This window comes from Gymnodraco acuticeps, unplaced genomic scaffold (assembly GCF_902827175.1).
Source record: "Gymnodraco acuticeps unplaced genomic scaffold, fGymAcu1.1, whole genome shotgun sequence".
Taxonomy (NCBI): Eukaryota; Metazoa; Chordata; class Actinopteri; order Perciformes; family Bathydraconidae; genus Gymnodraco; species Gymnodraco acuticeps.
The window spans coordinates 6,239-294,596 of NW_022990295.1; the positions used below are offsets into that span (position 1 = coordinate 6,239).

The 288,358-nt window shown below is 41.6% G+C and overlaps 5 protein-coding genes and 1 long non-coding RNA gene across 20 annotated transcripts; 4 read left to right on the forward strand and 2 right to left on the reverse strand.

Moving 5' to 3' along the window:
• Positions 1–18,317: 18,317 nt before the first annotated feature.
• On the forward strand, positions 18,318–42,039 carry mocs1 (molybdenum cofactor synthesis 1). 2 transcript variants are annotated; one of them, XM_034222459.1, is made up of 11 exons: positions 18,318–18,589; positions 19,681–19,789; positions 22,954–23,121; positions 24,346–24,510; positions 27,266–27,327; positions 34,370–34,481; positions 35,691–35,803; positions 36,299–36,409; positions 36,600–36,720; positions 38,979–39,026; positions 39,256–42,039. In XM_034222459.1, the coding sequence occupies exons 1-11, from the start codon at positions 18,332–18,334 to the stop codon at positions 40,248–40,250; spliced, it is 2,262 nt and encodes a 753-aa protein (XP_034078350.1). In that variant the 5' UTR covers positions 18,318–18,331; the 3' UTR covers positions 40,251–42,039. The 2 variants fall into 2 exon arrangements, with proteins under 2 accessions (XP_034078350.1, XP_034078351.1); XM_034222460.1 differs by having other exon boundaries at positions 38,979–39,041; positions 39,256–39,539.
• A 349-nt stretch (positions 42,040–42,388) lies between these two features.
• Positions 42,389–147,371, reverse strand: daam2 (dishevelled associated activator of morphogenesis 2). 5 transcript variants are annotated; one of them, XM_034222036.1, is made up of 26 exons: positions 147,224–147,371; positions 108,976–109,248; positions 95,085–95,174; positions 86,015–86,089; positions 78,641–78,735; positions 70,263–70,596; positions 69,526–69,636; positions 68,802–68,905; positions 68,575–68,641; positions 68,265–68,382; positions 67,982–68,120; positions 64,661–64,719; positions 64,382–64,566; positions 63,401–63,703; positions 63,062–63,169; positions 61,088–61,117; positions 59,440–59,546; positions 57,794–57,878; positions 57,343–57,449; positions 56,506–56,594; positions 53,972–54,140; positions 52,805–52,912; positions 52,548–52,608; positions 51,844–51,975; positions 47,546–47,716; positions 42,389–47,459 (listed from the first exon to the last, which is right to left on the reverse strand). In XM_034222036.1, the coding sequence occupies exons 2-26, from the start codon at positions 109,141–109,143 to the stop codon at positions 47,247–47,249; spliced, it is 3,228 nt and encodes a 1,075-aa protein (XP_034077927.1). In that variant the 5' UTR covers positions 109,144–109,248; positions 147,224–147,371; the 3' UTR covers positions 42,389–47,246. The 5 variants fall into 5 exon arrangements, with proteins under 5 accessions (XP_034077927.1, XP_034077929.1, XP_034077930.1 ...); XM_034222038.1 differs by lacking the exon at positions 147,224–147,371 and adding an exon at positions 137,975–138,021; XM_034222039.1 differs by lacking the exon at positions 147,224–147,371 and adding an exon at positions 136,117–136,134.
• Positions 147,372–174,992: 27,621 nt separating this feature from the next.
• On the forward strand, positions 174,993–262,233 carry kif6 (kinesin family member 6). Of its 8 annotated transcripts, XR_004569551.1 has the most exons (25): positions 174,993–175,191; positions 178,062–178,171; positions 179,726–179,800; positions 185,575–185,722; positions 186,229–186,338; positions 188,725–188,854; positions 202,976–203,182; positions 203,311–203,454; positions 204,585–204,671; positions 210,985–211,088; positions 213,467–213,572; positions 218,865–219,012; positions 224,750–224,947; positions 236,258–236,360; positions 236,979–237,034; positions 245,547–245,597; positions 246,909–246,996; positions 247,119–247,254; positions 256,258–256,337; positions 257,781–257,888; positions 257,970–258,059; positions 259,104–259,219; positions 259,747–260,077; positions 260,489–260,558; positions 261,238–262,233. XR_004569551.1 is itself a non-coding variant. In XM_034222178.1 (23 exons), exons 1-23 carry the CDS (start codon positions 175,132–175,134, stop codon positions 259,758–259,760), a joined length of 2,469 nt encoding a protein of 822 aa, XP_034078069.1. In that variant the 5' UTR covers positions 174,993–175,131; the 3' UTR covers positions 259,761–260,251. The 8 variants fall into 8 exon arrangements, 2 of the variants coding, with proteins under 2 accessions (XP_034078069.1, XP_034078070.1); XM_034222178.1 differs by lacking the exons at positions 260,489–260,558; positions 261,238–262,233 and having other exon boundaries at positions 259,747–260,251; XM_034222179.1 differs by lacking the exons at positions 260,489–260,558; positions 261,238–262,233 and having other exon boundaries at positions 257,805–257,888; positions 259,747–260,251.
• A 233-nt stretch (positions 262,234–262,466) lies between these two features.
• LOC117549972 (potassium channel subfamily K member 16-like) lies at positions 262,467–265,128 on the forward strand. Of its 2 annotated transcripts, none has more exons than XM_034222184.1 (5): positions 262,467–263,235; positions 263,596–263,710; positions 263,794–263,960; positions 264,496–264,664; positions 264,854–265,128. In XM_034222184.1, the coding sequence occupies exons 1-5, from the start codon at positions 263,023–263,025 to the stop codon at positions 265,060–265,062; spliced, it is 873 nt and encodes a 290-aa protein (XP_034078075.1). In that variant the 5' UTR covers positions 262,467–263,022; the 3' UTR covers positions 265,063–265,128. The 2 variants fall into 2 exon arrangements, with proteins under 2 accessions (XP_034078075.1, XP_034078076.1); XM_034222185.1 differs by having other exon boundaries at positions 264,496–264,660; positions 264,854–265,094.
• Positions 265,129–266,675: 1,547 nt separating this feature from the next.
• LOC117549971 (potassium channel subfamily K member 17-like) lies at positions 266,676–271,746 on the forward strand. Of its 2 annotated transcripts, XM_034222180.1 has the most exons (6): positions 266,676–267,126; positions 267,309–267,353; positions 269,262–269,376; positions 269,620–269,786; positions 269,905–270,073; positions 270,518–271,746. In XM_034222180.1, exons 1-6 carry the CDS (start codon positions 266,911–266,913, stop codon positions 270,766–270,768), a joined length of 963 nt encoding a protein of 320 aa, XP_034078071.1. In that variant the 5' UTR covers positions 266,676–266,910; the 3' UTR covers positions 270,769–271,746. The 2 variants fall into 2 exon arrangements, with proteins under 2 accessions (XP_034078071.1, XP_034078074.1); XM_034222183.1 differs by lacking the exon at positions 267,309–267,353.
• A 7,299-nt stretch (positions 271,747–279,045) lies between these two features.
• On the reverse strand, positions 279,046–281,415 carry LOC117549898. The gene is made up of 2 exons (XR_004569542.1): positions 280,083–281,415; positions 279,046–279,490 (listed from the first exon to the last, which is right to left on the reverse strand). It is a non-coding gene; the product is annotated as an uncharacterized LOC117549898 (long non-coding RNA).
• Between the last annotated feature and the right edge of the window lie 6,943 nt (positions 281,416–288,358).

The following is a 288,358-nucleotide window of genomic DNA, read 5'->3' on the forward strand; positions in this document are numbered from 1 at the left end:
GAACTGTTTGCAAATTTAGACAATATAAATAAATGTTCAGAAAGAAGACATAGGCCTACACTTGATTCAAATTTCATTACTGTGATCCGATTGGTGTGCCCTGCAGGTTTACTATTGTTCGAAGTAACAGTGGGATTTAAAATGAGAGAAGATATGGAGATGTTCTTTCATAGTGTGTGGAATATGTGATGCTGGAAACATGTAAGTATTTCAGAGTTGTGTTGGGTAAATATGTAACAATGGATGAAACAATTTTTGGAGTGAGTTTTTGTAATATCATAAGTAGACATTAATTATGTTGTTTACATGGCATTTAACAACTAAGATTAATGGCTAGTGCCAAGCCACATATTAAATTCCAATCTAAAGTGTTGATTTCACCATTGTGGCATAGTTATTACCAGACTTCGGTTTTAAATCCTTGATAAAGGAGGGAGTAATTGTTGCATGTTCGGACACCCAAGGTTCCACACACTGCTAAAGAGTTTCATTGTTTTTTAAGTAGACCAGAATTATAATGAGCTATGAAATGCAGAGCGACACAGATCCTAGTAATGTCTTGACTCAAGATAATAGTTATGTACACAAGTTTCTGAAATAGATCATTAGACATTTTAATACTAATTAGGTGTAATTGGATTGCAGTAGTAGTGGTACTCGAAGGAAGTGAGTTTTGTACCAAGTTTCAGGAAAAGTGGGAGGCAGAAGTCCCAATGACAAGTGAGAATCATCTTGAAAATTATAGTTGAAATCGTGACATATTTTTGTAGACAAAGGATACTGGCCTATGCTGAAATGTCAAAGTCTCTGCAGAGCACGACACATGGCCAAAAGAGACGGAGACCAACTGACCTTTGACCCTGACCGACAGTGTAACTTGACAAGGCACTGTGGATGACTGACTCTGGGGTGGACCTGACCAAACTTGACATGACAACCAGACAGTGTGAGTGTGAATGAATGCCGGCATGTGATCAGTGTAACTGCATGATTCTAAAACAATAACTAACCAAGCATGTTTTTGGACTAACATATTATTTTGGAGCTCCAAGGGTAACGAGAGGTTTCCTAAAAATTCCACAAAAAGGGGCAACCGCACATGTGATATTTTCCTCTCACATGAGTTGGCGGTTTGCAAATGTAAAACTACAATCTGAAGATTCTGTTTCTTTTAGGCCTGAAGGACGGAGAGGAACACTTCTTTTCACTGAAGTGTTCACTATGGAAATAATGATAATAATGTTCGTTATGTCCCTAACCAATTACCTGACAGTTTTTGTTCCCCTCCCATTACAGGCTTTTGTTACACATTATTTCATGTGTAAAAGGGGGGAGTGAGTATAATGTATAAATGTCAACATGGCTGTAAAATTCACAATTTAAATTTTTCTTTTAAGGATTGAGCATTGAATGTAATTAACCTGCTCCATATCTGGGGATAAGATACTGTTTGATGAATGTTGAGATGTTTCTAAATATTGATTTGAATTATAACAGGTAACACAGAAGCAGTGGCCAAGGGGCTACTGTGAAACCGAAGAAGTTGACCTGTGATAATGAAACAATTTTGTAATATTTTAACAGACATTAGAGTAACTGAGGTTTGAAATATAGAAAGAACATATTACAGTTAAGTTAAGCTAAAACATAGTAATGTAATGAGACAGAATTTAATTTAGACAACATCATGTAACTAGCCTGGTAAAGAAGTAAAAGCCATAGACTTTATTGCTTAGGTCATTATGGGGATATACATTTCATCTACATTTAGAATAGAAAGACATTTGATGACAGTTTGTTGGAATTCTGTATTCATTTTTTCAGCGTAATAATATCTAAGCACTGACAGGTAGAAGCAGTATCACCAGGAAATCATTCACTTTGTTAGTATCGTGATTTTGGTTGTTTTTGAATCCATAACATTAGTGTGTTTCTTTACCAGAAACATTAGCAGTTCATATTATATTTCGATTTTAAATAGGATTTCATTTAAAAATAAACACAGATGCTTGTCAGAAATTCAGAGCTATTGAAATATGTTATTTAGTTTACCTAAAGATGTTGGGGTTCTTATTTAGTTGGCACAATCCAAGTATTAAGATTCTGAAGCTGCACTGGTAGATAGGAGGTCTACAATTAATTTGGAAAACCTGTTCACAGACGGCTGTTGTTTCAAGACACCCCACCAACAGGCTCCAAGTGGGTCAAAACAGCTGAGCGTAGGCTTGAGGGAGTTGTATCAGATTTCTCCACACAGGTCGCTGGCGCCAAAAGGGGGACCCGAGAAGCACGAGGCCGACAGCAGAGTTCGAGTGGCTGAAAGTCATCAGGACAAAGTGGCTCAACCCCAGGCTCTCCGACCCCGACCGAGTGACCCAGCGGACCTCTTATGCCGTCTGCCTGGGAGAAAAGGGGGACAGCTCGTACCACGGGAGCCAGTGTGCGGCGGGGAAACCACCTACTAGGACCAGGGGACGACATCAGGACGGACGTGGCCCTGGCAGACGTGGACTACTCGGAAGCAGCGGACTGGAGGAGGAGGACCCTGGAGACATCTCTACAGCATCGACCCGGAAGCCGCCATCAGCGGGCCGGAGGACGAGGAGGAGGAAGACATCTCTCTAGCAGGCAGCCCAGAAGCTGCTGTCAGCGGATTGGGTGGACAAAGACACGGCAAGCCAGGACGGCGCAGCAGAGGAGTCTACTTCGCTCTGATCAGTTCTACCCGTGAAGGGAAAGCTGCATCTCTCCCTCCCTATTAGCTGTCCTTGTGGGCTATTCCTCCGAGGGGGGGGGGGGGGGGGCTGATGATTCTAGCACTCAGCTACCCCCTCATGGTTCCTTCACTGCCATGGAAAGTGGTGTTCTGTCTCCATGAAGGTTTCAAGTACTCTAAATACCAGCTTCGGATGGATTTATGGACACAGTAGAAAAGAATGACCGTGGGTATATTTCAAAATGCCTTGTCTAAGTTTATCTCTGGAGAAGGAGATAAAAAGGGGGATTTGTAGAGTTATATTTGTATTTATTCATGTTAGCAAACTATGGATAAGCTTAAAATGGGAATAATTTGGGTAAAACTGTGAGCTGCATTTGGGGCCTGTTGACATGTGTTTTTGAGGACAAAGGAAGATGGGGGAAGGTGAGAGCATGTCCTGATTTGCATTCAACTTAGAACGAGCTACAGTGGTTGTGATATTAAGAGAGGTCCCTTGGGTTTCTCTGGTGGTTATCAATAGTAGCAGTTAAGTGAATACTGTTCAAACAATACCTGTGTTTGTGTTTTATATTGATTTCTCTGTTTTATCCTTTCATAAATGTAAGGACTACAAATGGCTATAAACATTCTGGGCTGGTTGGAGTAAACAGGGTTTTATGGCTCTGTGGGGGAGGTGTAGGTATGCAGGCCTTGAGACCTTTTGTTGTAAAGTGAGCCTGTGTGGTTTCCTGCTGCGTTTCCTGCTGCGTTGCGTCTCCCAATGAGAGGACCTGAACAGATGACCAGCTGACCGAACACCAAACCCCTCCTTCTTACTCTGGTATATATCCGGTGGATCCCTGGCGTTCGGCCTCTTCTTCACATGCTGCGCTCGGGTGAAAGTAGCTCTGCAGTATGCGGACTAGAGCAGGAGTAAGCCGGCATTACTCCTTAAGCATTGCAATATAACTGTAATATATCATGTTGTATTGTAATGATTGTATTGCATTGTCATATTGCCATTAAAGTAGATTATTGTTAACGGTTACTTTGTAGATATGGATTCCTTCCTGTATTATAACCAGCTTCATAGGAACGCGCGGAGATTTGAAAAGCGGACCAGTTATCCCTCCAAATCCCCAACATAACCTACTGTATGGCAGGTGGAGGGGCAGTGATGTTACAGGTGGAGGAGCAAAACTGCAAGACTGCAAACTCACAAGACAGAGAAATCAAAGTTTGTTCTCCAGAGAAGAGGTTGATTTCACTTCAATTTTTTATTTCATATTTTCTAAAGATGTGGAAATGGCACAAAAAAAAACTTGAGAGCTGTAACCAAGACAACTGTAACAACATGAGTAGAGAGCCACCAAGGTTTTTTAAGTCCCTCCCTTACTCCATTTTGCCAACCCAAACTTCCAGGTACATGACGGGACACCTTGCTCGTTTTTGTTGTTTGCGCTCATCTGGCTGGGTGCTGCTTTGAGACTAATGTAAGTAGAAGACATGGCACTGTAAATGTTCGAACATTTAAAATATGATACCACTTAAAAATAAGAAATATTACTTTTGTTACTAAGAGTTCATACTTATTATACCTGTGTCACCTTTCACACTATAGCTGTGATCATGAGCTATGGGCTTTGTAGATACAGGTCCCGGGGTGAATTGTGGTGCAAGGGCCCTTCTCTTTTTGACCACAGGGCGATGCACGAAGATGGTGGGTATAGCCTCTGCTCTCAGCCTAGTCTTGCCCTTTTTTTTCTTGACAAACTGGTCTGCATCAAAATGTGCCTGCGGAGTGACTTGAGGTTACTTCACACACAGAACAACTCAGTTTTGTCTGCCCACATACATATTCCATAGTGGTTGAATACACAGTATTAGGAAACACTTTATACTTACTGGACATGTTATACTCATTACATACTGTATATACAATATGACCAAGAATGTGAGACAACTTTATAGAAATTCATATCACATATGTTACTGATGCCATTTGTCATACTTTGTTAAACTCACAAATAATAAAGTTCCATAACTTCAGTTGGGAACAAAGACCACACCTTATCTCCCCAAGGCAATTTCCCATCCAATAGGTGTGCTATATAGGTGTGTATAACCCTTTCTCCTGTCTGTTACTCCCTCTTTCAGCACAAGAACCAGAGGGGGATTCAATGGAGCCTGAATACCTGCACTGAGACCCTCACCCTGCAGCCTGAGACTCAACTCTGTGTTTTTCAAGCCTTTCCCTGTTTTTTTGTATTAAACAAAACATTAAGCTTTCCCAATGGTGTGGTTTTCGTTTTGTGAAAAAGTGCAAATGCAGTGTTTGTATATAATTACATCACATATTTGTTTGCTGTTGGTTGTGAAATTGCTCCTGCTGTCTTGAGCCAGCCATTTTTTCCTCCGGTCTGAGTCAGTGGGGAAGCCGTACATTCGTACTCCTTTCTCGGAGCGATTTGAGCATCCCCAGGCAGCACAGCAAACCATGGTGGCGACTAGGAGGCAGCACAGCAAACCAGGACAACACGGAGGAAAAGGCACAGACAAACTGCATGATATGCTATTCAATGTTTATTGAATTCCATGTATTTGCAATGGATGTTCCTAAAACAACACATTTAACATCATCATGCTGCTGCTGCTGCTGCTAGTCCTTTGATAGTCACCTGTCGGTCTCCTGTCCTTTCTGAAAGCCATAAAGATGACATTAGTCATTTAGATAACTTGTGTCCTCAATTACCATGGGATTACTGAAACTACCATGAATTTAAGAAAATGGTAGAAATTAATCTAATCTGAATTTTAAAGCATTACTTTAGATCCCCTCCCTCTAAATATATCAATAAACATTAGAAAGTGATGCTCCTGACTACCATACAAGTTTAAGAAGATAATATTGGTTTTAAAGAATTCAAAGCTATAAATAAACAGCAACAGGCTCTTTAACCAAGGCACTGTTAGCCTAACATGTAAACTAGTTGTTCACACTAATCCTAATATTATCACTTAATATTAGCAAATTCTATTTTATTTTTTAAAACATATTGATGTAAATACATACACATCGATTTGTTGTATAAATATTGCAAATCAAAACCTTTATTCACTAATAATTACCAAAAATCGTAGTTCTATCTCCTGTTATCAATGCATTCACATTGCCCGCCATGAAGTTCCGGGGAACGATCCTCGTCTACATGAACCACGTGACGATAACCGTTTTTGGACTTCCGTTGTCGTAACTCTTCTATCTATATGGCGCTGCTTGCAGGGTTCTAGATCCTCCCGAGTGGTATCGCCCTCTAGTGATCAGTCCGCCACACAGTTGCAATGTAATACCGTTTAATGACTTCTAAAGAGACAACGATAAAAAATATGGGGTTGACACTTTTTTAACTTAACTTGTTTTAACAATGAACTGGTTTAACCCTTTACACTCTCCCCTGCTTTATTTTTGGAATGTCTCCTGACATTTGACCAAATCTGAAAAAAAAAGTACAGTCTATTATATGTCAATATGCCTGTGTGAAGCAGTTGTAGATGTAAGAGTGTGAATGTGTGAAGTATGGAAGGGGAACAGCACTGAGTTGACTTTGGAGAGTTAGCAGAAGTGAGTTAACACCAGCATTCCACTGCTGGTAAGATGGCTGTCCCATTGTGCCATAGGTGAACATTTCTCTTGGACGTGCTGTCCGTTGAGATCTTCTGACCTCAACTGTCTGTTGAGGTCTCACTAACCTGTAGCATGGAACTGGCTGGACAGTGTACTCGTCACCCGAGCTGTCTGAGTCGTCCTCATCTACCTCGGCCATGTGGGTCTGTGTCTTTTTTTCCAACCTTGGCTCCTCTTTCCGATGTTGAGCAGGACTCACTTCATCCAGGGGCAGCTCATTCACTGGAGAAAGCAGGTTCCTGTGAAGAACACGCAGCGTCTTTGATCCCTTCTCTGGTTGCACCTTATAAACTGGTCCGTTGTCAACTCTCTCCACAACACGGTGAACAACCTGCTCCCAGTATGACCTTAACTTGCCAGGTCCACTTCTTTCCGACAGATTTTTTTACCAACACTCGGTCGCCTGGCTGAAGGATAATACCCCTGACTGCTCTGTCATACTGTTTCTTGCCTCTGGCTGAAGATCTTTCACTGTTCTGTGCAGCAATCTCATACGCGGAGCGCATCCTTTTTGCCCATTTCTCTGCATATGTCGTCTGATTGGCAGATTCAGGTTGTCTTTTCGGTGGGAACAGTAAGTCAACAGGTAAACGTGGAGGACGACCATATAAGAGGAAGAATGGTGAAAAGCCGGTGGAATCATGCCTTGTGCAGTTGTAGGCGTGCACAACATGTGGAAGATGGTCTTTCCACTGACTCTTTTTTCCCTCTTCAAGGGTGCGCAACATCTGAAGGAGTGTCCGGTTTAGTCTCTCCACGGGGTTACCCTGTGGATGGTAGGGTGTCGTTCTTGAATGGCCAATACCAGCCAGCTGCTGTAACCTGTTGAACAAATTGTTCTCGAATTCCTTCCCCTGATCGTGGTGGAGCCTCTCAGGATATCCGAAGCGAGGAATAAAGTCCTGAAATATCTTGTCTGCTGCTGTTTTTCCAGATGTATTCCTTGTTGGATACGCCTGAGCAAAGCGTGTGAAGTGGTCAACCACGACGAGGATGTACTCATAACCTTGACTTTGTTCCAGATGGAGGTAATCGATGCACACTAACTCGAATGGACTGCTTGTGGAGATGTGTCCCATAGGTGCTCTCTGTTGGAGATTAGGACGTTTCTGTTTAATACAGGCACATCTTTTGGTGACATAGTCCTCTATCTCAAGCTGCATGTTGGGCCAATAAAATCTTTCTCAGGCAAGATGGATTACCTTTTCGGCGCCAACATGACCCATGTCATTGTGTAGAGTCTTTAGCACCAGTGGTTTCAGCTTCTCAGGGAGAACGAGCTGCCTTTGTTGTTCTGTTTGTCTGCAGAGGATCCCGTCATCAACCTCGAGCTTATTCCATTCATACAGGAGTCTCTTTGTCTCTTTTCTCATGTTTCTTTTGTCCCTTTCATTTGGAGTCCAGTTTTGAATCTTTAAAGAGACAACTTCTGTGATGGCTGGGTCCTCTCGCTGTACTGCAAGGATGTTTTCAGGGGTAACTGTTGAAACATTTTCAGGTGACAAAATATCTGTATTTCCACCATCAAGCTGTAAGACTGCGACCCAAGGCACGTCACTCTCCTGAACAGCTTTGTTTCCTTGCCATATTGCAGACACATCTCTGTGCTCTTTCATGCCATCCTGCAAGTTAACAGGGTACCTTGACAGAGTATCTGCATCTGCATTCATCCTCCCTGGCCTGTACTTAATGTCGAAGTGAAAGTCAGCAAGCTCACCAACCCATCTGTGTCCAACGGCATTTAGTCTGGCTGTGCTGAGGACATATGTCAAAGGGTTGTTATCTGTGAATACTGTAAATGTCGGGGCATAATACAAATAGTCACGAAACTTGTCACAAATGGACCACTTGAGAGCCAAGAACTCAAGTTTACCGGAGTGCAGATGGTAGTTTCTCTCGGCAGGCGTCAGAGTTCTTGAGCCATACCCAATGACACGCAACTTGTTGTCCTGACGCTGGTATAGCACTGCTCCTAAACCTTCATTGGACGCATCAGTGTGCAGTACGAATGGGAGATCAAAGTTTGGATAAGCTAGGATAGGTGGATGTGTTAGTTTGTCTACTAGCTTAGCTACAACATCCTGGTGTTCTGCTTTCCATATGATGGGTGTTTTTGATGGAAGCTGTCCTTTATCCCCTTTCCTAGCTATTTGTGTTCTTTTAGTGGTCTGGCTTTGGGTGTTTATTTTCCCTGTTTCGGTGGGATTCTGCAACAGTTCGAACAGAGGCTTAGCAATCCGAGAGAAGTCTTGGATGAAGGAGCGGTAATATCCCAAAAACCCCAGCAGCGACTTGACGTCTCCAACTGTGTGAGGCTCTTTCTCTTCAAGCGCTCTCACTGCTGCCAAATCCTGTGGGTCGATATTGACTCCTTCTCCAGACACCAGTCGGCCAAGGTAACGAACCTCTCGTTTTAAACAAGTCGCACTTTGCTGGTCTCAGTTTGATGCCATGTTCTCTCATGCGACTGAGAACCTTTCTGAGGTGCTGAATGTGAGCCTCAAAGGACGATGAGTAACACAGCACATCATCAAGGTATGGAGCACAGCATTCATCTCGGATCCCTTCCAGCCAACCCAGTCTCACGGCATTTCGTGTTCACCAACACGATTTTTAATCTATTGATTCGTGTTCACCAACACGATTTGCCCCTTTTTTCGTGTTGCACAGCACGATTTTAAAAACAATGTATTTTTACTGCCTGCAGCACGTCTTTTTCTCCGGTTGGGTCGAGGAAGACCGGAAGCTGTGTGGTTCATAAAAACATGTTCTTACTCAATATCAAGCCACAGTTATTGCTTTTATTTGAAATCGTATAATTTCGGACTTTTGTTGCCGTCTGTGAGGAAAATAAATGGGGCTCAGAGCCTCAGAATACGGAAATCTGTATTTTAAAATATTTTTTTCCTTCTAATTCGATATTCTTTTCAAAATAACACACTGTTATTTACTCACCAATAACACACAATTATCCTTGCTTTTATTTATTGGTTTAATTCCATAATCTCTGGCTTTTTTGGCGTCCGTCAGGAACTGAATTTCAAAATAAAAATAACCGGAAACAGACGTAGGCCTATAAGGGACATTTCGAGCATCATTGCGATTGTCAACATTTCTGAGTTTAGGATGGCCGAAGACACTACACTACCAGGGTTGGGAGGGTTACTTTGTAAATGTAATCAGTTACTGATTACTGATTACATGGCTCTGAAAGTAATCTGAATACAGTTACAGTTACGTGTCTTAAAAAAGTAACGTAATCAGATTACTTTTAGATTACTTTTGGATTACTTTCTTTTTCCATCACAGATGGGTATGTTTTGGTGTACAGGAGACACAAAAAGCAAAAGGAATGTGTTTTTACTGTTTTAATGGCTTATCAAGAGCACAACTGAAACACAACATCTGAAACGATGTAACAACATAATTAACTTTTTGGGGATGCAGTTTGGGATGTGAGGAGTGAGGGACACGGCTTAGAACGAGCGTGTCGCCTTCTGTCCTGCCAGTGTTGGCAGGACATGAATTAAAATGTCAAACTCGGATTTCATTTTAAGGACATTACGGCCAGGGGTGTGGAGCTATATTTGTTTAAGCACCGGATTGGCAAAACAGGAGAGTGTGTGCACCAGTCTGCCTTGATCTATGAATTCATGTCCGTGACTCTCACAGTATCTGCTGCCCGCAGCTGTTTTATAGAAGGAACACCTCCTTCACTTCATGAAATCTCTGCAGCACCAGGAGGCAGCGGGAGGGTTAACTCAGCCTCTGAGAAGACGAGCACGCAGTGCCTTTCACGCACCGCCTTCACTGTGTTTACCTTCAGAAATAATCATTAGTAAGGCTAAAGAAAGAGCGACCGCAGGCTGATGTGTTTTAACCACACACACCCGATTTAAACGCAGACTTGTGTTCCTCCATGTTTCGCTGTTATTGTTTCACTGAGCGGACCCGCGATTTTTTTTCAAACGCTTTTTTGGTCCATCTGCGGCGGTAAAAGGTTTTGTGGGCTGTGATGATTCGGCTGTACCTTTAGTAATGAATATTAAATGTTGTGAGGAAATCTTTCCACCAATAATTCCAATAAGTAATCCAAAATGTATTCACTTCAGGTTTACGAAAGTAACTGTAATCAGATTACTCGTTTTTCAAATGTAACGCGAGCTGAATACAGTTACTTGATTTTTGTATTCTGATTACGTAACGCCGTTACATGTATTCCGTTACAACCCAACCCTGTACACTACCCATAATCCCCAGCTATCGTTTAGGACTACAGTCCCCGTAAGGTTATGCAGAGCGTCAAACAGCTGTGTGAAATGGAACGAAACCACGCCAGACTATCCAAAACTGGAATCGAACGCCCCCCCAGAACTACACATGCTGGCTATTGTGTTTCGCAAAATGTTCTATGGGACGTCTCTACTGAACGTTTTCATTTTCCCCACAATTAGAAGTTGCCAGTATTAAACACATTGGTGTTATCAAATGTAAAACATATAATTAATAAATGGGTGAAAATCGCTTGTGTCCATAATGCGCAGCATTAATACCCACATTACAGCTCATTGTTACTTTGTAATTCTACTCCACTACAATTCAGAGGTTAACCTGGTATTTTTACTCCACTGCATTTATTTGAGTTACTTTGCAGATTCTGATTAATTATGTGAAATATAAACAACCCTTAAATCAGACTTTAGTTACACCTGAGTAAAATTCAGGTAAGGTGATTGTCAAGTGCCAACAATCAGGAGAGATATTTGATAGTTGGTGCTTGAGAAGACTAAACATGTATCTGCAATTGACATGAATGGAAACGAGTAATAAAGTATATTCATTACTCGTTATTCTCTACTAATAGTTCATTAAAGACTGTATATTATGGCTATTTTGCACATCCCTTTCAAGATTTTCAAAGGTGTATTGACATATCATATACACAACTATGGTGTAGTTATGCAATGAATGAAACACTTGGGTCACAGGTTCCTCAACAGTGACATCTATCAATATGTGTGTACCTCCACCATTAAACTGTCATATTCTGCACATTTCTTATTCTATCTACATACATAAGAGTATAATTCATATGTATAATATCAGTTAAAATAAGTGCTTCAACATAGTTAACATTGCACGAAAGCAATATATTAGACGTTAAGTACTTTGTCAGGCTTAATATTTATCTGTAGATAGATACCCCCAAAGTTTTTTTCTTATTTAAAAGAAGACCTTAATCTGTTATTTAATGTTTAAATAAAGGTTCATTCGTTTTTCTGTTTTGCACCTCCTACTATTAATATCTTTGTACATTCTGCACTAAACTGTTTTATTGTAGAGATCACTTATAGTATCTTCTTGATTTTTTATATTCTATATTTATACTTTCCCCCTATGAAAGTATGTACTCTTAATATTGTTTTAATCAAATAAAACACAATAATTCAATAACGTGCTTTAACCACTAGGCGGTGCACACAAGGTACACACAGCCATAATAACTTTGTATTATTAGTGTAGGACACTTTTGTTTTCGTACAACATCTGAAAATGTGTAGTTTTATGCATGCTTTCACATAATTTTACAGCATATTGCAATACTATTTAAGACTCAGTATTTACATTCTTACATTCAAAGAAAATCAGTAATATCTTTAAAAACTACAGTCCTTTTATATCAGCTGTGCACCGTTATGGTGTAAATATAACCTATCTGTGAATTAGATCAAATGTAAAAGTCAGCCGAATTAGTGTTGATACTGCAAGGAGACGTATTGTGTGAAGAGAAATTGAAGATGTTGTTTAATTGTTGAATATATTTATGATCCACGTCAAGTATTCAGTTTCGGCGGCATTTTCTCAGTTTTTCCAAAGGTCTTCTCATCAGGGCTCTATAAATAAAGAACTACGGCAGATCTGTAATATACAATGCAGCCGAACCGTGTATTACAATGCCGTTATGTGATGATTTTCAAAGAGAAAAGCAAGAGCGCTCGGAATTAAGTATTATTTTATTCTTTTAAAATGTTTTCCGGATTTCATATCATATAAACACCAAATCCCAGCATGCATTGCGGCTAAAACATCCAATAAACGAGCTTAAAACCATAGCTGAGGATCTTGGGTAATCACTCGAAATGCCTACGTCTGTTTCCGGTTATTTTTATTTTGAAATTCAGTTCCTGACGGACGCCAAAAAAGCCCGAGATTATGGAATTAAACCAATAAATAAAAGCCAGGATAATTGTGTGTTATTGGTGAGTAAATAAGAGTGTGTTATTTTGAAAAGAATAACAAATTAGAAGGAAAAAAATATTTAAAAAATACAGATTTCAGTATCCTGAGGCTCTGAGCCCCATTTATTTTCCTCACAGACGGCAACAAAAGTCCGAAATTATACGATTTCAAATAAAAGCAATAACTGTGGCTTGATATTGAGTAAGAACATATTTTTATGAACCACACAGCTTCCGGTCTTCCTCGACCCGACCGGAGAAAAAGACGTGCTGCAGGCAGTAGAAATACATTGCTTTTAAAATCGTGCTGTGCAACACGAAAAAAAGGGGCAAATCGTGTTGGTGAACACGAATCAATAGATTACAAATCGTGTTGGTGAACACGAAATGCCGTGAGACTGGGTTGTTCCAGCACACCCTCCATACACCGCTCAAAAGCTGCAGGTGCATTTGTCAAGCCAAATGGCATTCTGATCCATTCATACAACCCCCATGGTGTACTGAAAGCTGTGAGGTGTCTGGATTCCTCACTCACGAAACCTTGGTGATAAGCGCTGCCTTGATCCAGTATGGAGAACCATGTGTTGCCCCCCAAACTGTCAAGCAGGTCTAGGATTCGTGGCAACGGATGTCGATAAGGAACAGTCTTTTGGTTCAGTCCTCTGAAGTCCACATACAGCCGCAGGCTCTGGTCCTTTTTCCGGACACAAATAACTGGGGAGGAGATTCTGCACATAGTCCTTCACCTCCTTGTACAAGGGCTTGGGTATGGAGTTGTAGTTCTTTTGAACAGGTTTGTTGTCCACAACATTGATTTTCAGCTGTAAGTCAGGTATACAGCCTATGTCTCCCTCTCCTCTTGCAAACACATCCGATTCCTCGAACAGCATTTGTTGCGCAATCTCTTGCTGCTGTTGTGTAAGATGCTCTAAATTGACTGGAGGATGCAATTTTTCTTGTGTGTGGGACTTTGCTGAGCTGCCCATTCTGTCACTGGAGTCGTCGTTTGGTTCAACCTGTGCGACGCACAGGTACGTGTCACTGTTTGGCTGCTGTGAAGGTGAACCGAGATCAACCGCTGTGCTGTCAATGATTTATTCTATACAGCCTAAGACGGTTCTTGGTGACAGGAAGATGTCATGCTTGGTGGAGTAGCATACTGGAATCTTAACAACTTTGGAAGCACCAGTGGGCACATCAACCAATGCAGGAAACAGTTCTAACCCCTCTGGTAGGAAACTCTCTAAGATGGGTTCAAATAGCATTGTTCCTCCTTGTGGTCACACACTTACTTTGCACTTTACTTCAAATACTTGACCACTTGGAACTGTAAGACCTATTTTCCCCACCTTAATGGTGTTATTTACTGGCTTTTCTTGCTCTTGGGCCTCACTGATTACAGACACAATGGTTTCAGCTGTCTTTTGTCGGAGCTTTAATGCTTCTGCAAGTAAGTCACTTAGACTGACACTTCCTGGCTTTTCAAGACTCTCTAGAATGATCTCCTCTATCACATTAAACCCAAGCAATAAACTGTTAACACAGTTCTGACTCACAAACATGGGTACATTAATGGCTACTTGACCATGTCTTGAACTTTTGATTTCAACCAGTATTTCAGTCCATCCATCATATCCATCTGTCCCATTAGCTGCCGTTATTCTTAGTGGATCGTCTGGCAAGAGTTCTTCAAGTGACTGGATTTTGGCATTAGGTAAGTGTTTTTCTAGCCAGGATTTTTCCAGTATAGTAACCTGAGCTCCAGTATCGAGTAAAGTGTTTGTCTGCACACCATTGAGGTAACAGGTAAGCATACACCTTTTGCCAATTAGCTTTGCAACCCGACTTCCTTGTCTTACTCTGTTTTTTAATGTTGACGGACTCTTATTAGTCGTAGCTGCATGGCTGGTTACTGTGACAGGGGACTCTGATTCTTGTTTAGTCCCTGGTGGTCCCTCCCCAGTGACCATATCCCGTTTCCCACTGGCTTACTCTTTGACAGGCAGCCAACAGCTCTGTGGCCTTCCTGACTACACTTGAAACAGTGGTTGCAGCTTGCCGTCCCTTGAGCCATGCATAGTTTGCATTTCTCCCTGGTGGTAGACTTGGGTGGATGCACAGTACTTACTGCATTGGCCTGTGTCAACTCTGGAGTGCTGGCTTTTGGTGTGAACGCCTTTTCTATTGAGTTGGCTAAGGCTGAGACATGTGCTGTCAGTTCATATATAGCTGTGCGGTTTGCCTGGACTTCAGCTTGAGTCTGTAGAACGCTGGCTTGAACTTCAGCTGGAGGCTGGACTGTATGCTGTCTCTCCCCTTGTTGTGTGGCATTAACTGTGACTGTTTTGGATTTGTGTGTGTGACCTAGGCGCACCCGTCTCTCACATTCTTCACCAACTGATTTTGTCATTATCTCTAAGATAAAATCATCAGTTACACTTGTGTTGCTCATGAGAGGTTTAAGGTCTCGTCTAACATATTCATATTTGTCACTTATTCCCTGATACAGTGAATGAAGAAATATTCCATGCACCAGTTTAGTGTCATACTGAAACTCTGAGCTACCTTGTTGGGAAGCAAATATTACTCTCTGTTTTAGCCCCATTACACGATACATGAACTGTTGTGGGCTTTCTTTGTCCTGTTGTTTTGTATTGCTAAGCTCCTGAAATAGCTCTGCACGACTCTTATCTTGCAAATGTGCTCTGAGGAAACGCTTGAGCTCAGCTACAGTTAACCCATCTTTGGTCATCAGCATGTCTTTAAAGTTACCAGGCTTGATTATCTTCAAAACAGTGCGGATTACCTCTGCCTCACCGAAATTCTCAGATAACCGTTCATCAATCTGCCTACACAGTGAGGTATAGCTAACATCAGAATCTGAGTCAGAAATGTGTCCACTGTGAATCTTAAATTCTCTACGTGGCCGTAAAGCAGCAACATCCGACAACTTAATCAAATTAGTTACCTGGCTGGATACAACTGGTGACATGTCTGCTTTAACATTCATTACTGAAGGTGTAGCTTGTGTTTCAGTCTCTGTATTTAACTTACGGTGCTCTTCTACAGCCTCTGACAGTTGCTGTAGTTCAGTGATGAGGTCGTTGAAGACTAACAGCCGGGACATGCCTTGGTCCTCTTGACTTGCCAACTGGTCACTTTTCAGAAAGTCCACAATGAAGTCATAGAGTTCCACATCTGTTGCATCATCCCCTGGTAGCTCTTCTTCTGCCTCATCATCAATCGACGCTACCAGCTTGTAGAGAACATCACTTTCGTTGAAGTTAATCAGCTGATGAAGCTGCATTTGGATGTCCCTTCGCAGATCTTTTATAGCAGACATCTCTCAAATAGCAGGAGTTCAGCACGTTGTTTCAAATCTTGGTGTCAGGTTCATTTACGGATGCTGTCCTCAGGAAAAAAAACACTTATCCCGGACGATCCCCCAAATGTTACTGGCCTCAGGCCTAGGGGTACCTGGGCCAGCAGCAGACTCTGTATATGAAAAACACACGAGGCAGAAATGTTAGCTTGTTTGTAGCTCAACTGCAGGATTTAATCTGTTCATTTGGAAACAATCCACAACAAAAACATTTATCCATGCTCATTTCCATGAGGCAACAACACCAGAGATCAATAAGGCAACAGCATCCACATAACAACGATGACATCATGGTAAAAATACAACAGAAATGTACAATAAAATCGTCACACTCAGAACTCACTGTTATCCTCACACTCAAATTCCAATACAATACACACACTTCAAAGAAACATATACAACCTATATGCATAAACACAATCTACCTCTCAGTCATTTACATCATACACCAAGCAACACGTGTCTACATAGTACTGTGTAACCTTAGCGTTAGCTCCGCTAGCGTCACATTGCACATATACATAACTGCCTAAAACAACGATTAGACATATAACACTCAATCACAACACACTCATAACACGTATACCCCTTATACTGGGACACTATGGTGTCATTTGAAGGACTTAGAACCCACCTGTATATGAAAAACACACGAGGCAGAAATGTTAGCTTGTTTGTAGCTCAACTGCAGGTTTCTGCCCTTGCAGGGTTCTAGATCCTCCCGAGTGGTATCGCCCTCTAGTGATCAGTCCGCCACACAGTTGCAATGTAATACCGTTAAATGACTTCTAAAGAGACAACAATAAAAAATATGGGGTTGACACTTTTTTAACTTAACTTATTTTTTTTAACAATGAACTGGTTTAAGCCTTTACACATGCATCTGGGAAAGGTGAGCTTGAGCTAGCCAGGGGAACGTTGCTAGCGCAGCTAACATTAACGTTAGTGCTAGCATTATCCACGTCTTTAGGCGGCTCTTCTAATGATGTAGTGCTAGTAGCAGCTTCACTTGTAGCTTCGGTGCTGCTCGCCTCTTTCTTCTTGTGAATTATATTCTTTTTAGAAAATAAGTCAAGTAAAACATGTTTGCCTGCCATTATACAGTAGAGCTTTTTCGTTAGCGTTCTTGAGGGAAATAGCTGCCGCAAAATCGGCGAGCTGGCTCGCCGTGGGTGTGTCAGTGATACACCCCCAGCTCGCTGCGGGGTCACGAGCATGATGACGAATCATACTTTCTTAAGGAAATCGTTTTATTTTTTATTATATTGTGAAATGTATTATGTTTTTGTCATTATTACAACAAATACACACTTGCAACTGATAACACTGGCAATTATGTTATATTTATTAGACTTTTAAAAAAAAGATCATGCTCCAAATAAGTGGGGGTACAGCGTACCCCCGCGTCCGACACCCACTACACCACTGAATATGAGTCCAAACAACTCACAGACACACAGGCCAGGGTGCTGACAGGGCGTCCTTTGAGCATCAGATCTGACGACGCTGATTGGCTGAAATTATGTTTCGGCGGCATAGTTTACAGATAACAACAGTCAGCTTGTTGGTTGCTGCTGCTCTGGCTGAGGGCTCCTTTCTTACCGCCCAGACGAGAGAGGGTAATGAATGATACACGCTGCGGCCAGGCAGGAAACATGTGACTTATCAGTAACTTTAGACATCGTAAAACAATTTTAAACGAGATGTTATTGTAGATTATACATTTTACTGATACCAACTATATAATATTTACCTTGTTCATTAAAAATATAAATACAAATAATATATTTGTTCTTAAATATATATATATATTTTTTTTTTAAGGACAATCAAACATGTGGGAAGAGGGGGAGCGGCGCCCCTAGCGCCCCTATGGGCCGGCCGCCACTGCCAAGCACTGACCACAAAGTGGCATGAAACCGTATAATAAACGTATTATATTCTTTGCAAGCTCTTGCGGGCCACATACAATGAAGTTGCGGGCCGGATTTTGACACCCCTGCCATAGACATATCTAGACCTTATGTTGATGCTAATTTGACCTAGGTTTGTAGGCTACTTTTAATTAAGTAACATTTTCAAAGCATGGCTTGTACTTAATAGAATATTTGCACATTGATGTAGACTATTTCTTTGAGCATGTCGTCATATCATAAGAGATTAAATGTGGCCTTTTAACAGAATCTATAAACATTTACTGACTCCAGTCTTTTATGTTTCCCCCGGACTACACTACCCAGCATGCACCAGCACTTACGTTGGCTGGCCCGATTGGCTGACGTGGCCCCTCCCTTGATACTCCCCTCCCAGACTTCAGGTCGACTGACATGTTTTACTGCAGCAGAGGAGCTCAGAGTGCCGAAAACAACCTCAGAGCTATGACTGCTCATGCTAGCATGTGCTGCCGCTTGTTTGACAGACAGAGGAGTTCAAAACATTTCAGAAAACTCTTTGTCCAGTGTGTAAATGGGAACACTCAGCGACTGTATTCCGGTGCTACGCACAAGGAAAACGCTCTTGAACTTGGAGACTCGACTTCATCTGCTGCCAACTTTGCTTCTTCTGTGAAAGCCCGGACAAAACAGGTAACCTAATACTGTGTATGACTTAAACTCGGTCTTTTTAGAGTGACTGTCTTAGTTATCAGCTTATGTTAGTTATGAGTAATAGCATGTCGGGTGTCAGTTTGTAATGTAGCCAGAGCCAAAGTCCAGTTAGGGGCCCTTTAAGGTTAAACTGCCTAACTCGTATAAGAACTAAATGTTAAACCAGCAAGTTAATACCTACCCAAGTGTTGTAAAATGAGTTGTGTCCCAGCCAAAAGCATTATGACACCACTTAATTTAGAAAAAACTGCATATTTCTTCATGAAGTTAATTGTTAAGCTATTTTATTTGACTGTACTATCAATAACAGGGTGAATGATTTAAGGATTTAAACTATAAGCTTCAGGATACTTTTGGGTGCATGCATATTCAGTAGCCTATCTGGCTATCATGTGATTAACTTAAATGTGTTTTCTTAATATGCTGCCAATGTGTTTGCTTCCTCTTTTTCTGATCACTTCTTGCATAACAGTGGACCACTGCTGACAGTCAAAGGTCAGGAGCTAGCTACAACGTCAGGGTGACTAACATGTTTTTTAAAGCTTCAGGATATTCTTGCATTTCCCCAATAATATGCTCCTGGGGTTATGACTTTTTTCTGGTTTATGGCCACTGATTCAACCTTAGACTTAGAGACCAAATATTGTTCATCAAGACCAGTAGAGGAACTAAGGAGCCGTCTCTATCATCTGGTCACATTTTGGTGACATTCTGATCATTATATCCAGAGATGGCGATAAGGCGGACCCCTGATGTTTGGTAGGATCCAAACATCAAAAATAAAATCATTTTGCAGTAAAATATTTTTGTACAACCATCCACAAGACCTATGAAAAAACATAGTCATGCTTTTTTCTACTTTGGGTAGGGGCAACTCAAAGCCAATTTTTGTGTGATTTGTTCCTCTACAAGATGTGAAGTATGACAAAAATAAATGTGTGTAAACAGAAGAAGTCCCGTAGATGTAGGTTTGCTAAACAAAAAGACATCCCAATGCTATTACCTTCTTTTTCTTTATAACAGTTTCACTTCACAGTACCATTGTCGTGTTTTTCCTTTATCCCCATCAGAGTCTAAGTGACGACAGCATACTACCCTTTTCGGCGTTCCTGACTGACAACTTTGGCAGGAGGCACAACTACCTGCGCATCTCCCTGACTGAGAAATGCAACCTGCGTTGTGAGTAGAGTCTCATTGTGATTAAAAGATGTCCTTACTGTGTTTCCCCTAGGATGGAGTCATAGCAGTGGTGCTAAGGCACGTGGGTCCAGCATAGTGTGAGCGCGGAGCGCGTGGAATTTTTTAGTGCGCCCCGCCAATTTGTTTCTATGTGTCTGCCAGCACAAGAAAGGCTCTTGAGGCCTAGTAACAGGGCCGGTTCTAGCCAATTTGCTGCCCAAGGCGAGATTTTATATGTAAAGAATAAATGAAAAATCACTACAAAAGACAAATACACTACAAAAACTGAAACTTATTGACATAGGTAATATAGGTCAAAATGGCTTCAAATGTATTCAGTATTTTATGAACATGTTTTAATTGGGGGCGGACGTCACATTCTCTAGGGGGGTCCGGGGGTATGCCCATTTTAAAGTAAAATGCTTCAATCTGATGCACTTTGAGCACACAATTACTAGAGACCTGATCTAGGGAGTACAACTCTAAAACACCCATATGAAAAAGATTGGTTTACATTTTAATAATCAAATAAGTATGTGAACATACCCAATAACCTACCATAGCCAATAACAAATAAATGTAACTTATTTTATTTTTGTTGCTCATGTATATCTTATTTTACCAGTTAACATTTATTTATGCATATTTTTGTATCTCTCCAACTTTAAACGATATTTTTGGTTTACTGTCCTATATTATACATTGGAATGATTTCAAACCTGTTTTTATTTATCCTAATAATTATAAAGGAGTGAGTGCCTTGAAAATATGCGTTTACATCTGTAAACACATATTTGTTTGAGACCCACTGAGATAACTTAGACTAAAATTAACTATCTAAACACTCAGAGTCCTTTACCTCACTGAGCCTCTCACGGAGCGTCCACACTACAGCTTCAAAAAAAGCTTGGAGCTGGGCGTGTCTGAAGCTTGGGGATGTTATTCAAGCAACACGACCAACAACCAATCACATGAATCTCCCGCCCCCGACATACAAAGCAAAAAACCCCAGGGATTTTATGGGAGCAATATATATATAAACTCCCCAAACAGGCGAAAACCTACCAGTTTCACCCACTGTCTCTGCCACCTCCATGGTTCCTCCGGTTTGTATCCCGGTAGGTGAAGAGGGTCTGGTCATACAAAACCGGGTGATTTGCTACGGCGATAATTAGTTTCTCCTCCATCTTTTTTTGAAATATAGAAATGAACGGCGGGATATCTCTCCCAGCTTAGACGCGGTTTGATTGGCTACGGCTTGAGCTGTCAGATTTTCCGAAACGGGATTTGATTGGCTGGCGCTGGCTACTCCGGCGTCTCCGGCGGAGACGGACCGCTATGCTACCCACAATTCAGTTCGGCGAAAAAGCGAGGCAACGTGACGTCACCCCATTCAAAGTGAATGGGCAGATTGAAGCTGTCGACGCTGTAGTGTGGACGGGCCGTCAGTCTGACAGGAGAGCTCTCCTCCACCCTGGTTGTAGAAACATCTACTTCTTATATCTGTTAGCGCAGCTAGCACCAGATTCTAATAACAACAGCGCCGGTACCGGTGCGCCCTCTCTCTCTCTCCCTCGCTCGCTCTCTCGCTCGCACTTTGGCTGTGAGCTGCGGGCGCCTGATAAGCCAACATCCCCCACTTTCATCACTTACAGCGCCCATCGTACAGGGCAAATGAAAAGTGTAACTGGGGTGAAAAGGGTGTTACATTTACTTAATTATGAATGTTGTTACATCAAGGCCAAACATTTGGATGAATGCCAACGGTCAAACATGTTTTTCCCCTCCCAGAGCTACCAGCGCAGCGCCCCCCAGATCTGGTGCCAAAAAAATCGGCCCTAGTACATACAGTGGCAATGTCACTGCCTTATGTTCTTTTAGTTTTTCCCGGATGCTGTTTATCCCGCTACTTCAAGAAACCACTTTAACCACTAACTACATCACAGCTCCTACTGCTGGGTAAAAGTGTAATAAAAATGATCTGGAAAGAGGATTAAAACAACAGGATATTAATTGTCCTTTTTGAATTGAAATTCCCTTTGCATAATAATAGCAGAAAAAGAAGAAAATGCTCACTTCTGTACTTTGAGAGGTTTAGTTTAGGAAGATTAAGGTGGTAGTAATCAGCAGCGAATATTCGGTGCGCGCGTGCACGTATTTATCATGTGTAACGTTACTGTTGAAACTGCGGATAAAGCAGCTTTATCATGGCAACTGGACAACAACTAAGCTAAGCTACTACTTACAGCATTCATGGAAACTTTTCATAGTTGTTGTGCCCAAAGTTTCCGTTAGAATTTGTTTTTGCCGGTCAACATGTCCGTTAAAGTTGAAATCTTCCGGACAACATTTGAAAAGTGCCGGTCAAAGGTCTTCTTTGTTATTTATTGAGCTTTAAAACAAATTGATATGATTCGATATTAAACAAACTAATTATAGTAGATTAACTACATTATTCAAAAGTGTACAGTAACTTACAATAACACGGGAATAATACACGGAGCCCTCTCTCCTGACAGCCCGTCAGTATCATGCAGCTCGCTGATCCAGTAATGAGTGACCCGACAGTAAAACTAAACATATCTATAACTAGTTTAGGTAGTTTGAGAGGTAATTAAAATAGCTACGTGTGATATTCTAACCTGAAGTGTGTGTTTTGTCCGCTCACCGCTGCATGTGATTATGCAGAGCTGCGTGTCGACTCGTCAGCAGCAGCTGATCTCTCTCTCCCGTCAGATTAGGCTTTACTCGCGTTTATGTCCATATCGATCAGATCTAGCTATTGAAAGCGATGTCAGGCGCTTTTTTTTTGTATCTTCAAAGTTTTTGCACTTATTGTACGTTTTTTGGGGTTAAAAGGGTCTGCTGAATGAAATGTAATGTAAACATTTATCAAAAGTTTATTGATTTGAGTAGTGAAAGCATTCTTCTGAAATAAATGTAAGCTACAAGAAAAGATTCTAACCAGCCAAGAGTTTTTTTACAAGGACACTTAACTGGTTAAGTCTCTAGTATATTGTTATGGATCCACCTTTGGTGCACTTTCTCCTTGACTTTACGTGTCTACCAGACGATATGTAAACCAGTAAGTATTCAGGATAAAAGCATATATTGAGTGGCGAATTACGTAATTTTGTACCATTTCACCTACTCTCTATCTTCAGGTCAGTACTGCATGCCGGAGGAGGGGGTGAAGCTTACACCACGCGGCCAGCTGCTGTCCACCTCGGAGATTCTGACCCTGGCTCGCCTCTTCGTCCAGGAGGGGGTGGAGAAAATCCGCCTCACTGGAGGAGAGCCCCTCATCAGACCTGATATCCTGGATATCATCGGTACGGAGAAATTGAGTTGAAAGAGTCTTGTTATTTCATCTCATGGAAGGGTGCATTAAACCAGGACATATCAATTATTATTATTATTTTATTGTATTTGGTACAGGCCAGAGATGCACATAAAGAACACGACAGTATGATGAGATGAGACAATAGTCTAAGTGACACAAGGAGAGGAGCAGTAGTGGGTTTTCCATGCATGCCTTAAGGTCAAGTCATACTTGTGGTGAGGAAAATGATTTGTCACAGCACGGCTATGTGCTTAGTCTAAGGACATCATCATTTTACAGCCTCATTTTAATATTAACCATTGTAATTAAGGCGATCAGTTCCTGACAATTGCGCTTGTGTGCGCAACATTAAAGCATGACATTCGTGAACAAAACATGTGTTGTGACCAATGGGCAATGACTATGTAGAAAGGAGACCTAAGGCTTCCTCATGCCCAATAAAGATCATCAATTATCTCTGTCATGTGACAAGCCTCCACTATGACCTTACATGGCCTCACTGTATTCTTTGAAGATGAATAGTGTAGTTTTTTTAATGCAGGCTAGGACTGGACCATGACAGTCATTTTTAATGTCCAGCCGTAATCATGACATAACAAGTGAAATGTTAAGGTTTTGTTAATAAAAGCTTTCTTGCATATTGATCATGAGGTACTGTGCAAAAAAGCAGAAAACTCAATGTACATTCAATCATTCTCTCTTTGACGTAGAGGACATCAACCCATTTTATGCAATGACACTAATATGACTACATTCCCCAAATTGGGTTGCCCATTTCCAAGCTTGTGTCTAAAGTACTCTGTGAGTACAGGTTGATTACAACTAGTGATTTACTTAATAAAGTAGCACCACATCACAAAAATGTCTAGGTAAGACTTAAAGGGTCCCTATTGTGCTCATTTTCAGATTCATAATTATATTTTCAGCCTCTACTGTGACATGTTTACATGCTTTAATGTTCAAAAAGGTCTTCATTTTTCTCATACTGCCTGTGCTGGAGCACCTCTTTTCACCCTCTGTCTGAAACCAGAGCCTAGTCTGCTCTGATTGCATTTTGTAAACCATTCATATAACTGTTATTACTCTTCAATCAAAAGGAGTCATTTATACGTGAATATGACTTTGTGTGATTATATAGCACAACAGTTTTTCTCTCTGTATCTCACTCTCCGTTTTTCCTTTTCCTTGTGCTCATGTGTCTCTCCCTCTACAGCTGAACTGAGGAAGTTGGAGGGCCTGAAAACCATTGCAGTCACAACCAACGGCATGAACCTGGCCAGGCTTCTGCCTAAGCTGAAGGATACCGGTCTTGACCTGATCAACATCAGCCTGGATACACTGGTCCCGGCCAAATTTGAGTTCATTGTCAGGCGGAAAGGTACAGAAATGTGTTTGAGTGTAAGCTTAAACGATTTGAAACTGTAATAGGAGCTAGAAAACCGTTTTTGATGCCCTGCTTCAAAGTAATCTTTAAATTACATTAAGTGTTTGATACTGTACTTAAAGAGGCCCTATTATGCTTATATTCAGGTTCATATTTGTAGTTTGTGCCTCTATTGTGACATGTCTCCATGCTTTAAGGTTCAAAAAGGTTCTCATACTGCCTCTTTTCACCCTCTGTCTGAAACCAGAGCCCAGTCTGCTCTGATTGGTTGGCTGGGCGGTTCTATGGTGATTTGTCAACCGCTTAGAGATGTCCCCTAAGCATATCACATACAATGTGTTGGAGTGGTAGCCAATAGAAGTGCGTTTGTTAAGTAGTGTTTTCACTATGTTACATCAGTAGACTACGAAGTGTGTGTCAGGCAGGGGGGATTGTGTGGAAGAGAAACTCTACAGGAAAATAAAAACCCAAAAAGCATAATAGGGCCCCTTCAAGTATGCCTTAGTGGCTTCAGTTAAGTTGTATTTTTTCTTTGCCTGAATCATGTCTCAATGTAGAATTACCGTTATACTCCAAGAGACTTGTGTTGTTTGGTCCTCAGTTTCCTTGACACAGGGTTCGTACGGTCATTGAAAACCTGGAAAAGTCATGGAAATTCAAAATGCAAATTCCAGGCCCTGGAAAAGTTATGGAAAACAATATTTTTCCCAAAGTTTTGGAAAAGTCATGGAAATGTAACTAAAGTTGCGTCAAATATCATTTACATTTTATCTAATTGCCGAAATAATCTGCGGTCGCGAGCTGTTATGTGCCATCATGACGCGCATGGTGTTATTTTTTAATATATGAAGCGCAAAGTCTTCCTGCCTGTCGGCTGAACTCTGCTGCTCCGGGATGAGGGTCAGCTACATTATCTACGGTGCGTTCGTTAACTGTGCGGAGTCACTGTGGCACAGACTGAGCCGCTGGTGAACAGCTGTTAGAACGGGCCGTTCAGGTGTTCAGTGCAGAGCGGCAGAGCGTGATGTGAACTGAAAAGTTTTTCTGTCGCAATATCATTTAAGGAATCTTTGAGCTAGCTAGCTAGCATACATTGTCACTATCTGCTAACGTTAGCTTTAGCCAGATATTGTACTTGAGTAAAAGTACCAGAGGAATACTCTATCACAGTAAAAGTCCTGCATTCAAAATGTTCCTCAAGTAAAAGTAGAAAAGTTTTATCATCAAAATATAGTGAAAGTAGCGACAGTAAAAGTAGTCATTGTGCAGATTGGTCCATTTCAGAATAATATATATATATATGATATGTTTTGTAATGATTGATCATTAAAGTGTTCTCAAAGCTGGTAAAGGTGCAGCTAGTCTGAAGGACTTTGTGTACTGCAGGGTAGCTTGTGGATTTACTCCAGGTGGAACTAAAGTCTGATTTAACACTTGATTATATTTCACATTATTCATCCACATCTGTAAAGTAACTAAAGGTATTAAATACATGTAGTGGAGGAAAAGTACACATTTTACCTCTGAATTGTAGAGGAGTAGAAGTACAAAGTAGCAAAACATTGAAATACTTAAATAAAGTACAAGTATCTCAAAATTGTACCCACGTATAGTACTTGTTGAGTTTATGAACTTAGTTACTTTACACCAGTGGCTATAAAGATAGAAAGACTAAGCCTTGCACAGAGGCATGAAAATACATTTTCAAAATGCTCAACAGTGCTGCCAAAATTATAAACTGACTGCTACATAATTAAAATAAATGCTTTTATATATTTCTATTAGATGTGACTCTTTAACGTTTCTGTTATTATTACCTGCTGCTTTAGTTGTTCTGACTGCTAAAATCCTGTTATTCCTCATTTTAAAGCCGATATTCCGTGGGGTCGGGGGGCTCGGATCCTTGTCACCTTTTTCATACCTGATGACTTTGCTTCCCTGACTACAGTTGCTTCAGCGTGTAGAAGCTAGTAAGCCTACTATTTGATTTGTTTTAGATAGGCACAACATGTTTCATATGCAGACCTTATTTTCCTGTTCCATGTTCAAATAAACCATTTTTCAGTGGTCATTTTTTTTTGGTCATTGAAAATTAGGTAAAGGTCATTGAGAAGTCATGGAAAATCATTGGTGAAAAAGTGTATGAACGCTGTTGACAACGTATGAGGCTCTTATCTCTAGGATATAAGGAAATATGTGGCACATTAAAGTGTTTGTTCTTCTACTACACCTGATACATTTGTTGGTGACATGTTTTGCGGATTGTAAATCCTGAAATAAACCTGGTCTCCTAACCGTAAGCACACATGTGGTATTTACAGAGGGAGTTACCAGCCAGCGTGACACTGCCATGGTTTGTGCAGATGTAAAATTATGTGTGACTTTTGCCAAAAAAAAGCTCTGACTGCCTCTGGGAATACATGTAGATTTTACATATCAGTGTTTTTTGGCCAATCATGGATTCAGACAGCTTAGAAAAGGAAGCAAACAGTTAACGCTGAAGTATGTTGTAAAGCTCTGCCAAGCGGAAGTAGCCCACATTTGGAGAACATGAATCCATTTGAAGTGTATGTGCTTGTAGTATGGCTCTATACATTTGTATTTAAAATGTCCCTCAATCATACTCCGTCTTTGCCTCGTAGCACAACATTCAAGATATCACAGTAAAACGAATGTGTTCATATAATGATTCATAATTGAATGACGTTTAAACACTCATCCTCAATTTTTATCCATGTTTTTCCTCAAGGGTTCCACAAGGTCATGGAGGGCATTGATAAGGCCATCGAAATGGGCTACAACCCTGTCAAGGTATTTTGTTCATCTTTTTAAAATGTTTTACCTGGGAACAAATGAATATTTTTGCTTAATTTTATTTGTTAAATCATTATTTTTATGTCTTATTTTTAAATCTCAGATCTGCTCAGGCGAAACCTGCTTTACAGGTCTCAGCACTCAAGCCTGCATTAATATAGGCAGGGCCAGTCTATTGATAGCGTGAAGTACAACCGCGTGACTCAGTCATTTTTTACCTTAAAAAGCATTTAAATACCGCATTTCAAATCTGATGAACTCAGTGTGCATCTGGACCCGGTGACGACATTACCTATTGACGCAGCAACCACTGTAAGTTATATTCTTGTTTAATTAGACTTCTCTGTTTCATTTATTCGACTCTGTATAAATTGTTATTGTAGCTTAAACGGCTAAATCGCGTTTGAGAGATTTTAAATCTCAGATCTGCTCAGGCGAAACCTGCTTTACAGGTCTCAGCACTCAAGCCTGCATTAATATAGGCAGGGCCAGTCTATTGATAGCGTGAAGTACAACCGCGTGACTCAGTCATGTTTTACCTTAAAAAGCATTTAAATACCGCATTTAAAATCTGATGAACTCAGTGTGCATCTGGACCCGGTGACGACATTACCTATTGACGCAGCAACCACTGTAAGTTATATTCTTGTTTAATTAGACTTCTCTGTTTCATTTATTCGACTCTGTATAAATTGTTATTGTAGCTTAAACGGCTATATCGCGTTTGAGAGATTTTAAATCTCAGATCTGCTCAGGCGAAACCTGCTTTACAGTTCTCAGCACTCAAGCCTGCATTAATATAGGCAGGGCCAGTCTATTGTCGCCCATCAGCTGTAGATAGTTAACTAATTAGAGGGCCGTGGCCCTACAGCTGTGAGAACTGAGCAATCAGGCGTCCATTTTGGGTAGCTCTTTCCTGGAGCGTCAGCTTCAGCGTCAGACAGCCGAAGACTGACAAAGACATTGGAGTCCTGCGGGAGTAAGACTGACAAAGACATTGGAGTCCTGCGGGAGTCACGAGGGAGGCAAAGAGGAGGCAAATCCTACTCTGATTGAGCTGGTTTCTTATTTCTCTTTTCTTTAGTTTTCTAGCCCCTCATGCTATAATCATGTGTATTTTCTCCATTCCTGTTCATGTGTCTTCTCGCAATTATCACTGGCCCCGTGTATCTCCTAATCGATATAACCGGCCTGCTCTCGTCTATCCCACGTGCTCCACTGATATCCAACATCTAGTTTCTGGTGGCCTGTGGAATTGCCAGTCAGCTGTTCCTAAGGCTGACTTCATCTCTGGCTACGCCTCCCTGCAGTCTCTGGATTTCCTTGCTCTCACTGAGACCTGGATTACTCCATCCAACACATCCACCCCAGCAGCTCTCTCCACTGCATATTCCTTCTCCCATACACCCAGACCCACTGGCAGAGGAGGTGGCACTGGTCTCCTGCTCTCTCCCAAATGGAGCTTTTCCCTCTTCAAGCTACCTAACTTCACTCCTTCCACCTTTGAATTCCATGCCGTCACAGTAACCCATCCTATTCAGTTAACCATTGTTGTTCTCTACCGTCCACCAGGCGCCTTGGGGGACTTCTTGGAGGAATTAGATAATCTCCTCTCACTCATCCCTGAAACTGGCCCTCCCGCTGTCAGTGCATGACATTAAGGATTTTGGGAGATGGCCCTATGGGCCATCTAAGCTAATTTACAGATGGCCCTGAGCCCAATAGAGATTGCCCTGAAAAATGCGCGCGGACGAAATGGCACGAAGGGTTTGGGGGGCCTCCGTCCCCCTAGAAAATTTAGATTTTTGCAGGTCTTAGATGCTGTCTGGTGCATTCTCTAGACTGAATTATAAGATGAACCACCACAATATTGTATTGTACAATTTCAATTTTATTCTTCATTTCACTTGTTTGTTCTTGTTTGTGTTTGCTCGCTTGCATGCCCTGCATAGCTATAAGAAACACTTAAGTTGTTGGTCAAGACACTTTCCATCTGATGAAGGCAAATGCCTTCTCAGATGTAAAAAAGTAGAAAACATTACATTCAGTTATTAATGCCAAAACAAACATTATTTACACTAGTATGGCCCCTGTTAAAAATGTTTGTAATGTTATCTACTGTAAGTTGGTCGAACGAATGCCTCCTCATCCGGAAGCTGACCGAGCAGACCCGAGCAGCAGTCCAGAGGAGCCGAGCGCATCCGCGAAGCACACAAAATGGCGACGTCATAGTTCCCATTAGCCGGCAAATCTAAATGTCCGGTCAAAATAATTTCCCTTTAGCGCAATACCGCTTCAGTTGCGCAACTTATGTGACAGACAAAAGAGTATGTGACAGACGAGAATAGTCAATTCTAATGTCTAACACGTAATGTGGAGAAAGAGATGTCCTGTGTGGGTTGATTGTGCGTTGATCTGTTGGTAATGCCTCGGGGTTCCGGTGGGCATGTAAACAAATACATAATGCTGCGCTATACTTTGTGGCCTCACCCAGTTGCATAGCGACACTTATTGTGTAGGTGTCTTTTAATAAACAGGTAGTCATATCATTAGCTAGAACTAGCTGAATCTGATCGATATGGACATAAACGCGAGTGAAGTCTAATCTGACGGGAGAGAGAGATCAGCTGAGCAGGCTGACGAGTGGACACGCAGCTCTGCATGATCACATGCAGCGGTGAGCGGACAAAACACACACTTCAGGTTAGAATATCACACGTAGCTATTTTAATTACCTCTCAAACTACCTAAACTAGTTATAGATATGTTTAGTTTTACTGTCGGGTCACTCATTACTGGATCCGCAAGCTGCATGATACTGGCACAATAGATTGCCCGATCGGGCAACCAGCAGGTGAGGCTTCATTGCCCGAGCTAAATACTAGATGGCCCCGGGCCATCGGGCAGTCCTTAATGTCGAGCCCTGCGCTGTACTTCTCGGAGACTTCAACCTCCAGACGGGGAAGATAGACGAACTAACATCTCTGTTAACTGCCTTTGCTTTCTCACTGTCTCCGTCCCCACCGACTCATAAAGCTGGCAATGTCCTTGATCTCATATTCTCAAGGAACTGCGCTACTTCTAACCTCTCTGTAAACCCGCTCCACATATCCGATCACTTCTTCATTTCATTCTCTCTATCCCTTTCCAAACATAACAAACTAATCTCTTCCCATCCTGCACTTGTCCGCCGTAACCTTCGCTCCCTCTCCCCCTCTACCTTTGCCTCGTCGGTGCTCTCAGCCCTCCCTTCCTCTGATTCGTTCCAACTCCTGCCTCCAAACTCTGCTGCAGAAACTCTCCTCTCTACTCTCTCATCCACTCTGGACTCGCTCTGTCCTCTCACATCTCGGCAGGCTCGTCAGTCCCCTCCTGCTCCCTGGCTAAATTATGCACTGCGTGCTAATAGAACCGTCCTTAGGGCAGCAGAGCGGAAATGGTGGAAATCCAAACACCGTGACGACCTCCTAACCTATCAAGCTCTCCTCTCCTCTTTCTCTGCTTCGATCTCTCAGGCAAAAAGCACTTTCTTTCAAATAAGAAGATCCAATCTTCCTATTCCAATCCTAAAAAACTATTTTCCATCTTCTCCACCCTCTTGGACCCTCCAAAAGCTCCTCCCCCCTCCTCACTTCTGTCAAGCGACTTTGTTACCCACTTTGAAAAAAAGGTTGATGATATTCGCTCTTCTTTTTCTGACTCACCTTTACTCACCGCTGGGTCACCAGACCCTCCTTCCACCAACACACTTACCTCCTTTTCCCCTCTCTCTCCAAGTGAGGTTCTTACCCTCATTACCTCTGCCCGCCCTACCACCTGTCCTCTGGACCCTATCCCTTCAAACCTCCTTCAGACTATCGCTCCTGATATTCTACCGTTTCTCACCCATTTCATCAACACTTCTCTAACTTCTGGTCACTTTCCAAACAGTCTCAAGGAGGCAAGAGTAAACCCTCTCCTAAAGAAACCCACTCTCAACCCATCTGATGTTATAACCTACAGGCCTGTCTCTCTCCTCCCGTTCCTGTCTAAATCACTTGAACGCGCTGTCTTTAAACAACTCTCCTGTTATCTCAATCAGAACAACCTTCTGGATCCGCACCAGTCTGGTTTCAAGGCAGGTCACTCCACAGAAACTGCTCTCATTGCTGTCACGGAGGAACTGCACACTGCCAAAACTGCATCCCTCTCCTCTGTCATCATCCTGTTGGACCTGTCTGCTGCATTCGACACGGTGAATCATCAGATCCTCCTTCGCACTCTCCAAAAACTTGGAGTTTCAGGCTCTGCACTTTCCCTCCTCACCTCATACCTGAAAGACCGTACCTACAGGGTGACTTGGAGAAGGTCTGAGTCCGACCCTTGTAAATTAACTACGGGGGTCCCTCAGGGCTCTGTTCTTGGTCCCCTCCTCTTCTCCCTGTACACAAACTCGCTCGGATCAGTCATTAGCCCGCATGGTTTTTCTTACCACTGCTACGCTGATGACACCCAATTAATTCTGTCCTTTCCCCGCTCAGAGACCCAGGTCGTTGCACGCATCTCTGCTTGTCTAGCTGACATCTCTCAGTGGATGTCTGCTCACCACCTCAAGCTCAACCTTGACAAGACTGAGCTGCTCTTCCTCCCGGGAAAAGATTGTCCCACTCTTGACCTAACAATCAACATCGGCACCTCAGTTGTTTCCCCGACTCAGACTGCAAGGAATCTGGGTGTGACCCTAGATAACAACCTGTCCTTCACTGCAAACATCGCTGCTACAACCCGTTGCTGCAGATACACGCTTTACAACATCAGGAAGATACGTCCCCAGCTGACTCAGAAAGCGACTCAGGTTCTGGTCCAGGCTCTCGTCATCTCACGCCTAGACTACTGCAACTCCCTCCTGGCTGGTCTACCTGCATGTGCCATCCGACCTCTGCAGCTCATCCAGAATGCAGCGGCTCGTCTGGTCTTCAACCTTCCTAAATTCTCCCACACCACTCCGCTCCTCCGCTCCCTTCACTGGCTTCCGGTAACTGCTAGAATCCACTTCAAGACACTGGTACTTGCTTACCATGCTGCGAATGGATCTGGCCCTTCCTACATCCAGGACATGGTTAAACCGTACACCCCAGCGCGTGCACTACGCTCTGCATCAGCCAAACGACTCGTTGCGCCCTCGCTGCGAGGGGGACCCAAGTTCCCATCGGCGAAAACACGTGGGTTTGCTGTCCTGGCTCCAAGATGGTGGAATGAGCTCCCCATTGACATCAGGACGGCAGATAGCTTGCACATCTTCCGGCGCAAACTGAAAACTCATCTCTTTCGACTCCACTTCGAGCGTTAGAACTATTAACGAATCACTTTTTTATACTAATAAAGGACTGGCTTACCTAAAGCCAGTTGAGTAGCACTTGAAATGTTTGGCTCTATGAAACCTGATGTACTTATATGATTCTGTTTTCTTCAAGGTTGTGTCTTCCTGGTCGAATGTACTTATTGTAAGTCGCTTTGGATAAAAGCGTCAGCTAAATGCAATGTAATGTAATGTCTTCAAAAATCTTGTTTATGTTTGATTTGCTGTGTTTTTGTTCTACATTGTGACTTTTTTTACAAAAATGTTTACACAAACAAATTAATGTCTAATATAGTAACATTTTTTATATTTCCTTAACATTTTAAATCCTTCTTTTCATGTCTCTGTTTGAGAAAATATTTGTATGTTTTAATCTTCCTATTTCTTGCATCTTTTTTACGTGTGATTTTAATTACATTATTTGTGTCATTTAAAATGAACAATATTTACAGGAAACAAATGTATGGTTACTGAATCATACGTTTTGGAAATAATATGGTTCGATACTCATAAATATGATCAGGAACTATTTTCAGTGATACATTTACCATGTTGTATTTGGACCTCTTGTTGTCTCTTAATAATCTGATAACTTTTTTGAATGCTTCAACTATGTTTCCTCTCACTAACTCTTAATGCCAAAGTGCTGTGGCAGCACAGTGTCGTAACAATATGTGACCCGCTCTATCGAAATCAGTCGGAAGTCGCAACGGCTCATTTAAAAAATAAACGTGGATTTGTGTAAACAAATGGTTTTTCGGGGTTTGGGTGTTTTGTTTGATTTTAAATAAACAAAGTGTTGGCTTTCAGAATATGAAACTTTTATTTCCAAAATAACTCGATAAATACATGTTTGAAGCTTGTAAAGGGAAGATGACAGCTCTCACTCAAGCTCTGCTGTTCCGCAGCGCTGCTTCCCCTCCCTCCGGCTGAAATTGTGAATGTAAGGCGTATAGTAATCATAGATAACACGGCAGGGTCCGTTACAGTTTGTTTTCATCTGATTTCAAATAAACAAAGTCTTGGCTTTTAGAATATTAAACTTGTTTCGGCAAATTCAGATGATAAATACACTTTGAAGCTTGTAACGGCATAATTACAAGCGGAGAACGGAGTAACTTGACGTCACAGCAGGCATAACAACAGCCGGTGTTTCTCACGGGTGTTTTCCCCGGGAAACAAACACCACACACACACGCAAAAATACAAAAACACACACGTATACATACACACACACACACACACACACACACTCGCGAGCTTCCCCCAGACCAGTAATCCAAACGAAAATATCTTCCCTCCGTAGTATTTTGATCCTTTGCTCCGCTAATAATCAATCAGATCGATGGTTTCCAGAGAAGAGGAAACTTTGAAGGCCTTTTTCTCAAAATGATGACTCGGTAACAGTCATTATATAATGTGACATATTTTGCTTAATATTTGGAGTACAAAAACAATCCTGATATCATTAGAAAGCTAGGAATCTCCTCTTTCCAACAGTGTATACAACTCAAAATGTGTCTTCGGGTCAATGCTGAATATAATATTTCCTCCATATCCTAACACTTGCCCTCAAAGGTTAGAAAGTCATTGAGCTGCTCCCTGATTTGCTGTCTGTGTCTAATGCTACCTACCATAGTTCCCTACTGCACTGTGACTGGAAGAAAGAGAAACAAACTAATAAACAAATGCCCCCTGCAGGTTAACTGTGTGGTGATGCGAGGCCTCAACGAGGATGAGCTGCTAGATTTTGTGGCGCTGACAGAGAAGAAGCCTTTGGATGTGCGCTTCATTGAATACATGCCCTTCGATGGTGAGTGCTCCCTTCCCACAATGTCTTGTTACGCAGGTCTGAAAACTGAAGAGTCATATTACAGTCATAGTTTAGACATTCAAAGTTGGGATGTATGATCTGAGCACAGATACAGTAGGTGGCAGTATGCACCTTTCAAGCTGGTTTGAAAACTGCCAATAAACAAAGATAAAAAACAAGTGCAGCCCAAGACCCCAGGAAATAGCAGCCAAACCATGGATGTATAAAGAGAACAACGTTGGAGGGGGGACCTCGCTCATTCCTATGAAGGTTGCTCAATTGCACATTAAGCCAAATTGGCCTGCCCCTCGAGAGCAAAAGTACCCGTATCCGGGCCCATAGAGCGTGCACGGTTGGGTTTTCAGATGAATGAAGAGGTAAAAGAACTCTGCATTCAGCTTTTAGCACACTTTACCACTTGTACACCCTATTGAAGAAATAAGGGCAACACATGTGTTCGTAGTGGGTAATACATTTTGTTTAAAAAAATGATCTGCTGATTTACAGACAGCGGTCATTTGTTTCAACGTCCTGCACACTTCCTCAGGGCTTGGGCCAAAAGGTGGTACTACAACTTCGTCTGTAAATCAGCAGATACTAAATCAACCACCCATTGTTAACATGTCTCTTCAGTTCAACTTGCAGAAACTGATGTACTACTACACACACATAGGTTGATATATTCAGGGGTGCACATAACTTTCTCAGTGAGGTACTCAGATGAGTACCTGGAGTCAGTGTTTGGTACTCCAACTTCTGGCTCCACTCAAAGTTATTTGATGAAGCCCTCTGTATCGCCAACGTCAACGGGGGGGGCTAGTGGAGTAATTTGTGACCACAGAGCGTGAACGCTGTGATCAGCTGTTTTAGCGCAGTTCTCCAGTGAAGGGGAGGAGTCTCCCTCCGCAGCCGGTTGGCATAGTTTTGGCACAATTCCGTTGTACAGACCGACGTTAACAGCAGCCTTGTCTGTGCACACGGAGACCGACTCTGTCGTCCGGTGATCTAACCGCCTTCTGGAAAAGCTTCACAAGTACGTCGGTACGCAAATGCGCTTTGTGACACAAGTGACGGTATGCATTTCAGATTGTTGCCGCACATGCGTACCTGCGTACCAGTTATGTGCACCCCTGGTTATATTGCCTAGGAGCTGAATTGTGCTGTAGCTTGTGCTACAATCTACATGACTTGCTTCTCTCCTGTCTGCAGGAAACAAGTGGAACTTTAAGAAGATGGTGAGTTACCAGGAGATGCTGGACCACATCAGGCAGCAGTGGCCCAACCTGGAAAGGCTTGAAACCGGACACACAGAAACAGCCAAGGTCAATACCTCAAACTGCACTTAATATTTCTCAAGTATAAATGTTATGGCTTATTAAAAGCTAATGTACTTTCTTGCTGTTTGTGTCCTAATGGTTGCTTCCACTTATTATTAAACTCTTTGGATAAACACGTCAGCTTAATGAAATATAATGTGTTGATCAATTAGTGAGTATCCATAAAAAGCAATGATGCTATTACCATTCAATCCTGTTGAGGTTATTGACTGTGGACATTGTTCTTACTTCTGGCACTTTGAATCGTTCTAAATGACTTGAATGTTAGTTTAACTCTAATCTTTCAGCACACATCTGTGTTGCTGGAGTCATTAGTTTATAATAAGTTGGCCAATGAAAAACTGAAATACAAGAGAAAATCAATATCTTCTGACACATCTTATCAAAGCAATTTGCCAAATCAATCATTTTGTTATTAAATGCGCCACATTATTCTTTTTCTAGGATAATTGTTTGACCCTTATTTATGTCTTGTTACAGACATTTAAGGTCCCAGGCTTCAAAGGGCAGGTGGGCTTCATCACCTCCATGTCTGACCATTTCTGCGGCTCCTGCAACCGCTTACGTATCACTGCAGACGGCAACCTGAAGGTAAAGCTACAGTTGGGCTTCTAGAAGTATTAATGTGGTCTGATTTAGTATTAATATTTTGTAATGCAGTATTTGTATTGGTAAACCTACACATTTACATATTGTTAATGATCCCATCGTTTCTTTGGAACCTTTATTGATTCTATTTGAAATGTCTTCGCTTCACTCCTTCTTACCTTTCTCCTCTCAGGTGTGTTTGTTTGGGAACACTGAGGTGTCTCTGAGAGATGTGCTGCGCTCCGGAGTATCGGAAGAAGAGCTACTGCAAATCGTTGGAGCTGCTGTTGGCAGGAAGAAGAAACAACATGCAGGTAGACTTGTGTTCGTTTGAGTTCATTTATAGTAAACGCATCACTGTGGAGTGTAAACCCCTAAAAAGCATTTTTGCACTTTCGGTTCACTCGTCTCAAAGTCAATGGGTTTTTGGTTAGCCTGAAATAAGGTCTGTGGTTTATAAAGGTTTGAGAGATGTTCACGTTTACTTATTCGCTCAGTAAATACCACACTTTTACCCCAAATGTTCAAGTCAAGTCAAAGTCAACTTTATTGTCAATCTTCCAGTTTGTGTGTACAGACAGAGAGATCGAAATACTGTTTCTCACAATCCCGAAGATAAAAACAAATGTATATAGAATATGAAAATACAAATATTTGTGCGAATATGTATGTATGTATATACACAGTCAAAGACGCATTTTTACATGTGCACATATTAAGACCTAAATAAAAACACAACAATCAATATATACAAAATAACAGTCACTTCAATATTTTGAGAATGTACATTAGTGCAGATTGTCCATCGAATAAAACAAACAAGCAAATGCTAACAAGTGGCTAACCGTCATCATGCTAAACATGATCGTTATCGGCCGATATTCCCTCTCTGCCGATCGATCGGTGCTCTCTATAAAGGCCGATCAGGAGAGCCGATCACATGACGTAAAATACATGACACTTTTCTCTGTGCACGGCAAAACAAGCTCGCCAAAATGGCTTCACCGGTCTGGCAGTATTTTAAGGTGTCCAAAAATTACAATATAATAGCGTTATGCAACGAGTGTGAAGCAGAAATCCTGCAGCTCCACCCGCTGTGACGGACCGGTGAGCGGAGCGAAACACACACTAAGAGTTAGACCTAACACACTTAGCTATTTTATCTACCTCTGGAACAAGCTAAACTAGTTATAAATATATTTATTCTTCACTGTCGGGTCACTCATTACTGGATCAGTGAGCTGCATGAGATACTGACAGGAGAGAGAGGAAAAGAGAGCGCTTCTACTAATTTCTCCCATGTTATTATCCAAAGTTAATGTAAACTTGAATAATGCACTTCATTTGAATGTAATAATTATGTTGGTTGTTGTTTGTGGAAGCGCCAATGAATGAGCCCCATTAACTGAGTTTTAAACATCACTTTAAATGGAAGATCCCCATAGGCCCCGCCCACTCGAACGGATCGGCGATCGGTATCGGCCGATACTGATTCCGGCCCCAAAATTGCCGATCGGAGCATCCCTACTAAACACTATTCCTCATGTAGCTTAGATCTGGTGACATTTCTCTGTAGCCTAACGTTAGCTTTTGACTTCTGTTAATTGCTTTGAGCTTCAGAGGAAGGTCATTTGTGAAGATTATTTTTGCTGAACAAAGCATGTAGAGCGTTTTTTCTCAATCACCCAAAAATCATAATGGCCTTTTGTGAAGGCAAGGCAAGTTTATTTATATAGCACCTTTCAACACAAGGCAATTCAAAGTGCTTTACAAAAAATGAAAGACATTAAGAAAATGGCATTTAAAATCAGTCATTAAAAAGAAAAGATAATAAAAGAAACATTAAAAGAAAAAATACATGGATAAAAGTTACAGTGCAGTCTAAGATATGAATAGTTCAATTAAAAGCAGCGACAAAAATAAAAGTGTTCAGTCTGGATTTAAAAGTAGTCAGAGTTGCAGCGGACCTGCAGGTTTCTGGGAGTTTATTCCAGATATTTGGAGCATAATAACTGAACGCTGCTTTACCATGTTTAGTTCTGACTCTGGGGACAGAAAGCTGACCAGTCCCTGAAGACCTGAGAGATCTGGATGGTTCATAATTTAGCAGGAGGTCAGAAATGTATTTTGGGCCTAAACCATTCAGTGCTTTATAAACCAGCAGCAGTATTTTTGAAATCTATTCTTTGACACACAGGAAGCCAGTGTAAAGACTTCAGAACAGGAGTGATGTGATCCACTTTCTTAGTGTTAGTGAGGACTCAAGCAGCAGCGTTCTGAATCAGCTGCAGCTTTCTAATAGATTTTTTAGTGAGACCTGTGAAGACACCATTGCAGTTGTCCAGTCTACTGAAGATAAAAGCATGGACAAGTTTTTCCAAATCCTGCTGTGACATTAGTCTTTTAATCCTAGATATATTCTTTAGGTGATAGCAGGCTGATTTAGTAACTGAAGGGAAACAACGCAAAGGAAATGTCCAAATGAGTCACCCCTGCGGCACTCTTTAATCTCATAATATCAAGGATCATTTGTTCTACTTGAATTTTTATCTCTTCCTGTTTGTCTCCTCAGGCATGTACAATATTTCCCAGATGAAGAACAGGCCTATGATCCTCATTGGTGGGTGACATGGCTGTACGTACCAATCTCTGAGACACTCTGCTTAGTCGTGACTTATTTGTGATTTTAATATACTAATGGGTTACACCACTATAGCTGTCCTGCATATCATACAGATTTCAACATTTACATTTGAATTTATAACAAAAGAACACTTTTATCTGAACTGTGAATGTTTGTTGTGTTTGGTGACTCTGTCTCCTTGACTAACATCCTCTTTTTCCAACAGACACTACATCTGAAAGGCATTTGTCTCTGCCAAAGTCTCAAGACAAAACGACATCTTCCCCCATAGTTTCCCATTATACAAACGACACATTCCTCTCTCCAACAGCGGCTCCTCACAGGAGAGTCCTGAATAGAGAGGTTTTTTTTTGCCTTCCAGACTGCACTGCTTCAACACAGGCAGCCCATCTTTGCTGCCTTAGAACCTTAACGAGTGGGGGTACCGGTGTTACGTCGCATATCAACACAAATACACGCACAAATGTCAGGAGTTACATTAATGAAGGCTGTCTCAGGTACGCACAAGCCAGTGGTCACAATGCTTTGAAGAGCCACTTACTCAGGCCCCCAGGAACACCCACTTGTTGCACATTACTCATGAATGCCAAAATTAATCTTAAACAACACAATGTAAGACTTTGCCACAATCAATGCTCTAGCAAAGACCCCAGTGTCAAACTCAGACAATCTGTGAGTGATCAGACACAGTCGGGCATAAATGTCTATAACACTGAGCTGGATGAAGCCCAGCTAACGCATACAGACACACAGGGCCGAGCCAACATGGTGGATGTTGGGGGGAAAGTTCCCACACGTCGAACAGCCACAGCCCGCGCCACCGTCATCCTGGGCCCCACTGCTTTCCGGCTGCTTCGGGATAACCAGCTGGCTAAGGGTGACGCCTTGGCTGTGGCGCAGCTGTCTGGCATCATGGCTTCCAAGCACACCTCAGCCCTCATCCCGCTCTGCCACCCCCTCCCCTTAGACCACGCCTCTGTCACCTTCGACCTGGACGAGCAGCAGAATGCAGCGGTCATCACAGCAACGTGTCGCACTACGGGCAAGACCGGAGTGGAGATGGAGGCCCTGACAGCCGTTTCCGTTGCTGCGCTGACCATCTATGACATGTGCAAGGCAGTGAGCCATGACATCATCATCACTGATGTGAAACTGGTCAGCAAGACAGGAGGGAAGAGGGACTTTCATCGTCATCCCTGACTTAGTCCCTCCACTGACTGCATCAATCTTCACTGGCGTTGTAATATTTTTCTACAAAAATGAAATGTATGCCATCGTAATAATTAAAAAAGATATGCTCTAATCACATGAAGTTCTACACACATTCTACCAGTAGTTAGCTTGATTTTCATCTCCACTAACATTGTACCAAGATTAAATGACTTGATCTCTCACTAATCCCATACATTATGAATCATGGTATCTAAACAGTATATGTTTAATTTAAACTAGAAGGTCTTAATTATTATTATAAGTGTTAATATTTATTTCCTGTTAGACATTCAACCAGGTGCAAGTGAAGAGCTTAAAACAGTTGGTCACTAGAGGGCACTCAAGATTCACAGGCCTCCCTGTTGGAACAAACTGAGGGCGACCCTATTGTATTCACATTTTGAATGTATTCCTCTTTTATTTAACTACATAAACTTGAGTGATTTAAAAAAAGAGGGAAGCCTGGGTGCGGGTCCGGGGGTTGCTTTCATTGCTAGTGGACTAAAACGGCGGATAAACTGGCGCGCTTACACTAATTGCGCCGCATAAGCGTATAATAGTGTGCCGCATTTGCGCTTCAGATGAGGAGGTGAGGCCCCCTCATAACTGCATGAACCCGTATGGCACAATACAACTCAGACTGGCTTACCTGTACGTCAATCAAGTGGCAAATGCCATAGTAAGGATGGATGATAGGCTAACTTAAAATAAAAAAAAAGAAATGTTTTTTTTTTCTTTCTTTTTTTCCCCAATGCCTTGCGATCGACGTATTGAGCACCCCTGAGTCTATTACATTCATTATACTACATGATTGTGTTGTGTTATATTTACCCTCGAAAGAAACTCATTGATTATGTTTGTTGATTTGATGGTAGCACAAAATGTGTAATTCAACTGCCTGCAGTCCTGCACAACAACAGATGCAGCCTTTATGTATTATGTTTCATATTCATGTTGTCAGTTCTAATGTTAGTATGATCATCACTAGTCGACCCAAGTTATACAGGTTATAGCTTTTGTATGATGGCAAATAGTTGATTGTATTATTCGCTCTGCTTTCAGCTCACTTCATTGCACTGCTTTTTATTTCCATAAGTGAAAGCAAGCTGTGAGATGCTTGGGACACATTTATTTTCCTTAGAGAAATTAAAGTATTCTTTAATCTTTTTCCTGCTATGTCCATTGTGGTTTAATTAAAGAAAATTGAAAAAAGGGGTTTATCTTTTAAACAATTTTTTTCAGGTCAAAAATGTATTTTCAAATTTCAGTTCAAAAATTGCATTTGATTAAGTCAACAGTTACTACGGTATTACAATCAGACACATACTATTGATTACATTACGATGTTAATATATGGGCGCCTCCAATGTCACATACAACTTCAGTGTACAAAAGAGATTTTGAATTATTTTCTGAGTAGATTTCATTCATTTCATTTACTTTTATAAAAAAGGAACTGCAAAACATAAACGTTCAGCTGCACGTTGCATCATACAGTACAGGCTGAATGATCAGCAGCAAAAAGATAACTTGCTGTGTAACTTAGTCACCAGCACTTACAATGATATGGCTTGCTTGAAGTGAATATATCTGCACTTTCCTTGTTGGTCGGAGTTTGAATCTTTATTCAGCTAAATGTAATGTAGTGAGTCACTGCCCCTCAGTGGTGACAGTGAGGAACTACAACACATCATTCAGAGGAAATGTACACTTTAATGTTTATCATAATTATTCTTATAACGACTGCATCACTATTATTAATAAAGATTTAAGAACTTATGTTGAAAGCATTTGTGATCCATTTCCAGAGGGTTTTTCACGTGGAAAAGAATACATCAGTTTGCAAGTAAGAATTACTTTTATTATCAATAAATCAACCTTTTATATCGTTCAAGCGGTGAACATTTGGTCTTTAAAAGTTCTGAAAAATATATAATTTAAAAGGTACAATGAAAATATTAAAGTATTTCAAAATATTTTAAATGGTTGTAGAATAATTCCTGTCAACGGGAAATGAATAGACTCATAACAACAGAACTATTGTAAATTATTGCACAACTTTGGAGCATGACACATTCATATTGAACTAAACAGTGTAAGCATGTAGAAATCATTCTCACAATCAGTTGCAAGGGACAAAGGTTTATTGTAACCCTACAAAAGGACCAGGGTAACAAAAAAACAAAACGAAAATAATAGAAATGGAAGAGAAAATAAAATAATTCTCATACGTCATCCTTATGTCTTAAAACTATACACGGACCACAGTTTAATTATTCATATTTTTAATATAACAATTTTGTCGTAATGTTGTGTGGACATACAAAATATAGCAAACTAAATAAGGCAAATAAATAGCGGTACGATTTACAGGAAAATTGAACATTCCTCAATGTTTTAATTATTTTTTTATTACCTTATCTCAAACATCAAGAATGGTGTACAAAATGCTTTTTCCACTTCTGTACATCTTTCGGTGGAGGATACCTTTTCTTTCCAACCTTAAAAATACTGACTGCTCACAATCATACAACATCTGAAACTGGGTGCATTTTTCTCAGGCAGTACAAATTGTTGTGTAACAGGTGTGTATCATATTGCAAGCAATATTCTAATAAAGTCAACACATCACACTTTGTGCACCCTTCTTTAGGCATGCAGGTCAACGCCAAGTGCATGATTTGACAGAAATGTGGCGGTGTCAGAAACACACTTTTATTTTTACAGGTGACCCAGACTGGTGGGGGTTAAAAACTCTGTTAATGCAGCGGAGTCCAAACCTCACTTGCCCCTTTTCTCTTCTTCACACCATGCTTTTTTGCACCACTCTTTCGTTGCACCCCTCTCATATTTAAAAAAGGGCTCTAAGTCCTCAAATTAGTGCTGCAAATTAAAATGTCCCCTGACAAAAGTGCATTGAACAAGCTACTAATTTCATTCCTTTTCCATCTGTACACTCCGAAATCAGCCAGTCAATGGCCGAATAAACATCCAAGCATGTAACAACATAATCCTAATAATACTGAAAATATTACAATACCCCTCAGTAAATAGTCTGCACTACAAAACGTGTTAAAGCTCTGGATTAAGAGTTTAAAGGGGCTGCCAAAGTCTGATATACCAACCCTGGTTTACTGGAAAGACAAAAGAGCAGAGGTTAAGAAATCGAGTAGCTCAAATATACATGAGATGCTGGTTAGAGAATAAGCAACCATATGTCATTTTCCCCTTAGGACTTTTCAAAGTGTCTGATTTTATTCTATTTGGATTTCTGGTTATCCTCTAAAGTGTGGGACAAAGGAACTTAAAGATCCTCTCTGCTCTCTCTTTGTCCTTTAACCTCATAATAGCATCACTCTGTAAAAAAAACCAAAGGACATGGTAGGAGTAGGTTTCTCTGCAATGTGACTGATACAGGATGGAATAAATAAACGTTTAAGGAAAAAGGGATTTCTCTCTACAGGTAGTATGTCGAACATCTCTAATCACATGGCAGCCATAGTGTAGTACACCTGCCGGACTTTAATAGAGGGAACTTTGGTGAGCTTAAGCCTAGAGCTTGGAACAATTGCCTATGGAAGAGTATTAAGGCCAGGTAAAAGGTGGAAATAATCCATGTTGTTTTTAAGAATTAAGTTGAGAATAGAGTCAAAATACAGAGAATAGTTTTGAAATATTTAGGATCAAGTTGTTGAGAATGGAGTCAAAATTAAAGAAGGTTAAACTTGTCAGAATAAATCTACTCAACTAATTTGCACCTACGCAATGTTCGATTTTATTCTCTAAAGGCAAGACAAATACAAATAATGTCCTGCTGACTAATGCCTGGCCCTTATACTCTTCAGAAGAGTCGCATAATGTTATCACTTTGGAGAGCTGCTATTTGATGTTTGAGACGTCAGGTGGAACATGAAAGTGCACATCTGAGGCCACAAGATGGCGCCAATTAGTCCGATTCCAACTGTCGGCTAGCAAACACTGTATTATTTTGGAAAGCCACAAGCACTAAAACACAATGATAGGAATGGTACATGTGTGAAAACAGGTGAGAGGCACTTCAAGGTGAAAATAAAAACAAAACAGAAAAGCTGGCAAAATGAATGAGAGACAAAACTGGGATAGCTCTATATATAGATGCTCAATAATTCATTGGAAATGTCTTTTTTTGTGTATTTTAACACTACTGTTAATACACAAAGTGCTTATTGAGACAAGTGCAATTAAATAGTTTCTTATTTAAAGTGATACAAAGGATCTTCAATATGAGCTATTTGTGTTTAACTGTAACTATGAGAACAACCATGTAAATACAACCCCTTTCCAACTGATCCTGGAGCTATTGTGCAAATGCTTTGGCGCAACAGCTCCGGGATCTTACCATAATAAGGACACATGCCAAACAGAGGAAAATTAAATACGGGATGTGTCCTTTATCTTTTTATCATCTCCAAAGAAGACCAAGTCCAATTTTCCCAATGTACCGTTGGACATTACACAAAGCCCTACGCTGTGCTGCAGTAACCATGCAATGCAGATGGAATAACTCAAATGGGTTGCAGCCATGCCTACTGCCATGCCTACTGCCATCTACGGAGGAGGATGAGGGCCACATGTGAATGTATTTTTGGATCTTACCAAAAGTGATTTATTTTTTCTTTGAGCTCTGAAAAATCTGAATTCTCAATTCTGACTTTTTTCTCCACATTTCTCACTATATTCTCTGAAAACACTTGTGGCCCTAATCATCTTCCATATTAACAATTTAGAAATGCATATACAAATAATAAAAGAATGAATACGGTAACAACTTAAAGAAAAGAGACCTAGGTTGGCAACAGGATGTGGACTCTTGTTTGGCAACATGTTGCCCATAGTAACAGGGACTGAAACATCTGAGAGAAGATGGAAGGAAAGATGGAAGTAAGGATTGTTTTCTATGACGCTCTCTGAGGCGCTAGAAGTGCTTTGTTGTACCCTGACTTACGTTGTAGACTGATCAAATGGTTTATCTGACATTACTATGCCAATTTAAATAAAAATCCACATAAATACTGCATTATAAGCCTTAAACCAAGTAACTGTACGAAGGACCAGAAGGGCTATTCTTTTTGTAATGGCGTCTCATGCCACAAGACACAAGCTAGTTTTCTCGGGATAACTGATTACTGTAGGTCAATTCCCAGGAGAACAAAGGCGGATTTGTTGAGATAATAAGATCACAAGTTTTTCAGAATCTCACAATAATTATGTAATTTAAAAAAAAGGAGTGTCTTGTTCACACATGGTTTTAGCCTTTGGTCACAGATGATTTAAAACTGAAAAGTAACTACTTTTGTATTGGTCCTCTCCTGATATGACTATGGGTTATGTGAATATTATGTCTTTCAAAAAGACACAACTCCGTTTTCAGTTTGATTGAACCACAATCTGATGCGTCCATTAATATTAGGTATTCCATGATCTGACTTTGTAAGCTTAAATCAGTTGCTTTCATTGTCGCGTCGTCATATATGTATTGTACTCCTGATCCCATAAACATACATTTTAAAGTAAAATAACGTTTAATTTTCTTGTGATAACGGGTTGATTATCTGGAGATAGCAAAGCTTGTTTTTTCTCGATATGGCGAAAAATGTAACTTGTGATTTCACGAGAACGCATCAGAAAACAAAAATGGCAATTCCAGCTTTGTTGGCCTCCGTACTAACCCAGTGATCAAGCACTAGTTTAACTTAAGAAACCCTAAACTGCAGATCTAAATTCATACATGGCATTCCTTCATCATCTTTGTTCTAGGGGAAGGTAATTGAAGTACAGAGAGGACCCTGTAGATCGGCTCATGGAGTGTAAAGTTGGTCAGAAAAGCTACAGTGCAAACAAGACATACAGGTGTGAAAAGGACAAGCAATTATCTTTTTTTTTACATAAAGCGCAAAATGTATAGAAATTCACTTTAACAGCAATGTGAACTTGCAACACCAACAAATAATGCATTGCGTGTACAAAACCCCAAAATGCCATGAAAACATAAAAAAAACCTCTACATCTTTGCAATTAGCTTGTCTGCATCTAAATATAAATATATATCAACGCCTAATTGCAGTATGTTTTCTATTAATACATGTACATTTGTTTTGCTTTGGCACGGGTTAATGCCAGAACAATGTCAAAAACAGTTAGGAGTGTAGGTGAGGATTGACCCTTGTGGCACAGTCATCACTTTTTAGTTTTTCCTTGAACAGAGTATCCTCTTAAAGTCGAAGCTTGGGATGTACGTACGTCCTTCCTGGGAAAGCTGTGTGCTGGAGGAGGCTGCTGGGATGAAATCTTTCAGAAGCCTACAAAGCATTCTGGGATTTACCGAATACAAGCCCCTCTTTCCAGTGAAGGAAGTTTTAAGAACACCCATCCATTCTGTGGATATAACACTTTCCGCGGGACACTTGAAGTAACCATGACTGTGAAGGTTATGGCTTACTTCCCTGTTCCCACTTTCTTTTTCCCATGCTTTCTCTTGGCCCTAAAGTCTATGTACAATGTGACTGGCTGATCCCAAAGTCCCATGTGTTTTTTGGAGCCAGTGAGTAAAAAGATAGGGCCGCTCTATCACCGAGGAGAGGGGAAATGAGCAGTGAAAAACAGGGAGTGGTAGAGAGCTGGAAGCTTGAGCACAGTGTTAAGAGGATAAGGTCAAAAGATGGCGGGATTATGTGTCACAGTGGTCTGTCTGTCCATCCATTAGATCAAAATACAACGCCCAGGACAAACAGTTAGGAATAGCTGTAGGAGACCAATCAGAGGAGGGTGATGCGTCCTTCAAAATGGCGTGGCTCTCCATACATGTCCAGTCCAGCCGTTACTTACATCCTCTCCAATGTCTATGGTCGCTATTCCAGGACCTGGACTAAAGGTGTTAAGAGATCTACACCACGGCAGTATTTACGTGTCTAGTGTTTTCTTTTTTTGTCCTTCCTTTTTCCCGACCTAGTAATTGACCTTAGTGACTGCTCGTTCGCGCCCCCCGCCCTCCACCAGCTGGTTGACGGAGCGCTTGCGGTTCCGCTTGAATTTGTTCAGGTCCTTGTCGAAGACCTCACCGGAGCGCAGTGCCGACACCAGGTCGTCAAACTCCCCGCCGACCTCGTCTGAAGCGCCGCTCTTCTTGGCCCGACGCTCCCGCTCCCTCTGCTCCTTGAGCTGAAAATGGAAACCGGAAGTTAGACACATTATTTTTGTTTTGTATATTGGTGTCTCAGGGTTTATTCTCTGAATGTGCGTGTCACCATGGCCTCCATTCGTGCCCTCCTCTCCTCCTCATCTTTACGGCGCTGCATGTTCTCCAGGTCCTGCCGTGCCTCGCTGAACGACTGTAAGAAGGTGTCAAAGATCCCGAAGAACTCATCGGGCTGCATCCTCCCTTCTTCCTCCCCAAAGTGCTTCAGAGATTTGGTAAACTGCACAGAGACATGTATTGTATTTTTACAATTCGTTTAGAAGTGATTAAACATTTGGCCAAGAGAGTGGTGCAGTAATGAGTCCTGAAACCCAGAAAAATATTTAGCATTTTACCACTTCCGGTTCTCTGGTATCAGAGTCATAATTTGTTGACATGTTTGTGGTTAGAAGCCTGAAATAAGGTCTGTGGTTAACAAAAGATTACGAGATGTTCACGTTTCGTTCAACAACATGAAATACGTCAGTGAATAGTCCACTTGTAAATATCCAAAGCCTTTATGTGTCATATAAAAACGACGGTTGCTAACAAGTGACTAAATGAGAATACTCAAGGTCAACACGCCAACACGGATCGGCCTTTAGCTTAGCGGTGGTGATGCGCAACTATGCAACGGTTTTGTAGTTCATTTATAGCCTGTTAGCTTTTAAATTCTGACGATTGCATTTATGCTTAAAACATGGTTTTAATATGTGGAGATTATCCTGCTGAACAAAATGTGTTAGGTATCATAAACGTGTGTTGTTAACATAGCCTATTTTTAAACAATATATCCAAATCCAATAGGGAAATTCTGTTGCTTTTTATTAAGGGAGCCCTTGCGAAGCTAACTTGCAGGTCGGCCAACAAAATAAGTCATCACTGCACCAACTGGTTTCGTAGTACAGGGCACTGGTGGCTGCATAGCAGCGCTAATGTCAAAGACACAAACATTATACATTATATTTTAATTTGACCAGGATGCAGTGACACAAATATTTGGGAAGGCTTAGCCTTCCCTAGCCTACAGTACCCGCCGCCCCTGGCCAGGACCATGCCTGCAGCCAAACCTACTTGACATTTCTACACACACATGCTTTGTACAGTGGTATACAGCAGGAAACACAGCAAGATCCGGGCGATATCCTCCAACTTTAAACTATACTAAACTATTAATTGGTGCAGCTTGGAAGTTTAGATTTCTTTGTATTAAAACTTTTCTAAAATGTTAAGCAGAAATGCAAATGTGTATCTTTTGCCAACTTTTGGTGAATACGGGAGAAATCTACAAACGGAAAATAATGTATTTCCTGATTTCCCCCTAATCTGATGAAGACATTTTGGATGCAAAATATCCCAGACTTTTCAAATTAACCAATGCATGAAATGTTTTTGTATGTGTTGTCTTGCTTTAATTGCGTCAACATATTGTTTTGGTTAGCGAGCAGAAGTCCCTCCTGCTCAGTTCTATTCTTTCTGAATGTTACAGTAAAGTAAAATGTCAATCGTGTTTACAGCACACTGTGTGTGGTTCTAGTGTTGTGATACAAAGGAGTTGGGGTTTGCTCTAGTCTGAGGATGCAAAAAAATATCCTGTCATTATGGGCTGTTCACCATGGAAACCATCATCCCTCTACCTTCTGTAATTATACACACATGTACACACACACACACACACACACACACACACACACACGACACACACACACACACACACACACACACACACACACACACACACACACACACACATACACACAACACACCACACACACACACACACACACACAACACACACACACACACACACACACACACACACACACACACTATGTTTGGCTTCTTCATAGAGGATTTAATACATCCCTGCTGTTTGTGCGTGTATTTGTATCAGTGGATGTTCATTGAACACCTGGTTGAGCATTTAGATTCAAAGTTGTTATTTTAAAAGGCTGATTCATACTGGCTCTGGTTATCACATCATTTATTTGTTATCACTTTAAAAAATGTAGTCAACCTCTGCTTAAATTCACTGATTATATGGTGGTATTGTGACTGCTCTGCATGTCATCTTGCTATAGAAATCTGCTGTAAGCTTGCTAGCTAATGTAGCTAACATAGTGATTTCAAATATACTGTCAAAACACTTACGATTTATGAAACTCTACCAACAGTGACATTTCGGTTGTGTTTTGTGCAGCGTTTTCTTTAGCAGAATGTTGTATTGGCAGCGTTTTGTTTATGCAGTGCATTTAGTAAACGCATGTTTCGTCAAGATGGTGAACTTTTTCTAAATGCTGCGCATTAGTTCAAGAAGATGTTTCTTAAGTTACATGTCCATTGGCACATTTGTGTTTTCTATATATTTGCATTGTTTTTTAAACTGTAGCGCGTTTCTTCTAATGTAGGTGCTTTGGGCCGCTGAAGTGCGTTTGCACCTGTTGGCCACCGTATCAACCTAATGAACTCAACTGCATCTATAAACAAACTGAACTGAAAATCAAATGTCTTTATCCAGCACAAAGACCTTTTTTCTGGAGCTGGAAGACGGCGATGTCTGCCAGCGACGCTGAGCCAACTTATTAGGTAAAGGAAGAAAAATGTATCTGGCGATGGAGTAACAGTTAAAGTATTATGGATGAGCAGCTGCTACTGAAAGTGGGATTTATTTAATTTGGAGATTGATGCTGAGCTAGAAATAAAAATATGAACAAATGATTGCCTATGTGGGAATTCTGCAGAGTTTTAGTAGATGCACCTGTGTAAAAGATCTTCAACTGTGTATAATAGCTTTCTTTGATCCATTCATGCCATTAGCACGCCGAAACAAACCCCATTTGTTTGTCACAGGGTTGAAAACCTGATGCTATTGGAGGTCAAATCAAAATACAGACTTTAAAATGTCACAGCAGTTTTGCATGTTTGGCCTATACAACTCCCATAGACTTCCACAAATCAAATCATTTCTCAACCGTTTTCAGTGTGACATCTCTAGTTTAAAATTAAGCTTAAAACTCTTTTTATGTATTGCTAGAAAATGTGGTGCCGATGTCTCGTCCTCCACACATCCATGGGATAAGCTTAGTGATCTTCTTTACATCTAGCCCCTTCTTCAGGTGACATCACTGCTATGTTATTAATAATCCAGCACACGTTCAAATCAGTCAGCAATTACAATTGTAAACCTAAGCTGTTTTTCTCATGCTGGATCTTTCATTGTCTGTGAACATGTCTCTGTGTGGGTGTTTTAAGGATAAACCCGAGCAATCTCTCAGGATAAGAGAAAAACCCCTGTCCCAAAAACCCACATGACCTTGGACAGCTGTAATCCCTTGTAATGTGTGTAGTAATGTCTGGCGAGATACATTTGTTGCCATGGAGCTTTACTGTTTATCATTCTCCTCTACTTTCTTGAGCCGCCACACACACACACACACACACACACCACACACACACACACACACACACAAACACACACACCACACACACACACACACACACACACACACACACACACACACACACACACACACACACACACACACACACACACACACACACACACACACACACACACACACACACACACACACACACACACACACACACAACACACACACACACACACACACACACACACACACACACACACACACACACACACCACACACACCACACACACACACCACACACACACACACACACACCACACACACACACACACACACACACACACACACACACACACAGTGTGTTTAGAGTCTGGTCCCATGAACACAGGTCCTTTTGTTTTACAGTAGTCACCGGTGTCCTGCTCCTCCCGTTCCTTCCCCATGACGTTCAAACTTCCCCACTTTCCCTCCAATATTTTAACCTCCTCCTTGAACAAATAATTAAGTTGAGGGGAGGCTCTGTTCAACCCTCTCGAGCCCTTCCTCCTGTCTTCATTCAAACTCTCATGAACCTCATAGCAAACAAGGTAAGAGGTTCAAATCTTCCAATGAGTCGGCACCTGGATGCTAACAGTACCCAAGGCCTTTTTTATTAAATCAAATGTTTAAATAGATGTTTTAAACACTGTATTTGGGGATTCCCACAGTCCCACTGATAGCTGTAGCTTACACCATTGAATACAAACATCAATGCATGAGCCAGTAGGATTCAAAAGGCCATTTGTTGCACTAAGAAGGAGTGCAGAATTAGAACGAAACAAGATGAAGAGTAATCTTTTGTAACTGCTTGTTTCCCAGGCGCTGCTCACGTCTGTCTACAAAGGACACAGAGGGATGCAAAGAGGTGGGGTTCTCTCTTTAGTATCTTTGCTCACTCCTCCTCTGTCTGTCCACTACATAAAGGTTATGCAGTTACCTTGTCCTTGGCTTCGCTCAGCTGGTCCTCCAGTTCAGAAAAGCTGAAGCCAGCGACGGTGATGAAGTCTCCGATCACAGCCACAAACTTGTCCCCACGTTCCCTCGTCCTGCTCTGCTGGTAGAGCAGCTCCTGCAGGGGAGAACAAGACAAGAGATACGTGATTTAAAAAGCCAACGATGGTAAAATCATGAGGTAATTGTGTGCTTTAAGTCGGGAAAAGGAAGACGGGGACAGAAGACCACATCTATTTCATAGGGGTCTCAAAACAAGAACAATGACAGTTTGATGCCATCGTGAAGTCCCGTGGGAGTTTGCAGTAAGTAGCCGGTTAGGATTCCTTCATTGTTCATCGCTTAGGACTCTTTTACAAGGAGCTGGATTTTCCGCAGGTGTCCTCCTCTTCAAAACAAGCCGACCCGGTGATTAAAACCAGTTCTAACATTGAATAATGGAGTTTCACATTAAAAAATCACTGTTTTTCCATCTCTGTGACGTGTGACTCTTTTATGTGCCCTCCTGTGCGGGTGCATGTGTTGTACATCCGTGTTTCTGTGTGCTGCTACAAATGTTCCATTTCTTGTCGGTGTGGAAAATGACCAACACTTCACCCTGCTGTCCATCTCTGCCCTGCTCCAACACATAATTACAGACAGGAGTAGAACCAACGGGAGGGAACGTGACACAAACGCACAACAACTCACCGCCTCTAGAGCCTTCAGTCCACTTCTGATATTGTGAACCTCTTTTTCCAACTCCGACAAACTAGTCAAGGAGAAAAAAAACATGAAGGAACATGTCTTGTACTGCACTCCCTGACTAGTTTTGGCGTGCAACTTGGGACCTTATTTACATTTTCAGTGACTTTTTCACAAGTAAAATTAGAAAATACTTTTTATATTATATAACACATGCATGTAGGACTATCTCCCTCCCCCACTGTAAATACTTGTGCACTCACTTGACTTTGGCAGCCTCGGGTACACTGCAGAGGTCGTTCTGGATGTGCAGCGTGTCATTGTAGTTCTTCTCCATGATCATGATCAGGTAGTGCAGCATGGTGATGTTCCTGTAGAGACAGAAGTGAAGACAAAAGGTTTTTAACCAAAGTAATCGAGGAAACACTTCTTCTTGTCGAGTTAAAGTATCACCTTTAATACTCTTATTTAACCCTTTGAATCCTTGGCTGTTTTAACACTTTGTTATTCATTTAAGTGACATTCACTAGGATTGCGATATATTGAAATTTCCAGTGAAGTCGCTTGGATAACCTTAGATAAACCCACCTGTTGTACTTGTACCTTGGCCATGAAAATTAAAAAAGTTAGCAGCTGAAGAGTTTGATTTGTGCACCAGCACTTACAATGGTCTGTCTTGTTTGGAGAGAATATGTCAGCACTTTTCTTGTTGCTCTGAGTTTGAATCTTTATCGTTTATTGCACTTATTTCAAGTCGCTTTGGATAAAAGCGTCAGCTACATGAAATGGAATGTAATACCACTATCTGGGATGCAAATAGTTGAAATGCTATACAACGCTTTTACAAAGAAAAATGCAAATTGATATTTTCTTACTATATTGACCATATTGATGGGAGTTGTTTTTTTTCTGGCCAGAGATTGCCTTTATTAGAGTTGAAAGGGGAGGACATGACATGTTTGGTGGGCTCAGGAGTCGAACCCTCCTACTTTGCTGCGGAGACTGCATACTGTATGCTGGATGGGACCTTTTTAAAAGTATTGCCAAAAATGTACTTATATTTTCAGGAATTTGGGCACTACTGTATGTACTACAGTTCCCCTAATGCTTTGGGTGATACAAACAGGAAATGTATGAAATTGCAGCTGAGTAACTGTGGTTTAGAGAAGCGGAGGCACTACAGGCAAACACTTTTTTTTCATGCAATTATTTTGAGTTCTTTTTCATTTTAAATCAACAAAATGTTACCATTTGATAATGCATATTTTGCACATAAAAAGTTTTAAAAGTATACCAAAAGTAGAAGTATCATGCTATATAAGTTGCTAGCAGTCTCTGTTTTTCACATTTATAAAGGAACTCTGGAATTGAGAGGACATTTATCTCTCTTTGGAAAAATTGAGTCACAACAGTCTCCCCCCCCCGATCACCTGTCTATGCTGGACTTGGTGTCAGCGATCTTGTTGAGGCTGGAGACCTTGAAACCGTAGGCGTTTCCTCTCTGGCCCTTGTTCATGAAGTTGCCGAAGGCCAGCACAACCTCCAGGATCTGAGTCAGCTTCTTGCTCCGCACCACCTCCTTGGATGCATTCAGGATCGCTGGAGGAAGATGGATAGAGAGAGAAGCAGCTGGAGCGATCATAGAGTCGGTGATTGATACGTGTGCACTTTGCTTAGTGCATCACTTATATTATAAGACTAGCCTTATTCCATTCTGCTTCTCTACTCAGCCCCCATGCACACACATCTCATCTTTCCTTCATTTTTGTAATCCTTCATGATGATTGATCAATATTCCCCACAACAACTGGGCAGCCGAGTAGGGAAACCCATCAAGTCTCTCCATCCATCCATAAAACAGCAGAGGGGAAGGGGTTGTTCCTGTCCCCCCTGAGAACAGACTTGTCTGGCAGAGTGCAGGTGGTTCCCTCTCTCCGCAGAGGAAACCTCAGTGTGAATGTGAAAAGCATTAACAGAGCCCACATTGTTATTGTTACAGTTCACTCTGCAGTGATACAGCATGGGAATCGTTCTTCTGGCTCTGCTGACAGGATTCTGCTGGCGGTCTTATGAAATGCTTCAATTGAACATGCTGGGTGGTCCAGGGAAATATAGTCTCATCTAGACTATATGACAAAGTAACACCAATAATAAAAGGGGATAGAGGCTTTATTACGGGCATCGATGGACATTGTGGTCTGGGAACATTTGGATCCAATAACAATGATTGTTAAGGCTTGATTCAATACTCAAAACTCACAGGTTGTTTCCTCTGCTCACACTTTCTTTTCCAGTAATAGATGTCAAAAAATAAATAAATGGCAAACAAGCCACAGTCAAGTGGCAACCTTCGGGTGTGAGCCTTGCTTTCTCTCTGGTGTCCAGCAGGGGGCGACCCTACTAGTTGCATAAAGAAGTCAGATTTGATAGAAGGCTAGGAAAACAATTCTCAACATTTTCCTAATAGGTTTAATCCATAGTCTTCTTCAATACGGCGTGATGTCAATTTTGTAAATGGTGGTACCATTAAGAGTAAAATAGACGATTAATGGGGGTATGCTTCGGGGCGTTGCCATCTTGTGATTGACCGATCGCTAGAACACTGTTGTGTGGTTTGAATGTTTTCTGTGTTTTCATCTTAAAACTTGAACTCCTTTACAATTGGTTTTCAGTTCATGAAGGTTAATCGTAAAATTCACCAGAGTCCGTTGTACTGGTCACTTCTGGTTCCAAAACAACAAAACAGTGCCTCTCAAAATGCCAAAATCATTAAAACCGCAGTCTAACAACCAACGGGCGATGTCGTGGTGAGGAAGTTCCCTTCTTTAATAAAGTCTATGTTTAGCGCTGCAAATAAGACACTGCTGGAAAATATAATGTGATGGGTGAGAGTAGGAAAAGGGCATTAAGGCCAGCAGAATAGTTTTTTTCAATGATCGCTTACTTAAACAGTCCTTAGGACAGATCAGTAGTGACACACCCATGAGCACACAAGTCTATAGACCTCATTGGATGCCTTTTTCCTGGGTCTTTGAAGTGAACGGTTTATGAAAGGCTTTGCCATCGCAACATGGGCCAGCTTTCCAAAACAGCCTCCTTGGTAACCTGGAAGCTGGCTGGAAGGGAAAAACTACCCTGGGCCAATGGACAATTGGCCAACCGCTCTCACCATGCATACACATGTGCACACTTAGAACAGAGAAAGATTTTCTCATGTCATGATGAATAGCATTAGTTCAAAGTGATCAAAGATGCTGACATTTTCAGTGTATGTTTTTGCTTCTAGACGTGTAAAATCATGTGTATGTGACACACCCTCAAAGCATGTTCTGTAAAATGATTATAGCTTGCTCCATTTCTGTTTAGGGTGAGGGTTTCTTTAGTAGCTTTGTTCTCGGACAGTGACTTGAGACAAAAGTGTACTAACCCATTAGCGCCCAAATACTATGTTCTGATTGGTCTGAAGTCTTGAACTCTGGTAAGGACAATCCTTTGGGCAAGTACGTATCTAACGGTAGAGCTTATTTTTCTCATACTGCCTGTGCTGCAGCCCCTCTTTTCACCCTCTGTCTGAAACCAGAGCCAAGTCTGCTCTGATTAGTTAGCTGGCTGGCTCTGTTTTGATTGGTCAACCGCTTAAGAGATGAACCGCTCCTTAGCCGATCATGTACAATGTATTGGATAGCCTTTGCACACACATTTATATAACACACTACAGGAAAGGGACAACCCCAAAATGCAAAAAAGTGCCTCTTTAAGTGGCGTGGCATTTACTAGTTTGTGTACAACAACACAGCTCTGTGGCAGGGATATACAGTATAAGATGTATGCTTTGGCATAAAATAGATATTATGATCGATGTATTTGTTCAAATGTTAACAATATAGAATATTGCCGCCATTATCCTCTATATAATCACTTAAGAGTTGAGCCTTTTAGTGTCCTAGGAGGTGTTTGTCCTTACCTTCAACCTTAGGCTTGGTTTCGCCTAGACGCTCTGCAAACTTCTTCTTAAAGAACAGAGCCTGTAGTCTCTGCTGGTAGTGGTCAATTCTGATGAGGGGAACAAAGGGGAGTGTAAGTTCAAAGCTTGAAATCACCCAATCGTACAAAACTCCCCCTCTCAGTTTTCACAGGCCTTTTATCGTCAAACAGGCTCCCATCAAATTGGAAAGTTGACAAATGGCATTGTTGAACCTGCCCAAAAGTTCACAGGGGCAGAGAATGGGAATTTCAAGGACGGATGAGGGATATTAAATGGCAACAAAAAAAGAAATAACTAAATCCCAGATGTATTCCTGGGACCAAAGGAGATGTGGTCAAAAGGGAAGAAAGTGGACAGGGTAATATTTCACAGAAGGATATGAAAAGGTTTAATTATCTCAAAAAAATGGTCCAGATTCGGAGAATGGAAGAAATGCGCTTATTTAAACATTCTCCACTGTCTGATGTGATGGGAGTCCTCAGAGGGCCGTCGTGGCTTCTTTTCACAGCTAAATTATGAATTGTTCAAAGTTAAAGGCTTGTTTTTCATCCCAGCCCCCCCACGTTGCTTTTGAACAGACATCATACTCTGCAGGATTTTAGGATCCATTTGTGGTAACTGGCTTATGTCTTGATCCTGCACAAAATCTGCATGTTGTTCACTTTGGAAATGCTCCATTTCAAATGCTGACAATAGACAGACCTATTGCATCTGTTTTATAACAGAGACACTGACCTTTGTGACACAGATGTTCATCACCATATCTTAATGTTACAAATGCATAATATTATTTGATAATAATGTAGACCTGTGTACCTGCTCATTTCAAAGAGGAAGCGATCAGCCCTGGCCATGCGCTCCAGCTCGTGTTTGTGCTCCTCCAAGAGATCGATGTCACTCTTCTCTGGGACAAACTTCAGCAGCTGCAAGGATGCAAAGTCAGAGTTTATCCAGATGCTAAGGCTGTGGAGCATACTTCATGCATAGTATCTAAAAATTGTTCAGGATTTCAGGATTCCAACCCCCGGTCCTCTGCTTAGGGACCGAGAGCCCAGTACATTGACCACCAGCTCAACCAATTCAACAATACGGCGGCCCCTATTAGCTCGTTTTTTCCCGTTGATTAGCTGTATACATTATGATGTAATATGTGTAAATCATTCCAAAACTTTATCAGTACAAAAATATCAGGATGTTTCTTTTTTTTTAAATATATGAAATCTATAACTTTGTCTTTTTTTATATTTACATCATCCCCCACCCTCACCTGCTCCAGCATATCTTTGGACAGCTCTTCCCTCTCGTCCATCTCCAGGATCGCCCTCTTGATCTCTTCATTGCTCATTTTTAACCTGCAAGGGAGAAGCAAATTCGAAGGGGTTGTAATTACATTACATTAAATGTAATTAATTGGCACATTACAAACAGTGTAGAGAAAACTGTAACTAATACTCTGATCTGGACCCTAGTCAACTCCCGGGAGCAATGCCAGCTGTTTTCAGTGCATGTTAAGTGTGCTGGGTTGCGTTAGGATCAATAACAGCATTGTTAGTCTGTGCGTCAAAGCCTTATTGAGCAGCTGCTGACCCCATTTGGATCTAGTTCGTACCCTTGGGTCATTTTCTATTGACACGAGAGTGGGTTTAGGGACAGTGCTGCAGCATGTCAGATGGAGAAGGCTCTCAGGGACCCTCTTTATCGATCTGTAAAGGGAGGGGGGGTTTGGTTCAAATTTGTGAAAGGGCTTTGGATCATTGCCATAAGAAGACACACAAATGGTAACCATACTGTTGGGTGGATTTGAAATGATGTCAATTGATTACAGTTTACATAAAGTAAGCCTTAAAGCCTCTTGGGAGGAGCAGGGTCATTTGCATGATTTCATATGGCTTAAAAGGGACTGTTCAACCCAAACTCAAACATATATGTATATTATTAGTTATTCATTAATCCAGATTGTTTTGGTGTGTTGGAGTGTTGGAGATATCGGCCATAATAATGGAATTAGATTTTTAAAAACACAATAAAAAAACTTAACAGCAATGTCTTTGAAAAATATAATGACCTGGTTACTGAAGAACATCCCCAAAATTAGCTGTGAGCAGTTTCATGTAAGAACTATTTTCTTTCTACCCAGCTACACCCGCAAATCATATGACCGTGCAAAAGGAAGCGTCTACTTACGAACAAGAGGCTTTCTGAACTGTTTAACTAAACAGCTCAGCAGAGAAGGACACAATTCATGTTTTCCTCAAGTTTTTCATACACATTAAAAAGTACAGTTGTATATTCAACTTTCACAACTTACACTGCACATTGATACGGTTGGCGAGTGTAAGAAAAATAGTTGCTACATGAAACTGTTCACAAGTCTGTGTCATGATTTCTGGAAAACAACATTTCTTTTGAGTTTTTTCAAATTAATTTTTAAAAACGCAAATGAACACAAGACTAGTTCCATCATATTGGAGACAAGGCAGACCGAAATATCCTTAAATAAAATGTACAAATACCACAAATAAAAAGAAAAATGGTATGTTGGGGGTAAATTGTCCCTTTATTGGGGAGACTAATAGCACTTCGATGTCTAAAATAGACAAAAACCTCATAATCTAAACACTCCAGGGACACATCCTGGATAATGCTTTCTGTCTGTCATATGACTAAGCTTGCTCTTACCATTGGTTATTCAATTACACGGACAGATGTCCTCGTGTGTCCATTAAAAACACATTTCCTGTACCAGACACAAGAAGCACCTGCCTCAAGCAGCTTACACTGAGTTACATCTCCAACCCCTGACCCAAAGTGTTTCCTATTTCAGTGCTCAGGGCATCTCTTCACAATTAAATCTAAGATAAAAACAAGAAGATTACTGATAGTACAACAAAACACGATTGATGGAACACGCACTTTGAAAGAAGAATGACACAATTCTGTGCACGTCGGCCATCGATGACTGACAGCTCCTTGACCTTCCGCGTGCTGACGTATATGTCATCCATGGAGCCCGTCTCTTTCTGCAGAATGAGAAAGACAGAGATCCAGATTACATTTGCAACATGGTTCCATCTATAAGAGAGCTCAAATTGAGAAGCCTGCTCAGTGCTTCTTCTCACATCTGTTAACTTGTTGAGAATTGACATGAACTTTTGAGCATTTGACAATGCGTTCATTTGGAGCAGACATTTAAAAAAAGAATGAAAAAGTATTGCAGTTTGATCACTGACACCATCAAGCACGTACCATACTAACATGTTGAAACTCCATCCAAATACTTTAAGAGGTCTCAGCCACTGACCCTGAATGCATAATGCACGTCTTATTATAAACCCTGAACTGAATTGTGGATGCTGTATGAAAACATGTTTTAAAAAAGATTTGGAAAAATTCACAAATGTATGCCGTTTGCAAGAAAGAAATATATACATAAATTCCTGCGGGGGAAGATTTTATTTGGCGAGTCACCACAGCAAACACAATGCAGGCAGACCTATAAAACTCTCAGGAGGAACAGGAAACACTGTGCAAGACTTGGTTCAGGCCAGTCACACAAATGTAGTATTAACATTCCACAAGGAGAGGGAATACATGTCTGAGAATAACGGTCAGGGCTGCATGTAAAACACAACCTATTTCTGGTCTAAGCCAGCATACTGTTGCCAGAAAACATTATTTTTGAGGCTATGTCGTATTTAAAACAGATGCAGCTTATAAAGCAAGTGCCGTTTTCCATGCCTGCGTTGACCCGCAGTGCCTGGCAACAGCCTGAGGTTGGCACTGGGTTAGGGGGACAACTCCCATTCACAGAGCCCGCCAAAACCCTCTCTGCCTACGCACTAAAGGCAGCTTTGCCAACTTGTTTCTAGACTGTGCACTCAACCCTATGTAACTGGAGAAAAGCACCTTCATCTTTTATAGAAGTTATCAATTGATCGAATTGCAAACTGTTTTCTTTTCTTCTTGTGCCAGGACACATGAAGGTTGGACATGCAAATGGCAGCATTTCAATTCAGACGTTTCCTGCTAAGTTAATGATGATGAATTATGAGGATTAAAGGAGACATTATATGCACATTTTCAGCTGCATAGAGATTTTGGGTTTCTACTAGAATATGTTTACATGCTTTAATGTTCAAAAAACACATTACTTGTATCATGTGGTCTATCTAGATAAACCTGTATTACATTTCTGTCAGAAACGCTCAGTTTTAGCGCCTGTCTCTTTAAAAAGCCCAATCTGCTTTGTTTGGAAATGTTTTAGGGTTCTACTGCATCACTGCTATTGGCGTCCCTTCGCTGTCATTGCAGCCAGGAAATAACTGCAACGGCACTTTCTACCTATTTCTCTAATTCTGTGGCATCATAACTGAAGTGCTGATGGCTCATTTAAAGTTTCTGGATACAGGAACGTTTTTCATGGATTGAACGTTTTAATAGTTTCACAGTATTTATATTGCAACTATACCTAGTTTGTAACAAAGAAACATGGCAGAGGAGAAGAAGATAGAGCATTGGAATTAAACCATGAAATAAAGATCCTGAAAAAGCTTGAACTCACCTGTTTGAAGGATTGGTTAGTGAGCAGCTCCTGCCCAGGCATTCGTAGAGTGCAGAGAGACAAACAAATTGAAAACACATGCAAAGATTAGCATTTCAAGCAGAAAAAAAGAGGTGACCATAGAGCAAGGAACTACAACTGTGCATACTACAAGCTGAAGTTGGGAAGCAATGCTAATCTAATGTCCAACTCATCACAGGCTCATGACAAAATATTGCAATTTTCTCTGCATAGGTGAACAGAAAAGCTTTTAAACTCTGTTCTATTTTGGTTTCAGTATTTTCAAAAGAGGTCACGACTGTTATCAGGACCGTTACTTCCTAGCGGACTATGCAGATGCATAGGGCCCCCGCGGCCACTAGGGGGCCCCCAAGCTAAAAGTTCAGGTTCAGCCTCAATATATTTGGGGAGAATTCAAATGAGCCGTCTTTATTTGTAGACAGCCAAGCCCCCTCCTGTGTTCGGTGAAGCATTATATACTTAAAAATCAAATGTAGGATATAAATACAACTAAACTGCAATAATAGCAAAGCTGTGGCTTGTGTTTGTGGGGTAATAAAGTCCTAATCATTCAGATTGATGCATCTCCACAGATCAACTTAAAGGCTTCGGAATCCCCCCATTACAAAAACTGTAAAAACTAGGGCCCCCAAACAGCATCTTGCATAGGGCCCCCAAAAAGCTAGAAACGGCCCTGACTGTTATAATGTATTATTTTGATTGCATCTACATCTGTCTTGGCAAGGAACAAGGAAGGAACAAGGAACATGAAAAATGAGTGTGGTAACTGAACCTACAGAAGGGGGAATGTAAACAAAAGTCTATTTTGAAAGAAAAACCAATGACAAGTTAAGAAAAGCAATTATGCCGTGAATACACTTTGCAATATCGCAGTTCAATGGAATCGCACTCTTGCTAAATCGAGCAAGGTTGTCAAAGCCAGGCAGACCTTGGGTTTTTATGTGGCTATATCCGTAGAGATGGCCATTTAACCGCTGGCCCGTGCCAATAAAAGCCTGCTCTGTATAAATAAATACACACAGTAAATAAGCGTCAGCAACAGCCCCAAATTAATTATTACTCTTTAATAAAAGCCTGAAAAGAGAAGTTGTGCTTTAAGCTGTCAGAAGGCTTTAAGCATGGCAGTAAAATACCTTGTAAAGGAATTCAACAATAGTAATGCCTCTTCAGAGACTTTGCCAAGCATTACTCTTCCACTGATGTGAATATTTAAAAATCATTGCGGCATATTAACGTTCCACTTTGACGCAGTAAAAACGTATAAATTCATGCATATAACATTATCCCATGACAAGTGGCGTGTAATAACTTTGTAGCATTGAGGGAAGTAATTGCTATGTACTCTATGGTGTCGCCCCGAAGGCACGCATACGGCAATTATCCTGTTAGTAAGTCCCTGGTTGAACATGCTTTAGTCAATTGCCTCTTTATTTTAAACCGTGTGCTTTAGTAAAACGCTTCCTGTGTCGTGACTCTTCGTGACTTCCCTGGTGTTTCCTCAGTGTTGCCCTGTTCCATGAGTGACTGTTGCCAGCATCCATAGTAAATAAAGAATCAGTGATCTACTTATTTATTTATGAGCGACTAAAAGGCCGTAGGCCTATTACAACCGTATCCTATTGATTGATTGATGAGCCCGTGATGACCCGGTCAATTCCCCATTTCTCACACTAATACACCGCAGATATCAGGGCAAAGCTCGAGCTCAGAGGCGTTTCTACAATACAGCATTCAGTAGTGAACAGCTGTTCATGTTAGCCTGGAGCTAGACTCTTAGCACTCTCAAGAGACCTCTTACAACATCCCACCCTTCAACCCACCACACACACTTATACACACACACTAGAGAATCACTTCCAAGTCCAAATGCAGCAGTTAGTAAAACAAGAGGCATAAAATGGATTTCTGGGCCTATATTTTTACACTGTATCCAACTTGGTAGAAAATCCAAACCTGTTGTCTCTGATAGGCGGAAAACATCTTCTCGATGTCCTTGAGGTCAAGAATCTTGAAAGCTCTCAGGTCATCGATGTCATTCCAGATGGTGCCGTTGATCACATTCTGAAAAGGGTTAAAGGGCACAAGGGGTTGAATAAAAAAAACTTCTACATAATTATATAATTTTTTGCTGTAAAAAAATCTTAATGCTAAATAATGAAAAACATGGATTTTTCTGATGTAATGATCTCAGATTTTGGACAATGGTTGCTTTCATTAATAGGTTTGGTTGCAAATGTGATTTTTTTTTGTTCTTTAAATTGAATTAGAGTTTGTCAGAGTAGATCTTCTCACCTCTCCTAGTTTGGCCCAGTTGAAGGACTTCAGAGGATGAGAAGGCGTAGGGATGGACTTGGAGCGCATGTTGGAGTTGAATGAAGAGAGAATAGGAGGAGGCGGAGCTCCGAATATGGGAGGGGCTCCTGGTGGAGGAGGCGGTGCTCCAGGTGGGGGAGGAGGCGGCGGTGGAGGAGGCGGGCAGCTAAACGGCAGCGGAGGAGGAGGTGGTGGACAGCCACCCATCATAGGTGGTGGAGGTGGAGCCATGGGGCTGCCAGGGGGAGGAGGAGGAGGAGGCGGGAAAGACACACCCATCCCCTATAGGTTGGGAGAGAGAAATAAAAGTTATGCCATGTTTTGAATAACATTTCATTGCAGCAAAGATGCAATTTAAACACAAACTAGCTTAGCATATGTATTGGAACTGGAAGCAGGGTTAAATAGCTAGCTTTCATGAAAGAAGAGGAAAAAACTACTTTCTAATGCCCCCAAAACAGTCCAACTAACATTATATCTTGTTAGCTAGCAAAGTAGCAAACAATACTTCCAACACACAATGACTCCTTTGAAAAGTCAGTTACTGGGCCCAGCCTTTTAAATGTAATTGGCTTATTTTATCTTATGAAAAGAAGATGGTCTCAATTAGCTATCTTTATTTTTCTTGGTACCTTTGTCAATAACACATACAGTACATGTTCAAAGAGTAAATATGAAAGCTGTGACGCAGCTGGAAGGCAACATTGACCATTTCCTGCGTGTTTTTGCTAAGCTAAATGCACATTGAACACATCTTACTAGGAACTGCAGTCAATCAAGCAGATATGATTTCTATCAATTTGTTGTGTTTTTGTATTTAACATTATTTACTGGGCTGTTGACAAAACAGAGAAATCTGTCCAAAATAAGATAAACACAATTAAAGAGCAGCATATCACCGATTCATACAGGGTGATTTATGTTTTGTTGTAAGGTTGTATAAGAAGCAGCACTGCTCACAGATATGTTATTGATGTGTGAGGACAGGTCATGGACTTGTTCCCTGGCTGAGCGAAGCTCCACTCCCTCACGCTGGAGTTTGTCCTTCATTTTGTTCAATGTCTTCATCATGTCATCCTTTTCCTGGGTCTTGGTTTCACACTCTCGCTCCTTCTTCTCTAGTTTACCTAGCAGCTCTAAATGATCTAAAATGACAGAATGGCAAAACAAAGCATGGTATATTACAAGATGCATTTTCCATTTCAACCTGCAGAGTGCAGTGTGTCAAACAAGTCTTACCTTTCCTGAACTTCTCTGCCTGTTCTCGCCACTGTTTCACCTCATTCTCATTGACCAACCTGTGAAGCAGGCAGACACAAATGAGCACAGAAACAAAAACAGACATACACTTGCACAAAACTCTCACATGTAGGGGTCAACAGCAGTACAACCAAGTCAAGGGAAATTCAATATTTAGGTTGGAAATCAACTGAAAATAAATCTTATCATCCAGATTCATTACCGGCATTGACTTGGTTCATGCGGTTTGCTCTTTTAAGCAGCGTAACACAACATTAGTGCTGAAATAAATCCTGAAGGAATTAAATCAATTATATTCAGTTACACAATTTGGCACTTGGTTACTTTGGTAAATGTGATCAGCTAATGTGTGGGCAGGGTCAGGGTATGAGTAAAGAAATAAATAGAAACGTTAAAACTGAATGAAAAAAAGAAAGAAAAGATGATCATATGAAGTGTTTTGAAGAGTTAATTTAGCTAGAAAGATTTGAAAAGGGAAACCTTGAGCATCGGTGAAAGCCATGTCTAGAGTTGAGAGAATAGACATGTTTCAGTGGGATAGAGAGTATAAAGGTAACAAAGAGCATAAGAGAGGGTATAGCTGAACAAGTGCTAACGTACGACTGCCAACGAGGATAAAGCAAACTTGCAGTAACGATTCACCCTTAATAACTTGCAATCAATTCACAAGCAAATCCACAAGAGCATTTCAAAGCAAATTGGTCATGAATCAGATTTAGGTCCTGCAAATGATTGCGTTAGTGAACAGGACGGTCGGATTATAAAGTGAGGGCTGCTTTAATGACATCTGATCCAACTCGTTCAAACCGAGCACTTTCTTATTCACTGGTCAAATAAATACCTTTACATTGCTGTGGAAAGAATGTGATTGGTATAGGAGTGTTAATTTTGGATGAGGCACACGTGTGAGTAGTCAGAGCAGTCGTCATGGTGACCGCAGATGATGGATGACTTTGTCTCCAAGTTGTTTTAACAGTTGTTTTAACATCCCCCTCCTCCGCACCACAAGACGTACAGTACATTTTCAACCTCCGGCACGCAGCCAAAGCAATGAGGAGATCTTAGTTAATGCAAATCCTTACAGAATTTACTCTCAGAGAGTTTATGGAAACACAAAAATACTTGGCAGTGATGTGAAAGCAAGGGATAGGCTTTGTCCGCCGTGATTGATCTGCAAAGGACAGTAATGGACGTCCGGGCTTTTTTCGATGCCGCGTCCAAATCCTGCTTTCTGTACGCTACTGGAAAGAATTACGCTCAAGTGAACTGATTGCACAAACAGTAGTGGCTGAATTAGTGAACAAAGTAGGAGCGAGCGGGGGCCAAGATTTACCACGCAACATGTTTTACGGAGCTTTCACCGCGGAGACTAACATATTCATCACTGGTTTGAAGCTTGCTTTAGAAATAACAAAAAAAGTGGAGAGTGGAAGAAAGATGGTGAAAAAAAAAGGACGTCTGATAGAAGAATTATGGGAAAAACACACTAAATGTATTGTATGGATCCATCTTCTTACACTACCAACAGCACACCGTTGTCTTTGGCTGCTGAACACAAGTAAAGACTGGTTTTTAAATTCCGTAAAAACAAGACCACAAAACCCTGAACATTTGAGTAAATCCCTCTGTTCAACAGTGTTATGAAATACAGAACACGTCTACTTGCGCTTGGTTTTCCCTTTATAAAAGATTAATTTCACCTTCATGAAAGTGACTGCTTGGCCGCACCTAAACATGGCTGACTTGACCGGCCTGTCCGCTTAATGCGATTAGAGCAATTTTCCTTTTGATCTCCAGCTTCCGCTTTCATGCCAATCCATGCTTGGAGCGTGGCTTCCTCTGATTCTACCCAGGACCCCCTGCTGCTAGCTTCACCTCACCTTCCTGTGAAACCACATTCTCCACTGCCATCATAACATGTTTAAATATAGCCAGTGCAAGAGTGGTGTTTTATTACATGGCTTAGTTGAATACTCGATTCTGATTGTTCTGGATTAACAGCGTGTCACATGTTCTGAATTGACCAGACAGACCGCTGTCAAGCACTTATTGACCGTTGTTAAGGACGCTCACATCTGCACAAACAAGTCCGTTCGATTTAACTGTATACAGTTTGGCCGAAAAGCAACCTTCATGCAGTTTGCTTTTCTAATTGACAAGACAAGAGCGACAAGAAAACAGCGGAGAAGTAACGGGCAGAAACCCTCCTTTTTACGCAGCGGTCCAGACATAGACATCAAACGGCGACACATATTCAGTGTGCAGTTACTTTGGCATTAGGGCAGGGATATCTAGATACTTTCCAAGGTTTGACATCATGAATTGTGCTACTTTTAAAGCAAGCAGCGATGTTTTCAAATCTGTAATCAAAAAGCTCCTCAAAAACGCTATCGAAGCAGTTCCTGCCGTTGCTACGTTAGTTCAAACGGTAACAACGGACTATTTTTCTTAGCGGATGCATGTCAATTTAAATCAATACATGCAACTATTTTTTAAATCAATAAAATCATTTTCTAAATCCATAAAAGCATTTCAATTAATATTGGGAGTCATGACGTTACTTTGTTGAGAATGTGGCCATGTAATGTGCGGGATAATGTGGATAATGTGCGGGATTCATGCCGATCTAGATCCCACCGCTTCGCGTCGGGCTCCTGATCAGCCTGTCGGTGTTCTTTTCCCCATAATGACCGCGTCGCTGCACATTATCCCTTACATGATTGAATATTGTTTTACTGTGAATGCTTCCTCCACTAAAGCTCTGACGCAGTGGTCATCTGCCCTCCAGCTGTGCCTCAAACAATCTGACATATAGCTGGAGTTGATATCAGACTTGTCTTTGATCTTGGTTGGAAGTGATGCATTAACCACAAGGACTTTCCAGAAATGAGGGTTTACAGCTTCGGAGAATAGGAAGCAGCTTTTAAAGGCCTGAAACACTCATTGGAAGTAGAGTGCACTTACAGTAACTCTCCCTTATGATATTATGAATTACAGTTCCTACGATGGTTGGTGTGGATACAATAGTATCCTATCTTATTATACAATTTGAAGGATATTATAGCAAATAATACCATTTATTTTAATGACAAAAACAAGACGATTACGAGATAACAGCAATGTCATTAAACACTAATTGTGACGAAAAAGACAAGAATGAAATCTAGTTAAAAAATGAAAACGTTATCAGAATGTATATTTTATTTCCCTTTCTCCATTCCTACTCTTACTCAAACACATCTACTGTACGACAACTGTCAATTGGCTGAGGTTATTTGAGGATGATGAGATTCCACTTACATGCGAATGATGTTCTTAACACTGAAGTTTTCCAGAGGGGCGCTGTCTGGGTCCTGTCCCTTCTCGTCCTGCAAGACTATCTGCTGGAGGATCCTGTCTAAGAGCTGCCAGTGCTGCAGGCTGCCACCACCACGTTTATCTGGATGTGAAGTCGCACAAAGACATACTAAGTTCATCCATATATTGGTCAGTTCAACATGTAAAGTTGGTCTATGACGTTTAGTACACTTTATCTGTTCATTATTGTTATGTTAGAAAAGCTTCCTGTCATGCATGTACTCACAGGGCATCTGGAGGCAGTGCTGGAGGATGGAGAGGAGGTTGGGGTAGGCGTCTGAGTGACTCAGCTTCTTCTTGATCAGCTCAAACATTGCACCGGCACTCTTAGTATCGACGTGGGACTATCAAATAAAGAACAGGTTTTGAATTACAAAATACTGTCTGACCATTCATTTGTTTGCCTTTTAGATTAGTTAAGCCATATGGCAGCTGAACCTTATAGCCAATTGAAGCCACATTAATAAACACAAATGACTGAAAAAGAAGAAAAAAATAGTTTTGTGTTAAAAAACACACAAGAGTAGGTTACTCACAGTATCAAATGTTTTGGCTAACTCCGAGTCATCTTCATTCCGCACCATCTCAAAGAAGTCCAAATGCCTGGGCAGGGAGAAATAATTGTCCGAGATTAGAGGAGTTACTGCCTCTTCACCGCAAATAATAACAAAGTACATTTCTACAAAACAAAAGGGTGAAGCATTTATTTTGCTGAAGAGTAATATCATTTATTAGTTAATTGCTCATTAGGCTTCTTCCTCACCTATCCAGAGTGGAATTCTCATGCCCTCTGAGCTTGTCGATGACCGGCTGGATGCCCAACATCAGGAACTCGTACCTTAGGTGGAGGCGGAACTCAAGGTTGTCCTATAAATAAAAGAACAATCAACATAATGACATCAGAAAAATTGAAAACATTTGAATTGTCAAATGGAGATTGGTTATTAGTTATCTAGCATGTGCCTATAATCACATTTACATTTCAAACAACATTTACTACTGAATAACCAGTAATAAAAGACGTGAAAAAGGGGGAAGGTGGATTTGTTTTAACCACAGAGCTAGGTTAGCTGTATCTCCTGCGTTTCCAGTTGTTATGCTCGGCTAAGCTAACTTAAACTAAGCGGCTTCTCGCTGTAGCTTCATATTTACCAAACACAAGAGTGGTATTAATCTTCTTAGCTAATGTAACTCTCTGCCAGAAGGTCCATCAGTTTATTTTCAAAAATGTTGAACCTTGAAGTTCACATAAACATTTGAATTGCAAGCTAACAGAGGCTAACACTTTGGGTATAGGCTTGTCAAACCTAAGCAGGAATTCTTGATTTGTTAACATTTCAAGTAAAATAAAAACATATCCCACTACTTTTTCCCCTCACAAATGTGTTGAGTTCTTCTCTAAATACTGAAACTAAATTCAACTGAAGTTTTTTTCCCCTTTATTTACAGTTATAGGGTGTATCTAAAATGCCTATGGATTTGCTGACCTCCCCAGCTCCAGCGTTGAGCACAGCGTTGATGAAGGACATGATGGCAGTCTTTAAGTTGACCTCGTCTCTGTAGCGGCCTGTACTCTTGTCCAGCTCATTCAGCAGCGTCTACATGGGCAGGACAGATCGAACAGTTAGCCAGCAAGTTAGTTTGATCCAAAAATACATTTTCAACACTTAAATCATCAGATAGCAACTGAGTCAGACATTAAAAGGAACATGTCGCTACAATCTTGATTTATCAAAACACAACATTAAAGAGAAACCTGATAACACACTACTTAACACCATTTTGTCCCTCTGAAACTCACACCGACATTCTTTAGCATGTTAATCATAACTCAAAAGGTCTCAAAAGTTTGAAATCACTCAGCCCCGGTGGTGTTAGCTTAGCCTGAGGCGGCATGATTTAGCACACACCCCGGGGGGACGTGTGAGATGTGGCTTGTTGACTCAGTCCTGCTAGTCACTTAAGCACCACACAATCCATGTACTCCATTATTCTGGATGTCCTCACTTGCCTTTAATATGCCCACAGTGTTGATTTAACCTGAGGCTAACAGTCTGAGCTGCGGCAGCACGAGTCTCCAACTAATCAAAATGACCACAGGGTGATTTATTTGAGCATTACTTTGAAATATTTGTCTGCAACTCCCCATTATGTCTGTCTCCCCCATGTCTACAGCAAAGGCCTTATACAGAAGGTATTTTTGACCAACATTTAGCACCCTCACCTGAAAGCGAGTCCTCTCTGCAGCATATTTCTGGTAGTGCGCCATGGCCTGTAGCACCTTCTTGTGTCCGTCAGGCACAAGGCACACCGCCCCGAGAATCTCCAGCACGGCCACCTTGGTCTTGATGTTCTCTGTCCGCAGGCTCTGGGAGATGGTGTTGATGCTCTGTGGGTGTGCCAGGACGTGCGCGCGGCCCTGGGAGTTGTTCATCAGGGCCTTGATGCAGCCGATGACCGAGGTGTGGACGCGGCTCTCCGACGTCTCGTAGTCCATGCTGCGCAGGAAGTTGAGCAGGCAGGTGAGGCCGTCGAGCTCGATGAAGCGTGTGACAAACCTGGAAGAGGTAAATAAGTAGATTCAGAAGAAAGTATACATCCATGGACTTTCCATTAGTGTGGTGCGGCTTGTACCAAATAACGTTGACATTTTATTTAGTTCTATTAATAACTAAGAGAAACATTGCATGCAATACGCTCTCTCTTTTAACACACACACACACACACACACACACACACACACACACACACACACACACACACACACACACACACACACACACACACACACACACACACACACACACACACACACACACACACACACACACACACACACACACACACACACACACACACACACACACACACAACACACACACACACACACAACACACACACACACACACACACACACACACACACACACACACACACACACACACACACACACACACACACACACACACACACACACACACACACACCACACACACACACACACACACACACACACACACACACACACACACACACACACACACACACACACACACACACACACACACACACACACAGATTCTGATGTTTTATTTATTAGAAATACTGATAAAAAGATATGCTGCAGTGCCCTGGTTCTCATAAACCATGAAGTTCACGTATTGCCGTAGAGTAGACCATTCCTCATTTATTTCTCTGGTCTTTCTGTCATCTCGTCAAATATGCTTTATCAATATAATGCTTTTTTTTTATCTGATAATCAGATATCTTTAAATTCCTCTTCACAATATCCCACGGCTTAAAGCCTTCAATTCACTACAGTCCAAAAATATAAGTTAATTTAAAAATGAATAATAATAAAGAACTGATCAAAGCAGTATATGTCTTTTCATTTGAGGGGTGTGCAAAAAGCAAAGGTTTGGCTGTAATCGACTCAAACAGTTGATCACCAAAATTGTTAGAATTGGTTAATTATAACAATCTTAATATCCTGAATTTTAGTCAGTATTTAAGGCCAAGATCCTAAAAACAGTTAGTACTCCACATAACGAGGACACTGACCTTTTTGTGTAAAATTGGCGGAATCCCCCTATTAAGTGCTACCAATGCCTAATGTCTTAGTGAAACTTCATCCAATCTCCGACTGACAACCCTAATTAGTTGAACTAATTAGAACTCAGCAAGTCATTACCCTCGCTGGATGAGAAGCAGACCTTTCTGAATGACAGGCAGGACGTGTAAACATTGAGCGAAGTCTAGTGAAAACACCGTGGGCTCTATTGTAAATGACCTTCCCACTCACTAAGATTCCTGATAGGCCTCATAAATAATCAAACAAATGAGGGCTTGTATTAGGAGTAAAGAGGCAGAGGACGAATAGAGGAAAAGAGAAGAGGGGTGGACAGTGAAGAAAAGAGGAGAGGGTCTGAGTTAAAATGTATTGCCCCTCATTGCAACAGATACATTGTCAGAAGTTCCACTTGGCTCGAGCAGGCATGGAAAAAACTATCAAAATGTAAATCATTCAATTATTATCCCTACACACGATCAGTCATAGATTTTCCAGCATACAGGCACACACGCGCAGACTTCCCCTGGCATGACCAGTAAATCTCTCAAAGACACAATCCTATGATCTCCAGCAGCCCCACAGTGTTAGATCAAGAGGTCATACATGCATGCACGCTTACAGCCGACCTTCCCCCACAATGTATTTGAATGGTAAAGACCGTGCACACAACAGACAGTGTGCTTCTTGCTTAAGCTGCCGTGTCAGCCATAGCTCCCCACCAAGGTGGCGAAAAAATCCATCGAGTATACATTAGCTACAACTTAATTCAGATGAAGCACAGACACTGAAACTAGAGCAAGGCAGAACTGATCCAACTGTTTCAAGTCACACGTCTTATATCAGCGGTTGTCCGCCTCAGAGAGAAAAAGGTTTCATTCCAGGAGAGAAATTAAGCTGAACATCCTTGTGATTAACGTATGGAAAGCAGGAGGGTGAGAGATGTTGTTGTTGGAGGGAGGTTCAAGAGGGTGGACGGGATTCAAGGCTTCGCTCGCTGCCTGCTTTACTTGGCTCTGCTGCCTAGCCAAAAGCTTGCCAGGCGCACGTGCACAAAAATAATGGATGAACTGATCCTATGCACCAGTGCATTCGCTTGAACAGAGAAAGGAGGATAAAATGTGATGGGTAGGGAAATAGGGGTAGAGGGGTGGTAGAAGAAATAAATGATAAACACAACAGGAGGGTGTTAAAGTTTGACTTAGTTGTTTTTTAATCTCCTTGTGGTATTCCAGTTAAGTGTGAAACATTTATTTCAAGAAATACACCTTGTCTTGTATACATTGACTGGTCCATTTTCTGACCTGACGTGCCAGACGGTACATTTCCACAGAAACATCATTGGAAACCGTTAGGAAAAGGGCAGGAACTTTCAAAAATACTTTTCAGGTTATCCATAGAACCATCTGTTAATCTGACTATTGCCAAAAACAGTCAAGGAAAGCCTTCAGTGCAGTTTTTTGCTTTCCTTTCAATTAAGAAATATTCTGTGGTATTATAATTGGTCAGGACTATGGATGGACGGACACAAATGGACAGAATTCTTCTGCAATATGTGATCCTAGGATTCTTGTGAGATCTTGCAAGGTAAACCAATTTGAGCCAACCTTCGAAATCTTGGTGGAAGAGCCACATTTTCGTTGGATACGCACTACCAAATGGTGCGTTAGCTTGCAGAATATTCATCTGCTCTTGGCACCCATGGCATTCTGTTAAGATTTTACACTAAAATGAAAGCCTGGTTTCATGCCTTAGCCAACTAGTTAAGAAGCAGTTTACTTGTCATATTTGAGAATTCCTACCATATACATGGTAAGCAATGGTTACATTTTAGATTAATGAATACAATGTGTTTAATAGGTTTTTAAGGATCTGTTGGAGCCCTGTTGCATACATGCTCAACATTTCACAAAAACACATGGCATAACTTTCTTCTCCACTCCGCATCTTTCATCTTCTCTCCAGCGATCAGAAATCTGCTCTCTGAGAAATCAATGGACCCCATCTCCCCTGAGTGGCGTGCAGGCCTTTTCCCCTTTTTGTTTTGTTCTTGGAACCACCGCTGCATACTTGAAAAGCCGCTGGGTTTGCGTTCGAGACAGTGAGAGCTCAACAACTGCTGCATACAATATGAGCTCAGGCAGAGCTGAACAATACCAAGGTCGAGCTAACCACACGTCAAGCTGTTCAGGCAGGCAATGGAAAGAAGCGAGGAATATAACTTGGCATGGGACAAGACATAACGAAAGTGACTGTGTTGAGGCCAAGGACGGTCAAAGGTAACGTGAGGTGCCGATTGAAATTGAAATAAAACCCAGAGGTAGCAACACATTTTTACAGTATTTGCCAGTATGGTTGGTTACCCTAAAAAATGGTCATGTTACTTTCATTGTTCTAAACAGCGTAAAACCCCTCAATACTTTGAATGAGGAAGACAGTGCAGAACCAGATGCTCAAAATTAAATTCATTCCAACCGACCAGACTTTTTGAGGTTTTAGCTCCAGAGGAAAAAACATGCAGCCTTTTTTAACTGTGGGCGACCCGTGCGTGACACGTTGGTCGAGAGTTCAGTCTTGCCTCAAAGCCTAACCATACGAACTTATCAGAACGCTACACGCCACCATGTGCTCCCTGCCTCTCTTCCGCACTACATTTAATCACCCCGTTCGCACACACTTAACATCTCCATCAAACACTCACTCACCTACCCCAAGGCACACAAACACATGCACCTATGTCTTATATTAAAAGAGTCAGAGTGTGAACAAGGGCCCCCGAGGTTCTTCAGAGGTGTGCTTTTTACTATTGGACCGAGGTGTCTGCAACGTTGGAAGACAAGTCATATGATATCAGCACTGCTCTCACTCAAATACATTTGACTTGATGTGAGGCCCAGCATATAAGCTGTGGTAAAAAAAACTAAGGGCAACACACATAAAAACTGAAACACACACATGTAGAGATCACAATAAAACCATGAGCCAAGGTGCACATCTGTGATGTGTATAGTATATCATGGCAGGAAGGGAATGGCTTTTATAGACTGGGTTTACTGTTAAACCTACAGGGAGAAGTTTGTGTGTGTGTGTTGCTGTTTTTTTAACACAGTTATACAATATGAAAATACAATCTGCTGTGACTTATTTGTGAGCGTGTGACACTAAAAGGCAAACAGTTTTCTCATGGAGTGGTACATTTTGAGAGTTTTGACTGCTTCCATAACATGTTTTCTTTCAGACTGGTGGAAATAGTTTGATTGTCTATTTGTGTCTTTATCCAATGCTCAGACTTCTGTTAGGTAATTGTCTGCGAATAAGCACATATTTAATAATACAGCATAACATTTCAGACGACTTATAAGACAACACAATATTATCTTAGTACAAGTAATCAACTGGGGAAGTTTCATGGTGATATACTGTATGTAAGTTAAAAGTGTTACCCTATTCACCTGCTGTGTTATAGAACTGATTTAATTCACCACATGGCTGTCAGTAAGAACAGTAAACAACTCCCTCTCCTAACATCATCACTCTCCTTCTCTCCATTTGTTTATTGCCATTCCAACAAAAACGACCTGCTCTTAAAGCTTCATGCATCTACACACTGTATTTGTCTTTATCCCCCCCCCCCATTACATGCTAAGTTCCAAGGGAAGAGAAATCTGCTCTCTGAGAACAGCAGCCCATCCAAGATGTTTTAAATGTGTGATACTGCACTCCTCCTCTAATGTATTTGGGGAAAAAAGGTTCCGATTCTGTTAGGCAAAACTTTTGAGGGATCCAGCGGTAAAATGTTTTAAAAGATAATATTTGCATGTGGGGGTAGCAAATGGTCCAATGAGCTATTGACACAGGAGCAGGGGGAACACCTGCAGTCCACTCGAGTCAATATTCTTGCTGGATGACATTTTCAGAAAACAATGTCCTGCGAAAGCCTTCTTGGGAAGCGCTGCGATGCTCTGCAGACGTGAGCCCCGGGACTGTGATACATTCTGGGCCAGAACGGCCTCAGTGACCTCCGGGAAAGCTTCATTTCCTGTCCTCTCAGAGTTATTTCACCAGGGAAATGACACGATGGTGAGATACAAGCATGTGCACACGGTATGCTCCTCCACACGCACTTAAACATCAGCGCAGATGATTTAATGGGTCAACAGTGCTTACTGTATGTAAGCACACTTGAATGTGTAGCTTAAAAACCACAAGGGAGGGTAAATATTTAAATATCTGGAAGCTAAATTGACACCAGGCTGACTACATGGCTGTAGCAGTTCGTGTTTGCATGCTGGCCCTCATATGCCCACTTCAGCTTTATGTGAGTAAACACAGGTGATGGTTCAAGCTCCATTTGACAGATGGTAAACAAAGCAATAACAGCTGGCAGCGGAACCAGATAAGCAGTAAACTCACTAAGAGACAAACATAGCCAGTTTCCAAATGTCTCTGTTTATGGCTGTTTGTGATGAATCAAATGTATATTTGTAGGTAAGACATCTGGGCCATTACATTGGTTGTGTGACATGTCTCCATGCTTTAATGTTCAGAAAGCTCTTTATTTTTCTCATGCTGCAGCACCTCTTTTCACCCTCTGTCTGAAACCAGAGCCCATTCTGCTCTGATTGGTTAGCTGGCCGGCTCTGTTGTGATTGGTCAACTGTTTAGAGATGTCCCGCCTCTTAGTATATCACGTACAATTTGTTGGAGTGCTAGCCAATAGTGAACCGCAGTGGCGCGTCCTAAACCCCGGAAGTAAGTTAGCATTTTTACCACGTCCGGTTCCTTCGACAAAAAGCAATGCAATTTCTCCATAGGATTTTGGAAAATAGCTCCAAATAAGGTCTGTGTTTGACACAAATTGAAGAGACAGAGACATTTCTAAAACTTTGGGATTTTAGCCTTTGCAGACCATTTACATACACAAAAACCTATATGACACACTACAGGAAAAGGAAAACTCAAAAAAGCATAACCAACATTGTTGTCGTCCTGTCTACCTCTGTTCTCCTACATTACCCACAATGCTTAAGACATATTAAAGACATCAGTACTAATTCTGCTTCCAGTTGTTAGGTTTTAATTCAGTTGAGAAAGCAGGAATACAACACGTTACTAAACTCTTAGTGGAAGGGTTACTTTAAAAATGTATCCTGTTACAATTAAATATACACTTAAATTGTTTTAATAAGTAGTAATTTAATAATTTAACTTTGAAATAGATATTCTGAAGCTTGAACCTTGAAATAACTATTATTGTCGGTGTCATTATCACATTCCATATTCATTACCGCTAGGGGAACATATCATCCAAACCTTGTCACCTCGTTTTTTCAATGGGGATGACAATCAGGCAGTGAGTGGGTGCTCTGCTGACAATGTGCTGTTTTGTGCGCTCTGCCTGGCACCCTGCATGCCCACCATGTGTTTGTGTCCTGTGGCCCTGCAGAGCGGGCTTAGGGCACAAGGGCACCTCTTCACAAGCAGACTCAGCTGCCTCTCTGAAATACCGGAGGGAGGGAGGGAGTATCGGGCACTCATCCAAACATACAAATCAACGCATAGACACCACAGTGTCTCAGTAACGGCTGCCTTAAAGGAAAAAAGTACCGCACACACACTCTGTCAAGCAGAAAGTCCTCTTTTTTTTGTCACCCATTTGTCACCAAGGAGAGGACATTTACACGCTGCCCTGGCTTTCCCTGAAAACCCATATACTGTGGGACACACCTGCTCCCCACATCACTGAAAAACACATCTGCGTGCTAATGGGCACTCAGGGTACAGCCTGGGTGCAGGTGCATTACTGATCACAGACACTTTTGATGAGGATAATAGAATACACTTGAATAAAGTAAAAGGAGTTAGTGATAAATAGGGAAACAGAGTGGCTAAACACCTGCAAATTATCAAAATAGTAAAAAAAAGAAAATATGTCTCACTGTTGACCTGAAATACCTTTTAGCATAACATTCAGCATGTACCTTTTGGATAATGTACCATCTTTACAGTTTGAACTGTCCAAACGTTACACAATACTGATAGTACTGACTAAGGGAGAATCATAACTCTTCAAGACAAAGTTCTAAGTGATGTTGCCTTTACAAGCCTTTTTTGTGTATCAACTCTGGAAATCTACTGTGACATCAACTAGTGAGAAAAAAATAGCTTTACCACTCTTAAGAGTTACTAATAAAGGAGTATTGTGATATGTTTGTGCATTTGTATGATTTAGTGCTAAAGCAGGTTATGACATAAATGACATGACAAGATTCCACTCATCGCATTATTTTTTCCTGACATGCAAATCTTCAAAAAGCCTGTTTAAATAGATACGTTGACCAGATATAAGTCCACATTTATTGTCCCAGATTTACGTGATTCATTTTTTCCCTCATCTTATTACAACAACTCAAGCAAGTTGCTGGAATAAATGCACAAAACGTATGGCATACATCTGGAATCTAGTGTCTTCTTACCAGCCGTGTTTCTAGTTATGGTGTTTTGGATACCCCTACATGCACCGAAACAAACACAACCAAGCGTACGCACACTTGGCCTTCAAACACACGCATTTAACCCAGACATGACCCAGACACTGAGGCTACCCCGGGTTTATGTCACTCTGCACATTAGGTCTGTCACTTGTGAAAACTCAACACCCCCGCTTTTGGTCCAGACCACTGCATCATGCAACTGGCACGGGCTGAGGGACGGACTTAAAGTAGCTGCTGACGGGGGGAGAGGAGGGCGGTTTGTATTAGAGGTCTGTCCAATGTCCTTTTTTTTTTGGTAATGAGTGAAGCCTAACAGCTGTGGATGCCCATATCAGGAATAGAAATGATATCATTAATTGGAAGATATTTAAAGATTTTTTTTTTTTTTTAAATGTAACCCTGCCATGACAAGAGACAGACTTGAATGTAATACATGCGGCATTACCTCAACAAGTCCTATAGTAGGAATGCATGACTTTAAGGAGAAGTGAGCATTGCAGAGCTCTGTGGTGCCTGCAGAAGAGGAAAATGTCCTCTTACCTCATTGGCTGAGTCCGAAGTGCTGTTTTCAGATCTTCCACCACCTTGTTCCTCATTTCCATTTCCTCCTCGTCAAAGGCAAACAGGGTCTGCATCTGCAGAAAATTCGGAGAAATTAAATAAAAATTGAATTTAGTGAAACATAGAGCTGCAATGATAAGTCGATAAATTGATTCGTTGATCGTCAGAAAAACGTCTACTTTAGCAAATACAAAACTGTAGATTTCTTGCAAAATTGTGTATTATATCTTATAAAACTGATTATCTTTAGGCGTTGGACTATGAAAACAAGGTATTTAAACTAAAGACATAACTTAGGATATTGAGAAACTGGTATTTTATGACATTTTATAAACCAAACTTTAAGAGTATTCGAGAAAATAATCGACATATTGATCGATAATTATAATAAAAGTGAATACAAAGCTGATGGATATTGCTGAATTTTGGCTATCAAAGCAGGTGTTATTGGGCAAGCTACTGTACCTACTGGCAACAATTCTGTTTTTTTTTCACTTTCATTCATTGTTTAGTCGACACCAGAAAGGTTATCTTATTTTGGAAGCCATCTAACAATAGTACATATATAAAACATTGTTTTCAATTTGCATCACAGATAATTAGAGCCTCATTAGTAGCTCCCTCTTCCCATTTCGTTTCCCCTGTTTGAAGTTATATACGGTGCCAAAATAATTCAGGCAGGCAATTAACTCAAATCAAGCTACAACAAATCTTTAAAAAAAGCACTTAGACCGGTGGTAGTGTTAATTCATTTCTGCATCACTTAAAGGCTCCCCGCAGCAACATCAAAGAGATGCTGTGCTCCCATTAGTCAGGGCCACAGCGCTTCTGTTTAGCCTCTGCAGGCTTTTTCCAAGGCAAGTCACTGCCAACTGCTAAGGTTCAAACAGTGTGCGTTTCAGTGGAGTAGGCTAGTCAAAAAGCTGACTATTAATTTGCCTTGAATACATATTTGCTTGAATGTGACCCTGTTTTCCAGTCCTTAAAATATTTGTAAAAGAAAAAAAAGGCATACAGGTCATAATTCGGTACAAATATTCCAAATCAAGATCATACTTTTTGAGCCAGCGTTGCTAAGACATGTTGGACCCCATGTTTGACTAACTCACAATAGCTCTGTTCTAAGTGTTTAATCTAGAAACAGTGCAGTCATCCATCGCGTCGACTTAGCCTCAAGTCCAGATGGCTCGCGGACCCTGTGCCAAGAAGCAAACGCTCTGGCTCCTGTTTCTCTCAAGGAATATGTTCATAGTCAATGGGAAGTTGGACACAACAAGTGTTGGGGAGAATGGATGTTTTGGTCGTGCTGCGAGCCAGCTCAACGTGTCAATGGGTCTCGCCAAATGGCTCCTTGCTACATCTGCTATTCGTAAAGTCATTCCGAACTTTTAGCCAATGGGCACATGAGGATGCTATTACAGCCTGTTGGTAATTCAGCAGAAGGTACTTCCCTTAATCCGTATTATGGGAAGTGTCCCCCAGAGCCAGAACCATGCCCTCAAGCTGGTCATTGGTGCGTTGTTAACCCAGTGAGTGGTGAGTGCAGCTCATCAAAACCTTAATAAAGACCATGTGGGGCACTGATGCGCAAAGTAAAAAATATTTATTGAAATAGTTAGAGGCACAAAACATAATTAAGCTAACAAAAGACAAGCTGAAACATAGCAGTTACTAAAAAACTAACAACTGAAATGGATAGGAATGATGTGATCGGAAACATGTGGCATTAACAGCTCTGTTTAGAGTTCAACTGAGTGCCAGGTAGATGGTAAGAAACCATGTTGTTAACGTCACAGCTAAGCAATGTAGCTTGTAAACTGGACAGAACTTCCCAAAACAGAAGCTTTGCTATTAAGCTCAAGTTTTACTAGAGCACTGATGAGAACAGTGAATCAAACTTCAAAAAATAGATTTGACATCATTTAGAGAATGGTTGGGGAACTCAAAAACGTTTTCACAGTTTCTGAAACTTCAGAAATGGTTTTTGACTTACTTTATCAGAAAAAACAAATAAACATTTAAAGAGTCAGAACTGTGTTTTGTATATTTTGTGAATAGTGATGTTAGATTTGTTGAGGTATGGTAGATCATCCGTCTTTGATCATTTCATGTTACCCTTTGTTACCCTCCGATGTGCATCGTTTAAAAGGTTTTTAACTTATTTTGTAAAGAAAATTGAAATTGTCAGTTTACTTATCGATATCAGCCAAAAAAGCAGGTAACAAACATATTGTACGTTCTTATTGCACAGGTAAAAGTTGACTTTTAAATGTAGGCTACTTTAACAAATGTGTATCACGTTAAACAGGCTTCACTAAATAAACTGCTTAATTCAAATAAATGAAATCAGTTAACAGCTAAAAAACTAGATGTAACACTTGAAAGCACTCTAATGCCAAGGCTGCAGAAACCCTTGTCAGAGTCACAAAGACATTTGAATTATCACGCCAACCAACAACCTCAGGGCTCTGACTTTATGAATGAACATCAAGATGCTTGTTGTATCTCTCAGGGCGGCAATGACAAAATGAGCTCATCCAATAACTCAGCTGCTGTGAAGGGGCCTTCCCTTGTGAGCGCGGCAAGGGGCCAAGACATGAAGTCATGGACGAGCAGAGGACCTCCAAATGTTGAAAATCGCTTTTGTCACGATGCTGCCTGGTTCACGGTGCTGGAGAAAATGGATGATTGATGGTGGGAGTTAAAAAAAATTAAGGAATTGGAGGGAAATGGTCGACTAATAGTGAATAGGGGAGACTGTGGTCAAGTGATGTTTTACCAAGAGACTAATTGGAGGAAAATTGCAAAAATATCTTTCTGCCAAACCTTATTTTGATTTATTTTAATCAAAAAAACAATTGTTAAATAACTTTACATTTTAATAGACTTGTGTCCTTTCCTTTTTTTTTAAAAACACATTTTTTCCATCACTTGTTGTGCAATTCTATGCACTGAGACTTTCTAGAAAAGGCCTGGAGCAAGTGAATGCCAATATCTCATCTCATTGGCACAATGTTCCACTTGTTTTATTAAAAATGTCAAGACTTTAACACACATGACTTACAGACTCAGGTTGTTTTGCACAGTAGGTACAGTAAAAAAGGAAAAGTCAGGCTGAAACATAACTCTAACAGCGTGTCTGACACATAATAGCACAGAGGCACCGCTGCAGCCCTGGTGGATTTTAAATTCCTGGCAACTCACAAATCAGCACTTTCTCTCGACTAAAATACTGTGCATGTCTGCGAGAGTGTGTGTGTGTGCTGTCTGAGCCTTCAAAAGAATGACAGCAAAATTGTTTCTCCAGACTTGAGCTCAGGTACCTACAGAAGTAGCTTGTTCTCATCCCCGGAGTGGAGGCAGTAAACAAAAAGCTGTAAAAATAGCAACCCTTCACATGGGTTGTTGCTATAGGGTCTTTTTCACCAGAAAAACAAACAACATGGTAATAAACAGATATTAAATGCCATTACTTTTGTTGGCCCTACATTTATATTGTAAGTTATGGTTAATCACTTTATCTGATTTATGGCTTGGAAACACTTGGCTAGATTTAGAAACAAAATCGCTCTAGTCGGCTGGTTGAAAAGTACATTAAGACTTTCTCCACCAATGACTCTCTAAATGTCATGCTTACATGTCAACTTTGAAGAGCCCCTCTTAAAATGTCCTGTTTTATGCTCTGCAAACATTAGGTAGCCAACTTGTCGTCCACATAAGGACTCCGGGTCAGAGGTCACTGTCCCAAACTGGTCAGTGGCCGAATGTACAATCAAATCATAATACTAACACGGTGGTATGTTTAAAATGACGCTGTCTGGCAGAAGATGTCTTTTTGAAAGCATCACGCTGTTCTCACTGGCGGCCAAGGTTGCTAGAAAAAAAATGAATATTGTGTGTGGCTCTGTGTTTGACAGTCGTTCCTGCTGACTGAACTGCTGAGTGTTTAAATGGCCCTTTGTCATCACAGTGTGTATGTGTGTGAATGCCGGGGTCACAGCGCAGGAATGTGGCCATGCGAATATAACGAGCAGTCAGCAGGGACACGATAAAAATGAGCCAAGATTCTGAGAGGGGATGACTGAGTGAACAGTGACCTCTCATGAGTGGTGGTCAGATGCTCAGTAAGTGAATTATATAGTAATTATGAGGAGGCGAGACAGGCACTACACACAAACATTTTGTTTTTACAAGTTTAAGAGAGTGCTATTAAAGGTGGGGTAGGTAATTCACTTTTTGTTATATTCCATGGAATGCTCTTAACATCCCGATAGCAATGAATACATTAAATGCTTTGACAATAAATACATACTCCTTACAAAGCTGACTCATTTCAATTTTTCTGCAGTTTCTATACATTGGTTTAAGTCTTACTTATCGAACAGAAAACAGTGTATTTTGGTCAACAGTGCCAAATCCCCCTACCTTATCAACCCTGTTGGGGTTCCACAAGGTTCCATTCTTGGACCATTACTGTTTTCACTGTACATAAATGACTTGCCTAATGTATGTCCTGAGTTGAATGTGCAAATGTATGCCGATGATGCGGTCATCTTTGTACACAGGAAAAACACTGAAATTATCTCATGTTGTCTCAAAAGCTTTGGACAAGGTTCAGCACTGGCTGAACAACATTTGCTTACAGTTAAACGTAAAAAAAACAGTATGCATGATGTTCAGTAAACGACCAGTAAACGACCAATCTAAGGATCCAATGTGTTTTTAAACGGAGCAGAAATAAAACTAGTCTCCCAGTTCAAGTATCTTGGAGTCATATTGGACTCAAACTTGACTTTTAAGCAACATATTAAGAAAGTATCCAATAACATGAAATTCAACTTGCAACATTTTAAACAAATTAGACCTTTCTTAACTATCAATGCTGCAAAGTCATACCTCCACTGTATGATTCTATCCCACATTGAATACTGTTTTACAAACTGGTCGTTTGCTTGTGCCACAAACCTGAAACCCATAGAACAGCTGTACAAGAGGGCTATCAAGGTGTTTGACAGAAAGCCAAATTCATACCACCACTGTACCATCCTTGAAAAATACAATTTCTTAAGTTTTGACAATTTTAAGTCTTTTAAAAGTATGTGTTTTATTTATAAATGTTTACATGGACCCCCTCCCCTTAGGGGAATTCATCCACAAAAACACACTGGACGCTGCACTAGGTCAGAAACCAGAGGAGACTGTGAAGTCCACCGTAGACGGACCACTTTTGGACAAAATGTCCTCTCCGTTAAAGGCAGCTCATTCTCAATAGTTTTAAAGGTGAACTAAAAGAATGGTTGAGAAACAAACAGACGTGCAATCACCGCTAAATGCACTTTAACACAGGGGTATCTCCTCTTGCACTTTATGTAGCGCTTGTATCTTCTCTTGCACTTTATATGTCGTTGCTGCTATATTCTATTACCATGTCATAAATACTTGTGTATGCTGCTCTTGCTATTTTGCACTTTTTGCATATCATGTATTTTGTTTTTGCTATGTTTGTAAAATGTAAACTTGTTAAATGTTTTATGTGAGGGACTGCGGATGGAAATGAGCTCAAAGCTAAATCTGGCACTGTTACGCTTGGCACATTTGTTATGTTTTAAGTGTTCATCACTGTGCATTGTCCCTGCCAAATAAACGATTAAATGAAATGACATTAAAAAAAGATCATCTGTGGAAGCCGTGGTGCTGTAAAAAGCATGACCAATTATCTGAGCCGGCCCGGCTAAAATAACTGGATGGCCTACCTGCCTGTCAGCCTTCCATCTCGTGCACAAACTTATCTTGTGCCCTCATTGGTCATGTGCGGGTTTGTGTGTGTTGGAGGAGGGGCTCTGTAAGGAAGTCTGAAGGAAGGGGCAGATTTTTTCCGGTTGTGTACTTTCAAATTCTAGCGCACTCGAGCTGATTTCTCCATTCGTACCTACCCTACCTTTAACCTGTTAAGCCCTGAGCCTGTTTTTCAGGTGTCAGGCTCGAAAATGACATTTTATTTTAAAGAAAATTCAGATTGAACATAGTAAAAAACTGTAAATTATAGTGTCCGTCCAAAAATTATTTTTTACTTATAGTGAAAACTACCCTTGGATGATGGTAAGGTAGACTAAAAGCTTTAAGTTTCCCTTACAATAATAAGTACCCTGTATCAAGATTGATGTAAAACTAGTGACATTTGACCTTTTTAGAGAGATTTAGCAAAAAAAACACACTTCTGGGGTCATTTGGGTGGATTTTCCATATCTCTGGCCCCCCTTGGTCGATTTTGACGAATGAAATCTCTTTATAACCGCTAGAGCCAATGGAATCGAAGGGGGATTTCCCCACACACACACGGTAAAAAAGGTGGGGGCTTTGCGCATTCAGGTTTGCATCAGAGTGAACCTATCTCTCGCTCTGACATCTGGAAACGGAAAAGCAGGTTTATTGCTTATGGATTATCAGAAATCATTTCAAAGGGACACAGACACATTGGACTAACCTATGGATTAACTTCAGCAGCGTTTTTATCGTTTTAATACCATTGAAGACCACTTTTGACCAGACTACGACACAGGTAAACCATGTTAGCGTTTTTAGCTACCTAACGCCACATGTTTTGATGTCTGTTTTTGTTTATAAAGTCGCGAGTTCTAATCATGGAGTGATAATGTCTGTACCCATCGATTCTGTGTCATCTCACGATGCGAATCAATGGGTTGGATGTGCAGAAAGGATAAATAATAAGGTTTTATGAGTGAGTTTCGGTGCAGTAATCTGTTAACAGTTTTCGCTCGTTGCTAATTCAGAGGCTCAGCGTTAACATTCTGGGGGTTTTTTTGAGAAAAAAAAATTAAAATGATCAGTTGGATGAGTTTATTCCCGTTACATGGATATAAAACATTCATAGTTTATTAAATGTTAAGATGCCCTCAGACACTGTTTCCTGCAAGATGTTGAGGGAGGGCCCCGGTACCGGGGTCTCTCGGGCTTAACAGGTTAAGGGGAACATAACATGTCTCCTTTCAGACTTGAGGACATTTTCTTTGTACAGTATTGGGTGTATAATTTCCTCGTAAAAAAAAAGGTAAGCATAAGATAATGCCTAATTTGCATACTTGTAAAAAAGTACACATTCAGAAAAATTGTAATTAAAACAATTGCCTTAATGTAAGTAATCAACTGGGTTAGTTTCATACTGATTTGTATTAGGTAATGCTACTAGTGTCTTGCAAGTGAATTTTACAAATCTTTAAAGGTCGAATTGTGATAAAAAAAGATACAAATAAGATTGTCTCTGCTTAAAGGTTGGAAGCAATATGTAATATATTGTATTCAACTGGAGATTTTAGTAAAAGTGAACAGACTTACAGCAGCCATGGAGTTGATGCGGTCGATGTAATAGTCAGGCCAGCTGGTCGCAAGCTTGTTGGGATCCTCTTGCTCCTGTGCATGGACACAAAGAAAGATTAAGTCAATTTAAAATAGCATAGCTCTGATTGTTTAATGGTTATTGCAGGTAAATCATAGAATATAAAACCCACTGTGGCTTGAACATACACACAGATGCAAACATTAAGCAGATGTAATAATCGAAAAATGTGTTCCCGTCCATGTACATGAACGCACTCTTAAGTAAAAACTCTTAAAGCACTGTAAACGCTCTGAACATTGAAATATTACACATCCTCTTCCAAGTTACCACATAACAACTTAATGCTCATAAACGCATCAAAATTGGAGAACCACTTCCCAATTTAGGAACTTTGACTATACGAGGAGCACGTAAATGCACCATGGGCCTAGAGAAGGTCCACGCTCTCCGAGTGTCATTATAGTTTATCAATTATTTCTCTAACTGTGGGAAACAGCCAACAATGAGCGCCATTTCAGAGGTCTACCCAGGAACACGGTGCTCAATGATTATGATGATGTCCCTGATATGTCCTTGAGCACCTGGGGTCCAAACTCCATCAACCGTCTGCTTTCATGTAGCACTGCCATCAGGTCAAAAGGCTCCATAGTTTCAACTCCTCCATGACAACATATGTAAAACTGAATTTACTGATTTCCATGAAATTTGCCATGAAGATGGTTTCTACTCAGAAAATGAATCCTAAGGGTTATGCTGAGCCTTTGTCATCTCCACTAGAAGTACTATCAGTACAAGTTCTAAGTCTTTTGCAATTATCAGTACTATGTCCATTTCTGAAAGACCTGAATCACGGGGTGGATACACACACTATTTTTCACTTATGGAAACAGCCTTGACGGAGGTTTGCTCTCTCCGAGTGCCCTTCTAGTTTCATACTATTTCACTCTTCTAGTTTCCTTTTCCCCCTTTCTACCTTAGCTGCACACTTCAACATCCATGCTGACTAAATGGATGAGGCAGTCCAGCCCACAATAACTGGGTCACAAAATCTCAGAGTATTCACTTGTCTTAGCTTTTATTACAACATGACAGAGAGAAATAAGAGAGAAAGAAGAACTGCCTTGAGGAACGAAGTGCACTCCACAACAGTTTTCAAATCGCTCTGTCTGAGATCAATTAGTCCTGGCCAGTCGGAGGTAGCGTGATGCCATGAGCAACCAAGGCACAGGGGAATACAGAGACCATGTTCCTCGTTCACATCTGGTCTTGTTTAGCTCGGGCTTAGAGCACTGGTGTAGCATTGTTGTTGTTCTTGTTACTGTGTGCAAGTAACAAGAGCTGGAAAACATACATGGTATGCAACATTAATGCAAAATGTGATTTGTTAGATAATAGAGAAATACTTGCCAAAATGTATAATACAACATAAATATAAATGTTACTTGATCCACAAATTAAGAGGGCATTTAAAAAATAAATGTGGCGTAAAAGCAGTGCAATGACCAACTTTTGGTTCCAAAGACCCTGTAAGTAATTCATTTATTGAGATCCCCAACATACAAAAGGATTATAATACCTACCCTAGCCTGTAGAAGCAGTTACAGTTAGATCAGTTGAAATAACCCTACGAGAGACCATAATGCTTAGCATACAGATTGTTGAGATATTGTCAATGAGACTTTGTTGCAGCCATCAGGGGCCAACTAAGCTCTCCGATAGCTGAATCTCATCAAGTGCAACAACTTCATTAACTACAAAGACGTTCATGCTGCAGCAAGACCTCATCAAATCTCACTGGGCTCCTTCTCGGTATAGAAAATCAATATTTCCTGCCACCAAATCCCTTCATTTCTGAAATGTAGCTTTAATACTTGCATGGCGGTACAACACAGCTTTAAGCTAATTACATTTTCTGTAATTAAGCCAGAAAAACTCCATTCTGGGACAGGCCTCAATCGATTGTCCCCGGAACATAAAACCTTCTTTTTATGACCACTAACCCAATGAACTTCCAGTCTGGACATAAAAAGGAGCTACAGAAACAGAACATCCACTGATTTGTGAGTCCTATACACTCAAGCAGCTCCACCAGAGACTTTTTTGGGTTGGAGGATAAAGTTGGTCGATGTGGATTCCAGCCCTGGTTAAGACCGCCGTTTCTAATCTACGGTACTCTGTGCCAGCATTTGAGCACGAGCTAAAGAGCTGGGCAAAAACAATAGAAGTCACTGTACTACTCAGCTTGTGTTTTGAAGCTGGCCGTCGTTTCCACTATACTTGCTGACACGCTTGGGACGGGATGCCAGACAGATCCTGACGCTGAGATTAACAACTTAACTGCCTCTCTCTGGCCCTTCAGCCCAATTACAGCGGCCGACACGCCCTCAAAAACATCAGGTCGAGTCCAATGCAACATTTACTCTGGCAGTTTCACGAGCCAGAGTAAAGTACTGTAATTTTGTCTTGTTTTTGGATAAATGAAAAATGATTGCTACATGAGCTCTGTTATGAGGGTCCTGGTCTTATCAGTTCATACACTTCCTGAATATTTGCCCTTTTAATGGCATTTCTTAAACAGTGAAGTGATCTTGGGTGCTTATTTTTGAATCACAGTTGATGAGTGGTATTAAAATCTCTGGATAAGAAGGCAGACTCCAAATAAGTGGGGCCTTTTACAAATTGAAAGTGCTAACAGCAGGCTTTTTATATGAATAGAGAGAGTGTATTCACATGTGTATCATAGCATTCAGCATTTATTTACTGTATATGCATGCATATTGAGTATACTACTGAGATACCAGTCGCGTGCTTTGCTGCGACAGTTTAAGGTCAGCCCCGTCATTCCATTACAGCAATTACACACTTACACTACACTGTAAATTCCTCACGTCTGGTGACATTAAATATGATTTACAATCCAGGTTGCAGCAAGCAAACGAGGACAGGAATCCCCAACAGTGTATCAGGTATATGTCTGTAAGGTGTTCCTCTTGTTACAACCATCTGTTGAGGGGTATATTGTTTCTCCAAAAGAGCCAAATACTTGACTAAAGCCAGGGTTCAAGAATATTTCTCTGTGTGTTTGGCAGACTATTGAGTTTGCAGTGGCACCTGTTGAAAGAGATTAAATTACTATTTCAGCTCCCCCGCTGTCATGCAACAAGCCGCCTTACAGATCTCAAACCTCCTCAAAAGGTTTGAATGACAATAACGTTTGAGTTCACAGATTGTAATAAACCTATGCACATATACATTTCAAGTCAAGGTTTCAGAAACAACAGGACGTAGAAAGTCAAAATACTCAAATGGCCAGTTAAATCCTTAGATGTGTCATGCGAGGTTTCTACTGTTTGCTTGACTCCTAATATATAAAAATGTACAGTTCATCAGGAAATCCAAACTACACATTTTCTCGCCTGTTTGGGTTTGGGCTACTAAGGGTTTGATTTATCATCCATTATTAATCTAGGAAAAAAATTATTTCTACTGTATCATTGCGCAAAAGTTGGTTTATACACATGGACAAGCTGCTCTCATGATCCAGTTAATGTCTCCTCTCCATTTTAGCAAAGTCTTATGTCCAATAGCAGACATACATTTCCTACTTCCGAGGTGAAATGGTTGACGATGTAGTTTGATCAAAAGAAAATAGTCCCTACATGACTCAGCTCAAAACAAAGGTCACGATTTCTTGAACGAGACATTGCTGTAGAGTTTTTAAATGTACTTTTTGGACCTTTGAGAACCACAAGCGAAGCACCATCTAGTTCCATTGGAGGGAAGGCAGACATCCCTACGGCCAATATTTTTAATACTGGGCAACTTACACCTTCATTATTTAGATAATAAAATAGGACAACAGGTACTGTAAGAGGAAAAATACATCTTGTTTGGGTTTTAAAAGATGAGCAAGACAACAGAGATATTACAATGTTCTTGTTTTTCAGTCTGTGGGCTTTGGCAGCCAGCTTGGCCAAGTTATTTCTTTAAGCGTAGTCCAACTATTCTCTGCCAGAATCTATACATCGCCTCTCAGTGACATGCAAACATGTTTCCTTGAGTTCTTCAGTTTCTCTGGCAATTGAAGTGCTCCTTAGGTGCCTCAAACTTTGTTCCCATGTGCTCAGAGGGGCCCTGGGGGACCCTGACTGCAATGTGGGCGCTCTAATAAGCTGTACGAAACCATCGGTAAGATGCACAGAACTGAATTAAATACTGTATATTCACAAAGAACACTTCATAAATAAAGAAGGGACAGAAAAGTACTGCATAAAAAAATGGGGGGAAAAGGCCATTTACCAAATGTTAAATATTGTAGATCAGTTTTGGACCCAAGCAAAGATTCTTCTAGGCCATTTTCAGAAGCAAACAGATATAAATGAATAAAATACTCTTGCAAAAAGACTCGGAATTATAGGATGTAAAACTTTAATGATCTCCTTGGCAACGTCAAATGAGCACAAGCTCGACAATGAGGTTAATGTGTCTATTTTCACTGCACCAACATTCCTTTTGCATACACCAAATTATTTACATTGAAATCCCTGTATAGTTCATTACTGACAGTAGCACAACTACAACAGCATGGTGTTTCAGCAGGACAATGGGATGCATTAGCTATCATCTATGTGTATATCTGTGTATATTTATGTTTTTCTGCACTTGATGCTGCAGCTGACCCCACAATACGTTCCTGTCTGCGCAACCAGTGGGATTGTCCAACATTCCACAGAGCCAATGTCTCTGCAGGGAATATTTATCTATGGAAGCTGGGATATAGAGTCTCACCAAGAAAGGCAGGAAATGGACAGGATATTGAATTCTGGACGATTATGTAACGCCTGCCGTCTCTTACAGGTACACACGTTTTAGCACATTCTCAAGCAGAAATAGTTGCCTGGGGTCACATTAGTTTAAGGGATGGGGATAAAGCGCATGTGGATGATAAGACATAAGCTGCTGCCAAGAGGGTACAACGTGTGGATGCATATGGGACGATCAGGCGGCGCATGTTAAGCAAGGCATTCCACTCACAGAGATGAGGAGAACACGTGGTTGGATGATTTCGGACAGCAAAGATTATATTCAGAAAATCCTCTTTTGGGAAATTTAGGACAGTAGAAAATATTGTGTGTCAGTGTTTTGATAAAGAGCCATATTGTGTGACTGTTGGCTGAAAACACAGCGTGTGTGTCAGTGCTGCACTACTAATAGGAGTCCGGAGACCGTGTTTGGCTCTCAGCACTGAATTATTTTTTAGGAACTATTAGATGATACATCCTGTTCTCTACCTGGAGGCTGTTGGACGCGAGTCAGGCTTGGAAAAACAAACAAACAAGTACACACACACACACACACACACACACACACACACACACACACACACACACACACACACACACACACACAGCACACACACACACACACACACACACCACACACACACTACACACACACACACACACACACACACACACACACACACACACACACACACACACACACAACACACACACACACACACACACACCCACACACACACACACACACACACACACACACACCACACACACACACACACACACACACACCACACACACACACACACACACACACACACACACACATCACACACACACACCACACACACACACACACACACACACACACACACACACACACACACACACACACACACACACACTTCACTCATGCAGAGATGTACTCACGCCAAGACTTTTTCATTGGACACTAGACATGTATACAAGCCATCCCTTCATTCTCACGCTTACCGAGAATGATGTCTACTCTTTCTCACACGCACACATAGACACACAAACCCCCTGGCTGTGGCTGACTGGGTGGCTGAGATCAGAGGTGCAGATACGGTCAGATTATATAAAGCTTGAAGGCCTGGACAAGATGTTCAAGTTAGTCATGGTACACAGAGACCATATTTACGCTAATTCTCTTACTTCATTGCTGACTGGTATTAGCGAGAAGAGGAGCGTATGTGACTATTCCTAAAGAGTTTGGATGTTGGAGAGGCTTGTATGGTCTATAGATCTTGAATGTTAATGTTGCATTCAACAATATATTTACATTAACAGTGAAATGATTTTGTGTGATATGAAAAGGAACTCTTGCAGCAACAAACCCACAGAGAATCCTCTGCTTAAGGCAGCCAGTGTTGAATTAAAAATCTTAACAGATGTTGAAGATATGACAGGCGTCGAATATGACATGTAATCATCATTTTCTGATGTCCTAGAGGTTTCTCACAGTTTATTGGATTGTTAATATTTAATGTGTTTATTATTGTGATTTGGAATCAGTGAGGGATCTAAAAACACACTTTAAACATACAGTACATCACACTCCAGCTAAATGTGTCTTTAGAACCATCAAGAGCAGAAACATTAGCTTGATTCTCATGCAGTGCATCCTGCATCCTTTAGCCTCTTTAGTTTGTTGTTTTGGCACAGCATGAACATTAAATGTATGTCACTGATTAGCAAGCCTGTTTCGAGCAGCAGCAGCAGGTTCTTTTTGCACCTCCACGCCAATACAACCACTGCACGCTAGCTCCCTTGTGAGGAGATAGGAATTGTGTACCATTTTATACCATTGGAACAGCTTGTAATGTGCCATTTTTTGCGATAGAGATTTGCGAAAGTCTCGATAAAGAATTATGGTTAGGCATTGACCTTGAATTGTTAAAAGTAAGGTTAGTAAAGGCCCTTCCAGCATCGAGTCTGGCAACAGTTTGAGAGGTTTACAAATCCAAGGTTCTCTTCTAGACTCGTTCTAAGATGGTGGTGTCTAGAGAAGTAACCCAAGATTTGTGAAACTCTCAACAGGGGATAATGGTTGGGCATTGACCTTGACTGGTAAAGTAAGGCTTTTACCTCAATGTGAGGTATGGATCGGTGGTTGGGCATCAAGTCTGCCAATGTCTTTTGAGAAGTTTTGCAAATTGAGGGTTTTTGCCCTCAACCATCTTTGCTTACACAAAGACACAGGGAAGCCATATTGGGTCAAAGCAACTAGACAGCAGTTCTAGTGAAAACTCTGCATATAAAATTCGATCAATATCTGAATTTAAATATTAAGCTGGTTTTATTAGCCTGACCATTTACCTCCTCAGCTTCTGTGAAAACATAAGATTCATTAGATTTGGAATATGTGGTTTTGACCAGCCAGTAAACAAGTGGAACTGGCAAAGTCGCAGTGATTCACAATAAATGTGCAGTTTGTGTTGCAGGTGAACAAAGTTAGTTTGTCCCTCTGTCATGCCCTCAGTTGCTCCCTCCAAGTGTTATCTAACCACAACAACTGGAGCCGTTGTTTGGCTGGAGCAAACAAGGGGACCAGTGTTTGTCGCCGACAGGAGCGGCTGGGGTAAATTCTGCTGTCCTCTGCTCCCCATTCAAAATCACTGTCATGCTGTCATTTTCAGGCATACAGGGCACTTCTGTGTGGTGTGTGTGTGGGTTATGTCTTCAAAACCTGCTTCTTTTCCTACATTTATGTGGTTCTTCATGTCTGTGTGGGTGTGTTGCACGTAAGGACAGTATTCATGCACACACAGACAAGCAGGTTATTTTCCGATATTGCACGCCAGTTGTTTTCCCCCCTCATTCTCCATTACGGCGTCTCTATCCATGAATGAGGGGTTTGTTTGGTTTTCCTGCGGCCTTCCGCTGTGCACTGTTACCCGGGTTTTGCTCTCTGTTTCCTGGCCTGGACATGCGGCTGTTTCTTTTTTTTTTACCTTAGCCTCGGAGAGGAAATGATTTCTGACTGGGAGGGATGGGGCAGGAATGACAAACTAATATATCCTACCTCTGAAACCGGCTTAGGCACGCACTGCAAACCTTTTTTGTTCCAATATGATGCTGCCAAATTTGGTTTCCACTAGCTTATACTGCAGTACAAAGAGTCTTCATAAACATCTGTGGTTGCTTCAGTAAAATATGTAATAACTGATATAGGAGTATTATTGAACTGGCTCCTTTTATGTGGCTTCACGAATGCAAAAGCACCTTCTGCCAACAATTCCTTCCCTCTACTACAGCACATTGCAAGTTATCATAATGTATTAGAAGAACGATTACATCCTCCTCTTGAATTATTTTTGACCCGTATTGCATTTCCTTGTAAACTGGTGTGGCGCTTCAGCTTCCATCCTCGCCTTGACATCCCTCTAAACACACCACAATTCCACCGCTCTTCTTTTTCCTCGTAACTCAATGCTGGCCTCAATACAAGTACAAACTTTTACACATGCAGGTGCACACACACTCACGCGTGCACACACACACACACACACACAAAGCAGTGTGTGTTTACTCCTTTTTAAATAGGTTGTCAGAGCCTATCATCTCAGCTAAGCCTGCCTGCCATGGAAAGAGAAAGGAGGGGTCCGATCCTCGTCCCTGCTTCCAACAGAAAAAGCTCATCCAAAAAACAAATTAGCAAAGAGACACAAGGGAGGGTTTATTGCTATTTATTCAATTTGCTATTGAGTGAGAGAGGGGGGCTCAATTCCCCTTTTTCTCATAGCACAATGTCATATCCTGTTGGGTTTTTGACCACAAAGTGAGACCAGAGTTGTTGTGGAGAGACACGCTGAAGGCTATTAAGAGAACGAGAGATGTTTTGGCGAGGGGAGAGGGGTGAAAGAGAGGGCTGACCAGAATGTTCTAGTGCTCCGATGGTATGTTGACAATTCTTAAACAGCACAGGAAAATGACTTTCTCCAACATGGGGAAGGAGATCTAGAGATTGAACATATTGAAACAATGAACTGTGTTGTTTACATGTATGTACTGTATGTGCATAAAGGAAAATATGAGAGTCAATGTAATATGGGCACATGTTTACGTCAATGCTGCAAAGAGGAGCTGGAAAGGGGGCAGGCGTGATTCAAAATGGGCTGTACTCTTCAATAACATTCATTACTGACAGTTTAGCTGTAAACTGTGGCTTCAGGCAGCCATTCAACTGAGGGCCAGCCAGAGATTAGAGCTGATGAACAGTAAACCACAGCAGAGAGCAACGTACCTTCTTCTTGCTGCAGTAGATCTGCCATTTCTTTTCATCGGGCAGAGCGAACATGGCCTCCCTGTTCTTGTCCGTGAGGTCCAGTTCATCCTGCAACAACAAAAGAGGCCGTTTTAGCAACACAGTATTTGTCTTTAAACCATTGCACACATTGTTGTTTCTACTAGAACATGTGGATATGCTTTTAGGCTGAAAAAACTAATTATTTTTCTCATTAATTATATCACAATTTACATTCATTCACCCTGAGTCTTAAACGCGCCTCTCTCTTTAAGCCCTGCTGCTGGAGAAAAAAAGCCCGGTCCTCTCTGCTTGGTTCTCACGTTGCTAGTGAAGATACCCAGAAAAGAGGACGATATCAGGGCTGTGAAATATATATATATTATATTTTGATATTGAAATACATATCGTCTTTGATTTTGGATATTGAGATATGGCAAGTGTTTTCTTTCCTGGTTTTAAAGGCTGCACTACAATAAGGTGTGTTTTTGTATGACTGTTCTAGCTGTTATGTTGTTTACCTTTACCCACTGTATCCACATTACTGATGACTATTCATCATTAACCTCACTGTGTGAGTATTTTGTGAAACAGTAAACTCTATGATATTGTCACAATAGCATTTGGTAAAAATATAGTGATACTTTATTAACTCCATCTCACACACTATGTGGTATTTTCTAATAAGCCTCAATAAAACATACTGGGTTGTCTCTTTTCATAGTGTTTTGGTTGGTAGTCACTCCACATCCCAAAATGTCCTCTTTCAAAGTAATCACAGGGAGACATGAATACTACCAGCCCCATCCTTCGGCACACAATCCGACTATCCCTTTTGTTTTGTTGTCACCACATCAATACGGAGCCAAAGATTTTTAGCAGTGACTGCAGATCATTGGATGAGTTGAGTTTACACAACGACATTTGATTGTCTGACCCCCCCACTGTCTGAGAACTGGTCTCCGCAGACCACAGAGGAGGGTTTTAATATTCACCCTGCTGCTCTGCTCAATTCTTCCGCTCAGTACAAGGAGCCTCCTGTACCTTTTGAAATGCATATGAGGCCCGGAAATGAGTCTCTGTATGCATGGGAGGAAAAAGTAAAGTCTCGGAAAGAGAAGTACATTTAAGTTGAAGGGACAATGAGAGAAATGGAGGAAGGAGACAGAACAAATAAAGGGGCTGTGCGGTTCTGGAAATGGATGAGGACAAAAAAATTGAGGATGAGATGCCATAGCTTTGTGCTCTGCCTCAAACTAATCTCATGATAATGGTTTTGCTACCATGACGTCAGGCAGAAGTGCTGGGCCTCCAAGGCCCCCCAAAGTGAAGATGGCTACCAGCGCCAGAGGTGGGGCCCCTTAAAGCCGGCCAGTAGATCCACAGGGTTTGTTTTCATCCATTCAGCTGGACCGGGTAGGGTGAGGTGGCCCACATTCCAAGTACCCGATACTATGAAGGATGACATCATCTCTCACACAGTGCTTTCAATGGGAGAACCAGCAGCAGCATGATTGTGGTTTTGGCAAAAAAGGAAAAATGTGAAGGGTGTGAACTTTAAGGGGGTCTAATACAGATAGAAACCACAAAGAAGCTTTGGAATCTTTGGTCAAAGCCTCATTTCATCTTAGCAGCATGAATTAAAGAGTGAATTGTGACTCACAACGAGAGCTTATCATCTCGCGTCTACATTACCTGCTGCAATAAATGAATACCATTGATATTAGTGTGCTGTTATTTGTGGCCTGTGCACTCTCAAGAAGAAAACCAACCATCTTTGCAGCTAAACATCTAACCACTGACTCTTCGTCCTTCAATTTTTACAGATTTTAGCTTTGGGTTGGACCACGATCCTCTGTCCACATCCCCAGGCTTTAAAACCGAGGCTGAGAAGCCAGCTCGTCTCTGGCATGTGGCCCGGTCGCCGGGTCAAAGCCCCGCTGTCCAAGCTGCTGCTGTTTGGAAGAGCTGATACTAGGAGTTGGTTGGGAAATCAGCGAGAATGAGACCCCTGGATTTGAACCAGATGGGAGCTGAGCCCAGTACTTGATCTCTTTGCTCTTTCTTGCTCTCAATATCTTCTCCCCAGGCCTCTCAATGTAAGGTCTTATTTGGAAGTTATAGGAGAGCAGGATATACATAAGCAATGAAAATGAGGATTAAGGTGTCCCAGACATGCAGGTTCAACAGTTTAGCGGAGCAGGTAAGCTATCGGAGGAATCAAGAATTCCACTTAAAAATAGGTATATGATTACATAAGGCCTTTACATAAGATTGAATACGTGTGAGGATAAAGGCAAAGTCAAGTATGGCAGCATGAACAGGAAAACAGGAAAGGAGTGGCAGGGTGGACCAAAGGCTAATGCATCAGGAGATTTTGTAATGAGAACTGCATGTTTCATTTAGTTGTTAGTTAAGCAGAAGGGTCACCAATCTTATCAGAGAGAGGAAAGATTAAGTTGAGGATGAAGACAACGACTTTTCTATCCAGTTATGCAATATTTTACCTTTTTCTTTCACCTCCAACCCCCAAATTACTTACAAACTTGCTCCAACATGACAGCTCCATCACATGGCCTGTCCAAACAAGTAAAACCCACAAAACAACCAAATTCAATCTTCCAAAACAAAACAGGACCGCTTTCCACATTACTTGTAAAAGCTTCTCTTGATATGCCTCCGTCCTCCTTGGCCAGCACACTCCAGTCGGGAATTCACATAAACCAAAACTAATATTGTAACACCTGCTGACCGAGAGGCGAAAATACATACCTAAGGCTTCTCAACCTTTTCTTTTTCATATTTCCTCCACAAACGCCTTTTGAATACCGTTACAAATTCCAAAAAGATGTCACGGTTGTGAGCTGTTTAGATCTTTTAAATGTTTGTTTCTCTAGACTGATGAGCTTTCCGTATTTGCTGACATTCACAAAATATATGGTGTAGAAAGATGGCGCTTAAAGCGGGAAAAAAACAGGTCTTCTACCACAAATTTGATCAAATAGTCATTTTGAAACAATTGAATTTCATGTCATCATTCAATAATTTAATATTACTTCTATTCCGCAATATAATTTTGAATGTTGTATGTATTTTCTATCCTGTTAGCTCTATGGATTCATAAAATCCAAAAGAAAGCACTTTAAAACCCTTTTAACTTGTCTTTATTTTACCATAGTTGGTAAAATCTTAGGAGTTTGTGCCACTCACGTCTCACACTTTGTATGCATCACACAATGTCTAAAATTCACTTTCAATTCTGTCTCAACATAGAAGATGTTGGTAATGTACTCTATGTACATTTTTTCTTTTGGACAGAGTCAGGCTAGCTGTTTGCACCTGCCTTATGATATGTCCTACTATTCCTCTAAATAGCAACTATTCAGAGTTGGAATCACTGGGAGATCTTTAGGGAGAATGAGCTTAGTTACTACATGAATGTATACTCCTACTGTAATTCCCATCAGGGATTATGATGAAGAAGATATATATATTTTCCAGCAGACATGTCTTATATATTAACATTCATTTGTATGACATAATAGGATTCAGATGATATACGTTTATGTATACCATATGGAAAGCATGTAAAGGAAGAGACGGATGAGTAGCAATGACACATCAGAGAAAATTCAGAGTAGTGTGGGAAAACAGAGATGAACTGAAGGACAGGAGTATGGCAAAAGGTTGACAAAAAAGTAGAGAGTGCAGTTGGGATAAAGATGGAGGCAATGCAAACTTGACACCAAAATGTTAGCGAAACAAACTCCACAGGAAGAGTAAGGGTCAGTGAGTGAGTAGGTGTGAGTGCCTGGCATACTGTAGGAGTGTGAGTGGGTGTGTCTCTATGACAACTAACTGAGGATGTGTGAGGCTCCACCTAAATGGGAAATGTGTGTGGTCCAAGAATTACATCCTTTCACACGCATGTGCGGCTATGAAGCAGCGTTTCCAGAAGGCACGTACAAGTTTCTACCTCATGTTGAGTCTTACAGTATTGGCAGAGGGGGTCTGTCTGTCTGATCACACACACACACACACACACACACACCACACACACACACACACACACACACACACACCACACACACACACACACACACACACACACACACACACACACCACACACACACACACACACACACCACACACACCACACACACACACCACACACACAACAACATCACACACACACACACACACACATCACACACACACACACACACACACACACACACACACACACACACACACACACACACACACACACACACCCACACACACACACACACACACACACACACACACACACACACACACACACACACACACACACACACACACACCACACACACACACACACACACACACACACACACACACACACACCACACACACACACACACACACGTCTATATATCCTCTGCAGCAGTCTCTGGGCGAGACAGGAAGTCAGAGGAAAGACAGGCAAGATGGCAGGAAGTCATACGAGGCCACCAGGGAGCCAAAAGGAAGCTGTAGCTGCCATTATTGACCTAAACGAGTTTTAGGGATTGTGTGTGTGTGTGTGCGTGCGTGCGTGTGTGTGTGTGTGTCTAGGCCTGTCATAATATGTTATTTAATTGACAATATATTGTAACGTAAAAAACATGATTGTCATTTTAAGACCTGATAACGATAATATAATAGCAAAGTAAAACTTTTGAATCACAAATCAAATTTAATTCTAAAGAATATACAGACTTCTGATTTGGAAAGTGAAACAAATTGTTAAGTATCCCAAAAAATAAACAAAATTGACTTATAATAGTAGGAAAACACTGCGGTTTAAAATGCTTGGCTCCAATATTGGCAAAAAACTCTTATTTTAACAAACATACAAATCATAAACAGGGCATTATTGATGTCAGCAAAAATAAATAACATAAAAATGATATGAATCTTGTCCAAATATCATATAGGATTGTTGATAATGTAAAATGATCGAGTTTTAATAACGTACAATAAATTGAAAATGTGGTTACAAGTCCATATATTAATTATCATGACCAATGTGTGTGTGCTACAGCAGTCATAGCCTCACAAAAAGTCCTAGAGTTCTTCAGACAAGGCATTTACATGAGTCATAGTATCCTGCATGAGTCAGTAGGTAGCCATTGCTAGTCTACTGCCTCTCGAAACAAGGCTCGACTACTTCCATTATAAGGTCGGCTAGGAAGAGAACATCGGAAATGGGAAGCCTGTTAGATTAATGAAAGGGAGGGAAAGATGGTGCATCCCAGGTCGTACACTGTGGAGGAAACTCACTCATAATGGCTCAGAGGGTGGAGAACATTTCCATTCTCTGCTCTCTTGCAATGCATTTATGATTTGTGTCCGGCTTCGGAAAATTAGGAGAGGATTTAGGTTCTGAAAGAGTCCTGTATGAACTGTGATTGTGAGTCACATGGATTGGAAGCTATTAAAGGTTGTGGCGGACAGATTGACACTGGACAGCTGGACAACTGCCCAGAGTGGTTGGATTAAAACTGTCCCAAATATCGAGACGGAGAAAAAAAGAATGAGGCTACCACATAGAAGAAAGAGACGGGCGGAGAGCAAAGCGACAACACACTAATCTGATGCCTGCCAGAACAGTATTTGCCAGATGTTGACCTAATACAACCTGATTCAGCTGCACCGATTTGGCTAGATAAACTGTGCATGCATCTTCCTTTTTAAATAATACAATAAACAACTAGGGGAGGGCATTTATTTGCAAGAAAAACAATGACATACGGACGCTCAGTTAGACTTGGCATCTTTCTTTTTTTCCCACCACAATTTAAAAGTGAGCCATGGCTTTCAACTGTTTTCCAAAGCATCCAAAGTTCCTCCAAATCTGTTTTTGCCTTTGTATTTTATTCTGTGTGGCTTCAGTGGCACTACGAAGTTGATTTCAGGCACTTCAAACACATTGGGACCATATGCCGACCTTTCAACATTAAATGTGTGGGACTTGTTGTCTCAAAACAATCTCACACTTTCTTCTTTTTGGGAAACTCAAACTGCCATCATTGACAAATATATCCAAGCAGGATAATAACCGAACAGAACCCCTTCTTAATTATCTTAATATGGAGCTAATTCATATTTGATGATACAATGTTATTAGCAGGGAATTACCCTGACAAAGCAAAATAAAGCTGCCATTGTTCTGAAAGCACTGCCAAACTTTACACATGGCCTTTATATCAACTTTTCGTGCAAGCCTTGAAACGCTAGTGGAAAGAGACGATTTAAAAAACGCACGCAGATCCAAAAAACAGAACCCCAAACTGCGGCACATTTGCTATCTGTAAACTCTGCAGTCATGGGTATTCTAATTAATGTGATCCATTAGTTCCTCTTATGTGGGTTTTGTTCATTTTGTCCAAATCAGTGGCAACTGCTTCCAGGCTCATTTACATGGGTTTATCAAGTTTGTTACTGAGGCTTTCATTTGGGTTCATGGCAGACTTTGAAGCAGGTTAGTTCTTCAGACTTTCTCTAGGATGAGTTGTTTGGCGTTTGGCAGCGGAGAGAGAGTGTATACACAAGGGAACCACAGATGGATCCCACACATGCTTATTCTGGAAGTTTTTCCTTGTACGATGTGAGGGTCTAAGCAAGGACAGAGGGTGTCGTATTGTCATACTGATATTTTGTACAAACTGTGAAGACCACTGAGACAAATGTAACATTTGTGATATTGGGCTATATAAATAAACATTGATTGATTGATTGATTCTGCAATATTAATTTTGTCAGCTACACACCAAGGACAATAAGTCATCTCTTTCGCTACATTAACTATTCTATGTTCCTGCATTTTTCATGAAGTGGCATAGAAGTTAGAAGAGGTTGCTTAAAGGTTATGCACTTGAGAACGCTTCTCATATTTAGGTTGCCATAACATGCTGGCGTTTCTTTATAGTTGCCTAGTTTGTCACCATAATAACAACTATTTTGCAGCTTACTTGATTAATCAGGAAATAATTTTTAAAATATGTCAAAGTCCAAGCTGATGTCTTTAAATGCCTTGTTTTGTCAGTACAAAACCACAATAAATTCAGTTTGAAAACAGCAGGAAGTGTGAAACCAGCAACATTTTCTGCCATTTTTGCATGAAAATTAACTTTATAAATGTTTTAATATCCAAAAGGTTGATGATTATTTTTCTGACGTTCACCTAATCCATTAGTCCACAAATCATTGCATGTTTATTCTAGTCAACCTCTATCATCTTCCAAAAACACATGAGACAGACATTTATTTTCATTTAATATCACAATAATAGAGTCAGGCCACATGGCCACCAATTGTTCATACAATGTTTCAGAGACAAGTCAGCTTAAGGTCTTTCCTCCCAGTAACGGTGTAAGGAGACCGGACAGTGACTAGAAACAGGGGAATAGCCATTATGGACGCGGAGGTGGTTCACTCCATTTGGCCCAGATATTTCGCTCCCACTTCAGAGCCTCCATTGAGACTCATTCTGCTCCTCATGAGAGGCTTTCATAAAAAAATAATCCCATCTCATGTTGCCATGGAAACACACTGTTATGTTATTTTTTTATTTTTTTATTTCCACGCCCGTAGCACAGCCCCTTACCTCCCTGCATTGACTTTTAATATCAGCTTCAAAGGCATTGGGCTTTATGTCTGGTAGTACTGATTTGTCAAATGTATCAGCATGTCCGTCCAGTTAAACAGATGTGGGGGATCTTGGGCAGATGACCATTATGTAGAAGAAGTTGTGCATTAGTCATCTGATCAAAGCAGACATGAATCAAACTGTCAAAAGAAACTGGATTGAAATCTACGGTTTTGATCTACGTAGATAAATTTTCAGTTTTCTGCTGAATTTAGGCAAAACTCCGGGGTGCCATCATGAAACCAAAAAACATAAATTCTCCCCTTTAGTTTCAGATTCTTCCTCAAAGGAGAATACATTAAGTGATTTACAGATTAGAAGGTCATTTGAGTTAGACGTTAACCTTTGAGTGCTATTTTTAATGCTGGAATTCTGCAGTCAAGTAAAGACAAGATTAACCAGATACTTACACACACAATACCCCAAAGACAAAACATCTAAGGGATCAGATGAAGCCATCCAACAAACATCTGAAGAGGAATCTATTCACAACATGTGAAAGGGCCCAGATCCAATGACACAATACCAAATCTGCTTTCTCTCCTGGGTCAAATGCTGCAAGGGGGTTGGACTTATCTGCTCTGCTTTTTCTTTAACTTGTACATATGTGTAAGCTTCTTTGCAAGATCAGAAATGTACCACCTCAAAATAAGATGTGGGCGTAGGGTCTTATTTTTCAGACTGCTGAGATTTGGTCAAGTACTCTAGCATAAAATAAAAGTTTTGATTCAAACCTTGCAATAAATGTTTTCCAGACAGAACTACAGGAGTACCATCTTGCAGTTGTTTGCCTCCGTAAACTTGCAGTTTACATCTATGTCATGAACACCACAACTTATTCAGTTTAACCTTGTGTCCAAGTGGACTTTTTTTGTACTAAGATATCTTGTTCATTAGAAAGGAATGTATGGACAGACAACCCTAATAACACAATGCTTCAGGCCATTCAGCATTTAAAACAATAAAAACTGGATTAACCCTCTGAGACCCACGGGCCGTAAACAATCCCAAATTCAAAGCGTCATAACTTCTCAGCTATTTCAGCCAGAGACGTGCCGTGTTTTTCCTCTTAAACTACAGAAACGGCAATAAACTACTCCATTAAGTTTTTCATTGAGAGGCGTTTACTTATTTAGGTGAAACGAATGTGCGTAAAGTTTTAAAAGATGCAGATAGTCTCACCTTGATTCTGGCGCATTGCTTATCGTTTTCTGTTTTATAGATCTATTCTCATCCACCATCTTTGTTTGTGACGTAAAGAGTGTAAGAGTCACGTTTCTGAATCGGACACTCTGAGTGGATGCAGTCACAGCCAATCGGAGTCTGATTCAGAGGGTTGCCTGTTAGTGATGGGAATTCCGGCTCTTCTTGGTGAGCCGGATCATTTGGCTCAGCTCACCAAGAAGAGCCGGCTCTTTCGGCTCCCAAACGGCTCTTCGGTTTACCACATATTATACCTTTTAATTAAATCAAATGTAGCCCTGTTTTGACTAATGATTTATATGTGTACACCAGTGGCGAACCGTCAGGGCCTTCAAGGTATTCAGAGAATACCCTGGAACAAAAATTCGATTTAATTATATAAATAAAATGTATATAAAATGAATAAATGAGAATCGTATCTGTGTTGTTGATCTGTAATATGACAGGGTTACGGCCCGTCTACACTACAGGCGTCAAAAAATGCTTTCAACGCTTCGCCCATTCATTTAAATGGGGTGACGTAGGATATTTTCAAACTTCGCCGAACTGCATTGTGGGTAGCATGGCAAGGCGTTGCAAGCATCGCGAGCGTCTATCGGCGTCAAAAGTTGAACAATGTTCAACTTTTGAGGCTCGATGCTTGCTCGAAGCTGGCGTCAGCCAATCAAATCCCGTTTTTGCAATTCCTGCCAGTACAAGCGCTAGCCAATCAAACCGCGTGCAAGCTGGGAGAGCCAGACCGCAGTTCATTTCCTCATATTCCAAACGAGAAATTACGGTAGCAAATCACCCGGTTCTTTCCGACCAGAACTATTTACCGGGATACAAACCGGAGGAACCAGGCATGGAGGGAGGTGGCAGAGACAGTGGGTGAAACTGGTAGGTTTTCGCCTGTTTGGGGATTTTATATCCAGTTTACTTCGTTTTAACATTGCTATTGCTTTGTATGTCGGGGGCGGGAGATTCATGTGATTGGTTGTTGGTCGCGTTGCTCGCAAAAAAATCGCCAAGCTTCAGACACGCCCAGTTTCAAGATTTTTTGATGCCTGTAGTGTAGACGGGCCGTTACGTTGATTTGTTTATCCTTCTCGGACCATGCACTGCGCATTTGAGTGGTTTTGTGTTAGAAAAGAAAACAACCAATCAGATCTTGTTCTGGGTCTCTGGGTAGAATATCCTTCAACCAAGGTATTCTACATCCTTGATCGAATGCCCTGGCCGTTGCACTGAATGAGAGCGTACGTTTGGACTGACAGTTTGATCAACCAATCATATATTGATTTGTAGCCAATGGGCGTATTCTTTCAGAGTTTCCCTCGGTTCCAGGGTATTCTAGAAGGCCTGCTAGTTAACTGGCTCGAGACAGAGGATCTAGTTGAATGCGACGAAGCAATTCATGCTGTTTTATTGTTTTTAATGTTGAAATGACAAGTGCGACAGGTGAAGATGAAGTTGTTGCGGAATTGTTGTGAGTACCCTTTTCAAGACGACAATTCAGTGAAAAGACGGACATTATAATGCTGCGGAGAAGGGGGGGGGGTGGCGGTGGCGGGGGTGTGAGTGTTTACAGAAGGTCCAGTTGTGATAGACACGGTTCGCCACTGGTGTACACATATATCACTTAAATTATTCAATACATCCTTTGTACTGAAGTATTCAAAAGTAAAAATTACATGTTTAATATAAATGATTTGCTGTGGCCAATTGTTTTCATTGCATTTACAGACCCTTGTAACTCTGATGCCACCCAATGAATGCACTGACTTGCTTGTAGAACCACGCTACACAAAGCAGATAGCAACACCTATAAAAACGTAAGCATAGACATTTAAAAAAATGGGGCTACTGTATCGACATTTTAAAATTATATTTAAAGAAAAGGCCCCGACAAAAGTGTTGAATGTTTCTTTCAATGTTATGGTTAGCAGTTATTTTTAATGAAATAAGTAAAAAATTCAAGCTCCGTTTTTTATTTATGTGCAAATATCCCCTATTATAGTGTATATAAGTCTCTAATGAGTGACATATCATTAGCTGAGGTTGTGCTGATTTCTAGGATGTGTAAAACTTGATTATACTGCAAAAAAAAGACAATTTATAAGTCAAAACACAAAAATATACAAAAACGGAAATGTCCTATGTGGTTCTCAGAGGGTTAATGGATGTATTGGAAGTTTGTTAGTTAACTACTGATAGGTTCTCCTCAACAAAGCTTTAGTTATTGCAGCTAAAAGGGCAATAGGTCACTCCAGTTTAGGCGAACTGATTGATGCAATCAGTGTCTTCATCGCTACAATTCTAACTTATCACGGTAATAAATACACTACAACTACCAAGGTTTAATGGTTTGTGCAATGCCAGTGATTATGAGAATGAGCCAAGACAGCACATTTAGGATCAAATCAGGTCAATTTGCTGGAAAATGGGAAAAGGATGCCTGTTGGGAAAACATCTGCCTTAATGATAGTGAATACTTTCTCTTTTGGAACCATCTCAAATGGAATTTCACTTAATCTCCTGAATTGATTCTGACAGTTGGAGGAGTGATATATCTTGCAGCCGGTGAAGTTTAGCACTCCCCAAGACTAAGACTTGACAGAGTCAGAAGCAGACCTTTAAGCCCCTGTCACACTGTCCCGAAATTGACACCCGATGGACACACGATAAAGGCAATGTTCAAATTCGGCTCTGATCGTAGCAACATCGGGCCATTCGTGAGGGCATCTTAAGCCATCGTATGACCGCCGGTGGAGTTTCTCAGGCTTCGGCAGCAACTTCGTGAGCGGCAACTTCGTAAGGCACTCGTGAGGGCATCTTGTCAAGTCGTGTCATCTTCGTGTTATCATCGGTGCATTCACCCTCACTCTGATCGGGGCGAATGCCCGATGGCACCGATGATAACAAGATGCCCTCACGATGGCCTTACGAAGGGAAAAATTGACACACGAATTCAACACGAAAATGAACCTTCGCAAGGTCCTTCGGCAATTTTTTGGCATGCCAAAGATTTTCCCACCGCTCACGAAGTTGCTGCCGGAGCCTGAGAAACTCCACCGGGGGTCATACGAAGGCTTAAGATGCCCTCACGAATGGCCCGATGTTGCTACGATCAGAGCCAAATTTGAACATTTCCTTTATCGTGTGTCCATCGGGTTGTTTTATTGCACAACAAAATCATGTAAACATATTATGTAAATAACCCAATTTGTGTTCTGTGAAACTGAAAAGGATATATATTATTTTGAAGGCGAGTTGACAGGAAGTTGTTGTTGCTATGGAAACAACAACATGACTGAGAAAACGTAATATCTTCTACATATAAAGACGGAGAAAGTAAAGAACAAAGTCTGTAAATATCAGTACAGTATCATAGTACTGTAACATAATTGTTTGTGTTACTTTCGTTGCAGTTGTATGTCTTAAATGTATGTAAATGTTGCCTTCGTGTGTGGTTCGGGGCCATCTTCGTGCGAAATTCACAATTCCATATTCGTGTGTCCATCGGGTGTCAACTTCGGGACAGTGTGACAGGGGCTTTAGCCAGGTAGGGAGTAGTTGACACAGGCAGAATGGAAACCTGAGGTTACAGGAGCATGGCAGAAACTTTAAGATGGATAAAGACAGGAGATAGGAACTGAGTAAACATCGAGACCGAAAAAGGAAAGCCTTGTCTTCCAAAAAAGCCGGAACTTGCATGCATGGCAGCTGAAAACCCCCGGGAAACTTCTCCGTTCTGACAGCTGTGCCCTGATCCCTCTCAAGACCATGGGCGCATGTTTGGCACTGGTTGTAGACCAAACACTTCTGCCAACAAGTGTAATCCATGCACAAAATCAGGAAATGTCACACAAGGGTGGGCTGTGTGTAGTGGAAAGGATGAGCTGCTAAATTTCGTGTTTGGCGTGGCCTAATCAAACCATCAAGATGCCTTTCACAAGACCCAATCCCTTCCGATTCCTGTCCCTACTCCTGGTGGGGATAATGAACAACACGCATGGAAGGAAAAGGGAAAGAAATGGACCACTTACAATTAGGAAAAAAGGAAATTCCAGGGATTACATTGTACCAAAGTATTGCTTAATACCAACTTTATATATTTAACTTTAATGGGCAACATTTCTGCATGGTGACTCATTTTGGAAATTGGTCAAATTAAAGCATCCATAACAACATTGGACTGTGTTACAATTAAGTTAAATAGGCTCATTAAACAGAATCTGTGGATGGCTATTTTTTATATTCCTAAAGTGTGGTGATTTAAATTCCAGCTCTTGCATTGAAGAAACAATCTATACTTCTAAAAGTAAGTTTTCACGGCAACTGCCAACAGGCAGGAAGTTAGTTCACATGTAAAACATACTGTATGACTAAGTCATGCATTATGTAGCCTGTGAAACCACTTGGGTCGTGTTGCAGTAGTATTCAATGAACAAAGAGCCAATGTGATCACTTAGTGGGAGAACTTTTCAACTGAAAAGGTAATGAATCTTAACGTTAAATGTATAACACTTCCCTTACCAACGGCCCAAAGTTGTCTTTTAGAGGTGACTTTTTATTTTTCAACCTGAACCCTATTTTTCCATGTTTTTTGGCTGCTACGTGATCACTCCAAGCCATTCCGCAATGCCATTGTACGTCGCTTTAACGGTAATTTTATGTAAGGTCCTTCTCTTTTTCATTTGATCAAATACTTATAATAACAATCTGAACATTTTTTGTGGACACACATTGGCGGTGTGGAATTGCAGGACTGCTATGTGTCTGTTTCGTGGCTTCTAGCTGGAGCGCTGTGAGGAAAATACTGACATAATTTCAACAAATGGTTGTCCTAATTAGTCAAAAAAATTAAAGGGAAAATAGGATCCAAGTTAAAGAAAGCTTAAATTGCCCTTTAGGATTTAGGCCAATATAGTCCAAACTTAATACGGGACATGCATTTGCTTTGGATGACAATCTTAGAAGTCATTCCAACAAGCTTCCTCAATTATTAACATCACTCCATCTTTACTCACCACCAGTTCGGAGAAACGTGCAAGCAGCTCCTCTGCGGGCGGCATGGGGGCGCTGAACTCCAGCAGCTGCAGAGGCACGCTGTCCTTGAGGTTGATCTCCGGAGGCTCGCTGCTGCCGAAGCAGCACAGGAAGCCCAGGCCTGGCCGCGTCCTCTTCCTGGGCGGCATGGCGGCTGTGGCGACACGGTTGGCAGTGATGGTGCTGGATGGTAGAGGAAGGGGCAGGGAGGGGGAGTGGAGAGGAGGACGAGGCTGCTATCTAGGGGGCATGATCTGGAAGAGAGAAAAGATCAAAGGAAAAGGTTACAGAGACATCCAAAATGCAAGGCGGCCTACGTTTGGTTTTCCCAGTGTCCTTTTAATGCCATTCCATCCATTAGGACAAGCATGTTGAATGGCATAATACATGACGTTTCCATGTACAGTAAATAATTTAAATAATTTCCAATCAAAATGTTGCATAACAGTGATTCAGCCTATGCTATTCAGCCTCGTGCTGGTTGACAAACCCAGTGTTTGGTCAATGTTTCCTTGGAAATGTTTTTTTTTTGTAGTGCACAGGAAGTGAAGCAATTCATGTTTCCAGCTGCCTCGATTTGTTTAGATTAAATACAGGAAGATACATAAGCAACAACAGCCACCATGGCCAAACAGAGGGGGAAATGCCACCTAACACATTTCTTGCATGTATTTTATCTCATGCTGAAAACTTACTTGGAAAAATAGAAAATACAGACTCATTGAGAAGCTATCTTTGAAAAGTACCTCTACCACCGCAGATGACACCAACAACAAAGGAAAAAATCCAAGACCAACAACCATTGATTTAATCTATTTTCTTAAGAAATCTTCCTTAAATGTACAGGTGGTGAGAGGACAGAGGAGGCAGCAGGGTCCGCCATCATATCCTCATCCTGACATCGGTTGCTCTTACGCCTCGACAAAGAAACCTCTTGTCCGTGAAGAACAATGGCGCCTGTGCAATGTGTGTGTTTTGTTTGTGCACCAAGAGCTGCCCCAGCAGTGCCCTCACTCCTTCAATGGAGCAGACACTGTGTGTATGGACAGTGGTGAATGACACCCACTACAACAGGAGCAAAGCAATGAATAGGCCGAGACACCCTGGAGGATTTCCTCAATGCCACTAAAAGGATATGGGTGGTCTTCACTGTATGAATAATATACTCTTCACACCATATTATGTCCTATCAACCACATACTTACACAATGTGAGTGTACACCAACAGAGGCTCAAATTGTTTCTAAAGCTGTTATTTATGCGACAGTTTACAGCATTTGTGAATGAATGGACCTCATGCAAATACCATGGACATGCAAATACAGCAGAAATAGTGGACCAATAAATCCATTTTGGAGCCATCAAGGTTGCCATCAAGAGCACAGAAGGCTATCACAAGCAGATTTCAATAAGCAGACTTGTCTTCCTGGTATGCTTTTATTGATACGTGTATAAACTAGCATTACGGTATGGCAAGAGCTTTGCACCCGTCTGTTTAATATGGCAATGAAAGTTTATGACTTCAGTTTCCACAAAAATCTACTTCATCTTCACTGAGCCTGACTCTCCGCCATTGCTCTCTCACACATTCGTTCAGTGTAGGAGTTCTCACTGCATGGTTTAAAAATAGCCCGGATGGTAAATTCTTTATGAAAGCGCTCAGCCCTCGACAGAAGCTTAAAGGGGAAAAACAGAAAAGAGAAAACACCACATTTCCATTTTGCCCTGTTCGTCTTTTGCTCATTCGCGTTTTCCGCCTCCTTGAATCTGCAGCCTTCTCAACGCAGAGGCAGCTGAGCTACACGTGAACTGGAGGCTATTTTAAATTATATGCAACCAAGTTTTTCTTTGGCTTGTTGAACATGGAAATACCCGTGCAGCTAACACTTGGCTTATTTTCTGACAAGTATTATCTAAAAGTATTCTGTAGAATGGCTTTCTAATATAGAGACTGTTTCATAGCCATTGCATCAGAGTGCTGAATGTCAATAATAGCATGTTTGTCATCGTGTATCAGTGGGCCAGGCACATCTGATACTGCAGCAACGCGTGTTAGCCGAGGTGACAATCCCTGAACTCCCCCCCCAATCAGGGAGGGATTAACCTGCTGGGGCGCTCCAGGGCAAAAATGACCCGGAGGCCCCCATTGATCCCCCTCTCCTCCCATTGCCTGTGCATAGTGTTTGTATCATGTAACCCATGCAGAGCCCAGTAAACTGTCTCAGTTAGTATGTGTTCATTTGATGAAATATATGAATTTCTGCAAGAACGTCATCAACTGCCATATAAATAGGCATTAGATCTACATTTATACACAGGACTATTTACAAGGCAGGGCTTCAACATTTAAAGAATTAAAAAATCCCCATGTAGGTCCCAATGATGCAGGATGACAATTGCCAAACTGTCCTTTCAATATTTCCAGACCAGAACTAAAATGCAACAATAAAGCTGTGAAAACATTATTGGTGCCTAGTCAACACATAAAGGTATGTTTTGAATCAGGGTTTTTACTTCATATCTTGTAGTTGTGTTTGATTATGTAGCAGTGACCTCTTTAGTACTTTATGAGGCCTACATTTATGTGCAATAAGTTAACGCTAGTGCATGAAATGTTGCCTCATAGGCGATGCCTTACAAGAAGAGATATTGGTGCACACTATAAAATTACAAGCCTACACACAAGTAAGTGTCTGCCAGCAATCCTGAAATTGCAGTTGAAAATGATGTCCAAGATCCAGTTTGACACCAACAGAGGCACAGTGATAATGATTAAAGACAACTGTCGCATGTGCATCGAGTATTCTGCACAACAAGATGCAGAGTTTATTATCAAACCAGATGTGGCTAAGCATGGCATGCTGATCAGACTTAAATGTACTGTATAGGCAAGGGGGAAAGGAAACAATGAGAAAGGCCCACTCCAGCATGGTAAATTATGGAGATTCTTTCCATAGAGTTACACTTGAAAAGGCTCTGCATCGTAAAAAAAGCAACTGCTCTTCATCATTTGTATTACTACAAGAGAGAGTAAGCACTGATGCCAATCTTTACGGTGGTGAGTTAGAGATTGACACAGTGGACAGCTGGCTGAGCTTAATAGAAAAGGAGACGCTCTACAGGGGTTTTAAAGCCATTCAGTGAAAAAAGAAAAACACAACCTGAACCTCCTGTCAGTGTGTGTGCTTCTATCTTCACTCTCCCACAGAGCCCCACGTGTGGCCAGTGATCACTCAACACCAGTTCTGCTGGCTGTCTTCCAAAGCATGCCCAGAGAAAGTAGCTCAAGGAATACAAACACAGAAGTATACTGTACATACAGTGTACACAGGGGGATGTAAGGCGCTGTGCCATTATCATTGTCTGTATGGTGGAGTCACCACACAATCACAATTCAAATTGACCATGTCCACTGCCATGTGTGCCCTGAGAGCCCCTCTTATCTCCCAGCTTTTCACTCCACCCCGCTCTCCCTCCCCCTCTGATTTGCTGTCATCTCCCATTATTCCCCTCTTTTCAGGGTGAATAGTGTGACATTTCACTCTGTCAACCCCCCTCGGACAGTAACATCTGTCATTTTTCCTAGGGACTTCTCCACTATCCTCCTGCCAGCTTTATTCTCCATTTGATTTCCTTCCCCTGCTTATCTGTGCTCAGGTTTGCATGTAGCTGATAGCTAGGCACAGTGACTGTATGCGAGGGCTGCCAGCTTACTCTTCGGTTTTGAAGTCAATATTTCAAAAGGAGCCCTATTATGCTTTTTAGGTTTTCCCCTTCCTGTAGTGTGTTGTAAAGGTTTTGCTGCATGTAAATGGTCTGCTAAAGCTAAAATCCCAAAGTTTCTCTCAGATGTACAGATCTGTGGATTATACCAATTAATTGGCAACATGATCTTATGAATGTTTGGCTGTGTTCACACCACGAGCAACAATGTGACAACAGTGATGCTAGTTGACGACGTGTTGGCGTTGTAGTTGGTGTGCAGTCCAAAAGCAATACGCTTTCTTCCTTTTTTTGATAATGAAAAGATAATTAAATAAAAATGTATGATTATTTAAAGCTTGGTCACGTTATTAAAAATAACTTACATTTTTTTTATGCCATCTAAAGTTTTGTAGCGTGTTTGGCGTTGTAGCTTCCTGTATAGGCTTCCGTTGAAAATTAAGCAGAGTGAATGTAGCATGAGTCAAAGTAAGAATATCTTTAGTGATTAGTTAAGGACAGCCTTACTGTGTGCAATTATACACACAAAACAACACATAACCTGTGGTCAACATTCCCTAGCAACTAGCACGATAGCTAGAAATGCTACAGAAGTGCTAAGCGCCGAAGATTCGGATGTAAGCTCATACACACATGCAGTATTTGCATACTCCCTGAAGCAAAGAGAGGAGCCTGCTGGCTGCTCTGTGTTTAAAGAGTCTGGAGAGCAGCGGAGCAGAGAGGGGAGAGACAGGGAGATGAAGGAGGTGAGGGAGTGAGGCAGGGATAAAGGGAGATACTGCTGCCACTTCTCATTCAGCCCACTACCTCATCGCCTCTCATCCCCAGCGCCGGGAAGTAGGTCAGTGGAGGAGGAAGAGGAAAGGGGGGGGGGCGGGGTGCAGTGAGGAGAGACTGGTTACTGGTTGCTGCTGCTGCTGGTGTGTGATTATGTGCAGGCCAGAGGTGTCTATGTAGAGATCAAACATCTGTGCCTGCATCATTGTTATTCTCTACCCAACATCTGTCCCACAACACAGTGCTTTTAGGAGAAAGAAAGAAATCAGATGCAACATAAAGCTTCTGTTTTTGCCATCCCTCCACAATAGAACAACTTCAGCTTCAGGATTTATCAACTGGTTCTTCCTTTTTTTACTTTGCACACTTACAACCCTTATTCCTCCCCGTCCTTCAACTTCATTCTCCAACAATGTCTTCTCCACAATCAAGTACATCCACCTGCCCCTCACTTTTACATTAATGGTGTGTTCAAACAAAGCGCTGAAAACTTTCTTTGTGCGGCTTGATCAGGCACAAAGTCAATGCAAACACCCACAATATGAACGTGGTTGAGTTTATATCATCCTAAACTAACAAAGTATGTTGATTTATGTGTATAACAACCATGTTGCACCCTTTGTATACAAGTGTTGATGGAGCAGCTTGAGTGTTAGCAAAGCCCTGGTGGATCAGAACTTCATTGCGTTTGCTTTTCGACTTGCAGACAGACCCAGGCAAAGTACAACAAATATAATTCAGACAAAGCTGCATAATTATGACGTTATTTCTGCAAGCTTGTGTTCTTTTATTGCATTTAAATAGCATCAAAACATGGTTTATTTAAATAACACAAATGTTGCTGGAGTAAAAAAATGGCTTTGTGTTGTAAACATAGCACGATGTTCCATTGTCATCTTCTTTATGTTACCTGGATGGATTCTGATCCAACTCTTTGCATCCAACTAACGGCAGGCAGATGGAGAGGCAAAGAAAAGAGGGAAAGCATAATGTAGGAGAATAAGAAGCAGCTATAAAACTCATACAAATAACAAGAAGAATAGGCAAAGGCACAATTATTTTTAAGAGGCACTGAATAAAAGATCATAGGCAAGCCAGCAGAATACTGTGTTTTTGCACACACATTGTTTCTGGGTCCCACAAATGAGGACCATTCCTCTGGGGTGCTGGGCTGTGGAGGATGGTACAGACGGGGTTACATAAGCACCACAGACGGGGGAGCAGTGCCACGTTGGCACAGGCAGGAACAAGATGCCAGATACAGCGCAGATTAAGGGATTGGCATTGTTTTGGGAAACTGTTGCAACACACTAAGCAGGCAAGAGGAGCACACGTGGGACTGAGCCAACACCAGAAAGTCAAAAAGCACCAGGGAATTAGAATGGTGGTGACAGCTATGGTTATTTGAAAAAAGCAAGGGCATTGTTTTTGTTATATAGTCCATCCGTAATGACATGTGAAAATCACATACTAACAACTGGGTGGACAGAAAACACGCATTAAACAGCTTCTCTGTATTCATTTGGGACACTTGTTGATCCATTTACAATGTGCCACCTTCAAAACAACTAAGGTTAGAGAATACTGTATATCGATTAAAGTTGTTATAATACAGTAGACAGTTGTCCAACATGTTCAATCACAGCTGAACAAATCTGCACATGAAAGGCATATTCCAACTTTAAAAGTGAAAACTATTATAGGATGGTAATTTCAAGTTAAATCTAATGAATAGCTGTTGCGGTTGATATCTAGCCAAATAGGATTAGATAAGCCTTAATCACTTTTTTAACCAACTGCCAACTATTGCTCAGCTATATCTGCATTTGAACAAATCATGATAGCATTATAATCTAACTCAATGCAACTTCTCTTAACTGACCCATTGGCGGCGAAAAGCTAAAGTTAACTTCTCCAATTTCAAGGAAAAGGATTGGCGACTGCAAAGAATAAAAGCTTATCTCCCAACAGATATTTCTACTCAGTATTGGCTGATAATGATCAGTGGCCGAGCACGAGGGGCATCCCTGAATAAAATCATGAGATGTGGTTTGATATGAAGACATTTGTGAAGATTATAACAATAATGGAGTTATCCAGCCTTTGAACATCCTATCTTTTCTAAATGAAAGTAATTGGTAAGGCCACATACACTACACTGCAAAGGTTTCTTGGTGTTCTTATACAAGATACAAACATGGAGGGACACCAATGTGATCAAAAGGGCTTAATGGTGTTGGCTCATGTCTACATGTGCTTATATTTGTAGGTAGTCATGGTTGTGCACTGGTATTCTAAAATCGCATGTGGAAGTGAATCAGTCACAATCATTAATTTGACATGAAGTGTTCAATTATTTTCTCCCCTTCTAAAGCCAGTGGCTGCAAGCCAAGTCACCTGGGACACTGAAAACTCCTTCTCCCATGAACCCCATTGGCTGTGTGGCCCACACACAGTCGCTGCCTCAGGCCTTGGGGAAGGCATGTACACATGTTACCCTGTTATGGTCAGAGGTCACGCTGCAGCTCTAATCAGTTACATTAGTACAACATACAGTACATGCAAGCATTCCCACGCACACACATAAACATTTTTGTTTGTTCTGTCTCACACCAATTAAACAGATGTTATGTACGCATTAATTGGTCAGAAATTGTGATATTTGATCAAACTCAAAAAGCTAGCATGACTCATAGACTAGACCTATCAATAGGGGTGTAACGGTATCTGTATGTGTCCTGTACCGTCACGGTTCGGACGTCACGGTTCGGCACATGCAGTGTGCAGAAAAAAGTCTGTCATTCAGGGCAGTATCCATTACACTATGTATAATCCAGGGGGCGGTATTGCGCCTAAAAGCTGTTTGCCAGCCGCCCTTAAACAACAAATGAAGAACAAGAAGAAAACACAACAAAACGAACAAAATACAAGAAGAAGAAAAGTTAGTATGGCGATTTCAGATAACACACAGGAGCTAGAACCCACCTGCTTCTTTTAAATCAGCTGTGTGGGAACATTTCGGGTTCCCTGTGGATTACAATAACGATGAGGTGTGCGAGTGGTGGATCGGACGAGGACGGTGTGTCGGCATTGTTCGACAGCGGTGCGGTATGCTAATAGAACACACGCCAAACGTGCTAAATCATATCAGAAGGCATCACCCAGATTTGCCAATCACCGGAGCCCGGCAAAAGACAACAGCAGTTCAACAGCTGATCCCCGCTGTTTTTAAGAAGCCAATAGACATGAAAGCCGAGAGACCAAAATAAATAAAGGAAGCTTTTGGCATATGTTTTTCAATGGCTATGCGCTCTTGAAACACTTCCTTATTATTTATAATGTAATATTTTCAAGACATTCTTTTTAGTTTTACATCTTGATGAAACCTTTTTGTTTGACATCAGCCATTATAGATAATATGGCCATCTGAGTGTGTGTGTGGTACTGTTTGTGGTTTGTTTTTAACTGTTTAATACAGTTAATTATTCAAAATGTCAGAGTTCCTTATTTTTAAACTGAAACTTGCACTACTGTTCAAAAATAAATAACAACAAACCTGGAATTATGCATTTGGGACTTTTTTTTGCTTTTTCTTGTTGTACCGAACCCGTACCGAACCGTGACCCCCAAACCGAGGTATGAACCGAACCGTGACTTCTGTGAACCAGCTACCTACAGTATCAATAATCAAATGAACTTCCCTGTTCACACATTGTGACTTACATACCGGAGGTGTGACATCACCCATCTATTCCAGTGGAGGTTTCCATGGTTAGTAGTTTCAGCATCAACTGACAAATGACCAGCGCAGACAGTGTTAGAACTGCCATTATTCCATGGTACATTAGCATGCGATGCATTCCTGCGCTCGTAGAAAGCACACAGAAGGCCGCCGCTTTTCTTAGAGTCTGTACACCGAGTGGCTTTCTCATGTGGACATGGACAATGGGCCAGTGGATTTGTTTGGACATTTCTGCTGGGGCCTGACAAGGTAAGCTAAAGCAGGCAGGAATAGCCATTTTGGCCTGCAACTTTACATTTCCCAGCACTGGAGTCCATGTGTATCTGATCTTCAACAGGACAGTTATTTTTAGCTAGAGTATGACAGCATGCTCTCTCTACAAGCTGTTCAAGGGCCTCTTTGATTGGCAAGGCAAACAATTACATGATTTTAGATATTAAGATGGGGGTTATTTCAATGTTATTCCTCACAGTAAGATAATTGAAAGTGAATGTTTGCTTATAAGCAACGTGTCAGTAGTAAAGATACATTCAAGGCGGCTACTGACAAGAGATTTCTGTGATTTAATGCCTACGTGCAACTTCCAGGAAAAGAGCCTAGAATCAGATGATCAGAAACCCACCCTTTCCCTCATTCCAATGCTTACATTCTCCCTGAATCGCTTCCTTTCTGCCCTGCAATCAGATAGGGGTAGCTGTATGGATGAGACAGCTGAAGACCTATTCAGCTGTTGGACTGGAAGCCGTGCCTTCAGACAGAGTCTGGGGCAAGACATGCACCGGAAAACCCATGGTGAGCTGATACTTCTGTAACAACATGTGGACTTCAAGCACTTTCAAATGTTAAAGTCACCTCTTGTCACTGTGTATAACAAGCTTTGACCAGTGGCGAGCCGTCAGGGCCCTCTAGGCCCTCTCTAGAGGGCCTTTTTTTAAACATTGTTTTCCAAATATTTTTTTTGTTATATTTTTCATTAGTTTTACCAAAATAACTTGATTCAATTATATTTAAAATAACATTTCCAAATAAATAAATCCTTTGAATCTGCCTGTTCAGTTTCTGTTTGAATCTGAAGGGTTAAATGAAAGAAGCTCCTTCAGCCGTCTCTGCGAGGTGAAGATAGGAGGTGATTGGTGGTCCTGCTGTAAATTCACAGAGGGCCAGCTATAGTAACTCAACGAGAGAGTAATGTCAAATGACAGTACAATTGACCAATCATATCTTCCCTCTAAATGGGTGGGCTTTATTTTCGCGGACTTTATGACACGTTCCGCCCGCTGTGAAGTTTATGCATATAGAGTGGTGCAGTGACGCATCCTAAAACCCGGAAGTAAGCTGCGCTCGGGTTCCCCTCGACAAAAAAGCAATGGGATTTCTCCATAGGATTTTGGAAAATAGCTCGAAATAATATCTGTGGAAAACGAACCTGTTAGATAAATGCACGTTTTGTTCAGCCGGATAATATCCACCACATGTCTACCCTACTTTTATCATTTTCGAATCACAAATCTAACAAAGAATTACTAACAAAGCACTTATATACTAATAAAGGACTGGCTTATCTAAAGTTTGTATCGTGTTGGTCGAACGCACTTATTGTAAGTCGCTTTGGATAAAAGCGTCAGCTATATGCAATGTAATGTAATGTAAAAGTAATCTTCAATGTGGGCCGCCGTGCTGACTTAATTCATTTGTAATTGTTACTTGGCTGTGGGTGCCCTGTCATGATAGGTGTTTATATAAAATTGTGTTGTTTTGTGTGGTAGAGGGTCGCTGTCACGTTTTGCACCCCGGGCCGCTGTTTTGATATTCCGTTGAAGTACGCTGTGACGTAATAACTCTTCTTTTTCTTTTCTTTTTTGAGGGAAGGGGGGGGGGGTCAGAGGGCCTAGGTATAAAGGTCACGGCTCGCCACTGGCTTTGACAATGGCAACAGAACAATGTTAAGGGGGTGCAGTTGAGCCAGTTACATCGGGTTTTGGTACAGTATAGAGCCAGCACTGTGCGTAACATAAGGAAATAATTAATAAGTCAACATTCCTCCATTTAAATTGGCTACAACCACAATTATTATTAATTACTTTAATATCTCATGTTTAATAATGTTGCTTGAATACAGTATAACCAGACCGCCTCCAAGGCATAGGCAATTTCATTTGTAGAGAGAGACATTTTTCATTTTCTTTGTTTACAAACAGATCTTGTCAGACAGCCAATGGAAGGACAGTGTAATTATATGTTACCGCCTTAGGTTTCCAAAGTGGTTACTGAAGCACAGATCATCCCCTTCAGGAAAAATGGCAATGGTTATTGATGCGTTTCATATGTCTACTTTCAATTGACATTACATCGCTGGGAACCCAATTGCTAAAAAACTGTTATTCTATACAAGCTTTTAAAACTGTCTGTGATGTTTCTACCTTTTCATTTATCCCCAATCAATTTTGTTTAAACAGTGAGGTGCCAGATCTCCTACTCATGGCAATCTTTCAATTTCACATCATAAACCCTTTCACAGCCAACATTCAAGAATTCTCAGGGGTGTTATTGGCTGCTAGCCTCATTCGAAACAAACACATAAGCACTGTTGGCTTTAACGGGCCATGAGGCACAGTAACCCACCTCACCCATAAAGAGGAAATGCCTCAACTAAACCAATGGAAAAATAGGAGGGGGAAGATGTTTCCAATTCTCCAAGGATTTCAATAATAGCCATTTCATTTAGCTTGATTAATTAAAAAGCAGACATTTCCTTATGCGATGAACATTGATAATAGCGTAGACCAAACAAAGTTAGGGGTTGTTACAACTGTGCCATTAGATTATGTTATTTTACCATTATCAAAACAAATATAAAAGCTCCAAGCAGAAGTGGAGAGGCCCAGAGTACCCAACCATGCATAGTTGTCGTTTGAAGCTAATTATTATAAACATGTTAAAACCCCTTCATAGAAGCCGCGAACAACAGCCAAGAGTTGCATGAACACAAGTTGAAATGAGAACCTGTGGAGACCCGTACGACTTTGATGAAGTTAACGTTTGGAAGGCCTGGTGGGACAAAAAGATATTTGTGTGACACATCTCTCGAGACATCACGTTGTGTAGTTGTAACTATATTCAAAAGGTCATCCGCTTAAGCAAAGGCTACCCACAGCAGTGTGGGACTCTAATAATGCAGATGTTAATATTGGCTCATGAGGGGGGTTGTATCAAGTGGGCGAGACTAACATCCGAAGCACTGCTGACCCACTTCTCTTTTGGCCGATGGGCACATCTCTGCAAGTCACATCCTTGCTCATCAAATAGACCGGCTCACCGAATAACTATGCTATTAATACTGGCAATGGGAAGAAAGTCGGCCATGCCACATTCCAAACTCTCCAACATTCCCACATATTAACAGCGCTCAGAATGAAATACAATACTAGGCATCCTTTTCCCTCAAATGCAAACCGCTACACTGCAGTGTCAAATAACTTTCTTATTTCATATGGGAAGAACGCCACAGTCACAAGCTTCCAGTCTAACTAAAGACATGTTATATATGTGTAGAAAAATGTCTTGAGTACAGACTGAGGGCTGGTTACCACTCTCAATAGGGAAAGGGTGCTTAACTTCCCAGAGATGTTGTACAAACACCCGGGAGTCTAGTCATTTTGAGAGTAGAAGCCCTTTTTTATAATTACAGTACCTTTATCCATATAAACAGAGAAGGTCAAGGTTTTCTGGGTGTTGAAATGGGTTAACTATTAAACAAACTCAACAAAAAACGGACAAAAAAATTGTTTTCTATGCCGACGATGACAGGTCAACAGTTCTCAATAGTTTGTCAGCTTGCCACCGTTTGGCTTTTCATGCTGTGCAGCCAGGTTTTAATGTGTCCATCAATAGCAGTGAGTGGATTGGGGCACTCTATATTGTTCATTGTTAAGCTATTAATCTTGCCTGGGTGAGAGGTCAACAGCTGCAACATCGAGGACATAGGGCTTCTGGGTAATGTCTGGAATGCTCTTCTGGGACAGTTATAGTGACACATATAGGGACAGCCCTCTGAAGTGACCAGCATTTTTTCAAATACCCCGCAGTAATACTGCACTGAATTGAGGCAGTGTAAAGGGGTAGATATGCTTACACATCATAAGCCCAAGAAAGTGTGTCACTGGCACAAATACAATGGTGCCATTTGACACACACTCAGTGTGGGGGACTTCCAGTAAAGGAGAGAGAGCAACAACAGTCTTACTGCTAAAGGCTCGATGAGTTGTTTCCCTCAGACACAGTAACCACTATTATAAATACAACATGACGATAATCCCATCCAAAAGATCAGATAGTTGAATTTAAGCAGCTTTACAGACCTCATCTTTTTTTCTCTCTCTGTCCCCATCGTAATGAGGAGGCCGTTGAGCTGCCAGTCAGCCGCACGGCCGAAGTGATAAAAGGCCGACAGTCGTTCACTAACTCTCACTGCCTTTAATCCTGAGAGAGCAGTTCATGCATCCGTAATGGTCGATAAAATATGAAAAGCCCTGAGAGCGCTGACGGCAGCAGAGGCTGTGTGTGTGTGTGTGTGTGTGTGTGTGTGTGTGTGTGTGTGTGTGTGTGTGTGTGTACCACTTGTGAGTCCTCAACTTTCATTAATGCCCTCCCAACACACTGAATCTTTTAGTGATGTCACTCAGCTTGCCCCCTGGCACACGCTAGTGTAGGAGGATTTCAAGAAGACTGGAGTATAAGCCTTTAATGTGGTGGAATTGGATACCATCTTGTTCACAATGCAAAACGACATCAAAGAAAACAAATATGGCCTTATGACTGTATAAATTAGTTTTGCCTCCTGTTCATCAACCTTCAAACGCAAGTCATTGAAAGGAATGAATGGTGTTGAATGTTGGAGGAATAATGTTTTTCTTATGTTCTTTTTCATTTTGCTATTCTGTCCAGCATCAGCATTTTAAAAGCTCAGCCTCAAGTAAAATGTTCACAAGTGCTGAGTTTTCTGTTAGGAATGTTACCTATTAGGCAAGCCTCAAGTAGGCATCAATAATCCATTTCACAGGTGGAATTGGGAAGGCCAGTAAATGCACTTTCACCACTGAGATGACAGCCTCTCAACTGGGATAGGCAATGATACCACACGGAAAAGGAGGCTCCATACTTTTTTTAAATCAAGAACCCTGGGAGATTAAGACAGTGTATTTATGTTGGTCTGAGCTGTTATGGAGTAGTGGCTTCCCTTGAGGGAAATGTTGAAGAATAGTCTATAAATGCTTGGGATGTTGGATGGCTTTTTTTAGAGGTAAGTGGAAGTCTGTTCCTCAAGTTTCATGTTAGGTTGAGTTGTTGCTGGGAGGGGAGATGTACAGCATATATGGAATGTCTGGCTGCCAGGACACAACTTACACCAAAGGGCTGACTGTGTGATTGATGAACATGAGTGATCAACCCACGTCTAGGACCCAAAATAGGCCCGTCCATTACATGACACTGTCCCATCCTGCCTCAATTCCTAAAATGCCAAACATTTCCATGATCTAAGTGCCAGCCAAACGTTATGGTTAAAACCAAACATGGATGTCAATTGCTTTAGACTAACTCCTCCAGCTATTGTAAATGCTGAACCGCCATCCATCCCTGAAACATCATGTCACTTCTTCCAAAGAAAAAAACTCTAAACCATCTCAGCTAAAACTGAATCCAAGACTACCATCAATGCTTCACAAGGCTTGCTCATATAATACAGCAGCACACATGGGAGTTAAGCAAGGAGTGCTGTCAATACCACTGAAGAAAGAGCCAAAACATGAAGACCATGCACATTTCACAAGCCAGCTTTTTGCTGCTGTTTATGACCTATAAAAGCTACCGTAGTGAAGTATAGTAAAACATGGCCCTACCCTTCAATCACAACAACACAAAAATGAGGAAATGTTAACAACTTAGTGGGATAAGAAGCCCGTATTGCCCGCCGGCTTCTTTCTTTGCTTGACTTTGTACTGAATCTACTGACTAATGTTTATTTTATTGATGGCAGTAGTCTGTGTTTTCTCGGTTGAATTGAGCAGCAGGATGGAGTGCATAGACAAACTGGGTTTACACTCAAACATCTGTCAAGTGTGCAATCTCCTACTGAATGAAAAGCACTACGATGTGTGTCCGGCAAGGGTCTAAGGTATCAGTATCAAGATCAAGTATCTCCTACTTACCAAAGTCAGACAGGCTGCCCTGAGAAATGGATTGTTCCTGTGTCACTTTAAATATAAAGAGCCTTTCAACGAAGCAAGGCTACAAGAAATCTTTAAAGCATTCCTCCAGCCTCTGGATTTAAATCCCTTTTTTTGCCCTTTGGAGTTTGTGTTTTGTGGCCGAATTCCATGCCTTTGCCGAGTCTGACGATGTTTCCCGACCGAAGCTGCTGCGTTTTGTCTGCTTCTCCTCTGAGCTTCTGAGCTGTGGATTTCAGCTGACTGTGCTGGGAGCCGAGCTGTTGACATTGTCCCCACTCTCTCTCCCCCTCCCTCTCTTGCTTGCACTCCCTCTTTTGCGCTCTGTCTTTGGATCACTCGCTCCATTTCCCCTCCCCTTCTGGATTCCAGCTCCAGTGCATGACAGCATCCATGTGGTTGTCAGCGAGAAGGTGATGGATTTTCTGTGAATATAAATGCATTTATGTACAGTATGCATGTGTGTTGGTGTCTGCTTTGCGAGGCTAAGGGAGAAGTTCAAATGAAAGGAAATGACCCTTGCCAGCCTGCGCTTCCCAAACCTCCCCGCAATTCTAACTCCACCCAATGCAGACAAAAAAAAGGCTTTGGATGGAGGGGATATCACACACAACGCCCATAGGAAACCCTTTTCCTGTCGTGTCTTCTCTTGGCCAGCACACATAAAAGAACACACGCCCATGCGAGAACACACACACAAAAGACATGCCAAATATGGGATTCTCCAATACCCCGGTGACCGCACAGGAAGAAGGCTTTCCCTGAGATTCAATCAGTGTTCATTTGGAAGAAGTTAATACAGGATGCCTGATTGTGCAAAGCTCTGCTGAAGTTTGTGAAGTTCACACCATTATCTCATCCAATTGTAATGTATGAAGGTTGGGGGGGGGGGGGGGTCAGCTAGAGGGCCACACCACAGACGGTTCAAGTATGTAACTGTGATAATATGAGGGGTCAGCAAGTGCAAACATTGGCGTCAAAATCTCAAGACCCCCCAAGACTCCCATGCCACTGGGCAAGACACAAACATCACCCCTGACCCTAGATGGTCCAAAGAAATTGAAAAGCATTTAAAGAAACATTTACTCATAATGAAATAAATGAACTTGTAATGAATGTTTTCACTATTGATTATTCTCAATCAATGTGTATTATGTGTAAAAATGCATTTCAGCAAGACCAATATTGACAGCCTTTAGACACAAATCAATCAAATCCTCTAACATTACCTTTACTGTCCATCCTATAGAAATCCGGACACATTAGAGTGATTTGATCTTTATCCAGACTGCATGTTCACAGGTTTGGCGAGGTGACTGCTGGTCTGGTGATGATTTGCGATCCATACTATTGTTTGATTTCAGCAAATAATGTGCAAATAGATAAAGAGCGGCTGACCAGATTGGGGGAAAGGATTTTTCAAGGGCAATATTAAAAAAATCTTGGGTATTGAAAGACAGACCTGCAGAGCTTTTCTGTCTTTGTGTTTGATAGTTGACCTACGGAAAGACTGAGTAGCCCCTATGAAACTGGAACTGTGTTTATGCAATCAATACATGCCAACCGAATACATTATCATTTAGCAGTTGGTATCTGCTACAACTCTCAAAATATGTGTGCATACTTAAAAAAATAAAATGGTGCCTATAAAACAGGACAGAAACGCAAACACTAACCATCTTCAAGTATTGGCAAAACTGTGGCTTTTTCACTCTCACACACAAACTGGAGCCATTTATAAGCCAAAAGTGGGAAAAGAGGGAGTCCTCATGCCGTTTGTCATCTTTCTCAAGGGAGGGAAGATGGATGACATCAAGCTGCTGGCGGAAATGCCTTGGTGCATTCCTAAGCAAACCCTGGGGATGCATCCATTAACCCAGCTCTTAGACATGTCCAGCTTTTCTCCATGATCTCCACTTTCCCTACTGCCACTTTCTGTCTTTCTGTGGATCATCAAAGTCAGGTTTGGATCACTTCTGCTCTCTCTAGGGTAATATCTCCGAACCGCGACCCAGAGGAATACGCTAAGTTTATTCTGCAGGGTAGCTGAGTGCATTTCAGCTACTACTGTGTCATCCATCACAGCCTGGTGAATTACATCTACTAATTGACGTAAATGGGGTGGGCTTGGCATGTTTGGGATAAACATCACACCCCCCTAAAAGAAGAATTTAGGGTCTAACTGGCCGTATGTCCATCTTTTCGACTTTCTTAATTTTTGAGGGTATGATTGTCTGGTCAACATGCATTTCTGAAGAAAGATAAACAATAAGAGGTTACATACTCTGCAACTTAAAATTGTCACTCTGTATGACTGGAAGCTGACCGCAGAATCTACAAACTCGGTTTCAGTGAACATGCACTGCCCCCTGGGTAATTTTGTTAAATGCATGCCAGAGTAAACCACACAGGAAGTGCAAATGTCATGATGGATAAACTAGCTACCGGAGTATGTTTAGCAAGACTGGCACCTCAGGTAGGGGGCTTTCCTCTTCGCATATCTGTGTTGGTGGAAAAGGACGTGAAGCTCCAGACAACCTGCCAGTCACTGGTCTGTCAGCTGGTGGACGCTTGCTGAGCTACTGTCTAAACCTTCCAGTACCCACTGAGGAAGCAGACAGAAGACTCCACTGAACATTCCGGGCAACAATCTTTCACAACCAAAAAGAAATGCCTGCCACAGTGCAAGGAAAATGTGGCTAACAAGAGCTACATTTGGTCAGGGGTAGCAGTAAAAACAAAACTTGGCACTTGGCGTAGAGTTGAACAAAAGGTGAATGACATTTTGGACGAAAAGAAGCAGGTCACCCAAGGTGGTCTTGTCTAGGCTCATAAACCACCCATTCTCCGTCAGACCTCTGATGTGCAGTCAAACGGGTGAAAAGTGAAGCAGCTAAAAGAGAGAAGTATATCAAACTGCAGATTCTGGCATTCAAAGAAACCTTTCCACGGTTGTCACTGAAGAGCAGTTGCAAGAATCCTCCTCCATACCGGCAGCTGCCAGAGCCAACATGGCAAACAGTCCTGTCTTACGACGTGTTGTTCCTTAATGTATTATTTAGGGTTTCTTCAGACCAGGGAGCTTTCATTTAAAGTTTGTTTTGTTTAAGCGAAGAATTCCTTGAGACAGCACAACACAGCCATAGCTTTCACGCCCGCACAGAGATACATTGCCACTGAGGAAAATACCACTGCTGCACAATGCCTGAACTCTTGACAGCGTAAACATGAGAGCCCATTTGTATACATGGTCTAATTGTATGTTCCCTATAAATCATCATAGTGGGGAACATGATACTATCCATCTTTCAAAAGCCTCCGCCGAAAAGTACTGTAATGACTGTAAAGCCATAAACCATACATCGAAGTCACTATATTCATATGGTGACATTCTTTCCCTGTCTTTATTATTTACACACTTCAGTGTTTCCCATACATTGATTTATTTGTGGCAGTGCCCCCACAAATAGAATCAAATTATGTGGGAAACACTGCACTTCCTGTATAAATTCTCACTGTTGGATGCACTTCTACCTTAACCATTTAGCCTCTTCTACACATGTGATAATCCTCCTGCTTTTACCCCTCTTAATTGAGTAATTAAGCATTTCAAAAGGATTACTATTGGATTGTCATTTGTACTGAGGGCTGGGTGCTTTTGGGGAGGTTTTGGCAAGTTTTGGGCATCTGAATGGCTCTCTTGTCCCTGAGTCAGACTGGGCAGGGTCAGAAGTCACCAAACTATTCTGCTCCCACAGTACCTCTGCTGTCTGCCTGGATATGTGCCAACTAAATGCTGTCATGTTTGGACAATGGTACAGCTTTTTGCTGACTGTATGAGGTAATGCCTTGAAGACTGGGCATGAAAGAAAACACTATTTAACTTTGAATTATGTCCGAATAATGTTCATCTCGGAGTGGAAAAGGCCTACATTAAAATCATTCTAATACATCACTTATTTTAGCTCCTTTTTGAGACTGCAAGGAAAACAGGTGTGTGAACTGTAAAAATAATAAAGGCTGACAGAGAATAGTGATTGGAAAAGAGACTGTTGTAAAAACAAAGAAAAAAAAACATTGCTCTTTTCCCCAGATGCTTCCAATCAAAAAGCAAGGTTTATGTTTCCCAGTTGCTATTACTATATATTGGCAATATGGGGACTTCTCTCCACAGAGTACCACTTCAGCTGTTTGACTGACCTTGCAATTTATCACCATTTCTCAGCCCGCAATCAAAAGGAAACACTCAAAAGTACTGATCTTTTCAGTAGAGACTGTTCAGAATGAGTCCCTTCTTTGCTGACCACGGACTGAACCCAAGACTAAGTCCTCCTCTGAGCTTTTCCAGGTGTAAGAAAGTCCATTTTTAAAATCCATTAAAAACAAAGTAAATCAAGTCTTTGACTTCCTTCAAAAGCACTATAAGGCCATGTATGGTGAAGCAGTTCTGGGAATGAAATGTTTAGTCCAATTCTAAACAGTGCATTCGCAGGGGGTATTCTGAATCTATGGGACCGTCAAACCACACACTCTTTAGAAACATCTGGGAGTCATCTGTTCTGCAAAGAGGCCCCCTGTGAACAGGTGCGTGTCTGCGTCCATGACCTTACACCCTTGTTCTTGACCCGTGACCTCTAGTTAAGGGTGGGGATCTCTTTGAACCCAGTGGCTGTTCTGTCTGGACAGAAAAGGTCACGTTACACTAGACTTAGGGCTCCAGTAATCTTCACATTTGCTTTTCACCACTCAAAAAAACTGTAGGTTGGAGCTTCAAACAAAGAAGCATTGAAGATTGGCAAATATCATAACGCGCATAAATAAGCAAATACAAGAAAACAAAGCTGTAATTATGCATTTGCATGACGCTGTTACAGCAAGGGCAACTACTGACAAGCCGTTGAAGCCACTTGGACAAAAACACTGTTCTTTTCTTTCTCAAAAGATTTGTATCACAAACCAGAGGAAGTGGATTGCCTAAAAATAGCCCACCAATTTTATTCTCAAACCCTTTGGTCTGGCTTGATCATAATGGGTCCAACCAGCTTAACCACAGTTTACTCTGAGCAACGCTGCTGAAAATAAATGACAATTAATACCTTTCTTTCTCTTCCTTGGAAGATGTAATGCTTAGAATGATGGCCTTACTGGGTTCAACAGAACGCTAAAACTATTTTATGAGCCCTCCAGAGATGACAGATTAATAACAAACACTTCCTGTTTATCTCCACAGCAAAGGACTGAACCACGAAGAAAGTTGAACAGAGCCAAGCTTCAAGCCCAAGTCATATAAGAACAGGTGGCTGTTTTGAATACAGTACATTCCATCAGCTGAGAGTCTATATAGCTGTAAAAGCAAATTGTTACGAAAAGCCAACACAGCTATTTGGTCTGGAAAATATCCCCCTTTTGAAGAAAACCTCTTGCAGATCTAAGTCCAGAGGTTTTTGCAGTAATGGTAACGTTATTTTCAAAGGGGTTTCTTAATGAAAGGTTATTTTTATAGTCAACTTCCATTCTAAACTCTTAACATAAACCAGTAGTTGTTCAGAGTAATCTATCATGGCCATCTTGCTGGTTAAAATGACAGCTACCTTAGTGTGATTGGAAACTCTGGCTTAAAGCTAAACATCTACCTAACTCACTAATGTCACATTGTGGTACACCTCTTAGCAGCTTGTTCTGAGCTGCTATCATGTCTATGTTGAAGGAAACAAGAACCATATCAAACACTGAGGAGGAAAACACTCACTTTAGGAATAAACCACAAAATCACATCCAAAACAGAACACCTTAATCCATCACCATGAATCCCTTGGTCCAGAATGTAGAAAAGGCAAATTATTTCCCCAACAACCATGTAACATATCTTCATAGAAAACTTGCCAAACAACTGTCGACCTTCAACCGTTAGGCATCACTCAAGCACACGTGCTTCATAATCCATCCAAGTACACAGAGAGTTTTTCTGTCCAGCTGACTCTCATATGGTGGTAAGGGTCAGACATGTTATTATAATGATTTACTGTCCCCTTAAGTAAAGGAGCCCTTTGCCACATCCTGTTACCCAGCTGAGAAGGAGCTACCTAAAAGCTACTCAGTGGTGTCACCAAGTGAACTGTCAAATAGATTATACTGCTGTCCTCTGGGTCAACATTATGTTGAACCAGTGGCTGAGATGAACATACTGAGGCATAAGATCCTTGGCATGCAGAGATTCAACACTGTCTGCAGGAAGATATCAGGCAAAGTGATAACAGATTGCACCCAAGCTAAATTGATAAGAACCCAATCCTTATTGGAACACACTCCAGGCCAGTGTTTCCGCCAGACCAGGGCTGAGAGTGCGTCCACCCCGAGGTCGCGGGGGGGGGGGGGGGGGTTGAGCGTCCCTTAAAGATACTATGTCTTTACGTTAGTGATGGGAATTCCGGCTCATTCATTTGTCTCGGTGGCTCTCAAACGGCTCTTCATTTTACCACAGTTTACCACGGAGCCTCAGTTTTGCCGCTGCGAGGCTCCGGCGCTCGCAGTTCACGCGCGTGCTCCACTAGCACCCCCACGCTCATCAAGGGGGTGGTAGCAGGCACCGCCGATATCGGGGAAACGATCTTCAATACTCCGAAAAGAATCCCACCAGACTCCTTTGCCCCTCCAACAGAGGGATGTCCTTGTCCTTTTTCCTTTTCGTAATTTCAAGCGATAAAAACTCTCAATCTTCTCTCAAATTATTTATTTTTTTGGACGCCCTCGGCTCGAGTTCAGGGCGTTCCGAGCTGAATAATGGCATCAAATGACGGCAAGACGCCCCCCCTGGCGGAAACGCTGCTCCAGGCCATCCTTTCTGTGTCAGACAAAGACATTTCCAACTGGCACAAAAATCAACCACATATACTACTGTGCTTTGTTGCTTAAATGTGTCGAAAACATGCAGATAAGACATTTCAATAATTCTTTCAGTAATAATTATTAACGCCTTTGTTACCTCGAGACTGGATCACTAAAAATGCTCTGTATGTGGGTATGGACCAGGCCTCAATTAGATGCCTGCAGCTATTGCAGAACGCAGCTGCACGTCTTCTGACTGGCCATAAAAAGCGTGACCACATCACCCCAATTCTGGCCTCATTGCACTGGCTTCCAGTTCGGTTCAGAATAGATTTTAAAATCCTTTTATTTGTTTTCAAAGCCCTAAATGGGCTGGCTCCGGCCTACAGTATGTAGCCGAACTCCTCCATCGCTACACTCCAGGCAGAGCCTTAAGGTCGGCTGATCAGCTGTTGCTGGTAGTGCCTAAGACCAGGCTTAAAACCCGAGGGCATCTAGCTTTCGCAGCGGCTGGCCCCAGGCTCTGGAACATTTTGCCCCTCCATGTGAGGTCGGCCCAGACCCTGGGGGTTTTTAAATCAACACTTAAAACTCACTTTTTCTCTCTGGCCTTCTAGGCTTCTCTTATCAAGAATAACTTTTATCCAAGACCTTTTCCCTCTCTAACCTCTCAAGGTTTTATTAGAGGGAAACGGTTTGTAGAGTGGCCTAGACAGGCCGGGGAGTGTTACGATTCGTAGACACAGCGTACCTCACTATCTCTCATCAATTTCCAACTAAGGCTCCAGTGGGGACCTTGTTCCCTGCGTGTGCCTCTTCACCTCTGTTTCTTACTCTCTTACTTGCTACCCTTTTCCCTCAACCTATCCTAAGGGAGTGCTTGTTCTTCCTTCTGTCTGTCTGTGTATTCTCTTGTTCCGATTAACCCAGCCAAATGTTTTCTTGTTTTGTGTCTATATCTACGCCGGGATCCGGAGTCGAGGCTGATCCTCTTGCTGTGGTCCTGTGTCCTGGATCCTCTATCCTGAGTTCTGGATTAAGTCGTGGACTTCGGGTCGTGGCTAAACCTGTCTCTGCGGTCCTGCCTTGGGTCTCGTCTTGCTGCCTCCCTGAAGGCTCCCACAGGATTGTAGTTGACATCTTCGTGGATTCATCTTCTTATTACAGACACATGCATTTCCTAACATTTGGACTACCTATGCTGTAAAATGTATTATCCCTTCGTTTTACAGACGGCATCTATTGCACGTCTGTCCGTCCTGGGAGAGGGATCCCTCCTCTGTTGCTCTCCCTGAGGTTTCTCCCATTTTATCCCCTTAAACTGTGGGTTTTCTCCGGAAGTTTTTCCTTGTACGATGTGAGGGTCTAAGGATAGAGGGTGTCGTTTTTTCTCATACTGATATTCTGAACAATCTGTGCTGTTGTATTTGCTGTAAAGTGTCTCTATTGTAGGCTATTTTTATTATGTACAGCACTTTGGCTCGACCAAAAATCGTTTATAAATGTGCTATATAAATAAAACTTGATTTGATTTGATAATTAGTACAAATTGCGTCCCATTTGAGTTGTTTTCATGATCTCTGCCATTGGTAGCACTCCTAGGATGTTGAGTTTTATTATAAACAATGGTTAAAACAACTTGTAGTAGACCTTTTTTATCTTTTAAGCTACTTTGCTTATAAGTGAGGAAGTGTGGCAGCACACATTTGTATTTTCTGACTGCTGTGTATACAAAAGAGAAAATGTAAATACATGTAGCACCATGCTGTGTGGAAGGGTGTTTGGGGAGCGGAGGTGGAAGGGAGCGTTGCTGAGGGGGCCCATTGTGTGCCGATTACCCGCAAGAGGGGTAAATGATGGTGTTGATTAAAGCCAGCTGAGCCCAGGGCAGGCTCCTGCAGAGGCAGACACACGGCCAGCACCACGTGCCCCTGAAATCCATCTGGCTTCTAAATGACACACACTGACAAGCCAGACCTGCACGCTTGTTCATTTTCTGCTGTTAAAAATGTCCTCACAAAAACACACCCACACAAGGCTTTCGAAATCGAGCTAACAAACATCATTTTACCTCATAAGAACGCAGGCTAGTGCCCACATGCTGGAAACTGACCAGTTTACTATGATAAACCAATACATGGGTTTATATTGCTACACTGAGGAGGACTTTCAATACAACCATGCATGAAGCTCATCCTTGTTGCCATTCGAATGCACAAAAGTGCATTCATCAGTAGCATCCAATTAGATCAGAACCAAAACTGAAGGCCTCACTTTGTCAATATAAACTGTATTTATTGTAATGTACGAATGGACAAACTTGTATATTTGCCCATACTTATTTTGGCCGATTGGGCGATGCCGAATGATAATGATGAGTCATTGGTATAGACCAATAAACAATTTAAAATATATTATTATATCATATTATTGATCTTGTGCAACAGTCCATGAAGCATACAAACTTATTTAGAGTAGTCGCGATAAGATGTTAAATCCACTTCAGGAGAGACATGATGTTCTCTGTAAGTAGGTGGAAAGAAATATGTGCATACAACAGCCTACTGCCAACATTAGTTGAACACAAATAACAATTTTGGATAACATTTTGGATTTTTTTCCAGCCTAATTGAATAAATCATCAAGTTTCTTATGCCTACTGTTATCATTATGGGCTACTGGCAGATACAGACATAGAATGAAATGGATTTCAAAATCTACACATTCACTGGGAAAAAACGGAAAGTCCTTCAACTTAGGTTACATGCAAAACATTGCATATTGAATATTTTTTGTATATTAACATATTGGGCTGTCATATATCAAAGGGAATGTTTATTTTCGACCAATGCCAATATTTCAGCCAATTCCAAAAACATTCTGATAGGTGCGCATTGTAATGTTGTGCAGATGTGTCCTTAGCCAAGCAGAAAAAATACATAGCATGTGTGCAGATTCTAAGTGAAGAAACGCAACATTTCTCACAATGAGAATGTGCCCCAGGATGAAAACCTGCTCTGAAAAAGAAGCCTTGACCCCTGCATAACAAATCTGGGTTAATCACATCTGCCCTGGCGGCGTACAATCAACACACATTGTTGCGATTACATGCTATTTAAGCTAAATGGTCAGGTTGGGCCTGGAGTCGTTGTCCAATTGCAAGCAGCAACAAAAATGTGGGTCAGCAGCTTTTCCTCTCTTTGCATTTTAGTTTCCTTCGCTGAACAATGAGTCTGCCTCTTTGTTTTCCCAAGACAGAAGAACTGTAGTAGGAACTGGCATTATTATGACCATAATAAGGTCACTGTGGTACACACAGTTGACACGCCTGCCCTCTGAGATGCCGGGCGTGATATGAAATAGAACTCAATGACCTTCCCCTCTTTATTTTTTCTTTCCAAGCTCTAAGCAGCCATTTCAATAATCATGAGCATTGATCCTTCAGATTGAGATGAAAGGACAATGGGGGCAGATCGATGAGAGAACAGGGAACAGCGCTCAACAGCAACATCATCCTCTTCCACTGTCAACAGCCTCCTGTTCCTTAGGGGAACCAAAATGGCTTACTCAGCTTTGAGCCTAGTGGTCTAGTTTTACAAGACAACAGTAACAAAAAAAGAAAAAAGGAAGCCAATCCAGAGAGATGTCTGCTACTGTTCATCCAAACTGGCATACTACAGCTAAAAATGCACTACAGTAAAAGGTACAGACAATTGATATGCAATTACTTTTCAGCATTTCAAGTAGAATCTAATGAAAAGAGAAGCTAGGTCTGGGAAATGTATTGCACATCACTGACCAGTAGCCAACAGCTTGAGACAGATTTATGGTCAGCATCTGTTTGGATACTTTATCAACTGGGTTCTAAGTGAGTTTGTGTTTGTGTTCAAATGTTCGCAACAAATGAATCACAGCAGGGCTCCTTCCCTTCATTCTGTTTCATGGGCCAGACCATCAGGCCTCTGATCAGCAGATCCCTTTCCTCTTCCTCAAGCTCTTGGAAGGAATGTCAGGAAAGCAAGGTACTGACGGGTAGAGTGTTCATTCATGTGTGCTTTACATTAGCATGTATAGCATATATGGTAGAATTGGAGGATGTGTGCACAGCAGTGAATCTAATCTTTTGCTGCATGACAATACAGTATGTTTTTTTTCTGCTTTTTACGAACAATCTCTTCCTTGCATCCTTACGATTTCTTCCAAATACTTTGCGTGGGTTGTTCCCATTTTCAAATATTTTGTTTATCTTTGGCTTAAAATGTTCCAAAGGATAAACTGCGGGAAAACACGTTGAGATGTGAGAAAGGCGTCAAGTTAAACTGGCAGCGAATCAGGGCCTAGCACTGGAGTGGTGGTTATTGAAGGAAGTTGAAGAGTGGGAGAGGCAGATTCAGAAACTGGGATGGAGTAATGTTTGTTTTTAATGCAGGAAGATTCAGATGCAATACATAAGGTATACTCTGCTTTAATCTTTGAACTGGGAGTATGTACATCATACCATTACTGTATTGCAAATCAAGGCAATACCTTAGCTTTTCGGCAAGTTAGGCAACTGCTTAGCCTTTAACTTGACTTTACAGGAGGTCGATATCCAATGGCTGCAATCAAGGCCTTAAGTTGGTCACTCCCCTCTGGGTCTTAGTATCTTACCCATCATTTCACATAAAAATAATACAAATACAAAAGATCACATTCATTCAAAGCCTTCCAATAGCCCTATTCACCCTCTTAATTAACTGTGCATTTAAGGGATTTTGTCTGTCAACACAACAGAATATTAAACGTATTTTTGGGTTTATATAGCAGCGTTAAATGTCTGCATCAAGGGTCCAATCTGTCTGCCTAATACCTCTAATCCCCCCCAACACTAGCATCAATCCCAGTAGATGTGGTCAAGGGTATGGTTACGGTCCGGTAGCATCGCTGACCCCCCTCCCCCCTCCATTTCACATCTCCCTCTCTCTCTGGGGATCACAAATGTCTTTAAGTCTCCTGACGCTACACGGCATAGCTTATCCCCGCGGCTGCTGGACAATATGGAGGTAGGGGGTAAAGAGGGGGAAGGGAGAGGTGATTTGTGATGATGGTGGGGGGGGGGGGGGGGCTGGACTTTAAAAAGGCAATGTTCTAGATGGCTCACTGCCTGAAGAAATATCACAGGCTTTGATGCTGCATGAAAATTGAGAGTACCGCCAAGGCCTGTTCAGATAGACACAGAGGCAGAGGGAAAATATATCAGCCTCCAGTAACTGTATTGAAGGCCAATTATTGTGTGTGTTTGGCACACACAGCAATGGATTATGGGTTATCTCTCCATCACTCCTTTGCAAGTGGGATGGATCTCTCAACACACATTTTTGCAGAGCTTTTAGCTTTCTAGATGTGTATTTCTTCCATATTGACAATTGGAAAAGCAAACCCTTTTCCTAACCCTTAACTGGTCAAAGCAATCACTTCCAGCAGCACATTACTGTAGGGGAGTTGGAATAGAGCTACATAACCACATTAGAAGAGAACTGGGGCATGGAAGTGAATACACTTTAAATGACTAATTACTCAATGGCAGGACTGGAAAGAGCTTGCATCATACGCCAACTGGCACAGTGTGCGATGATACTTAATATGAGAGGAAGCTTCATTTTTCCAAGAACATGTGATCTAACAAGTGCACAACCAAGTTTTCCCTGACACTTAAACACATATAAACAACCCCCATATTAACACAATGCACGTAGATACCAAAAGCACTAAAAATAACTTGCAGTTGACGGTTGCTAGGACATGGCTGGGTCATTTGAGTTTCCCCTGTCTGAATCCTGGCGTTTGTTTACCCCGACACTTCCTGAATGCTGATGGCAGATAGTCTCCTGGTTTATACAAGTGGAATGAGAAGAAAAACAGCCCACTGCTCTGAGAGGCTGTTGCACGATACAACGGAGGAAGAGGGGGATGAAGGGGGAGGATCAGTATCCTAGTAACCAAGGGAACAGCACCAAGGAGGTCAGCTGATGTCCACATGCGATATTTACCACAAGGGAGAGATTGAGTGTATACTATTGGAGGATGGAAAATGTTTAACAGGCGTCCTCACCATCTCCTCTTCATCTGCAAAACTTTCAAAATAGAAAGAAATAACCAGATTCCACATCGGAACCCGTGTTTTGCATAATTTGCAGATGACAATATTGAGAATGATGGTATAGAGGAAAAATACCATCAGAAAGTCATGAATGAGAGATAGGGGTAGCATTACAGGAGAATGAAAGAACATAATAAGGAAAGGGTAGAAGAGATGGTCTGGTACTGCTTACGGATGAGAACACCCACAGATGCTAAATATGGGAAAATTACGCAATTTATCGCATAGCACAAATGAACGCCTTGCCTTTCAACAGTCCATTTGAAGTGCAATGCCAGCGCAAAACCTGCGTAAGATCAATCTGCCTCTCCGGAGGGATAAAAGCAAAAGGCCCCATTTCAACAAGCCTCTCCCGAGACAGACCCCTATTCATACAGCCTCTGAATGCTTTAGTTGTTACCATCCATGCGGTTTGTCACTTGGCGAAAAGGAGTTATTGCAAAGAACTTGCCGGGGATGAAGGATCTATGGCTCGGGTTTACCGTTCAAATGGTGTTTGCCTGTTTAGGTACTCAAAAGTAAAAAGACAGAACCATTTATATATGCTCGTGGATGCTGAAGCGAATTCATCCATCCACCTCAAAGCTCAAACATGACAGTTATCTCAGATGAAGCATTAGAGGCTGGAAGAGAGCCCGTAAAGCACAGTAAAAGTGCCTGCCACACGTTTTCTATTCTACTTAAGAGCTTTGAACTGCAACATCAAGTCATTACATGATTGGAAAGAAATGCATGGGAAAATGAAGAAGCCAAAAGTAGGAACAGAAAAAGTGTAAGCAAGAATTATGATTGTGTTGAGGTTTAAAATGTTTTAAGTTTTGCCTAATGGCATTGGGTTTTATAATAGAATGTGATTGCTGTGAAGGTTCTCTCAGATAATGTTCATTTAAGCCATGTTTTTCATCCAAAGGTCAAACAATGAATTGGTTGTTTGGCTTCTTTGAAGATGAGGATAGGTTAAGAATATTATGATGGCTTAGAAGGGGAAGGAAGATGGCTGGATTGGTTGCATCTACATCTTAAATCTTGTTAAGAAGCTCCAGCCTTAGATCACTTTGTTAAAAGTAAACACATTTGACATGCAGGTAAAGTGAATAATTGTTGCTTAAACTTAATTTAGTTAGGAGATGGGAGGCCTGGTTATCTGAGAGACTGTCATATTCAGTAAAGAATTACAGACAATTTCTTTGTTGGTCACTAGAGTGTCAAACACATCAAGTCATTTGTGACACTTCTATAGTATAGTGACATAAAACCAGTATTCCAGGGGAATCCCATAAATCAGATGTGAAAATTAAATGGTACCAGTGAATTATTGCCATGCATTTAACTGAAAATGTAAATTCACAATCTAAACATAAAAAGCCACAGACTTAGTTTTAATAAGGAAATACCCTTAGTCAGATTACATATACTGTACACATGAACCAGAACATTCCATCTCATTAACACAAGTGCAAACTCAGAGCTATAAACTGTACCTATCTCATGTTGAATATCCAGCTTTGGAGCCAGGACGTATTCTGCAAGAGTGGCCAAAGTAAACCCACCAGAGTCTGGAACATTCTCAAAAATTCTGTGTCACATCAACATCTATGTCTCGATCTCAGCCCCGGTCCGAAGTGATTCATTGGTAGGGAGTGCTTTTTGCCAGGCTTCTTTATCGCTGTGTTGAAAAGCCTGAAGGATCCCCCCCTTCTGAAAAGATTAACTATGTTGTTCAGCTGACTATAAGGGAAGGGGGCTGGTCATACTTAAAGCTTAGACAAATGATTTGGGACTCGAAAGACAGGCCAAAGGATTTCTGCTACCACTAGGGGTTGCTGGCAGGGGAAGGGCCTCAGAGCAATGGTGGGGCTCAGCCGTTCCGAGCCTGGAGGACCCCAAGGGAAAAGCAAGTCCAGAGAGCGGAGGACTCTCACGGACAGTCAAGACATTTTCCCACAATCAAAAACACAAACAGAGCCGCATAGGGCAGCGAAAAGGACCCTTTTCCACTAAGGAGACAGAGGAAGAGAAAAAGGAGGAAGATCGGATAGTTACAATAACACAACCCCTAAGAAGTACAAGTATATGCTATACCGTATCTCCTGTTAAAAGACCCCTCACGGTTAATGCTCACTATAGACAAACACTGTTCTGTGAAGGACATTCAATAGACTCAAGATTCTTCCAGGAATGGTTAACCTGTAAGTAACCTTAAGTAAATTTTAGAGGGCCTCTACCAGATGATTTGGCCAAACCGACACAGTTCATTGGTAAATTACCTTATTAAGGTCATCTGTTTTCATCTCAATCCACTGCTACAAATACCGTCTGCTGGGCATTAAATGGGGTGTCCGGCCACTGAGGACATCTGGATTGTTAGTGTTGAGAAATGCAGGATTCTTTGGCAAAGATTTGATCCTGGGAAACAAACTATGCAAGATAAAAACTCATATAATTGGTCCTCAGTTTGGCACAAGGGTTTGCAAGTGGAGGATCTCTCAGTTTAAGAGGAACTGGTTGAACTTTATTGTTAAACTGAAGGAAAAGAAAAACACATGACTCCGGATAGAGTTTGAATGCCATTAGCTACTCAACCCGACATGTCAAGATAATTAAATCTAATGCACATAATGGCAAGCGCTTTGTAAACATTATCTATTTCCTACAGGGCTAGCCAGGCAGTTGGACCAGGTCACAGATCACCTTTCACCACAGTGTGTTGAATCTATTCTCAACAAAAACATAGGGTTGACCCTATATTTAAAGAGCTGTATTTCTTGCCATCATTTTACACAGTTTTTATTCTCAAATACTTATTGCAGAACAGCAAATAAGCTCAAGGCTCAGGGGTTTCAATCTTTGAGGGGTCCTACGGAGGGAACTGATAGATTTCTGTTTTGGTTCTACAGTGTTTTCAGTCCACACTTCAGTCATGTATGCCACTGTATTTGAACCAAGCCAAACTGGTAATTATTTTTGCTTTTTGATTGATGTCGTTCTGGAAATCTAACAGTTACATCTTGAGAAAATGTGGCATGCAAGCCTCCTTTTCGAGTGGGTAGGCAAAAGTATTCAAACTTCCTTTTATAGAAGTAACCCCCCGAGCTGGATATCATAGCCATTATAAATAAGAAGCTGGAATGCAGAAGGGGAAAAAATAAACATCCAAGCTGCTCCGTTATCTACACCCAGCTGTGCACTTTAGAGGCCAATCCTTGAAGATGATGTCACGCTGGAATTGTGTTACTGTTAAAATAGTGTTCTTATACATTTATGTGGACAATAATTCATTCAAGGAAAGTCAATAAAACTTTACTAAAATGTAGGACATTGAATTCAGATTATTTAACCCTAACTGAAATTGTTCAACAAAGCAGCAGTTCATGCTAAATGTCCCATGTTGAAAGTATTAGTGGAATTAATCTGCTTTATCAACTGGAATGTAAATACTGGCATCACTATGAAAGTCTACCCTTTGTAGGTCAGTGCAGTAGGTCATTAGTGGTTCAAAAACCAGCAGTTAGTTATGTCCACAGGATAGTGTGTACAAACCACAAGGTCAAAACAGAACATCCCAGAAACTGAAAGACATTTGACCTCAAAGTGGTTGGGTAATGTTAGATTCAGGCTTTCAGGAGTACCAAGGAGCAAGGGTAGACGAAGGAACATCTCCAGGTGCAGCCTTTCAAGCTAATTTCAGAGGCAAAGTCAATCTGAGATGCGGAGATGAGGGAAACCTGCAGCCGAGAGAATATGGGGGACTGACGCACTGGAGGTTTGATAAACGTTTCCATATGTGCTCCATATCCCAAGTGAAAGAGCTGCTTTGTGTTCAGTAAGGAAGCACGCGCACAGGTCCCGAGTGGGACCCCCCTTTCCTTTATTTTCCTTCCATCTACTGACAAAACCTATCTGGCCCTTTCCCGGTAGCACAGGGTAATATTAGCCAAGCGAAGGGGCAGGAGCAAGGGGTTTGGATGGCCGAGTCTCAACCCTGAGTCTAGCAATGTATTTTGACGGGAGCTAATTACCTGTGACTACATGGAGTCAGGGGAGTGAAACAACCATTGCATTGAGTTAGTTGTCTGGGGGTGAAGGAGGGTAGAGGGTAAAGGCGACCATGGTTGGGAACAAGGAGGGGGAGGTAGGGGGCAGGGAGCTGTCAGGAAGTGAAGACATATTAGGATATTCTCAACCTCCATTACCCCCAGTACTTAATCTTCCCAGTCATGGGGAAATAATTCCTCAAGACATTAAAGAGCCAATCTTACAAGAGCACCTGCTCCCTGTGTATATACTCCCATACTGGTTGAAAAAAAGATTATTTGGCCATCATGCAAACAATGCAAAATACCACCTTTACAGTGCCCACAAGCTCTTCTTCGTCAAAATCACAACAATGCATAATGAAACTTGGTGAGACTTAAAATTGCCTTATAGGAGGGGTGGAAACATGCAATTCTAATCAGATAGTCAAGGCAGCAAGCTACTGTTTCCAAAAACACTACAGAGGTGCGAGAGCACAAACACTGGCTAACAATGGCACATTGTGCAGAACTGAGAGTACTGAACTTGAGGTGTCTATCCTATGATAGAGTATCCAGGGTTTATGAGATTTTAATTAACCACACGAATTATGTAACTCGTTTTTTTCATTTGGAGGAAGGGGGTGTATGTGACGAGACTGAAAGTAAATTAGACTATAGGGACAGAAACAAGGAGGAAAAAGACGAAGGAGGGGTGGCGGAAGAATGCAAAGTGTCTTGCACTGTTTTGTTTCATAGATCCCATTGGACATGAGGTTTCCTCCGTGAAGATTAAAAAAAGGAAAAGGTTTGACACATGGCCCGCCGGGGATGTTGGTTGTCCAAGCAATTAGGGTAAGTAGGTTCATAGTTGCATAATTGTACACACCACAATAGCATGTTTAAAGTGCACGAGTGATGCGATGAACAGAAAGAGAAAGTCAATCTTGGAGATATACAGATATTGAGGTGAAGTGCCAGCAAATATACATTAAGATCATATCAGCACAGCTTCACAGTTGGATAACCTGAATGCTGATCTTATGCCATGGGTTCCTGGCACATGGTGTGCTTCCTTTCCAATTTAGGTTCTTTATGGCAAATAACAGCCTCTCGGCACAAATAACAGCCTCTTGGTACAGGAGAAACCAACCAGAGCCTATTGCAAACATCCATCAGCAAGACTTGCACACTGAGCCCTTATGGCCTTCTACAAAAGGATGATATTAAGATTGTCTTAAAGGTCCCATGTCATGCTTTTCCGGTTATTACCCGTCCTCTTGTGTGTTATGAAGGTTTTTATGCATGTAAACGGTGTGCAGAGTCAAAACCCTCAAAGTACACCCTGTAGCGAGTAAAACTCTAACACAGAAAATACCTCCCCAAAACGCCTCGTTGGAGATACGTCATTGTTCATTTGATTCTTCCGGGTACGCATGATGTCATCCGTATCCGGAACGAAATGGACCAATCCGTGGAGCCGTTACGTTACGTCCGCGGAGCCGTTACGTTAAGCCCCTGACGTTTGTTGCTGATTGGTCCAAATTTACCAATCCACGGACTTCCTCACACACTCAGTGCAGGCAGCTCTGCTGATTTCTCCTCCCTGGCTGCAGGCTGATAACAGAGAGTTGGGATCGTGGCGAAATTCTCTCTGCAGACCCATTCTCACAGCGTTTATCAACCTTTTTCTTACTCAATATCAAGCCACACTTATTGTTTTTACTTCGGCTGTGACTTTGTGTGTGCTCAGGATGAGTTTGGCTGTGTATCGCTAAACAAGGAAATCACACCTCCACGGAGCTCAGCGCGATTCACAACGTCCCGACCAATCGGAGCACACTGGGCTCACAGGGAGGGGGGGGCAAGAGCTGCAACGAGCCGTTTAGTGGAGAGAGTGAATACTGCTGAATACACGTAGTTTACAGAGATGCTGTATGCGAAACTAATGTGAGTTTGGAAAATTGCACAGTATAAATCTATTCTAGTAGACCTCAACAATGGAATTATGATCAGTGGAAATGGCCATGACATGGGACCTTTAAGGTAAAAGAAAGAATACTTTTTTTAGACAGAATAAAAAATGAGCATCCCCAAGAAAAAGTCATGTTTTTGTAAACTTTTTTTTGTCTTTTGTCTAATCTTCCATAAAAAATATTCTGTAAAAGTTGGTTTATGATCTAAGTGTGTATAATGTCTGAACGTTAGTGTGCAGATATTTATTTAGCACTGAATGAAAGTAAGTGACTTCCATAGTGTCAAATATGGTTGCCTCCTGCTGCAATAACAAATCTGTGAATTACTTTCACATAAACGCACACACATACTCGTAAATGAAGGTGCTAGAAGGAGACGTGAGGTTTGATGGGGTCATGACAGATGCAAACACTGTGTCTGGTATAGGATTATACCCTCACAGCTAATTACTCCCAGACTTCTTTGCTCTGCGCCAGAAACTGCACAGATACAGTAAGCCAGCACGCTGCCTGCTTATCCACCGCATTAAGATAAAAGTGGGCTGAAGCCAGAGACTAGCATGAGACCTTCTGGGTGCACTATGAACACTCAGTGTAAGTTATGAGGAAGAAGAACCAACTGCTGGCAACTTTAAGGATGCAAGTTTTATGAGGCCAGACTTGGACAAGGCGATGGACTTGGAACATGCATTGATGAACTGTAAGGGTGGAAGTGCTGTACATGTTTGGCTTTCTAGATGATGTGTTGATCAGTATCCATTGCATACAACCTTAGTAAAAGTGGACCATAATGTACATCTAAATCCGGAGTGCCTTTGACAAATTATACATCGAAGCAATTGGCTGCTCATGTGTGTTTACGGTGAAGGCTGCACAAAGGATTTGAGCAGCAAGCTTCACGCACATGCCTCCGCCCAGCCTCAGCTCGTGCCCTATCCTGCCCGACACACCACATTCTCACCTTACGGCCCCAAAGGGCAAAGCAATTTCCAACCAAAACATCTGGACCTGGTGGCAATGAGTCAACCTCTGCCTCAGTGACTGGTAGGGAACAATGGCCCTGTCTTTCCTTTGCTAGCCACCTTCTCCCGTTGCAGAGGAGCTTCAACTAGGCACAGACCAGGCTTGGGGAGTAACGGATTACATGTAACGGGATTACGTATCAGGATATTTTTTTAACCTCACAACCTTCCTTTAACATCACATTAAAGAAATATTTAGATTACTGTTACATTTCTAATAATTTGGGATTACTAGCAGGATTACAATGTTAGTAAAAAGAGTATAGTGTTTGTTGTAAAAGGATCAGATTTAAATATCTTCTTTGTAAACTGTACTGTTCTGTAGGCTAATACTTTAAGTGTGAATCTATACACCTACTTCCTGAATCTGCTTTATGGTTTTCTCTTTCTTTGGTTCATTTGTTCTTTGTTTAATTGAGTAGGGGAAGCTATATGTTCATTAAATAATGTGTGTGAGCCTAACTGTATATTTTAAACTAAAACAGAGCATTTTATATTAGCTCAGATTTGATGTCTGCTTTTTTTAACTGTATGTATGTATGTGCTCATGTGTTTCATTGTTGGTGTATAGACGACTGCCTGAATATGCTTAATGAAAGGCAGGTTTTCTTATAAGTAAAATCATTTTTGATACTAAATATATCTTTGTTTCTTCTTTCCATGGGTCACACTGTTCTATTGACAAAAAACATCTCAATCATATACATTTTCTCTTGTATTTATTTGCATTGCGTCTGATATTGAGGTAATCCAGAAGTAACAGAAAGTAATCAGATTACATAATTTTTATATTTTGATACTCAGATTAGGTTACATTTTTCTTTTCAGGTAACTAGTAATTGTAATGGATAACATTTTTAAAAGGTCCCATGTCATGGCCATTTCTACTGATCATAATTCCATTGTTGAGGTCTACTAAAATAGATTTATATTGTGCAATTTTCCAAAATCACATTGGTTTCTCATACAGTATGTGTATTCACTCTGTCCTAAACGGCTTGTTGGAGCTCCTGCCCCCCCCCCACTCCATGAGTCCAGTGGCCGCCTGCGAGACAGCGAGACACAGCGAAACCCAGCACGAATACACACGCAGCTTCGCCGTGTCCCGCCGTCTCAGGGAAGAGAACTCGGCGGAGCTGCAGCTGAGAAAAGATTGAGTGTGTGTGTGAGGAAGTCCGCGGATTGGTCAATTTGGACCAATCCACGGACTTAACGTAACGGCTCCGCGGATTTGTCCATTTGGACCAATGGGTCCATTTGGGTATGGGCACGTCACTGTACTCAGGAAGAAAACAATGGAAAAAGAGAAATCTCCAACGAGGCGTTCTGGGGCAGCATAGACAGGTCTTTTCTGTGTTAGAGTTGTACTCCCTACAGGGTGTACTTTGAGGGTTTGTGACTCTGCACACCGTTTACATGCATAAAAACCTTCATAACACACAAGAGGACGGGTAGTAACCGTAAAAGCATGACATGGGACCTTTAAAGTAGCCCTCCCAAACCTGGCACAGACACACACCACAGCCATGTGTGGCCGCTCTGATACCCGGTAACACACACGTAGCCACACTGAGCTGACGAGGCTTCCAGTCATCCTTCCGCCGCAGAAACACACACAAAGCTAAACGTTTTTTACCCTTCGCTCAGTCAGCAGGGGCACAGCCTGAGGTAGAACACCTCAGCCCAGTGGCCTTGTTGCTTTTGGATATCGGACATATTTTCCTTCCCTGCATCCCTCCTGGAAAACACACAGGTAGCTGGACAAGGATTATGCGCTTTAGTCAAAACAGTGGTCCTAAAAAGAGTCCAGCCAGATTGCTGCAACAGCTGCTTCAGTCTGACTTGAGAGTAAATAGACAAATATTCCTGTTTTTATATGTATAATTGTACACGTTTGAGGCTGTAAAAAAAAGCTTAAAGCGTATTAAAAGCTCAGTGGATTGCAGCCCTGCTATAGTGTAGGGCTTTTCACTAAATCCATCCATTGCTGATGTCCATTAACACAAGTCTTGGGGGTTCAGTGGGCAGCATATTGATGCCTGTAAAGAATGTGCATAACACATTGTTGAAAATTCCTCCATGCAGCAGCCTTACATGGACAAATCCTGCAAGCCACTTACCCCCAATGGGTTAGCATGATTAAAATGTAATTTCTATGTCATAATCCATTCCAATCCTTTCACCCATAATCAACGCTTGCTTTATGTTTTTATTCTTATTTATTTATGTTGGCCAAAAACAGTAAATGATCACTGTGACTTCCAAGTAGCACAATCTGGATCCAGTAGGAGGAATGTAGCAGATGCTAAGTACTCCTTAAGCAAAGCTCTGTGTGTGTGTGTGTGTGTGTGTGTGTGTGTGTGTGTGTGTGTGTGTGTGTGTGTGTGTGTGTGTGTGAGAGTGTGTGTGTGTGTGTGTGTGTGTGTGTGTGTGTGTGTGTGTGTGTGTGTGTGTGTGTGTGTGTGTGTGTATGTGTATGTGTATGTGTGTGTGTGTGTGTGTAGGAGAAAATGATTTTGTGCTTAACATGGTGCTGTGCTTGTAAAGCCTCAACAACTGACCAAGAGGAGCCAATGCTGCATCACTGCCAGATGTGCAGTGAGATTAAATAGCTCTTGATGCCGCTTCACATCCTATAAACTGACTAGCAATGTGGGATTTACGAGGTATGGATGCCCCCAAGTGTGCAAGCATTTGCCTTAATTTTCCTGATTGCAAATGAAGAATGTGTTTATTTGGAATAAAAAACAGATGTGTGAGACTAGAAATCTTAGCATTTACATGTGAGATTGTCCAGGTTTATTTTTTAAATTCAAACAAGGAAACACAGGTTTGCTGTTACAGAATACTTTTTTTTACATGATGATTTGGGTAGAAACCTGGAGAATTGCTCAAGTCACTCATCAAGTGATTTATTCTGACATTGAGTCTAAAGTTACATTGTCAAACAAGAAAATATCATCCAAAAATGTAATATAATGCCCCTTATCCTGCTTCACTTGCATATCATATTTCTCAAGATTAAAACATACATTTGGGGGGGAGGGGGGAAAAAAAGACAAACATGTACAACAAATTGAAAAAGTAAGGAGAATCTCACTTGACTTGCTTACTTTAAAAGCAAGACACAATACTACATCATGTCTTGTAATAGTCATTTTTTTTACAGTATGACTGAGGCTGGCACTGAGATGACAGCGCCCTCTTTGGATGCTCACAGGAACTAAATGTCCGTGCAGCAGTGAACGCACCGCCGCCTAATATCGAGGTCAAATGCATTGCGCATCATGGTAATGCAGAATGCAGTCCACTATTAAAACACACATGGGTATTCATAACTGAAAATGACAATAATGTCACTAAACGTCAAATCTATTAAAAACAAATCGGCAGAGGTAGCCTGTCATGCGCAGAGCTAGACCTAAAGTAACCAATGTGCACCTAATGGTGGCCAATAACGTGATAAATCTGATGGGAGTAGGTGATATTAGCCATGGATCATGTTTAATAGTAAAATCATGGCAGGCTTCAGATCAAGCGATGAGTTTAAAGTGGCTTTAAGAGCAGAGAAGCACATTGTCATCTTAAATCACAGGACTGTTGCATTTATCTTCTTTTAAAAACGCTAAAATACCAACAGTACCTCATGGTCGTTTATTTAAACCTCACTGTGACCATATCCAGCCGATTTCTCCCGTTTCTCCACGCTTCTGAAGGGACACCATCACAAGGTAGCCTACCTATACAAATCATTTTACACTGATTTTTAAGAGAAATGTCAAACTTACCTTCCAGCTTCTTTGCGGAGAAACAGTGTCTGCTCGATGGTAGTAATCCCTGGTCGCTGTCACCGCACTAATATGGCCAAAAATGGAGTGTGGCGGCGGCTCGCTGGCTAAATAGAGCCGATGCCCTGTTGTGACTGTACGGGGCTGCTCATTCAGCAGAGTGATAGTGGGGAGAGGAGGCACTGGCAAGTCGGTCACATCACAACAGCAGCACCACGCCCCCCATCTTAAAGCTACCGCACTCTGCCTGTATGTCTGTATGTCTGTCTGTCCCTCTGTCTGTCTGTCTGTCTGTCTGTCCCTCTGTATGTCTCTCTGTATGTCTCTCTGCCTGTCTGTCTCTCTGTGTGTCTCTCTGTATGTCTCTCTGCCTGTCTGTCCCTCTGTCTGTCTGTCCCTCTGTCTGTCTCTCTGTATGTCCCCCTGTCTGTCTCTCTGCCTGTCTGTCTGTCTCTCTGTATGTCTCTCTGTATGTCCCTCTGTATGTCTCTCTGCCTGTCTGTCTCTCTGTATGTCTCTCTGTGTGACTCTCTGTATGTCCCTCTGTCTGTCTCTAACTGTGTGTGTACGAGGTGAGGATGACCACTCTCAGTCATAACTGGAACATGTCAAGCAAGGCTGAACAAAACCTGCGGGGAACACTTTTGAATACAAAATGTTGATCTTTTAGAAACTCTTTGTTTGCCCTTTTAAATAAAATATTTTTCCAAATTATTTATTCCAATGCATTTATTTTATTTTACATTTATATACTTCACTTATTGTTGCATTTACTTGCACATTTTGTTTAATTTGCACTTTTCTATTTCTGTTTCTGCTTGCAAAATCGTTTCATGTCTTAGGTATATTTATTTATTATTATTTATTGAAGGAGGCTGGGACTTAAGATTCTCATTGCCAAAACTCTGTTGAAGCTTGTGTGCATATGACGAAAGGCCTTTCATTCTTGAAATACATTGCTTTTATCAATTTGGTTTTGTTGTATATAATTGGCAGAGATTAGGGATTATTAAAGTACACCCATAACCATTTTGTATAAACAGAAATCATTGCAGTTCATTTGAAGACATGTACAGATTTTTTTTCTTTAGATTTCAGATTGGCTATCTGAAAAAATAACATAAAAAGATCGTGACATGTGAGCCCAATTGTTGGTCCCTCTGTGAATGTTTGGATCTTAAACGTAATTTAGCTGTAAAAGCTAACTTTCGTGATGTTTAATTGATCAGCATAAAAAACAAAAACATTTGTTTCAGTCTGTGCAGCAGTTTTTAGCATCATATAATTTAGGTTCACAATTATAGTTCAGTGGAAAAATAAGTATTGGTGTTAATATTATGTTTCATTCATGTCATGGCAAAAATGAAGAGTTATAATTGATACGATATTACATAAAAGTTTCCAATCAAGAATTGGTGGAAACAATAAGGGATCCTAACTGCATGGCATATTCCCCTCCAACTTTATATATATTTTATGTATGGCCTTGATTTGAAGGCCCTTTTGATTTAATTAAGAATTACTTTCATGTTAGAATTCTTATCATAAATAAACACCCAATAACACGTTCTTGCAGTGCAGGTAAATGCTCCCTGAAAAATAAGTGCAATACCCTATAGCAAAGTTATATAGCAGCAACCTGCATGTGAAATAATAACCACAAATCCTACTACCACCATAAGGATATTATGTGTGACTTATAAACAGGTTAAAATGTTCTACAGATCTCATGTTTACCAATGAAAGAATGTTGAATTACGTTTTCCAAACATATACAGGAACATGGAGTACTTATCAAACATTGCTTCCCCAGTTGCTAAGCATTTAATCCTCTGAAATATGAAGAAATAGAACGACTCGCTGTGTTTTGATCTCCTCACGACCCGTAATCCTTCATTAATTGCAAATTCTGGGCTTCCACTTTGACCTGGGCTCATATCAAAACTAGATTGAAATTAAACAGCCCGTCTGTGATGAGTGTGAGACAATACCATTTACATCCTCAGGAGCTGAAAGGAATTATATATGTTATGAGTTGTATGTCAGTTGTATAGCAACTGATATACATCAATGGTTTCCAGTAAGAAATGTAGATTCTGAGTTGAGAGTACACCTGCGGCTGAATGGTTTAAAAATAAAAGCAAAAGCAAAGCAGATACCTGCCATGTTTGGAATTCCTTAAATACCTTTATGCTATTGGTACACAACAGTTTCCAAAGCTTTCCTCACTCACTGACAGAAAAATGTGGCGGTCAGGGTTGCTGATTCGGGGTCATTGTACTGAATACAATACTCATGTACTGGTTCAAAACGTATTCCCCATAACAGCACTTCAATGAGTCAACCCATACAACAAATCAGCATTGTTCAGTACAATTCAAGGAAAACTGAATTTCTTCCGGTATATGTTTGTTTTTAAAGTTGGTGTTGCGCACCGCGGAGAGCAAAGAGCAAATCGTGTATCAAGTGAATGCAGCTTTAAAAAAGGGTTAGGGGTAGATGGATTGGTGAAACAAATACAATATTTTCACCCAGGAGACTGCTGCCTGCGTCCCCTGAAAAACAAAAAGTAAACTTTAACTTACGTCACATAGCATACAAAGTTTACATACGTAAGGACATTTATGTCATGCCAACATGTTTAAAACTTCAACAGTAATCCATGAGAAAATCAGTTCCCGCCAAAAATTAATTAGGATGGAGTTTCATTGTATGGGAACGTCATTTTTATTTATTTTACCTTATCGTCAGAAATAATTGCGTCTGCTCTAAATTGTACATTTGTCAGACAGTGAGTATGTGTCTACACTTTGACTGGAGTTTAAGAAGTAGAAAGAGCCGTATCGCTAGCACTGGAGGCTTGGCCTGTCAAAGCCAGAATGACATTATCCAGTGGAAGAGGGTGATTTAGCCCCTGGGAGAAAACCAGGCAAGAGGCCTCAATTAATCTCTTCAATTTACACACCAAGAGGAGGTCAAATCTATAATCCAGAGCGGATAGTATATCATAGGGGAGTAAGATTCATGTCGGATAATGACACTCTAATGACACTCGGTCCGCAACTTTAACCTGAGCCTTTTAGCCTGACCCCCAAAACTCAGTCAGTGAAGTAGACTTGGCAACATGTGGACACACACACACACACACACACACACACACACACACACACACACACACACACACACACACACACACACACACACACACACACACACACACACACACACACACACACACACACACACACACACACACACACACACACACACACACACACACACACACACACACACACACACACACACACACACACACACACACCTTACACCCAAAGTATACTTCATATATGGTGCAAGACTTATCCTAACGTTGTTTTGGATGCAAATAAAGTAATATTTTCAGTGAACCCAGTAGTTATATTTGACCAAGGCTCACAGTTAGCTACTCCAGTTTGAACACTGACCTCAGAGAAACTTGGGAACAGGCAGAGAAAAAGTTGCTGCTTATGTACGTTTGGAATTCTTTGTAAGTTTGGAAGACGTGAGGAATGTTGGACTTGCCAGAGAAATCCTAATTTCTGAGACCAGGCAGAAAGATCAAGCACAACTCAAACCTTTTAAATAATTTGAAACTGTACAGCTTTTGTATCCGTGTTTAGGTCCAAACGCAGAAAGCCAAGACTAACAGATGTAGTTACAAGAGGCTTTTCTGAGCTTCCATTAGACTGTGGCCAGGTTGTTTGTAGGCAGTCTTGATTTGACAGGGCTGCAGATGTGAAAAGGTCCAGTCGACACCTCAGGATCTCAGGGGTGTCTGGCAGAACAAAAACGGCGCTAACTGAATTCACACGTGGCCATTTATTATGCACATACACACATGCCCACAAGCTTTTGTGCGCAGTAAAACTTGCAGACATGCACAAATGATCCATGCATTTACATAAGCATTAAACAGGCTCAAATGTGGAATTGTTACTTGTTGCCAGCAATTATATGTTAAAGTCAAAGTCAACTTTATTGTCAATCTTTCAGTTTGTGTGTACAGACAGAGAGATCAAAATACCATTTCCTACAATCCCGAATACAAAAGCAAATATATATAAAAATATGTATGCACATATGTATATACCTATATACACAATCAAAAGACACATATGCACACATTAAGACCTAAATAAAAGCACAACAATCAATACAAAATAACAGTCACTTCAATAACTTTGAGAAATGTGCATTAGTGCAAGACTGTCCATAGCAGCGTAAGAAAATGTATGATGTTTGTAAATTGAAAAGTCAGTTTTGCTAATAAAGAAAGTTGCAGTTTGGTGAATAACAACGTTTTGTGTCTATGTCTTGCACAGTATACATGAGTGACGCAGGTGTTAGCTTGGCTTGCTAGCTCGCAATGGCTGGATAACTTATCTTTATGTGCGCACAAATGTAAAAGTATCTTACTTGATGTGTTTTATCTAGCTAGCTAGGAAGCAAAATAACGTTTTACAAAAACTGCATACATAGTAAGTTAAACTATATCGGTATATCCTATGTTCATTTTGACCATTGAATTCCTTTTTTAAATATTTAATTACTTTAATTAAAGCACAGCCCTAAATTGCTGGTGTACCCCTTAAAATAATGAAGACCTATTTCAGAACTGCATAGCACAAAATAATGTAAACAGGTCAAACATATTTAAAATGAAAGAGAATACAGTAGTTAGCAAATATCACCGCAGTTCTGTACTATTATTGGATCAAAGTCAAAATACATCCTGTTGCCATGACCAACAAGCTTTATATTACCTAATGGAAGATTTCCATTCACGCTATAGGTTTAAACTGCACAATATTGTGTATCTTAAGAGACAGGATTGCTTGTCAGGTCTGCCTCATGCTGAAATGACTTGGTGCCCTTGACAAGAGGCACTTAACTCAAATTGCCTGAGTACCAGGCCAGCTGAATAAATGACTGAAACTTTCAATGTGGGCGAAAATTACTCCAGTAAGTGTGTCCATTCAGCTATGTGAGCGATGATGGAAAATAAGAGAACTGCTACGAAGGAAATTACTTCATGCACTCCGAATGACACATTTGCGTCTAAATGAGAATATTCCATGCCATATTCGCAAACGTTTTTATGTTAGTTTGTTTTAGAGGTTTCACCCAATGATTTAAGAATAAAACATTGAAGATGTGGAGTAAATAATAAAGAATGAAATGTGTTCAAATGCCATGTGTCACAATTGTATTATGTAAGTGTTCTGGTAACAGTTCATTCTGAATGCTTATCAGACCGTGCCACAACACAAACAAAAACAGGGACAGCTTGTTTTGTATGAAAAACAAAAGGCTGAATCCAAATGATTCCAGACAAAATGATTCCAGACAAAATGTTTTACAAGCCTTTATTTCACGAATGGCCCGATGTTGCTACGATCACAGCCGAATTTGAACATTTCGGGACAGTGTGACAGGGCCTTTAAAGGCCCTGTCACACTGTCCCGAAATTCACACCCGATGGACACACGATAAAGGAAATGTTCAAATTCGGCTGTGATCGTAGCAACATCGGGCCATTCATGAGGGCATCTAAGCCATCGTATGACCGCCGGTGGAGTTTCTCAGGCTCCGGCAGCAACTTCGTGAGCGGCAACTTCGTAAGGCACTCATGAGGGCATCTTGTCAAATCGTGTCATCTTCGTGTTATCATCGGTGCATTCACCCTCACTCTGATCGGGGCGAATGCCCGATGGCACCGATGATAACAAGATGCCCTCACGATGGCCTTACGAAGGGCAAAATTGACACACGAATTCAACACGAAAATGAACCTTCGCAAGGTCCTTCGGCAATTTGTTGCCATGCCAAAGATTTTGCCACCGCTCACGAAGTTGCTGCCGGAGCCTAAGAAACTCCACCGGCGGTCATACGATGGCTTAAGATGCCCTCACGAATAGCCCGATGTAGCTACGATCAGAGCCGAATTTGAACATTCCTTTATCGTGTGTCCATCGGGTTGTTTTATTGCACAACAAAATCATGTAAACATATTATGTAAATAACCCAATTTGTGTTCTGTGAAACTAAAAAGGATATAATATATTATTTTGAAGGAGAGTTGACAGGAAGTTGTTGTTACTATGGAAACAACATTACGGAGAAAACGTAATATTTTCTACATATAAAGACGGATAAAGTAAAGAACAAAGTCTGAAGATATCAGTACAGTATCATAGTACTGTAACATAATTGTTTTTGGTACTTTCATTGCAGTTGTATGTCTTAAATGTAATGTAAATGTTGCCTTCGTGTGTGGTTCGGGGCCATCTTCGTGCGAAATTCACAATTCCATATTCGTGTGTCCATCGGGTGTCAATTTCGGGACAGTGTGACAGGGGCTTTAAGGAGGGGCTGCCCAAGCATTTTGTTGTTGTCACCAGTTTATAACCGGGCAATTCTCAGTCAGAGATAGTTATTGTTGTGGGACACATGGAACACATCCTTCTTGGGGTGTGTAGATGACCCCGAGCCATAACCGACAACTAAAGTTGATTCTGTTCTATTGTTATAAGTGTTCACTATAACTTATATAGAGGCTCTTGTATAGGAAAGGATTGGACCAACGTGTAGGTTGACTTGCTCTCGTTTATTAATCACCGATGCACCACAGTTACATCATAAAGGTTCCTACCCACCTATTATGCCTGATACTACATCCCCCTTTCTAAACAGGAGACCTTATCTGTGGAGAGGATGTGTATGGACAACACAAGCCTCTGAAGATGATATTAACAAATTTCTTAACTTGTATTCATTCTAATGAACAATACATGTATAACAGCATTACATCTCAAGTTTATCAAGACGGATATTATTAAAGACTTTTATCAACATGTTTTTCTGAAAACACTGCAACATATAGTTCTGTCTAACTGCAGAATTCTTATTAAAACATTTAACTGCTGTACTTCTTTTTATTCATTTATTTAGTTTTAACTATGGAGGGATGGGGTGGACTACCTAAACCCTCCAGCTGAGTGTGGGGATTATTCTGCCCCATTGACCACTCAGTTTCCTGGCTATGAACGCACAAAGTATTTTAGGTGTGCAGGAGGCGCCCTGACTCTGGCAGGAAAACGTCTCTCACACACTGTGCTTTGCTGACTCGAGTCATGCTGGACTTCTGGTGTGGCAGGAGTGCATGCTGCCTCAGTAGTGGTGTTAACAGGTGTGGTGTTATCAGATAATCGAGGACCCTCAGGGGTTGAAGAGAGGTGGTATCTGTTTCTTCGGACAGTGCCCCTGGGTGTCGCAACGATGTAAGACCTGGGTGTGCCTGCTGTTGACACCACTGTGCCCTTCTCATGTGTATCTTTGATCCACACATATTCGCCGGGTTGCAGGTGCAGCATATCATGTGCTCTGTGTCTGCGATCATAGTTTTGTCTCTGTTTTTGTCTGTAACTTTGTTCTGTCAATTTCAACTTTATCATATCTGCACATCCTGGGTTGAGCTGTGGTGGAATGACAGGAACGAGTGTCCTTATCTTCCTCCCCATGAGAAGCTCTGTGGGACTGTATCCATTTGCCAGAGGAGTAGCACGGTAGGCCATGAGGGCAAGATATGGATCACTTGATTTCTTAAGGAGACCTTTGATTGTCCTCACCATTGCTCTGAGGGAAGTGGGGACTGGATGTCAGATGACTGAAGTTCCAGTCCTGGGCAAACTTCCTGAACGGCTCGGATGCAAACTGTGGTCCATTGTCTGAGCGCACAATCTCTGGCACCCCATGTCGTGAAAAGATAGACTTGAAGTGTGTGATAACTGTCTCTGATGTTGTGGATGTTAATTTTGCCACTTCAAAAAATCTTGAAAAATAGTCAACAATGACCAAATAATGTTTGTTGTCTAATTGAAACAGATCTGCTTCCACTGTAGACCATGGTCTCGATGGGAACTCAGTAGGCATCAATGTCTCTCTGAGGTTTGTTCTCTCCCGGCTACATGTGTCACAGTTCTCTATCACTTTTGTTAACTCCTTGCTGAGTCCTGGCCACCACACAGACTGTTTGGCTCTTTCTCTGCATTTGGTTATGCCCATGTGACCTTCATGCAGCTTGGTGAGCATGTCAGCTCTGAGCGATGTAGGGATCACTATCCTGCTACCATAAAGTAGGAGACAATTTTGAACTGTGAGCTCACCTGAGAGTGACAGATAGGGTTGAAACACTCTCTCAATAGAAAACTTGTCTGGCCATCCCTAGTCTACACAGTACCTTTTTAACTGTTGGAGTATGGTGTCTTTGTATTGGTGTGTCTGTATTTCCCTGAGTCTCTTTTCTGTAGCTAGCAGGCTTGCTATGACTGAGTCCACGTACAGATTGATTTCATTTTCATGAAGCCCCTCATTTTTGTTGCTGACAGGAGCCCTGGATAGTACATCTGCAGTTGTGATGTCTTTGCCTGCCACATGTGATATGGTACAGGAGAATCGCATCAGTCGCATACGGAGAAGCTGTATGCGTGGTGGGAGTTCATCCAAGCTCTTTGAGCCAAGCAGAGGAACCAAAGGCTTGTGATCAGTCTCAATGTGGAAACTTTTCCCCGATGAGGAACTCTGCAAACCTCTCGCAGGCCCAAGTTGATGCCAGAGCCTCCTTTTCAATCTGGGCGTATCTTTGTTCAGTGCTGCTGAGAGCTCTTGAAGCATATGCTACAGGTCGCCATTCGATGCCTGTTTGTCGCTGCAGAATCACGGCACCCATCCCGTATGAAGATGAATCCGCAGAGACAAGAGTTTCAGCATTTGGGTCATACAGTGCTAGTCCCGGGGGTGTCGTCAGATTCTTTTTGATGCTGTCAAAGGCCTGTTGTTGTTGTGGCCCCCAGGCCCACATGTTTGTCTTCTTTAACAAGTCTCTGAGAGGATGAGTTTTTTCAGCCAGGTTGGGTAGGAATTTCCCACGGTGATTTGTCATCCCCAGAAAGCGTCTCACCTCACTGACATTACTGGGCTCTGTCATGGCGTTCACAGTGTTAATCTTGTCTGGGTCTGCGCTGACTCCAGATGTCTCTATAACCTGCCCCAGAAACTTTATTCTGCTTTTTGAGAACTCACACTTGTCGTTAAGTGTCACTCCTGCTTCCTGCAGTCGTGATAGCGTCCTCTTCAGCCTCTCATCTTGATCTTCTTGTGTGGCTCCCCAGATGAGCACGTCATCCATCTGACACACAACGTCTTCCAGGCCCTCCAGGATACGTGACATTCGTTTTTGGAAGTGTTCTGGTGCTGATGATATTCTGAAACACAAACAGTTGTACAGTAGCAGTATCGCCCAAATGGTGTTATGAAAGTTGTTAGCAGAGATGATTCCTTGGACAGTGGAATCTGCCAAAATCCTGCATTTGCATCAAGCTTTGAAAACACTTTAGCTCCAGCGATCTGTCCTAGGGTGTGCTCAACTGAGGGGAGGGGATGTTTGTCTCTCAACATTGATTTGTTCAGCTCAGTGAGGTCAGTGCATATTCTCACCCTGCCCGTGTGCTTGGGCACCACGACTACTCTGTGGGCTCTTCCACCTTTGAGATAACACCCTGCTGCTCCATGCGATCTAACTCCTCTTTAACCTTAGGAAAGAGTGGGAGAGAAATGCGCCTGGGGGTTGCAAGGGAAAACGGCTGTGCCCCTGGCTTCAGAACAATGTTGTATTCTCCCTCCATTTTTCCTAAACCAGAGAAAAGCTTTGGGTACATTTGTTGTACTGTTTCCTTGGATTCTAGGGAGACATTATCTAGTCTAGCAACCAAGTGTAGTGCTAGAGCAGCCGACACACTTAACAGTGGCATGACCAGCCCTTCAACCACATATACATCTTCATTTGTGCTTTTATCCTTTTTACTCAGAGTGGCTTCAAACTTGCCTTTTACCTTTAAAAGCTCCTTTTCTGGCCCCTTCAAAACCCTTGTTGGGCTCATCAGCCTGTTGAACTGGCTCTGAGTGTACAGTGTATGAGGAACTGCAGTAACATCTGCAGTGTCAATTTGTCAATTTAAACACTGCATTGTAGCTGTCCACATTGATGTCTGTCATCCAAGGATTGCTCCCTATATCATCTGATATTGAGCCCAGGAATGCAACATCATCATCTGTTTCCCCAGTCACTGTTGCAACGTTCCACTCTTGCCTTTTTTTACTCCTGCAGACTCTGGCGTAATGGCCTTGTTTTCTGCATTGGTTGCACATTGCATCCTTTGCTGGACACTGCTGCAAACTGTGCCCTCTTGCATCTCCACATCTTCTGCATTGTGTTTGCTTATCCTGTGGTGTGGTGACCACCTATTAATACACTGGTTCATAATTCACACATGGAACTACAGTTGGGGTTTTGTTTCCACACGGACATGTTGTGTGTTGTCTATATATGTTGTGTGCCCTCCTGGCTTCTCTCTCTTCTTCCCGGACTGCAACCGGACAACATGACCTTAGCTGCTCTCAAATAAAGTTCCCTTTTGCACCTTCATTGCACCGCCTCTGACTCCCTATCTCTCGGCACTACACTGGTGACCCTGACAAGTCTCGAGAAGTTTCCGGGACGGACCCGAACACAGCAAAAGGAACTCAAGTTTCTTTCTCGAAATGCCGGGGATTTTTTGGAATCGTCCGTGGCTGCCACCGGCACGCGGACTGAGGCTCGGTGCGCGCCCTGCAGAAGAGCTGGGGACGTTGCTCGCCATTCCCGCATCAGCCTTCCATCCAACAGGGGGACGATGCACGACCTGCTGGGTCGACTGCTGTTGCTACCTCGTGGGCTTGTTTCTTCGGGGCGTGCGGCTGCACGTCCCGGCTGCGCTAGCTGACGACGACTAGTGGCTAACCACGAGGGGCTAACGACGGCTCGCAGCTACCCATGGCTGACAGCTAGCGGCTAACGGCTAGCTGTTAACGGCTGTCGACGTATTTCTGTTAACATCTGACTGTTAACAATTTTTTTTCCGGTGCCGGAGAGGAGGTTCGACCAGCCGGTTGACCTCGTGTGGACACTCTCACCTTTTTCACCACCTCGACGGCGATTCCAGACGCCACTCACGTTTTCATCGGCGCCTGGGTGGTGCACTCATGGACCCCGTCTCGCCTCGACGGTTTCGGACGTCGCCCATGCTGCCATCGGCCCGTGGGTGGCGCGCTCCGGAACCTGTCTGGCCTCTCCTGCCTTCCGGGGATATCCAGACGCCACTCGCGTTTTCATCGGCGCCTGGGTGGCGCATTCCTGGACCCCGTCTCGCCTCGACAGTTCCGGACGTCGCCCATGCTCCATCGGCCCATGGGTGGCGCGCTCCGGGACCCTGTCTGGCCTCTCATCTGTCCACGGCTCTTTCCTCCCGGGGAGACTGCTCCTGCCTCCCGGGGATACCTCAAGGCTTGCCGAGGATTTCGTGCCTTGTCTTCTTTAACAAGTCTCTGAGTCTCCCGCTGTGTGTTTGCCTGCGGCCGGGTTGCTCTCCTGCTTCCCGGGGATGCCTCAACGCCTGCTGAGGACTTTGTGCCCGCCGCCACTGCGCGTCTGCCTGCGGCCGGGTTGCTCGCCTTCCTCCCGGGGCGACTGCTCCTGCCTCCCGGGGATACCTCAACACCTGTTGAGGACTTTGTGCCCGCCGCGGCTGTGCGTCTGCCTGCGGCCGGGTTGCGCTCCTTCCTCCCGGGGGGACTACTCCTGCCTCCTTGGGATACCGCTCCGTCCTTCCGGGGACTTCATTCGCCACGACACCTACTGCGGCCCCCTTACGACGGCCCGTTCCGGCCCGCCCCCGGTGGGGGTGCCCTCGCCCTCGTTAGGGCCCCTACCCTCTCCTGCGGCCCCCTTTCGTGGCCCGTTCCATGGCCCGGCCCTCACCTGCGACCCCACCCTCCTCGGCCCCTGTGATGCTTCCTCCACGGACGCGAGGATTTATATTTGCCATGTTTGAATTCTGGGGGTGCTTGTGTGGTGACCACCTATTAATACACTGGTTCATAATTCACACATGGAACTACAGTTGGGGTTTTGTTTCCACACGGACATGTTGTGTGTTGTCTATATATGTTGTGTGTGCCGTCCTGGCTTCTCTCTCTTCTTCCCGGACTGCAACCAGACAACATGACCTTAGCTGCTCTCAAATAAAGTTCCCTTTTGCACCTTCATTGCACCGCCTCTGACTCCCTATCTCCCAGCACTACACGGTGCTCTTTTCTCTTTGTGTGTTTTAACAACCCAGTCTCATGGCATTTCCCCTTTTTTTCGTGTTGCACAGCACGATTTTAAAAGCAATGTATTTCTACTGGTAATGGGTTTCTTGCCTGCAGTACGTCTTTTTCTCCGGTCGGGTCGTGGAAAACCGGAAGCTGTGTGGTTCATAAAAACATGTTCTTACTCAATATCAAGCCACAATTATTGCTTTTATTTTACATCGTATAATTTCGGACTTTTGTTGCCGTCTGTGAGGAAAATAAATGGGGCTCAGAGCCTCAGAATACTGAAATCTGTATTTTTAAATATTTTTTTCCTTCTAATTTGTTATTCTTTTCAAAATAACACACTGTTATTTACTCACCAATAACACACACTTTTCCTTGCTTTTATTTATTGGTTTAATTCCATAATCTCGGGCTTTTTTGGCGTCCGTCAGGAACTGAATTTCAAAATAAAAATAACCGGAAACAGACGTAGGCCTATAAGGAACATTTCGAGCATCATTGCGATTGTCAACATTTCTGAGTTTAGGATGGCCGAAGACACTACACTACCCATAATCCCCAGCTATCGTTTAGGACTACAGTCCCCGTAAGGTTACGCAGAGCGTCAAACAGCTGTGTGAAATGGAACGAAACCACGCCAGACTATCCAAAACTGGAATCGAACGCCCCCCCAGAACTACACATGCTGGCTATTGTGTTTCGCAAATGTTCTATGGGACGTCTCTACTGAACGTTTTCATTTTTCCCACAATTAGAAGTTGCCCGTATTAAACACATTGATGTTATCAAATGTAAAACATATAATTAATAAATGGGTAAAAATCGCTTGTGTCCATAATGCGCAGCATTAATATATACCCACATGACAGCTCATTGTTATTTTGTAATTCTACTCCACTACAATTCAGAGGTTAACCTGGTATTTTTACTCCACTGCATTTATTTGAGTTACTTTGCAGTAGTTATAATGATACTGTTTCAATCACATTAGTATGCATGAAAAGTGACAGGTGGACACGCCCCCAATTATGCAAATGAGCTAAGTCCTGCCTCCCATTGTTCGAGATCCTTTGATGTGAGGGGTGAGGTGTCATCACACGTAGGTGTGAAATGTTAAATGTTTATAGCACACCAGTGTGAAGTCACACCTGCCTGTTATAACACCTCACATCAAAGGGCAAACACCAAAGGCTAATTAGATTAGACATCATAACTTCAAAGAGTCTGCCTTAATCAACACATCAAAGAATTAGACAACAAAGGGGTGTGAGGAGGCCATACAACACAACTTCAAAGAGACTTAATCAACACATCAAAGAATTAGACAACAAAGGCGCTAGCCAGGGGGCTTTTCACATACACACATCAAAGGATCTCGAAAAAAGGCGCTACACAGGGGGGCATTTCACACCTACGTGTGATGACACCTCACCCCTCACATCAAAGGATCTCGAACAATGGGAGGCGGGACTTAGCTAATTTGCATAATTGGGGGCGTGTCCATCTGTCACTTTTCATGCATACTAATGTGATTGAAACATTATCATTATAACTACTCTTTGCAGATTCTGATTAATTATGTGAAATATAAACAACCCTTAAATCAGACTTTAGTTACACCTGAGTAAAATGCAGGTAAGGTGATTGTCAAGTGCCAACAATCAGGAGAGATATTTGATAGTTGGTGCTTGAGAAGACTAAACATGTATCTGCAATTGACATGAATGGAAACGAGTAATAAAGTATATTCATTACTCATTATTCTCTACTAATAGTTCATTAAAGACTGTATATTATGGCTATTTTGCACATCCCTTTCAAGATTTTCAAAGGTTTATTGACATATCATATACACAACTACGGTGTAGTTCTGCAATGAATGAAAAACTTGGGACACAGGTTCCTCAACAGTGCATTACAAGACTCAGCAACCTGTTCCTGTTTTGTTTTCTTCAGCCTATGTATCTGTATGATTATTATTACTTTTTGTTTTGTTACTTCCCATTGTAAAGCGTCCTTGGGTTTCGTGAAAGGCGCTATATAAATTGAAATTATTATTATTATTATTATCTATCAATATGTGTGTACCTCCACCATTAAACTGTCATATTCTGCACATTTCTTATTCTATCTACATACATAAGAGTATAATTCATATGTATAATATCAGTTAAAATAAGTGCTTCAACATAGTTAACATTGCAGGAAAGCAATATATTAGACGTTAAGTACTTTGTCAGGCTTAATATTTATCTGTAGATAGATACCTCCAAAGTTTTTTTCTCATTTAAAAGAAGACCTTAATCTGTTATTTAATGTTTAAATAAAGGTTAATTCGTTTTTCTGTTTTGCACCTCCTCCTATTAATATCTTTGTACATCCTGCACTAAACTGTTTTATTGTAGAGATCACTTATAGTATCTTCTTGATTTTTTATATTCTATATTTATACTTTCCCCCTATGAAAGTATGTACTCTTAATATTTTTTTAATCAAATATAACACGTAAAAACAATAATTCAATAACGTGCTTTAACCACTAGGAGGTGCACACAAGGTACACACAGCCATAATAACTTTGTATTATTAGTGTAGGACACTTATGTATGTACAACATCTGAAGATGTGTAGTTTTATTCATGCTTTCACATAATTTTACAGCATATTGCTATACTATTTCAGACTCAGTATTTACATTCTTACATTCAAAGAAAATCAGTAATATCTTTAAAAACTACAGTCCTTTTATATCAGCTGTGCACTGTTATGGTGTAAATATAACCTATCTATGAATTAGATCAAATGTAAAAGTCAGCCGAATTAGTGTTGATACTGCAAGGAGATGTATTGTGTGAAGAGAAATTGAAGATGTTGTTTAATTGTTGATATATTTATGATCCACGTCAAGTATTCCGTTTCGGCGGCATTTCTTCAGTTTTTCCAAAGGTCTTCTCATCAGGGCTCTATAAATAAAGAACTACGGCAGATCTGTAATATGTAATGCAGCCGAACCGTGTATTACAATGCCGTTATGTGATGACTTTCAAAGAGAAAAGCAAGAGCACCCGGAATTAAGTATTATTTTATTATTTTAAAATGTTTTCCGGATTTCATATCATATAAACACCAAATCCCAGCATGCATTGCGGCTAAAACATCCAATCAGCGAGCTTAAAACCATAGCTGAGGATCTTGGGTAATCACTCGAAATGCCTACGTCTGTTTCCGGTTATTTTTATTTTGAAATTCAGTTCCTGACGGACGCCAAAAAAGCCCGAGATTATGGAATTAAACCAATAAATAAAAGCAAGGATAATTGTGTGTTATTGGTGAGTAAACAACAGTGTGTTATTTTGAAAAGAATAACAAATTAGAAGGAAAAAAATATTTAAAAAATACAGATTTCAGTATCCTGAGGCTCTGAGCCCCATTTATTTTCCTCACATACGGCAACAAAAGTCCGAAATTATACGATTTAAAATAAAAGCAATAACTGTGGCTGGATATTGAGTAAGAACATGTTTTTATGAACCACACAGCTTCCGGTCTTCCACGACTCGACCGGAGAAAAAGACGTGCTGCAGGCAAGAAACACATTACCAGTAGAAATACATTGCTTTTAAAATCGTGCTGTGCAACACGAAAACAAGGGGGAAATCGTGTTGGTGAACACGAATCAATAGATTAAAAATCGTGTTGGTGAACACGAAATGCCATGAGACTGGGTTGGTTTTGTGCTTCGGACGTGCGCCAAACGGTTGCTGCGCGTGCACGCTGACGAGCTGTGTGCTGGCGATGTCGGTCCTGAAATTAATTTTGAGCATTTCTTGTTGCTTCTTTACCTGCTCACTTTGTCTAGCTTTATTTATTGCTCTCTCTAGTGTCAGTTCAGGATCCATTTGTAATTGTTCTGATAGTCTTTTATCTTTCAAACCGACCACAATTCTGTCTCTCACCATTTCGTCATGAAGAGCGCCATATCCACAGTGCTCCGCCAGGCAATGCAGCGCTGCATGGAAGCTGTCAGCCGACTCGCCCAGCTCCTGCTGTCTCTGATTAAATGTTGCCCTCTCGAAAATTATGTTTCTACGAGCCACAAAGTGTCCATCCAGTCTTCCAGTAACTGTCCTGTACTCACTCGCTTCCTCTGGGCTTAAGTGCAGAGAAGAGTATGTCCTCTGCCTCCTGTCCCATAGTGTAGAAGAGGGCATTCACCTGATTCTCGTCCAGTTGTGTCTCTAATCCAGACGCAATGGGGAATCTTTCAAAGCGTTTGATCCACTTAGGCCAGTCATCTGCCTTGAAAGTGAACTTTTCCGGTGGTGAGACCTGAAACTGGTTCATCATGGCGTGTTAGCTAGCTTTAGCCTCTTCCTCGGCGTTCCACGGAAAAATAGACGGCACTAAACCTGACGTACTTTTCGGTCCACTGGACACTTACATTGACTTGTTAATGTCTCGTTTTCACTTCTGACACCATGTTCTATTGTTATAAGTGTTCACTATAACTTATATAGAGGCTCTTGTATAGGAAAGGATTGGACCAACGTGTAGGTTGACTTGCTCTCGTTTATTAATCACCGATGCACCACAGTTACATCATACAGGTTCCCACCTATTATGCCTGATACTACAGATTCAGTTTCCTCAGCTTTTTAGTCTATCTATTGAAGAATGTTGATTATTACACTCTGAACTAGTTAAAACCTGGAACCACAGGAGGATTCTTCTGAATTGATTGTGGCATCTCAACCGTGTGGTCAAACTATGGCCTGTGACATGTCTTGTGAATTCTCCGGCCGAAGCTCCAAATAAACCGTCAGTGTTTGCCATCAAAGCTCCAGCTCTCCTCGTGTCTCTCTGAGTCCTGTTTCCAATTGCTACAGAAGTTTCCCCCACAATTGAAAACAAATAGGTTAGCTATGGTTTGATCAGGTGTTGGAAAGGAACAAATTAGTAATCAATACAGCAACTTTTTCCCCATGCCAGTGCGAGTTTGTACTGGCTGGCCACTCCATTTGAGTTTGGCACACAAAACAACACGTGCTACCTATGTCTAGCTGATATAATGGCTTTTGGATCAATCAATCAAAACACCATGTTTAGCATTAACACAGCAGATCAGTAAGAGGTCAACATAATGTTGAATAACAAATGCAAAGGCAGGCAGTGGTTTTACATGAACTGTATGGGTCAGTGTCACCCAAGAAAAGTTAATTAAAACATACTTTTCAAAATGAGTGCATTGATATATTTTGGTAAGTGGGTTTGTATATAAATAGTTTAAACAGGCATTACTAACAGAATGTTCCTATAATATAAACTGATGGTGAGTTATGTCAGGATACATGAAACGGAGAGACTAAACGTGCACTCTCTGGAATATCAAAGACTAAATCATCTGTCTTTGGTTTTCATATGGAAAGTAATGTTTTGTGATCCTAAAGAAGAGTCAGTACACCTCCAAACAGTGAATAGCCACTGTTACCCTCATTTACAGCTAGCTTCCTGTTACTCTCCTCACCTGACATGCTCTGAACAGCTGACTGGTGGTGCTGTCTAACACAACACAGAGGCCTGCTATTGTCCATAAACTGCATGCTCTGCTGGTTTGTGTCTACTCTCTTTGTGGACAAATCCAAAGAACCCCATGTGGTCAACATTGCAGCAATCATAAACATGATTACAGTCCAAAAATAGTTTTGGTGTAAATAACTACTCACCTGTTAAAATTATGTTGATTCTTAAAGTAATGGTGTGGCAGCTTTGAGTGGACAGTTGGATGCCATACAGGCTAGTAGTCGCCAGCTGTCTGTAAGGCATCCACCTAAGCTATTTTCGAAACACTGAACTTGACTGTTTGAAAAGTGTTGTGCAAATATGAATAAATATTAAGATAATACGACTTGCTGTGTGATTAATTGTATGCCAGACATCTTGCTGACCAATGGGGGTCTTTGGATGGTGGGCTGATAGACCTTGTTGGACCATCAGTTTCCAACCAAATGGAACTGTCATTTTTCTTTGTTTCCCTCGAAACGTGGCTACATCGTAAAATATAGGACAGCTGCATTCAACTAGGTGACTGTTTTTCTAAACACCAATCTGACAGGATGTGAAATATGAAATGTTGAGTGGATAGTGACAAAAAATGGTTGAATATAATATTGAAAAAGTCCATTCTCCATCTCCTTGTATTCCGACAAGTTCATTTTTAGTATTGTTTTTTTATGAAAGCACTAAATAGCAGTATTGGTTTTGTGCCCACCATACCTGGCTTAGAACTTGGTACTAAAATACCATGGAATCCAATGTTTTCTGGTAAGCACATTCCAAACGAGCCTGTTGGTTGCTAGCCAAAATGAGCATCCAATTGCCATGACAGTTACGTAAATTATGGAAGCACCCTGTTAATCAAGCTAGCATTAGCTTGACAACCAATGGTTTGTGTCAAGATGACTTCATGCACTTCCTATATAATCTATGACAAACACCAACACACCCACCAACACATAAAGTACCCAGTTCCCCAGCCCTTCTGTGTTTCTATCTGTAACCTCTGTGATGGAGGGTGAAATACAGAAGGATGGTGCAGCTCAGTTACACCAACAACATTTCTACATTAGCTTTCATCCTGGTATTACGCAAAGTCATCTGCATATGTTTCCCTTCCTCATCTCTTATTGTGATGACTATGGTGTAAAATCTCAGAATTAATCAAATTAATCTCTGTTCTATTTCTGCCTTGTGTGATTATTTTCCCTTCATTTCCTGGCTGTCATCAAAGTCGCTCTACATTAGTATTTTTCTCGGCTGTGAAGCAGTGGAGTTATTATCTCCTCAGTTTAAGGTCAGACGTATTGTGTATGTGTGTGTTTGTGAGTGTTTAAAAGCAATAACATTGCAAAGCCTTTACCGATGTTGGCAGAAATATTGATTTTCGAGAGATGGAATTTGCATTGCCCTCTGGGCAGTACTGAGAAACAGAACAAAAATAAAGCAGCATTCTAACACACACGCTCTAATCTCCTCAGTGAGGCCTGATTGAAAGTGACACATTGCTACCAATCAATACGCAAACTCATTGTCGCTATGGGAATATCCTGAATGAACTGTCCCCATTCCTATTCGTTCCACAGACACTAAATGATACAATGAGACATTATGTCTGCTGGAGTCACACTGTTTGCATGCATAGCATTATGTAACCACATGGTCAATAGTGCATAGCAATAATATTTTGTATCAAAGCATGTGATCTGCATGGTAAAGAAATCAAGACCATTTTGTGGTTTTGGCCATGCATGCAATTTTCTGCACTTCTTCAAAAGCAGAAATCTTTTGGCGGTGTGGATGTGACCCTTGATGGGCCTCTTTTGTGTGACACATCATGGGGTTGTCCAGGGGTAACAGTGACATAACACGGCTTATTGTGTGAGGAATGGCATGCAACAACATGCAGTCCTGAATAGGACTTCAAAGGCAGTTACAGCCCGTCCACACAGCGGCGTGCGTTAATGCTTGCCGGCGGGCGTGTCTGACACTCGACCAACAACCAATCACATGAATCTCCCGCCCCTGACACACAAGCAGCGGTTTGATTGGCTAGAGCTTGTACTGGCATATGATTCGATTGGCTGACGCTTCTGCCGAGGCGTCAAAAGTTGAACATTGCTCAACTTTTGCAGCGAGCCACGCCAGCAACGCTCCCCGTCACTTCCCACGATGCAGTTCGGCTAAAAGTGACGTCACCCCATTCAAAGTGAATGGGCAGAAGCGTTGGAAGCTTCAACGCACGCCGCTGTGTGGACGGGCCGTTAGAGTTCAGCACTGCAAGGTATTTCATTGTAACTACCACAGAGTGTCAAATTCCCATTCAGCTCTTAACCATTCCACGCTATTCGTACATAACGCTGTACGTGTGCCGAACCATCACCTGCACTTGGCACGTCTTGGGAAGTGGATTTGGACAGAAAGTTGCTGGCTCTGGCCGGTCATCGCTCAGGAAAAGGTGGAGAAAATGGATTTACTGTGGCGTTCTTGCCAACATTTCCAATACATTGCAGTTCTTTAGTTTATAATTCCAGCTGCAAATATTCCTCTAGTGCTCTATCAACCCTGTCTCTTGTTTCATATCCATTTATTTTCTTTCGATTACTGTACTCTCCTGCTACCTAAAGTTCACAAGAAAATTCCACTTTTCAATAACATTACTTGTGTTTTTATTGTATAGCCTACACATTCTCTCTGACTTTCCTACTTCTATCTGCTTGACAGTTGAGAAGAAAATATGTGGGCTCTCTCAAACCCAAGTTATTTCTATTTATACTGCGCAGTTAGAGTGGTTTGCTCCGAGCCTTTCAGACCCATGGAGGGAAGGCCTAATCCTCCCCACCGCCAAGCACCGCTTGGCCAGCAGGACCGCCCAGACATGTCCCCTCTCACTGTCCAAACTCCTGACCACATGCAGCTAGGGTGGAGGGATGGAGCGGATGAAAGGGAGTAGACAGGAGGGAGGAGAGGGAATGCAGGCGCATTTGACAAGCATGTAGTGTATGCAGTGTAGAAAAGCTACAGGACAAACAACAACACTGGTGTGTGTGTGTGTGTGTGTGTGGTGTGTGTGTGTGTGTGTGTGTGTGTGTGTGTGTGTGTGTGTGTGTGTGTGTGTGTGTGTGTGTGTGTGTGTATTTCAGAGTGTGTGTTTGAGTGTGTGTGTGTGTGTGTGTGTGTGCTTGCATTCACTTTTATGTGGGGTTACACCCTCTTACTCAAATAGCTGTTTTGGTCTCATTTGACTAAGATTGTATTTGTCCATTAATCATTTCTCAATGCTTTAAAGTTACAACAAAACAAAAGAAGGAAATTATAAAGATGTTCTTTTTTGTTTAAGAGGGAGTCAAAAATAAAAGCTTATTCCTATGAATTAGTTTCATGGATTAACGTCTCTAAGGAAAACAATAGGCAATTATTTTAAACTCCACACTAAACCTCCTTTTAGACAAAAACATTTATTCTCGCAATACATCCTTTCAAAAATAAAGTGATGTTTAATAAACTTCTAAATGTATTGATATGCAAGGAATGGACACTAGAAGAACTAATATAATTTAACTTTTGTATGTTATGTCAAACTAATGGGCTAATAAACACAGGATTTAAAGTTCCACTTTTGCATGATTCTCTTTCAAAAGAATCATTCTAATAGATAAGTCGACAAACAATTGTTTGATGAATATCCTTGCATCTACTTGTGAGGGAATCAGAGAAAGACAGAGAAATTGAGAAAGAAGACAACAATGATGATGTTATTTACACGGTTATTTACACACATGGCGCAATATATGAATTCCAAGGGTCTGAAGTAAGAGACTGGAGATATCTTCTGTGCTGCAATCACTGAAAACTCTTGACATAATGTCCATTATGCAACATTGTCCTAAAAAATCCCCTCACGCTCAAATAGCCAAGCAAGAGAGTGGCTATAAAAGGAGAAGGTATGCATCCGTTTTTTCCAGGCAAATGCATTGGTTGCACATGCCGCCATTAGTTTTGGAATGGCTTTGATGAGTATTTATCAAGCTGTTCTGGAGGCCAACAAAGAGAGCTATGTGATAACATAATATTTACTGACAGCAGGAAATATAACTGAAGATAATCCTTGAAAACAAGGAAAAAGGCCGAGTTAGTCACTATGAAGTGCAAAGCAAATATACTGAATAAAAAACCTGTGTTAAAATGAAATTCCAGTTCATTTTAATCCAAGTAACACAATGACAAACTCGGAAATGTCATTTAATGGAGCAGGATGTACTCCTTCTACCCTGAATTTGTATCTTTCATCCAGATTATACTTGGAGAGTATATGATATTCTGCCTGCAGTGAAACAAATATAATTTAAAGTTCAGCACACACAGCACAGCAACACATTCTAAAACAAATTGTTTAAAAGCTCTCCCATTTCCTTGACTGTTCATCATACTGAAAAACAAACATGCTGATTAATGCAACAAAAAAAAAACGTTGGGAAATTCATATACAGTATTTCAGGAATGCAGGCTGAAGTTTGATATGCCTGGGTCTAGCTAGCATTACGGAGGGCAGAAGCCTCAGAGAATAACACATAACCAAAGCCCTGTTCCCTTGGACACAACTACTGACCAGAAATCTGTGCCCTGGAGGCAAAGGCCCCAGACTTGAAATAGCATGGACTCTACAGCTGGGGACCGACTGAGATACACATTCAGCATGTTGGTTAGCGCTACTTCTGGCTATAACAGAAATTAAATGTATTTTTAAATAATATATATACTGCTCCAACAATCTGAAAGTCCTTGCACAAACTTGCATGATTGCAAACTGTGGGCACTGGAACTCTTATGTTAAACACTTTTTAGACCATTGGTAAAAATAGGTTACATACATGCTACCCACTAGCTTACATGCATAGGTCACTGCATGGGCTGTCCTCCTTTCACCACAGCCACTGTAACAGTTATTCACTCTGAAAATAACTCTCTTGCAGTCATTCCTTCCCTGACTCCAGCACTCAGTCACTCTGCAAATGCACAAATTAACCTTTCTCAGGCTGACTCAATATAGCTTTACATCACGCTTTGGATGATGCCATTTTCATCTTTACACATGGTTTCTGCGTATGTTGTAAGTATTACAAGAGAGGGTCAAATAAGCACATGACATTTAACCCCAGGAAACCATCAAGCTAGATTTGTCTTAAACTAATGTAGCCTACGCAGTAAAGTAAGTAACGATTCACATTGTGTTTTTTTCCTGAACCTAACCACATATTGTATGCGCCTAAACCAAAATGAACTGAATGTGAAACCTAAGTAACTGCAATCTGTTCATGACTTTGGATAGGAACCTTGCCTACTGGTAGGTGCAGTCGGCTCCTTCTGAATCATCATGGTCAGATGTCAACCTTTGGATCTGAAAAGTGAAGCCAATGCAGAGTTGGCTTAAATTTGCAGTCTTTTTGATTGTGTAGAAGACAGTGTTGTCAGTTGATTATACATTTTTTTGTCTCAAAACATGTTTTGTTTATCAATCGGTTGCCTTTAGCTGCAGCACCTCACTTCTGGTTTAAAGAAACCAAGATGGCTACAACCAAAAAACAATATGCCAACCTCCCAAAATCCTCATGGCAACAGCCAAAATGACAAACTCTGGTCTTCAAACTCATAGTCCACAAACCATTGGTGACATCAAGATAACTAGGTCAACTTCTAACACAGTCTATGATTAGTCTATGATGACTACCATTCAATGGCCTGATAACATTCAAAACATGTGGTGAATGTGGTTTATGCAGATGTTACTGCAAGCATCTCCCATGCAGTTGAAATAGTAAGAATATGACAAAGGTGAGGTTATGCATCCTTTGAATGTTTTTTAGCAATAAACCGTGGTGACCATGTTCCCATTGCTTACATCCATCATTGTGAATGTAAGCAATGTATGTGCATGTGCCATGTGAGCGTCTGTCACTTGGTGGCTTACAGTATAAGCAAGGTACCATAGAAGCAGAAGCTTGTCTTTAATCATCCCTTTGGTTAAAGAAGCATCTTGGTATTCTACCACTAAGCCTCTGTGGCCACCCTCAGACAGAAATGGGACGACACACACACACACACACACACACACACACACACACACACACACACACACACACACACACACACACACACACACACACACACACACACACACACACACACACACACACACACACACACACACACACACACACACACACACACACACCAGTCCCAGAGCAACACATCATCCTATGGAATCTATCTAACCAAAACCACTAAGCCACTGAGAGGCAGCTACTTAACTGAAGAATCATCTTCCCCTACTCTGTAATAATGGCCAAGCCAGATCGAAACCATTCTGTTTGAAAGCATCGCCAAGACGCTTTACTAAGGGATTGATTAGCCAGGAGTTGCGGAGGGTGCAGTGTTTACAGCTTGGTAGGCACGCATGCATGTAAAGGATCGCACACAGGAATTGTATGCAGAGAGACATCAAAAACTCATATAAATGACTTATGCTTGGTTGACAGGCTACTGTTGCTGCTGTAAGCATGTCGTGGCAAGTTAGTGTCTGACCCACCTCAGTGCTTTCATGAAGAAGATAATAAAGGTGTTTTGATTGTTATTCAAGAATGACTGGGTAATGTGATGGTAACATGTGTGACTTCTGTACAGAAATAACAAAGTTGCTTTCAATTTGGGGTCATTTCCGGATCTTCACTGCAAGACACAAGTACACTTTGGCACACTGCAGCACCTTTGATCCTGTGTTGAAGTGGGTAGCAGGTCATCTTGCAAACATCACAACCACAAACTAAACCAAGCAGTCTGTCGGGAGATTGGTGCACACACTCTAAGGCGGGCTGAAGATCCTCTGACACTGAGCACACCTTTTTGATTAACTGCCAGACCGGCGCTGAGAGACAAAGGTGTCGAATGCTGGCAAAGATGACTGAAAAAACTGGTTTTCGTTTCTGCCGCTGAAGCACAAGTTGTGTTTGCCTTTAAGGTTCTACAAGTTTCAAGCTTCAGCCTTTATCTGTATCCAAAGTCTTTACTGTAACTCCCTCTTTTCAGAGTTGATGAAGCATGAGTGAGTGCATGCATGCTTGCACATTTCTTGCTCATGTTAAATCATCATCTACGGTGACTGTCCCAGTATGACACTTACCTTTTGTTATCACTTGACCTTGTGAACCTGACACATGAATTAGGTAAGATTAAAGAGGAACAAAGTGTCAGAATTATGGGAAATCATTTGTCAGAAAATTGCTTGTAATTGCTTGTAGCCTTTATTTAACCAGGTGAAGCCCCTTGAGATCAAAAGATCTCTTTTTGAAGGGTGACCTGCAGAATTACTTCGCTCCACCTAAAGGAAAGAATTTAGAGCAGTTTGCACGCATGCAAAACTTTGAGCAGAAAAAGTGCCACTTATTTGCTCAGAGTAAAAAGGTCTTGCATCTAGATTTAAAGTAAGTTTTTGTGCGTCGGACTCTTGTAGAACAGTCGGTTGCCTCCTCTGGGGTGAAACCACAGCTATGTCAGCTATAGCTAAAGACAACACATGGACCAAAACAGGATATTAAAAGAAAAAAAAATTCACAGCTCCCTAACAAGCCTGGTCCGGCCCCTGGTTGGTGTTTACGGCATTCACTTTCTGTCAAGGAAACACACTTAAGTACACAGTATAATTGTTTCGTAGAAAGTGGACGTGGCTGCTTATTTCTTTGGAACTCATTTGGCATTCTTGAAAAGACTGCACTTTGTATAGTTATCATTTGATATAATCTACATGTTTGGGAAAAGATGATTGTATGTTGACATGTGGTATTCTTACTAACACCACTGTGCAATATTCCAGATGTAATACAAGTGTCAACAAGTGCAATAAAATCTACGCATGTGGTTAATACTGTGGAGATGGTACTTTACTGTATGTAAAGAAAGGCAAAGGTTTTAGAATGAAAACCTTTGATGAATAAAGTACATTTTACAACCTATTCTGGTAACACTTTCTATGATGTCCCAGTCTGTAATGCATCACTAACATACTACATTTCGTTATAATCTGTTTATATCGCTGTATAACTATAGTAACATGCACTCCAAATATTTTGTATTATGTGTAACAACTATCAAGTATCATACTATCAAATAATTGCTGAACATTCTCTTCATGTTCTGTTGCAAGGATAGTGTATTGTAATTTTCCAAGTTGTAATGCATTACAATCAATGTTATATTGCATAATAATGTGCATATGTGTTGTTCTTAAAAGGCCCCTGTGTGCTTTAAGTGATGTGAAAACACAAAAAGCTTCAAAATGTTGTTAAATAGATTACTTAAAGCAAATAATGACTAGAGTAACATTATAATCACATTAAAATGCAATATAACAGTGATAATAATGCATTTAATAAAAATCATAATGTATAACACATTTTTTACACTGGGATTCTTGCAAAACAAAAATGTGAGTGAGTGACTGGCAATAATGAGTACCTCAAATATGATTACCAGGCTTATAGTGATTATGGTTAGTTAGAGGTATGTTTATAATGTATTATACACATTGAGTTGTTAAAGGTTTTATCAAAACTACTTTATGAAAAACTCAAAACACTTTAAAACAGAGGCCTAGTACCTTCTTCTCCTTGTTCCCAAAGCAAATATTTGCATTACATATAAACAATTCCACACATTACTCAAGGACTACTTAAACAGGGAGAAGCATTCGTGTGAGTATAATCACCTAGTCAATTAAACACAAAAGCATCTGCTTCCACATTTTGATTACGTGACACTATACCCTTCACCACCTTTGCTTTTGGCTACAAGGTGCTGCCAGTTGTAGCTTGAATTCGGTGAAGATGAACAAACAGCTTTTACCACGTAGTTTTATTCTCTGGGTTAATTTAACATAATCACCTGCAGCATATTTATCTTGACGTGTATCTGGTAATAACGGGAATGCGAACTGATGAGTATCAACATGGTTTGCAAGTTGTTTTAATAGTCCTGACGTCATAAAAAGATTAACCAGCATTTGTTTTCCTTTATCATAATATGGCAAAAATAAATGATATCTTTCAGTTTGGTAAGTTTTTTAATTTGGTAGCTTAGGCAAGCTTAGGTTTCTCATTCTTTCTTCCAACTTCATAAAACACACACACAACAGTCTAAGAAATACTACAGAGGCAACCACACTCCTATAATGTCACACAGCAATCTTGGTATATGATTACATACACATTTAAACAACCTGCCCACTGAAAGCAGCAATATATGATAACAATGCACAACAAGACACACATGCACGTACACACGCAAGTCTATTGAAAACAAGGAACCACGCAATAATTTTCTGTGGCACCTAGGAATTCACTGGAACAAACATAATACATTCTCCTGATGCCACCCTGAAACCATGCGGCATTCCTGGTAGACAACACAGGCTGCTGTGCAGCTTGGGGGTGGGCCTCACTTAGTAGTAAAAACAGACTTTCATTTTAATTAAAGGTTTTATGCAACATAGCTAAAAAGCATCACAGCATACAGTATACATGGTGTTCTAATAGATCTATGAATGTGGTTGCAGCTATTTGCATCATGAGTAACTGTCATTGGCCTAATGTGGGAGTGCCTACAGGCCATATTACATTTGGTCAATAAACCCACCGATGAGTCACTGAAATTGATTGAGCTTTTGTTTTCTCGAATAACATAACACCTGCTGTGTAGAGAAGAACGAACATCAGAGGAAAATAGAGAAGCTATGAATCCTTTGTTTTACTTTCACCCATCAAACAATCCCTTTAAAGTTATTGACACAGCTCAAATCTCGACATCTGAACTGGCTCTGACTCACACCATCAGTCATTTGTGAAAAAGAGAGTGAGAAGTATGAAAGGGAAGGTTGTTTTACTCAGTTGAATCATCTTCAAACGTATAGACGATCTTTGTCAGTGGAGGTTACCGCCGTCACCTAGCAACCAGCTACAAACCACAAAGAGCACAACGCCAACATGAGAGCTAACGCTAGCCAACGAGCTAACCAGCTATGTGTATAAAAACACCAACCTTACTCGATAATTTCATTTTTTTAGCGGAACAAAATGGTGAAACAGACGATACAGATATATGGCCGCATTAAACCTACCAAGAAAAATACAACGGTAAGTTGGCAAGTACAACAGCATTTAAACACAATTTAACAACAAAGTTGATAACATAATGCTCGACAGGATGTCAATTTAAGCTAGCTAATGTTGGCGTTATCTTAACAAGGCCTATCTAAATACGTAGCACGCTGGTATTTTTTCATATAACGTTAAATATTCAAAGTTAGGCATTTCATCAAAAAACAGCAGTTTGAACTGCTAAACACACACCTGTCGATAAGTAATGTCAGTCTACCAAAATTGTGTTTACAATGTCTACATAACTTTTTCACAACAGACATGTCACAGCAGGAAAAGCACTAGCTAATGGCATTACTAATGATGGCAATTCCTTCCATTAAGTGTCCCTATAAATCATTCAGGTGAACGACAGTTAACATAACATTACTTGGTCCCTGGGACTAGCACACCTGACTGGAATGTAGCCTAATTAATCTTTTCAATACACCTGTGCATTTATTGCAATGACATGCCAACATACAGTATTCTAAAAGGGTCTTCGTTGTCACTCACTCCGTACAGTACAAAAAGACAACAAATAATGATAACCCAGTAAAGTGAGCACACTTTATTTATCTCCTGCTAAATAGGTATTTTTGGACATATTTATTGAAAAAGTGTTTGAATTGAAGATGCTACTAGCTTGTATGTTGTGCTAATGTTAATGTAACATATTTTGTGCACAAAACTCACAAGTGTTCTTTGTTTCAAAGTAACAATATTTAAATCTAGATGAATAGAGATCCCATTTTAAGGCCACATTGAACACTACATTTGTATTTAGTATTAGTTCAAATAAAAGAGATTTACAGTGACAACCTTTTCAGGGTTAAACTCCATTACAGCGATTAGTATGAAACGTATGCAACCATTTTAAGACTTTTTAAATGTTTTGCTGGAGGGGTTATTTTGCATTAAAGTGCACACATGTTTAATAATGTTCAAACAAGAAACGTCCCATGTAACTGATGGCATTACTAATGATGGCTTCCTTCCATTAAGTGTCCCTATAAATCATTCAGCTGAACAAGAATGAACATTTCAGTGGCAAGGCCCTGGAACTAGCACACCTGAATGGAACATGGCCTAATCAATGCTTTCATTACACCTGTGCATTTCTTATCACTTGCCAACATCTTTGAAAAGGGTCTTCGTTGTCACTTACACCGTACAGTAAACCAACAAAAAAATGACACGGTTAAGTGAGCATACTTTATCTCCTGCTAAATGTTATTTTTTGTCCTACAGTATACCAATTTAGAAATGTTTACATTTAAGATGTTTCTAGCTAGTATTTTGTGCTAATGTTCAGTATGTTTATGTAGCTTCTTTTGTGCACAGAACTCACACTTTTCTTTGTTTCCAAGTTCATTTTTTATATCTAAATGAATAGAAATGCCATTTTAAGGCCACAATGGAAATTAAATGTGTACTTATCAGTGGTGGAAGAAGTAAATCTAGTAATGAAGTAAAAGTAGCAATACTTTAGCAATACTTTCACAAGTGAAAATACTCGAGAAGTACGATTACCTCAAAATGGTACTTTAGTACAGTACTTGAGTAAACATACTTGGTTACATTCCACCAATGGTATTAAGTATCAGTTCAAAATAGATTTATAGTGACAACCAATGCAGGGTTAAACTGCATTAAAGTGAATAAGGTGAAACACAAGTATCCGTAAGACCTTTTTTCTTCATTCTGGTGAGGTGTTTTGCATTAAAGTGCTCACATGTTTCATTTCATTTCAAACCTTTATTTATGCAGGTGAATCCCATTGAGGTCATTGATCTCTTTTTCAAGGGTGACCTGCTGCAAGTAGGTTCCACATGAATACATATACACATAACAGAAAAACAAAAAGGACATCATACAGCATATTTACAGCGACTACAGTTTACATAGCTAGTAACATTTACAGGTTCCAACAGTTTCCGATTGGATAGCATCTATCCTTGCTAAGTTTAATGCTTTATCAGATAAAGTCCCTTTTTTATTAAATAGATATGTAAAAACAAAAGTCTATGCCCATGTGCCTCCCCCACTGGCAGGCAGCACACTTGATATTCTTCCTTAAATCCAGGTTTTTGTGTGAGCATGACAGCTGATTGAGTACAAATATCACATTACTTTGAGGGTTTCTGTGGCACTTTAGCCTGAGCTGACAATATCCTACAAAATGAAATGAGCACAGCTTCCTCCTTGGGGCTTTTTGAGGTTCTGTCAACAGAGCAGTGGTGGTCAGGAGGCGATACTGCTGGCAGACTGGCAACAAAAAACAATCCAATCATTTAGGTCTTATATTTTATTCCTGAATCCCTGGGGACTTAAAATTGCATCTGAAACATATGCCAGAACATATGTCGAGTTTAGTTTGACCCAGCCAGCCTCACTTTAAATGTCCTCCTCTGCTAAAGCTCAATCTATATTGGTTAAAGGTTCTGAAGCTGTTCTTGTCTCCCCTGAGGCTTCGGTGAGCGGAGGTAAAATTGCAGAGCTTGTTTAGCCTGATCGTGATTGCTCGTTGCGTTCTATTGCTTTCCACAGGATAAATGCTTCATAAACTCCATCTTTTCATTTTGTCGCTTGCGTTATCCAAACCACGAGTGGCCAAACTTATATTTCAAACATAACATGATGTATTGTCTTTGTGTTTAAGTTGGCCTGCATGTATAGTACCATAAGTATGACGGCAAACAATTCACAGAGAATATACTGTAGGAGACAACCCTTTCAAAAGAATATATGAATGCCTTTATGTCTATTCTAGAATTCGAACCAAAAAAAGCCCTCTCCCATGCTGTGATAGTAATATAAGCCTGTTTCCACTGTACTGTCTCTAATGTTGCGTCTGGCTCCCTCAGGTGTACTCTGTGGACAATGAGGGGCAGACAGGTGCTTTTCTGGAGTTCCTGGTTCCCCGGGACCTCGCTGATGGCTTTGTCAACAACAAGAGGGAGTGCTACAAGTTCAGGTAGAGTGTCAGGTTCCTTTATTAATACCCGTAAAACCTTCCATTTGCTTTGTTTCCCAATAAATGAATCTAAATCAAATTTTAAACTGGAGGGGTTTTAGATGGAAGACCGCATCGATTAGTTCACTAATCCTGTTATCATCGATGAAGAGAAATGGACATCTGTATGATAAACAGTTAGTTAATAAAAGTATAATCTAATGTTTTAACCTTTTAAATATAGCGATGTCCTTCTTTTCTCTGTTTTATATCATAGTAAGTGAATATTGTGGGGTTTTGGACTGACATCGACACACTTTTTTTTGACCAAGCGATTCATTTTTTTATATTGACAAGAAATTGTCATCAGACCATTCATTAATGAACATAATCAATAGTTGCATCCCAACTAATGATTACATTATAGTATTATAGTAATGATTTCCTTCAAATCAGGGGGCTCATTCACAAATATGTTACACTTTAAATGAGTATGAAAAGTACTATAGAAAGTCTATAGAGGTTGGAGCACCAGACTGTTAGTGTGTAGGTGTTTACTTTTTTTTAAAGGCCAAAAGCTTTGTGATATAATAAAAATCATTCAAAAAAATGATATATATGATAAACATATTATTGTAATTTAAATTCAGTTTAACATTACTGTAGATTTGAAGGAAACATGATAACTAATTATTTGCACGAACATGTCAGAACTAAATTGTGCTTACATGAGTTGATTCTGTTCATACACAGACAAACAACATTTCAATTAGAGAACATTGAGGGCCTGAGGAGAACAGGTGAATGATCCCCAAAAGGGTTAGATATAGACTATACGCAGTAGTCGAAAACGATGTGTATGATTATTTTATTTTGAAAGATTAAGCTTAAGAGCTTATGGTAGAGTTATGTACTGTAACTGTAGAGTTTGAAAATAACATACAACATAAAAGAAAATGTATTGTCCACCAGAATTTACACTACCAGAGTTTCATAAGAACTTTTTCCATGAATAATTCATCCAGCAGTTGTCAGTGCAGAGCCAACACATCTGTCTAACGCTGGTGGTGAGGGCTGCAGCCTTATATACCCTAAGGGCAGGGCCCATGCCACGCTTCCAAGCCCTAAATTCACAGTTAGGAAATCAGACAGCAGTGGACACTGAGAGCCTTTGAAAACCACAGTCTTATTATAACCCTTGGAGGTTCCCTTGTGCCCTTATAGAAATACAATTTCCACATTTAACAATCTTCCTGGGCGGATTCCTCCACATCTTTCTGTGGGATAGAACATGATGAGCTGCGTTAGAAAACAGAATGACTAAACTCCTCCTCGTCCACTTGGGAAATTAAATACTTTGCCGTCTGTGCTTACTTGGTATTGCTGTGGGTGATTGTGTTGAGCCCTGGATCTTTGAGATAATGTATACTTACTGTATGTTATTGTAGTAAAATAAATGAAAGCTAAGTGTTGTATTCTGCCAATGCGTCAGACTGTCTTTGTTCTTCTTGGTTCTTCTTGGTCATATCCCATCTTCACGAGATGGGATATGACCTCCTTCTTCTTTTTTTCCAGGTTCCTAAAGGTGTTTGATCAAGCTGTTGAACAAGAAGAGGTATTTGAAAACATTGCCAAACCAGTGGCAGACAGGTAACGTCTTTCTGACATAAAACTTCTTGTAATGAAAAATGCAAATAAATGTTTAGTGCTGTAGCGATGAACCCAAAGTCTAGGAAATGAGTGAGCATTTTGTCTCGATGTCAATGGGTTTTTTGAAAAGGGTTCTTGGTTAGTTGCCTGAACTAAGGTCTGTGGTTAGTGCAAGCTTTGGAGTTTTAATTATTTTGTTCTTGGACATGAAGGATGTCTATAAATGACCAACATGTCTTGCAAAATGGGATTGCTAACGAGTAACTAAATGTCCTGCTAACTTCCAGATTGGCTGACAAAAATACATCATATTTACATACACTACTATATAATGCAGTTCATTTTGAAAGTATATAAAAACGTTTTGTTAACCTTACAACTACATCCTTTGATTATTCTATTCACAATTCACTGCCCACCTGTTTCTTGCAATGCTCCTCATCACGTTTTGGTCAGGCCACACAGGGTATATCCATCCTTGTTGACAGGAAGTTAGTAAAGCTCAGCTTTCTTTAAGATGAAAATGGAGGGTGTCAGTGATTTTTGGCCTGCTTTACAAACTTTAACCACTAAGTGGACTGAGCTGGCAGGCAAAATGGCCCACTGTGCCATCGAGAGTGTGAGAACATTTTCCAACCACAACACAGGAGCAACACTGTAGCCACTCACTCATTTTGAGCTTTTGTTCCATGTCATGCATGAGGACACACCATTCATTAAAGCAATGGTTCTCAAAGTGGGGGGCGCGCCCCCCCAGCTCGGCTCTGTGTGTGTGCGTGTGTGTGGAACGAGCCATTTTTTGTGCGTGCGCGCGCGAGAGAGAGAGAGCACCGGTACCGGAGATCGTTGTTGTTAGCTTCTGGTGCTAGCGAGCTACGCTAACGGATATAAGGAGTTTTTTCAACAACAAAGTGGAGGAGAGTCCTCTCCTGTCAGACTGAGAGACTCAGTGAACTAAAGGACTCTCTCAGTGTTATCTCAGTGGGTCTCAAACGTTTTGGTCACCATTAATGTAAACAATTATTTCCGAGGCACACGTTTATATGATCATTATAGTTATAAAAAAATAAGAGAATAAATTAAAAACAAGTATGAAATACTATATGACATTAAAAAAAGAAAAAAGTTTAAAAGAGGAGTGATTTGTAAAATATCCATAAAGAAATAGCAAATCTGTTCACAGTTCCGTTTCATATGGGTGTTGAGAGAGGTATCCATAGATCTCTTCATGTTGCTCTCAAAGTGCAACAGATTGATGCTTTTAACTTTAATATTTAAAAATCTTCCCGGGGGAGCTTGCCCCCGGACCCCCCTATGTGAGGTCCACACACCACCTATAAAAATAGCACTTTACCCCTGCTTAAACCTATATGCCGTGAGCTGATTATCGAGCCTTCATTGTAACAGTCGCAGGTACATTGTGTATTTGCATGGGGATTGTTGCAGTAGAACATTCCACTGTAGTGCCCGGTACATTAATGGGAAACCCTAAATGTTTGAGCACCCTCTATGAAACGTCAAGCTACCCCACAGCACCCCCAAAAGAAATCTCTGGCGCCGCCACTGAGCCTGACTATTTGTGTTGGGGGGGCCCGACTTTTTGTTTCTCCAAAGGGGGGGCCTGACAGAAAAAGTTTGAGAACCACTGCATTAAAGTAACCTGCTGAATAATCTGGCCCGCATGACCAACAGTTCAAGTCCACACATTCAAACAATCCAACATGATTTGCATTTACATTTCATTATTCCTACTTCCAACTAGATTAATTGTGACATAAAGCTTCCTTTGCCTCTAACGGCCCGTCCACACGGCAGTGTGCGTTGCTTCAACGGAGACGCTTCCCATTCACTTTGAATGGGGTGACGTCAGGCTTTACCGAACTGCATTGTGGTTCCGTCGCTTTGCCTCCGTTGCTCGCTTCAAAAGTTGAGAAAAGTTCAACTTTTCAAGCTTCGACGGAAGCGCCAGCCAATCAAAACATATGCCAGTACTAGCTCTAGCCAATCAAACCGTGTGCTTGTGTGTCCGGGGCGGGAGATTAATGTGATTGGTTGTTGGTCGCGCGCCAGACACGCCCACCGGCAAGCTTCAACGCACGCTGCCATGTGGACAGTAAGATATCTCAACAGTGAGGTCCATTTCAATTCAAGTTTTTTAATTTTTTATTACATAACACACATTTACCCAGCAGCCCGTTAACACAACAGGTTACAACATTTTTTTCCCCTCCCCATGGCTCAATTTAGCCTGACCACCTCCATTCCTCCCCAGGCTTCTTATGGCGCTTTTCCACTGCAGGACCTAGCATGGCTTAGTACGGTATGGTTAGGCCTTGGTAGGCCAGGCTCACTTTATGCTGCGTTTCCATTACAGTTTAGGAACTGGGGTAGTAACTATAGTAACGCAGTGTAGGCGGGGCGATCGGCTGTTCGGCGGGCGGAGCGACGCTGCGTAAAACTGCCGTGACGTCATCTTCAATGCGAACCACAAAACCAACATCAGCCGTTAGCTGTTAGCACTCAGAGCTCACAGCTCCTCATATCTGTTCAGAAACTAGACAAAAGTTAAACAAGTACAAACCACAGACTGTCTGTGTCATGGCGAATACAGTCGCTGGTTTATTTATGTCTGTATAGGCCGTTGTGAGTGTGGACGGAGCATATACAACGTTAGCTTAGCCTGATCGATCTGATCTCCATTCAGAAAACACACATTTTAAAGGTTTTTTCGCCTGCCGTCTTGTCTGCACACTTGTCAAAGCATTAATTCATGGTTTTTACTAACCGGTATCAGTATGTTGTTACTTCGGCATCATTTTGAAACGTGTATTACAATTAAATCACGGTAAAATATGTTCATTTTGTTGTAGTTGTAGCTCCCTTGCCAGCAATTCTCTTTGACCATTCAGCAATCCAGTGTTTACGTCACTAGTTTAGCATATTCAGCCCGGTTGTTGGCCCGGTAAGAACCTTGATTTTGGAGGGCCAGAAAAAGGTGAAAAAGTAGCCCTGTGGAAAAGCAAACAAAAGCTTAAACCCGGCCAGCTTAAACCGTGCTACGTGCTGCAGTGGAACAACGCCATTAGTCACAATATGGGCTATTTGTGGAATTCCACAAGTGCTTTGCATTATCTTTGCTAATATGAGACATATAAACAGCATGGTGAGACATCTGGATCGGCTGACTAAGGGCTCGGATGTATTTGACCTGACTCACACAGGGTTCACAGACTCGTGTTTTCAGTTGTCCTGCCCAGCTAAGCTTTTCACAGTCTCTGTTGTGGCAGATGGTAAACATCAGGTTTAAAGTTTCAGTCACAACCAGGCTATGTCCTTTGTCAAATCAATTTAAGCTTGGCGTATTTTAGCCTTTGATATGACTCTGCAGTCTTAAAGACACTAGTCATCCATTCTAGCCAGAACCCATTTGTCTCCACAATCAGACATTTCTAAGTCCACTGTCAATGCCTTGCTCCCTCTGCAGGACGCTCGTTTACACAATGAATGCTCTAAATTCCACAACGTGTGAACCATTTAAATCTGTTCTCCGCACAGTGAGTAAAAGTAAGGGGAATAACTCTGCCTGCCATTTCATATGTGTTTCCCTCAAACACAATCACAGCAATAGGCTTAGGCCTCATATCCAAAAAGTAATAAAAGAGACACGGGAAGTCACTTTAGCGTGGACTGACGTGTAATAAGCTATGTGAAGTCCAGCTGGTGGGCTGATAACTCTGAAGCGAAGCTTATGTTGATATTGACGTGGTCCCAGTTACAGAAGCACGTCTGGTCACAGAAATCACAAACGGAGTCTAATTTGGAGTGACAGATAGTTTTTCCTAAAGCCCCGGCAGTCAGGAAACATTTATTCAGGTTTAGCGTGGAATTGCTTTGAATCGAAGCCGTTTCGCTGTCACCGCACTAATATTCAGTTTCATGCACGCAGGCGCCTATCCTCTCAACTAGCAATAACTGTCAGGTTGTTGTTTTGGTTGGTACTCTGTCATACTTGGCGCACACCAAGTTTAGCCAATAGCTCTAAGTCGTTTACTTGCGTTCTAGTCTCTGTCTCTGCTGTGGTGTAACCGAAACCAGCAATTTCAACCCCAACACAGTAGTTTCAAAACAAACCAGCATTAATAGCTCCAGTAGAGGAAGGGCCAACATAACGATGTTGGGCTGGCAAGGCAAAGCCTCTATCTGGATTGTAATCCCATTTCACAAGGCTGTGAAACCAGTAGCTGATGTGCAAAGAAGGATTAGGGTCTGTGCATTTTTATCCTTAAACCTAATACTTGAAAGAAAGTAAACGATTGGACTTACTGCTTTTCAAGAACCGTAATAACTACTCGACGACAAGTTGCCAATCTCCAGGAGAGCTGAGGTGTAAACAAGAACAAGCATTGGGAAACGCCCAAGCCTCAGTGGCAGTGCCTAGGCCGCATCATTAGCTCTGACATTAAACTAAACATAGAGCCTGTGTCTTTCCTCCCCACTGCCAATCACTGCCATGACTCACGGCAGACTAAATGGACGCCCATTGACCGGCCAACCAACCACCATGAGTGGACGTAGTGTTTTATATATACTGACATGCAGTTTTTTCGCTTACTCTTCACATGCAGGGTGTGGAATTGTACAGTACACAGGAAACCCACAGTGCTCTAATTCTGGGTCAGTAATTCAATTAGGATAAGTGAGAGGCTTATGTTTTATAATTTACCCTAACAAATATAGTATCAAGATATCCTTGTTTGTTAATTGTCAAGTCAGTTTATCCTCACCTATGGTCATTTGACTATTTGTCCTGCTTTATTACCAAGACTAGAGAACAGTTTTTTTCGCCAATTTATATTACCTCATAGAAGCACCACCATGTTGGATGTTTTTTCATTCAAATGGAACAAAAGATACCATTGGTTTCCATGACCCTGTGCACATGCAGAATAACGATTCAGTGCCAAACCAAAATGTACCAGGCCCTGCCTAGTTGAGTGGGTTCAGGCCTTTTCCTTCACTCATACTCCGAGACATTCCTCCGTCACCGGCAGACGTCTGTCGCCATAGCCGTCGCTCTCCAGTCACTGCCATCCTTCCCTGTGGATTTAAAGTGTCAGTTTCAATTCACCCAGAATTTCGGTTTCTGCTTCAGGGTACCCTCGACAGTCCCCTTCTTTCCACTGTTGGCCATTAATTACCTTTAGGCCCACTTTGTTGTTTGGTTGCATATATTTAGCCCTCTAGAGCAAAACAGTGACCATACACTATTTAATCAAGTCATGGAATATTCTCCAATCTTCCATGACTTCACACATGACTGCAACTTAGCCAGTTGAATCCTAGCCATGGATCTTTTTTGCTTGTCCCTTTTCCATATTGCCTATTCTCTTTTACCTATCCAACGTAGGTCAAAATGCCTCATAAAAAGAAAGCAATTGTGTATGTATTCTGCTAATGATTTTTATATAAAAATGAGAAATAGATAATATACAGTACAGTGTACATTCTTGTTGGCATTTTAATTACAATAGACTTTATAAGTGTTCATTATCTTGTATGCTATATTTACATGCCATTCTGGAGAGCAGGTACAGAACATCACAAAACAACCGCAGCCAGGCTTTTCTACGGATAATGATACAGTAATTACGGTACTTACTGTAGTTCATATTGCTCAAGGTTAACCACTGACCTCTTTCGAGTGCAATTATTTTTGCAAGGTTTTTAAATGATTGACCTTTCTGTTTTTGTATTGTGTGTTTGTGTGTGCACAGTGTGTTGGCTGGCTACAATGGCACCATATTTGCCTATGGCCAGACGGGCAGTGGGAAGACGTTTACCATCACAGGAGGGGCCGAGCACTACAGTGATCGTGGAATTATCCCCCGCACACTTTCATACCTGTACGAACGCTTCAGCCAGGTCAGAACAGAGGGAAGCTTTCTCTATCATTTCATTTTAGGCCACACACATATACATTCAAGAAACATGAACCCTATTGTCTCTCTCTGTCATCGTTAATTACACTGTTCTACAGCATCTACATTTAAACATTTGCTTTAGCAAGAAAGCAACAACAACACTAAGGCTGGGTTGCACCAACAGAGAACTCTTTTATGTTTTTAAATGAGCAAATCCAGATCAGTTTTTATTTCTCTGTTTAGTAAATCCAAGTGTATTGATAGGAAACAAACTTGATTATTTTTGCTTGGTCCATCCCAAAAAAGACTGCCATTTTAAAGTGTAAGTTTAAAGTTAATACTGAGTCACATTTTTAAATTCAAAGGATTTTTTCTGCACCATAATTCATTTTAATCAGGTAAAAACTAAACTGAAGTTTAAAGAGGTTGATTTAAAAATGAATCCTTGTTGAATTCAATCTTTATCCAGTTAAATACATACTTACATACTTCTTTGATGCTCCACAGGACAGCAGTATGGTTTATACCACACACATCTCCTACTTGGAGATCTACAACGAGATGGGATATGACCTCCTGGATTCCCGCCATGAAGCGTCTCGACTGGAGGACCTACCGTCAGTGTTCCTTTTATTACTGTAACTTTGACCATGCTGATGTTATAGTCATCCCATTCCATTTGAACATGTGAACAATTAGCATCAGATAGTGTGTATTGAGACTTGGGGATATGCACTCATAAGTAATATATGCGGGGGGTTTTTATGCTGAAAAGCCTAATCAGGCCTGGTTCCATAATCCGCCTTATTCCTGAACAGCCATTTGTCATCCTGGCTCGGAGTCACACTTGCGGCTTTCACACCAGCGCTTTTCCCTTTCTAGCTCCGAGCGGGAGCTTTTCTGGTTCAGCTCCGGTTTCCCTTTTCTGCTCCCGCTCTGTTCACACCGCCCAGAGCTGCCGCTGCTGCGTCATGACGTCACAGTTTACGTGCCTGCTTCATAAAATCCAAACCGCGCGGAAATCCCTCACATCGACAACAACAACAATGGCCGATTGTATTGAAGTTCTGTTCGCTTTGGTTATCCTCTTACGAAACGAAATGGAAGGCATCGGACGACTTTACAAGGGACGACTTTACTTGTAACTTTACAAACATCACATGCGAAATGCAAGACTTCTTTGTGGTCTTCAGCATCTACTTCAACGAGATGCCCCTGCCCCCGCCTCGACGTAAGAGAGACGTAAGCGACGCCACCTCTTAGCTCCGAAGCTCTTGCCTCTAGACCGACAATTTTTTGGAGCTGGAAGTGAACCGGATTCCGGAGCTAAGAGGCGGCGCCTCTGCGGTGTGAACAGGAAAAAACGGTACTTTTCAGGCTCCAGCTCCGAGCCGGAGCTGAAAACGCGTTGGTGTGAAAAGGGCCACTGTGGTGAAATATGGAGACTCTAGTATTTACCACCTCACTATGAACTGCCAACTGACATAATAAGACTTTGGGACAGCAATGGATGTGGTCAGACTCTGCCACTAGAGTGGAGAGCATGAGGGTCATGTGAAGAAATTGCTTTTCATAGCTACTGGCTGCTGCAGCTGCACTGAGGGAAATTCTTTTTTTTGGGTCCAGCTACCTCTTTCTCTCACTCTCTGTTTGTGGCCATTTGTTGCTTCTCTTTTTACTAGGACCTGTCCTTCAAACTCTCCTTCTTCCACACGGTTTCATCCAGCTTCATTTTTACCATGTGTCCATCTTTCTTTGTAATTAACAATTCCATTTGTCTGAAGGTTTGTCTGTCTTTGTTCCTTTTTTTGTTGCCTATTTTGTTCAATACTTATTCATCTCTAGACGTCCGGGCGCATTATGGTCTCGGTACATCATTTTGGTGTTTGTCTTTTATTTTCTCGTACCAGTTCCATTTAGGTTTCTCAGAGGATCCAGCTCAAGGTTTAGATCCCCACAAATCACAGTCTTCTGGAAATAGACAGTGCCCGTTGTTAACCATGCTGTGGCCACACTTGCTGATTCAAGAAGAAGCAGTTCTCTCTCGGACTGGTGCTCTGCTTCTTTCTTTCACTGCCTACGCCTTCTCTTTCTGACATTCTTGCACTCATTTTCCTTCTTCTTTGCTCCATCCGTGCATTATTACCTCTGCCAAGGAAGGTATGTTTTAGGTTTTAGGTTGTGTTTGTTTTTGTTTGTCAGCAGGATTATGTGAAAACTACTTGGTGGAAGTGTCAAAGAAAAGCCCAAAAATATTTTGGAGAAGATCAGAATTATAGACACACACATTATTTTTTTCCGTTTCGTTAAAATTGCAGGATCTATTTGCGCTCTTGAAAGAACCCTGCTTGTTTCTATCATGGGTTCAGCGGTCCTCCCTCTAAATGCTTAAAAGTCTGTATATATCAACCGCATCATCTCTTATATTTCTGTAAAATAAATAATCAATCTTTTTTTGAGTTGGTGGGGCTGTTTAGAAAAATAACCATACCATAGCACAGGTCTTTAATCACATTAAGATTCATTGTGTTTTATCAAACAACCCCTATTACCTTCACATGTTAACATAATTATCCACATGTGTTCTCCAGTGGTTCCACCCTCTGACATCTCAATCCAGTAGCCATTCTGTCACAACCGTAGAGGTGTGATGGATTTGATATGGTTATATAACCGGAGTCATTCCGACCCATCTGGCCAAGCACACTGCATGTTGAGGGAAATCAAGCCCTGTCTGTTATCGAATTATAAACCCCCAGACAGATGAAGCACATGTCAATCTGGGTAGCAGCCCACACTGACTTGCAGATGTGGTTTGTTTGGATTAAGCGCTGAGCAAAGCCAAGGCGATTGGAGGGAAATGGATGACATAACGGACATGATTACCTTTCATAAATGCTTCAGGGTTGGATTATTTTGGTTTTGACTGTATTTGTCCCACTTTTGTAATTTCAAGATATTTTTTTATGCTGGAATTAACTTCATTTTTTAATTTTTTTCCAGAAAGGTGCTGATTATGGAAGATCCAGACCAGAACATCCATCTGAGGAACCTGTCACTGCAACAGTCAGCCAATGAGGAGGAGGCTCTGAATCTGCTCTTCCTTGGAGACACCAATCGTATGATTGCAGAAGTAAGAAATAAGGGAAACACTTCCTTTCATAGATGAGAGCAGCGCCACGTCACTGCCTGGCTAAATGACAGCCCTGTCCACTTTCCGGTTAAAACAAAGAATTGGCGCTAAGGGGTAAACATTAAGTTATCATGCCTAAAAGCGGGCGTGTCACTTATTGTACTTCAAACAACAGAAAGGTCCAAAGTTAAGATTTTCTATACTTTAACTTAGGAAAAAGGACGATCAAATATATGTAGCTTCTGGCCAAGAGTACAGAGATTGTAAGCAATGGAACCCGGTCAGTCAATACGTGTACGTCCATTTTTTTCACCCAAAAAGGGGCGGGGCCATGGCGTTAAGGGAAAGTACTAGTGACGTCAACACTCTCGACTGCTGATTGGTCAGAGAGAGAATCGTCACAAGATCGCGTGCGAGTTCATCCCTAGCGTCGCATATATATATATCTAGAAGCAAGCTTGCAGCATTTTTATACACAGCATTTTTGTAAACGGAGGAGCTACAAAAATGGCAACGTCAAAGAAAAGCACACGGTGGTCGACCGAGGAGGTGACGACGTTCCTACATCTCATTGGGGATGATCAAATCCAGTGGGAGCTCGACGGAACAACTCGAAATGTGAAATAAAAAGCCGTTCGCCCCGCCTACACTGCGTTGCTACCCCAGGTCCTAAACTGTAATGGAAATGCGTCACGGCCTCGGACGGCCAGCGAGGCAGCCCGAGGCCTGAGCGAGGACGCTTAGGGACGCTTAAACGGGGCTACCCCGCTGCAGTGGAAATGTGCCATTAGAGAGGATTGTATTCGGCATGCAGAGATACATTACCACTCCCAGGACAAGTGGCGTGAATGGTCCACACTGCGATATGCACTCTAAAGGCCACCTTAGGACCCTTCTAAAATATGACTTTGGCCCCCTGTGGTCCCTTTTACCATGTTTTCCCAAGTATAACAAAGCATTCTCTCTGTAATTTCTGTTTATGTTACAGTGGTTCCTTTCTACACTTGAAACACTCAGACTCCCCACGCTGATGTGACATGTGGCGGGTCAGCTTTTTGCCCTCGACCTGAGGTTTGGAGCAAAGGGCTGATATCACCTTGTTTACCCTTGTTGCTAGTTTGTAAGTAAATAACAGACAGTAAAAGTGAACTGAATAATCAGGTTTTCAATCAGACACTTGCTTTTAAGTAGTATTCCAAAGTCAGTTTTTGATGTGGCTGAGACTCGAAACATAACCAATCCAAAAGGAAATAGTTATAGGATCCAGGATAGAAGTTCCCGGGAATCGGTTTTATTGCTACTACACATTATGATGCACATATTCCACATAACATAGCCCATTGCCTAAACAATAACTCCTTTATTTTTCATCTACCTTGAAGACAAACCAATTGTCCACTGCTGTAAAACCTGGGGGTATACTCCAATACAAACATATTCTTGGATGCTACATTAATCTGTTGATCAGGGAAACAAGGCATTTCACAGTTCAGCGAGGAGCCCACAGTACAGTCCACCCACACACTTTAGTGAACTAATCCCCTCTGGGACTTCTTTACAAAGGTTTCTCTTGAGCCCCGAGCAAACAAAGAACCGTCAATAAAGTAAATCTGTCGCTGCCAGAATCATCCCAGAAGTCCCTGCTCCACATGGACTTCAAATAAAGTTAACACTAGTGCTTTCTTTCTTTTCTCGCTCACGGCCATGTGGATAAAAGATGACACATCCATTCAAGCTGCACATGGCAGATCATGAGCTCACTCGCTTTGAGACTTGGCAATCCCCTGTGCACTTTTATTGGACAGGAAATAAAATGCACCTTCTCAACTCTTCACCCCTTCCTTTAACCTCAACAGGAAACATTTCCTCTCATCTGGTATTTTTTTTATTCCTGTTCCACTTCCCTTCACATGTGGGGATGCAGAGCCTGGATCTTTCCGTCTTCCTACATCCTTACTACCTTCTGAGCTTGTAGGGGTGAGGAGGGTGCAGAGCAGGTTTGTTTTCCAAATTAAACTTCACCTCTCAAATCTGCAATCTCTAGGCATTAAAGTGCTTTTAGCATTATATTGTGTGTGTGTGTGTGTGTGTGTGGTGTGTGTGTGGTGTGTGTGTGTGTGTGTGTGTGTGTGTTGTGTGTGTGTGTGTGTGTGTGTGTGTGTGTGTGTGTGTGTGTGTGTGGTGTGTGTGTGTGTGTGTGTGGTGTGTGTGTGTGTGTGTGTGTGTGTGTGTGTGTGTGTGTGTGTGTGTGTGTGTGTGTGTGTGTGTGTGTGTGTGTGTGTGTGTGTGTGTGTGTGTGTGTGTGTGTGTGTGTGTGTGTGTGTGTGTGTGTGTGTGTGTGTGTGTGTGTGTGTGTGTGTTATACTTGTGGGGACCTAAATCTGTTAAGATAGTCACGTGTGGGGACTGGCTTCCCTTATGGGGACAAATTGGAGGTCCCCATGAGGGGAATCATTAATTTTAGGGTGAAGACTTGGTAAGGGTTAGGCATGTGTTGGTTAAGGTTAGGATAAGTCTCCAGGACATGCATGTAAGTCAATGTAATGTCCCCTGAAGTGATGTATACATGGTGTGTGTGATCAACATGTGGTCAATTGAGAACACAGGAGAATAAAGGAAGTGATTCCAATGAGATTGCATTGTCCTGCTGTTTTTTGACAGCTAAGACATACTTTAATGTCCCTGTGTGGACACAATTTCCCATGTGAACTGAACACACAGTCTGTAAAGATTTAATATGCAAACTATGCTTGATGCGCTCCTGGCCAAATGTTTTATTTTATACTGAGAGTTTTCTCCTAAAAAAAACTTTGATATCATGTTTGTGCAACTGTCTCCAGCTGGTGCTCAGTCTTTGTTAAAGCCATAGTATGGGCACAATAACCCTCAAAGATAAGAGCCAACTGTCTCCTCTTATCTGTGGACAGCTGCCTGTGTATTTGAATACTTTTAACTGTTAACGATGTCTGCTGCTATCAGTTTCCACTGTAGTACTTGCATTAGAAGTCACTTACTGTATACAGTATTTCACACTCATTGCAAATAAATGAATGCAGCCTTATACAAAACCCCTGCATGAAACCTATAATGTTCAGTTTGTTGGTGATAATTTGCATCAATGCTTTATACAGAGAGGTGTTTCTGTTATTCAGTCTATCCATGTTAATATAAATGGGATAGTCAAAGTACAAGAAACGCCTGTCTGTTCAACGATACCACCAACGATATGTGTGTCAATATATCGGTTTAATAACATGTACCTATTCTCTGTGAGATTACCCAAATACTGAATGCTGCATTTCTGAAGATCTGTTGTGAAGCTCAATCTGCTGACTCAGCCTAACCCCCCCCAGCTAATCCAAAGTGGGCAAAGAGGAACAATCATCGAGGAGTTAATACTGCTCAGGCTAGAGTCTAGCGACCTGTGTCTGTATCCAACTGTCACTCAAAGCAGCCCTGCCCTTAAGTTTGCCTAACTGTAAGCCTGAATGTAATTTAAAACGCTAGTTAACATGAAAGTTCACACCCTAGCCAGTGGCGGATTTAGGATTGTAGGAGATCTGGGGCTTAGCCCAGGAGTTGTTAGCATTTAGAGAGCTGCCCCTTTTTTATTTTTATTTTTTTCCTCTTTTATCGTTTTAACAAGTGGGATTGTTATCTCTACTTTTTAAATGACGGGTATTCACCTTCATTCCCTTTAAGAGAATATTCATTTGGAATAATGCTATATTTCCAGGGACTGTGATGCTCCTTTTCTTTTCGCATGGGTTATTAATTGAGTAGAGGTGTTTCTGTGCTTCTGGTAACGGACGGACCAGTGGGGCGTGGACTACATCCTGCTTCGCCCCTAACCCAATAGCGATAGCCTTAGAGGGCGAAGCCTTATACGAAATAGAACTGGGGTTACGTATTGTAACCCAGCTTCTATGAGGAGGGGGGGGGTGCAGGGGTAAAGTGCTATTTTTTACAAGTGGGGGGTGGACCGAACATCTTTTTAGGGGGATTTTTTTTAAATATTGAAGTTAAAGCATCAATCTGGTGCACTTTGAGAGCAACATTAACCCTACCTTAATAATACCTTAAAGCGGACAAAAGGCACTAGAGAACACTTATTCATTAACACCCTTTAATGAAGAAAACTAATGCCTTAACTCACTCAAATACAGTCGTTTACTTATTTCGGTGAAACGAATGTGCGTAGAGTTTTAAAGGATGTGGATAGTCTCACCTTGATTCTGGCGCATTGCTTATCGTTTTATAGATCGATTCTCATTCACCATCTTTGTGACGTAAAGAGTGTAAGAGTCACATTTCTGAATCGGACACTCTGAGTGGATGCAGTCACAGCCAATCGGAGTCTGATTCAGAGGGTTGCCTGTCATTTCCGTTGCCTGTCAGTTCCGTTGCTATGGTTCCGTTGTTATGTGTTCTACTGTGTACTGTACTTTTTTTTTTTTTTTTAAGTGAAACATCCGGGGCTTTTCAGAAAACATCCGGGGCTTGAGCCAAAGTAGCCACCCCCTAGCGCCGCCACTGACCCTAGCTCTGTAGACTCCAAGACAGAAGGATCAGCAGAATCTGTTGATGTTTTAGGTCAGTCCCTAGTGGCCTTAGAGGTGATCTCCTTAGGCGCGTTCACACCGGAGTACTTTTCCCCCGTACTTTTCCCCCGTACTTTTTCCGTTTAGTTCCGTTAGTACCCCTTATGTCGCGTTCACACCAAAAAGAGTACTTAGTGCTGGGAACTTTTACCCCCATTTTTAGTGCCTGCTAGAGAGGTGGTACCAAAAAATTACCAAAAAAGTATACATTTCTATTGGCTGGGCGAATTGCAAACCACACCCCGTAAAACTCTGAAAAGTTTTTTGAAGCCGCCATTGTATTTGCTGGCATTAGCATTATTGGCATTAGCATTAGCCCTGCGCACCAACGGAGAGAAAATAACTTATCGCAACACAAAAAAAAACATGGGAGCGGTGGAGTGAGGAGGTGTCGGCATTCTGACGATTTACTCAGAAGGCTTCAGTAGAAGCTGCTGGGACTCCCAGCAGCTTATACTGAAGCCAGTCCCCAACTCCGGGGACTTCCGGCCGGGGACTTCGGGTGGCAGTATATGCCGTGAAGTTGTTTGCGGCCTGCCAGTAAACCCAAAGCAGAAGAAGACGAAGTGACGTCAGCGGCTCATTTGCGTAATCTTCCCTCAGGGAAAAGTACTCCGGTGTGAACGCGATTGGTACCTTGTGCCCTGGGGTTATAAGTGCCGGCACTAAGTACGGCAATGTACTTAGTGTAATAGCGGCTCTTCTCTAGGAATGCCCCGGTGTATCTTCTTTAGATATGTCACTTGTTTGTGGTTCTTCCATTTTCTATATGTTATGTCCTTATCTTCAGTAGTTCAGTAGTCTAGTGGTGAGACACTGATCCTCAATCTGGAAACTATGTGCTGCTGTTGACACACAGATTCTGTAATACCAATGGGATGTCACACTCACACACACATTCTCTTCTTAACAAAATACTAAAAACCATTAGTAAACACACGCTAAACCTGCCTATTGCGGCAGTAATCTTTAAACAAAGTGCCGCGAGGGACTAAACAAGAGAAAAAACACTGTGGACTTGCAAAAACTCAGTCTTTCCAAAAGTATGCGTTTGACCTTTTATTTCCAAAGCAAAAATGCAATATTCCATATCCATATGCGTATATCGTGCGTGCGGTCAACAAAAATTGTCCTTCTCTAGCTCACTTCCCCATCTATTACAAAGTGCGCAGGCAAAAGCAACCAGATATAAGCACAAACGTCACCACACAAATCCAATGACACGCCCACCACCTATAGTGACTCAAAAAACATGTATCGTAACAAACACAGAAATGGCTTCATATGTGGCTCCTACATTCCGGCCCCTAATTATATCAACATAATAATTACACAACTGAAAAATGATGTAGGAGACAATCAAGGAAATAACATTTAAGGATAAAAACGTCCCTTGTTAAAGTGTCCTTTTCTTCTTTAGGCAAAAAATATAAAATAAAATAAAAAATATATAGTGTGTTAGCCTATGAAGGAGTGATCTTTACTATCAATTATTAAAAAGTCGGAAAAAACGTCAATGTCAAGGTCTATGAAGTTCACTAATTTCCTCACGGCTCTTCTGCTTCCTGTAGAAGGCAGATCTTTGTGATGTCAAACATCTATCTGTCCAGATAGCTAGTTTTTGTCTTCACTCGCACCTGACGTATGCGAGTGAAGACAAAAACTAAAAGAAGAGGTGTCCTCTTCTGTCTGGAATGGTTTGTACAATCCTTCCTGTACGCCATGAATTGCGAAGTGCTGAGTCATCGACTATGAGCACAATATCTCCTGGTATGAAGTTGCGCTTGACATTTGACCACTTCTGTCGTTCCTGGAGTAGAGGCAAGTACTCCTTAATCCATCGTTTCCAAAACAAGTCTGAGATGTACTGAACTTGTTTCCATCTTCGACGAGCATATATGTCCTCTTTATGAAACAGTCCAGGTGGAAAAGATGGCTTGGTTTTTAGCAGCAAAAGATGGTTAGGGGTTAGTGCTTCCAGGTCATTGGGATCTGTGGATGCTCTTGTTATGGGACGGCTGTTGATGATGGATTCGGCTTCACAAAGAACCGTGTGAAGACACTCTTCATCAAGGTTCTGTGCCTTCAGGCTGGAATTCAGAACCTTCCTCACAGATCTGATCAACCTTTCCCATACTCCTCCATGATGGGATCCAGTAGGGGGATTGAAAGTCCACTTTATTCCTTTCTGAAGGAGGGTGTTGTTGATTTTAGCAATATTCAACCTTTCTATTGCCTCTCTCAATTCACGCTCAGCTCCGACGAAGTTGGTTCCATTATCTGAGCATAATTCCAATACTTGTCCACGTCTTGCGATGAAGCGTTGAAGAGCATTAACAAAGGAATCTGTATCCAAGGATGAAGCTACTTCGATGTGGAAGGCTCTTACTGTTAAGCATGTGAAGAGAACACCATACTTTTTAACTGTACTCCTTCCTCGCTTGACCTCAAAAGGTCCAAAATAGTCAACTCCAACACGAGTGAATGGAGGTTCATCTGCAGAATCTCTGTCTCGAGGTAAATCTGCCATTTGCTGCATTCCTGGAGCTCCATTTAGTCCCCGACAAACAATACATTTTGACAGGGTTTTCCTTATAGCCACATTAGCACCAGGAATCCAATATCTTTGTCGCAGGATAGCATGTGGTTACGACCACCATGTCCCACATCTTGGTGTACTTGCCGTAGAATGATGTCAGAAATTTGAAGATCTTTTGCCAATATAGCAGGATGTTTAGATTCTTCAGGCATTGCTGCTCTACTGAGACGTCCTCCCACTCTCAGAACACCATCTTCAAGTACTGGGTTGAGCTTGTAGATGTGACTAGTCCTTTTCACACCTTCTCCCTTTTGCAAGCCTTTGATTTCATCAGGAAACCTTTTTCTTTGGCAAAAGCAGATAATTTCTTTCTCAGCTTTTCGGAGGTCCTCAATAGAAAGAAAATCAGAGACCACCTGAGCCTTGATAGTCTGCATTTCCTTTTTCATCTCTCGGTCTTGTTGTTCCTTATTCAAGCCAGACTGAGCAACAGACAGACTCAATTGCTTCCTCTTCCGACTAAGGCACAGCAGCAGGTTTTTCAACCTAAGGATCCAACCAACTGTCTTCTTCAGGTGGATCCAAGAAGAGAAGTGATTGATCAATCGGGTTACAGCATCCATCTCTTTTTCAACCTGCACAGCGTTCACATTCAGACTTATCTTGACCTCAGGGTCTTCTGGTGCCATTTCAGAGCCATCAGGGTTCCCAGGCCACTGTTCTTCAGTTCCAGTGAGAAACTGAGGTCCAGACACCCATGTGTCATCTTTCAGGAGCGTTTCCACTTTGACTCCCCTGGAAGCCCAGTCGGCAGGATTGCTTGCGGTGGGAACATATCTCCACTGAGATGGATTTGATAAGATGCGTATTTTTGAAACCCTGTTTGCGACGAAGGTTCGAAACCTGAAGGTCTCATTACTGATGTACTTCAGTACAGAAGTACTATCAGTCAAAAAGATGGAGTCTTTAAGTTGCATTTGCAGCTCCTTCCTACACATCTTGTCCATACGACTTGCAACCACGGCAGCTGTCAATTCCATTTGAGGGATGGTTATTGGTTTCAATGGGGCCACTCTAGCTTTTCCCATAATGAAGACACAGTGCACTTATCCTTCGATGTTATGTAATAACAGGTAAGTCACTGTTCCATAGCCGTCTTCGCTTGCATCTGTGAAGTGGTGTAGCTGAGCAGAGGTCCCTTCCCCAAAATCCACCGGTTTTAGGCATCTGTCAACTTTAAACTCTTCAAGATTGCAGAGCTCCTTCAGCCAACTGTTCCACTCTTGTGCAGCTGAGGCTGGTATAATATCATCCCAACAACGTTCTCCTCTGCACAAGTCTTGAAGAATCATCTTGGCTGATAGGACCACAGGTGCCAATATTCCTAATGGGTCAAATATTGTGCTGACCATGGAAAGGATCCCTCTTCTGGTTATGGGTTTGTCCTTGATCATGATCTTGAACTTAAAGACATCTGACTCAACACACCACTATACACCCAATGCTCTTTCCACAGGGAGTGTGTCATTATCCAAGTCCAGATCCTTAACTTATTTCGCTCTCTCCATCGAATGTATAGCAGCAAGCACGATACGTCTGTTGCTAATCCACTTTGTGAGATGAAAGCCCCCTTGAGCACAAAGGGCACAAAGGTCATGATAGAGTGCCACTGCCTCCTCCTCTGAAACCACTGATGTTAGACAATCATCAACATAGAAATTGTGCAGGACAGTGTTGATTACTTTGGGGCTGAACTGCTCCCGATGGTCCTCTGCACACTTTCTAAGGGCAAAACTAGCACAACTTGGCGACGATGTAGCTCCAAACAGATGTGCAACCATTCTGTGCTCTTCTAAGTTATGATGATGATCTCCATTTGGCCACCAGAGAAACCTCAACAGATCCGAATCCTCAGCTGGTACTCGAACCTGATGAAACATGGCTTCAATGTCTGCCATGAGTACAACAGGTTCCTTTCTGAATCTTGTCATGACTCCAACCAGTGTGCTGGTAAGATCTGGTCCCTGTAGGAGCTGTGCATTCAGCGATGTTCCCTGGAATGTAGCTGCACAGTCAAATACGACCCTGATCTTGTTCTTCATTGGGTGGTATACACCATGGTGTGGTATATACCATACCCTGCCGTCACTGCGTTCCAGATCCACAACTGGCACTTTCTCTGCATAGCCCTTTGAAAGGATGTCATTCATGAAAGCGGTATAATCAGCATGAAATGAAACCTCTTTATCAAACCTTCTCTTGAGGCTCAGTGTACGTTGTTCTGCTACTCTCCTGTTGTTTGGCATACTAACATCCCTTTTCCTTAAAGGTAAGCCAATACAGTAATGGCCATGCATCAACTTAGCAGACTTTGTGACGTACTCCATAAAGTGACAGTCCTCTCTTGACGGTCCCATCTGCTCATCCTGACTGCATTCAGGGAAATCAGCCTTTAGCTGCTTCTTCCACAGATCTTCAAGGTTTGCAACAGATATCCTATTGACAGTGACATCTGGCTGTCCACAAGTAATTTCACTACTCCTGTCTCCTCTGAGAGGTCCATTGACAGTCCAACCCAGCATAGTTTTGACTGCATATGGGCCCCCGTCTACACTCCGAATAACTTCCCATGGCTCCAGTGCCTCAGGAACATTAGTCCCAATCAACAGGTCCACATCTGAATCAATCTCAGTAATCATTACATGTTTCAGGTGAGACCATCTCTGAAGGTCTTTCTGCCGAGGAATGTTGCCTCGATGAACTGGCATAGTTTTCTGGGTGTAGGTGTTAGGCAGCTCACAATAATGACTGCTGTCTAATCCAGCCACATGCCGGTCAGAAACAATGTGACTTCCAACTATTTTCTCCTGACCCATTGTCCGAAGGAGAATGTCTGTTCTTCTTCCCCTGAGATTCAGTTTGTTCATCAGCCGCTCCGTGCAGAATGATGCTGAGCTCCCAGGATCCAGGAAGGCATATGTTATGAATGTTTCATGTCCCTTCTTAGACTTTACTTGAATAGGCACTATGGAGACAGTACAATCTGGCTCACCGGCCCCTGTAAGACCACTGGACTGAACGGAGATCAGAGCACTGCTTATAGCTTTTCATTTAGCTTGCATTGTGTCAGTTTCTTTCTCTTTCTGATAGATATGAAGTATGCTTGGGTGCTTCAGACTGCATACTTTGCACGAGAGGCGTTTCCTGCAGTCTTTACTCATGTGCCCAATACACAAACATCCAAAACACACACCATGTTCCCTTAAGAAAGTGATTTTTTCACTATGAGCCTTTCTTTCCAGTTGAAAACACAGATCCAGTATATGTCCACCTCCACAAAACAGGCAAACACTTGTACCTAGTGAGCCTCTCTCCTTCATTCTTATTTCAGGTTCCACTTTATTTTCCGCTGTCGTAATAGTAGTAGCAAAGCTGCTTCCCCTCATCCTTGAACGAGGTTCAAACTTAGCTTTCCTCACATCTTTGTTGGCTGCTGGTGGAGTATCCTGTATATCTCCAAACAGTGGATCGCTCACAATATCCACCTGTCTTTCAATGAAGTTAACAATATCCATGAATGTAGCTCTCCGGCCCTGCCTTTTCTGTAAGTCATAGGCCAGAGTTCTCCATTTGTCCCTATATTTGTAGGGCAACTTTTTTATGATGGCTAGCATATTGCTAGGCATGTTCAACTCACACATGTATTCAAACTCTTCCATGACGTTGCAGCATCCTCTCAGAAAGAGACCGTAAGCTTGCAGAGCTCGCACATCTTCTACTCTTATTGGCTGTCATGAAAGAGCCTTTTCCATGTAGGCTGAAACAATGTTCTGTGCATTACCAAAATGCTCTTGTAGCAAAGCCTTTGCTTTGGCATATCCCCTGTCATGGGCAATATACTGACAGCTTCTGACAAGCTCCAAAGGCTGCCCCCTGGTGTACTGTTCGAGAAAATACAGGCAGTCTTTAGGGTTGTGAGTCTTCTCCTCAATGCTGTGCTCAAAAGCTCTTATGAATGCTTGATATTGAAACGGAGAGCCATCAAAAATCAGAATTTCTCTTTTAGGCAGAAAAGAAAGAGACTGTTGCTGAACCAACATGGATGTTATTTCATTTTGTCTTTCTAAGACATTAATTAAAGGATTCTGAGCACTGCTGCTTGGTGCCAGTGCTGCTGGGTGATTGCTTTGGTGCTGTAACTGTGGATGTGATTGTGTTGAACTTTGATGGATATTGGCCTCTGAGCTTCTTGTGGCTTGATGTTGCAGATGTCCATATTCTGCTTCATGTTCTCTGTGCGAAAACTGTACGTCAGACTGGCCACCTGTAGGCCTGTTTGTGTCAGGCACAAATGTTTTTGCTCCAGCACTGAGTGTGGCTTCCTTTCGTCCCCTTTCCAAATAAGAATGCATGCCATTGGGACTCACAGATGTGTTACTTGCAGCACGAGACCTTCCAGAGCGTCTTAGCACATTCATTTTAGCCCTTGATGCGGCTATTTCCACTTCCATTTCCAGCTGCTCCCTCTGTTTCCTGAGCTGTTCCTCCTTTTTCCTGATCTCTTCCTCTTGTTCATCCAATGCATGCTTGTCTTTTAATAACATTTGTCGTGCCATGAGAGCGGCCATGTCAGCCTCAGCTTTGATGCATGATGATGTAGTTGAAACACTGGACCTGGTTCCAGCAGAGCTCTGCTTGCAAGACCCAATGCTTCCTATGTTTGAAACACTGTCGCTTGGTTTTATTTCATCTTGTGCTTCAGAAGTTTCAAAACAATTTGTGTTTTGAAACATGAGACATACTTTGCTGGTGTTCATCAGATATCTCAATTGAGGGAACATGTGCAATGGTGCTGCTCGGTTGTCTCCCAGTTTCAGAAAGCCATTGCCTGACATCGTCGATAAATCTATTATTGTATTTCAGTGTCTTGGCAAACCATACATTTAGTTTTTCCTGTTCGTCTGCAGGAAGAAGAGGAATTACAGACTTGTCGAACAGGATGGTTTCTTTAACCTGTTGAATTAAATGTTCAAATTGAGTTTGTATTTGTGAGGCGTTGTCATCCCTTTGCATGAGATCCTTCATTGTTTTAATCACACTTTTCATTTTGTGAACCTTTGATTGACATTCCTTTTGAAGCTTTTCCATTTTATTTGCCAAAGGCTTGGTAGTGAGTATCGACTCTCTCTTTTGTTCATCCATTTTTGCCACATTGACATCTGAATTTGATCCACTTATTGACATATCCTTTGAATGTTTTAATGAATGAACAACAAATGCTCCAATCCACACAACCTCTAGCGGCACAAACCAACACACGCAAGCAACAAGTCAGTCCCCAATGGACACGCAGCAGTAACTTATTCACACTGTGTTCTAACAAACATTTACACAGCATGAATGAAGAAGTTACATTCCGCTCGCTCCTGCTGCTGTGTGGATTGTCAGTCTTTCTTTATCCTCCCGGCAGTACGCTGAAGTTTCCTTAAGCCGCTCTCCAATACAGCGGCCAACACGGCGTTTCAAATGTTTCCTTTGAATTCCACAGCGTCACAGATTGATCCTAGGAATCTCCGGTGTTACCGATTTCCGTAGATCCACACTGTGGTACAAGTTTTTTTTTGTTGACTTAATATTGCGGCAGTAATCGTTAAACAAAGTGCCGCGAGGGACTAAACAAGAGAAAAAACACTGTGGACGCGCAAAAACTCAGTCTTTCCAAAAGTATGCGTTTGACCTTTTATTTCCAAAGTAAAAATGCAATATTCCATATCCATATGCGTATATCCTTGTATGCGTGCGTGCGGTCAACAAAAAATGTCCTTCTCTAGCTCACTCCCCCATCTATTACAAAGTGCGCAGGTAAAAGCAACCGGATATAAGCACAAACGTCACCACACAAATTCAATGACACGCCCACCACCTATAGTGACTCAAAAAACATGTATCGTAACAAACACAGAAATGGCTTCATATGTGGCTCCTACACTGCCCATAAACAAGAAGTCCAGTCTTTTTTTTAATACAAATCTTAGGTCTAGGCTTAGAATTCCCAAGTCAAGTCGAAACTCACTCTTCGACATGGACCCTTTGATTCAAACCTTAGGTGTGTGATCTGATGTTACATCTAAGGGCTGTTTCATATTACTTTAAGGATCATCCCTTTGTAGCAAACATGGACGTGTGCAGAGTGAAGGGAATTTGGACTGAGGATGGAGATGACAGCGGTGGGTTAAGATCGTGAAAGATCTGTCGTGAGCTGTCATGACCCTAACAGGCAGGCGTTGGCACATTTCCGCCAACAACCAGACAGGGTCCGAGTGCCTTTTCAGAATAAATGACCTGGCATGTCTGTGAAGAGGAGAGAAAAGTGAGTCATGTCTGTATCTTAGATCAATCACCATTACACAAAAGTAACATTTTCAGCCTTGATCAGAAGCAGATTCATGTTGGGATCTACCATATCATCACGATCCAAAGCTGTTATCTTTAACCAGCATCGTGTATCCAAGCTGCCTACAAGAAAACAGTGAGCCATCTATGATCAGCACTATGTCGTGGAATGTCCATTTCCTCTGTTTATCCTCTCATGAGTAACCCATCCTCCTTTAGTTAATAAAGCTTGTTTGTGCAGTGACTCACACTCTATTTCGGTCTCCTGCTGCTCTCAACCTGATTTCTGCTGTTCCAGTGACCATCTGAAAAACCAACATCAGCTTTTGTAAAGCTGCCACCATGTGTTTACTGCACATCGGTTACCCATGGTGAGGCTTTGATCTTCAAACCAGCAGGAGCAAGCACAAAATAATCAAAGGAAACATGTTTTTGTTGTTGTTTCAGCATGGAAAGCACCACAGATGGGGAATAAAATCCCTTTTTTATTGTTTCATCTCCACCAAGTGTTCCAAGTAGACTAAGAATACTCACACGCAACGCAAATGCAGCAATCTGTCACCTCTCTTTTTATTCTCACACCTCCAGACTCCGATGAACCAGGCATCCACACGCTCCCACTGTATTTTCACCATGCACTTGTGCAGACGCGAGCCGGGCTCGGCCACCTTGCGACGCTCCAAGCTCCACCTGGTGGACTTGGCCGGATCAGATAGAGTGAGCAAGACTGGCCTGAGCGGGCAGCTGCTCACTGAGGCCAAGTACATCAACCTCTCCCTCCACTACTTAGAGCAGGTAGCCACTTCTGAAATGTTCTGATTTGTATTTTAAAAGTACATATTCTATATTAATATTAAAATGTATTTTACTTGCTTCCTTACAACTCTGATTATTCTGCTCTTGTTCACTTTCCTGTTCTTCAGGTGATCATTGCTTTGTCAGAGAAGAACCGCTCCCATATTCCCTACAGGAACTCCATGCTGACCTCCGTGCTGAGGGACAGCCTCGGGGGCAACTGCATGACTACCATGATCGCTACCATGGCAGTAGACAGGAGGAATCTAGATGTAAGGAGGGTCTGCATACAGTAAAGTCATGTTTAGGCAAAATTGTAGGATGCCCATGTCTACACTGTATTCCAAACATACTTATAAAACGTAATCTGCATAAAGCACAGTATAATTATAGTTTTCGGTATTTATAAATATGTATCATGCTTAATAAGTAAGGGATAATGTCAAGTATGTAAAGTGGACCTATCATGCAAAATGCACTTTTGTACGTCTTTTACACATGAATATGTGTCCCTGTTGTGTCAGGAAACTCACCAAGTGTCAGAAAACACAACCCTCTCTCTTTTCCTCCATACCCAAATCTCTAAAAACGGGGCTGCAACGGATCTGATACAGACTGATACAGATTTGAAAATTCTCTGACGTCAGGAACGAGGAGCTCCGCCTACTGTATATGGGCAACTCTCCACCTATCAGGAGGAGACAGCCACGGCCATTGCCGTTCGAAAGCGCTGGAGACGCTGTAGTACATATGCCAGGCCTGTAGGTGGCGCTGTAGTCTGCCACAAAAGCAGCGAAGAAGACTTCTCACAGATTCAGCCCTTGCAAAATCAGGGCTAAAAAAGAGCAAATGGAGCGAAATGAGGCATGGCTAAAATGCATGATCTGTTTGGTATTTTGAAAAAAATACTTCGCAGACATGTTTTATATAGGTATGGCCCTACAATATATTATTCAAATATAGCATGATAGGTTCACTTTAAATAAGCCCTGTAAACACACATTATATATAAGAGTGATTATAAGGTATTGTGCAAAGTTTATAATATGCTGCACCAATTGTAATAAGCAGTGAATGACCAGCAATAATACAGGATATCATTACGTTTATAATACATGGGCATCATAGAAAGTGTTACTGAACATTTTGCCAAAATAGTGAGGAGAAACAAGGTTTCTGAAAGTAAAAAACATATACTGTAGGCCATTTGGTCTTCTAGCTTTGTCTGTAATGCTTTCAGATAACCCAAGGTAAAATAAATATTAAGAACATTGTTGTCCTCGTTGTTGAGTCCTCGCTTGAGTAAATGTTTCAAATAATTACTACATTGAGTAGAAGTTCAATTCTTTCCTAAGGCAGACAAACAACATTCAAACATCTTTTTGAAACTTAATTTCTTCAGGAGTCCATCTCCACGTGTCGCTTTGCTCAGCGTGTGGCTCTCATCAAGAACGAGGCCATCCTGAATGAAGAGCTGGATCCTGCCCTGGTGAGACACACACACACTCACAGCACTTCACCAGTCACTACAACCACCATTCAGCCACAGAAGCATGACTTCATGTGCTCTGTCATTACGGCCTCATATCTTCCAGACCTTAAATTGATCAGCAAATGAGTTGCAGTGAGAATAAAGCGTCTGAATGTAACCCAGTTTCCAATACAAAATGAGTTTTTCCAGTGTCTCACACACACAGTAATACTGAAAGAAACAGTTTTCCACCTGCAACATGTGGACGCCTGTCCATCTTCTATTATTTAGACTGCTCACAGGTCCTGTTTGCATTCCCTCTCTGCCTTGTTTACATGCCTCCACTTCTGTTATGGCATATTTTATACCAATACCTTACAGCCTCTTGAGAAAGCCTCCAGCTTGTAACTGGTGTGTATACAGTATATGTCTTTACACACATTCATGCAAGGAAGCATGCATTGCACGCATTCCTTGCCAGATGTTGTCAATCTGAGGACATCGTTTTTAAAAAAAAAAAATTGTAAATATCATAACCCCTGACAAGATTCATGGCTAAACTACTGACCTGATTTACATTAAACTTTTTGGAAGGGGGTATCATGGGCCAAGAAAGAACCCAATAATTCATAGCTTTCTTCAGTAGCTATAAAGTCTGAATACATTTCTATTTGATGTTATATATTAGGCAATTAATTGATGTAACATATGAGGCCTCTTCATTGTTATATAAACCCTACACAAATGTCCAAATCTACCTTATATTACACTCTGATATACATTATATAAGGAGTTATTGGAAATCAGCAGATTGCCAGAGAAGCGTATGCAGGTTAACCCTCCTTCGCTTTCTCCTTTTACAGTACTTGTCACACCTTCCCCCATTGTAGTGCGCCAGGAAGCAGATCTGGTAGTTGTTGTAATAGCCCCACGGGGGATATATAGTAGTAAGTCATCACAGCCATATCCGCTTCCTCCCCTCCCACCCAGATCTGCCTGAGGATCAACTGCTACTGTATTACTGTTAGTGAGACTTGGCTGGCCACTTGCAAACCCTGCAGATGTATTTTTAAGAGAGTCTGCGGCCGGCGCAGTAATTGTGACAGTGTCTGGCTGCTCCCGGCACAGTTTCAACGCCATGCAAACCCAAAACTCTGCAGGCAAACTTCTCGTCTCCGTTTGGTGTGTTTCTCCTTTAGTCCGTTTCTCCCGTCTCTCTGTCTCTCCCTCTATCTGTCCCCCTGGTTTACTGAGAAAAAAAAGTTAAGCAAGCAGGGCAGTTTGCAGATTAGAATGATGTCATTTATCGTGGTTTGGGGTGACACTCAGACTCTCGTTTTGGCCTGGCCCCCGTCTGAAGGCACACTGTCTGTTGGCCCTGCCGGCTGTGGTAATTGATTTGAAACCTGGAGTTTGCCTTTTTCACAATCTGGCAGTGAGAGTTTGGTACATGGTTCAGACCACATGCTGCCCTAATGGTCCTGTGCTGTAGCCGGCAGGCTACACAATGCACTTTGTCAAATTTAAGAACAGCAGGAAACCAGACAGACCCGACAAAACATTGAACACGTCTCTGAGGGAAAAGGGAAAGAATGAGGTGTTGAAAGTGACCCGTGATCATAATGAAGTCAGCCATGGTGACCACGCCATATAAGGTCTGCTCTGTGGGTCTTACGGTTGCCTTCAGACTGCAGGCAAAAGGCGCCTCACCCGGATTCCTTTGAATATGTGAACGTATATTTTGCACATGTGAACCTATTTCAACAGTAGGAGAAGCACAAATAGCATGGAATCAGTATTGTTCAATTCTCCTTTGTGATGATATATTTTTGACTTAATTCTGCTCTCGTTTGAGTTACTGGTATAGAAATATCAAGATAGATGGCATGGAGGTAGTGTTATTGTGTATATATAGCTAGTTTCCATAGTTAGTATATATAAGTATTATTAAAGGGGCCCAGTCATGCTTTTGAGGGTTTTCCCTCTCTTTTGTAGTGTGTTTATAAAGGTGTTATGTAAATGGTCTGCAAAGGCTTAAATCTCAAAGTTACCTCCAGAGGGAGTTATCAGGCTGATCCTGCTATGCAGTAAGAATTATTTAATTTCATATTCATCAATTCAATTAAATATAAAGCTACTGGATCTTCTATAAAGCGTCCACCTTTTCCTGATTTTAAGTGTGCACTTAAAACTTGAGCATTGCATGAAGGAGGTGCTAAGCTTGAGTTGAGCGGAATCACCATCAAGATCATTCTTAAACGGTCAACAAAGTTGACCTTAAGGTGTTGTTATGCAGCTTAGGGTTATAGGAGGCTGGGCGACCCTCCTGAACCTCGACTCTCCTCATTCTCAAAGATACACAAGTCTCGCTTGAGAAGACAGCTCTGATTAGCACATACCTGTGAGTCAAACAGAATCCTGCTTATAGCCCACCAGAGAGACATGTTTGTGAAGAGGGTGTGAACATTCCTGCGGGGGGTTGCTCTCCGCAGGTCCTCGTCCAATAGCCCGGACTTCTTTAAGACAGAAGAGAGTTTGTAAGTGCAGCGGTGTGACTCAGTACAGTGCTCTTTGCCTTAAATGCCTTAATGGGGCCATGCATGGAATGCAGCCTTGCCCCTGTTTATGTGCAGTGGTAGACTATGACTCCTCTTCATTCATAAAAAAGGCCACATTATAGCAGCATGTGTGTGAGTGGCAGACTATATTATAAATGCATCTAAGGTGTAACCTGTGGTTCAACTGTAGTGCTTACCGTTTACTGTGGGTGGTTTGCTGCAGAGGTTGGATAGTAGAAGATGTATAATTGAAGGCAGAGTTTGGATGTTTTGAAGTGGGGTTGTATGAGGTACTTATCCACAAGCAGTATATATCCTACAGTCACTTCCTGTGGCTGGGGGCAGCAGCAACACTTATTTCAGCCAAATAAAAAAAGACTCACCAAAAGGTTTAAGTATGCACTGTATTTAAAATATTTGCAGGATCTCTCTGTATATGTAATAACATTAACATACGTAAGATAACATATAAAGACGATAATACATAAATCAAATGAAAGTACATCAATAGGCAGGTATACAGTTACAAGAAATCAACAAAAGATAATTGCAAATGAACCAAAGCCACACAATGACTACAAATAAACTGACCGATCCATCCATGATTACCCCCCTTTTCTGCAAGGTAAAATTACAGTTTTTTCAAAAGAGTGTCGGGGTTTTGGTAGAGTGGAAACATGGACTTAAGGCTATGCAACTGCAGGGTAAATGCGCTAAACATATTGGAAATATAGCGTTCACACAAACCACTGTTAATATTATGTGCTGGGCCTTTCTTTGAGGTGACAGAATAAGTAGTGGATAACAGTCAATGTAATAAAGTGACTGTGGATAAGTACAACCATATTTAATAACATCCAAATTATCCTTTTTAAGGAAGTACTGTTTTATGTTTCAAACTTCATTGAGTAGCATATTTGGCAGCACATATAAAGCAATACAGATATTCATGTGCTTTTTGCATGCCATCACAGTTATAATAAGCATGTGGAATGATTTCACTGACTTGGTTTCAATTGAATATGAGTCATATTTATTCAGAGTGTATAGCATGCAGTGGTGCTGTGGTACCAGCGTGGGCCGACGCTCCGAAATAGACTGCCCCGTTCCGCTGACCAATGACTGGCGGTCATTTTTTCAGGATACAGCTGGAAGGATTACATCAGGCCCCGGGCTCCAAAGAAGAGATGCAGGGAGCGGCTCTGGTGAGGGATGGTCAGCTATGATGTTAGAAAATACGATACGGGTGGATCTTAGCTGACATTTTGCATTTAGCTAAGTGGCATCTACCCAAAACCACACTGCAGGTCTGTTTCTCCTCCAGAGCATCTCGAGTTGACAATGTCTGACAGTATGACTGGCTTTGACTTTCCAAAAGCCACTTTTTGTGTTTGAGAACTGGCGGGCCTTTGCTGTATTAGATGTCGCAGTCTGACCTTTGCCCCTGATTTATTTTACTAACAACCAAGCTCCCTAGCGACTTTGTGTCAGGAGTCGCCACTTTGTGTTGTATTTGCTGTTTGCCGCTGATACCGCTGATACAGCCCTTCAGTCTGCTTTAGTGTTTCGCAGTGTGGTCAAATCCGGTGGTTATAGTAAAGTGGGATTTATACTGAAGAAAGAAGTGAATCATGTGAGAAAAGGAACAATTGGCACTAGGTGGTTTTAGTGTGTCGTTTTGTGGTGTAATTTTTGCATATTTTTTTATTTAAACTGGTCTGGCTTTCTTTCAAAAACAACAACATTCATTGATTTTGGTCTTGGCCTATTTCCCCACCATCGACATGTGATTTCACCACTTCTGTTAGGATGCAGGGTAGAACGGTCATCCTCTGATTCCTTTTTTCAAGGTATTTGGCCAGTTTGAGGGACAATTTGTCACCTTTTTATGTGAATCTTCAATTAGTGTTAACTGAATGTAGTCCATTCAAGCGATTCATTCCTCAGTGTTCACTATATTGACAGGGAACTTAGTTTTCCTACGGGGGATCCTACCAGGAGTGCCTACATACCAGGATGCGTTTCATCTGCACTGCTGATGTCAAGCCAAAATAAATGAAGCCTACACATGCATGCAGGTAAATATTTAAAAATACAAGGTCTGTAAGGTCTGTAGTCCAAACCAGCAAAAAAACAACGTTGTGGATATTGGATGACAGATTACAGCTTCACTCCTTCTGTTTTTTACTTGCACACAAAGGATCCCATATTCACTTTTGGAAACGTAAAAGGTTTGCAAAACAAGAGGACATAACTCTTTTTGAATGGCATCTAAAGCAACCCCCTTGGCTGAAATAGCAGTCTAAAGTTCTTCCTTGCCTCTTTCTACATCAGTCTTAAGGCGGCTCCGGATGCAAGAGGGACTTCAGATTTTGCAGCAGGAGAACTCCACTTTAAATGTATTAACAGTAGCAGGCACTGAGTAATCCTTCTTTATTGGTCGTGTGTTTATGTATGTATGTGGCCACGTTCATATTTAATCACAGCACCTCAGGTTCAAGTTGATGTACACTGCTAATAACTGCTCAGCATCAATATAAGGGCACATGTCAAGTGAGCTTACCTCTAACCTCTTGCTCCTGTTGTTAAGGAGGAGATTTATGATTGAATTAGTAATGTAGAGGGCTTTCTTTCAAAAGTGTACGGCATCAGCATCATGTGATACATTACTTTAATTTATCTCAATTACTTGTTCAAACAAATAATATAAACCTGGCAGCTCCTGTTTAGGTCAACCAAACACATCTCATTATCAACAGAGCATTAAAAACACAGAAAAAAGCCCAAACAACATTTTTGAAGAAGTTCTATCCCTTAAGAACACCTATTATTATTATTATTAACATCAATTCTTTATTGCTGCGTCTTTACATACGAGCAATGCATTTATGATCTGAACTCGCTAATCCTTGAGGTGCTAGGTAGCTAGACGCCTGCTAATCCCTGCCTAGACTGACATGAGGCTGCTCAGACTGACCTCTGTAGGCATGGAAAAAGAGAAAGAGCGGCATGCTTATCTACAAAGACTAAAGGTTATATGTCAACAACGCCGGGCCCTGACACATCTGTATTTGGTGGATCCTGCTCATCATATCTGGTTCAATGAAAAAGACTGTCAGGTGGAGAAGGCAGTACCTGGGGTGCACAGATTGGAAAACAAATTGCTGTCAGTATAAATCAGTGGAACGATGCTACAAGCTGTTTATGAAAACAATGTCCGGCTCTGTCATATTGTCTCTCCTCTCATCATGATTTTTTTAAATAAAAGACATTCCTGCTGTTTTATTTTTACAAAGATTGCTATCTAAGTACTTATTTAAGAAGCTATGTCTGGACTTGGTGAGATATTTTACTTTTTTAGATATATATGCAGTAACCAGAGCCGGCCAGCGGTTACTAACAGCAACCACTCTGTTGGCTCGGTGCGGATGGCCTTAACTAAACACGCGAGGACAGTCAGCAGCAGCAGCACAGGGTTTTATGTGAACTTTTCTTTTGCCATCGTAGCTTTTTTAATGCTGTTTTTATGTTTTGCTTCCTGTATTTTCTCGCTGGGGCATGCAGTTGTCTGGAATCACTCAAGTTTGTCCTCAAAATGCATCAGCAAGAGGATCATTTTCAGACGGATTGTCTCATCACTTGGCAGCAGCAGAAATCCTCTGTCTGCAGCGCTACTGTGTCTTTGTTTTGTACTGTAGGTGAAAGTATCATGCATCGTGTGTGTATGTGCACACATAGTCGACCTGTAACCGTGCTTTTTGTGGGCTTTTCAGCTAATAGCCCGTCTGAAGAGGGAGATCCAGTCTCTGAAGGAAGAGCTGGCCATGTTAACGGGAGAACAGAGGGACGGGCAGCTGACTGTGGAGGAGATCCAGAGGTTTGTCCCCTCAATCCAAGTTATTATTTTAAAGGTTTTTTATAAAATATGTCAGTAAAAACACAGTAACATAAATCTAACATATTAATAGCAAAGAGATATTAGCCTATTTGTATCCAACAGCAACAACATTTAATTTACATATCATCCTCATTGATGATATTCTTATATGAGCGAGCTAACCTCTCCTAAATCACTGCACTGTGTGGCAGTTGGCTATTATACATTTTGGTGTCGTACTATTGTAAACACTATAAAAAAAGGTCACTAAATGTAATTGTAGGCCCAGTTTATCATGACCAAGAGAACAAGATGGCGAATACAAGCGGCTGAAGCAGTTTTCCTCCGGAGGGTGGCTGGCGTCTCCCTTCGGGGTAAGCTGAGAAGTACAGCCATCCGGGAGGGACTTGGAGTAGAGCCGCTGCTCCTTCGTGTTGAAAGAAGCCAGTTGAGGTGGTTCGGGCACTTGGTATAGATGCCACTCAGCAGCCTCCCTAGGGAGGTGTTCCAGGCACGTCCAGCTGGGAGGAGACCGAGGGGCAGACCCAGGACCAGGTGGAGGGATTATATCTCTTCTCTGACCTTGGAGCACCTTGCAATCCCCCAGTCAGAGCTGGTTGATGGGAAAGGGACGTTTGGGGCCCTCTGCTGGAACTGTTTCTCTGGTAGCCCGACTCCGGATAAGTGGTGGAAAATGGATGGATGGATGGGATGAAGAAAAATGTCCAAGTCTGAGTTAAATAAGACTGCCTGTAAAACTATTTTATGACGCCCATGTCCATAATCTCAGGACAGACATGTACTGCCTCCAGGATGTTGAAGTATACGTCAGACCCAGGGAAGGGAGCAGATGGTCGTTTTTTGGACTCTGATTTGTATTTGTTAAGCTCCAAAAAACCCAGAGATTCTTGAGCAAATATGCTTCAAGATGTATAAGTATTTGGGTTTGCCTAAAGTGCCTACATAACTTATACTGCTGGCTATGCATGAATGCTGAGTTGAAACCTCATTCACTGAGGCTTATCCAGATCTAATGGAGTTTCCCAGGACTGCTCTCTTTAGACTTTAGGCAGAAGGAGCCAGCGACTCAGGCCAGAGTTCAGGACAGAGGTTCTAGCGAGGACTTTGCACACCGCCCCTTCAGCGCTGATGTATTTATTATTTTTATTATTTCCTCTCTGCCCAAGTGATTATCCTCGATTTCCCCCTGTTTGTGGTCAAACTCACACAGGGAATCTTTATAGCTACATTCACTGGACATGCTGACTTTTTTGTAGTCGTTACCTCTCTGTTTTATGCCCTGATTCATCCCCAGTGCCGAGTGATTTCACATATCTTTGCTTATTTTTTGTCACATTTCCAAATGCTCATATATTGTCAGGCATACAGATGGTTTTACCTTTCCAGAAGAATACTCTGCTCCATTCAGTGCTTTGTAAGATTCAGTAATAATCCTCTCCCCATGCAGGCTGAAGTTGTTTCTCTTAATACAGTATTTGTTTGCTCCACATGCTACATGACATTTCACCTCGCACTTTGGAAAACTCATTAAGAAACTCTTAAATTCTGCTGTTTAAAAGATGGATGTTTTTCCTTCTTTCAAAATATTGTACATGGCACTAAAGGGCATTCCCCAGAATCAAACCTAGTATCACAAAACCTCTGATGTCTCGCAGGGCCCTGAAACGAGACCACTACGTTTGTTTGAAGTCCTTTGTCATGTAAACCGAGCGTGTTTCTCCACTGAACATGACAGTGGAAAATGAAAACCGCACGTTGTCGTGCCTACATCGGATCCGTCTGGACGGCTGCCGCGGTCTTTTCCAGCGGCCGGGTCCAGAGCTCAGAGAACCAATGTTTGGACTATCATCCAGTGATAGTTTATCAACAGGGCCGGCCCAGTGGAGCTGAAGCACACGTTTAAGTAAATAGTTTTCTTTGAGCAGACCCACATTTTAAACACTCCTCAGATATAAATATTAACTGTTTGAGTGTGTGATGATTATAACATGAAATGTGGCACTGGTTTGAGGTCATTAGAAGGTGTGTGTGTGTGTGTGTGTGTGTGTGTGTGTGTGTGTGTGTGTGTGTGTGTGTGTGTGTGTGTGTGTGTGTGTGTGTGTGTGTGTGTGTGTGTGTGTGTGTGTGTGTGTGTGTGTGTGTGTGTGTGTGTGTGTGTGTGTGTGTGTGTGTGTGTGTGTGTGTGTGTGTGTGTGTGTGTGTGTGTGGTGTGTGTGTGTGTGTGTGTGTGTGTGTGTGTGTGTGTGTGTGTGTGTGTGTGTGTGTGTGTGTGTGTGTGTGTGTGTGTGTGTGTGTGTGTGTGTGTGTGTGTGTGTGTGTGTGTGTGTGTGTGTGTGTGTGTGTGTGTGTGTGTGTAGGTTGGAACAGTTAGTCAAGGCCTTTCTGGACGACCCTGATCCAGATGTGATGCTGTCGTTGGGACCAGACATGAGAAAAATCCAGTTCTGTTTCTCCCTGCTGAAGGTAATACTCCTCAGTCTATCCATGTATCCATGTACTGTACAGCATTTGTATGCATGTCTCCCTGTGTCGGTGTCTCTCTTTCCTTCTCTCTGAATCTGCTCAGGAAGCCAGGCCACAGGTAACTCTGATGCATATCAGCGCAGGGTTTTTCCGGAATGATCAATCAAAAACTGTCAACATCTTGTGCTTTTATCCTTATCTGTGTACTGAGTGTCCTTCCGCTCTTTGACACTCTGTGACTGCAAACGCTCAAAGAGGCTTTTATACGGTCCTGTTTTTACCTTTTAGTCACTATTCATCATGACAGTCAATTTGCAATTTACTTTAACTAATAATCAGTTATTTATTTGTGATACCAATGCACATGCATGCTGCTTGACTTCCCTAAATGGGTCCTGATGAGGCAGGATAACAGTCAAGAAAACTCTCCAATCAAAAAGGTACCTGACAGTCTGTATGCCTTCATGTGTACTCTTTTTGGTTTGTTGGTGTGAAAGCTCCCAAAGTGTTCGTGCTTGAGGTCCATTGGTACTGTAGGAGGGAATGGATAGAGTCAATTGACCAATCCCTTCCTCCAAACAGCTCCCTCTAGTGTCCTCCGCCTGAAAAGGCCTTAGTTTTCATTGAGTAAAATGTCCTCTCTTGATACATGTGATTTTTGTTACTGTAGATTTTTACTCTATCATCATAAAGCAAAAGTAGAATAGTTTCACTGATCATGATCATCATGATATTTAACGTAGGTCCAACTATAAGCTAACTTCAAATGCTTTATTCTTAAGGCTACCGCTAGACGTAGGCAATATTTTGCAATCCACTGATGCACAATTATTTTCAGTGCTGTTGATTTTCCCACGGCCTGACTTAGTCTAGAGTCGAGACACTTGGTGTTTTTCAGTTGTTTGCCATCTAGTTAGAGGCAAGGTGTAACGTGACATGCAAACGTTAACTAGCTCTTAAGATATGTCACAACAGCTAAAAAAACAAACCAACACAGACCTACAAACAAAATGATGGTCTGAAGTTTTTGTTTTGTTGCGTCCTCCGTGCAGAATTTCTGTTATAAAATTGAGTGCAGAAAAATGCTGCCTACAGTATTAGTCATAAACAGAAAATGAACCAGCAGTAACTCATGAGTTATAAACTTTGATCCGAGCAAATGATTAAGCCAACATATAAAACCTTTTCGGGTTCTGAATAAAAAAAACACACACTTTCTGATATTGTATAAGTCAAAAATATCAAATTAACTCATTAATCAAAAATTTAAAAGCACTAATATTTGCTGAAAGTAAGCTCATGTATTAACCTGTTGAATGGGTCAGTAAACATATGATTCCATCATTATAAAACACATATATGTATGTATATATATATATATATATACAGTGGGGCAAAAAAGTATTTAGTCAGCCACCAATTGTGCAAGTTCTCCCACTTAAAAAGATGAGAGAGGCCTGTAATTTTCATCCTAGGTACACTTCAACTATGAGAGACAGAATGGGGGGAAAGAATCCAGGAAATCCCATTGTAGGATTTTTAATGAATTAATTGGTAAATTCCTCGGTAAAATAAGTATTTGGTCACCTACAAACAAACAAGATTGCTGGCTCTCACAGACCTGTAACTGCTTCTTTAAGAGCCTCCTCTGTCCTCCACTCGTTAACTGTATTAATGGCACCTGTTTGAACTCGTTATCAGTATAAAAGACACCTGTCCACAACCTCAAACAGTCACACTCCAAACTCCACTATGGCCAACACCAAAGAGCTGTCAAAGGACACCAGAAAAGAATTGTAGACCTGCGCCAGGCTGGGAAGACTGAATCTGCAGCTTGGTGTGAAGAAATCAACTGTGGGAGCAATTATTGGAAAATGGAAGACATACAAGACCACTGATAATCTCCCTCGATCTGGGGCTCCACGCAAGATCTCACCCCGTGGGGTCAAAATGATCACAAGAACGGTGAGCAAAAATCCCAGAACCACACGGGGGGACCTAGTCAATGACCTGCAGAGAGCTGGGACCAAAGTAACAAAGGCTACCATCAGTAACACACTACGCCGCCAGGGACTCAAATCCTGCAGTGCCAGACGTGTCCCCCTGCTTAAGCCAGTACATGTCCAGGCCCATCTGAAGTCTGCTAGAGAGCATTTAGATGATCCAGAAGAGGATTGGGAGAATGTCATATGGTCAGATGAAACCAAAATAGAACTTTTTGGTAAAAACTCAACTTGACGTGTTTGGAGGAGAAAGAATGCTGAGTTGCATTCAAAGAACACCATACCTACTGTGAAACATGGGGGTGGAATCATCATGCTTTGGGGCTGTTTTTCTGCAAAGGGACCAGGACGACTGATCCGTGTAAAGGAAAGAATGAATGGGGCCATGTATCGTGAGATTTTGAGAGACAACCTCCTTCCATCAGCAAGGGCATTGAAGATGAAACGTGACGTGGGTCTTTCAGCATGACAATGATCCCAAACACACCGCCCGGGCAACAAAGGAGTGGCTTCGTAAGAAGCATTTCAAGGTCCTGGAGTGGCCTAGCCAGTCTCCAGATCTCAACCCCATCGAAAATCTTTGGAGGGAGTTGAAAGTCCGTGTTGCCCAGCGACAGCCCCAAAACATCACTGCTCTAGAGGAGATCTGCATGGAGGAATGGGCCAAAATACCAGCAACAGTGTGTGAAAACCTTGTGAAGACTTACAGAAAACGTTTGACCTCTGTCATTGCCAACAAAGGGTATATAACAAAGTATTGAGATTAACTTTTGTTATTAACCAAATACTTATTTTCCACCATAATTTGCAAATAAATTGTGATTTTCTGGATTATTTTTTTTCTCATTTTGTCTCTCATAGTTGAGGTATACCTAGGATGAAAAGTACAGGCCTCTCATCTTTTTAAGTGGGAGAACTTGCACATGGAACTTTTATTTCAGGTCATTGTAAATGTTGTATCCTCTATGTTTTATTTGGGAACTGGATGACTTCTTTGAAATGAATGTCATATTTGTTTTGTGGACTCAGGGCATCATTTTGGTTTTGGCTGGGTGCCTGATCCACCGACTATTTGTCATGCAGACTGCAGTGGAAATACTTCCCAATAGCATGTCGCCTGCCAAATGTTTGCAGAAAACATCAATTATTAAAGTTTTTGTTTTGTAGAAAGTCAGATGGATTATAGACGGTGCTCAACATTTCTAAGACTGCAACCCACTGCTGCTAAAGGAGCATAGGGGAAACACTGCAGGGCTCACACTGTTCCTGCACTCCGCTGGTTGTAGTTCGAGCAGCGGACCAGAAGCAGTTCCAGATCCCACTTGAATGACTGTTTATCTCTCCTTCACTTTGTTATGATCCGCACGCTCTATCTCCCGTTCAGTTTACATTCTTCTGAGCATCACCCCGTCACACTTCACTGAGGAACTTGGATCTGCTTTGAATTGATTCCTTTCTTCTTTGTTCTCAACACTGGCTCCCTCTCACACGCTCCGCTTGTCTTTGTTTCAGGGTGAGGTTCAGAGGCTGTGCATATCGGCAGTGTGATCTCAAGCACTGTGAGTTTAGGTGTGCAGCTCAACCTCTGTGTTTTAGCACTTAAAATGAATGTGAAAATGAATAACAGTAGAAAATAAAAAAACTTAAATATACAATAAAAATATCTATAAAAATAAATACATGTTGACAGTCTACAGATTCATTTATTTCACTATCAACTATACGCTATGAAGGGCCAGTTACTGCTAACAACATTTTAAAGTATGATATAAAAGAATAAGGATAATTAAAATACCTTTATCTGAAAATACTCCAAGACAAGTAAAAGTCCTGAATTAAAATTGTTACTTGAGTAGAAATATAGAAGTATTGACAGTAATAACTTAAAGTGTCAAAAGTAAAAGCACTCAATATGCAAAATGGCTCTATTAAAAGTATGATATTATAGAACATTAATTTATTACGTTTTAATTGCTTCCTATACATAAGACCATGTAAATATTGTAGTTTGTCGATATTGAGAACATTTTAGGATAGGATAGGATATAACTCTGTATATTGATAGTACATCATTATATAAAAAAATTGTTTACTGACGGTTTTTCTCAACAGCAAAGTGTAGAACATTGGCTGGCAATGTAGTCATGAAAAGCCATTAAAGGAGACATTTAACAAGAGTTTTAAAGAATAAAATGTCATACCTGCAGTATAGACCAGTGCTTCTCAAAGTGTGGACCACTGGTGGTCCGTGAGTATATTGGTAAAATTTCACATTTTAAATAAATAAATAAATTGAACTTTTTCTCACGTGAATATCTCCACAATGGTGTGAGCTTAAGTTTCACGTTCGATTGCATGACATAGCCCAGCGCAACACCTTCGTCACACATGTTGCCACTTGTTTGTACCATTTCCAGGCGATTTGTAATCTGTTCTAGAAAAACGATGTGTTTTATGAACATTTATCCATTCTGGAAGTAGATTTAGATGTTTTAGGAGTTATAGTATTATTATCTAATATATGCATCCAATGACGCATTGCATGAAGTCTGTTGATGAATAAGAGACTGTTGTTCGGGCTGCATAAAGGTTTTTTTATTTTAGTTTTGTAGGCAGACCATGCAGGCCAGCCCGATGGTCACCAAGGTTCATGTTTTAATAGCATTTTTACAAAAAAAGCCCAGGCGAGCCTAACATGTGAAAAAAGGGCTTAGACCTCAGAGAGTTGAACTTGGGCCTGCGACCATAGTTTTACTGTATTTTGTTTTGAAAATCCACAGCGGAGGTTTGTGTCATAGGTACAGTACATGCGGTGTGTTTTGCATATCTCTCAGTAGCCAACGATCTGTGAGTCTGTTGGCTCGATCATAAATTCCGTAATAAATGTAGTCTACATTTCATAAGAGGTATAAAACCTGAGCTTTTTAAATCGCATTTTAACGAAATGCTTATATAATCTGTAGTTGTATTTGTATTGTTGATTTAATGTGTGAACGAGGCGATATAGAGAAGGTTAAGCTGTCATTATTAGGCTGTCATTTGTTATATACGGTTGGAATGGTAAGCAGGCCTATTGCTTTGGGATATTTGGGGAGTTAGGGGGTCCGCAAGTATTTTTGTAATGGTTACGTGGTCCTTGGTGTGAAGAAGTTGGAGAAACACTGCTATAGACAGACTATAACCAACAGATTATTTCATTCTTAACAATATCTTTACAAAAATCTTGATCTATATCCCATTTCCTTAACTGGCATTAAATCAACAGTTAGCATTTGTGTTTTTTAAACAGATGATGATCATGGACAAGCAAAGAGGAGGGAAAGGGAAAGCTGATGGGAAAGCATCACCGACAGCAGCTGAGAGGGAAGACAGCCAACAGTCAGCAGCAGAAGTCACCAAACTGAAGGAGATGATGACCCACCGTGACAATGAGATCAGTATCCTTTGACCTGGTGGAGCCATCTTAAGTATTCTTTCCATGATTTGTTGTTTCCTTGTCTTACAAAGACCATAAGTCTGTTATTGATCGTCTGGTCAGAAGGCAGGGCTACACTTACTTGCTTTTTGTTTAAATAGCCAAAGTTATTTCTGCTACAGAAAGGACTTTCAGATGGTGACAGATGACTGCAGTCGATTAAAAGTTACAGATCTTTTCTTCTACCATCTTTCCTTCTAAGTAAAGGTAAATACTTGTGTAACTTTTTTGTTGTCTGTCCTGTACCAAAGCAGTTTTTAGGCATTATTTTGAAAAGAGAAAGCAGTTTAGTAACTTAACGCCGATTCTTCACCGGAAAGTCGGCAGGCCGTCATTTCGCCAGGCAGTGCAGTAGCGCTACTGTCATGGTAACGGCCTCAGTGAATGTTTGCGCTCTCCAAAATGCCCTTCTAGTTGCTTCTCTATGTATATGTGTGTCAGAGGTGCAAAGTTCCATTCCACTAACGGAGAGCTTTCCTGGGCTTGATTCCCTGTCGTACTACGTTTGGCTTGTTTGTGCAAATTTAACACACCTTGTCCTTTTATCCCATATGAGTTGATGCTCCCTGCATATTGTAGTGTGATAAAAGAGGATGGCGTTACACGGAAAAGGTAAGGTTAGGAAGTGCAGATCTGAAATGAGAATTCCAAACTTGTAGTAAAATGAGGGAAAATGTGCAATAACAAGTCGGTTTCAATTTTAAGTTCTGTTTCTGCATCCAGCCTCACAGTTGAATCACACTTCCTGTTAATAGTGATATCTTCATTTGCCAAAAACGGTATTCACCCTAAAGTAAATCAGCCTTTGTTATTGCACGTTTGGATTACAGCGTTTCTACAAACACATAAATTATGAAATCTAAGTTGTCTTGCCTTCATCACCAGTGCCCCAAAGTAAGCATGAGATGTTGTTTTAATGTGTATGTTCACATATATCTTCATCCAATGACTGCAGTTTATCATCGTTACTATTAATCATAATTATGGTATTTGAATATGATATTTCTAATAGCTTTATGGGATTATTCTCCCCTCTGCGGCTTGTTATTAGATCACAGCACATTAGTCAAAAAAATCGAGACGTCTGTTTGATAATTTAGCCACAAAAACCTCAGCGCTCCAAAATAAACAGAATATTATCATGCAGATATTTCACCACAGTATTTCTTGGAACAAGTCTGTGTAATGGGAAATCCTCCCTTCTCCTCTCTTCATGTCATACACTGGGTTTCACATGATGCAAAAGTAATCACTAAAATTAGTACTGTGCGTGTTTAAAGGCGCATATTTCAGCCAGTAATGTACACACTCGGCTGACCATATTCCCCTTATGTTCTTTCTTTGCAAGGTTTATATATAAAGTTTCAGTAGCCTAAACTATCAAACCTCACAGTTGGGGGGGGGGGGGGTCTGTCTGCAGCAAGTAACTCTATAGTTTAGGTTGACCAACGCTGCAGGGATGACATTAGTTCCAGCCATATCATTTATTTCCCAGTTCTCACATTGTTAATTATGGCAGAGTTCCCTATAAAACAAAAGGTTGTATCTCTCCCCCTGTGTTCCCATGCATGGTCGGTGGGGCACCTGGTAATGCTTAGTGGACTTTGCAAGGGTTGTGACACATCCACCACTAACATGATAATTGAGCAACAAGGAGGAGTTTGTAACTAAGTTAAAATGTTGTTATACAGTCATTCCTTGATGCTTTTTTGGAAGTTCCTAATGCCTCCATGCTGGCGATAGGCTCTTAATACGCTTGGCTAGATGTGATACATTTTCTAGTTGTCCATCCATCACATTTATTTGAATCTGAAATCTCAGGAAGTCCTCAAGGATTTATTTTCTAAGGGTGTTTTTGCCAAGATTAGCCTTTATTGGAGAGTGACGGTGTGAAAGGGGGAGACAGAGCGAATGGAAATGTGTAAATGGTCCCAAGCTGTCCCGTTACATGGGACACTTCTACAGGGGTAGCCAGACCTAGAGGAAATATATTCAAATTTGCCAATCATTTCCAATTGAATGACTCAAGGATAAACTTATTAGACTCGACTCGCCAAAGGTCACCTAACAGAACTTGTTTGTATTTTTACCATATTACTATAACTTAGAGATGAGGATTATGCACAAATGTCTTATATGATACAATTATGAGATTTTGGTCAAACATGGATGTAATTTCAACTTCACTGATTGGCGGAGGCATACAAACTTAAGGCGGTAATTATAGTTTGTAAATCTGTGCTAGCAATCTACAGAATATTTTAAGGACCAATAATATTCACAAATTGCCGATAATACAGTTTCATTTTCTCTTGGCTCACAATCGTGTTCAATGTATCCAAGAAGGATTTGGCTAATAAGTAATCATAATAGCAACAGTGATACGGCAAAGAAGGCTTCTCATTGTGTGGTTACTGCTTTGACAAAGGTTCCCTGGATTCTCTTAACAACTCTGTCCGTTGTTCAGCTTGATTTCTTACATCAAGGCTCCAAAATTCACTCAATAAAAAATAATGCTGACAATGTATTACTCAAAAACTCTACAGTCGCCTGGCTCCTACTGAACAGAACATCTCTAGGTCTCATAGTTGGAGTAGTTTATGTTCTGGGCTAGAGATTTTTGGCTCCTTATTTTCAGCTTCAGTATTAGCATGGCTCTTTAGAGACGGTGGATAGCCAGTGAAATATGTTGACAATGAACTGATGGATTCGTACGGACATTTGTTCCCGGACCACGCTTCCAAATGACTTTGGTGATACCTTGACTCTTCATTCAGTGCTACCAGCAGGTTGCCATTTCTCTGATTTATTGCTGGAAAAGGTCTTTAGAAAGAATGTCAAAACACAGGGGAGAACATTGCTTTGTGCTTTAGTGCCCACAAAAAAAGAAACACATCAAATATATTAAAAAGGGAATTGTATTCCGGCATTCCAACACATTTGATGGACATCACAGTATGAAAGTAGCCTTTGCATTCTCTGCTAATGATAACACAGCGACTCACTAAGGGTTTTGTTTTCCACCAGCTGCATTTGGTTTTAGCATATATGCAAATCAGTGTTGATTGGATGAAATGACCTAAATCAGTCATATTGCAGATAGGATTTGTTAAGTCTTTGATTGAACTGATTACAAACCTATATAGCACACTACAGGAAAGGGAAACCCCCAATAAGAATATAAGAACCCCTTTTAAAGCTATAGTGTATTATGCATCTTTAAAGGACAAAGAAAGTATAACCGCCTCACCATACTATAGCTTTTAAAAGCTTTAGGACAATATTTGCATTGTAAGGATATGTCAAACATTCCATTATCTAAATGCAATGCTGATTAACTTCTTAAAGGATTTTTCATATTGTAGTATATGGTATTCTAAATTGAAGCAATTTGCGGCACTACTGAGATTGGCACTGCACCTTCGCTAGCTTTGGCAACAAAATATATATTTGGTGGGATGTCTGCTTTATTGGACAGTATAATAAAGAGTGACAAGAAAGATGAGAAGGAGAGATGGAATGCACTTCATGAGCTCAGTTTGACCACATTTTGAGTGCAAGGCATGTGAAGCAGCCCACAGATCTTACGTGCAACCCCCAAGAAAACATTTCATCCTATTCTCGAGGGCTATGTTGGGGTTCAGCATACATGAAGATATCAGACGCCGGAGATCTCGCTAATGGAAAAACCTGCTGAACAACCGTTTGAAGTAATGACTTGTATGAAACAATGACATAGGACCCACAGAAGTCATATTTCTCCGTTCAACTTGGCTGCTAGAGGTAGTTTTGATTTTTTTTCCGGTTTAGATTTTGGCAGTTTTCAGAGGGCTGCATGGTTGGTTTCTTTGGAAACTGTAATTGTAGACCTGGTTTCTTCATGTTATTGTTCCCACTGACATCCCCCTTTGTATTGGTGGACAGGAATATAAACCAACGTCTCCAACTCCTTCATAACTACGTCCATGCCTCCTCCCAAATAATGACAATCAGACTTTTTTTCTACAAACATCCCCAATTATCTGCTGACCACCACAGTCTGGCCACAAGTGGATGTCTGCTAATCTCATGATAGAAGCATGCTTAAGGAATAGGCTTGTGTTGTCTCTAAATTATGGGTTGTGATTCGGCCATCAAACACACTTCCATTTATAGTGGAAAAACAGGCACACAGGCACCGAGCTGAATATGTTAGGAGAATGCAATCTTTTATTCATGTAGTTAATGTAAATTAAGGATGTAGAGGTTAAACAGACTGTTTTTCGCTAGCGTACCTCTGATAGAATAATACTAAGCCATTGTCCCTTTCCCTATTTGTTCCCCGTGACAAGCTTTCAGTAAGATGTAAAGCAATCTTGGCAGCTTTCTGTAAAATAGCTTGATCATGTTTTTTCCCATACAATTCTAGTTCACACGATTACAATTTTTCCTCCGTCAGCAGGTTTGAGTGTAAAAACATGGCCTCTGCTAGCACCGTTGTCTCCTTTCACACCAGTGGTAGGAACAGCAGTGTTATACCCCTTTGATACAGTAAACGTAGCTCTACAAGTCAGAAAGCATACCAGCATTCAGCCATCAATTTGATAATCACATTTGAAAGTCCTGAAATAATTTGTGCTCTGTTGTGTGTGTGTGTGTGTTATTATTATTCTAAGAAATGTGAGGCCAGCTGAAAGCAATTGATCGAATGCTGAGTAGTGCTGTACTTTTGAAAGCTTTTTACATTAAATGGAACAGAGTAAACGATTATAGTAAATTGTCTTAATGTATAGAGACATTGCATATGGAGAAGTAAAAAAACGTGTCATGGCAATACAAATGTTAACGGGATCTAATTAAGAATTCTTGCCTTCTCATGTAGCCACTCAATTACCCTGTCATAGATGCATATCTACACTTGGATTCAAGTAGACAAACACAAGAATATAACCTCATCAGTGGGGAAGATTTTGTGGAATCTTGGTGAAGTATGCAGCCTCTCTGGCTCCTCTTCTCTCCACTGATTCATCCCAGACCATGACATCTTCCCCAGCCTGTAAGGTCAGACGCTGAGAGCATGTCAGCACTCTGCCATTATTAAAAGCCCTCAATAGAGCTGGCTGCCTTTTTGAGGAACCCTTCATCCCGAAATCAATCCATCAATCAGTTTTTCCGCTTACCTGTATTTATTGAACTAGATTGTTGTTGGTTTCGTTGCCAAGTGTTGGAGATATAGTCTTATAGATGTCTGCTTCCTCTCCAGTATAATGGAAATAGATGGCATTTGGCTTGGTTTGGTGTTTAAAGCCCAAAAAATACATTTGAAAAACTCAACAGCAATGTCTCTTTCAAGAAGTCAAGATCATCCACAGAGCTTGTTGTGAGCAGTTTCATGTAGGAACATTTCTACATCTCGTGTTGACACTAGATCAAGCCTCCTTGAGTATTTGCCTTGTTAACGGTTATTCGGTTTGCGGGTGTAGTTCGACAGAATAAAGAAGTCAAACTGCAACAAGGTCTATTGATTATCTTTAGTAATTGGGTCATCCTTTTTGGAAAGAGACATTGCGTTTGGGTTTTTCAACATATTTTTTGACATTATGCGCAAAAGAAGAGTGCCATGTAGTTCCATTTCATTGGAGAGAAGTCAATCATCCCGTTTCCATCCAGTACTTTGTCCAAAACAAGATGAAAAAGATTACTTAACTCATTCCCCACAGGTATCCTAGTTAAGATGTTGAAGAAGGAGAAAAAAAGAGCCCAGGATGCTGTTGCTCAGCTTGCTAACACCGTCAATGGCCAGAGAACGGCGTCCCAGGATGCCTCAGGGTTGTCAACAATGCCACTATTGAGGGAAGGGAGCCCAGACAGCATCTCAACCGGCCATAGAGGACGAGCCATACAGCACATGAAAAGAGGTACGTTAAGAAACTAGATTCTGTTGTGCTTGTCTTTACAAAGCAAAGAATTGGAAAGATGTAAGACCAATCATGTTTATAGCTGCCAGAAGTGTTCTGATATTGATAGGGTGTAGCACTCTAAGCATTTCAAAATGGCGTACAAATTGAACTGTGACATGTTTGAGACATCTGGTGCTACTCCTTGTTGTGGCTCTGATAGCCAAGGCCCTCTCCAGATAGGATTGTTAGCCTTTGACCTGTCGAGGCAACACAACTACTTGGTTAAGCTTAGGAAGAGATCCTTGTTTGTGTTAAAGATCCCATGTCATGCTTTTCCTGTTATTACCCGTCCCCTTGTGTGTTATGTAGCTTGTTATGCATGTAAACAGTCTGCAAAGTCACAAACCCTCAAAGTACACACTGTAGCGAGTACAACTCTAACACAGAAAATACGTGTCTATGCTGCCCCAGAACGCCTCGTTGGAGATTTTATTTTTCAATTTTTTTATTCCGGGAACCAAGTGACGTAACGACGACCCTTCCGTGGATTGGTCCAATCTTTTCTCAGCTGCAGCTCCGCCGATTTCTCCTCCCTGAGACGGCGGGACGTAATAAACATACTTGTTTTTTTACCTTTAAAATAAGTATGTTTATTACGCAACATAAATATGTAACATTAGTTTGTGCTTAAGTTAAGTAACAAAAGCAAGTAAGGAAGTAAGCGTAGATTTTTTGTTTCACGCAGGACTACTGCAGAACTTCCAGCGGTGAAAGTCCATGTTTTTTTATTTATCTCAGTTCCAGTATTTGGCGGATTGCTCTATCCCGTGGTCTTGCATTTAGTGTCATTACAGTGTTGCAGTTGATAAGCTTATCTCCATTTAGATAAACAATGCCATATCTCTTCAGAGCTTTGCAGTTTTACACTTTACAGTGAAAGTATAACAAAGAGTCAGTTAGTAGCAGAGCCTTCAGACTGCAACTTCTCTTGGATTGCCATCTATGTGTAATTTCTTCAGACATGAGCTTGGTTTAAATGTAATAGGAATGAGGAGGTTGCTAAAAGTCAAGCTAATCAAGCTTTGAGATATCCTCCCTAGCCAGCGGCAGCATTTATTTGGCCTTTCCTGTTTAATTTTGGCTAAGTGGAGCCTTACGTGTGATGATAAACCTGAGACCTTATAACGAGCTCAGTCATAGCCATCGGGCACAGCGGCAGGAGCCAGAAACTCATCACAGCGAGGCTGCGCTCCTGTCTGCGCTAACCACAGCTCCGTCATCCTTTTTGACATTTTTGTGTAATGGTGCCCAGTGCGGTTGTAAGGCCAGCACAGAGCTAATTGCAAACAGGGACTCTGAAAGAAGAGCCTATTTAAAACAAACAGGTTTGAACTCTGTCCAGTCAGACTTCGTAAGCGATTCGGTTATTCATCGAAGGGACAATGAGGAGCTCTGTGATGGATGGCTATGAAGCAGCGGTTCATACAACCACTGATAAACGATGTGCCATATGTATATGTCTCTCCGAATGATATGTTATCTAATACGGAGCATGATCATTTGGGTCATCTCACCAGAGGATTTGTTTTCACTTGCCCCAGCATTGCCTCCATTAGTTCCACTTCCATTCGGTTGACCTGTGACTGTGTGGCATCTGCGGCCTTACAATCACACACCACACAATTAGCCAATTGGAAAGACGAATTGTCATGCTGTCTTTATTTGTTATTATATTATATGATCTTGAACAATATATCACCCGTCTGGTTAGTATGATATCTTACGAAAGGTTATTTTGTGTTTTTTTAGGCATTTTTCTGCGAATGTCCAGCAAAATTAGCAATGATTGCCCTTGTGCAAAGCCTGTTTCGGCAACAGAGATTTTTTTTAACAACAGAAAAAGTGTTGTTACTTAAAGTGGACCTATTATGCTATATTGAAAAATATATTGTAGGGCCATACCTATACAAAACATGTCTGTGAAGTTTTTTGCTTAAAATATCAAACAGACCACTCATTGTAGCCATGCCTCATACTACTCATACCCCTCTTTTGCAGCCCTGTTATGGCGCATTTCCACTGCAACGGGGTAGCCCCGTTTAAGCGTCCCTAAGCGTCCTCGCTCAGGCCTCGGGCTGCCTCGCTGGCCGTCCGAGGCCGTGGCGCATTTCCATTACAGTTTAGGACCTGGGGTAGCAACGCAGTGTAGGCGGGGCGATCGGCTTTGTTTTTGTTCACATTTCGAGTTGTTCCGTCGAGCTCCCGCTGGATTTGATCATCCCCAATGATATGTAGGAACGTCGTCACTTCCTCGGTCGACCACGGTGTGCTTTTCTTATTAGACGTAGCCATTTTTGTAGCTCATCCGTTTACAAAATGCTGTTTATAAAAATGCTGCAAGCTTGCTTCTAAATATATATGCGACGCTAGGGATGAACTCGCGCGCGATCTTGTGACGATTCTCTCTGACCAATCAGCAGTCGAGAGTGTTGACGTCACTAGTTCAGCCCTGGCCCTGGTCTGATAGAACCACGATTTTATGGGGCCGGAAAAAGAGGGAAAAGTACCCTGCTAGCCGGTACTAGGCTATATGGAAAGGCCACCAAAAACTGGCCTGGCCGCTTGAGGACGGTTAAGGACGCTTAAACGGAGCTACCCGCTGCAGTGGAAATGCGCCATTAGAGAAATGCAGATTTTGGGTCCTTAGCTTGAAAAAAAGAGGAGGCGGATATAATGCCTGATCAAAATTCTACCGGAGAAAAGGTAAAATTCTGCTTTGATAAAACGCCATCCTATTCTAAACCACAACAAGAATTATTTCTGAAACAGTATGGAGCTCAAATGCTTTTGCTCTTGCAGGTTTATCACAAGGTGAGTTCCTTTTTTTATTTCCAGCTTTTTAAACACATGTGCTCTCCAGTACAGGTTAGCTCTGAGTGTTAGCGAGGCTTGCTAATGTAAACAAACACGAGATTACGTCCAAAACACGTCAGGCATTGTTTCTGATGGCAACTTTCTGTGGGTCCGCCGCTGATTTGACGTCAGATCGGCAGCAAATCTGTATCTGCTCGTTGTACCCCTTTTTAAAAGATTTGGATACGGAGGAAAAGAGAAAGGGTTTTATTTTCTGACGCTGCGTGAGTTCCCCGACGCACCGGGGACACATATTTATGTATTAAAGACATCACAAAGTGCATTTTGCATGATAGGTCCCCTTTAAGTATGGAAGTTTCGTTACAAAGTCTGGTTTATTTGGAACCACCCATCCCCACCCACATCCTCATGACGCAGACTTTTTTGCACCTGTCCTATGTCACAATTACGTGGGTTATATATACATTTCTCAAACTTTACATAGGTATAAGACCAAACTGTGATAGAGAACAACCTCTCAATGTTGAGGGAAAAGCGTTTCTTATGTTTAGTGCACTGGTGTTCACATTTTTTCCAATGAGCATCTGGAGGCTCTTATGAACAGAAACATAAATATCTACATGACCTACAGTGATTTGAGTTGCAATAAATCCAAACATTGAAAATATTACATGTAAATAATCCAGCTGTTTCATAATCAAATGAAAGAGGACATGAGTCATTTCTGTCAGACACACAAACACAAGTCATCGTGAAGAATCGTCCTGGCTCTTGAATAAATGTTGCACAAAGTGACTTTTGGCAAGGAAAACCCTAAAAAGTCAGCAGTATCTGCCTCAAAGGACATTTTCATATCTGTTGCCTCCAATATTGAGGGATAGGTTATTACGTGTTACAGCCTCCATGATCATGATACAGCGTATATACAGTGGGGCAAAAAAGTATTTAGTCAGCCACCAATTGTGCAAGTTCTCCCACTTAAAAAGATGAGAGAGGCCTGTAATTTTCATCCTAGGTACACTTCAACTATGAGAGACAGAATGGGGGGAAAGAATCCAGGAAATCACATTGTAGGATTTTTAATGAATTAATTGGTAAATTCCTCGGTAAAATAAGTATTTGGTCACCTACAAACAAACAAGATTTCTGGCTCTCACAGACCTGTAACTTCTTCTTTAAGAGCCTCCTCTGTCCTCCACTCGTTAACTGTATTAATGGCACCTGTTTGAACTCGTTATCAGTATAAAAGACACCTGTCCACAACCTCAAACAGTCACACTCCAAACTCCACTATGGCCAAGACCAAAGAGCTGTCAAAGGACACCAGAAACAAAATTGTAGACCAGCACCAGGCTGGGAAGACTGCATCTGCAATAGGTAAGCAGCTTGGTGTGAAGAAATCAACTGTGGGAGAAATTATTAGAAAATGGAAGACATACAAGACCACTGATAATCTCCCTCGATCTGGGGCTCCACGCAAGATCTCACCCCGTGGGGTCAAAATGATCACAAGAACGGTGAGCAAAAATCCCAGAACCACACGGGGGGGACCTAGTCAATGACCAGCAGAGAGCTGGGACCAAAGTAACAAAGGCTACCATCAGTAACACACTACGCCGCCAGGGACTCAAATCCTGCAGTGCCAGACGTGTCCCCCTGCTTAAGCCAGTACATGTCCAGGCCCGTCTGAAGTCTGCTAGAGAGCATTTAGATGATCCAGAAGAGGATTGGGAGAATGTCATATGGTCAGATGAAACCAAAATAGAACTTTTTGGTAAAAACTCAACTAGACGTGTTTGGAGGAGAAAGAATGCTGAGTTGCATCCAAAGAACACCATATCTACTGTGAAACATGGGGGTGAAAACATCATGCTTTGGGGCTGTTTTTCTTTCAAAGGGACCAGGACGACTGATCCGTGTAAAGGAAAGAATGAATGGGGCCATGTATCGTGAGATTTTGAGAGACAACCTCCTTCCATCAGCAAGGGCATTGAAGATGAAACGTGGCTGGGTCTTTCAGCATGACAATGATCCCAAACACACCGCCCGGGCAACAAAGGAGTGGCTTCGTAAGAAGCATTTCAAGGTCCTGGAGTGGCCTAGCCAGTCTCCAGATCTCAACCCCATAGAAAATCTTTGGAGGGAGTTGAAAGTCTGTGTTGCCCAGCGACAGCCCCAAAACACCACTGCTCTAGAGGAGATCTGCATGGAGGAATGGGCCAAATTACCAGCAACAGTGTGTGAAAACCTTGTGAAGACTTATAGAAAACGTTTGACCTCTGTCATTGCCAACAAAGGGTATATAACAAAGTATTGAGATGAACTTTTGTTATTGACCAAATACTTATTTTCCACCATAATTTGCAAATAAATTCTTTAAAAATCAGACAATGTGATTTTCTGGATTTTTTTTTTTTCTCATTTTGTCTCTCATAGTTGAGGTATACCTAGGATGAAAATTACAGGCCTCTCATCTTTTTAAGTGGGAGAACTTGCACAATTGGTGGCTGACTAAATACTTTTTTGCCCCACTGTAACTGCCAAGTCCATGTCAGGATCCACAAAACATGGGTTGGGTTGCCTTCAAGCATTATAACACTTTATTTCACAAATGGCTAAAGAGTCATGTTATAAATCGCAAGACTTTGTTTTAATTTCCACTCTATGCATATCAAATCAATGGCTGTCATGTTTCTTTGAGAGAGAAAGTATCACTTAGCCATTAGTTAAGGTGTTACTTGGAATCGCATGACGGATTCATGTCGCAGGTGCTAGTTTATCACATGTTAAACCCAACTCAGATGTTATGTGTGATAAATGACACTTGCTCCAATGCTGATGTACTGTGTCACATCCCACAAACAGAAAGTATAGAATATCTATATCTTTTTTCAAATCATTTTTCTTTTTAAAAGAAGGTGAAATATTTCCGTTCCCAGATTATAAAATATATTTTCCTTTGACCATGTTAAAGGTCCTTTGATATATGGAGAGTTAGGATTATATATTTGGTAAATGGAAATAATATCTTAAACTGTAAAGCAGGGAAACCCATTGGCTTTGCAAGGCAAGTTGCAATGAACATCTGTATCTATATTATATCCATGTGTGGGCAGTGAATCAGAGGGAAGCTTGTCTGTAATAAATGTTCAGGGTCTAAAGTTATCCATATCTATAAACTGAACATTTTCAATGCCATTCTTTAGTTTAACCAGTTACTGCATGTTTCTGTACTTTTAACTTGTCTGCAGTCATTTTAAAGTTTCCCATTAGCCTATAAGGCTGGGAATGCAATTGATATTTTTTAGACTAAATACACTTCTCTTTATTTGAACGCTTGAAAGAGTGCCAGCATTGCACTCTAACACATCCTGACTCATTGACCCGCAAAGTGAGTGAATCATTCAAGGGTGCTAACATTTGCTATGCTTGCTCCAATTGTTTAACTGTGTTTGTTTTTTCTTTTCCCACCTACTAAAAATGTAAAGCAAACACTTCAGCATGATCATTAAATAGTTAGTGTCTGGGCTGCGTGTAAAGATAAGAGCGATACACTGGAAAATACAAAAAATGTGATTATGAGCAGACTGGATTTCATTGATAGCTTTTCTAATTTCAACATCACATTGGAGTCATGAAGTCATTACATCCTTCTTGCACGCACACTATACAATGACTATATAGGTACCTTAGCCAACAATATTGGCGCTACATTAATTGTCCACTTTTTTGCGCAAAAAAGTGCTACCCTTTCACAAATTCCCACATCCTGCAGTCCTTTGCTACCACTTACACGTCCACTCTGGAATGTCTGTGTACTTTTCTCACACTTCATGAGAAATGTCTGTCTTTTTCTGCTCTGTTTGCAACGAACGCTGTGAACAGAACACAGGACAAAGCTTGATGTTGACCAGAAATGGTCTGCATTTTGGGAAGAAAACACTTTCAGAACACGTTGAGCAGTTCCAGGAGGATCAGAGAGCACACCTCTGGCAATTAAGTCATTTCTGACTTTCCCAAAGAGTAATACTGCTGATTTCTTTAAGGAGGCCCTTTTATGCTTTTTAGGGTTTTCCCTTTTCCTGTAGTGTGTTATATGGGTTTGTGTGCATGTAAATGGCCAACAAATATTAAAATCCCAAAGTTTATGCCAGAGAGAGTATTTGAGAACGTGATTTTCTAAGCCGTGACATCTCTAAGTGGTTGACCAATCACAACAAAGCTGGCCTGCTAACCAATCAGAGCAGGCTGGGCTCTGATTGTCACAGTAGAATATATATACACATTTATAATACTAATTTGAACCTGAAAATGAACATAATAGTGCTCCTTTAACTTCCGGTTAATACTACAATGATTACATATTGAGTTCCTCTAAAGAAAAAACTGAATGTGCAATTTATTTGAAACACACAATCCCCAGTTGTTTTATACATTGCCGTGCATGTATATATAGATATATACTATATCATATGCTTCACATCTGGAGGGCCTATTTTCCATGACCCAGTTGGAGACTCATAACCAAACTATATGCGCATTAGATCATTGTCCTTTATCCTGGCCTAATTCAAAACAAATGCACCTCACTTATCCTCCCCTCATGCTCGATGGGTCACTGAATGTTTATATATGTTTTAATTTCGGTTTAATCTGAGGGGCTCTGGCGCCGTAGCCAACAGCCTCTTCTGTTACGGTAAGCTTAATTACTGTCCCCTGAAGATTAACTGTAAATGTAATGATGATGACCTTTCCATGGAAACCATTCATGCTGATTGAATGGCATATAATCAGCTAGTCTTCCCATAATACATCCTTTTGTACTGGGCTCTAAACTTTGCCAGCATAAAATAAAACATGAACATTAGAGAGATTTTTTTCTTTTTTTTCCGGTTGTCTTTTGTGTTTTTCATAAAACAGAAACGATTTCTACTACAGTCTGTTCACCATAAATGACAACATTTTTAGTTTTCCTAGTGACTTCTTCCACCGGTACAAAAGCACAGTGTCTTCTTCTTGCGCTCCTGAGATTGTTTTTATAGTGCTAAAAGTTCTCTAATGGATGGACAAGGTGTTCCTGTTGTAATTCAGGCTGCTGATGACTTGCATTAAGCTCTCAAAAAAAGACGAAGGAGACCTGAGACTTAAAGGAAGATTTACATCTTACTGCAAGTCCTGCTAGCATGTAATGAGACACTGATCACTCTACCAGGCCCTCCACACTTTTTCTGTGATCTAAGCAGAAGCCTCAGACAATAGAGACACCTCTTTAAGTCATACTTCTGTTCCCCACAATAGGAACCAGAAATGTTCTTATTTTTTTAATAAGCATGTACATTTTTCTACAAACATAGAAGTTGGTGTCCAATATTTGTCTTTTTTTTTAATAAATTCAAGTAACCGTACTGTATAACTTTATTTTGCCGGTATTTTATTTCTAAAATGTGTTGAAACGGCATTGATAGTCACAACACATTCCTCCCTTTAAAAACCAATGTGGTTTGTCAGCACTTGAAGCACGGAAAAGAAGAATTAGGAAACTTGGCCTTAGGTCCATATGATCTCGTTACCCCACAAATGATGTTAGTACAACATGATATGATGTCATATCATTCACAGATATTCCTGGAATGTCGCTTTAAGAGTCGAATGGAGTGCATATCTCTCAAGAAACCCTTTAAACTGATTTGTTGAGGCTGGTTATTTCAACATACTTTTGTGAAATGCCTGCTGGTTTCAATCAAGACTTTCCAAAAATAAAGAAACACAATTCCTGACTGTCCTACAATAAATCTCTCATGAGTTACTGTCCTGTGTATGCCTTCTGATAGAACAGCTTTGTCAATAACGATTCACACATTTGAACAAGGGTGCGAGATGGAAATCATTGTGAACCTTTGGTTAATGGGAAAATGTTGCAATATAATGCTGGGAATACATAGAGGGGGGGGGGGGGAAAGAACATTGGTTTGTTGGAAACACTGACTTTATACAATTGATATGTCCTCTTGTACCACAACAAAGCAAATACTTGCTAGAATGTAATGAAACTTGGTGGAAGCTTGTAGCATGGGCAGAGGAAAAAGTCATTGAATTTTGGACCCGGTCCAAATCACAGGGCGGATAAACAAATTGTCTTTTTCTTTTGTTGACCTTGCTTAATAGGGCATTTGTGCTAAATAATATTCATCCATCCATCCATCCATCTTCTTCCGCTTATCCGTGGTCGGGTCGCGGGGGTAGCAGTTCCAGCAGAGAGCCCCAAACTTTCTTTTCCCTGGCGACATCAACCAGCTCTGACTGGGGGATCCCAAGGCGCTCCCAGGCCAGCGAAGAGATATAATCCCTCCACCTGGTCCTAGGTCTACCCCTTGGTCTCTTCCCAGCTGGACGTGCCTGGAACACCTCCCTAGGGAGGCGCCCAGGTGGCATCCTAACTAGGTGCCCGAACCACCTCAACTGGCTCCTTTCGACGCGAAGGAGGAGCGGCTCAACTCCGAGTCCCTCCCTGATGACCGAACTTCTCACCTTATCCCTAAGGGAGACACCAGCCACCCTGCGGAGAAAACCCATCTCGGCCGCTTGTATCCGCTAAATAATATATATAAAATAATGTTAAAGGGGCCCTGTTATTCTTTTTGGGGCTTACCTTTTTTTTGGTATGTTCTACAGGTTTTTGTGCATGTAAATGGGCTACAATCCCTAAATTCCCTCCAGAGGGAGTTTTGTCTCCCACACACAACATTCCTTTCTGATCAACACATCTTCTTTGAAGGGCCTGTGTTGTCACATTACAAATTAAAGCCCATCAACACAACAACGTGGAAAGAAAGACTCTCTAATCACCCAACCAACTTCCCAAATGGGACTATCCAAAAATGTGCAAGAAGGTATCAGTCACAGGTACTGGCACCAGCAAGAAAATTGGACTCAAAAGCACAACCAGGCAAAAAGGTTTCAGTCTTTAATCAAAAAGGCAAAAATAATACAGGTTAAGAACCAAAATGAACAGACTTGAAGCAACGGAAAACAACCAACTAAGTTGGTGGAAAAACACCAAACTGCTAGAACTGTAGCTTACACTTACACTTAGAGCACTTCATGTAAAACAGACAAGACGAACTGGCACTGACCAAGGCAACAGCACAGACTAAATACACAGGGGAGGAGGGAAGATTAGGGACAGCTGAGGCTCATTGAGACCAGGCAGGTGATTAACAGGGAGGGAAAACACACCAGGTGAGGGAGTGAGGCGATCAGCCAGGGCCAGGATGTGACAGAAGGCACCATTTGCATTTTTGAAGGTCTCTGCTCTCCTAATGCCATTATAGTTACTCTAATACCTGTGCTTTTGCTACTATGCCATGTCAGAGTATATGCTGTAAAAAAGGTCTACACTGGTTTTCATCAAATGTTGTTGCATTTAAAGATATGATATTGTTGAACACACCATCCTTTCCCTTTTTCACATCATGTCAATCGTAAGTCATCTGCAAAACATATTCTCTTTCAACTAATTTGATGTTCACATGTAAACCCTTTGTGTGAACTTGTGTGCCTTGCTTTATTTGTTTGCTGAAAGCAGATTATGCTTTATGTGCTCATTAAATATTATAACAAGCCTATTAAAGAAAAAAATCAGCAGGATGTTATGTGCAAAATGATGCATATCCCTTCCATGTGGCAAGATGCCAACGTGATGTTGGGCCGTGGGGCATCCTCCATGTAATGCTGACATGCTTAGAATTGCTGTTTATATTTGTGTTTATGTTCTCTTTAAACTGTGAATGGCAGGCTAATAGTTTTCAGTTTTGTAATTAGTAATAGTTGAGAGGTCAGCTGTATCAGAGGGGCTCTGGCTCGCATCTGGCTGCCTGTGGATGTGGGAACGCTCAGTCTCACAGCAGGAACCGACAGAACTTCCCTCAGTTGGAAGACGTATTTGTGTTGTTTTGATAGCATGTTGTATGGTAGGTTTAGCACATGTTTTCAACTTGGACCTGGTGATATGAATATGTTTGGGGCGGCTGTGGCGAAGTGCGTTCGTGCCCACAGATTCAATTCAGGGAGGCTGTGGCATAGTGCACTAGTACGTTGGTGTTGGGATCAGGGGAGCACAGGTTCAAACCCCACTGCAGTCAGCATGTTGTTGTGTCCCTGAGACACTTCACCCCAAACTGCTCCTGTGGGGATTGTCCACAGTGTTGAGTATTTAAGTCGCTTTGGATAAAAGCGTCTAACAAGTAACATGTAATGTAATTCCACCTTGACCTTCACTGCAGTCAGCGTGCCGTTGTGTTTTTGGGCAAGACACTTCACCCAAAATATGACATGTCTAATATATGTAATGTAAAGCGCTTTGACGATGGGAAGCGCTAAAATGAATACCATGAATTATGAACGGCTTCTGATGATTGGAACATCTTGTCTCAGTGCTGGATCTTTTTTTCTCAGGTCCACAGCTATCTATGGGAAAGCAAGAGGCCTTTGAGATCTTCGTAAGAGACCATGAGGACCATCTGACCATTGAAGATAACAAGAAGCTGCTCAAACAGAGGTGAGTGACCAAAAGGACAAGTTGTTACAGTTTGGATACATGGGTACAGTTCTGTTGTGTGAGCAGTGTCATGTGTGGTATTTATTTGTAGCTTGCTCAATGCTATTTTCTCATAAATCACAGAGGAAACAGGTGACAAAATACATGCATCATTTACATGCAACTACAATATGTCCTTATTTGTTCATCACCCTTACTGTTGTACCTCAGAAAAACTGCCTTTAATTTGGTCATTTTAAATGGTCGTTTTTCCCATCCACATGCCTGAGTGAACCTATTCAAATTAAAGCGTTTCTTTAAGTCTCTGGCATTTTACTCAGTAAGGCCATCAGTAAGACTGTAGGCACTTGCAGTCTGCCAGGTTTAAAAATGTGTTGATTTTGTCTAAGCATCAGAAAACGTTAAGACCTTAGCAGCTGTTATTGTGTTTAGAGCAATAATGCAGATATATTTTTGAAATGCATGTTTTATGCAATACTTAACTGATAGTACATTTTAAGCCTTTATTGCCTGCAAAATACAAAATATCTTGTTGCATTTGGCATGTTTATTGTTTGATACAACATTCAATTCATCAAATCTCTATAGCCTTATTAACGTTTGCATTCTTTTGAGCAGGTCAGCTGAGGCCAGAAGAATTGGAGAGGAACTGAATGAGGCTAGAAACAGAATAAGTAAGTTGTTGCAACAGAAATCTCCCTCTAGAAATCACATTACATTTAGGAGCTGTGAAAACGACATTGCCATCCACATCATCTTTAACCTAACGGCAAACGAAGCTATAAGGAAAGCACTTAAGAACGCTGAACACTTCTGTTAAGGGTCTCTGGGGCCTAAGAAGAGAGCAGCCTACCTGCCTGGAAAGTCTTAATGAACAGATCACTGTTGGGGTTCTGTTTCCCTGGAGTGGAGAAATGTCGCTCAGCACATTCCTGAACTTTTCCAGGACTGAGAGGCGTTCTGATTTTTAATCCAGCTAGCCTTCCAACCTGTGTTTCTTAACTAGCCTGGCTCAGGCTGTTGTTATGATGACTCTGTTAGCACACCCCTGTGCTCCTCTCAACAACCTCTTTGACAGGTAGCTTTACTATGCCACGATGAGGCCTGGCATATAACCCACACCTGACTCAATGCAGAGTGATAATAGGGTTTACCTCCAAATGTCTCTGGTATTGTATATTATACATACCCCACCTAAGTTTAAACCATGGCAGCAGGGGGTGTATACAAAAACATTAGAAACTTAAGTCACATTCTCTTAAGTCTTTTCAGTGCGTGACAGACATTTGTGACATGATCTTCAACCGTTTATAAGCCAATAATCCCCTAATTCCAATATTTCATCACTTTAAATACTGTATCATTGTAAATCCCAACATTTAGTATAAGACTAGAATATAAAAATATCATTTAAAAAAACACTGGTATTTAAGCTCAAATGCCTGTCAGGGTCAGTCTGGTTCCGTCAGAGATCAAAGCTCTTGTGTGTACTACCGTGTGTTAATACTTTCCCACCATGAATAGACCAACTGCAGGGATGGAAAGATCAATAGAATATTTCACAAAAGAAAGTACTGTTACTATAAAGACATTTACCTCATGTTCAATATTATGACTTGGGTAAATATGTTGTATTTACATTGTAGATCAAAGTAAAAAGGTAAAAAAAATGATGTATAGTTGTTTAATCACCTGTGTGAACATTATTCTGTGAGCCTGTTGCACAGCAAACTCCACATTCTATACTGTGTTACATTTTGCTCATTTATTCCCAGTCGTCAACTTCTCTTGTCTCATTGGGTTACTCAAATACTTCTCAAGCATTTTACTTGAATGACTGCTCTGCGGGCAAAAACAGTAGAAAGTGTGTTCACACCTACTGCAACTGGAGGGAACCGTTCCAAAACATACTTTTTAAATAGCCCAAGAACTACTTCAACAATTACTTTATTTTTTCAAGATTGAAATGTAATAGAAAATGTCATCAAAGCGCCATCATACTTGGACATGAGTCCACATTGATTTGAAGTCATAATGGGTTACAGAATGCTACTTAAAGAACAGTTATGTGGCAACAAGTTCAAATGATTTCACTGCACTTTGGTTGAATTTTCCAGCAAACTCGGAGCAGTTAAAATGTGTTATTAGGCCTCAATCTGGTTCGCATTTACTATTGCAAGCTACATTTATGAATTTCCCTGGACTGCGTGTGTTTGTGGCTCATTTCACATGCCATTGAAATAGATAGGTTTGCCTCACACCAGCGCCTGGCATCGCCGCTGCCTCAGATCACGCTTGGTGGTTTGGTAGCACTCGGGCTGTTACCCTCACACATGCCAGCGTACACTTATCACCATTTGGAATTTAAATTGTTTTCAGCAATCAGACCATGTGCTGACACAGCCCAATATCAGACATGTCAGACAGCACGCAGAAATCAGCTATGACATCATGTTGAATAGTTACTCCTCAAATGTCTTCTGCAGACATCATCAATGAAAGGGAGCAATGAGGAGAAACAAAATGAATGTAGTAAGATTTAACAATTTTCCAACTTTCTCAAATTTGGAAAGATACCCAGAAAGCATCTTGATGCTGTCAGATATTATTACACTGTGAGGTGCATGGAGCTGCATTCTTCCTAGATGAGGGACAGTGTTTTTAGTGGAAGGTGGTTGCCGCTTCTGGATGGAAACTAGCACCATAATGTTTAGCTCAGTGCGTTTCCTTGCCATCTTGGAAGCCCTCCTTGGAAATTGTACTCTACCTGTGTCTCATAGTTAATGTAGAACATGGAAACATTTAGCATAATATAGACAAAAGCTTTGTGGCGCATTTTCTGATGGATGAACCCAGCAGGAGGGTCAGTAGCTGGGGAGAAAAGCGAGAGGCGGTAGCCCGTGGAGACACCAGTGTCTAAACAGCAGCCCACGCTACAGTATTGTTCTTGGCCGTGGCGCGTGGCTCTGGAATCCAATCCCACTGGAGGAGCATATACGTTCCAAGCCCTTAGGTCCAGAAAGTGCAAGGGTATATATTTATTCAGAAGGATCAGCGATGCACTTCTTCTACCTCATCAAAGGTGTAGGTCAGCTGCAAATGAGCAGCATTCCTTGATTTCACTGCCAGATGTGGGGGGATTTGTGCAGTAAAGTCCAAGATGAAGCATCTGGGAACTGATTTGGTATCCCACCTTCATCTTCTGCTCACCTTCGCTGAAGTGACCCACAGAGAGGAAGACTTTCAGATTCAAGGAAGGTGTATTGGAGCCTAAAACCTTTATCATCGCCAAGAAGGTGGTTGCCAAGCACTTGAGAAGGAATATTGCTGGAAAAATATTATTTGATTTGTATGTGGTCTTTGTAACCAGCGGCCTCTAGAATCTACATAACTTCTTGCAGTGCTAATGTTAGCGGCTGCTCATTAAAGAGGCCCTATTGTGTATTTATTTTTGTTTCATTTCCTTTAGTCAGTTATATAGGTTTGTGGTATATGTAAATGTTCTGCTAATGCTAAAAACAAGTCGCCTCTGGAGGGACTTTCTCTCCCACACTACCTGCCTGAAACGCCTCCATTGGACTCCTTAGTCTACTTCGGTAACATAAGGACATAGCTATATAACACTCGCGCTTCTATTGGCTTGTGCTCCAATACATTGTTCGTGCCCGGGGCATCTCTAAGTGGTTGTCCAATCAAAAAAGAGCCGGCCAGCTAACCGATCAGAGCGGACTGGGCTCTGGTTTCAGACAGAGGGTGAAAAGAGGTGCTGCAGCACAGGCAGTCTGAGAAAAATAAAGAGCTTTTTGAACATTAAAGCATGGAGACATGTCACAGTAGAGACACTAAATACAAATATGAACCTGAATATCAGCATAATAGGGCCCCTTTAAAGAGACATTTCTGTGTGGTTTTTGCTTTAGTATTACCCATTCTCCAAATAACAGTCAACATTTTGTAAGGTTTTGTGTTGCCAGCACATATCAGGGCCTAGACGCTTTTATTCGAGTGCTCATTGGTATTAGACTTATCAGCATCGTGAGAGGCAATACTGGATTTGTACATTGAACATCTACAACCATAATTGTTAGTCAGTTTACAAGCTGATTTTAAGCGGAATAGTTATCAGAGCTTGGCTGATGGGTTCCAAGGTTACTCTTCGACCACTGCGTTCCGTCCAAATGCAAACAGATTCTGCACTCATGCAAAATCTGTTTGTAGAGATCAAGTTAATACAACCTTGCTTGTTTCCTTTTGTTTATGCAACACTTGTGATGGTAGTTATCTACCAATTATCTAAATTATATTTGAGCACCTCAATATTTTCAAGATGTTCATATTATTTAGTGCATTCATTCTTCATGCACACTGAAATCATCACCCACCCAGATATTGAGAAGCTGGAGAGAACTTACGATCCTTGGATCTTGGGATCGCTGTGTAGCATATCAGGTTTAACCTCCAGCCACAAAAATCACCAAATATTTATTGAGGCTTGTAGCTTGACACCGGTCCTTAAAGACGACAGCATGTCTCCTGGCGATGTGGGAGGAAACCCTGCATGGTCTGGAGGAGGCTGAGAGCCCACAGTCATGTCCTGCAGGGAGGAGAGCAACACTCAAGTGTAATATAGTATTGCAGGAAGCAGACCACTCTTACTTGACACGTACGCAAATTAATCTCTCGTGGAATCTTTCTTGACAATCTGCAATTTCATATATGGACCTAGAAGGAAATAAAACACTGACCACAATTGTTCATTTTCTCCAAAAAAATTTAATAAATGCAGATGTCTATGAAATTCATGTATGAAGTGACAAACTGCCTTTCAGAAATACAATCCCGAATATTGCATGTTAAGTAAATGAACCTGTATCAAAACTCGGAAATCACTATCAATCAATAAATGGAAACATTTATAATAAATCAGAGCCTCACTCAATACTAAAAGCCAAACACTTCATCAGTGTAAATATATTTTAAGTAACCAAAATAAAATGTACCCCTGTCCTCCACTGCATACATGAATTGGTCCCTATTCATGGATCCTACATGCCCCAAGGAGCAAGGCAGTCCAAGTTGCATAATAAGCTTCATTTCAGAAAAACCTAAAAAGCACATAGAATACAACGAAAAGGAAATACCAAAGATACATTTCGTATCATACACAATTATGAATGCAATAGACATCTGGGCCTTAACGTCAAAAACTAAAAACTTTTTTTCAGGTATGATAATGCGCTGGACTTTTTCTAACTTTTTCTCCAATCGTCCCTCTCTCTCTTAATCACCTGTCTGTTTAAATAAATGTGTAAAGTGTTTTTCTGGGTGAAAATGACTTGAGTAGAATATTGTGCTGTACATCTGCATTGTAATCCAGATTCAGGAATACATCAGCCAGGCATAAAGCATGTCAAATTGTATTAAGACCCGTGATAAATACATCTAGTCCTCATGTGTTACTGCTTGGCCTTGGAAAACCTTCAGTAGCATGACTCATGCAAGCTGTACGGTTAGTGTTGGGCCCTTGTGCCCTCAGCTCCCATGTGCTCTTCACCTGAGGGATTGTGATGTATGGTCGTTCACTTAACTCACTATCAGTCCCAAATTAACTTTATAGTATAGTAAATGTATCCCCAATTTTGCACATTGCTGTTCAACGCTACTTGTAAAATCTGCACAGCTCTCCACTTTAAATACTAGTATTTTACTAATGTTTTATGTACTTTATATATCAAAGCAAATTCCTCGTATGTGGTATTTATGAATATGTTGCTGTTATGTGCTTCCCAACAGGAATATGTCTTAATCCTGTTATCTTGTTTTGAACGATTCTTCAGTTTTGGGTCATGTTTGAGAATGTTGTGTCTGTATAAAGACTTGGGCTGGCTACCTGACCACAATGTAAAGCCACAGGGCGTCTCAGCTCATTTACATTCTCAGTTACGTACACTAACTGCAGATTCTGTGAGAGGTTCCCATACCCTGGCTGGTTCTCCACAGGCATTAGGAAAAAATACCATCATCATGGGCACAACATGTCCCTGTGTGTCATTTGTAATGTTGCACATCATCCATTCACATCTCCACTGTCAGCAGAAACCCTAAATATCAGCCTGCATTTAAAAAAAGGTGTTTGTAAAGACTTTTGAAAGATGAGCTGGTCTGTGTGTTGCATGGGCAAAACATTTTGGATCAGTGGAAAGCTGAGAGCTGATGTAAAACTCAACCTGAAGTCTGTAATAATAACATTGTCATGCTTGATAAAGCCCAGGATATTCATGAGACTGCACTTTACTCTGGGTCACTCCGGCAGGACATGTTAGTCTTAAATGCTCTCAGTGTCTTCATCTTTTCTTTGATAAAGCAGGAGCTCTGAGCCAAGAGGTTTATGGCACCTTGAGAGGTGTTGCAGGAAATGCCAGTTCACCACACTCCTGTTCTTTTCTCTTTTTGCAAAACGATAAGTCATCTGGATTTGTCGTTTTTGGAGCTCGGGTTTAAGATTGGCGACAGGATCATGTTACAGAAAGAACTACAGCACGGCACCGTCTACAAGTGTATAATACCTGAGGGATTGCAATGGAAACTGACCACAGAACTGCACTTCCATGTCTCTTGTATCGTTTAGCCTCGTCATATTGCTCATTCACTAAATTCATTATCAGACACACTATCACATGTCTCCTCAAGTTATCTTATAGTAAATGTATCCACGCTTTAACCTGATTAAATGGAGATATTAATGACCTCAAGTATGGTCTTTTACAATATGTACATTTACTATACAGTCTTCCTCTGCCACTGAAGCATTGCCTCACAAATTCAATATCTCTAATGGGGCAATTAACTACGTAAATTAGGGGAAGAGAGAGAGCAGAAGAACAGACGAAAATGATTTCCCAGATGTTAAGCCGGTATCACTGCCACATGAGAGGCAGTGACCCTGAACACCTCTCTCATGCTGCTTTCTGACTCACTGAAATTAAAGGTCCCATGTCATGCGCATTTCTACTGATCATAATTCCATTGTTGAGGTATACTAGAATAGATTTATATTGTGCAATTTTCCAAACTCACATTGGTTTCTCATTCAGCATCTCTGTATAGTATGTGTATTCACTCTCTGTCCTACACGGCTTGTTGGAGCTCCTGCCCCCCCACTGTGAGCCCACTGTGCTCTGATTGGTCAGCTCGCACACTCTGTTCTGATGAGTCCACCACCGCAGCGTCCACACGGCGGCGTGCGTTGAAGCTTGCTGGTGGGCGTATCTGAAACTCGACCAACAACCAATCACATGAATCTCCCGCCCCGGACACACAAGCACACAGTTTGATTGGCTAGATCTTGTACTGGCATATGATTTGATTGGCTGACGCTTCCGTCGAAGCTTCAAAAGTTGAACATTGCTCAACTTTTGAAGCGAGCAACGTGAGCAACGTGAGCAACACGAAGCGACGGAACCACAATGCATTTCGGCAAAGCGTGACGTCACCCCATTCAAAGTGAATGGGCAGAAGCGTTGAAGCGGCAACGCACGCCGCCGTGTGTAGGGGCCGTTACAGCGGAACATCAGTGATTATGTGTTACAATGGCGTTAGCAACCCGAAAATGACACCAGTAATGACAAACAGATGAGAATGCTGCGTGGGGCCTGGGTGTCCGTGTTGGCGGGACGTTGCGCGGCTCGCTGCAGTGAGGAGCAGACAGTGTGAGCTGGGTTCATTTCCTGGTTGCTGCGTGGGGTCTGTCACTACCCGATCTGCAGCTCTGCCCGATCTGCAGTGCGCATGTGCGAATAATAGTGAAGTCACGTTGTAATAACAATAACTCATCTCTCTCGAGTTTTCTTTTTGAGCTTTGCTAAAAGCCACTGTGTCAAGTGTTGCCGTCCGGAGTTGTCCAATATGGCGGACCATCTCGCACATGCGCAGTACCGATCGGGCAGGGGGACGGATCGGGTAATGACAGGCCGTGCAGATATGGTTTTCTTTTATTTGGGGTTAAGTACATTGTCAGAATAAGTGAGAAATGGATTTAACTTCTGTTAGACAGCTATCATACTGAATACATATTTATTGTGAATGTGTGCAAAAATGTATGGCATATGGCTATCTAACAGAAGTTAAATTCATTTCTCACTTATTCTGACAATGTACTTAACCCCAAATAAAAGAACCCAATAAAAAGAGTTGTTAAATAATAGTGAAGTCACGTTGTAATAACAATAACTCATATCTCTCTCTCTCTCTCTCTCTCTCTCTCTCTCTCTCTCTCTCTCTCTCTCTCTCTCTCTCTCTCTCTCTCTCTCTCTCTCGTTTTCCTTTTGTGCTTTGCCAAAAGCCACTGTGTCAATGTTGTCCTACTTGGGTTGCCGTCCGGAGTTGTCCAATAAGGCGGACCATCTCGCACATGCGCACTGCAGATCGGGCAGAGCTGCAGATCGGGTAGTGACAGGGTCTGCGAGACATCGAGACATCGCGAATAGACGCCGGAAGGGGGGGGGGGGGGGGGGTGCTGAGGGGGCTGCAGCACCCCCATCTGCGAGGCTCCACTAGCACCCGCACCCACAAATGCGGCGCACTTACAGTGTAAGCGCGCCACAGTTTCGCCACTGCGAGGCTCCACTAGCACCCCCCCAGCGCGTCACAGTTTTGTGTGTGTGTGTGTGTGTGTGTGTGTGTGTGTGTGTGTGTGTGTGTGTGTGTGTGTGTGTGTGTGTGTGTGTGTGTGTGTGTGTGTGTGTGTGTGTGTGTGTGTGTGTGTGTGTGTGTGTGTGTGTGTGTGTGTGTGTGTGTGTGTGTGTGTGTGTGTGTGTGTGTGTGTGTGTGTGTTGTGTGTGTGTGTGTGTGTGTGTGTGTGTGTGGTGTGTGTGTGTGTGTGTGTGTGTGTGTGTGTGTGTGGTGTGTGTGTGTGTGTGTGTGTGTGTGTGTGTGTGGTTGTTAGTGAAACAACAATTCAAAGACAATGGATTTGTTTACTGTAACATCCCTCGTGGACTAAGATCCACACCTGTGATAACAAACTCCTACATTAAAGGGGCCCTCAACACTTTTTTCTCAACTTTGTTTGAAATGTTTCACAAATGTTAGGCTAATAGAAGGCGTATTGTGTCTGTTTGATATACAATTTAGAGAAAATGTTTTGTTTTTTTTAAAGCTACATTTGTATTGTTCTTTCTTTCTCAGATGAGTTGAAAAAGCAGTTAGAGGTGCAGAGGAGACAGAGGGCCGCTCATGGTAAGATCAAAATGACAAATGTTATTCCCACAGCTAAATGTAATCATGTGTCGATAGAAAAACAGAGAAATATCAAACTATATCTACCATACCACCAGCTCAACATTGCATGGGCACTTGAAGCAATTACATGCATCATATGGAAAATGTCCACATTTCGCACTGTTGCCATTTGAAATTACAACAACAGAGAATCCAGGTTAACTTTGCTCCCCAAGCCCAAACTCAAAGAATGAACAAAGCTGCCACAAATGGGAACTCTGCTTATTATGATTTAGATATTGAGCTCTTTATAGAGTATGCTGCCGGTAAACATTGTGACACATTGTGGGCTCTTTTATTTGATATGCAGCGATGCCCACTTCAAAGCTTTAGCAGTAGTCCTGGCTGACTGAGATCTTAGCGACCAAAGACTGGGCGTCACAACTCTAAGACTTTTTCATTTACTCTTCTCCGACTGTTTTGATCAGTGGCATACATGCTTTGAAGAGGAATTCTGGTTGTAAAGGACACAAACATCTTCCTCCGGTTACGGCTCCAAAGGCTTTTCTTGTTATTTTCAGTCCCGCATCAGAGAATACTTCACAGCAGCCTGGCTTCGATTATTCAGGGGCAAAACATAAAACATTGTATTTTTGAAGGAAATGCAGTCTCATGTACTAGCATCTACTAGCTTCTGGGCATTTTCACTGTACTTTATTTGAGATTGTATCTACTGCCGTGTATCTGAAATGGTGGTAGGAGTACCCATAAGGGTCCTTTGCAGTACTACAAGATATAAATCAAATCAAAAGTTAATTTAAAAAAGATCAGTTATGTAGGAAAAAGGATTAGGGCCACATGTGAAAGATCTTTGGAGATATGACCAAATGTTTTTTGTTTTTTTTGATAAATCAGAATTATGACTTAATCTAATTTCTAATCCTTTTCCGTAGTTATGCAAGGTGGGTTAGAACAACAATTGGTGATTTACTAATTGGTGATTTTAATCACTGATATATTTCTAAGATCCCCCAAAATATTGTATAAGAAGCCAGTTTCGACTACAGAAAAGGGAATTTTGGGTTAAATTGAGCTGCAAAAACTTTGAAAACATTGAGAATTATGGAAAAACATAGCTCATGTCATGTTTCTCACTCAATTTCAGCTCATAAAAGAGACGCATCTCTTAATGTTATTCTATGATGCCTTAAAATGGTTTTGCAATAAATGTAGCATTTGTATGTTATTGTTAGTTCCAAGGTTGTAGTTTAGTAGTGTCTTATCTCTAAAACATTTGCCCGGTCTTGTGCCTGTCCAATCCTACCCCAGCTGTAATGCAGAATCACCAAGAGGTCGAGGAGGAGTACGACCCCGTGGAAGAAAACCTGTGCAAACACATAGAGCAAGAAAAGAAGGCGTAAGTGTATTAAGAGTTCACTTTCATTTCTCCCAACACACTGCTTAGATTCATTAGTCACAGCAGATGCTGTTACAACATGGACAAAAGAGTAATTTGCTGCTGCTAATATCCCCTGTCAGTTACAAGAGCGCCATCGGGCGTCTCAAAGCTCTGAGGACGGAGATTGAGCACCTGCAGCTGCTGTTGGAGAGGGCGAAGGTCAAGCTCCAGAAAGACTTCCATCAGTGGTGGAGCAGGGAGGCTTCCAGCGTGCAGGTGATGGACCTCACTTTATCTCTACCTATTTATGTGACAACAGCACATAAAGCTCCTGTTAGAATGACACCATGGCAAGGGTAGTGTCTCTAAAACCATGTTTCTGAAATGATGTCTGTATATTTATGTGTGTTTGTGTGTGTTTTCTGAATATTGGCCTCCACGGACAAGTTAGTTTGTGTAAGTGAAAATGCAAGTGTCTCTGACTTCGGAGGTTTTTATGGCACCAGTGTGACCCTTGCAGCCTCTGTTCAGCATCATGCTGAATGGGCCCTGGTGGGAAGATACGTAGGAGGAAACTCATTTTTACAGAACTCCATGTGGCCCAAGCAAGAGCCAGGAGAACAGCAACAGCATCAATACACTCTGAGAAGATAGAGCTTTAACAAGGACCACATGGTCAAGAGGGTTCTCAACAACACAAGGGGGGATAAGAAGTGAGTCAATGTTTATTTTTAGTCAATAATAATCACTGTCTGTTTGTTCCTAAAGGGTGGTTTGGATGTTTTGAAGTGGGGTTGAATTAAGTACTTTATAGTCAGTGTTTTAGTGTTGGAACGCTCCCATTTTGGAGAAACTGACAGTAGTGAATCGACTTAGACTAAGCAAAGTACTGCTATTGATTGGCATTTCAGCAAAAAACGTATTTTAGCCACCTTAAAGTAAGGCCCCACTTAAAATGTTTATGATATATTTCGAATGTACAAAAGTTATGATATATTTAGCCCTAATGGAGTCTGGTGGCTTTGATGAAAGCATATTTTACTTCAGTTCTTCAGTTAATCCGGACATCCTAGCTGTCTCACGGCAAGATAATGTTGAAAGAAAAAAATGTATTATAAATATAGAAAACATATTGAGGCTTGTCTTTCAGGGGGTTAAAATACATTTTGCTGCAACCCCCTGTCCATAGAAGCACATTGCTTAGTGTGACGGGGTTCTATTTGTCCGTTCGAAACACTGGCCCAGTCGGTTGTTTTAAGCTCCAAAACTTTAATTACAACAGCAACAAAAAAATAGCGAAACAGCACAACTTAAACAAACAAAATAAAAGTCCAAATCAGGCCGTCCATTACTCATGGAGAGTAAACGTGTTCTGCTGTTGCCTACTCTGCAGCAATCTCCCGAACACGTCCCAGCTGTTGCCTTCACTGCAACATTCCCCCGAGTGACCACTTCCAGGGCCAAACCCAGTCCCTTTTGAACCCATAGCCCCTCCCACCAGGCTTACCGTCAACAGGTGACACAATTAAACTCCAAACCACATTGTCAACATAAAAATCCGACCCAAACATAAACAGGTTAACTACCTCTTAACACAATCATTCCCCATAATTAACAAACGCAAAATAAATAAGAAATTGCATGGTTCATTTCACGGAAGAGAGCAGGAAATGTTTGGTGTGTGTGTGTGTGTGTGTGTGTGTGTGTGTGTGTGTGTGTGTGTGTGTGTGTGTGTGTGTGTGTGTGTGTGTGTGTGTGTGTGTGTGTGTGTGTGTGTGGTGTGTGTGTGTGTGTGTGTGTGTGTGTGTGTGTGTGTGGTGTGTGTGTGTGTGTGGTGTGTGTGTGTGTGGTGTGTGTGTGTGTGTGTGTGTGTGTGTGGTGTGTGTGTGTGTGTGTGTGTGTGTGTGTGTGTGTGTGTGTGTGTGTGTGGTGTGTGTGTGTGTGTGTGTGTGTGTGTGTGTGTGTGTGTATAATACCTGAGGGATTGCAATGGAAACTGACCACAGAACTGCACTTCCATGTCTCTTGTATCGTTTTAGCCTCGTCATATTGCTCATTTCACTAAATTCATTATCAGACACACTATCACATGTCTCCTCAAGTTATCTTATAGTAAATGTATCCCACGCTTTTAACCTGATTAAATGGAGATATTAATGACCTCAAGTATGGTCTTTTACAATATGTACATTTACTATACAGTCTTCCTCTGCCACTGAAGCATTGCCTCACAAATTCAATTATCTCTAATGGGCAATTAATACGTAAATTAGGGGAAGAGAGAGAGCAGAAGAACAGACGAAAATGATTTCCCAGATGTTAAGCCGGTATCACTGCCACATGAGAGGCAGTGACCCTGAACACCTCTCTCATGCTGCTTTCTGACTCACTGAAATTAAAGGTCCCATGTCATGCGCATTTCTACTGATCATAATTCCATTGTTGAGGTATACTAGAATAGATTTATATTGTGCAATTTTCCAAACTCACATTGGTTTCTCATACAGCATCTCTGTATAGTATGTGTATTCACTCTCTGTCCTACACGGCTTGTTGGAGCTCCTGCCCCCCCCACTGTGAGCCCACTGTGCTCTGATTGGTCAGCTCGCACACTCTGTTCTGATGAGTCCACCACCGCAGCGTCCACACGGCGGCGTGCGTTGAAGCTTGCTGGTGGGCGTATCTGAAACTCGACCAACAACCAATCACACGAATCTCCCGCCCCGGACACACAAGCACACAGTTTGATTGGCTAGATCTTGTACTGGCATATGATTTGATTGGCTGACGCTTCCGTCGAAGCTTCAAAAGTGAACATTGCTCAACTTTTGAAGCGAGCAACGTGAGCAACGTGAGCAACACGAAGCGACGGAACCACAATGCATTTCGGCAAAGCGTGACGTCACCCCATTCAAAGTGAATGGGCAGAAGCGTTGAAGCGGCAACGCACGCCGCCGTGTGTAGGGGCCGTTACAGCGGAACATCAGTGATTATGTGTTACAATGGCGTTAGCAAACCCGAAAATGACACCAGTAATGACAAACAGATGAGAATGCTGCGTGGGGCCTGGGTGTCCATGTTGGCGGGACGTTGCGCGGCTCGCTGCAGTGAGGAGCAGACAGTGTGAGCTGGGTTCATTTCCTGGTTGCTGCGTGGGGTCTGTCACTACCCGATCTGCAGCTCTGCCCGATCTGCAGTGCGCATGTGCGAATAATAGTGAAGTCACGTTGTAATAACAATAACTCATCTCTCTCGAGTTTTCTTTTTGAGCTTTGCTAAAAGCCCACTGTGTCAAGTGTTGCCGTCCGGGAGTTGTCCCAATATGGCGGACCATCTCGCACATGCGCAGTACCGATCGGGCAGGGGACGGATCGGGGTAATGACAGGCCGTTGCAGATATGGTTTTCTTTTATTTGGGGTTAAGTACATTGTCAGAATAAGTGAGAATGGATTTAACTTCTGTTAGACAGCTATCATACTGAATACATATTTATTGTGAATGTGTGCAAAATGTATGGCATATGGCTATCTAACAGAAGTTAATTCATTTTCTCACTTATTCTGACAATGTACTTAACCCCAAATAAAAGAACCAATAAAAAGAGTTGTTAAATAATAGTGAAGTCACGTTGTAATAACAAAAACTCATATCTCTCTCTCTCTCTCTCTCCTCTCTCTCTCTCCTCTCTCTCTCTCTCTCTCTCTCTCTCTCCTCTCTCTCTCTCTCGTTTTCCTTTTGTGCTTTGCCAAAAGCCACTGTGTCAATGTTGTCCTACTTGGGTTGCCGTCCGGAGTTGTCCAATAAGGCGGACCATCTCGCACATGCGCACTGCAGATCGGGCAGAGCTGCAGATCGGGGTAGTGACAGGGTCTGCGGACATCGAGACATCGCGAATAGACGCCGGAAGGGGGGGGGGGGGGGTTGCTGAGGGGGCTGCAGCACCCCCATCTGCGAGGGCTCCACTAGCACCCGCACCCACAAATGCGGCGCACTTTACAGTGTAAGCGCGCCACAGTTTCGCCAATGAGGAGGAATAAAATAGAAAAAAAAAGAGACGTAACAAGGTTTTTGTGTGTGTGTGTGTGTGTGTGTGTGGTGTGGTGTGTGGTGTGTGTGTGTGTGTGTGGTGTGTGTGTGTGTGTGTGTGTGTGTGTGTGTGTGTGTGTGTCGTGTGTGTGTGTGTGTGTGTGTGTGTGTGTGTGTGTGTGTGTTGTGTGTGTGATGTGTGTGTGTGTGTGTGTGTGTGTGTGTGTGTGTGTTGTGTGTGGTGTGTGTGTGTGTGTGTGTGTGTGTTGTGTGTGTGTGTGTGGTGTGTGTGTGGTGTGTGGTGTGTGTGTGTGTGTGTGTGTGTGTGGTGTGTGTGTGTGTGTGTGTGTGTGTGTGTGATGTGTGTGTGTGTGTGTGTGTGTGTGTGTGTACCTGTGTGTGTGTGTCGGCTGTCAGTGGCGGAGTCAGTCAGTCTGTGATCCGCTCCGTCACACTTAGTTTTCTGGGGGCTTGCCAGAAATCATCTAATTTAAGTATGGCTAAGTACCTCATACGACCCCATTCTAAAACATTCAAATTATCCCTTTAAAAAACTTGTGTTTAGTAAACATAACATTTGCAAAAGCGTGGAGAGAAAGATGAGTTGAGATTGGCCAAAACAACACTCTTTGCGTGGCCTTTAAGGCTGGATGGCACATTTTGGAAACCACTGAAGAAGATGCAAAGCAGCAACATCTGACCAACAGCACTGCTGTCTTTAAAACGTTGGTTCTATTCGGTTCTATTTCGTCCCTACTGACCGCCAGAGGCGGTGCTTTAGCACTGGATATGTCCATCGCGCGCATGCACAGCTCGAGTACCAATAACAACAAAGTCACCTGTGACCCACGTGACACCGGCTATATCTGCCGTTGTCGTCAGAGGATCTGTTCCTCTCATCTTCTCGCTGCGCGAGAGTACCGTGGCTACAAGAATGTTCAAACGTTCAGTTTAAACGTTTGATCTGAGGGATTTCTCTGCATGCAGCTGGCCGCGTGCAGCTTCGCGACTGATCCAGTCGGAGTCTTATCGTTTCTCGTTTTATTTAGTTAGCAGTAGCGTGGCTCAGCCTAACTATATCGTATTTACTGCTCCTAGTACTAGACTCCTAGCACTAGGATGGGTTAGATGCAGAGAACAATCTTCACTGTGTGTGCTGTGTGCTCTGCATGTGTGGCCATTAAAGAGGGTTTCATCCCTCCCAATATTATATTATTGCTAGTGTGCAGCCGTTTGGCTGACACTTTTAAGCTCTGGCCACGGTTACTACTGTAACTACGGTTCTATGCCGTGTAAGCACTTGCCGCGTAGGCACTGGCCACGGTTACTACGGTTCTATGCCTCCTGCGCTCCTCTTGGCCCTTCAGCCAGGGGCCGGTGTGGGGGCTACTAGCTTGCCGCCTGGCCCTCCTTCGGTTGCCGCACCTCTGCTTGAGGATGCCATGTTGCTAGCGGCTTCGGCTAAACCTCTTCAGGGGAGTAGGATGGGGCCCCAGCGCTCCCGAGGAGGCTTCCCACTCCTCTGCTCAGAGCTCTCTGCAAGGCATGGAGGACACCTCCATGGCGGCCATTATTCGTGCGGCCCTGGCACACTTGCAGCTTCAGGTTCTGCAGGCCAACTCGGCTCAGGCTAGCGCCTTCTTCAGGCATAACCCTGCCCCTGTCACTCTCACTGTTCCTCCTTCAGAGGAGTACCTGAGGGAGCACCATGCATGCTGGAGAGACACCAGGGCCCTCTCCCACTCTGCTGCCATGCAGGATCCGGCAAGGGTGGGGCTGGGTCGCTTTCCATCCATTGAGCCTGCCATCGCCTCCCCGATTCTGGCTCCTGATAAGGCTCCAAGGCCTGATGCCAGGTGCCCTCGGCCTCAGTGCAGGGTCACAGACGAACTGCTCTGTGAGTCCTACGACACAGCGGCACGCATGGGTCGTAACGGGAACTCCCTCTCCCATCTGATGCTGGCTGTCACTACCTCTCTGCAGCAGGCTCCGGCCGAGCCTTCTTTGCTGGGCCTCAGTGATGCATCACTGCATGCCTTTGCCCTAATGTCTAGGGAATAGGGACGAATTATGTCCTTATTGGTGCAGACTCGTCGCCAGGTTTGGCTTGCTCAGTCACCACTGTCGGAGACATGTCCTGTGTGGAAGCTGCACTGGAGCGTGCTGCCCAAGCTAGGCGGACCAGGCAGCAGCTCTCGGGTCTTCATAGGCCTGTTTCCACTCCCAGCAGGCCCAGGGGCCCCTCTAGCAGCCACACTCAGCCACCAGCTTACAGTGGTGGTCTGCGGAGGTCCCAGCGGCCCACTCAACCGCCTCCCGGTGGCTATCATGCCCCCGGTCGCTGGCCTTCTTGGCAGCCTTGTGCCTCAGAGCCTTACGGCCCGTCCACACAGCGGCGTGCGTTGAAAGCTCTACTCGTGAGCAAGAAAGTCGGCGGATTTCGTCTGATCTTGGAACTCAGAGGAATCAAGAGATTCCTGAAGGTGCTGCCATTCCATATGCTGACCACAGAGCATGCACAGGGGGAGTGGTTCGCATCCGTGGACTTGAGGGATGCCTACTTCCACGTGCCAGTTGCATCTCACCACCGGAAGTTCTTGAGGTTTGCCTTTCAGGGCCGACACTATCAGTTCCGGGTGCTTCCCTTTGGTCTCTCCCTCTCTCCAAGGGTGTTCACCAGGGTCGTGGCGGAAGCTCTCGCACCCCTGCAGGCGCAGGGCTTGAAGGTCCTGCCGTATTTAGACGATTGGCTGGTTTCACTCTGCCCCTCCATGTGAGGTCGGCCCAGACCCTAGGGGTTTTTAAATCCTCACTAAAAACCCACTTTTTCTCTCTGGCCTTCTAATCAGAGCGGAGTATGATATACCTGACTATTCCCTGTGTTTTTGTTTTTTATATTTCTGTTGTAAATTATTGTCTTTTATTGTGATTGTAGTAATGTGTTTTTATTCTCGCTTTTAAATGTGCTATATGAAGAAAACTTGATTTGATTTTATCTCACGTAGCCCGGTTGGGTCTAACAATAAACACCGGAAAAGTTGCCTGGACCCTTCCCAACAGGTCACTTACCTGGGGATGGTCCTAGAGTCGGCTGCCATGAGGGCCTACCAACTGTCACCTCGTCGTGTGGACGACATTTTCCACCTTCTTCTAATCTTCAGGCTGGGCAAGATGGTGCCTTAGATTCAGTTCCTCCGGCTCTTGGGCGGACTGACGGCTGCCTCAGCTGTTGTGCCCTTAGGCCTACTGTCGCTGAGTCCCATGCAAATGTGGCTGAAAAGCCTCCACTTGGACGCCAAGTGGCACAGGCACAGAAGAGTCAGGGTGTCTCAGCGGTGCCTCCACTCTCTGTCCCGCTGGAGGGACAGGGCCTATCTTTTGATTTGCGTGCCCAGGGGCGCCATCCCATCCCGCCGGGAGACTGTCACTGCAGATGCATGTCTCTCAGGGTGGGGTGCAGTGTGGCAGGGCAGGACTGTTCAGGGTCAGTGGTCTGCCCAGGAGGGTGCACGCCATGTCAACGTGCTAGAGCTTCGGGCTGTGCAGTTTGCACTCACGCACTTTTTACCCCAACTGGGGGGCAAGCATGGGCTTGTTCCTTCGGACAACATGCCCACTGTTGCCCAGACTGCAGTCCCTTCTAGATAGTGGATGTTCTCACTTCACTTTGAGAGTTTAGGTGGCTGCTATTTCTGCCCGACAGCGGGTCGACGGCGCCACGGGGGGGTGCCACAGGTCGGTGTCCCTATTCCTGAGAGGGGCTTTACGGCAGCGTCCCCCTAGCACCCCGAGGGCTCCGGCTCGGGACCTGTCCCTGCTGCTGGATGCCCTATCATCTCCTCCATTCGAGCCCCTGGCCCAGGTGGGGCTTCATTGGCTGTCCACGAAGGCAGCATTTCTGCTTGCCATAGCGTCAGGGAAGCGAGTTGGGGAGTTGCATGCCCTCTCCGTGAGCGATGCATGCCTGAGGTGGGACTCTCAGGTGTTGCACTTTGGGCAAATGTGGCGTTCCTGCCAAGATGCTTCCACAAACCCACTTCAATCGGCCTGTCAAGCTGACACGCTTTGACAATCAGGAGAACGGCACGTCTGAGTTGCTGTGCCCTGTGGGTGCCCTAAGGGCGTATATCGATGCTACTGCCTGTATACGGCAGTCGGAGCAGCTCTACGTTTGCCATGGAGGCACTAAAAGAGGTTGTGACCTCTAAAACAGCGGCTTCCCCACTGGGTTGTCGATACCATCTCACATGCCTATGGGGCCAGTGGCCGCCCCCTGCCATCAGGGCTGAGATGCCACTCTACAAGAAGCATCTCAACATCTTGGGCTGCCCTGAGAGGGGTGCCCCTGGAGACCATCTGTGCCGTGGCGTCGTGGGCGTCTTCTGGCACATTCTCCAGGTTTTATCGGGTTAATGTCGCCACTCCCCATCCTTTGGGCGTGGTCCTTTTGCCGAGCTCCGCTGCTTCCAGTAGTGAGCATGGGCTTGGATTCTTCATGACATGGTTGGTATAAGTCATCCAGTGCTAAAGCACCGCCTCTGAGTCTGGCAGTCTGTAGGGACGAAATAGAACGATAGTTATATCTGTAACTACGGTTCTATGAGTCCCGGATGACCACCAGAGTACCCTGTCACTCAGAATTCTTGTGTGCTCGCGAGAAGATTCTGGGAACAGATCCTCTGACGACACCGGCAGATATAGCTGGTGTCACATGGGTCACAGGTGACTTTGTTGTTATTGGTACTCGAGCTGCGCATGCGCGCGATGGACATATCCAGTGCTAAAGCAGCGCCTCTGGCGGTCATCCGGGACTCATAGAACCGTAGTTACAGACGTAACTATCGTTTTGGTCCCATGAAAGAGGAAATGTTCACTCACATCTGAGCAAGGTTTGAGAATTTATCACTGGAAAGAAGAGGAAGTCTGACAGACAGACCTTACATGTGCAGTTTTTAGTCTTCCAAGCAGGAAGCCGGCTGTTTTCCGTGCCAGTATTCTTGTATCCGACAGCTTTGTTCAACCATTTATTGTTCTGTTTTTTGGAAAGCGATACACATGTAATTGATCAGACTCTGAGTAAGAGATATGATGGAGCTAAAGAAGAGAACATACTGTAACTCCCGAGGTCTTCAGTTTCCGCTCGCCGTCAGTAACATATGGCCACATTGTGTTGGACTGTCATCGGTATGGAATGGTGTTTGCTGAGAAGTGTTCCAGAAAAACTTCCAGAGTTTCTCAATGGTTGTTCCTAGGAGTCTGAGGCCACAGCCAGGGTCACAGGGTCGCCAAGGGGAACCTCACAGCCATCTTCACCCAGCACTCCAGGATTTCGGTGAGATATTAAGAGGATTCTGTTCAGTCTGTTCTTCCAGATTTTAAAAGTGTTACAAGCAGTGATGAGGACATTAAGCATTAATTTTAAACCCTCTACCAAGCCCATTTGTTCACACAGACACCAGCCAAGCTTCAGAGGGAAACATCTTCCCTCACTGAGTCATTTCCGCCTTAACTCACTCATGTTATTTTTACCCTTTCACCATCTGGGCTGGAACAGCATTTGATTAATAACCAACAACCTGCAGCTCCTCACTGCTCGTTTCCATGGAACAAATGTTAAACAAATGTTGAAAGGTAATGTCATTGTGATTTTCTGCTCCATCAACCAGGATGAGGATATTATGACACTTTAATTCGCTACAACACTGGTTGTCCTTAGTTTCCCTTTGTCAGAAGCTTTCTCACCGACTGTTTATTACTCCGTTTTTGGTTTAGGCGAGGGGACAGGAAGTGGCTAACACAGCAGACATGAAGCCAGACCATTTGGAAAAAAATACTAATTGCAATTGCACATTGTTTCCATTTTTTAAAACATCATTTACATCAGCATTTAAAAATATATATAAAAAAGTATCATGGTGTGACTTTTCAAAAGGATCTATACCAAACAAGGATTCTTTAATAAGTCTGTAGAAAACCTTTCCTAGGCCGTGACTTCTTTCCAGCACAATAACACTTTATCAAGATATTTTCTCACATTTGGCCTTCACCAAATATTGCGCTTACTGAGATTTAGATCTTGCACTTCTGGATATTGCAATTTCAATACATTTTTGTTATATTTAGCAGCCCTATCATTATCAACCGAATCTTTGGTATTTCCTAGAAATCTCTGTAAGGTCATTTCATTTCCTCAAGAAATGAAGGTATATGTGGATTGTTCGTGCAGGATTCTTTTGTATCCTTTTTTGGGGTTTAATCTTTGAGAACTTTAGCAAACACTGTCATCAATGTAGCTACAAAGCTCATCGTCTCATCATTCGGAAATTCAGATTCATCCAACTCCGATGATTTGAAATAATAACAAAAATCTATCAATTTTCTTAAATTGTATCTTCAATGGATTCATCTTACATTTAAATAATTCATTCTTTCATTGAATTCATAATCATCCAACATTTTTTTGTCAAAATGATTTACTTATTTTTATTTAATTAAATAATTATATCACACTTTTAAACTGAAACAGGAGTTAAACTGCAAACCATACCATTTTTTATTAAAAGATGTGCAACATGTTACAGCCTCAAAAAGGTTGTAAATAAAGTGCAAACTATGCAACTACATTGTATAGTGGCTCCCTCTTGTGGTGAAGAAAAGCACATGTATGCAATGATACTGATAAAAAGAGAGGATGAGTACAGGCTGCATCGAATGACTGCTAGTCCCTACTATAGACCAATGCTATGAGATAATCTGTGGACTAATGGTGCCACAGTATTTCTCCCGACTTGTCCCACAGTGCACCTGTTCTGAGCAGCACTGTGAGAGACTCTCCATCAGAACCACACCCAGTCCACTGCTCCACCTCTGTTCAAGATCTCAGGTCAGCAAAGTGTCATTTAATTTCACATTTCTTTCCGACGATGCATGTCAAACTTTAACCTTGTCACCTGTTATTTTTCAGAAGCTACATCCCTGTGATGGCTGTCCCAGAAGGGCATGATGAGACCCTGGGTAGGACGGTGTCTGACTTCACTCCTTCATCTGACTGGAGGTACATGGAAGGCTGGTGTGGCATGAGGGCAATGGATAGATTTGATTTTCTTTAGTGCTTACATTCAGCAAAGTTGAAGCTCTCTATGTCTGTCGTTCCGCTTATTATTCACAAAAATCTCATATCTCCTATACATTTTGCAGTTCAGGAAAAATATAATTTACAGTGGTCTCTTAATTCGGGCTGTAACGGATAGTTTGAAGCCTCTTTGCTTCATTTGACAACATTTAAATGCTGCGTAGCTTTTCTTTTTTTCATTAAAAAAAACACTTTTACACTGGGAATTATTTTGAAGGAGTTTTATTTAGGAGATAAACAGACATTTGGTGCTTTATTTGAAAAACTGAGACTTCAAATGTGACATTCATTACAGCCCTACACTCTGTACAAGTCAAGGCCTCTTAAACAGGGCAGACTGAAGAAATAATTTAATCAATAGATGAACAGTGTTTGTGTAGTTCTTTCAAGTGTGTGCACAAATGTTATAAATACAGTAGCTACACATGTTTGCAGTAACTCTTAAGTATATACATACAGTCTGGACCTGCAGCTTTTATAGCTGCGCAGTGTTTTCTCTCCACTTCTGAACGTGCCCATAACTTTTTTATTTCTTTGTGAAGTAATGTCTACAAACTATATTAACAAATCAAGCAAATGCTGGAACGACTGTTTTACAACCACAGTAAAACAGTCAATGAATAACATGTATGCTTTTGTTCGCCTCTCCAAAAACCACTTAAATTACAGACATACTATTGTTTTCGTCAGAGGCCCCGTGATATGAGGATCTGTTACCTGTTAATGTTAAGCATGTTTCCTTAAAGCTTTTGGAACAAAAACAGAAAACCAACCTTAAGAAAGAAAGATATAATCTGTGAGAAATATGGGTCTGTGACAAAACAGGATGAATTTCGAGTGTTCAGAAATGGTTTGTCTTTTAGGCTTATCCCTTCCCAAACACATATACAAATTGAGCATTTGTTACAAGAATATAGTCCTAAATGCTGATATTGTCTTGCTGCGTTACACACATGTACATTTCAGGTCTCTTTCCACCACCACACTCTCATCCTCCTCCATTCCCCTGACCGGAGACCAAAAGGCTGATGCTGACATCCTGGCATTTGTCAGAGCAAGGCAAAACCTCCTCAGCAGGACAGGTAACACTCACACTCACACACACTCACACTCACACACCCGCACTCACACACCCGCAAAGCCTTTTAAAGCATCACACTGTGGTGTGATGCTTTACTACATTTCAGAATAAAAGTCTTCTTTTGAGATTTGAGTTTATAAAGTACTACTCATAAACTGGTAATTCTTCAGATTCACTTAGGAGTTTTCTGGCCGCAGTGTTCTCTCTTCTAGCTTGGCAACTTCTCCTCTTCTGCTGTTCCATGGTTCTTCTCCCTGTTTCCCTCTCCTTTGACCCTTAAGAAGCTGCTTGTTTTGCAGATGCTATTAGATACACAGAAAGGCTGAGATCATATGAAAAGACAGAACGATGGGCAGCGTTGGGTTTCTTGGCTCATATTGTGATTTGAGTCGTAGTTGAGTGATTTCAGGGGTTCTTACTCTGAAAAGGAAGATGTTCAAGGAAATATTTTTGGTGCATTATTTGTTTTTTTCTCAAATACCTTTCATTGGATGTCTGATCTGCCAGGTGATGTTGTTTGTATTTCAGGACCACCTCAATAATACCACGATGCTCTAATGAACACCTGAAGTTCCGCCATCTAAATGCTTCTTCAACCTCCATCTGCATTTAAACGAGTATTGGACATTATTGAGTAAAGATGGACGGACATTGAAGATCCTGAAAATACTGGATTTGTGATCTGCCAAACACCAGCCACACATCCTGTCTGATGTTTACATGCAGACACACACTGGTTGGCCTCCTGGAGTATTTGTCCGGTACAATGGGCAGCAGTATAAATCAAAGCCTGCGCCGCACATTTGATCTAAACAAATGTTGTCTCAAGATATGAGAGGAAGGAAACCAGGTGGCTCCAGTATGTGAAGAATGAATCATGATGTATCAAATGGCCACAGGAAGTTTAACATGCATTTCAGATGTATGTTATTTTGTGTAAAAGGTTGTACATAGATATGTAATATATGTATAGTACATTTTGTGTATAAGAAAATTGAACACAATATCAAATACAGAATAAACTATTTGATGATGAAATGCAGTATTGCCCACGTATTACATTTGTACTTAGCACTTACTAGTCAATGTGTGCTAAGCACTGACAAACATACAGTAAATGAGGAGTTGTTTGGTAACCTGATAACAGCTGATCTGCCTGTTCTGTGGCAACTTACATTTCCGTGAGCTTCCTGATTTATGAAATAGCTTGTGCTATATTTTTCTTCCATCATCACTGATTCTAAATCTCTTGTTGCTCTTCCTTTTACAGTTACTCTCTGGCAAGTTTCAGATTTAGAAGTGCTGCTTTTTCTGTGGAATACACCTAGAAAATATCCCAGGTAAATGACTTTCCTCAAGCTATTCGTCATAACCTTCAGCCATGAAGGGTATAAGGAAAACTAACCAGTTGGTTGCGTCATTGACTACGATCCATGTGAATTAGTAGTGAAATGTATTCCAAATAACACATACTGCACAAGTATCTTTTTCTGTCTTTAAATACAAACCTTTATTTTCAAGTATTGTTCAGAATATAAGGATATAATATTAACAAAACCAATCATCGTGTAGCGGTTTTACTAATGGGTCATAAAGCCTTACAGTATCTGTGATTAATGCTATTTAGGAACACAGGGAGGTGGAGCATATCCCAGTGTGCACTGAGCAGAAGGCAGGGAAACACCCTGAGGGCCTGCAGCATGTACAGTGCTTCCTTAAGATACTTTATTTGAAATTCAAATAGGGTTACAAACTTTTCTTTGCATGGACTAATGATTATTACGTATTGAGCTGAATGAGCATTTAAGGGTTTTTACATTAAGATAAGATCAACTATAGGCAATTAATAATGATATATTTGACAAGGATGTTAAGCATTACATTACACAGCTTCATACTGTATATGCGGCCAGGTCACTACATGAGTTCCTTCCCACATGAGAGTAGATGTGTTATATCATGAAATTCACTTTATCCGTCAAATGTCAGCCGATATTAAATCACATTCTGTTTCCGCAGCTCTTGCTACACACTTACCACACCAGCAGACAACCTGTGAACCTTGGAACAAAAGCAGTTTGCATGGCTTTGCGTTGATTTGTTTGACAGATGACAAGCAGCTGCACAATTTGAATCCAGTTGCCTTGGAGAATGAGCCCTCTTCAGTGAAGTCATGATATCTGTTATTCTCTCAGACACATAAGTGACTCTCTTCATGGCGTGATTGTGTTAAAATATATTTTTAATAACACCACAAAGTCCATAAACACAGAAGTGTAAATCTATACAAATAAATTGATAGTGTAGGAGAGCACTGAACATGTAATCAAGCTTGAAGTTTAACTTCATATTGCAGTAGTTGACAAGCATTCAGCTTCATTCTTTTTTGTATAGTGATTCAATTAGTAGTTAATTACTTTAAAGCAGTTTTTATGTAGTGTACTCTTTGAACAAGAAGCAATTTTGGGCAGTAAAAGGAAATCATTTAAAATATTTGTTACCCTAATTTACCTTTTAGCTTGAATTCTAAGTTAAATTGGCAAGGCAAGTTCATGCTTTTGTTTTTGAAAGACCTGTGAACAAGGCTTTTGCTGGCATTTCACATGCATTTTGTTATGATTTTGTAACACAATGATGTGTGAGATTGTATTTTCTCTGATGGAGTATAATATTGCTAATAACCCAAAACACAAGAATATGACTAATCTAAATGACTATATAGGAGGCAGTAAACATTTTAATTCTATATAAACTTTCTTTGTGTGTTTTCATTCAAAGTTTATGTACTGCATGCCGTATCCCACATTATTATTTTTACAGTTTTTAAGCTTGTTTTTACGTGATCTGTCACCTTACATAAAACATGCTCAGTTTACTCACCAATGACAAACTCCAGATCTAGTGTTTAATATTTTTTGCAGCATTGGAAATATATCTAAGGCTACAATATGTAATATAATTTATAGCCGTCATAGACATCTAACTCTTTACTATATTCTTGCTACATTCTTATTCCACCAGAGCATAACTGAATGTTTCTATGATAATTATAGCTGTAGTTATTGGCATCTAGTCTAAAGTCGTAATGCTTTTCTTATACGTCCTCTGGGGCATTTTAAACATGCCAGAATACTAAACACTACAGCGATAAAACCCCATTAAGTTCTCTCATGACTCATCTTTCAACTCTTTGCTTTATGGCACACAGTCTATTAGGCTTTCGACATTTCCGCAAAATTCAACAGCAACTAAAGTAAATATAGTTTTTGTTTGAAATGTACCTTTCCGATAAAAGGATTCCTCACTATGCAGAATGTTATTGAAAGGCTCTGCTATCATTGGGTGCTCAGACAACCACCAGCAGTAAGGTAAAACATTAACTTTTGTTCTGCTGACACAACGCTGCCAACGCTTCCTTATTAGTGGAAACAGTTGAAAGTGGATGTGTGTGTGTCCAGATGTCGTGCTAATGGAGAAGAGGAGTTTAATCGTTACACAAGCAACCCATAAATCAAAGCCCAACATCCCTGACCAATCAGAGAAGGAGCATCGAGTCGAGATGTTTCACCTTTGGAGCATTATCCAGTTCGAGCATGTCACCCCCATGATACCAAACATCCGCCATTTCTAGCTTTGTCTCGCTTTTGACAATCTTCTGGAGAAGAATATATTTGCAGCAATGGAAGTCATCTTTTGGGAACTACTAATGAGACCTGCATATTTCATCAAGACTTTGATTGTCAAACCTTTCTGAAGCGATTGACCTCTAAGTTTGAGCATCAGAGTTTGGGTCCATTCTGGTTGATGGCGAGGTTCCAGTATGTGCGGTTCAAAGTGAGCTGGACAGCCATTTTGACTCTGGCCCACTTCACGTACCTGCTGGTTGGGGCCACCATCTTCCAGATACTGGAGCGGGAGGCTGAGAGCAACAACCGGAACCATTTCCAACTGGAGAAGTTACATTTCTTGGCAAACTACACCTGCCTGGATGGACCAGCCTTGGAGAAGTTTGTTCAGGTTCTTTAACAATTCTTGAATTTATAAAAACATTAACATCGTTAAGGTTTATTAAAATGTAACAGGACCATTTTGAAATATAATTACATTTACCATATTAGTTGGTGTTGTTTTTTTTTTCTATACATTTTTTTGACATGCTTAAACACATGGTTTGTCTTTCAAAGAGTAAATATGACAATACAAAGGGCTCATCAAATACTTAGTGACAGATATATTAAGAGATCAATTGTATTATTAGGTTGTGTACACATTAATAAATGGTGTTACAGTAACCTGTCCTAATAAATCAATAAGTGGTCCAAATTATAACTTGTTTTTTTATTACTACTTTATTACCATTTTTTTATGTGTTTGCAGGTGATTTTGGATGCCTGGGAAAAGGGAGTGAACCCCTCAGGCAACTCAACAAACCCCAGCAACTGGGATTTTAGTAGCTCCTTCTTTTTTGCAGGCACAGTTGTCACAACTATAGGTGAACATCTTTAAGTATTCATTATTTTTAACTGGTTCATTTAAAAAAGAGAATATAATGACAAATCCTTGTCTTGTCCACAGGCTACGGGAACCTCTCCCCCAGCACTGTATCAGGTCAAGTGTTTTGTGTGTTTTACGCACTGTGTGGAATCCCCCTGAACCTGGCCTTCCTCAAACAGCTGGGGAAGTGTCTCACCATCCATCTGGGTCGACTGGAGAGGGGAATGGTCTCGGTTGTTCCTCACAAGGTACTGACGCATTAGCCATTAGGTCATCAAAAATGAATGTTGTTCGATATGTCAATGACAAAAATAGATTGATGGCAAGTCGGTAACATTTAAATGACCGTGGTAATATCCACAATATTACTAAACTCATGTCCGTGTATTGTACAATAAGTCGATATAGCAAGGACATGTCCATATATGGTGTGACAAGTCAATAGCGTAAAAAAGATTGAGGTCATGTACATGATAATATGTTGTACAATAAATCAATTACATTTAAAAGTATCATGGACATTTCCATTAATTGTACAATATACATGTTGATATATGGTATCATATATTGTATGAAGTTAATATTTTGTACAATATATCGGCAATAATGAGTTACCGTGACAGACTTACTACCAAACAAAAATGGTTGCTTACAGATCCATGATACTTACTTTGCATTTGCTAGCCATCAATGTTGCGATAAAAAATGTTAGGTATGAAAGCAAAAGGTCAATTTGTAATGCCAAAACGATGCCTATGGATGTGACTTGTTTCTTTCCTATAGCAGACAGTTGAGGCTCTGGCAGTGAGCTTGTTCTTCATCACCGGCAGCCTGCTGTTTTTAGTCATCCCTCCTCTGCTGTTCAGCTACGTGGAAGGCTGGTCGTTTGGCGAGGGCTTCTATTTCACCTTCATTACCCTCAGCACCATTGGTTTTGGAGATTATGTGGTGGGTGAGTAGAGCGAAAGCAAACAAGCACTAATGTGGTGGAAAGTCCACAGCGGTCACCTCTGTTAGATAAGAGTGCCTTTTCATTCTTTGAGGCAATAACTGTGACATTCAATGAATAAACCATACTACCTGATGATTCTTACTGTGATGTTCAAGCATGTTCTGACAATGTCATTTCCATTGCATGTAGGGACTGACCCAGGCAAGGAGTACATCTCTCTATACCGCAGCCTTGCAGGCATATGGATCATCTTTGCCTTGGCTTGGCTCGCCCTTATCCTTAACATGGGAGCCAGAACAATGGAGTATGCAATTGGCCTGACTCATCCAGGCTTTAATAAACAAAAGGAGGAAGAAGACGTGTCCTCAAGTACAATAGAAGACACGTCAAATATGTAATATTCACTAGGTAGAACATATTTTGTGTGACTGTTTTCTTTACATATTGTGTTACATTAAAAACAGTTTTTGTAAGATATTTGCACCTGCATATGTATTACTTTAATTGCTTTACTTTCCTTGTCCTGAGTTTGTTTGATATATTCTATGCAATGCAGAAACAACTTCTGAAGGTTTTTGAATAACAATTCCACCTCAACTTTGGCAAAGATTCAGTTCATTGGATCAGGGCCTAGAATCTAACTTCTAAGAATTACATTAAATAATTCAGGACACATTTCTAAACATTTATGAACTATGTAAAAAAACAAAACAGTAAGTTTGGAGGGCAACAAATATTTGTGCTCTTAGTATAGACAATAAGTAACCGTTCATCCTTCCTGATTATTTCTTTTTTTATATAATTTAAATACATTAATTGGAATTATATATTTTTTCATTTGGCAATTTGATTAATAAGAGCCTATGGTTAAAGCCTCAATAGGCGCATTCACACCGCAGTACTTTTCCCACAAAGGTTCATGAGAACTTAGTTCATGAGAACTCTTTAGTTCTCATGAACTAAGTACAGATCGCGTTCACATCGGAATAAATCCCTGGGGGTGGATTAGGCAAATGAAGCCGCTGACGTCACTTCTTCTTCTTCTGCTTTGGGTTTACTGGCAGGCCGCAAACCACTTCACGGCGTATACTTTCCGCCCAAAGTCCCCGGCCGGAAGTCCCCGGAGTTGGGGACTGGCTTCAGTAGAAGCTGCTGGGACTCCCAGCAGCTTCTACTGAAGCCTTCCGAGTAAATCGCCAGAACGTCGACAGCTCCTCATCTCCACCGCTCCCATGTTTTATTTTGTGTTGCCATAAATTAGTCTCTCTGCGTTTGTGCGCTGGGCTAATGCTAATGCTAATAATGCTAATGCGAGGATAATAAAATGGCGGCTTCACAAAACTTTTGGGGAGTTTTACGGGGCGTGGTTTGCAATCCGCCCAGCCAATCAGAAATATAGCTCTTTTCTCACAAGAGAGCCGCACGAAAGTCCCTGCTCTCTAACTCATGAACCTTTGTGGGAAAAGTACTGCGGTGTGAATGCGCCTATTGTGAAAAGTGTTTTGTCTCATGTTGGAATCCTATAATGTTTTCTTCCCTCACACAACAGGATGAATTGTTTTGCACTCTTGTTGTAGTTCTTCTTTATTTTATATTATCCAACTGCATTATTAGACTGTATTAATGTCCCATGTTGCACATATCTAAATGTCAGATACTTTTGTGTAACATCATGTAAATCCACAGCTGCGATTGTGTACTAATGGTCATCTCTGGTGCATTGAGCATGGAGGGCTATCTTAAACAAACACAGATGAAGGTGACCCGAGTGATCCTAGAAAGGCAGCTGGGTGACAGGAAGAGGGCTTTTACTGCTCATACTTTTTTTTCATGTTTTTACTGAAAATGGTGGTTAGCAGAGTAAAAACTGCCTCTTTCTTGGTTAAACTAGTATGAGAACTGATATCATTTTCAATATAATGTAAACCTAATTGTTCTTGGAGATTGTGCACATCCCCTAAAAACTATACTTTTAAATTACCCCACAGTTGCGGCGCAATGTCATGACCTCATAAACAATGGCTTATTTTGGCCAGAAACGCCAACATTTGACCTTACCCATAGTCATCACCGAAAGCACAACCTGTGCTGGTGTCGCTCCCTATTTGCATGGCAGACCATTGGAGTGACTGAAACAGCAGCTGCAGGTTTATTTGACTGCAATGCAAGGAAAGAAGAGATGACAAGCTGGTAAACACTCACTCCTTCGAGACACCTGGATTCAAGTGTTCTAGCAGGGAGCCAAGATGGGGATAAAGGAAATGCTGAACTGGGCGCGGGTTCCCTCGATCCTCCTGCTCGGGATGGTTTACGTGACCTATGTACTGATCGGCGGTGTGATTTTCTGGAAGTTGGAGGGAGATCTTGGCGAGAAAGACATCAATCGGCTACTCTTGAACAAAAAGAAGCTGCTTACGAGGTACACCTGTCTGAACCAAGAAGGCCTGGAACGAGTGGCTGAGGTGAGGTGCAGGACATCAACAGAGGCAACACAGTTATGGGTTTTAGCACATTACACTCAGGCACTCATTTTTGCCACAGACATTCTAAAATGCAAATGTGATGGGACTATTACACAGCTAATGTATGCCTGTAGCCAAACAGTATCTGTATGTTTTGTATATGACAAGTTTTTGTTTTCAAGGGAGACCACTGGATTAACATGGGGAACACGATCCAACTCCTTAAGGTTTTTCACATTTCTGAATATAGAAACCATAACTACAAATCAATCATGCATCTGACAAATTAACAGTTCTACCCTTCAGCTTCACAAAGGATATTGTTGTTTTCCATTACTCTTTATAACTAGCATACATTTGATCGATCTTGTTTTAGATGCTCATGTTTCAAGGTTGACTCCTGCGTAGTAGCCACAAACAGTAACTGGATCATTTTTGCCACAGTGCTTTTAAGCATCTTTGAGCACTAGGAAAAGTGCTATAAAAATGAAATGTATTATTATTATTGAAGCAGAAACCACAAAACGAACCTGTGGAGGGCCATTTGCAATCAGGTTCCTCTATGCAAATACGAGCTTAATCAGCCTTTCAGAACTACACATTCAACTTTCACCGCAGAAAAGTTGTGCAATATTTTCCTTGGAAAGCATTTTTGGCACATTAAACATTCTAGAGAAAGGCATGTCCTAGTGTGCACTATTTTTCAGAGAAATAAAAGCAACGGATTGAATTGAAAATTCTGCCAAGTCACGTGAGACTGGACTCAATTTCTCTGAAATTTGCATTTTGTTTTTTTAGCAAGCATTAGAGGTGATTTGTGTACAACGCCAGCTCAGTATACACATAAGGCAGTAAGGTGCAATACATTCAATTTAGTCAGTTCTTTCAAAAATTAGCTATCATTTACATATTTGGAACTAGGATGTATCAGCATCATAATTTTCGAATCATAAATCTGTCAATTAGATGTATGATTCGAACATTGTAAAAGTAGGGTAGACGTGGAGATTATCCGACTGAACACAACGTGATCCGTTTCTTAAATGTGTGTCAACCACAGACCTTATTTCGAGCTATTTTCCAAAATCCTATGGAGAAATTGCATTGCTTTTTTTCGAAGGAATCATGGAAGGGACCCATGCGCAGCTTACTTCCGGGTTTTAGGACGCGTCACTGTGGGCATTGGCCACAACAGAGTAGCGCCGTACAATAATATAGCTATAATTTAAAAAACGATACTAGCTGTCATTTTGTGTTATGTAATGTTATGTGGACCATTGGCCCCATGATACTAACTATAGCTTCCTGTTTGCACATGTCTTTCTTAGCTAACATAACGAAACAACCTACAGTAGATCCATGCAGTGTAGCTAAGTTACAGCTTGCTGGCTAAACTTTTAGTTTAGTTTATTTTGGTCTAAAATCACGATTTTTCATACCACTCATGATGGTATAATGCATCATGTTAGCTGGTGAATTATTTTGCCAAGCTTCCCAACTAACATATCCACTCAAATATTTTTGTTCTAGCTATAACGTCAACAAGGAAGCAAACTGAGGTTAGCAAGCTAGCAGTAACTTAACAATGCTGCATGGACTTTACCTCGGTTGCTTTGAGACTGTAACTGGTAATTTGCAAACAGTAAGCTAGTCATTACCAGCCATTATTTTATGTTAGCTACACACTATTTGTGCAGTAGGAGAGCTAAAGAACACTCCTTAATTTAAATCAATCCATAGGCTGTGTAACTGAGAAAGTCAGAAATGGTTGTTACAATCCGTTTACACATTGGCAGTAGGCTACAAATCAATTTACATGAAGCCTCAATTGTTAAATAAAGTAAATGTAAACTTACTTAATATTAAATACTAACAAAGTCTTAGGTCTGAGAATGTTTTTATTTTGGAGCAATTTTCCAGTGTAGAACTCAAGACTTTTGTCATATACTCTGCCTGACACAAGGCTTAGAAAGGTGTTCATGTAGGTATTAATACACATTAGGAATGTGTATTAATACGTACAGGGCGTCACATTATGGTGAATCATAAGGGGCGACCAAAGGCTATGAAAATTGCAATTGTTTTAGTTTAGTTTGACATTTTCCCCTGGTTTGTAATGTTGTTATTCATTTCAGGTTGTTCAAGCAGCGTCCAAGGTGGGACTTAGTTTGAAAGGCAACCAGACCGCGGACGGCTTCTGGAAGTTCACCAGCTCAGCTGTGTTTGCTGCCACTGTAGTCACAACAATAGGTTAGACAACACTGGAAGTGAATTTGAATCATACCCCATGACAAATTTAGCAAAAATTGTGTTTGTGCAACCTAAACACTTATGATGTACATGGTCATTAACCAGAGTTGTAATCTTGTGTTGTAATAACTAACACAAGATATTTCACTATTTAGATGTTCAATGTTTCAAGATGACTTGATTTATTATGATAATGAACCATGAATGAGTGAAATAAGACACTAATAGCTTACAGTTTTGCAGGTTATGGGAACATGAGTCCAAGTTCTACTGCTGGCCAGATATTCTGTGTGTTCTTCGCACTATTTGGTATCCCGCTCAACTTGGTGGTGCTCAACAGGGTCGGCAAGTACATCCTTGCAATAGAGAGGAATGTCTCTGACTTCCTCGAGGGGAAGACCAAGCGAAGGGTGAGGAGACCTTTAATTATTCTATGAATATCAGATCACTATGGAAATATTTGTGCTACACATTTTAGGTAGTAATTATTCTTCATGCCTCAATTCTCCCTCCTGCATCTCTCGGCAGAAGTGTACCCGCTTCTTTGTCCACCTGGTGTCTTACCTGTGTGGAGCAGTGCTCTTCTTTGTTATGCCCATGATTGTGTTCCAACTGCAAGAGGGCTGGACCTTCTCCCAGGCCATCTACTATTGCTTCATCACCCTCAGCACCATCGGCTTTGGAGACTTTGTGGCAGGTACAGGAAATAGACTATGTAGGAACAGCCCAGTAATCAGCAGAAAATAGCCATGGTCCCATTTTTGGTGGCAACATTAACTTTCCTTTAGGCTGCATATTTTTCTTGCGTTTTTATAAATACAATATGCTTTCATAATGAGCATACAGTAGCATTCATTTTGGTGTGGGTATTTTTCAAATGTTGGAAGTTCAACCTCCTATAATAAATCAGTAACCAACTTGGCTTATTTCTAAGACTTTGAAAAATATTGGTATTATGATAAACAAACTGGCAATCAAAAAGTAAAAATTCTAAAGATGAATGAATATTTGGATGATGTTGGTTAAAAATGTAATTGCTGAAAGTTTAACCAGCATCATCATCATCATCATCATCATCAAAAAAAAAAGCAATTTATTTTAACAGGGATGCAGGAGGGTTAATTGAGTGTTTCCTTTCCAGACAGTAATCCGGACAAAGTGTACCCAGATTGGTACAGCGTCCTCATGGCCTCCTGGATCTTCTTTGGCCTGGCCTGGCTCGCCCTCCTCATCAACCACTCCATCGACATCCTGGAGCGGCTCAACACGCACTGCAGAATGCGCTGGGGTGGTCAGAAGCCAGAGGAAGAGTCTGGCAGTGCAGAGGGAGAAAACCCAGACACACAGGTGGAGGAGGAAGACGAGAACAAGAAGCCACCAATAATTCAGTAAAAAAAGGTGAAGATTTCAGTAAGCTTAACCTAGTTGTAGTCTGTAAATCAGGACATGGGAAACAGGCGTAAACTATTGGATAATGTTGAGCCATGGCAGGGTGTGTGTGTGTGTACGTGTGCATGTTTGTGTGTTATAAGACTAAATGTTGAGAGTGTGATACTGCCGCTAAAATATTGACTCATTTTTGTTGAGTGAGGATTTTTTTCCCACACTGTTAATATGTGACTCATTATTGTGTGCTTGTTAATGTACTTGGTTTAAGAAAAACCTCTGCGATTAGAGTGTAAGGATACTAGGTCAACACTTACTTTGCTCCATGTATATGTCCATGGGTTAGTGGTCAGGATAAACTGCAGTCAGTGTTGTCTGTGGCTCTCTCGTGTGTTGCTAATGACCACAAACCAAGTCATTTGCCAACTAAGTAGCCATTTGCATTTGACTGTGTGAGAGACAGAATGGCCCATGCACCACTTATTGACTGTTGATGCCCACAATTTAAACATTTGTCAACTGCAAATACATTTAAATGTATTTAATTATTTTTCATTCAAATTGAAGGTCATGGGATTTTTTTCTCGTAAGAAACCTAATTATTTGACCACACTAAACACAATGATACAACAACTCATATCTAAATGTACCCAATACAATTCTACTAGTATATTAAAACCAGATTGTTTTAAATGTGTACTTTAGGGAAGCCCATAAATGCTGAAATTATCTTTGCATCCACTAGGTGTCGTTACAATACTAGTGGAAAAGTCAACCCTGAGGAAAAGCAGCAAACACTCACTGTATGTTAGTGTATAATGTAATAATATAAACTAACCATATTATATATATAATCCTCACACTCAATATATTCATGCTCTTCATATGTTTCTGTCCCAGTGCAGGTATATATAAGCTCTATCATGCAACTTTTATAGAAATGTTATTTCTTGTGCTTATTACATGATTAAATAAAAGTGTACAATCGTGATTTAATTCTTATTATTTCGTTTTTGTGTGTATTTTTCTTTCATGCATACTTCTCTTGACAGTGACCCACAGTAAAATAGCAGCACATAGAGGCGCAGACAAGAGTCAAATATCACAGAGCAAGTCAGTGAGGAGGAGTGAATGACAAAGACAGACGGCGAGCGGCGGGAAGAGAGAGTGGAAAATGCTGAGGAGATGGATAGTGAAACAAGGAAAATAAAGTAGGTGAGGAATGGGAGATATTTGAGGGGAAGTGCAAAAATAATCCAGACAGCAAAGGAAAAGGAAGGATTTCTCCTTTCTGTTCTGCTATATAATGTGGATAGTGAGAAGTATGAAGTGAGAGTGACACCACTGTGACCATTGTACAACAAAACGCCACATACCTGTTTAGCCACGGTTCAATGAGGACTCAGCATGTGTGAGAAGACTGGTGCCATGTCCTATTTCTGTCCAACCGACCACTGGTAAAGTCTGCACACTGTCCACAATGAGACAACATACACAATCCATAGACTGGATCCTCTATGTTGTCATTTTATTATGTTGTCTATTCTGTACACACGACATCTATTGCTCATCTGTGAGAGGGATTCTTCCTCTGTCGCTCTCCTCGAGGTTACTTCAATTTTTACCCTCATTGATTTTGGGAGTTTTTCCTTGTCCGCTGCAAGGGTCTCAGGACAGAGGGTGTTGTATACTTTAAAGATTGTAAAGCCCCCTGAGACAAATGAGTGTCATTTGTGATTTTTGGGATAAAAAGATAATTTATCTTTCTTTGATTTACCAAAGGAACATCTTATTCTCATAAGGTCAAACTGCAGATATGAAACACTACCATGTACACTGGACTGAAAATGTTGCACTAGGATCAAAACTGGTACCAAATGGAAGCCTTAATAATAATTTCTTTTTTAAGTCTGACCTCATGGTGTATGCTGTCTAACCTTAAAGGTGACTTATCATGCTCATTTTCCAATTCATGCTTGTGAATTGGATGTCAACTAAAAATGTGTTTATGCTTTATGTTAGAAAAAAACCTTTATTTTTCTCATACTGTCTTCCTTATTATGCCTGTATTAACCCTCTGACGGAAACGCCCCGTTTTGGGGCCTGTCTCTTTAAGGCCTCCAAGCAGGAGCGGATCTACGGGGGGGCAAGGGGGGGCAGCTGCCCCCCCCCCCCACTGTAGAGCCTTGCCCCCCCAGCTGCCCCCCTAATTTTTGTTTCCCTAAAACTGTACTAAAACAAACCTACACTATTTCCACAAGCTTCTCAAGCAACACAACAAGCATTACATTAGTTAAAAGTGAATCATTTTAAATATCATTTTAGGCCCGTTAAAAACGCAGCTACGGCCCTGCATTAAACTGCGGAGCGGCGTTCACACAGACCGCGGCTCACACCGCTGCAGAGAGGGAGCGAGCTGTCCCAGCACCTATGGATCAGCTTCCCCTGGGAGCATTTCCATTTCCACTAGTTTTGTTTTTACTAAGGACGAGAGCTTGAAATTAAATATTAATAAAACGCTGCCGTTTGAATCGATAGCGTTTAACAGACGGGCGCTGTTTGGGGCGTTACGTTACAAAATACTACGCAGACAGCGTTAGCTGGGAAATCGATCACTTTGTTAAACTACGCGGTAGCCTCCTATTAAATCCACGTAAACTACACATCACAGCCATGAGGCCAGATCAATGAAACCAGGATACATCCTTTACCGTAAAAACTGGATCCAAACACAGCTGCATGTGTGCGCTTGATCAATACTTTCTGATGTTATATTTATGATATGCTACATATTAGCTAGGCTACATGGCCCTAACGTGTAAAGTTATACAAGCATTTGTACCAGTGCTTTTCACAAGTAGACTCTTGCAGGCCAGAGTATAGGAGTGATTCAACAACAACAAAAAGACATGAGAAGTGATCAGGACGAACAGAAAGAGGAAAAGGAAAAGAGAGCTGAAGAGACCAGGAGGGTCAGAGCAGGAGGAAGAGGAGGAGATGAAGAGACCAGGAGGAAGAGGAGGAGATGAAGACATTAGTGAAGAAGAAGAAATATATGTGAGGAATAAAGATGAAGTATCAGAAAGAGGGCCAGAGGCAGGGATCAGGAGGCAGATGAAACTCCAGCTGGACCACATGGTATGTTCTTATTCTCCTTATATATTCCATTACAGCAGCTCAATCTAGCAGCTCTTAGTATTGACAAATATTGATTAAAATGTGTTGCTGCACAGGTCACCTGTAGCTCTCTGAAGAGATGGCGGTGATGTCATTTGTGTACTTAATTATAATTAAGTACTTACAGTATGCAGAATTCTGAGTATTCTCTGAATCGGGTGCCTTTTGGGTCTTTATATCTTTGAAAAATGAAACCAAAATGTTTGGTCATAACATCTGGTAGTGGACTACTTACATGTTCCCACCTCAGGCACAAAATATAAATAATTACTAGGAATTTCCTTGAAAAAATGTAACAGGGTTGAAGTTTTTGACAAAAAGTAGGCATGAGACCTTGTTTAGCTAAGATATGGCACCACATGGAAGTCAAGGACATTACAAAATTGTAATATTTTGCAAAACTATTGTTTATTTTTGTAATAAACAATTATTTACTATTATTAATTCATACAACATAGTTGAAATGTTGAGCTTGTCAATCTTAATCTGAAAATACAAAAACTGAAATATAGGTAAGAGAAGAAACTGACACTTTTGTGATGTAATTCCCTCAATGCAGATCACACATGGACTGATCCATTATTGTAATAGGAGGGTAAATGGTATGGCGTGACGGGGTTGAAACAAACTGAGGGACAATATTGTAATTTCATAGATAAGTATTTTTTCAGAATTGATTTTTGATCAGTTAAAGTTGACAAGCATATGATTATATTAGCAGCAACATGTTGGGATAATTGGCCATTTTGATTTGTTTAATATTAAATTAATATGTAATAATGCTTAGTGAGGACATGCAAATATGTCTGTCTAAGACAACCAATTTTTTTTTAAACAAAATATATATTTAATTTTACATTGCTTTAAAATACATTTTGTAGTTTCCTTTCATTTAAAATGGTTGAGGTAAGCTTGGGGGACTCGAAGGGCACCCGATTGTTTGTCTGAACACCTTGTTTCTCTTGTGCATTAAGAACACTTGTGTTAGGGCATGAATTAACAATAAATAGGTTATATACAGTATAAAATACCACGTACTGTCCGCCCTCCTATGCCACCCTGGCATGACCTCTTGCCCCCCCTTTGCCCCTCCATGTCAAATGTTCTAGAACCGCCACTGCCTCCAAGGCAAGGCAAGTTTATTTATATAGCACTTTTCAACACAAGGCAATTCAAGTGCTTTACAAAAAATGAAAAACAGTAAGAGAATGGCATTTAAAATCAGTCATTAAAAAGAAAAGCTAATAAAATAAACATTAAAAGAAAAAATACATGGATAAAAGTTACAGTGCAGTCTAAGATATTAATAGTTCAATTAAAAGCAGCGACAAAAAGAAAAGTCTTCAGCCTGGGTTTAAAAGTAGTCAGGGTTGCAGCGGACCTGCAGGTTTCTGGGAGTTTGTTCCAGATATTTGGAGCATACAGTAATAGTCCAGAGCAATGAAGTGAGTTTTTAATATTATGTGCCCTTTAAGAGATATGTTTAGCTATTCCCATGGCTTAAAAAAGCCCCCCTCAAAATGCATTGTGTATTCATGCTTTGAGTTTGATAGATTAAAAAATAAGCTTGAATGGTCCAGCTGGTTAAGGAAATAACTGAGCCTTTAATGTCTTGGACCAGTTTTTACTTATTCAAATTTTCAGTAGTAACTAACAAGAATAGGGATGATTTGTTCTTTCCAACAGATACTCTTTCCCATGTTACAAGGGATGAAGCCATGACTCATTGAAAGATGATCTTATACACCCTCAAGGTGAATTCAGTTACATTGTGAGGATTTTTCTCATGGAAGTTTAACAAACAAGGCTTCTCTGAAAGACAGAAACAACAGCATATCATAAAAAACACAACACGAATGCCACTAAAACACTGCATAGCACGGATTTACAGTGTTTCCAGGTCTGTCAAAATTAGATGTTCATCTTGCATAACAAATTACATTTAACACTCTCAAAATTGAGGCTATAGTGTCACGAAAATTTGAAATATGTGGGTGTGTCTGCCTGTGCGTGTTTCACGTTACGTGTGCACAACTGTGCAGCAGCTGCAACAGAAGGCGTTACATAGTCTCCTCTGGAAACATTTAGGGTGCAACCAGATCAACATACAGTACAGAAAGAACAGCTTTCGATCTCTAAATGTGTGCAATGCTCAATGCAAAAGGCGTAAAAAATAAATAAAAATGTAAAAGCATGTGTTCCACAAAGAAACAGGAAACAACATAAATCATCACATGCACAGGCACAAGGACCCGCCCGTATGTTCTTTATCTCGTCTGCGACGCAGCAGAAATGTCACGTGAAATGCATCTCACCTGACCCATTAATGATGTGGATGTGCTTTAAAGGTTTTGCGTGTGACCGGTAATGTACTGTCTGACCTTACTAGGTAAATTCAGAAAACACTGCTGAGTGATATTATAAGATTTTATAAGAAGCACAGACACTTATAAAATACTTTAAATGGAACAAGATTACGGTTATACAATTTGCATAAGTTATTTGTTTATGCAGTTCATGCCAAACTGCTAAAACAGTGTGCACAAATGATTGATGTTTTAATGTTATACAAATATAACACTGTGCTTTAGCATTAGTGACTTAAGCCTGCCTTTGCTTTTACTGTAAGTCACTTTGTTTGCAATCCATTAGTCTTCTCGGAGTGCAAACAAGGAGGCATATTCACTACTGGTGACATTAAAGGCTTCATGTTACTATAAACTACAACCATTTGGTATTAATGTCATATACAAAGCTAATCCATTTATTTGGGACTAATGGTAGTTTTTTCTAAGATGTACTACTACAATGTACTGAATTCTAGCAGAGTTCGAATAGTCAAAACAGAATGACGTCCACTGTGTTTTCCCTACACACATTTCCCTCATGACGTTTTCCATTGCGGTCCACAAAGGATGCATAGAAGAATAAGGACATAGCATCATTGTTGTCTTTTGCTAAGAGATTCTGACTAACAGGGGTTCCCAAACGTTGCCATGCCAAGGACCCCCATATAGCATTATCCTCTGGCGGGGGACCCCCCTGTTTTAAAAAAAAATGATGTGTACAAGTGCCTCACGATGGAGCATGCAGTGTGTTGCCACTACATTTGGGGCCTTCTGCCTGATCAAAGCTGTCACTCCGCTTTGTTTGCCTGTCATAGCCCCACTGCCCCATCTGAACACACACCCACACAACGAGACCAGTCAAGTCCATTTGAGATGATGTACTCATCTAAAACTTGGAAAATGTCTCTTCGTGTGGTCCTACCTTCCAGTGCTTTGCAAAATAATATTTCCTCAACAAAGTTGTCTTCTGAAATAAATCTGATGTATGCAAGCAATTCTGCGACATTTGCTACATCCGTGCTCTCATCCAGCTGCAGAGCGAAATATTCACTAGCTCTCACTTGCTCCAATAGCTGAGCAGATTTTCTCTCTCAGTAGCGGCAGCTCGATTCTGATTGGCTTGAAGGGCGGCCGTGTGATTCAAAAACAAAAAATATTAAAAGATTGGCATCAAAGGACACATAGATTGATAGATATACAGTTATTAATAACATCTAAAAAAAGAAAAATGTAATTATTTTTATTTTTAAATAAATAATTCTGTTTCCCTCAAACTTTGCGTGACCCCCCTGGCGGCCCACTGGGGGGTCGGGGCCCCCACTTTGAAAAACACTGCACTAGGCTACAGATATTTTTCAAGCAACTTAATTTACAACTGAAAATGAGTGCTATGATAAAGTCAACGCTCTAAAATTCAAAAAATAAATCCGGTCCAAGCCTATAATAAGGGTACCATCAGGGCCACCCCTCCCTACACGCAGATCACGCAGACTGCGTGGGGCCTCACCTTGCTGAGGGGGCCTCATCTTGCGGACGATCTATGCGCGAATGTGGCGTAATTAATCTTATACGCAAATGTGGCGTAATTATGTGCTCCACAGGTTCAGTTTCCCCGCTGCGAGGCTCGTTTCAAAATGATGCCGAAGTAACAACATACTGATACCGGTCTGCAGACAGACGGCAGGTGAAAAACCTTTTAAAATGCGTGTTTTCTGAATGGAGATCAGATCGATCAGGCTAAGCTAACGTTGTATATGCTCCGTCCACACTCACAACAACGGCCTACAGACATAAATAAACCAGCGACTGTATTCACCATGACACAGACAGTCTGTGGTTTGTACTTGTTTAACTTTTGTCTAGTTTCTGAACAGATATGAGGAGCTGTGAGCTCTGAGTGCTAACAGCTAACGGCTGATGTTTTGTTTTTGTGGTTCGCATTGAAGATGACGTCATGGCAGTTTAACGCAGCGTCGCTCCGCCCGCCAAACAGACGATCGCCCCGCCTACACTGCGTTACTACAGTTACTACCCCAGTTGGTCAACTGTAATGGAAACGCAGCATAAAGTGAGCCTGGCCTACCAAGGCCTAACCATACCGTACTAAGCCGTGCTAGGTCCTGCAGTGGAAAAGCGCCATTAGATACTTAGAGGTTATTATTAACTGTTTGACTGCAGCCCTGGTGGGGCAAGTTTCAAACAGGAAGTAACATGTTTAACTACGCAGGGGAGCTAAAGCTACTTTGAAGTCTCTTAATCAGGTTTAAGAGATTTTCTGCACATGACCACTTTATCTAGATTACATTTAATGCTATTTAGATATGTAGGTGTATTAGCAGGTCATTTTACAAAAGGTCTGTATTTGAACTTCTGGCTTGGAGGCTAAGAGGAATTGATTAAACTCATACCCTTGCGGTTAACTGCAGTCAGGCTTGAAATATTCCGTTTGAACCATTTTAACTCCTAGTCAGCAGCACCGAGTTTCATCATCACATTTCTGTGGTTATTAATCATTGACGAGAAAAACAAATCTGCTCTGATTGTGCGGGTAAAACAGAAACAGCTACAGAGATAAGAGTGGAAGATAAAGAAAATGTATGAGTGCAATTAAGAAACATGACTGCAGTAAATGCTTTAGTGATAATAACAATTGTTCATGGGGTAATCACTAAAAGGCAGATACGGTTCTGTAAAAAATAATCAGTTGCCAGGTTCTTACACAACGGCCATGTCTAATAAGTAGTTTGCTCCCATTGTATTTTCTCGCTTTTTATTCCAGTTTACCATCAATTTTATGTTTCATTTTAGGATCTAGAAAACTGATATGTTTGCCATATGCGTGTCCCCCTTCATCCAACTCATTGGACCTGAACTCCCTGTTCTGAGCCAATGGGAGGAGAACATACATATCATGCCCCCAAGTCCTGTGTTAATTTTTTATCTCATGCCGTCTCCATAACCCAGCTCGGTCCGTCTGTAATGTTCTGAGTTAACCGCCCTTAAACTCCCCCATCTCTGACAGTTTAACCTCCCTGTTTGTGTGCATTTCTTAACCTGATTTATTGACAGTCCTTGTTTGCTTTTCCTTACGAGGTATCGACTGCGCTTTACACAAATCCCAACAATCAAAATAATCAGACGGGTGGGCAGATAGGCTTCTTCTGAGTCAACAACATTAGGCAAGTGTTGCCACAAACTGGAATCTGTAGACAGAGAAGATAGCATGAGGGAAGATAAACTGATGGCCAAACAGACCAGATGGCTCTTTATGGGAAATACAATCTACAGTTGAACATTCATTTAACTTGCCTTATCCAAAACTATTCCACCACAGCCTTATATATGAGACGTAAGGAAATGTCTAGAGCAGGGGTGGCCAGAGGTTAAGAGCCAACATTTTGACTATGTTACTGCAAAGAGCCACATCAAACACACAGTCACAGATGCACGTGCACCCCCCCTCCCTCATTCTCTCTTTTATTCTCAGCCTTTCTCTGTGCTCCTTCACTTTCTTCCTCCCCTCTCTCTCTCACAGATACACTTTATATACACACACACACACACACACACACACACACACACACACACACACACACACACACACTCTGAGACACACATAGCTCTGCTCAGACAGATTTATTGTAAATGGCACACACCATAATATTGACAGAAATTGAATTAAACCTCTCCTACCAGTATTCAGAGGCCAGTTAACATAACAACATAACAATGAACATTGTGTGCACTCACACACAAACTCTCAGTAAACAAAATTGAAAAGGTTTTTTATCTTACTTTAAATTAGTGGGACTTCTGACATTCCTTGCTTTGAACAATCCTCCTCAAATCTGGCATGTATTCCGTTGTGGCCACTCTAAGCAATTCTCTCACATGTGTGTCAGTCAGAACAGATCGATGCTTGGATTTCACATGTTTCAGGGTAGAAAACACAGACTCACAGACGTATGTTGACCCAAACATTGAAAGTAGCTTGAGCGCAGCCCGTTTGACATTTGGGTATTTTTCGATCGGCACAGTTTTCCAGAACTCAAGGGTCCCTTCCCTCAGAACAGGTTTCAGTCGGTCATCCTCTGAAAGTTCGATCATCTCCAACTCGGCCACCGCCTCGTCCTTGACTAGCGGGGCTTTCAAACAGTCCGTCTCAGCATTAAAAAGGATCGACGAGGAACGTAATCTGTGGCCTTTTCACATGTAGATCATGGAACCGGGTCGCAACGTTTTCCTGCAGGGTTTCAACCAATATTGCATAACGGGCTGTTTGCTTTTAGCAGAGAGGGAAAATGCGCTAATTCTCCCTTTTGAAGATGTGTCTTAAACAGTTTCAGTTTGTTAACAAACGCAAATACACTTTGCACTAAGTCAGGCAGCATTTTTAACTTTCCTTGCAGATCCAGGTTCAGTCTGTCCAGATGACACAGCATGTCGACCAAAAGGGCCAGATCCATAATCCACTTGGGGTCTGAGAGCTCCGGATAATCCTTGTCCTTCTGTTCCATGAACAGTTTCACAGCATCCAACAGCTCAAAGAAGCGAGACAGCACTTTGCCTTTAGAAAGCCACCTCACAGTGCAGTGCAGCGGCAGGTCTCCTGGAAGCCCTTGGTCGAGTTCAGCGATGAGATTCTTAAATTGCCTGTGGTTAAGAGCATGCGTGCGGATGTAGTTTACGATTTCCATCACAGGCTTCATGACGTTGTCTAAATTCAGTGATTTGGACACAGGTTGCACCCGGTGAATGATGCAGTGGAAATTCCAAAACTCGGGAAATGTGTTGTCAGCTTTGCACAGCCCCTGTCATAGTCTGCTCCATCATTCACCAGTAGTTTTCCATTCACCTGTCTCACCTGTTTTCCACACCCACTCGTTAGCTCACTCTCTTTCTCTTCTGCACCCATTAGCTTCTGCCAGTATTTAAACATGCACCTTACACACACACTCTTTGCCAGATTGTACTTTCCCGCGTGCTTGTCTTTCCCGCGTTTGATACTAGATTGCCTACCCGGTTCCGACCCTGCCTGTCCTCGATCTGCCTGCTCTGCCTGTTCCCTGATCCTGCCTGTCCCTCGACTATCCTGTCTGGCCTGTTATCCGACCCTGCCTGTATCTACGCTGACTGCCTCGCTTACTCCCTGACTCTCTGCCTGTCCCTGACTCACCTTCTGCCCGCTGTCCTCCGGTGCGTTAAACTGCTCGGTTGGTATTCCTCAGATCCAGTGGAATCTCCAATAAAGTTTATTACCAATTCTCCTTAGTTTCTCGAGTGCTGCATTTGGGTTCTCCTTAAGGTTGTGACAGCCCCACAAGCCCGTTCACAGATCCGACCATTGATGGCGCTCCATCCGTGGCTATTGCAGTTAGTTTCTACTTGGGCACATTTGCTTTCACAAACACATTTATCATTGTTTCTTTTACATCGATGCCACGGGTTCTGTCTTTTAATGGCACAATATCAAGGAGTTCTTCTTTTATAACACAATCCTTTGAGACTGATCGTGCAAATATTGCGAACTGAGGCTTATCTTGTATGTCACAAGACTCATCCAATGCCACACTGAAAAACTCACATGTTTGAAGATCAGAGTGTAACTGCGCTTCAATGGCGGTGTTAATGTCCGATATTCTGCGTTCAACAGTGTGGCGGAACAGTTGGACGTCTGATACCGCTTGTTTCAGTTTTTTGTTTTCTGGAGACAAGATTTCAACCACGTCACTGAGGCATTTTTGAACAAACTCCCCTTCATTGTACGGCTTTTTAGCTCGTGCTATGTTCCAAGCAACTTCATAAGATGCAAGCGTTACGGTCTCCGAGTGCTTCGTTATTTTTTTGAAAAACTGTGTCTGCTTTTCTGCCTGACTTTTCAAGGTGTTTATCTTCTGCTTGCGAAGTTCCGTACCTTTTGGGAAGTCATGGTCGATGTTAGCATGGAGTGAGGTGAAATGGCGCTGAAGATTTGAAGACTTGAAATGGGTTAATGCTGTCTGGCATATAAGGCAAAATGGCTTGCAATTGCGTTCGATAAAAAAATATGAACTCTCCCACTCTCCCTATGTTCGTCTTCATATTTTCGCTTAGCTGTGCATTTCTTCCCTGCCATTTTAGGATCAAACTCAATTCATGGTCAGATAGTGTTTAATACTCGATTCTGATTGGTCAATTCAGAACACGTGACACGTTGTTAATCCAGAACAGACAGCGGTTGACAGCGGTCAAGCAGTTCCTGCCGTTGCTACATTCAAACAGTAACAACGGACTATTTCTCTTAGCGGATGCATGTCATTTTAAATAAATAATAGCGTAATACAGTAATCCATCATCAGCTTTACTTTTTAGATAAAGTTTTAACTCACAATTGATCATAACAGGCTTCAACATATACATTTTTATATATTACCAAGTGGTTTCATGTACAACCCACACAAGTATCATGCTAAATGAAGCTCTGTTGCTTGGATATCACTAGATCCTGATGTCAGCGTAATATAAAAGTACATAACGATTGATGTGTAACTTAGCATAATTTACTAGCTAGCCGCTAGCTAGCAAATTCACGTGCTTAATGTGAACGAGCCTTTTGGGCGGCGTGGTTAAAGTTGCGCATGCTCTATGAGTGCACATACGGGTACTTCTCAGGCATGCCGGGTAATCTGTGACGTTTCGCTCTCTCAAAAGTTGGGCCATTTTGTCATCATGCGCCATTGAGCAACTCTCATAGGAATGAATGAGGCCCCGCCTCCCACGCTGTATCCAGTTCTTATTATACATCCATGCATTGAGCAACTCTCATAGGAATTAATGAGGCCCCGCCTCCCACGCTGTATCCAGGGTTGCGTTCCGATAATCCAAAAATCAGCTCCTAACGTCTAACCCTATCTCCTATTCCTTGACCTCTGAGTGAAGCGTCACGGGGTTAAGGGATAGTGGATAGGAGAATTCAAAAGGACTTAGGAGAAGAGACTGCGGTACTTTAGAGAATCCGAATGCACTTTCACTATCCGACGTGTTTATGATGCGCCAGCGTCTGCTGCTGTGGGGAAACTATGGAAACTACAGTTTTCTATACAGCGGACTACAACATGGATGTTTAATAAGAAGGAGGGACTACTGTAAACTCATCTAGAGACTCTGCACCGTGCTCTGATGCTGTTGCTTTATGCTTTATGAACGTGGACAACAGAGAAACATATTCTTCATGACCAAAGTTGGAATTGAAATAAAAAAGGAAAGTGAAACTTATGCTCGTCACCCTCTCCCTCCGGTCTACATTAATACAAATGATCCCAATACGTATGATTGTATGAACTATGAAAATATCTTAATATCAATACAAATGTATTTATTATAAACGTAAGTCCTTAACATCTATCACTGTGTATATCACCATTCAAACATCTTTTAAAAGTTGAACAAACCCCACACAGCTCAGTGAAATGTTGACTTTATTTGATCATTTCAGTAAAAACTAACGTTCATATTTCTCTTTGATTATAATACTGATGAACGTTCAAAACAAAGCACTTTGGCAACTTACCACATACGTTTTAAAATGCTTAATAAGCACCGTAACTTTCATGATATCATTTCTCGGTCATAATCGGTTATGTCGGCCATGAACGGCCGACTGTTGAGTGACGGCAAATGCTGCGGCTGCAATGCATTGTGGGGCAGCATTTTCTCCTCTCCTTTCGGTTAGGGAGGTCCAGTGGTTCCTAAGCTAAAGGAGGTTATAAAGGAAGTTTGAAACCTCCTTTCCTTTCATTTAGAGAATTGTAACGGCACTTATCATCATAGATATATATAAACAATATAAGGGGCTCGCAGGCTCCTCCCTGTTTCCAGGTCACTGGTGCCCTTATGGGACTTGGCAGTGGTTTTAGATGGGCTCACTCGACCTCCATTTGAACCGAAGAAGCTGACATAAAACACCTGTCACTAAAGACAGTGTTGTTACTGGCTCTGGCATCTGCCAAGCGAGTCAGTGACATTCACGCGCTCTCTGTACATCCTTCATGCACTCAGTTTGCCCCGGGGCAAACGAGAGTGTTGCTGAAGCCCAACCCTGCCTTTGTGCCCAAGGTGGTTGGTTCATGCACCCCCATTGACCTTGAGGCATTTCCTTCACCGCTATGTTCCTCTGAAGAACAGCGGCCGAATTTGCTGTGCCCAGTTTGTGCTTTGCGCACCTATATGGATAGGTCAAAAGAGTTGAGTGTGGCCCGTGCAGTGCTGGGCCCCGTGTTAGGACAGGGTTCTACCTGTTAAGTACTGTTTTGTTTTGGTGATTTTCGGACCACTGGCGGGACAGGTGTAGACGGGACCCTGGACGGAACATGGGCCGGTGTCAGTGGGACCCCCGACGGAGCAAGCGCTGGTGTCGGCAGGACCCTGGGCGTAGCACGTGTTGGCGGGACCCCCAACAGGACAGAATCTGGTGTTGGCAGGAAATCCAGCGGAGCAGGTGTCGGCGGAACCCCCAACAGGACAGGATCAGGTGTTGGCAGGAAATCCGGTGGAACCCCCAACGAAACAGGACATGGAGTTGGCAGGACCCTCAGCGGAACCCCCAACGACACTGGACGTGGAGTTGGCAGGACCCTCAGCGGAACCCCCAACGACACAGGACATGGAGTTGGTAGGACCCTCAGCGGAACAGGTGTCGGCTGGACCTCCAATGGCACAGGACATATGGTTGGCAGGACCCCCAGCAGAAGAGTAGTCGGCGGGACCTCCAACGGCACAAGACATAGGGTTGGCAGGACCCCCGGCAGAAGAGTAGTCAGCGGGACCTCCAACGGCACAGGACATAGGGTTGGCAGGACCCCCGGCAGAAGAGTAGTCGGCGGGACCTCCAACGGCACAGGACATAGGGTTGGCAGTAGTGTTAATTTCGTCAGCTATTTTTTTATTTAGTTTTAGTCTTAGTCCTGTGTTAAATTTCCTTTTTAGTTTTAGTCATATTTAGTCACCTTCATCCTGTTTTTATTTAGTCAAGTTTTAGTCCACTAAAAGTCTGAGCATTTTAGTCTTATTTTAGTCAAAGAAAACTAATTATTTTAGTCTACTTTTTGTCAATGAAAACTGTTGAGTCTTTTTTAGTCATCAGAATATATAGAACATTTCAGTCAAACTAGTCTAGCCAAAACCAATAATTTGTCATTTTAGTCAAACATATTTCACTATAAGATTATATCTTGTCCTTATTTGATGAAAAACACAGGTTGAATGATTGAGAAGCTTTGCAGAGAGTATCTGGTCAGGTTTGTGGTGTTTTTACCAGCTGTGTTGTGGCCACATTGCTTCCCTTCTGATAAAACAATGCATTCGCTTTTTTTCTCCGCCTCATTGTAGCGAAAATGGGCCCAAATATCACATTGTTTCTTTCTCCCAAGCAGTGGTGGCTTTAGACTTTTTCGTTGTCAGTAATTTTGACGGACAGGATCGTAACATTTCCATCATAATCCATTATTATCCGTCGAGTGCACAATTTATCCATCATTCGCGCTGACGGGGGGGTATTCGGTTAACGCGAGTGCGACCACTGCTCCCAAGCCCTGTTGTTGCCATTTTATTTTCTGTTAAATAAGGTTAGTTAGACCATGAGTTAGACCCGAGTCTTCCTGACAGTTCATATTTTGCCGCTGCCCGGTGTAATTCAAATCTACCGCCGCGCGCAGCACAGACACACAGCTGCTGCCCTGCCGCAGCACCGGAAATGGAACTGCTGGGAGAAAAACTGACTATCAGAGATGTAACGTTATCTTTGATAATATTTCGTCTCCTCATTTTTCGTCAACGAAAGTAAAGAGAGATTTTGGCATAGTTTTTATTTAGTAAACTACATTTTCGTCTCGTCACTTTTCGTCAACGATATTGCATGATGATTTCGTTACAGTTATTATTTACTGCCGTCGGTGCCGTCTCGTCATCGTGTCGTTTTCGTCATGGAAAAAAAGGTCGTTGACGAACATATTTCTTCATAGTTTTAGTCAACGAAATTAACACTAGTTGGCAGGACCCCCGGCAGAAGAGTAGTCGGCAGGACCCCCAACGGCACAGGACATAGGGTTGGCAGGACCCCCGGCAGAAGAGTAGTCGGCGGGACCCCCAACGGGACAGGACATGGAGTTTGCAGGACCCCCAGCGGAACCTCCAATGGACCAGGACATTGGGTAGAGACTTGAGAGGGGACTCGAGAGGTGACTTGAAAGGGGACTTGAGAGGGAACTCGAGAGTAGTCGGCGGGACCTCCAACGGCACAGGACATAGGGTTGGCAGGACCCCCGGCAGAAGAGTAGTCGGCGGGACCTCCAACGGCACAGGACATAGGGTTGGCAGGACCCCGGCAGAAGAGTAGTCGGCGGGACCCCCAACGGCACAGGACATAGGGTTGGCAGGACCCCCGGCAGAACAGTAGTCGGCGATACCCCCAACGGGACAGGACATGGAGTTGGCAAGACCCCCGACGAAACAGGTGTCGGCTGGTCCCCCAACGGCACAGGACATAGGGTTGGCAGGACCCCCGGCAGAAGAGTAGTCGGCGGGACCCCCAACGAAACAGGACATGGAGTTGGCAGGACCCCCAGCGGAACATCCAACGGTACAGGACATAGGGTTGGCAGGACCCCCGGCAGAAGTGTAGTCGGCGGGACCCCCAACGGGACAGGACATGGAGTTGGCAGGACCCCCAGCGGAACCTCCAATGGACCAGGACATTGGGTAGAGACTTGAGAGGGGACTCGAGAGGTGACTTGAGAGGGATTGCTAGCCTGGACTTGCGACTCCTTCTCTTAGGAGCCTTTTGGAGGCTCCGTGGACCTCCAAAAGCCAGACTAGTACCCGAGAACGGATCCTGGACAGGAGCAGGAAATGGGGAAGAAGCAGGGGCTGACTCCAGACAGAACACACCGAGACGTATGGTGTCAGGTTGGGAATTGGGAGGCAGGGGATTAGCATGCCAGGGGCTAGCAAGCCGGGAAACAGGTTTGACCTCAAAGCTACCAAAAAAGTCCTCCACCCACTTGGGTAGTAACTCCCTTGCCTTGAGGTTACTTCTTGGCGTGCCGTAGAAATAATTGACTGCCTCTCTTCACTACTGGAGGCATATTGAAAGTCATTCTTCAAGCATGTTAAATTGTACATGACCTCGTACAAGCTGTCTGCTGGGTCCATTCTTGGTGAGATCCTTCTGTCAGGGTTGAGTGAAGCAGGCAGGACCCAAACGCAGATTTAACAGAAAATACCTTTATTAAAAGGCTACAAGAAAACTACAGAGCCCTTCCCCGTGAACATAGTCAAAAAACAAACAAGGATCTCACAAAGACTGACAGAAAAACCAGAACTTAAATGCACAGAGTAATCACACAAACAAGACACAGGTGAGGAGGGAGGAGAAAAGACAACGGCACAAGGTGAACACAATCAGGAAATCAGACACAAAGGAGGACAAACACAGAGATAGGAATCAACAGACAAGACAGGGGGCAACACAACACAGACAGACCGTGACAATTCTCGTTGTTTAAAACAAAATAACATCTAACCTTGACTTGACCTATTGGACAACACATATTTCTGTGTTAATAAACCGAAATAGTGGTCTGTTTGCATACTCTCTGATAACCCAGACAACTACAGAGATTCAGCGTCACTTAAGGGGCCTTGCGGCGTGGACATAAAGAATGACTTTTGTCTTTGTCTGTGTGTTTAGTGTGTCTGTCTGAGTTTGTGAACCTGCAAACATGTTTGCATATCTGTGTTTGACTATAGAGTGTATTGCAGAGTCAAACAATTAGATACAAATCATATCTCATTAGACCTGCAGTTTATGCTATAGATTGTGCATTGAATACTGGTTTTCTGACAAGTGTCCAACATTTCAAATTAACCATTATGTTGTGTTCGACCTGTTTCAAGTTAAAATTATATAATAACTACGCTCTAGTTTTTTGGAACAAGGCTTCATGATATCCTCCACAACAGCTATATAAACACTACAAAACTGATTTTGACAATTTTAGCCAAGTCTGAAGGTCTCTAAAAAAAAAGTGTATAAT

Coding starts and splice junctions, on each gene's coding strand:
- mocs1 (XM_034222459.1), top strand. CDS start 18,332: ATGTTTTACTGCAGCAGAGGAGCTCAGAGTGCCGAAAACAACCTCAGA. Junction 34,482..35,690: donor TGAATACATGCCCTTCGATG/GTGAGTGCTCCC, acceptor TCCTGTCTGCAG/GAAACAAGTGGAACTTTAAG. Junction 36,721..38,978: donor GAAGAAGAAACAACATGCAG/GTAGACTTGTGT, acceptor TTGTCTCCTCAG/GCATGTACAATATTTCCCAG.
- daam2 (XM_034222036.1), bottom strand. CDS start 109,143: ATGCCGCCCAGGAAGAGGACGCGGCCAGGCCTGGGCTTCCTGTGCTGC. Junction 78,736..86,014: donor GCATCAACTCCATGGCTGCT/GTAAGTCTGTTC, acceptor AATTTTCTGCAG/ATGCAGACCCTGTTTGCCTT. Junction 68,642..68,801: donor GAGAATTCCACTCTGGATAG/GTGAGGAAGAAG, acceptor CTCCCTGCCCAG/GCATTTGGACTTCTTTGAGA.
- kif6 (XM_034222178.1), top strand. CDS start 175,132: ATGGTGAAACAGACGATACAGATATATGGCCGCATTAAACCTACCAAG. Junction 219,013..224,749: donor CCACCGTGACAATGAGATCA/GTATCCTTTGAC, acceptor CATTCCCCACAG/GTATCCTAGTTAAGATGTTG. Junction 256,338..257,780: donor CCCAGCACTCCAGGATTTCG/GTGAGATATTAA, acceptor ATGGTGCCACAG/TATTTCTCCCGACTTGTCCC.
- LOC117549972 (XM_034222184.1), top strand. CDS start 263,023: ATGGCGAGGTTCCAGTATGTGCGGTTCAAAGTGAGCTGGACAGCCATT. Junction 263,236..263,595: donor CCTTGGAGAAGTTTGTTCAG/GTTCTTTAACAA, acceptor ATGTGTTTGCAG/GTGATTTTGGATGCCTGGGA. Junction 263,711..263,793: donor CACAGTTGTCACAACTATAG/GTGAACATCTTT, acceptor TCTTGTCCACAG/GCTACGGGAACCTCTCCCCC.
- LOC117549971 (XM_034222180.1), top strand. CDS start 266,911: ATGGGGATAAAGGAAATGCTGAACTGGGCGCGGGTTCCCTCGATCCTC. Junction 267,127..267,308: donor GCCTGGAACGAGTGGCTGAG/GTGAGGTGCAGG, acceptor TTTGTTTTCAAG/GGAGACCACTGGATTAACAT. Junction 269,787..269,904: donor AGGGGAAGACCAAGCGAAGG/GTGAGGAGACCT, acceptor ATCTCTCGGCAG/AAGTGTACCCGCTTCTTTGT.